Genomic DNA, 288,358 nt, shown 5'->3' with positions numbered 1-288,358 from the left:
GTGTCCAGTGACTATCAGATGAGGTCAGTGACTATCCCAAGTGTCCAGTGACTATAAGATGAGCTCAGTGACTATCCCAGGTGCCCGGTGACTATCCCAGGTGTCCAGTGACTATCAGATGAGGTCAGTGACTATCCCAGGTGCCCAGTGACTATAAGATGAGCTCAGTGACTATCCCAGGTGTCCAGTGACTATCAGAGGAGCTCAGTGACTATCCCAGGTGCCCGGTGACTATCAGAGGAGCTCAGTGACTATCCCAGGTGCCCAGTGACTATCAGAGGAGCTCAGTGACTATCCCAGGTGGCCGGTGACTATCAGAGGAGCTCAGTGACTATCCCGGGTGCCCAGTGACTATCCCAGGTGGCCGGTGACTATCCCAGGTGCCCGGTGACTATCGGAGGAGCTCAGTGACTATCCCTAGTGTCCGGTGACTATCAGAGGAGCTCAGTGACTATCCCAGGTGCCCGGTGACTATCAGAGGAGCTCAGTGACTATCCCAGGTGGCCGGTGACTATCCCAGGTGCCCGGTGACTATCAGAGGAGCTCAGTGACTATCCCAGGTGCCCGGTGACTATCAGAGGAGCTCAGTGACTATCCCAGGTGACCGGTGACTATCAGAGGAGCTCAGTGACTATCCCAGGTGCCCGGTGACTATCAGAGGAGCTCAGTGACTATCCCAGGTGGCCGGTGACTATCAGAGGAGCTCAGTGACTATCCCAGGTGGCCGGTGACTATCAGAGGAGCTCAGTGACTATCCCAGGTGGCCGGTGACTATCAGAGGAGCTCAGTGACTATCCCAGGTGGCCGGTGACTATCAGAGGAGCTCAGTGACTATCCCAGGTGGCCGGTGACTATCAGAGGAGCTCAGTGACTATCCCAGGTGCCCGGTGACTATCAGAGGAGCTCAGTGACTATCTCAGGTGCCCGGTGACTATCAGAGGAGCTCAGTAAATATCAGAGGAGCTCAGTGACTATCCCAGGTGCCCGGTGATTATTAGAGGAGCTCAGTGACTATCCCAGGTGCCCAGTGACTATCAGACGAGCTCAGTGGCTATCCCAGGTGCCCGGTGACTATCCCAGGTGTCCAGTGACTATCAGACGAGCTCAGTGACTATCCCAGGTGCCCAGTGACTATCCCAAGTGTCCGGTGACTATCAGAGGAGCTCAGTGACTATCCCAGGTGCCCAGTGACTATCAGAGGAGCTCAGTGACTATCCCAGGTGCCCAGTGACTATCCCAAGTGTCCAGTGACTATCAGATGAGGTCAGTGACTATCCCAAGTGTCCAGTGACTATAAGATGAGCTCAGTGACTATCCCAGGTGCCCGGTGACTATCCCAGGTGTCCAGTGACTATCAGATGAGGTCAGTGACTATCCCAGGTGCCCAGTGACTATAAGATGAGCTCAGTGACTATCCCAGGTGTCCAGTGACTATCAGAGGAGCTCAGTGACTATTCCAGGTGCCCGGTGACTATCAGAGGAACTCAGTGACTATCCCAGGTGCCCGGTGACTATTAGAGGAGCTCAGTGACTATCCCAGGTGCCCAGTGACTATCAGAGGAGCTCAGTGACTATCCCAGGTGGCCGGTGACTATCAGAGGAGCTCAGTGACTATCCCGGGTGCCCAGTGACTATCCCAGGTGGCCGGTGACTATCCCAGGTGGCCGGTGACTATCGGAGGAGCTCAGTGACTATCCCTAGTGTCCGGTGACTATCAGAGGAGCTCAGTGACTATCCCAGGTGCCCGGTGACTATCAGAGGAGCTCAGTGACTATCCCAGGTGGCCGGTGAGTATCCCAGGTGCCCGGTGACTATCAGAGGAGCTCAGTGACTATCCCAGGTGCCTGGTGACTATCAGAGGAGCTCAGTGACTATCCCAGGTGCCCAGTGACTATCAGAGGAGCTCCGTGACTATCCCAGGTGCCCGGTGACTATCAGAGGAGCTCAGTGACTATCCCAGGTGCCCGGTGACTATCAGAGGAGCTCAGTGACTATCCCAGGTGGCCGGTGACTATCAGAGGAGCTCAGTGACTATCCCAGGTGCCCGGTGACTATCAGAGGAGCTCAGTGACTATCCCAGGTGGCCGGTGACTATCAGAGGAGCTCAGTGACTATCCCAGGTGGCCGGTGACTATCAGAGGAGCTCAGTGACTATCCCAGGTGCCCAGTGACTATCAGAGGAGCTCAGTGACTATCCCAGGTGCCCGGTGACTATCCCAGGTGCCCGGTGACTATCCCAAGTGTCCGGTCTCATTCTCAGCTCTCCATGCTCTCAGTCTTGTGGGAGGTGATTGAGCTGCTCTCACAATACCACTGTGATCCAGCAGAGGGCGCTGCAGCCTCACCCAAACAAGCACCGCTGCCTGGGCAGAAAGCAGATGGGTGTCTGGATCCAGGGAGGGTGAGAGCAGATCTGTACTGGGGAGTGGGGAGAGCAGAGTCTGGGGGTGGGCTGTGGATCGTACAGGCTGGGCAGAGGGATCATCTCCTGCATGTGACGGGGGCAGCGCCGGCAGCTTCTGACCCTGCTGTGCCCATCTGGACGCCTCTGCACAGGATGGCACTGCACATGGCATCAGCACAGACCGAGGTAAGCCACAACACCCTGACGCTGCAGCACACAGAGAGTTAACAGGTTTCACACCTGTCCTCATTAACCCCTGCACTGCCCACAGGGCTTGGCACACTTGGCATCGCACTGATTTGCAGCGCTAGAAAACGTAATTCTGGCACGTCGCCATGTTGGGAAATGTTTAATAACCTTTACACATCCAGGGCTCTCTGGTGCAACCGGTTCTCTGGAATATGAAGGGTTAAAATGGGGCTACTTTTTTGGGGAAAAATTGCTTTCTGATTGGGGCTGAGTCGGCCATCTTGTCGTGTAACCCTTTCATGTTAGCATCACAATGACAGGTGGCAGCGTGCCCAGCGCGGGCGCACGGACCTGCCAACTCTGCCCAGTCCTCGACACGTCTTGATTAACCCTTTCGTTTCCCTGAGTTGTGCTTTACAGTCCTCATTATATATAGCAATGAGGGAAAGGGAGAAGAAGCCAAAACCTGGAGCCCCCGGCGCGGCGCAGCGCACTCATGCCCAAGGAGTATCGGTGCTAAGGAGAAGGAAAAACACCGCGCGCACAACGCTTCCTCGCTGTTTAGGTATCGCACATGTTTAATATACAATGTCCTGAAGACAAATCCCAGATCACTAGAGACGCCTGAGAACCCTCCCAGTGATGACACGATATATACAAGCTGTTGTCCTCTGGTGTCAGCCACGGCCAGGCTCTATAGTAGCCATACCATCAGGAGGAAAACTAGTGCGGAACCGGAGACGACTGCGAGCAACTGAGCGACCAAAAGCCGCCAGCACAGCGACCGCCGTGTAAAGGAAAGTGACTGCGCCCCGGGGATAATACGCTTATATTACATGACTGATCCCGGGGATAATACGCTTATATTACATGACTGATCCCGGGGATAATACGCTTATATTACATGACTGATCCCGGTGATAATACACTTATATTACATGACTGATCCCGGTGATAATACGCTTATATTACATGACTGATCCCGGGGATAATACGCTTATATTACATGACTGATCCCGGTGATAATACACTTATATTACATGACTGATCCCGGTGATAATACACTTATATTACATGACTGATCCAGGTGATAATACCCTTACATTACATGACTGATCCCGGTGATAATACCCTTATATTACACGACTGATCCCGGTGATAATACACTTATATTACATGACTGATCCAGGTGATAATACACTTATATTACACGACTGATCCCGGTGAAAATACGCTTATATTACACGACTGATCCCAGTGATAATACCCTTATATTACATGACTGATCCCGGTGATAATACCCTTATATTACACGACTGATCCCGGTGATAATACCCTTATATTACACGACTGATCCCAGTGATAATACACTTACATTACATGACTGATCCCGGTGATAATACGCTTATATTACAAGACTGATCCCGGTGATAATACGCTTATATTACATGACTGATCCCGGTGATAATACACTTATATTACAAGACTGATCCCGGTGATAATACACTTATATTACATGACTGATCCCGGTGATAATACGCTTATATTACAAGACTGATCCCGGTGATAATACACTTATATTACACAACTGATCCCGGTGATAATACGCTTATATTACATGACTGATCCCGGTGATAATACACTTATATTACAAGACTGATCCCAGTGATAATACGCTTATATTACACGACTGATCCCGGTGATAATACGCTTATATTACATGACTGATCCTGGAGATAATACACTTATATTACATGACTGATCCCGGTGATAATACACATATTACATGACTGATCCCGGTGATAATAAACTTATATTACATGACTGATCCCGGTGATAATACGCTTATATTACACGACTGATCCCGGTGATGATACGCTTATATTACACGACTGATCCTGGTGATAATACACTTATATTACATGACTGATCCCGGTGATAATACACTTATATTACACGACTGATCCCGGTGATAATACGCTTATATTACACGACTGATCCTGGTGATAATACGCTTATATTACACGACTGATCCCGGTGATAATACACTTATATTACACGACTGATCCCGGTGATAATACGCTTATATTACACGACTGATCCCGGTGATAATACGCTTATATTACATGATTGATCCTGGTGATAATACGCTTATATTACATGACTGATCCCGGTGATAATACACTTATATTACACGACTGATCCCAGTGATAATACACTTACATTACATGACTGATCTCGGTGAAAATACGCTTATATTACATGACTGATCCCGGTGATAATACGCTTATATTACATGACTGATCCCGGTGATAATACACTTATATTACAAGACTGATCCCGGTGATAATACGCTTATATTACAAGACTGATCCCGGTGATAATATGCTTATATTACACAACTGATCCCGGTGATAATACGCTTATATTACACGACTGATCCCGGTGATAATACGCTTATATTACATGACTGATCCCGGTGATAATACGCTTATATTACACGACTGATCCCGGTGATAATACACTTATATTACAAGACTGATCCCGGTGATAATACGCTTATATTACACGACTGATCCCGGTGATAATACGCTTATATTACATGACTGATCCCGGTGATAATACACATATTACATGACTGATCCCGGTGATAATACACATATTACATGACTGATCCCGGTGATAATACACTTATATTACATGACTGATCCCGGTGATAATACACTTATATTACACGACTGATCCCGGTGATAATACGCTTATATTACACGACTGATCCTGGTGATAATACGCTTATATTACACGACTGATCCTGGTGATAATACGCTTATATTACACGACTGATCCCGGTGATAATACGCTTATATTACATGACTGATCCCGGTGATAATACACTTATATTACAAGACTGATCCCGGTGATAATACGCTTATATTACACGACTGATCCCGGTGATAATACGCTTATATTACATGATTGATCCTGGTGATAATACGCTTATATTACATGACTGATCCCGGTGATAATACACTTATATTACACGACTGATCCCAGTGATAATACACTTACATTACATGACTGATCCCGGTGAAAATACGCTTATATTACATGACTGATCCCGGTGATAATACGCTTATATTACATGACTGATCCCGGTGATAATACACTTATATTACAAGACTGATCCCGGTGATAATACGCTTATATTACAAGACTGATCCCGGTGATAATATGCTTATATTACACAACTGATCCCGGTGATAATACGCTTATATTACACGACTGATCCCGGTGATAATACGCTTATATTACATGACTGATCCCGGTGATAATACGCTTATATTACACGACTGATCCCGGTGATAATACACTTATATTACAAGACTGATCCCGGTGATAATACGCTTATATTACACGACTGATCCCGGTGATAATACGCTTATATTACATGACTGATCCCGGTGATAATACACATATTACATGACTGATCCCGGTGATAATACACATATTACATGACTGATCCCGGTGATAATACACTTATATTACATGACTGATCCCGGTGATAATACACTTATATTACACGACTGATCCCGGTGATAATACGCTTATATTACACGACTGATCCTGGTGATAATACGCTTATATTACACGACTGATCCTGGTGATAATACGCTTATATTACACGACTGATCCCGGTGATAATACGCTTATATTACATGACTGATCCCGGTGATAATACACTTATATTACAAGACTGATCCCGGTGATAATACGCTTATATTACACGACTGATCCCGGTGATAATACGCTTATATTACACGACTGATCCCGGTGATAATACACTTATATTACACGACTGATCCCGGTGATAATACGCTTATATTACACGACTGATCCTGGTGATAATACACTTATATTACATGACTGATCCCGGTGATAATACACTTATATTACACGACTGATCCCGGTGATAATACGCTTATATTACACGACTGATCCCGGTGATAATACGCTTATATTACATGATTGATCCTGGTGATAATACACTTATATTACATGACTGATCCCGGTGATAATACACATATTACATGACTGACCCGGTGATAATACGCTTATATTACACGACTGATCCTGGTGATAATACGCTTATATTACATGACTGATCCCGGTGATAATAAACTTATATTACACGACTGATCCCGGTGATAATACACTTATATTACATGACTGATCCTGGTAATAATACACTTATATTACATGACTGATCCCGGTGATAATAAACTTATATTACACGACTGATCCCGGTGATAATACGCTTATATTACATGACTGATCCCGGTGATAATACACTTATATTACAAGACTGATCCCGGTGATAATACACTTATATTACACAACTGATCCCGGTGATAATACGCTTATATTACACGACTGATCCCGGTGATAATACGCTTATATTACATGACTGATCCCGGTGATAATACACTTATATTACAAGACTGATCCCGGTGATAATACGCTTATATTACACGACTGATCCCGGTGATAATACGCTTATATTACATGACTGATCCTGGAGATAATACACTTATATTACATGACTGATCCCGGTGATAATACACATATTACATGACTGATCCCGGTGATAATAAACTTATATTACATGACTGATCCCGGTGATAATACGCTTATATTACACGACTGATCCCGGTGATAATACGCTTATATTACACGACTGATCCTGGTGATAATACACTTATATTACATGACTGATCCCGGTGATAATACGCTTATATTACACGACTGATCCCGGTGATAATAAACTTATATTACATGACTGATCCCGGTGATAATACACATATTACATGACTGATCCCGGTGATAATACACTTATATTACACGACTGATCCCGGTGATAATACACTTATATTACACGACTGATCCCGGTGATAATACGCTTATATTACACGACTGATCCCGGTGATAATACGCTTATATTACATGATTGATCCTGGTGATAATACACTTATATCACATGACTGATCCCGGTGATAATACACATATTACATGACTGACCCGGTGATAATACGCTTATATTACACGACTGATCCTGGTGATAATACACTTATATTACACGACTGATCCCGGTGATAATACACTTATATTACATGACTGATCCCGGTGATAATACGCTTATATTACACGACTGATCCCGGTGATGATACGCTTATATTACATGATTGATCCTGGTGATAATACACTTATATCACATGACTGATCCCGGTGATAATACACATATTACATGACTGACCCGGTGATAATACGCTTATATTACACGACTGATCCTGGTGATAATACACTTATATTACACGACTGATCCCGGTGATAATACACTTATATTACATGACTGATCCTGGTGATAATACACTTATATTACATGACTGATCCCGGTGATAATAAACTTATATTACACGACTGATCCCGGTGATAATACACTTATATTACATGACTGATCCTGGTGATAATACGCTTATATTACACGACTGTCCTCTGATAACCACAGCCAACAACCCTGTCTGTAATGTAGATGCTCCCATATGTCGGCCATGACACTGTGTCGGGGCTTGGTGTCCACATTTATCTTCCATCTTTATTGCAGCACAGTCACTATTGTTCGGTCTGCCTGAGCCGCTGAAGTTGTGAATGTTCTTCACATTTACTAAATATATCCAGATCTGCCGGATGTTTGCAGCGGAGCGGGCACTGCCGGGGGGAGAGGAGTCACTGGACCTGGGCACCTGGGAAGAGACTGGTACAATGTGTCCTGTATGGGGTCTGGACCACCCCGAAGCTCAAGTCATGGGCACCGCCCGGCATGGCAGAATCACCATCTATAACTTGGCCCCTCACTATTTTCGGGGTCCCACAGCTGAGGGTTTGTTACACTCGTATTCAGAAGATCAATCCTGGAAGCAGCCGTGAGTTCAGACTGAGGATTGTGCTGCTGACGGGTTTATCTTGCAGACTTTCCAGGCCCGATGTGATTGTAACAAACCCTCAGCTATGAGAAGTATTAGACATAGACGTTATGGAAGCGTGTTGGTGACATTTTTTGCACTCTGCGCTTTTTTCTGCCAGCGCTCTGTTTTGGGGACAGGCCCAGAAAATCCGCTTCAGAAATACACATCAAAAAGCTTAATTTGGTAGTTTCCGCCTTCATTCATTTTTCTCAGGTTTGGGAGGTGAAATCCACCAGAACAGCAGAAACAATCCCGATAGAAACGATGGGACTGGTGTGAATGTAGCGCAGGTGTGCGGAATCCTAAAACGTAACGCTTATTAAACATCTAGAGAATATCCAGAATCAGATCCAGACTACAGAGGGCAGACACCGGGATATTGGCGCCTCAGTAGCGGTTACTGTCTGATCTCACATCCGGATTATTATTCAGATATTATAATAATGATAATTAATAACCGTTATAGGATTCGGCATTTCTGATACTTGGGCTGTGCTCGGCTCTGGCTTCAGTGACATTATCTTATATTATATTACGGCCTCTCCTTGACGCTCCGCTGTGTTGTGTTTGTGTGACCTAATGTGTCCTCAGGAGGCGGAGGAGATGGGGAATACGTCTAGGGCGAGGACAATAACCAGCGGGGGGCGCAACTGAGGACTAGTCCTGTAATAGGAATATAGCATTGGGGGGGGGGGGGGGGCAGCACAAGAGGACTCCAGCTATATGTGATGTATCCTGGGCATTGTGGGGGGCACTGTGGCTGTCACTATTATGGGGGTTGTGGCTGTCACTATTATGGGGCTGGGGCTGTCACTATTATGGGGCTGTGGCTGTCACTATTATGGGGGCTGTGGCTGTCACTATTATGGGGGCTGTGGCTGTCACTATTATGGGGGCTGTGGCTGTCACTATTATGGGGCTGTGGCTGTCACTATTATGGGGGCTGTGGCTGTCATTATTATGGGGGCTGTGGCTGTCACTATTATGGGGCTGTGGCTGTCACTATTATGGGGGCTGTGGCTGTCACTATTATGGGGGGCACTGTGGCTGTCACTATTATGGGGGCTGTGGTTGTCACTATTATGGGGGCTGTGGCTGTCACTATTATGGGGGCTGTGACTATCACTATTATGGGGGCTCTGGCTGTCACTATTATGGGGGCTCTGGCTGTCATTATTATGGGGGCTGTGGCTGTCATTATTATGGGGGCTGTGGCTGTCACTATTATGGGGGCTGTGGCTGTCACTATTATGGGGGCTGTGGCTGTCACTATTATGGGGGCTGTGGCTGTCACTATTATGGGGGGCACTGTGGCTGTCACTATTATGGGGGCTGTGGTTGTCACTATTATGGGGGCTGTGGCTGTCACTATTATGGGGGCTGTGACTATCACTATTATGGGGGGCTGTGGCTGTCACTATTATGGGGGCTCTGGCTGGCACTATTATGGGGGCTCTGGCTGGCACTATTATGGGGGGCTGTGGCTGTCACTATTATGGGGGCTGTGGCTGTCACTATTATGGGGGGCTGTGGCTGTCACTATTATGGGGGCTGTGGCTGTCACTATTATGGGGGCTGTGGCTGTCACTATTATGGGGGGCTGTGGCTGTCACTATTATGGGGGGCTGTGGCTGTCACTATTATGGGGGCTGTGGCTGTCACTATTATGGGGGCTCTGGCTGTCACTATTATGGGGGGCTGTGGCTGTCACTATTATGGGGGGCTGTGGCTGTCACTAGTATTAGGGGGGCTGTGGCTGTCACTATTATGGGGGCTGTCTATTATGGGGGCTCTGGCTGTCACTATTATGGAGGCTGTGGCTGTCACTATTATGGGGGCTGTGACTATCACTATTATGGGGGCTGTGGCTGTCACTATTATGGGGGCTGTGGCTGTCACTATTATGGGGGCTGTGGCTGTCACTATTACGGTGGGCACTGTGGCTGTCACTATTATGGGGGCTGTGGCTGTCACTATTATGGGGGCTGTGGCTGTCACTATTATGGGGGCTGGGGCTGTCACTATTATGGAGGCTGTGGCTGTCACTATTATGGGGGCTGTGGCTGTCACTATTATGGGGGCTGGGGCTGTCACTATTATGGAGGCTGTGGCTGTCACTATTATGGGGGCTGTGGCTGTCACTATTATTGGGGCTGTGGCTGTCACTATTCTGGGGGGCTGTGGCTGTCACTATTATGGGGGCTGTGGCTGTCACTATTATGGGGGCACTGTGGCTGTCACTATTATGGGGGCTGTGGCTGTCACTATTATGGGGGGCTGTGGCTGTCACTATTATGGGGGCTGTGGCTGTCACTATTATGGGGGCTGTGGCTGTCACTATTATGGGGGGCTGTGGCTGTCACTATTATGGGGGCTGTGGCTGTCACTGTTATGGGGGGCTGTGGCTGTCACTATTATGGGGGCTGTGGCTGTCACTATTATGGGGGCTGTGGCTGTCACTATTATGGGGGGCTGTGGCTGTCACTATTATGGGGGCTGTGGCTGTCACTATTATAGGGGATGTGGCTGCCACTATTATGGGGGCTGTGGCTGTCACTATTATGGGGGCTGTGGCTGTCACTATTATGGGGGGGGCTGTGGCTGTCACTATTATGGGGGGCTGTGGCTGTCACTATTATGGGGGCTGTGGCTGTCACTATTATGGGGGCTGTGGCTGTCACTATTATGGGGGCTGTGGCTGTCACTATTATGGGGGGCTGTGGCTGTCACTATTATGGGGGCTGTGGCTGTCACTATTATGGGGGGCTGTGGCTGTCACTATTATGGGGACTGTGGCTGTCACTATTATGGGGGATATAGCTGTCACTATTATGGGGACTGTGGCTGTCACTATTATGGGGGATATAGCTGTCATTATTATGGGGGATGTGGCTGTCACTATTATGGGGGCTGTGGCTGTCACTATTATGGGGGATGTGGCTGTCACTATTATGGGGGGGCTGTGGCTGTCACTATTATGGGGACTGTGGCTGTCACTATTATGGGGGGGCTGTGGCTGTCACTATTATGGGGGGGCTGTGGCTGTCACTATTATGGGGTCTTCACAGGAGACTTGTCAGGGTTGTTGATGTGACATGTGTTGGTGCCCTCTTTGCTGTGTGTGTACAGCGCCTTGTCGGGCAGGTTTCTGGGTGTTATTTGGGGCGGAGCCTCCTGTGACATGTTGATCTGTCAGCGCGCTCAGCCCTTTAACCCCCTGCACTCTACCGTACACACACACACCCGGCACTGCTACATATACCGTACAATGGCTCTGACACATCTCTCCCCCTTACAGAACAAGCCAGAAAAGGAGAAGGAAGAAGAGAGCGAGGATGAGAGCGAAGTCCTGGAGGAGAGTCCCTGCGGCCGCTGGCACAAGAGGAAGGAGCAGGTAGGAGAAGCCGCCAGCTGTGTGTGTATATAGGTATATAGGGTCTCTGCTCACCACTGGTATATAGGATCTCTTCCCACTACTGGTATATAGGGTCTCTGCCCCACACTGGTATATAGGGTCTCTGCTCACCACTGGTATATAGGGTCTCTGCCCCACACTGGTATATAGGGTCTCTGCCCCACACTAGTATATAGGGTCTCTGCCCCACACTAGTATATAGGGTCTCTGCCCCACACTGGTATATAGGGTCTCTGCCCCACACTGGTATATAGGGTCTCTGCCCCACACTAGTATATAGGGTCTCTGCCCCACACTGGTATATAGGGTCTCTGCCCCACACTGGTATATAGGGTCTCTGCCCCACACTAGTATATAGGGTCTCTGCCCCACACTGGTATATAGGGTCTCTGCCCCACACTGGTATATAGGGTCTCTGCCCCACACTGGTATATAGGGTCTCTGCCCCACACTAGTATATAGGGTCTCTGCCCCACACTGGTATATAGGGTCTCTGCCCCACACTGGTATATAGGGTCTCTGCCCCACACTGGTATATAGGGTCTCTGCCCCACACTAGTATATAGGGTCTCTGCCCCACACTAGTATATAGGGTCTCTGCCCCACACTGGTATATAGGGTCTCTGCCCCACACTAGTATATAGGGTCTCTGCTCACCACTAGTATATAGGGTCTCTGCCCCACACTAGTATATAGGGTCTCTGCCCCACACTAGTATATAGGGTCTCTGCCCCACACTGGTATATAGGGTCTCTGCCCCACACTAGTATATAGGGTCTCTGCTCACCACTAGTATATAGGGTCTCTGCCCCACACTGGTATATAGGGTCTCTGCCCCACACTAGTATATAGGGTCTCTGCCCCACACTAGTATATAGGGTCTCTGCCCCACACTAGTATATAGGGTCTCTGCCCCACACTAGTATATAGGGTCTCTGCCCCACACTAGTATATAGGGTCTCTGCTCACCACTAGTATATAGGGTCTCTGCTCACCACTAGTATATAGGGTCTCTGCCCCACACTGGTATATAGGGTCTCTGCCCCACACTAGTATATAGGGTCTCTGCCCCACACTAGTATATAGGGTCTCTGCTCACCACTAGTATATAGGGTCTCTGCCCCACACTAGTATATAGGGTCTCTGCCCCACACTAGTATATAGGGTCTCTGCCCCACACTAGTATATAGGGTCTCTGCTCACCACTAGTATATAGGGTCTCTGCCCCACACTAGTATATAGGGTCTCTGCCCCACACTAGTATATAGGGTCTCTGCTCACCACTGGTATATAGGGTCTCTACCCCACACTGGTATATAGGGTCTCTTCCCACTACTGGTATATAGGGTCTCTGCCCCACACTAGTATATAGGGTCTCTGCTCACCACTAGTATATAGGGTCTCTGCTCACCACTAGTATATAGGGTCTCTGCCCAACACTGGTATATAGGGTCTCTGCCCCACACTAGTATATAGGGTCTCTTCCCACTACTGGTATATAGGGTCTCTGCCCCACACTAGTATATAGGGTCTCTGCCCAACACTGGTATATAGGGTCTCTGCCCCACACTAGTATATAGGGTCTCTTCCCACTACTGGTATATAGGGTCTCTGCTCACCACTAGTATATAGGGTCTCTGCTCACCACTAGTATATAGGGTCTCTGCCCCACACTAGTATATAGGGTCTCTTCCTACTACTGGTATATAGGGTCTCTGCCCCACACTAGTATATAGGGTCTCTGCTCACCACTAGTATATAGGGTCTCTGCTCACCACTAGTATATAGGGTCTCTGCCCCACACTGGTATATAGGGTCTCTGCCCCACACTAGTATATAGGGTCTCTTCCCACTACTGGTATATAGGGTCTCTGCCCCACACTAGTATATAGGGTCTCTGCCCCACACTAGTATATAGGGTCTCTGCCCCACACTAGTATATAGGGTCTCTGCCCCACACTAGTATATAGGGTCTCTGCCGACTCTCCATGAACAGACACTTATTACATCCAGAGTCCTGGGCTCTTCTTGGCCACAGCTGTATCCAGTCTAGGACACCCGGCGTTACCCTTTAATAGCAGAACATTGGTCATATTAGGATTGTCTTATCTGGCCAGATGTCTGCTATAGCGTCTTATCTTCTCCTCCAGAAACCTGACATGTAGATCCAGTGATGTGTGAACAGGACCTTGTATCAGTGTGTAATACAGCACGTCCGCCCCATGCCCTGCACCCAGGCGGCAATGTAAGGCTTGTGCAAAAAACAGTAACTTTGTGTGACTAGAGCCTTATAGCAGGCTGTGCACTGATCTAGGTATGACGGGGTTGTGGTCTCAGCCCCGATGTGGCGCCCCCTGTGTCCTCTGCGATGTCCTGGAACCTCCACCGATTGTGAGATAATATTGTGTGCACAACAAGGGCACAAGCTGACCCCGACTGCTCTGACTGGTGTAATAACAGGAGCATTCACGATGGTGCAATGTATACAGAGCGTTATACAGAAGCGCCTTGCAGAAGTCTTCACGCCCCCTGACCTTTGTCATAATCACAAAGTTAAATGTATTTTTTTGGGATTTTCAGTGAAAACGACACAAAGTATCAGATAATTGGGGAAGGAGAATGATACGAGGTTATCACATTGTAATCCAATAAACATCTGACAAGTGTGATGAGCAAAAGTCTTCAGCCCATTATACCAATGCTTTATAGAACCGCCTTTGTCTTTTGGGCTCAGTCTTTGCACCTCTAGAGATGAGATTTCGGCCCCTTCTTTGCAGTCAGATTGGATGGAGCGTCTGTGATCAGTAACTTCAGAGGGATTTAGGTCTGGACTTTGGGCCGTTCTAACCCCGGAATATTCTGTGATCTAAACCAATCACTGGGGCTCAGGCCGGAGGTTTCGGGTCATTGCTGGAATCTCCTTCCCAGTCTTAGGTCTTTTGCTGCCTCCAGTCTCAGATTTTCTTCCAGGATTGTCCTGTATTCGTTCCACCCTGTCCCTTCTAAAGTCAACCCGCATCTCCTTGTCGGTGATCTGTCACTTTAGGTGGACGGCCATGTCTTGTAGGTTTGCAGTTGTAGAATACTCTCTCCATGTTTGGATGATGGATTGTACAGGGCTTCTTGGGATATGACTTATAACCTGACCCTGCTTTACACTTCTCCACAATTTTCTGAGCTGTCTGGTGAGTTCCTTGGTCTTCATGATGCTGTTTGTTCACTGGAGTTCTCTAACAAACCACTGAGGCCTTCACAGAACAGGTATATATATATATATATATATATATATATATATATATATATATATATATATATTTATACACTCACCGGCCACTTTATTAGGTACACCTGTCCAACTGCTCGTTAACACTTAATTTCTAATCAGCCAATCACATGGCGGCAACTCAGTGCATTTCGGCATGTAGACATGGTCAAGACAATCTCCTGCAGTTCAAACCGAGCATCAGTATGGGGGGGAAGAAAGGTGATTTGAGTGCCTTTGAACGTGGCATGGTTCTTGGTGCCAGAAGGGCTGGTCTGAGGATTTCAGAAACTGCTGATCTACTGGGATTTTCACGCACAACCATCTCTAGGGTTTACAGAGAATGGTCCGAAAAAGAAAAAACATCCAGTGAGCGGCAGTTCTGTGGGGGGCGGAAATGCGTTGTTGATGCCAGAGGTCAGAGGAGAATGGCCAGACTGGTTCCAGCTGATAGAAAGGCAACAGTGACTCAAATAGCCACCCGTTACAACCAAGGTAGCCAGAAGAGCATCTCTGAACGCCGCACAGTACGTCCAACTTTGAGGCTACAGATGGGCTACAGCAGCAGAAGACCACACCGGGTGCCACTCCTTTCAGCTAAGAACAGGAAACTGAGGCTACAATTTGCACAAGCTCATCGAAATTGGACAATTGAAGATTGGAAAAACGTTGCCTGGTCTGATGAGTCTGGATTTCTGCTGCGACATTCGGATGGTAGGGTCAGAATTTGGCGTCAACTACATGAAAGCATGGATCCATCCTGCCTTGTATCGGTAACGGTTCAGGCTGGTGGTGGTGGTGTCATGGTGTGGGGAATATTTTCTTGGCACTCTTTGAGCCCCTTGGTACCAATTGAGCATCGTTGCAACGCCAAAGCCTACCTGAGTATTGTTGCTGACCATGTCCATCCCTTTATGACCACAATGTACCCAACATCTGATGGCTACTTTCAGCAGGATAATGCAATGCCATGTCATAAAGCTGGAATCATCTCAGACTGGTTTCTTGAACATGACAATGAGTTCACTGTACTCCAATGGCCTCCACAGTCACCAGATCTCAATCCAATAGAGGAGCATCTTTGGGATGTGGTGGAACGGGAGATTCGCATCATGGATGTGCAGCCGACAAATCTGCGACTGCAACTGTGTGATGCCATCATGTCAATATGGACCAAAATCTCTGAGGAATGCTTCCAGCACCTTGTTGTATCTATGCCACGAAGAATTGAGGCAGTTCTGAAGGCAAAAGGGGGTCCAACCCGTTACTAGCATGGTGGACCTAATAAAGTGGCCGCTGAGTGTATATATATATATATATATATATATATATATATATATATATATATATATATATATATATACTGAGACCACATTACACACAGCCGGACTCTATTAACTCATTAAGTGACTTCTGATGGTAATTGGGCGCACTGGATTGTATATAGGGGTATCGGAGTATAAGGGGGAGCTCACACGATGTAACGTGCAGCGTGATCTGGCACATAGACGGCGTGTGAGAGTTTGCGCCTGCAAAATAAATCAATGGGAGCTTTTACGGCAAGCAAACTCTCACACGCCGTATACGTGCCAGATCACGCTGCACGTTACATCGTATGAACGCACCCTAAGGGGTTGTACATTTTTGCAGGTCACACTTGTCAGAAGTTTATTGGATTACAATGTGATAACCTCGTATCATTCTCCTTCCCCAATTATCTGATACTTTGTGTCATCACTGAAAAGCTCAAGAAAATACTTTTAAGTCTGTGATTGTAAAGTGGTCAAGGGGTGTGAAGACTTCTGCAACCACAGTAACAAGAGCATTTACACTGGTGTAGGATATAGAGGGCATTGTAAGAGGAGCATTCACATTGGTGTGGTATATAAACAACGGATTATACATAGTGCGGTATAATGAGTACAGCAATCCGAAAACGTCACAACTCGAGCTTTATATGGAAGTCTTAGAGCTGTATATGGAGGACTTAGAGCTTTATATGGAGGTCTTAGAGCTGTATATGGAGGACTTAGAGCTTTATATGGAGGTCTTCGAGCTTTACATGGAGGTCTTACAGCTTTACATGGAGGTCTTAGAGCTGTATATGGAGGTCTTAGAGCTTTATATGGAGGACTTAGAGCTTTACATGGAGGTCTTCGAGCTTTACATGGAGGTCTTACAGCTTTACATGGAGGTCTTAGAGCTGTATATGGAGGTCTTAGAGCTTTATATGGAGGACTTAGAGCTTTATATGGAGGTCTTAGAGCTTTATATGGAAGTCTTAGAGCTGTATATGGAGGACTTAGAGCTTTATATGGAGGTCTTCGAGCTTTACATGGAGGTCTTACAGCTTTACATGGAGGTCTTAGAGCTGTATATGGAGGTCTTAGAGCTGTATATGGAGGACTTAGAGCTTTATATGGAGGTCTTAGAGCTGTATATGGAGGACTTAGAGCTGTATATGGAGGACTTAGAGCTTTATATGGAGGTCTTAGAGCTGTATATGGAGGACTTAGAGCTGTATATGGAGGTCTTAGAGCTTTATATGGAGGTCTTAGAGCTGTATATGGAGATCTTACAGCTTTACATGGAGGTCTTAGAGCTGTATATGGAGGACTTAGAGCTGTATATGGAGGACTTAGAGCTGTATATGGAGGTCTTAGAGCTTTATATGGAGGTCTTAGAGCTGTATATGGAGGACTTAGAGCTTTATATGGAGGTCTTCGAGCTTTACATGGAGGTCTTACAGCTTTACATGGAGGTCTTAGAGCTGTATATGGAGGTCTTAGAGCTGTATATGGAGGACTTAGAGCTTTACATGGAGGTCTTACAGCTTTACATGGAGGTCTTAGAGCTGTATATGGAGGACTTAGAGCTGTATATGGAGGACTTAGAGCTTTATATGGAGGTCTTCGAGCTTTACATGGAGGTCTTACAGCTTTACATGGAGGTCTTAGAGCTGTATATGGAGGTCTTAGAGCTGTATATGGAGGACTTAGAGCTTTACATGGAGGTCTTACAGCTTTACATGGAGGTCTTAGAGCTGTATATGGAGGACTTAGAGCTGTATATGGAGGACTTAGAGCTTTATATGGAGGTCTTAGAGCTTTACATGGAGGTCTTACAGCTTTATATGGAGGTCTTAGAGCTGTATATGCAGAGCTCTAGCACTACAGCAGTTTCTTATCACTTGACAAGACTACCGGACCTGCTTTCCCTGTGATAATATTCGATGGCGACTATCACGGCCATTCTCAGATGATGGAAAAGTGCAAATCTGTCACGGGACCTCCCGCCACATAATCCTCTTATAACATACCGCCTGCTGCACCGACACACTGTAACAAGCCCTCAGTTGTGGGAAATATTAGGGTGCTTTGCATGGATGTTCCTATATAAGTGAGAGGTGGAGAGAAAAGTCAGTAGAGAATCCCCTAGTATGTAATATATACACTCACCGGCCACTTTATTAGGTACACCATGCTAGTAACGGGTTGGACCCCTTTTTGCCTTCAGAACTGCCTCAATTCTTCGTGGCATAGATACAACAAGGTGCTGGAAGCATTCCTCAGAGATTTTGCTCCATATTGACATGATGGCATCACACAGTTGCAGTCGCAGATTTGTCGGCTGCACATCCATGATGCGAATCTCCCGTTCCACCACATCCCAAAGATGCTCCTCTATTGGATTGAGATCTGGTGACTGTGGAGGCCATTGGAGTACAGTGAACTCATTGTCATGTTCAAGAAACCAGTCTGAGATGATTCCAGCTTTATGACATGGCATTGCATTATCCTGCTGAAAGTAGCCATCAGATGTTGGGTACATTGTGGTCATAAAGGGATGGACATGGTCAGCAACAATACTCAGGTAGGCTTTGGCGTTGCAACGATGCTCAATTGGTACCAAGGGGCCCAAAGAGTGGCAAGAAAATATTCCCCACACCATGACACCACCACCACCAGCCTGAACCGTTACCGATACAAGGCAGGATGGATCCATGCTTTCATGTTGTTGACGCCAAATTCTGACCCTACCATCCGAATGTCGCAGCAGAAATCGAGACTCATCAGACCAGGCAACGTTTTTCCAATCTTCAATTGTCCAATTCCGATGAGCTTGTGCAAATTGTAGCCTCAGTTTCCTGTTCTTAGCTGAAAGGAGTGGCACCCGGTGTGGTCTTCTGCTGCTGTAGCCCATCTGTAGCCTCAAAGTTGGACGTACTGTGCGGCGTTCAGAGATGCTCTTCTGGCTACCTTGGTTGTAACGGGTGGCTATTTGAGTCACTGTTGCCTTTCTATCAGCTCGAACCAGTCTGGCCATTCTCCTCTGACCTCTGGCATCAACAACGCATTTCCGCCCCCCACAGAACTGCCGCTCACTGGATGTTTTTTTCTTTTTCGGACCATTCTCTGTAAACCCTAGAGATGGTTGTGCGTGAAAATCCCAGTAGATCAGCAGTTTCTGAAATACTCAGACCAGCCCTTCTGGCACCAACAACCATGCCACGTTCAAAGGCACTCAAATCACCTTTCTTCCCCCCCATACTGATGCTCGGTTTGAACTGCAGGAGATTGTCTTGACCATGTCTACATGCCGAAATGCACTGAGTTGCCGCCATGTGATTGGCTGATTAGAAATTAAGTGTTAACGAGCAGTTGGACAGGTGTACCTAATAAAGTGGCCGGTGAGTGTATATATAGCAGTATCCTGACATGTCAGCGGGGGATCCTTCCACTGGTGCATTACTACATACTCCAGAGTATACAGTATATATAATAAGACAGGACTCAGCTCTCTGATTCTGCAGATGCCGCCTGTGACTGATGGCGCCCTAAACACCCTGGTGCAAGTGGATGATAAGAGAGAAATATTCAGAGAACGACTGCGACCAGGGAAAGGGAGAAAACCTTATATGATAGAGCAAAGTATAGAACCGAGAAAGTGCTATACTATATACTACTGTGATAGAGTGGGTGTAGTATAAGAGTGCAGTATATAGTATGTATAGTATGGATGTACAGTGCAGTATATAGTATGTATAGTATGGATGTACAGTGCAGTATATAGCATGCATAGTATGGATTATAAGAGTGCAGTATATAGCATGTATAGTATGTAGTATAAGAGTGCAGTATATGGTATGTGTAGTATGGATGTACAGTGCAGTATATAGCATGCATAGTATGGATTATAAGAGTGCAGTATATGGTATGTGTAGTATGTAGTATAAGAGTGCAGTATATGGTATGTGTAGTATGGATGTACAGTGCAGTATATAGCATGCATAGTATGGATTATAAGAGTGCAGTATATAGCATGTATAGTATGTAGTATAAGAGTGCAGTATATGGTATGTGTAGTATGGATGTACAGTGCAGTATATAGCATGTATAGTATGGATGTACAGTGCAGTATATAGCATGTATAGTATGGATGTACAGTGCAGTATATAGCATGTATAGTATGGATGTACAGTGCAGTATATAGTATGTATAGTATGGATGTACAGTGCAGTATATAGCATGTATAGTATGGATGTACAGTGCAGTATAAGGTATGTATAGTATGGATGTACAGTGCAGTATATACCATGTATAGTATGGATGTACAGTGCAGTATATAGCATGCATAGTATGGATGTACAGTGCAGTATATAGCATGTATAGTATGGATATACAGTGCAGTATATAGCATGCATAGTATGGATTATAAGAGTGCAGTATATAGCATGTATAGTATGGATTATAAGAGTGCAGTATATAGTATGCATAGTATGGATTATAAGAGTGCAGTATATAGCATGTATAGTATGTAGTATAAGAGTGCAGTATATGGTATGTGTAGTATGGATGTACAGTGCAGTATATAGCATGTATAGTATGGATGTACAGTGCAGTATATAGTATGTATAGTATGGATGTACAGTGCAGTATATAGTATGTATAGTATGGATGTACAGTGCAGTATATAGCATGTGTAGTGTGTAGTATAACAGTGCAGTATATAGCATGTATAGTATGGATGTACAGTGCAGTATATAGTATGTATAGTATGGATGTACAGTGCAGTATATAGCATGTATAGTATGGATGTACAGTGCAGTATATAGCATGTATAATATGGATGTACAGTGCAGTATATAGCATGTGTAGTATGGATGTACAGTGCAGTATATAGCATGTATAGTATGGATGTACAGTGCAGTATATAGCATGTATAGTATGGATGTACAGTGCAGTATATAGCATGTATAGTATGGATATACAGTGCAGTATATGGTATATGTAGTATGTAGTATAACAGTGCAGTATATAGTATGTATAGTATGGATGTACAGTGCAGTATATAGCATGTATAGTATGGATGTACAGTGCAGTATATAGCATGTATAGTATGGATATACAGTGCAGTATATAGCATGCATAGTATGGATTATAAGAGTGCAGTATATAGCATGCATAGTATGGATTATAAGAGTGCAGTATATAGCATGCATAGTATGGATTATAAGAGTGCAGTATATAGCATGTATAGTATGGATGTACAGTGCAGTATATAGCATGTGTAGTGTGTAGTATAACAGTGCAGTATATAGTATGTATAGTATGGATGTACAGTGCAGTATATAGCATGTATAGTATGGATGTACAGTGCAGTATATAGCATGTATAGTATGGATGTACAGTGCAGTATATAGTATGTATAGTATGGATGTACAGTGCAGTATATAGTATGTATAGTATGGATGTACAGTGCAGTATATAGTATGTATAGTATGGATGTACAGTGCAGTATATAGCATGTGTAGTGTGTAGTATAACAGTGCAGTATATAGCATGTATAGTATGGATGTACAGTGCAGTATATAGCATGTGTAGTGTGTAGTATAACAGTGCAGTATATAGTATGTATAGTATGGATGTACAGTGCAGTATATAGTATGTATAGTATGGATGTACAGTGCAGTATATAGTATGTATAGTATGGATGTACAGTGCAGTATATAGTATGTATAGTATGGATGTACAGTGCAGTATATAGCATGTGTAGTGTGTAGTATAACAGTGCAGTATATAGTATGTATAGTATGGATGTACAGTGCAGTATATAGTATGTATAGTATGGATGTACAGTGCAGTATATAGCATGTATAGTATGGATGTACAGTGCAGTATATAGCATGTATAGTATGGATGTACAGTGCAGTATATAGCATGTATAGTATGGATGTACAGTGCAGTATATAGCATGTATAATATGGATGTACAGTGCAGTATATAGCATGTATAGTATGGATATACAGTGCAGTATATGTTATATGTAGTATGTAGTATAACAGTGCAGTATATAGTATGTATAGTATGGATGTACAGTGCAGTATATAGTATGTATAGTATGGATGTACAGTGCAGTATATAGTATGTATAGTATGGATGTACAGTGCAGTATATAGCATGTATAGTATGGATGTACAGTGCAGTATATAGCATGCATAGTATGGATGTACAGTGCAGTATATAGTATGTATAGTATGGATGTACAGTGCAGTATATAGCATGTATAGTATGGATGTACAGTGCAGTATATAGTATGTATAATATGGATGTACAGTGCAGTATATAGCATGTATAGTATGGATGTACAGTGCAGTATATGTTATATGTAGTATGTAGTATAACAGTGCAGTATATAGTATGTATAGTATGGATGTACAGTGCAGTATATAGTATGTATAGTATGGATGTACAGTGCAGTATATAGCATGTATAGTATGGATGTACAGTGCAGTATATAGCATGTATAGTATGGATGTACAGTGCAGTATATAGCATGTATAGTATGGATGTACAGTGCAGTATATAGCATGTATAGTATGGATATACAGTGCAGTATATGTTATATGTAGTATGTAGTATAACAGTGCAGTATATAGTATGTATAGTATGGATGTACAGTGCAGTATATAGCATGTGTAGTGTGTAGTATAACAGTGCAGTATATAGTATGTATAGTATGGATGTACAGTGCAGTATATAGCATGTATAGTATGGATGTACAGTGCAGTATATAGCATGTATAGTATGGATGTACAGTGCAGTATATAGCATGTATAGTATGGATGTACAGTGCAGTATATAGTATGTATAGTATGGATGTACAGTGCAGTATATAGCATGTATAGTATGGATGTACAGTGCAGTATATAGTATGTATAGTATGGATGTACAGTGCAGTATATAGCATGTATAGTATGGATGTACAGTGCAGTATATAGCATGTGTAGTGTGTAGTATAACAGTGCAGTATATAGTATGTATAGTATGGATGTACAGTGCAGTATATAGCATGTATAGTATGGATGTACAGTGCAGTATATAGCATGTATAGTATGGATGTACAGTGCAGTATATAGTATGTGTAGTATGGATGTACAGTGCAGTATATAGCATGTATAGTATGGATGTACAGTGCAGTATATAGCATGTATAGTATGGATGTACAGTGCAGTATATAGCATGCATAGTATGGATGTACAGTGCAGTATATAGTATGTATAGTATGGATGTACAGTGCAGTATATAGCATGTGTAGTATGGATGTACAGTGCAGTATATACCATGTATAGTATGGATGTACAGTGCAGTATATAGCATGTATAGTATGGATGTACAGTGCAGTATATAGCATGTATAGTATGGATGTACAGTGCAGTATATAGCATGTATAGTATGGATATACAGTGCAGTATATGTTATATGTAGTATGTAGTATAACAGTGCAGTATATAGTATGTATAGTATGGATGTACAGTGCAGTATATAGCATGTGTAGTGTGTAGTATAACAGTGCAGTATATAGTATGTATAGTATGGATGTACAGTGCAGTATATAGCATGTATAGTATGGATGTACAGTGCAGTATATAGCATGTATAGTATGGATGTACAGTGCAGTATATAGCATGTATAGTATGGATGTACAGTGCAGTATATAGTATGTATAGTATGGATGTACAGTGCAGTATATAGCATGTATAGTATGGATGTACAGTGCAGTATATAGCATGTATAGTATGGATGTACAGTGCAGTATATAGCATGTATAGTATGGATGTACAGTGCAGTATATAGTATGTATAGTATGGATGTACAGTGCAGTATATAGCATGTATAGTATGGATGTACAGTGCAGTATATAGTATGTATAGTATGGATGTACAGTGCAGTATATAGCATGTATAGTATGGATGTACAGTGCAGTATATAGCATGTGTAGTGTGTAGTATAACAGTGCAGTATATAGTATGTATAGTATGGATGTACAGTGCAGTATATAGCATGTATAGTATGGATGTACAGTGCAGTATATAGCATGTATAGTATGGATGTACAGTGCAGTATATAGCATGTATAGTATGGATGTACAGTGCAGTATATAGTATGTATAGTATGGATGTACAGTGCAGTATATAGCATGTATAGTATGGATGTACAGTGCAGTATATAGTATGTATAGTATGGATGTACAGTGCAGTATATAGCATGTATAGTATGGATGTACAGTGCAGTATATAGCATGTGTAGTGTGTAGTATAACAGTGCAGTATATAGTATGTATAGTATGGATGTACAGTGCAGTATATAGCATGTATAGTATGGATGTACAGTGCAGTATATAGCATGTATAGTATGGATGTACAGTGCAGTATATAGTATGTGTAGTATGGATGTACAGTGCAGTATATAGCATGTATAGTATGGATGTACAGTGCAGTATATAGCATGTATAGTATGGATGTACAGTGCAGTATATAGCATGCATAGTATGGATGTACAGTGCAGTATATAGCATGTATAGTATGGATGTACAGTGCAGTATATAGCATGTATAGTATGGATGTACAGTGCAGTATATAGTATGTATAGTATGGATGTACAGTGCAGTATATAGTATGTATAGTATGGATGTACAGTGCAGTATATAGCATGTGTAGTGTGTAGTATAACAGTGCAGTATATAGTATGTATAGTATGGATGTACAGTGCAGTATATAGCATGTATAGTATGGATGTACAGTGCAGTATATAGCATGTATAGTATGGATGTACAGTGCAGTATATAGCATGTATAGTATGGATGTACAGTGCAGTATATAGTATGTATAGTATGGATGTACAGTGCAGTATATAGCATGTATAGTATGGATGTACAGTGCAGTATATAGTATGTATAGTATGGATGTACAGTGCAGTATATAGCATGTATAGTATGGATGTACAGTGCAGTATATAGCATGTGTAGTGTGTAGTATAACAGTGCAGTATATAGTATGTATAGTATGGATGTACAGTGCAGTATATAGCATGTATAGTATGGATGTACAGTGCAGTATATAGCATGTATAGTATGGATGTACAGTGCAGTATATAGTATGTGTAGTATGGATGTACAGTGCAGTATATAGCATGTATAGTATGGATGTACAGTGCAGTATATAGCATGTATAGTATGGATGTACAGTGCAGTATATAGCATGCATAGTATGGATGTACAGTGCAGTATATAGTATGTATAGTATGGATGTACAGTGCAGTATATAGCATGTGTAGTATGGATGTACAGTGCAGTATATACCATGTATAGTATGGATGTACAGTGCAGTATATAGCATGTATAGTATGGATGTACAGTGCAGTATATAGCATGTATAGTATGGATGTACAGTGCAGTATATGTTATATGTAGTATGTAGTATAACAGTGCAGTATATAGTATGTATAGTATGGATGTACAGTGCAGTATATAGTATGTATAGTATGGATGTACAGTGCAGTATATAGCATGTGTAGTGTGTAGTATAACAGTGCAGTATATAGTATGTATAGTATGGATGTACAGTGCAGTATATAGCATGTATAGAATGGATGTACAGTGCAGTATATAGCATGTATAGTATGAATGTACAGTGCAGTATATAGCATGTATAGTATGGATGTACAGTGCAGTATATAGTATGTATAGTATGGATGTACAGTGCAGTATATAGCATGTATAGTATGGATGTACAGTGCAGTATATAGCATGTATAGTATGGATGTACAGTGCAGTATATAGTATGTATAGTATGGATGTACAGTGCAGTATATAGCATGTGTAGTATGGATGTACAGTGCAGTATATAGTATGTATAGTATGGATGTACAGTGCAGTATATAGTATGTATAGTATGGATGTACAGTGCAGTATATAGCATGTGTAGTATGGATGTACAGTGCAGTATATAGCATGTATAGTATGGATGTACAGTGCAGTATATAGCATGTATAGTATGGATGTACAGTGCAGTATATAGCATGTGTAGTGTGTAGTATAACAGTGCAGTATATAGTATGTATAGTATGGATGTACAGTGCAGTATATAGCATGTATAGTATGGATGTACAGTGCAGTATATAGCATGTATAGTATGGATGTACAGTGCAGTATATAGCATGTATAGTATGGATGTACAGTGCAGTATATAGCATGTATAATATGGATGTACAGTGCAGTATATAGCATGTATAGTATGGATGTACAGTGCAGTATATAGTATGTATAGTATGGATGTACAGTGCAGTATATAGTATGTATAGTATGGATGTACAGTGCAGTATATAGCATGTATAGTATGGATGTACAGTGCAGTATATAGTATGTATAGTATGGATGTACAGTGCAGTATATAGCATGTATAGTATGGATGTACAGTGCAGTATATAGCATGTATAGTATGGATATACAGTGCAGTATATGTTATATGTAGTATGTAGTATAACAGTGCAGTATATAGTATGTATAGTATGGATGTACAGTGCAGTATATAGCATGTGTAGTGTGTAGTATAACAGTGCAGTATATAGTATGTATAGTATGGATGTACAGTGCAGTATATAGCATGTATAGTATGGATGTACAGTGCAGTATATAGTATGTATAGTATGGATGTACAGTGCAGTATATAGCATGTATAGTATGGATGTACAGTGCAGTATATAGCATGTATAGTATGGATGTACAGTGCAGTATATAGCATGTGTAGTGTGTAGTATAACAGTGCAGTATATAGTATGTATAGTATGGATGTGCAGTGCAGTATATAGCATGTGTAGTATGGATGTACAGTGCAGTATATAGTATGTATAGTATGGATATACAGTGCAGTATATGTTATATGTAGTATGTAGTATAACAGTGCAGTATATAGTATGTGTAGTATGGATGTACAGTGCAGTATATAGCATGTATAGTATGGATGTACAGTGCAGTATATAGTATGTATAGTATGGATGTACAGTGCAGTATATAGCATGTGTAGTGTGTAGTATAACAGTGCAGTATATAGTATGTATAGTATGGATGTGCAGTGCAGTATATAGCATGTGTAGTATGGATGTACAGTGCAGTATATAGTATGTATAGTATGGATATACAGTGCAGTATATAGCATGTATAGTATGGATATACAGTGCAGTATATGTTATATGTAGTATGTAGTATAACAGTGCAGTATATAGTATGTATAGTATGGATGTACAGTGCAGTATATAGCATGTGTAGTGTGTAGTATAACAGTGCAGTATATAGTATGTATAGTATGGATGTACAGTGCAGTATATAGCATGTATAGTATGGATGTACAGTGCAGTATATAGTATGTATAGTATGGATGTACAGTGCAGTATATAGCATGTATAGTATGGATGTACAGTGCAGTATATAGCATGTATAGTATGGATGTACAGTGCAGTATATAGCATGTATAGTATGGATGTACAGTGCAGTATATAGTATGTGTAGTATGGATGTACAGTGCAGTATATAGCATGTATAGTATGGATGTACAGTGCAGTATATAGCATGTATAGTATGGATGTACAGTGCAGTATATAGCATGCATAGTATGGATGTACAGTGCAGTATATAGTATGTATAGTATGGATGTACAGTGCAGTATATAGCATGTGTAGTATGGATGTACAGTGCAGTATATACCATGTATAGTATGGATGTACAGTGCAGTATATAGCATGTATAGTATGGATGTACAGTGCAGTATATAGCATGTGTAGTATGGATGTACAGTGCAGTATATAGCATGTATAGTATGGATGTACAGTGCAGTATATGTTATATGTAGTATGTAGTATAACAGTGCAGTATATAGTATGTATAGTATGGATGTACAGTGCAGTATATAGCATGTATAGTATGGATGTACAGTGCAGTATATAGCATGTATAGTATGGATGTACAGTGCAGTATATAGCATGTATAGTATGGATGTACAGTGCAGTATATAGTATGTATAGTATGGATGTACAGTGCAGTATATAGCATGTATAGTATGGATGTACAGTGCAGTATATAGTATGTATAGTATGGATGTACAGTGCAGTATATAGCATGTATAGTATGGATGTACAGTGCAGTATATAGCATGTATAGTATGGATGTACAGTGCAGTATATAGCATGTGTAGTATGGATGTACAGTGCAGTATATAGCATGTATAGTATGGATGTACAGTGCAGTATATAGCATGTATAGTATGGATGTACAGTGCAGTATATAGTATGTATAGTATGGATGTACAGTGCAGTATATGGTATGTATAGTATGGATGTACAGTGCAGTATATAGCATGTGTAGTATGGATGTACAGTGCAGTATATAGCATGTATAGTATGGATGTACAGTGCAGTATATAGCATGTATAGTATGGATGTACAGTGCAGTATATAGCATGTATAATATGGATGTACAGTGCAGTATATAGCATGTATAGTATGGATGTACAGTGCAGTATATAGTATGTATAGTATGGATGTACAGTGCAGTATATAGCATGTGTAGTATGGATGTACAGTGCAGTATATAGTATGTATAGTATGGATGTACAGTGCAGTATATAGTATGTATAGTATGGATGTACAGTGCAGTATATAGCATGTGTAGTATGGATGTACAGTGCAGTATATACCATGTATAGTATGGATGTACAGTGCAGTATATACCATGTATAGTATGGATGTACAGTGCAGTATATAGCATGTATAGTATGGATGTACAGTGCAGTATATGGTATATGTAGTATGTAGTATAAGAGTGCAGTATATAGCATGCATAGTATGGATGTACAGTGCAGTATATAGCATGTATAGTATATTATATTACATTGTAGTATATAGTATGTCGTATAACAGTGCAGTATATAATATGTAGTATCAAATCAAATCAAAAATGCTTTATTGGCACGTCCGAATAGGTATTTGGCATTGCCAAAGCTAGTAAAGTGGGCGGGGGGGTGGGGGGGTGGGCGTTGGGTTGGGTGGGTGGTGGGTGGGTGGTGGGTATGGGGGGGGGGGGGGGTTTGGGTTATAACAGTCCATGGAGTCTCATCTTCCTCTTCGTTGGTGACTGCTATATGGGGAGGTGGGGGCGGGGCGGGTGTATTGGGATAAATATAACAGTCCGTGGAGTCTCATCTTCCTCTGGTTTGGTGACAGCTGGACACGTATTGGGCAGCGATCTCCACAGTGGCCTCTTCTTCTCCCAGTAGGATGTAGAGTTTCTTCTTCTCCCAGTCTGGGATGTGGGCAGAGAGTCTTTGGTAGTAGACGGCCCTCACAGCTGAGTATTTGGTGCAGTGTAGCAGGAAGTGGGTCTCGTCTTCTAGGGCCCCCTGGTCACAGTGCTGGCACAGTCTCTTCTCCCGTGGCTTGTACGTCTGTCTGTATCGCCCCGTCTCTATCTCTAGGTTGTGGGCGCTCAGTCTGTACCGGCTCAGGGTCTGTCTGTGCTTGGGGTGGCGTATTCTCTCCAGGTAGGTGGCCATGGTGTAGTCCCTTTGTAGGGATTGGTACACATTGGTGAGTTTCTTGGAGTTATTTATTTGGTTTCTCCATTCTTCAATGTACCGCTCTCTGTTTGCCTCTGTGGTCGCCTTTATTTCGGCCTTGGTTATCATCTGTTGGAGTTTTTGGTTTGGTGGTTGGCTGCTGTTTGGTTGGTGAGTGTCTGGTTTGCTCAGGTGGCTTAGCCATGCTTGGTGGTGGTAGGAGTCGCTCCCCTGGATGTGTGCCTGGAAAGCTAGCGCCCTCTTCTGTATGGTGAGCCATAGGGGGAGTCTGCCTAGCTCTGCCCTGCAGGCTATGTTGGTGGTGTTGCGATGGACATGTAGCAGGTATTTGCAGAACTCCAGGTGGAAGTTCTCTGTTGGGCTGGAATCCCACCTTGACTGGTCTGGGTAGGTGGCTGGGCCCCAAACCTCACTGCCATAGAGAAGGATCGGGGAGATGACTGCGTCAAATATCTTCAGCCAGACCCTCACCGGTGGTTTGAGGTGGTACAGTTGTCTTCTGATGGCGTAGAAGGTTCTATGTATATACAGTGCAGTATGTAGTATGTATAGTATGGATGTACAGTGCAGTATATAGTATGTGTAGTATGTAGTATGAGTGCAGTATATAGTATGTCGTATAACAGTGCAGTATATAATATGTAGTATGTATATACAGTGCAGTATGTAGTGTATAATGTATATATTATAACAGGGTGCGGGGCTGACAAGTCGCAGTTCACACAGAACCTGATGGTACAATATGTGGCTGGCAGAGGCTACTTGATATGGGATCCGTTGAAAACAAGAATTCCCTGTTATATAACCTAGTGCATATCTGTCATCGTGTGTGATATCACATGTAACACGCCCTGTATCTACATGTATCAGCTTCCCAGGACACTGTGTATGCGCTATAGGACCTGGCAGATTATAGATCACATGACCCAGTGTTATTATTCCTCTATCTGTCAGACACGTGTCAGTTCTTGGGGTCAGCTGTGACTGTGGTTATTACACCTGGCAGTCTCCGGGCGGCGCTATTGTTTGTTCAGCACTTTGTACTCAGATATCAGTATTATCCAAGTCAAACAGAAGTCCCTGCAGCTTCAGGGGAGCGGCTGTCACAGCGCCAGGGGCGTATCTGGTCCCATCCTCGATGGCGCCCCAATATAACCCCAGGAGTATAAGAGAGGAGTATAAGAGGGGAGTATAAGAGGGGAGTATAAGAGGGGAGTATAAGAGGGGAGTATAAGAGGAGAGTATAAGAGGGGAGTATAAGAGGGGAGTATAAGAGAGGAGTATAAGAGGGGAGTATAAGAGAGGAGTATAAGAGGGGAGTATAAGAGGAGAGTATAAGAGGGGAGTATAAGAGGGGAGTATAAGAGGAGAGTATAAGAGAGGAGTATAAGAGGGGAGTATAAGAGGGGAGTATAAGAGGGGAGTATAAGAGGGGAGTATAAGAGAAGAGTATAAGAGAGGAGTATAAGAGGGGAGTATAAGAGGAGAGTATAAGAGAGGAGTATAAGAGGGGAGTATAAGAGGGGAGTATAAGAGGGGAGTATAAGAGGGGAGTATAAGAGGGGAGTATAAGAGGGGAGTATAAGAGGAGTATAAGAGAGGAGTATAAGAGGAGAGTATAAGAGGGGAGTATAAGAGGAGAGTATAAGAGAGGAGTATAAGAGGGGAGTATAAGAGGGGAGTATAAGAGGAGAGTATAAGAGGAGAGTATAAGAGGGGAGTACAAGAGGGGAGTACAAGAGGGGAGTATAAGAGGGGAGTATAAGAGGGGAGTATAAGAGAGGAGTATAAGAGGGGAGTATAAGAGAGGAGTATAAGAGGAGAGTATAAGAGAGGAGTATAAGAGGAGTATAAGAGAGGAGTATAAGAGGGGAGTATAAGAGAGGAGTATAAGAGGAGAGTATAAGAGAGGAGTATAAGAGGGGAGTATAAGAGAGGAGTATAAGAGGAGAGTATAAGAGAGGAGTATAAGAGGGGAGTATAAGAGAGGAGTATAAGAGGAGAGTATAAGAGAGGAGTATAAGAGGGGAGTATAAGAGAGGAGTATAAGAGGGGAGTATAAGAGGGGAGTATAAGAGGGGAGTATAAGAGGGGAGTATAAGAGGGGAGTATAAGAGGGGAGTATAAGAGGGGAGTATAAGAGGGGAGTATAAGAGGGGAGTATAAGAGGGGAGTATAAGAGGAGAGTATAAGAGGGGAGTATAAGAGAAGAGTATAAGAGAGGAGTATAAGAGGGGAGTATAAGAGGGGAGTATAAGAGGGGAGTATAAGAGGGGAGTATAAGAGAGGAGTATAAGAGGGGAGTATAAGAGGGGAGTATAAGAGGGGAGTATAAGAGGGGAGTATAAGAGGGGAGTACAAGAGGGGAGTATAAGAGAGGAGTATAAGAGGGGAGTATAAGAGGGGAGTATAAGAGAGGAGTATAAGAGGAGTATAAGAGAGGAGTATGAGAGAGGAGTACAAGAGGGGAGTACAAGAGGGGAGTACAAGAGGGGAGTACAAGAGGGGAGTACAAGAGAGGAGTATAAGAGGGGAGTATAAGAGGGGAGTATAAGAGAGGAGTATAAGAGAGGAGTATAAGAGGAGTATAAGAGGAGTATAAGAGAGGAATATAAGAGGAGAGTATAAGAGGGGAGTATAAGAGGAGTATAAGAGAGGAGTATAAGAGAGGAGTATAAGAGAGGAGTATAAGAGGGGAGTATAAGAGGGGAGTATAAGAGAGGAGTATAAGAGGAGAGTATAAGAGGGGAGTATAAGAGGAGTATAAGAGAGGAGTATAAGAGGAGAGTATAAGAGGGGAGTATAAGAGGGGAGTATAAGAGGGGAGTATAAGAGGGGAGTATAAGAGGGGAGTATAAGAGGGGAGTATAAGAGGGGAGTATAAGAGGGGAGTATAAGAGGGGAGTATAAGAGAGGAGTATAAGAGGGGAGTATAAGAGGGGAGTATAAGAGGAGTATAAGAGGGGAGTATAAGAGAAGAGTATAAGAGGGGAGTATAAGAGAGGAGTATAAGAGGGGAGTATAAGAGGGGAGTATAAGAGGGGAGTATAAGAGGAGTATAAGAGAGGAGTATAAGAGAAGAGTATAAGAGGGGAGTATAAGAGGGGAGTATAAGAGAGGAGTATAAGAGAGGAGTATAAGAGGGGAGTATAAGAGGAGTATAAAGAGGAGTATAAGAGGGGAGTATAAGAGGAGAGTATAAGAGAGGAGTATAAGAGAGGAGTATAAGAGAAGAGTATAAGAGGGGAGTATAAGAGGGGAGTATAAGAGGGGAGTATAAGAGGGGAGTATAAGAGAGGAGTATAAGAGAGGAGTATAAGAGAGGAGTATAAGAGGGGAGTATAAGAGGAGTATAAGAGAGGAGTATAAGAGAGGAGTATAAGAGGAGTATAAGAGAGGAGTATAAGAGGGGAGTATAAGAGGGGAGTATAAGAGAGGAGTATAAGAGGAGAGTATAAGAGAGGAGTATAAGAGGGGAGTATAAGAGGGGAGTATAAGAGGGGAGTATAAGAGAGGAGTATAAGAGGGGAGTATAAGAGAGGAGTATAAGAGGGGAGTATAAGAGAGGAGTATAAGAGGGGAGTATAAGAGGAGTATAAGAGAGGAGTATAAGAGAGGAGTATAAGAGGAGTATAAGAGAGGAGTATAAGAGGGGAGTATAAGAGGGGAGTATAAGAGAGGAGTATAAGAGGAGAGTATAAGAGAGGAGTATAAGAGGGGAGTATAAGAGGGGAGTATAAGAGGGGAGTATAAGAGGAGTATAAGAGAGGAGTATAAGAGGGGAGTATAAGAGGAGTATAAGAGAGGAGTATAAGAGGGGAGTATAAGAGGAGTATAAGAGAGGAGTATAAGAGGGGAGTATAAGAGAGGAGTATAAGAGAGGAGTATAAGAGGGGAGTATAAGAGGGGAGTATAAGAGAGGAGTATAAGAGGGGAGTATAAGAGAGGAGTATAAGAGGGGAGTATAAGAGGAGTATAAGAGAGGAGTATAAGAGGGGAGTATAAGAGGGGAGTATAAGAGAGGAGTATAAGAGGGGAGTATAAGAGGGGAGTATAAGAGAGGAGTATAAGAGGGGAGTATAAGAGGAGTATAAGAGAGGAGTATAAGAGGGGAGTATAAGAGGGGAGTATAAGAGGGGAGTATAAGAGGGGAGTATAAGAGGGGAGTATAAGAGAGGAGTATAAGAGAGGAGTATAAGAGAGGAGTATAAGAGAGGAGTATAAGATCGGAGTATAAGATCGGAGTATAAGAGAGGAGTATAAGAGGGGAGTATAAGAGAGGAGTATAAGAGGAGAGTATAAGAGAGGAGTATAAGAGAGGAGTATAAGAGAGGAGTATAAGAGAGGAGTATAAGAGGGGAGTATAAGAGGGGAGTATAAGAGGGGAGTATAAGAGAGGAGTATAAGAGGAGAGTATAAGAGAGGAGTATAAGAGGGGAGTATAAGAGGGGAGTATAAGAGAGGAGTATAAGAGGAGAGTATAAGAGAGGAGTATAAGAGGGGAGTATAAGAGGAGTATAAGAGAGGAGTATAAGAGGGGAGTATAAGAGGAGTATAAGAGAGGAGTATAAGAGGGGAGTATAACAGGGGAGTATAAGAGGAGTATAAGAGAGGAGTATAAGAGGAGAGTATAAGAGGGGAGTATAACAGGGGAGTATAAGAGGGGAGTATAAGAGGGGAGTATAAGAGGGGAGTATAAGAGAAGTATAAGAGGAGTATAAGAGAGGAGTATAAGAGAAGTATAAGAGGAGTATAAGAGAGGAGTATAAGAGGGGAGTATAAGAGGAGTATAAGAGGGGAGTATAAGAGGGGAGTATAAGAGGAGTATAAGAGAGGAGTATAAGAGAGGAGTATAAGAGGGGAGTATAAGAGAGGAGTATAAGAGGGGAGTATAAGAGAGGAGTATAAGAGGGGAGTATAAGAGGAGTATAAGAGGGGAGTATAAGAGGGGAGTATAAGAGGGGAGTATAAGAGGAGTATAAGAGGGGAGTATAAGAGGGGAGTATAAGAGGGGAGTATAAGAGAAGTATAAGAGGAGTATAAGAGAGGAGTATAAGAGAAGTATAAGAGGAGTATAAGAGAGGAGTATAAGAGGGGAGTATAAGAGGAGTATAAGAGGGGAGTATAAGAGGGGAGTATAAGAGGAGTATAAGAGAGGAGTATAAGAGAGGAGTATAAGAGGAGTATAAGAGAGGAGAGTATAAGAGGGGAGTATAAGAGGGGAGTATAAGAGGGGAGTATAAGAGAGGAGTATAAGAGGGGAGTATAAGAGGAGAGTATAAGAGGGGAGTATAACAGGGGAGTATAAGAGGGGAGTATAAGAGGGGAGTATAAGAGGGGAGTATAAGAGAAGTATAAGAGGAGTATAAGAGAGGAGTATAAGAGGGGAGTATAAGAGGAGTATAAGAGAGGAGTATAAGAGGAGTATAAGAGAGGAGTATAAGAGGGGAGTATAAGAGGGGAGTATAAGAGAGGAGTATAAGAGGAGAGTATAAGAGGGGAGTATAAGAGGAGTATAAGAGAGGAGTATAAGAGAGGAGTATAAGAGAGGAGTATAAGAGGGGAGTATAAGAGAGGAGTATAAGAGGGGAGTATAAGAGGGGAGTATAAGAGGGGAGTATAAGAGGAGTATAAGAGAGGAGTATAAGAGGGGAGTATAAGAGGGGAGTATAAGAGGAGTATAAGAGGGGAGTATAAGAGGGGAGTATAAGAGGAGTATAAGAGAGGAGTATAAGAGAGGAGTATAAGAGGAGTATAAGAGAGGAGAGTATAAGAGGGGAGTATAAGAGGGGAGTATAAGAGGGGAGTATAAGAGAGGAGTATAAGAGGGGAGTATAAGAGGAGAGTATAAGAGGGGAGTATAACAGGGGAGTATAAGAGGGGAGTATAAGAGGGGAGTATAAGAGGGGAGTATAAGAGGGGAGTATAAGAGAAGTATAAGAGGAGTATAAGAGAGGAGTATAAGAGGGGAGTATAAGAGGAGTATAAGAGAGGAGTATAAGAGGAGTATAAGAGAGGAGTATAAGAGGGGAGTATAAGAGGGGAGTATAAGAGAGGAGTATAAGAGGAGAGTATAAGAGGGGAGTATAAGAGGAGTATAAGAGAGGAGTATAAGAGAGGAGTATAAGAGAGGAGTATAAGAGGGGAGTATAAGAGAGGAGTATAAGAGGGGAGTATAAGAGGGGAGTATAAGAGGGGAGTATAAGAGGAGTATAAGAGAGGAGTATAAGAGGAGAGTATAAGAGGGGAGTATAAGAGGGGAGTATAAGAGAGGAGTATAAGAGGAGAGTATAAGAGAGGAGTATAAGAGGGGAGTATAAGAGGAGTATAAGAGAGGAGTATAAGAGGGGAGTATAAGAGGGGAGTATAAGAGAGGAGTATAAGAGGGGAGTATGAGAGGAGTATAAGAGGAGTATAAGAGAGGAGTATAAGAGGGGAGTATAAGAGGGGAGTATAAGAGGGGAGTATAAGAGGGGAGTATAAGAGGGGAGTATAAGAGGAGTATAAGAGAGGAGTATAAGAGAGGAGTATAAGAGGAGTATAAGAGAGGAGAGTATAAGAGGGGAGTATAAGAGGGGAGTATAAGAGGGGAGTATAAGAGAGGAGTATAAGAGGGGAGTATAAGAGGAGAGTATAAGAGGGGAGTATAACAGGGGAGTATAAGAGGGGAGTATAAGAGGGGAGTATAAGAGGGGAGTATAAGAGGGGAGTATAAGAGAAGTATAAGAGGAGTATAAGAGAGGAGTATAAGAGGGGAGTATAAGAGGAGTATAAGAGAGGAGTATAAGAGGAGTATAAGAGAGGAGTATAAGAGGGGAGTATAAGAGGGGAGTATAAGAGAGGAGTATAAGAGGAGAGTATAAGAGGGGAGTATAAGAGGAGTATAAGAGAGGAGTATAAGAGAGGAGTATAAGAGAGGAGTATAAGAGGGGAGTATAAGAGAGGAGTATAAGAGGGGAGTATAAGAGGGGAGTATAAGAGGGGAGTATAAGAGGAGTATAAGAGAGGAGTATAAGAGGGGAGTATAAGAGGGGAGTATAAGAGGAGTATAAGAGGGGAGTATAAGAGGGGAGTATAAGAGGAGTATAAGAGAGGAGTATAAGAGAGGAGTATAAGAGGAGTATAAGAGAGGAGAGTATAAGAGGGGAGTATAAGAGGGGAGTATAAGAGGGGAGTATAAGAGAGGAGTATAAGAGGGGAGTATAAGAGGAGAGTATAAGAGGGGAGTATAACAGGGGAGTATAAGAGGGGAGTATAAGAGGGGAGTATAAGAGGGGAGTATAAGAGGGGAGTATAAGAGAAGTATAAGAGGAGTATAAGAGAGGAGTATAAGAGGGGAGTATAAGAGGAGTATAAGAGAGGAGTATAAGAGGAGTATAAGAGAGGAGTATAAGAGGGGAGTATAAGAGGGGAGTATAAGAGAGGAGTATAAGAGGAGAGTATAAGAGGGGAGTATAAGAGGAGTATAAGAGAGGAGTATAAGAGAGGAGTATAAGAGAGGAGTATAAGAGGGGAGTATAAGAGAGGAGTATAAGAGGGGAGTATAAGAGGGGAGTATAAGAGGGGAGTATAAGAGGAGTATAAGAGAGGAGTATAAGAGGAGAGTATAAGAGGGGAGTATAAGAGGAGTAAGGGTAGTATAAGTATAAGAGAGGAGTATAAGAGGAGAGTATAAGAGAGGAGTATAAGAGGGGAGTATAAGAGGAGTATAAGAGAGGAGTATAAGAGGGGAGTATAAGAGGGGAGTATAAGAGAGGAGTATAAGAGGGGAGTATGAGAGGAGTATAAGAGGAGTATAAGAGAGGAGTATAAGAGGGGAGTATAAGAGGGGAGTATAAGAGGGGAGTATAAGAGGGGAGTATAAGAGGGGAGTATAAGAGGAGTATAAGAGAGGAGTATAAGAGAGGAGTATAAGAGGGGAGTATAAGAGAGGAGTATAAGAGAGGAGTATAAGAGAGGAGTATAAGAGAGGAGTATAAGATCGGAGTATAAGAGGGGAGTATAAGAGAGGAGTATAAGAGAGGAGTATAAGAGAGGAGTATAAGAGGGGAGTATAAGAGAGGAGTATAAGAGGGGAGTATAAGAGGGGAGTATAAGAGAGGAGTATAAGAGGAGAGTATAAGAGAGGAGTATAAGAGGGGAGTATAAGAGGAGTATAAGAGAGGAGTATAAGAGGGGAGTATAAGAGGGGAGTATAAGAGAGGAGTATAAGAGGTAGAGAGGAGTATAAGAGGGGAGTATAAGAGGAGTATAAGAGAGGAGTATAAGAGGGGAGTATAAGAGGAGTATAAGAGAGGAGTATAAGAGGGGAGTATAAGAGGGGAGTATAAGAGGGGAGTATAAGAGGGGAGTATAAGAGGGGAGTATAAGAGGAGTATAAGAGAGGAGTATAAGAGGGGAGTATAAGAGAGGAGTATAAGAGGGGAGTATAAGAGGAGTATAAGAGCGGAGAGTATAAGAGGGGAGTATAAGAGGGAGTATAAGAGGGGAGTATAAGAGGGGAGTATAAGAGGGGAGTATAAGAGGGGAGTATAAGAGGGGAGTATAAGAGGGGAGTATAAGAGGAGTATAAGAGAGGAGTATAAGAGGGGAGTATAAGAGGAGTATAAGAGAGGAGTATAAGAGGGGAGTATAAGAGGAGTATAAGAGGGAGAGTATAAGAGGGGAGTATAAGAGGGGAGTATAAGAGGGGAGTATAAGAGGAGGAGTATAAGAGGGGAGTATAAGAGGGGAGTATAAGAGGAGAGTATAACAGGGGAGTATAAGAGGGGAGTATAAGAGGGGAGTATAAGAGGGGAGTATAAGAGGAGTATAAGAGAGGAGTATAAGAGGGGAGTATAAGAGGAGTATAGAGAGGAGTATAAGAGGAGAGTATAAGAGGGGAGTATAACAGGGGAGTATAAGAGGGGAGTATAAGAGGGGAGTATAAGAGGGGAGTATAAGAGGGGAGTATAAGAGGAGTATAAGAGGAGTATAAGAGAGGAGTATAAGAGGAAGTATAAGAGGAGTATAAGAGAGGAGTATAAGAGGGGAGTATAAGAGGAGTATAAGAGGGGAGTATAAGAGGGGAGTATAAGAGGAGTATAAGAGAGGAGTATAAGAGAGGAGTATAAGAGGAGTATAAGAGAGGAGAGTATAAGAGGGGAGTATAAGAGGGGAGTATAAGAGGGGAGTATAAGAGAGGAGTATAAGAGGGGAGTATAAGAGGGGAGTATAAGAGGAGAGTATAAGAGGGGAGTATAACAGGGGAGTATAAGAGGGGAGTATAAGAGGGGAGTATAAGAGGGGAGTATAAGAGGGGAGTATAAGAGAAGTATAAGAGGAGTATAAGAGAGGAGTATAAGAGGGGAGTATAAGAGAGGAGTATAAGAGGAGTATAAGAGAGGAGTATAAGAGGGGAGTATAAGAGAGGAGTATAAGAGGAGAGTATAAGAGGGGAGTATAAGAGGAGTATAAGAGAGGAGTATAAGAGAGGAGTATAAGAGAGGAGTATAAGAGGGGAGTATAAGAGAGGAGTATAAGAGGGGAGTATAAGAGGGGAGTATAAGAGGAGTATAAGAGAGGAGTATAAGAGGAGAGTATAAGAGGGGAGTATAAGAGGGGAGTATAAGAGGGGAGTATAAGAGAGGAGTATAAGAGGAGAGTATAAGAGAGGAGTATAAGAGGGGAGTATAAGAGGAGTATAAGAGAGGAGTATAAGAGGGGAGTATAAGAGGGGAGTATAAGAGGGGAGTATAAGAGGGGAGTATAAGAGGAGTATAAGAGAGGAGTATAAGAGGAGTATAAGAGGGGAGTATAAGAGGAGAGTATAAGAGGGGAGTATAAGAGGGGAGTATAAGAGGGAGTATAAGAGGGGAGTATAAGAGGAGTATAAGAGAGGAGTATAAGAGGGGAGTATAAGAGAGGAGTATAAGAGAGGAGTATAAGAGAGGAGTATAAGAGAGGAGTATAAGATCGGAGTATAAGAGGGGAGTATAAGAGAGGAGTATAAGAGAGGAGTATAAGAGGGGAGTATAAGAGAGGAGTATAAGAGGAGAGTATAAGAGGGGAGTATAAGAGGGGAGTATAAGAGGGGAGTATAAGAGAGGAGTATAAGAGGAGAGTATAAGAGAGGAGTATAAGAGGGGAGTATAAGAGAGGAGTATAAGAGAGGAGTATAAGAGGGGAGTATAAGAGGGGAGTATAAGAGAGGAGTATAAGAGGAGAGTATAAGAGAGGAGTATAAGAGGGGAGTATAAGAGGAGTATAAGAGAGGAGTATAAGAGGGGAGTATAAGAGGGGAGTATAAGAGGAGTATAAGAGGAGTATAAGAGAGGAGTATAAGAGGGGAGTATAAGAGGGGAGTATAAGAGGGGAGTATAACAGGGGAGTATAAGAGGAGAGTATAACAGGGGAGTATAAGAGGGGAGTATAAGAGGGGAGTATAAGAGGGGAGTATAAGAGGAGTATAAGAGAGGAGTATAAGAGGGGAGTATAAGAGGGGAGTATAAGAGGAGTATAAGAGAGGAGTATAAGAGGGGAGTATAAGAGGAGTATAAGAGCGGAGAGTATAAGAGGGGAGTATAAGAGGGGAGTATAAGAGGGGAGTATAAGAGAGGAGTATAAGAGGGGAGTATAAGAGGAGAGTATAAGAGGGGAGTATAAGAGGGGAGTATAAGAGGGGAGTATAAGAGGGGAGTATAAGAGAAGTATAAGAGGAGTATAAGAGAGGAGTATAAGAGGGGAGTATAAGAGGAGTATAAGAGAGGAGTATAAGAGGAGTATAAGAGAGGAGTATAAGAGGGGAGTATAAGAGAGGAGTATAAGAGGAGAGTATAAGAGAGGAGTATAAGAGAGGAGTATAAGAGAGGAGTATAAGAGGGGAGTATAAGAGGGGAGTATAAGAGAGGAGTATAAGAGGAGAGTATAAGAGGGGAGTATAAGAGGGAGTATAAGAGAGGAGTATAAGAGGAGAGTATAAGAGGGGAGTATAAGAGGAGTATAAGAGAGGAGTATAAGAGAGGAGTATAAGAGAGGAGTATAAGAGGGGAGTATAAGAGAGGAGTATAAGAGGAGAGTATAAGAGGGGAGTATAAGAGGGGAGTATAAGAGGGGAGTATAAGAGGAGTATAAGAGAGGAGTATAAGAGAGGAGTATAAGAGGGGAGTATAAGAGGAGTATAAGAGAGGAGTATAAGAGGGGAGTATAAGAGGGGAGTATAAGAGGGGAGTATAAGAGGGGAGTATAGGAGAAGTATAAGAGGAGTATAAGAGGGGAGTATAACAGGGGAGTATAAGAGGAGAGTATAAGAGGAGTATGAGAGGAGTATAAGAGGGGAGTTTAAGAGAGGAGGATAAGAGGGGAGTATAAGAGAAGAGTATAAGAGAGGAGTATAAGAGAGGAGTATAAGAGGGGAGTATAAGAGAGGAGTATAAGAGGGGAGTATAAGAGAGGAGTATAAGAGAGGAGTATAAGAGGGGAGTATAAGAGGGGAGTATAAGAGGAGAGTATAAGAGGAATATAAGAGGAGTATAAGAGAGGAGTATAAGAGGGGAGTATAAGAGGGGAGTATAAGAGGAGTATAAGAGAGGTGTATAAGAGGGGAGTATAAGAGAGGAGTATAAGAGAGGAGTATAAGAGGGGAGTATAAGAGGAGTATAGGAGAAGAGTATAAGAGGGAAGTATAAGAGGAGTATAGGAGAAGAGTATAAGAGGGAAGTATAAGAGGGAAGTATAAGAGGAGTGTAGCAGAAGAGTATAAGAGGGGAGTATAAGAGAGGAGTATAAGAGAAGAGTATAAGAGGGGAGTATAAGAGAGGAGTATAAGAGGGGAGTATAAGAGAAGAGTATAAGAGAGGAGTATAAGAGAGGAGTATAAGAGGGGAGTATAAGAGGGGAGTATAAGAGGGGAGTATAAGAGGGGAGTATAAGAGAGGAGTATAAGAGAGGAGTATAAAAGAAGAGTATAAGAGGGGAGTATAAGAGGAGTATAAGAGAGGAGTATAAGAGGGGAGTATTAGAGAGGAGTATTAGCGAAGAGTATAAGAGAGGAGTATAAGAGGGGAGTATAAGAGGGGAGTATAAGAGGAGTATAAGAGAGGAGTATAAGAGGGGAGTATAAGAGGAGTATAAGAGAGGAGTATAAGAGGGGAGTATAAGAGGAGTATAAGAGAGGAGAGTATAAGAGGGGAGTATAAGAGGGGAGTATAAGAGGGGAGTATAACAGGGGAGTATAAGAGGAGAGTATAAGAGGAGAGTATAAGAGGGGAGTATAAGAGGAGTATAAGAGAGGAGTATAAGAGGAGTATAAGAGAGGAGTATAAGAGGAGAGTATAAGAGAGGAGTATAAGAGGGGAGTATAAGAGGAGTATAAGAGAGGAGTATAAGAGAGGAGTATAAGAGGGGAGTATAAGAGGGGAGTATAAGAGGGGAGTATAAGAGGAGTATAAGAGAGGAGTATAAGAGGGGAGTATAAGAGGGGAGTATAAGAGGAGTATAAGAGAGGAGTATAAGAGGAGTATAAGAGAGGAGTATAAGAGGAGAGTATAAGAGAGGAGTATAAGAGGGGAGTATAAGAGGAGTATAAGAGAGGAGTATAAGAGAGGAGTATAAGAGGGGAGTATAAGAGGGGAGTATAAGAGGGGAGTATAAGAGGAGTATAAGAGAGGAGTATAAGAGGGGAGTATAAGAGGAGAGTATAAGAGAGGAGTATAAGAGGGGAGTATAAGAGGAGTATAAGAGAGGAGTATAAGAGGGGAGTATAAGAGGGGAGTATAAGAGGGGAGTATAAGAGAGGAGTATAAGAGGAGAGTATAAGAGAGGAGTATAAGAGGGGAGTATAAGAGGAGAGTATAAGAGAGGAGTATAAGAGGGGAGTATAAGAGGAGTATAAGAGAGGAGTATAAGAGGGTAGTATAAGAGGAGTATAAGAGAGGAGTATAAGAGGGGAGTATAATAGGGGAGTATAACAGGGGAGTATAAGAGGAGAGTATAAGAGGAGAGTATATGAGGGGAGTATAACAGGGGAGTATAAGAGGGGAGTATAAGAGGGGAGTATAAGGGAGTATAAGAGGGGAGTATAAGAGGGGAGTATAAGAGGGGAGTATAAGAGGGAGTATAAGAGAGGAGTATTAGCGAAGAGTATAAGAGAGGAGTATAAGAGAGGAGTATAAGAGGGGAGTATAAGAGGAGTATAAGAGAGGAGTATAAGAGAGGAGTATTAGCGAAGAGTATAAGAGAGGAGTATAAGAGAGGAGTATAAGAGGGGAGTATAAGAGGGGAGTATAAGAGGGGAGTATAAGAGAGGAGTATAAGAGAGGAGTATAAGAGGGGAGTATAAGAGGGGAGTATAAGAGGGGAGTATAAGAGAGGAGTATAATAGAGGATTATAAGAGAGGAGTATAAGAGGGAAGTATAAGAGAGGAGTATAAGAGAGGAGTATAAGAGAGGAGTATAAGAGGGGAGTATAAGAGAGGAGTATAAGAGGGGAGTATAAGAGAGGAGTATAAGAGGAGAGTATAAGAGAGGAGTATAAGAGAGGATTATAAGAGGGAAGTATAAGAGAGGATTATAAGAGAGGAGTATAAGAGGGGAGTATAAGAGAGGAGTATAAGAGGGGAGTATAAGAGAGGAGTATAAGAGGAGAGTATAAGAGAGGATTATAAGAGGGAAGTATAAGAGAGGATTATAAGAGAGGAGTATAAGAGGGAAGTATAAGAGGGGAGTATAAGAGAGGATTATAAGAGAGGAGTATAAGAGAGGAGTATAAGAGAGGAGTATAAGAGGGAAGTATAAGAGGGGAGTATAAGAGGAGTATAGGAGAAGAGTATAAGAGAGGAGTATAATAGGGGAGTATAAGAGGAGTATAGGAGAAGAGTATAAGAGGGAAGTATAAGAGGAGTATAGCAGAAGAGTATAAGAGGGGAGTATAAGAGGAGTATAGCAGAAGAGTATAAGAGAGGAGTATAAGAGGAGTATAGGAGAAGTGTATAAGAGAGGAGTATAAGAGGAGTATAGGAGAAGAGTATAAGAGAGGAGTATAAGAGAGGAGTATAAGAGAAGAGTATAAGAGAAGAGTATAAGAGGGGAGTATAAGAGAGGAGTATAAGAGAAGAGTATAAGAGAAGAGTATAAGAGGGGAGTATAAGAGAGGAGTATAAAAGAGGAGAGTATAAGAGAGGAGTATAAGAGAGGAGAGTATAAGAGAGGAGTATAAGAGGGGAGTATAAGAGAAGAGTATAAGAGGAGTATAAGAGAGGAGTATATGTGGAGTATAAGAGGACTATATGTGGAGTATAAGAGGACTATATGTGGAGTATAAGTGGAGTATAAGTGGAGTATACTGTAATGTACTTTTTTAGTCTATCAAACTCCCTTTTCATAGAAAACAAGCTGTAAAGTTCCCTTTAGTAATGCTGTAGCTGAGTATTACCAGGGGAGTCTCTGTCCGTACATCTGGACTCTTTGTACTACATAGAGATGAAGCATTTACAATAGGGGGAGGGTCACTTTAGATGGCTGTATCTCTGGGATTATACCAGCTACAGTAACAGTTCTCAATTTGGAATTTGAGCTTCGTCTACAGCAGTTCTTGCTCCACATAACACTCCATTCCCATCTGTATTGTTACCTGGTAATATCTCAGATTCTGTTATAGCTCATTCTTTATTCTCTGCATCATATGAAAGCTCAGAGCTATTTTTCTAGGTGGTATAATATCAGAGATACAGCCGGATATTTGAAGGGACCGCCACCTAAATCCATTGCTTACTGCACGTGTGAGGTAGCGCCGCTCTACTGGCCCAAAGGATATCAGGACCGGACTAGGATGTAGAAGAGAAAACATCCTTCATAAGAGGGTGAGAGAGAATCTCCCATGGAATAAACTGGTAATGAGTTGTCATTGAGACACTTCATGCTTGTGTCATATATGTAGTACCCGCTGTGTGTGCCCTGTGCTCAGTCTGTGGTCACTTTACCCCCTGATGTCACCCAAACAATAGGACATTGTCCAGTGTCAGCACCCTGTGCCGGCTGACACCGAACGCGGCTGTAATGTGGATTATACGTTTATCATCTTTGACCTTTATAAGCTGATTTTCTGAAGTTCAGGCTCCTGGAGGCCCCAGCCTTATATACAGGAGAGTATATACAATATATATACTGGTGAGTCGGTGCACAGCACCTCTGTAAATGCACTTGCTGTTATATATTATTTGTCATGTATGATCCTGAGTTACATTCCTGTATTATACTCCACAGCTGCGCTCACTATTCTGCTGGTGCAGTCACTGTGTACATACATTACATTACTTATCCTGTATTATACTCCAGAGCTGCGCTCACTATTCTGCTGGTGCAGTCACTGTGTACATACATTACATTACTCATCCTGTATTATACTCCAGAGCTGCGCTCACTATTCTGCTGGTACAGTCACTGTGTACATACATTACATTACTTATCCTGTATTATACTCCAGAGCTGCGCTCACTATTCTGCTGGTGCAGTCACTGTGTACATACATTACATTACTTATCCTGTATTATACTCCAGAGCTGCGCTCACTATTCTGCTGGTACAGTCACTGTGTACATACATTACATTACTTATCCTGTATTATACTCCAGAGCTGCGCTCACTATTCTGCTGGTACAGTCACTGTGTACATACATTACATTACTTATCCTGTATTATACTCCAGAGCTGCGCTCACTATTCTGCTGGTACAGTCACTGTGTACATACATTACATTACTGATCCTGTATTATACTCCAGAGCTGCGCTCACTATTCTGCTGGTACAGTCACTGTGTACATACATTACATTACTTATCCTGTATTATACTCCAGAGCTGCGCGCACTATTCTGCTGGTGCAGTCACTGTGTACATACATTACATTACTTATCCTGTATTATACTCCAGAGCTGCGCTCACTATTCTGCTGGTACAGTCACTGTGTACATACATTACATGACTTATCCTGTATTATACTCCAGAGCTGCGCTCACTATTCTGCTGGTGCAGTCACTGTGTACATACATTACATTACTTATCCTGTATTATACTGCAGAGCTGCGCTCACTATTCTACTGGTGCAGTCACTGTGTACATACATTACATTACTTATCCTGTATTATACTCCAGAGCTGCGCTCACTATTCTGCTGGTACAGTCACTGTGTACATACATTACATTACTTATCCTGTATTATACTCCAGAGCTGCGCTCACTATTCTGCTGGTGCAGTCACTGTGTACATACATTACTTATCCTGTATTATACTGCAGAGCTGCGCTCACTATTCTGCTGGTGCAGTCACTGTGTACATACATTACATTACTTATCCTGTATTATACTCCAGAGCTGCGCTCACTATTCTGCTGGTACAGTCACTGTGTACATACATTACATTACTTATCCTGTATTATACTCCAGAGCTGCGCTCACTATTCTGCTGGTGCAGTCACTGTGTACATACATTACATTACTTATCCTGTATTATACTCCAGAGCAGCGCTCACTATTCTGCTGGTGCAGTCACTGTGTACATACATTACATTACTTATCCTGTATTATACTCCAGAGCTGCGCTCACTATTCTGCTGGTGCAGTCACTGTGTACATACATTACATTACTTACCCTGTATTATACTCCAGAGCTGCGCTCACTATTCTGCTGGTGCAGTCACTGTGTACATACATTACATTACTTATCCTGTATTATACTCCAGAGCTGCGCTCACTATTCTGCTGGTGCAGTCACCGTGTACATACATTACATTACTTATCCTGTATTATACTCCAGAGCTGCGCTCACTATTCTGCTGGTGCAGTCACGGTCTACATACATTACATTACTTATCCTGTATTATACTCCAGAGCTGCGCTCACTATTCTGCTGGTACAGTCACTGTGTACATACATTACTTATCCTGTATTATACTCCAGAGCTGCACTCACTATTCTGCTGGTACAGTCACTGTGTACATACATTACATTACTTATCCTGTATTATACTCCAGAGCTGCGCTCACTATTCTGCTGGTACAGTCACTGTGTACATACATTACATTACTTATCCTGTATTATACTCCAGAGCTGCGCTCACTATTCTGCTGGTACAGTCACTGTGTACATACATTACATTACTTATCCTGTATTATACTCCAGAGCTGCGCTCACTATTCTGCTGGTGCAGTCACTGTATACATACATTACATTACTTATCCTGTATTATACTCCAGAGCTGCGCTCACTATTCTGCTGGTACAGTCACTGTGTACATACATTACATTACTTATCCTGTATTATACTCCAGAGCTGCGCTCACTATTCTGCTGGTGCAGTCACTGTGTACATACATTACATTACTTATCCTGTATTATACTCCAGAGCTGCGCTCACTATTCTGCTGGTGCAGTCACTGTGTACATACATTACAATACTTATCCTGTATTATACTCCAGAGCTGCGCTCACTATTCTGCTGGTACAGTCACTGTGTACATACATTACATTACTTATCCTGTATTATACTCCAGAGCTGCGCTCACTATTCTGCTGGTGCAGTCACTGTGTACATACATTACATTACTTATCCTGTATTATACTCCAGAGCTGCGCTCACTATTCTGCTGGTACAGTCACTGTGTACATACATTACAATACTTATCCTGTATTATACTCCAGAGCTGCGCTCACTATTCTGCTGGTACAGTCACTGTGTACATACATTACATTACTTATCCTGTATTATACTCCAGAGCTGCGCTCACTATTCTGCTGGTGCAGTCACTGTGTACATACATTACATTACTTATCCTGTATTATACTCCAGAGCCGCGCTCACTATTCTGCTGGTGCAGTCACTGTGTACATACATTACATTACTCATCCTGTATTATACTCCAGAGCTGCGCTCACTATTCTGCTGGTGCAGTCACTATGTACATACATTACATTACTTATCCTGTATTATACTCCAGAGCTGCGCTCACTATTCTGCTGGTGCAGTCACTGTGTACATACATTACATTACTTATCCTGTATTATACTCCAGAGCTGCGCTCACTATTCTGCTGGTGCAGTCACTGTGTACATACATTATATTACTTATCCTGTATTATACTCCAGAGCTGCGCTCACTATTCTGCTGGTGCAGTCACTGTGTACATACATTACATTACTTATCCTGTATTATACTCCAGAGCTGCGCTCACTATTCTGCTGGTGCAGTCACTGTGTACATACATTACTTATCCTGTATTATACTCCAGAGCTGCGCTCACTATTCTGCTGGTGCAGTCACTGTGTACATACATTACTTATCCTGTATTATACTCCAGAGCTGCGCTCACTATTCTGCTGGTGCAGTCACTGTGTACATACATTACATTACTTATCCTGTATTATACTCCAGAGCTGCGCTCACTATTCTGCTAGTACAGTCACTATGTACATACATTACATTACTTATCCTGTATTATACTCCAGAGCTGCGCTCACTATTCTGCTGGTGCAGTCACCGTGTACATACATTACATTACTTATCCTGTATTATACTCCAGAGCTGCGCTCACTATTCTGCTGGTGCAGTCACTGTGTACATACATTACATTACTTATCCTGTATTATACTCCAGAGCTGCGCTCACTATTCTGCTGGTGCAGTCACTGTGTACATACATTACATTAATTATCCTGTATTATACTCCAGAGCTGCGCTCACTATTCTGCTGGTGCACCCCTCTTTCCCCCTTCCCCTGTATTACAGGGATTCTGCAGACTTTGTTCACATGACTGCTTGTTCTGCAGACTCTGGCTATGGCCTGACCCCTGTTCACATGTGGCTCTGAGTTACTTCTGCTCCATTTAGTTGCTTCTTTCGCTCTCAGGCCTCGTCTACTGTTTTATTTTTAGTCTGTCTGTAGTTCACATTGACCTCGCGCACACTGCAGAGTATTCTGGAACTGTTCCCCTCCTGTGTACCCTGCACCTCGCTCCACGTCCTGCTCTGGCACACAATAGACTGTTGTCCAAGGGCAGGATCCGGTGTGCAGCTCTGTGTCCGGCGCTATCTGCCTGCGGTACAGATAAGGACACGGGACAAGGCTGGGCCACACTCTCCTGTACCTGCTGCATGACATTAGTACATAGGTATGGTATATATACACTCAGCGGCCACTTTATTAGGTCCACCATGCTAGTAACGGGTTGGACCCCCTTTTGCCTTCAGAACTGCCTCAATTCTTCGTGGCATAGATACAACAAGGTGCTGGAAGCATTCCTCAGAGATTTTGCTCCATATTGACATGATGGCATCACACAGTTGCAGTCGCAGATTTGTCGGCTGCACATCCATGATGCGAATCTCCCGTTCCACCACATCCCAAAGATGCTCCTCTATTGGATTGAGATCTGGTGACTGTGGAGGCCATTGGAGTACAGTGAACTCATTGTCATGTTCAAGAAACCAGTCTGAGATGATTCCAGCTTTATGACATGGCATTGCATTATCCTGCTGAAAGTAGCCATCAGATGTTGGGTACATTGTGGTCATAAAGGGATGGACATGGTCAGCAACAATACTCAGGTAGGCTTTGGCGTTGCAACGATGCTCAATTGGTACCAAGGGGCCCAAAGAGTGCCAAGAAAATATTCCCCACACCATGACACCACCACCACCAGCCTGAACCGTTACCGATACAAGGCAGGATGGATCCATGCTTTCATGTTGTTGACGCCAAATTCTGACCCTACCATCCGAATGTCGCAGCAGAAATCGAGACTCATCAGACCAGGCAACGTTTTTCCAATCTTCAATTGTCCAATTTCGATGAGCTTGTGCAAATTGTAGCCTCAGTTTCCTGTTCTTAGCTGAAAGGAGTGGCACCCGGTGTGGTCTTCTGCTGCTGTAGCCCATCTGTAGCCTCAAAGTTGGACGTACTGTGCGGCGTTCAGAGATGCTCTTCTGGCTACCTTGGTTGTAACGGGTGGCTATTTGAGTCACTGTTGCCTTTCTATCAGCTCGAACCAGTCTGGCCATTCTCCTCTGACCTCTGACATCAACAACGCATTTCCGCCCACAGAACTGCCGCTCACTGGATGTTTTTTCTTTTTCGGACCATTCTCTGTAAACCCTAGAGATGGTTGTGCGTGAAAATCCCAGTAGATCAGCAGTTTCTGAAATACTCAGACCAGCCCTTCTGGCACCAACAACCATGCCACGTTCAAAGGCACTCAAATCACCTTTCTTCCCCCCCATACTGATGCTCGGTTTGAACTGCAGGAGATTGTCTTGACCATGTCTACATGCCGAAATGCACTGAGTTGCCGCCATGTGATTGGCTGATTAGAAATTAAGTGTTAACGAGCAGTTGGACAGGTGTACCTAATAAAGTGGCCGGTGAGTGTGGATGTTAGATACAAGGTGTACCCCAGCTCAGGGAGCAGTGCCCTCAGCGGTACAGTGTCCTTACATTTAGTCTGTAGCATTTGTCTGACTGTCCGGGGTAGAACACTCCAGAGCTCAGGTGCAGCACAGAAGAAGTCCTGGAGATGTGAGGATTAGCAGGACATTGTGCACAGGGGGTATCCAGAAGAGATGGGTCCCTAGGAGACAGATAGAGCGACCCTCTGTATACTGCTGGGCCCTGACATGACACAGGAGACAAGACGAGGCTGAATACTGGGAAGAAACCGCCATATTTATCCCGGAGGCCAGCAGAAGGTGCTTATGGTGTCCACTGGGGGCGCTGCAGCCATGCTGTAGGGGAGATGTTGGTGGCGTTACTGCACAATGAATAGGACGCACTCGTAGAAGGGTCCGGGTATGGGTCTACCTCTTGACCATGACATGGTTCTCCTGGTGCCTCATGTCCTGTGGTCAGTTCTCCTGGTGCCTCGTGTCCTGTAGTCAGTTCTCCTGGTGCCTCGTGTCCTGGGGTCAGTTCTCCTGGTGCCTCATGTCCTGGGGTCAGTTCTCCTGGTGCCTTGTGTCCTGGGGTCAGTTCTCCTGGTGCCTCATGTCCTGGGGTCAGTTTTCCTGGTGTCTCATGTCCTGGGGTCAGTTCTCCTGGTGCCTCGTGTCCTGGGGTCAGTTCTCCTGGTGCCTCGTGTCCTGGGGTCAGTTCTCCTGGTGCCTCGTGTCCTGGGGTCAGTTCTCCTGGTGCCTCATGTCCTGGGGTCAGTTCTCCTGGTGTCTCATGTCCTGGGGTCAGTTCTCCTGGTGCCTCGTGTCCTGTGGTCAGTTCTCCTGATGCCTCGTGTCCTGTAGTCAGTTCTCCTGGTGCCTCGTGTCCTGTGGTCAGTTCTCCTGGTGCCTCATGTCCTGGGGTCAGTTCTCCTGGTGCCTCATGTCCTGTGGTCAGTTCTCCTGGTGCCTCATGTCCTGGGGTCAGTTCTCCTGGTGCCTCGTGTCCTGGGGTCAGTTCTCCTGGTGCCTCGTATCCTGGGGTCAGTTCTCCTGGTGCCTCATGTCCTGTGGTCAGTTCTCCTGGTGCCTCATGTCCTGGGGTCAGTTCTCCTGGTGCCTCATGTCCTGTGGTCAGTTCTCCTGGTGCCTCATGTCCTGGGGTCAGTTCTCCTGGTGCCTCGTGTCCTGGGGTCAGTTCTCCTGGTGCCTCGTGTCCTGTGGTCAGTTCTCCTGGTGTCTCGTGTCCTGGGGTCAGTTCTCCTGGTGTCTCGTGTCCTGGGGTCAGTTCTCCTGGTGCCTCATGTACTTGGGTCAGTTCTCCTGGTGTCTCGTGTCCTGTGGTCAGTTCTCCTGGTGCCTCATGTCCTTGGGTCAGTTCTCCTGGTGCCTCGTGTCCTGTGGTCAGTTCTCCTGGTGTCTCGTGTCCTGTGGTCAGTTCTCCCCTGTTCCTCGTGTCCTGTGGTCAGTTCTCCCGGTGCCTCATGTCCTGTGGTCAGTTCTCCCGGTGTCTCGTGTCCTGGGGTCAGTTCTCCCGGTGCCTCATGTCCTGTGGTCAGTTCTCCCGGTGTCTCGTGTCCTGGGGTCAGTTCTCCTGGTGTCTCGTGTCCTGGGGTCAGTTCTCCTGGTTCCTCATGTCCTTGGGTCAGTTCTCCTGGTGCCTCGTGTCCTGTGGTCAGTTCTCCTGGTGTCTCGTGTCCTGTGGTCAGTTCTCCCCTGTTCCTCGTGTCCTGTGGTCAGTTCTCCCGGTGCCTCATGTCCTGTGGTCAGTTCTCCCGGTGTCTCGTGTCCTGGGGTCAGTTCTCCCGGTGCCTCGTGTCCTGGGGTCAGTTCTCCCGGTGTCTCGTGTCCTGGGGTCAGTTCTCCTGGTGTCTCGTGTCCTGGGGTCAGTTCTCCTGGTTCCTCGTGTCCTGTGGTCAGTTCTCCTGGTGCCTCATGTCCTGTGGTCAGTTCTCCCAGTTCCTCATGTCCTGTGGTCAGTTCTCCTTGTGCCTCATGTCCTTGGGATCAGTTCTCTTGGGGTCAGTTCTCCTGGTGCCTCATGTCCTGTGGTCAGTTCTCCCGGTGCCTCATGTCCTGTGGTCAGTTCTCCTGGTGCCTCATGTCCTGTGGTCAGTTCTCCTGGTGTCTTGTGTCCTGTGGTCAGTTCTCCCAGTTCCTCATGTCCTGTGGTCAGTTCTCCTTGTGCCTCATGTCCTTGGGATCAGTTCTCCTGTGGTCAGTTCTCCCCTGTTCCTTGTGTCCTGGGGTCAGTTCTCCTTGTGCCTCATGTCCTGTGGTCAGTTCTCCTGGTGTCTTGTGTCCTGTGGTCAGTTCTCCCAGTTCCTCATGTCCTGTGGTCAGTTCTCCTTGTGCCTCATGTCCTTGGGATCAGTTCTCCTGTGGTCAGTTCTCCCCTGTTCCTCGTGTCCTGGGGTCAGTTCTCCTTGTGCCTCATGTCCTGGGGTCAGTTCTCCTGGTGTCTCGTGTCCTGTGGTTAGTTCTCCTGGTGCCTCGTGTCCTGTGGTCAGTTCTCCTGGTGTCTCGTGTCCTGTGGTCAGTTCTCCTAGTGCCTCATGTCCTGGGGTCAGTTCTCCTGGTGTCTCGTGTCCTGTGGTTAGTTCTCCTGGTGCCTCGTGTCCTGGGGTCAGTTCTCCTGGTGTCTCATGTCCTGTGGTCAGTTCTCCTGGTGCCTCATGTCCTGGGGTCAGTTCTCCTGGTGTCTCATGTCCTGGGGTCAGTTCTCCTGGTGCCTCGTGTCCTGGGGTCAGTTCTCCTGGTGCCTCGTGTCCTGGGGTCAGTTCTCCTGATGCCTCGTGTCCTGTAGTCAGTTCTCCTGGTGCCTCGTGTCCTGTGGTCAGTTCTCCTGGTGCCTCATGTCCTGGGGTCAGTTCTCCTGGTGCCTCATGTCCTGTGGTCAGTTCTCCTGGTGCCTCATGTCCTGGGGTCAGTTCTCCTGGTGCCTCGTGTCCTGGGGTCAGTTCTCCTGGTGCCTCGTATCCTGGGGTCAGTTCTCCTGGTGCCTCATGTCCTGTGGTCAGTTCTCCTGGTGCCTCATGTCCTGGGGTCAGTTCTCCTGGTGCCTCGTGTCCTGGGGTCAGTTCTCCTGGTGCCTCGTGTCCTGTGGTCAGTTCTCCTGGTGTCTCGTGTCCTGGGGTCAGTTCTCCTGGTGTCTCGTGTCCTGGGGTCAGTTCTCCTGGTGCCTCATGTACTTGGGTCAGTTCTCCTGGTGTCTCGTGTCCTGTGGTCAGTTCTCCTGGTGCCTCATGTCCTTGGGTCAGTTCTCCTGGTGCCTCGTGTCCTGTGGTCAGTTCTCCTGGTGCCTCGTGTCCTGGGGTCAGTTCTCCTGGTGCCTCGTGTCCTGGGGTCAGTTCTCCTGGTGCCTCATGTCCTGTGGTCAGTTCTCCCGGTGCCTCATGTCCTGTGGTCAGTTCTCCTGGTGCCTCATGTCCTGTGGTCAGTTCTCCTGGTGTCTTGTGTCCTGTGGTCAGTTCTCCCAGTTCCTCATGTCCTGTGGTCAGTTCTCCTTGTGCCTCATGTCCTTGGGATCAGTTCTCCTGTGGTCAGTTCTCCCCTGTTCCTCGTGTCCTGGGGTCAGTTCTCCTTGTGCCTCATATCCTGTGGTCAGTTCTCCTGGTGTCTCGTGTCCTGTGGTCAGTTCTCCTGGTGCCTCATGTCCTGGGGTCAGTTCTCCTGGTGTCTCGTGTCCTGTGGTTAGTTCTCCTGGTGCCTCGTGTCCTGTGGTCAGTTCTCCTGGTGCCTCATGTCCTGTGGTCAGTTCTCCTGGTGCCTCATGTCCTGGGGTCAGTTCTCCTGGTGTCTCATGTCCTGGGGTCAGTTCTCCTGGTGCCTCGTGTCCTGGGGTCAGTTCTCCTGGTGCCTCGTGTCCTGGGGTCAGTTCTCCTGGTGTCTCATGTCCTGGGGTCAGTTCTCCTGGTGCCTCGTGTCCTGTGGTCAGTTCTCCTGGTGCCTCATGTCCTGGGGTCAGTTCTCCTGGTGCCTCATGTCCTGTGGTCAGTTCTCCTGGTGCCTCATGTCCTGGGGTCAGTTCTCCTGGTGCCTCGTGTCCTGGGGTCAGTTCTCCTGGTGTCTCATGTCCTGGGGTCAGTTCTCCTGGTGCCTCATTTCCTGGGGTCAGTTCTCCTGGTGCCTCATGTCCTGGGGTCAGTTCTCCTGGTGTCTCATGTCCTGGGGTCAGTTCTCCTGGTGCCTCGTGTCCTTGGGTCAGTTCTCCTGGTGTCTCATGTCCTGGGGTCAGTTCTCCTGGTGCCTCGTGTCCTGGGGTCAGTTCTCCTGGTGCCTCGTGTCCTGGGGTCAGTTCTCCTGGTGCCTCGTGTCCTGTGGTCAGTTCTCCTGGTGTCTCGTGTCCTGGGGTCAGTTCTCCTGGTGCCTCATGTCCTGTGGTCAGTTCTCCTGGTGCCTCGTGTCCTGTGGTCAGTTCTCCTGGTGTCTCGTGTCCTGTGGTCAGTTCTCCTGGTGCCTCATGTCCTGCAGTCAGTTCTCCTGGTGTCTCGTGTCCTGGGGTCAGTTCTCCTGGTGCCTCGTGTCCTGTGGTCAGTTCTCCCAGTTCCTCATGTCCTGTGGTCAGTTCTCCTTGTGCCTCATGTCCTTGGGATCAGTTCTCCTGTGGTCAGTTCTCCCCTGTTCCTTGTGTGCTGGGGTCAGTTCTCCTTGTGCCTCATGTCCTGTGGTCAGTTCTCCTGGTGTCTTGTGTCCTGTGGTCAGTTCTCCCAGTTCCTCATGTCCTGTGGTCAGTTCTCCTTGTGCCTCATGTCCTTGGGATCAGTTCTCCTGTGGTCAGTTCTCCCCTGTTCCTCGTGTCCTGGGGTCAGTTCTCCTTGTGCCTCATATCCTGTGGTCAGTTCTCCTGGTGTCTCGTGTCCTGTGGTCAGTTCTCCTGGTGCCTCGTGTCCTGGGGTCAGTTCTCCTGGTGTCTCGTGTCCTGTGGTTAGTTCTCCTGGTGCCTCGTGTCCTGGGGTCAGTTCTCCTGGTGCCTCATGTCCTGGGGTCAGTTCTCCTGGTGTCTCATGTCCTGGGGTCAGTTCTCCTGGTGCCTCGTGTCCTGGGGTCAGTTCTCCTGGTGCCTCGTGTCCTGGGGTCAGTTCTCCTGGTGCCTCGTGTCCTGGGGTCAGTTCTCCTGGTGCCTCATGTCCTGGGGTCAGTTCTCCTGGTGCCTCGTGTCCTGGGGTCAGTTCTCCTGGTGCCTCGTGTCCTGTGGTCAGTTTTCCAAGTTCCTCATGTCCTGGGGTCAGTTCTCCTGGTGCCTCGTGTCCTGGGGTCAGTTCTCCTGGTGTCTCATGTCCTGGGGTCAGTTCTCCTGGTGCCTCGTGTCCTGTGGTCAGTTCTCCTGGTGCCTCATGTCCTGTGGTCAGTTCTCCTGGTGCCTCATGTCCTGGGGTCAGTTCTCCTGGTGCCTCATGTCCTGTGGTCAGTTCTCCTGGTGCCTCATGTTCTGTGGTCAGTTCTCCTGGTGCCTCGTGTCCTGTGGTCAGTTCTCCTGGTGTCTCGTGTCCTGTGGTCAGTTCTCCTGGTGTCTCGTGTCCTGTGGTCAGTTCTCCTGGTGCTTCATGTCCTGCAGTCAGTTCTCCTGGTGCCTCGTGTCCTGGGGTCAGTTCTCCTGGTGCCTTGTGTCCTGGGGTCAGTTCTCCTGGTGCCTCGTGTCCTGGGGTCAGTTCTCCTGGTGCCTCGTGTCCTGGGGTCAGTTCTCCTGGTGTCTCATGTCCTGGGGTCAGTTCTCCTGGTGTCTCATGTCCTGGGGTCAGTTCTCCTGGTGCCTCGTGTCCTGGGGTCAGTTCTCCTGGTGCCTCATGTCCTGGGGTCAGTTCTCCTGGTGTCTCGTGTCCTGTGGTCAGTTCTCCTGGTGCCTCGTGTCCTGTGGTCAGTTCTCCTGGTGCCTCGTGTCCTGGGGTCAGTTCTCCTGGTGCCTCATGTCCTGTGGTCAGTTCTCCTGGTGCCTCGTGTCCTGTGGTCAGTTCTCCTGGTGTCTCGTGTCCTGGGGTCAGTTCTCCTGGTGCCTCATGTCCTGTGGTCAGTTCTCCTGGTGCCTCGTGTCCTGTGGTCAGTTCTCCTGGTGTCTCGTGTCCTGTGGTCAGTTCTCCTGGTGCCTCGTGTCCTGGGGTCAGTTCTCCTGGTGTCTCGTGTCCTGTGGTCAGTTCTCCTGGTGCCTCGTGTCCTGGGGTCAGTTCTCCTGGTGCCTCATGTCCTGGGGTCAGTTCTCCTGGTGTCTCATGTCCTGGGGTCAGTTCTCCTGGTGCCTCATGTCCTGTGGTCAGTTCTCCTGGTGCCTCATGTCCTGTGGTCAGTTCTCCTGGTGCCTCATGTCCTGTGGTCAGTTCTCCTGGTGCCTCATGTCCTGTGGTCAGTTCTCCTGGTGCCTCGTGTCCTGTGGTCAGTTCTCCTGGTGCCTCGTGTCCTGTGGTCAGTTCTCCTGGTGCCTCATGTCCTTGTGATCAGTTCTCCTGGTGCCTCGTGTCCTGGGGTCAGCTGGTCGGTGTTTGTTCCAGTAATCTTGTATTCTATCGTTTGCAGGTGAACCAGGGTAACATGCCCGGCATTGAGAGCACTTTTTTGGCCATGGACACAGAGGAGGGGGTGGAGGTCGTGTGGAATGAACTGCTGTTTACAGACAAAAGGATCTTCAAATCTCATGAGGTATGGAGCACACTGCACCCTAAAAATACAGCGAGAAGTGACCACTGCACCCCCAAAAAACACTGCAACCCAAATACACAGCAAGAATCTTAAACACCACCCCAGAACAACACTGCCCCCAAACATACAGCTGGAGGAGGTGACCAGCATGGGTATTACATGTGTGAGGAGACGTCGGGGGGGTCGGTCGGCTGTTTCTCATTTGTCTCCAGAACATTTGGGTCACTCGTCTCTCTCTTGCAGGATAAGATCCGCACAATGTTCCAGAACTTGATGGTTGTCGATCATCCCAACGTTGTGAAGTTCCACAAGTACTGGCTGGATGTGAAGGAGACGTCGGCACGAGTGAGGAACATTTGGGGCCCCCGTTCTTGGGTGTATGTGGGATGAGCCCTGGATATGGGTATTAGACTAGGGGGCCCCAGTATGTGTGTGCTATAGTGACCCCCATGCCTAATTATCTGTATATAGCTTTAGTTTTGTGCAATAAGCAGGTGAACCTCTGGTCAGTTATATTTTGGAGAACCCCACCTCTCTGACCCTGTATAGTGAGTGATTGGACTGGTGCGGGGTCCTGTGTAAATAGTCTGGGGTCCTGGGGACTAATGCAGGGTTCTGTGTGAATAGTCTGGGGTCCTGGTGTGGGGTCCTGTGTAATAGTCCAGGGTCCTGAGGACTAATGCAGGGTCCTGTGTGAATAGTCCTGGGGACTGGTGTGGGATCCTGTGTGAACCATCCAGGGGTCTTGGGGACTGGTGTGGGATCCTGTGTGAACCATCCACGGGTCCTGGGGACTGGTGCGGGGTCCTGTGTGAAAAGTGCGGGGTCCTGTATGAATAGTCTGGGGTCCTGGGGACTGGTGCGGGGTCCTGTGTGAAAAGTGCGGGGTCCTGTATGAATAGTCTGGGGTCCTGAGGACTGGTGCGGGGTCCTGTGTCATTGGTCCTGGCCCCAGGTCTGTTCCTCCTTCTATTTGCCCCAGTGATCTCCTCCTTTGTGCCCCGGGGCAGGTGGTGTTTATCACAGAATACGTCTCCTCGGGAAGTCTCAGACAGTTCTTGAAAAAGACAAAAAAGAATCGGAAGACCATGAACGCCAAGGTAAGAAAGTATAACACCATGTACGAGACATATATAATATATACAGGAGTAATATATACAGGGGTAATATATATATATATATATGTAACTTCCTGCGTTGTGTCACAGGCGTGGAAGAGATGGTGTACACAGATCCTGTCAGCGCTGAGGTGAGATGCAATCTGTATACCCAGGTGTAAGTACAGGCCTGAATGTATAGAGGAGGCCGGGATGTGACTGTATGTATAGAGAAGGTCGGGATGTAACTGTATGTATAGAGGAGGCCGGGATGTGACTGTATGTATAGAGGAGGCCGGGATGTGACTGTATGTATAGAGAAGGTCGGGATGTAACTGTATGTATAGAGGAGGCCGGGATGTGACTGTATGTATAGAGAAGGTCGGGATGTAACTGTATGTATAGAGGAGGTCGGGATGTAACTGTATGTATAGAGGAGGCCGGGATGTGACTGTATGTATAGAGAAGGTCGGGATGTAACTGTATGTATAGAGGAGGTCGGGATGTAACTGTATGTATAGAGGAGGCCGGGATGTGACTGTATGTATAGAGGAGGCCGGGATGTGACTGTATGTATAGAGGAGGCCGGGATGTGACTGTATGTATAGAGGAGGCCGGGATGTGACTGTATGTATAGAGGAGGTCGGGATGTGACTGTATGTATAGAGGAGGCCGGGATATGACTGTATGTATGGAGGAGGTCGGGATGTGACTGTATGTATAGAGGAGGCCGGGATGTGACTGTATGTACAGAGGAGGCCGGGGGTGCATGTAGGAGGAGGCCGGGATGTGACTGTATGTATAGAGGAGGTCGGGATGTGACTGTATGTATAGAGGAGGTCGGGATGTAACTGTATGTATAGAGGAGGTCGGGATGTGACTGTATGTATAGAGGAGGTCGGGATGTAACTGTATGTATAGAGGAGGTCGGGATGTGACTGTATGTATAGAGGAGGCCGGGATGTGACTGTATGTATAGAGGAGGTCGGGATGTGACTGTATGTATAGAGGAGGCCGGGATATGACTGTATGTATGGAGGAGGTCGGGATGTGACTGTATGTATAGAGGAGGCCGGGATGTGACTGTATGTACAGAGGAGGCCGGGGGTGCATGTAGGAGGAGGCCGGGATGTGACTGTATGTTTAGAGGAGGTCGGGATGTGACTGTATGTATAGAGGAGGTCGGGATGTGACTGTATGTATAGAGGAGGCCGGGATATGACTGTATGTATGGAGGAGGTCGGGATGTGACTGTATGTATAGAGGAGGCCGGGATGTGACTGTATGTACAGAGGAGGCCGGGGGTGCATGTAGGAGGAGGCCGGGATGTGACTGTATGTATAGAGGAGGTCGGGATGTGACTGTATGTATAGAGGAGGTCGGGATGTAACTGTATGTATAGAGGAGGTCGGGATGTGACTGTATGTATAGAGGAGGCCGGGATGTGACTGTATGTATAGAGGAGGTCGGGATGTGACTGTATGTATAGAGGAGGCCGGGATATGACTGTATGTATGGAGGAGGTCGGGATGTGACTGTATGTATAGAGGAGGCCGGGATGTGACTGTATGTACAGAGGAGGCCGGGGGTGCATGTAGGAGGAGGCCGGGATGTGACTGTATGTTTAGAGGAGGTCGGGATGTGACTGTATGTATAGAGGAGGTCGGGATGTGACTGTATGTATAGAGGAGGCCGGGAGTGTGACTGTATGTATAGAGGAGGTCGGGATGTGACTGTATGTATAGAGGAGGTCGGGATGTGACTGTATGTATAGAGGAGGCCGGGATGTGACTGTATGTATAGAGGAGGCCGGGATGTGACTGTATGTATGGAGGAGGTCGGGATGTGACTGTATGTATAGAGGAGGCCGGGATGTAACTGTATGTATAGAGGAGGTCGGGATGTGACTGTATGTATAGAGGAGGCCGGGAGTGTGACTGTATGTATAGAGGAGGTCGGGATGTGACTGTATGTATAGAGGAGGTCGGGATGTGACTGTATGTATAGAGGAGGCCGGGATGTGACTGTATGTATAGAGGAGGTCGGGATGTGACTGTATGTATAGAGGAGGTCGGGATGTGACTGTATGTATAGAGGAGGTCGGGATGTAACTGTATGTATAGAGGAGGCCGGGAGTGTGACTGTATGTATAGAGGAGGTCGGGATGTGACTGTATGTATAGAGGAGGTCGGGATGTGACTGTATGTATAGAGGAGGCCGGGATGTGACTGTATGTATAGAGGAGGCCGGGATGTGACTGTATGTATAGAGGAGGTCGGGATGTGACTGTATGTATAGAGGAGGTCGGGATGTGACTGTATGTATAGAGGAGGCCGGGATGTGACTGTATGTATAGAGGAGGTCGGGATGTGACTGTATGTATAGAGGAGGTCGGGATGTGACTGTATGTATAGAGGAGGCCGGGATGTGACTGTATGTATAGAGGAGGTCGGGATGTGACTGTATGTATAGAGGAGGCCGGGATGTGACTGTATGTATAGAGGAGGTCGGGATGTGACTGTATGTATAGAGGAGGCTGGGATGTGACTGTATGTATAGAGGAGGTCGGGATGTGACTGTATGTATAGAGGAGGCCGGGATGTGACTGTATGTATAGAGGAGGTCGGGATGTGACTGTATGTATAGAGGAGGCCGGGATGTGACTGTATGTATAGAGGAGGCCGGGATGTGACTGTATGTATAGAGGAGGTCGGGATGTGACTGTATGTATAGAGGAGGCCGGGATGTGACTGTATGTATAGAGGAGGCCGCGATATTACTGTATGTATAGAGGAGGCCGGGAGTGTGACTGTATGTATAGAGGAGGTCGGGATGTGACTGTATGTATAGAGGAGGCTGGGATGTGACTGTATGTATAGAGGAGGTCGGGATGTGACTGTATGTATAGAGGAGGTCGGGATGTGACTGTATGTATAGAGGAGGCTGGGATGTGACTGTATGTATAGAGGAGGCCGGGAGTGTGACTGTATGTATAGAGGAGGTCGGGATGTGACTGTATGTATAGAGGAGGCTGGGATGTGACTGTATGTATAGAGGAGGCCGGGAGTGTGACTGTATGTATAGAGGAGGCCGGGAGTGTGACTGTATGTATAGAGGAGGCCGGGATGTGACTGTATGTACAGAGGAGGCCGGGGGTACATGTAGGAGGAGGCCGCGATATTACTGTATGTATAGAGGTTACCGGGGGTGCATGGAGGAGGAGGGTGGGATGTGACTGTATGTATAGAGGAGGTCGGGATGTGACTGTATGTATAGAGGAGGCCGGGATGTGACTGTATGTATAGAGGAGGCCGGGATGTGACTGTATGTATAGAGGAGGCCGGGATGTGACTGTATGTATAGAGGAGGCCGGGATGTGACTGTATGTATGGAGGAGGTCGGGATGTGACTGTATGTATAGAGGAGGCCGGGATGTAACTGTATGTATAGAGGAGGTCGGGATGTGACTGTATGTATAGAGGAGGCCGGGAGTGTGACTGTATGTATAGAGGAGGTCGGGATGTGACTGTATGTATAGAGGAGGTCGGGATGTGACTGTATGTATAGAGGAGGTCGGGATGTAACTGTATGTATAGAGGAGGGCGGGATGTGACTGTATGTATAGAGGAGGTCGGGATGTGACTGTATGTATAGAGGAGGCCGGGATGTAACTGTATGTATAGAGGAGGTCGGGATGTGACTGTATGTATAGAGGAGGCCGGGATGTGACTGTATGTATAGAGGAGGTCGGGATGTGACTGTATGTATAGAGGAGGTCGGGATGTGACTGTATGTATAGAGGAGGTCGGGATGTGACTGTATGTATAGAGGAGGTCGGGATGTGACTGTATGTATAGAGGAGGCCGGGAGTGTGACTGTATGTATAGAGGAGGTCGGGATGTGACTGTATGTATAGAGGAGGTCGGGATGTGACTGTATGTATAGAGGAGGCCGGGATGTGACTGTATGTATAGAGGAGGCCGGGATGTGACTGTATGTATAGAGGAGATCGGGATGTGACTGTATGTATAGAGGAGGTCGGGATGTGACTGTATGTATAGATGAGGCCGGGATGTGACTGTATGTATAGAGGAGGTCGGGATGTGACTGTATGTATAGAGGAGGTCGGGATGTGACTGTATGTATAGAGGCCGGGATGTGACTGTATGTATAGAGGAGGTCGGGATGTGACTGTATGTATAGAGGAGGCCGGGATGTGACTGTATGTATAGAGGAGGCCGGGATGTGACTGTATGTATAGAGGAGGTCGGGATGTGACTGTATGTATAGAGGAGGCTGGGATGTGACTGTATGTATAGAGGAGGTCGGGATGTGACTGTATGTATAGAGGAGGTCGGGATGTGACTGTATGTATAGAGGAGGCCGGGATGTGACTGTATGTATAGAGGAGGCCGGGATGTGACTGTATGTATAGAGGAGGTCGGGATGTGACTGTATGTATAGAGGAGGCCGGGATGTGACTGTATGTATAGAGGAGGCCGCGATATTACTGTATGTATAGAGGAGGCCGGGAGTGTGACTGTATGTATAGAGGAGGTCGGGATGTGACTGTATGTATAGAGGAGGTCGGGATGTGACTGTATGTATAGAGGAGGCCGCGATATTACTGTATGTATAGAGGAGGCCGGGAGTGTGACTGTATGTATAGAGGAGGTCGGGATGTGACTGTATGTATAGAGGAGGCTGGGATGTGACTGTATGTATAGAGGAGGCCGGGAGTGTGACTGTATGTATAGAGGAGGCCGGGAGTGTGACTGTATGTACAGAGGAGGCCGGGGGTACATGTAGGAGGAGGCCGCGATATTACTGTATGTATAGAGGTTACCGGGGGTGCATGGAGGAGGAGGGTGGGATGTGACTGTATGTATAGAGGAGGCCGGGGGTACATGTAGGAGGAGGCCGCGATATTACTGTATGTATAGAGGTTACCGGGGGTGCATGGAGGAGGAGGCCGGGATGTGACTGTATGTATAGAGGAGGCCGGGGGTGCATGTAGGAGGAGGCTGATTTTGACATCTTCCCTCTCTCCTCAGTTACTTGCACTCCTGTGACCCAGTCATTATACATGGAAACCTGACCAATGACACCATCTTCATCCAGCACAACGGACTCATCAAGATCGGCTCAGGTGCTGGAGACAAGGGGTTAATAGCTGGGTTTGGTATTGTGTATACAGTGTACCGGGCTGTTATATGATATTATACAGTGTACAGGGCTGTTATATGATATTATACAGTGTACGGGGCTGTTAGATGAGTTATGCAGTGTACAGGGCTGTTATGTGATATTATACAGTGTACGGGGCTGTTATATGATTTATACAGTGTACGGGGCTGTTGTATGATTTATACACTGTACGGGGCTGTTATATATTATACAGTGTACGGGGCTGTTATATGATTTATACACTGTACGGGGCTGTTATATAATATTATACAGTGTACGGGGCTGTTATATGATATTATACAGTGTACAGGGTTGTTATATGATTTAGGGCTCGTTCACACAGAGTAAACGCGCCGCGCATTGTAAAAAAACGTGGCGTACAAGTGCCGTAAATGCGCCACAATGCGCGGCGCGTTTACTCCGTGTGAACGAGCCCTTATAGTGTTCAGGCAGCTCTGTAGGTAATAACATTGATTTGATCCTGTTTTTTTCTCCCATGCTCCCTCCGGGGTTCCTGACCTCTTTGTTCCTCAGTTTGGCATCGCGTGTTCGCCAATGGTGAGTCCACTGGTGTCCTTTTGCTTCCTCTCTGGTCACCATTGATCTGTCAGCTCTTTATTTCACCTCCTCTATACCATTATGATTTATACTCCAGTCACCACCAGAGCTGCATTAACAATTTCTCCCGGGAGATATCAGATCCAGTCCATTATTAAACCTGATCAATAATAAACCTATAGGGGGACAAATATCACATCCTGACCGAAAGAGAGCAGAGGAGAAGGAAACCAGTCACTAGAGGTATACAGAATAGTGAGCGCAGCTCTGGAGTATAATACAGGATAAGTAATGTAATGTATGTACACAGTGACTGCACCAGCAGAATAGTGAGCGCTGCTCTGGAGTATAATACAGGATAAGTAATGTAATGTATGTACACAGTGACTGTACCAGCAGAATAGTGAGCGCAGCTCTGGGGTGTAATACAGGATAAGTAATGTAATGTATGTACACAGTGACCAGCAGAATAGTGAGCGCAGCTCTGGAGTATAATACAGGATAAGTAATGTAATGTATGTACACAGTGACTGCACCAGCAGAATAGTGAGCGCAGCTCTGGAGTATAATACAGGATAAGTAATGTAATGTATGTACACAGTGACTGTACCAGCAGAATAGTGAGCGCAGCTCTGGAGTATAATACAGGATAAGTAATGTAATGTATGTACACAGTGACTGTACCAGCAGAATAGTGAGCGCAGCTCTGGAGTATAATACAGGATAAGTAATGTAATGTATGTACACAGTGACTGTACCAGCAGAATAGTGAGCGCAGCTCTGGAGTATAATACAGGATAAGTAATGTATGTACACAGTGACTGTACCAGCAGAATAGTGAGCGCAGCTCTGGAGTATAATACAGGATAAGTAATGTAATGTATGTACACAGTGACTGTACCAGCAGAATAGTGAGCGCAGCTCTGGAGTATAATGCAGGATTTTATTTTAGCCACTGATTGAAGTTGTTAGTAAAGAGATTAAATGAAGATTAGAGACCAGAAGAGAAATGAGATCTAGAACTGGTGGGGAATATCTCAGTAATCTCTGCAATGTGACGCTGTACACCAGTGATGTTATGTAATGTATATATTATCCTATGTATTGGCAATATATTACACTGAGTATATATAATGATTCTATGCTGTATATAGGGGATAGTCTTATATACTGAGTGATTGTCCATTATGGCTCCTGTTTTTCAGAGCTGCCGGTCCCAGATGAGCTCCGCACTCCAGTGAAATGTTTTCGGGAGGAGCAGCGCACCAAACACTTCTTTCCTCCAGAATACGACTGTAAGTGACAGATCACACCTGATATTTCTACGGCTATGTACAGGATACAGTATATACTGACACGTGACATGTAGGGCTCTGTGGACAGTATATACACTAATGTCCTGGAAGGCTACTAGTCCCTATTAGAGGCGCACATGAGCTACTGCTCCCTGCTGTGCACCCTATACTCCTCTGTGTACCCTGTACTCCAATGGATACCACGGGCCCTGCCATGTACATTGTGCTCCTCTATGTACCCTGTACTCGTCTGCATACCCCAGGCCCTGCCATGTACCCTATGCGCTCCTCTTGTACCCTGTGCCATCGCTACTTACCCTCTGCTCCTCTGAGTACCCTGTGCCCTCACCATGTACCCTGTACTCCTCTGTGTACCCTCTGCCCTCTGCTCCTCTGTATAGCCTGCACCCTCACCTTGTACCCTCTGTCCTCACCTTGTACCCTGTGCCCTCACCACGTACACTGTGCCTTCTCTGACCTTCCCTCCCTTCTCTCCGCAGCGTGTGAGGACGGGACGGCGGTGGACATCTACTCCTTTGGCATGTGTGCCCTGGAGGTAAGAGATGAGATATAAGGTCTCTCCTCCCTGTCTAAGGGGCTGTTCACACAGCAGAAAGTGAGGAGAGCTCTGCGCCAGATGTCTTCTCTGTAGTTTACGGCGTTTGGTTTTGGCTTTCGCTTGTACTCAAAGATTATCCTGAGCGGGCAGAGAATCTCGCACCGCGGTCACAGCAGCTGAATCAGCCGCAGAAGTAACGGCAAGACGGAGCAGGAGCCTCATTATATCTGGGGGTCACTAATGTCTCTGCTTCCCATTACGTACAATAGGAGGAAGGATCAGGGAATTGGCCTGGAAAGCGGCTCCAAATTACACTGTGTGAACATTCCCTAAGGTCTCCAGTACAGGACCAGAGAACAGTATATACAGAGCATAGCCCAGTATATAGCGATCCATCCCTGAGCACAGATCTCCCGGACAGACAGTTGCAGACTCTTCATGTTTGTGATCCGGTATCGGCTCCAGGTCATGGCCTGCACATTGTTCCTCCCGTCTTGTGATCCAGCTGCAGAACATTAAATCTTGGCAGCCGCCCATCTCCTTCTTCTGTGTTCTTAAGTTTCACAACATGAAAGATAAATGTGAGGCTGAACCCTCCAAATATCACCAGGGTATGGATCTCACCCCAGGACACCGATATCACCAGGGTATGGATCTCACCCCAGGACACCAATATCACCAGGGTGTGGATCTCACCCCAGGACACCAATATCACCAGGGTATGGATCTCACCCCAGGACACCGATATCACCAGGGTATGGATCTCACCCCAGGACACCAATATCACCAGGGTATGGATCTCACCCCAGGACACCAATATCACCAGGGTATGGATCTCACCCCAGGACACCGATATCACCAGGGTATGGATCTCACCCCAGGACACCAATATCACCAGGGTATGGATCTCACCCCAGGACACCAATATCACCAGGGTATGGATCTCACCCCAGGACACCGATATCACCAGGGTATGGCTCTCATCACCGGACACCGATATCACCAGGGTATGGATCTCATCACCGGACACCGATATCACCAGGGTATGGATCTCACCCCAGGACACCGATATCACCAGGGTATGGATCTCACCCCAGGACACCGATATCACCAGGGTATGGATCTCATCACCGGACACCGATATCACAAGGGTATGGATCTCACCCCATGACACTGATATCACCAGGGTATGGATCTCATCACCGGACACCGATATCACCAGGGTATGGATCTCATCCCAGGACACCGATATCACAAGGGTATGGATCTCACCCCATGACACTGATATCACCAGGGTATGGATCTCATCACCGGACACCGATATCACCAGGGTATGGATCTCATCCCAGGACACCGATATCACCAGGGTATGGATCTTACACCAGGACACCGATATCACCAGGGTATGGATCTCATCCCATGACACTGATATCACCAGGGTATGGATCTCACCCCAGGACACCGATATCACCAGGGTATGGATCTTACCCCAGGACACCGATATCACCAGGGTATGGCTCTCATCACCGGACACCGATATCACCAGGGTATGGATCTCATCACCGGACACCGATATCACCAGGGTATGGATCTCATCCCAGGACACCGATATCACCAGGGTATGGATCTTACACCAGGACACCGATATCACCAGGGTATGGATCTCATCCCATGACACTGATATCACCAGGGTATGGATCTCATCCCAGGACACCGATATCACAAGGGTATGGATCTCACCCCAGGACACCGATATCACCAGGGTATGGCTCTCACCCCAGGACACCGATATCACCAGGGTATGGATCTCACCCCAGGACACCGATATCACCAGGGTATGGATCTCATCCCAGGACACCGATATCACCAGGGTATGGATCTCACCCCAGGACACCGATATCACCAGGATATGGATCTCATCACCGGACACCGATATCACCAGGGTATGGATCTCATCCCAGGACACCGATATCACAAGGGTATGGATCTCACCCCAGGACACCGATATCACCAGGGTATGGATCTCATCCCAGGACACCGATATCACCAGGGTATGGATCTTACACCAGGACACCGATATCACCAGGGTATGGATCTCATCCCATGACACTGATATCACCAGGGTATGGATCTCACCCCAGGACACCGATATCACCAGGGTATGGATCTTACCCCAGGACACCGATATCACCAGGGTATGGCTCTCATCACCGGACACCGATATCACCAGGGTATGGATCTCATCACCGGACACCGATATCACCAGGGTATGGATCTCATCCCAGGACACCGATATCACCAGGGTATGGATCTTACACCAGGACACCGATATCACCAGGGTATGGATCTCATCCCATGACACTGATATCACCAGGGTATGGATCTCATCCCAGGACACCGATATCACAAGGGTATGGATCTCACCCCAGGACACCGATATCACCAGGGTATGGCTCTCACCCCAGGACACCGATATCACCAGGGTATGGATCTCACCCCAGGACACCGATATCACCAGGGTATGGATCTCATCCCAGGACACCGATATCACCAGGGTATGGATCTCACCCCAGGACACCGATATCACCAGGGTATGGATCTTACCCCAGGACACCGATATCACCAGGGTATGGATCTCATCCCAGGACACCGATATCACCAGGGTATGGATCTTACCCCAGGACACCGATATCACCAGGGTATGGATCTCATCCCAGGACACCGATATCACCAGGGTATGGATCTCACCCCAGGACACCGATATCACCAGGGTATGGATCTCATCACCGGACACCGATATCACCAGGGTATGGATCTCATCCCAGGACACCGATATCACAAGGGTATGGATCTCACCCCAGGACACCGATATCACCAGGGTATGGATCTCATCCCAGGACACCGATATCACCAGGGTATGGATCTCCTCACCGGACACCGATATCACCAGGGTATGGATCTCACCCCAGGACACCGATATCACCAGGGTATGGATCTCATCCCAGGACACCGATATCACAAGGGTATGGATCTCACCCCATGACACTGATATCACCAGGGTATGGATCTGTCCCCAGGACACCGATATCACCAGGGTATGGATCTCACCCCATGACACTGATATCACCAGGGTATGGATCTCACCCCATGACACTGATATCACCAGGGTATGGATCTCACCCCAGGACACCGATATCACCAGGGTATGGATCTCACCCCAGGACACCGATATCACCAGGGTATGGATCTCACCCCAGGACACCGATATCACCAGGGTATGGATCTCATCACCGGACACCGATATCACCAGGGTATGGATCTCACCCCAGGACACCGATATCACCAGGGTATGGATCTCATCCCAGGACACCGATATCACAAGGGTATGGATCTCACCCCATGACACTGATATCACCAGGGTATGGATCTCATCACCGGACACCGATATCACCAGGGTATGGATCTCACCCCAGGACACCGATATCACCAGGGTATGGATCTCACCCCAGGACACCGATATCACCAGGGTATGGATCTCACCCCAGGACACCGATATCACCAGGGTATGGATCTCACCCCAGGACACCGATATCACCAGGGTATGGATCTCACCCCAGGACACCGATATCACCAGGGTATGGATCTCACCCCAGGACACCGATATCACCAGGGTATGGATCTCACCCCAGGACACCGATATCACAAGGGTATGGATCTCACCCCAGAACACCGATATCACCAGGGTATGGTTGTCACCCCAGGACACCGATATCACCAGGGTATGGATCTCACCCCATGACACTGATATCACCAGGGTATGGATCTCACCCCAGGACACCGATATCACCAGGGTATGGATCTCACCCCAGGACACCGATATCACCAGGGTATGGATCTCACCCCAGGACACCGATATCACCAGGGTATGGATCTCACCCCAGGACACCGATATCACCAGGGTATGGATCTCACCCCAGGACACCGATATCACAAGGGTATGGATCTCACCCCAGAACACCGATATCACCAGGGTATGGTTGTCACCCCAGAACACCGATATCACCAGGGTATGGATCTCACCCCAGGACACCGATATCACCAGGGTATGGATCTCACCCCATGACACTGATATCACCAGGGTATGGATCTCACCCCAGGACACCGATATCACCAGGGTATGGATCTTACCCCAGGACACCGATATCACAAGGGTATGGATCTCACCCCAGGACACCGATATCACAAGGGTATGGATCTCACCCCAGGACACCGATATCACCAGGGTATGGATCTCACCCCAGGACACCGATATCACCAGGGTATGGATCTCACCCCAGGACACCGATATCACCAGGGTATGGATCTTACCCCAGGACACCGATATCACCAGGGTATGACTCTCATCACCGGACACCGATATCACCAGGGTATGGATCTCATCACCGCACACCGATATCACCAGGGTATGGATCTCATCCCAGGACACCGATATCACAAGGGTATGGATCTCACCCCAGGACACCGATATCACCAGGGTATGGATCTCACCCCAGGACACCGATATCACCAGGGTATGGATCTCATCCCAGGACACCGATATCACCAGGGTATGGCTCTCACCCCAGGACACCGATATCACCAGGGTATGGATCTCACCCCAGGACACCGATATCACCAGGGTATGGATCTCATCACCGGACACCGATATCACCAGGGTATGGATCTCATCCCAGGACACCGATATCACAAGGGTATGGATCTTACCCCATGACACTGATATCACCAGGGTATGGATCTCACCCCATGACACTGATATCACCAGGGTATGGATCTCACCCCAGGACACCGATATCACCAGGGTATGGATCTCACCCCAGGACACCGATATCACCAGGGTATGGATCTCACCCCAGGACACCGATATCACCAGGGTATGGATCTCATCACCGGACACCGATATCACCAGGGTATGGATCTCATCCCAGGACACCGATATCACAAGGGTATGGATCTCACCCCATGACACTGATATCACCAGGGTATGGATCTCACCCCATGACACTGATATCACCAGGGTATGGATCTCACCCCAGGACACCGATATCACCAGGGTATGGATCTCACCCCAGGACACCGATATCACCAGGGTATGGATCTCACCCCAGGACACCGATATCACCAGGGTATGGATCTCACCCCAGGACACCGATATCACCAGGGTATGGATCTCACCCCAGGACACCGATATCACAAGGGTATGGATCTCACCCCAGAACACCGATATCACCAGGGTATGGTTGTCACCCCAGGACACCGATATCACAAGGGTATGGATCTCACCCCAGAACACCGATATCACCAGGGTATGGTTGTCACCCCAGGACACCGATATCACCAGGGTATGGTTGTCACCCCATGACACCGATATCACCAGGGTATGGATCTCACCCCAGGACACCGATATCACCAGGGTATGGATCTTACCCCAGGACACCGATATCACCAGGGTATGGATCTCACCCCAAGACACCGATATCACCAGGGTATGGATCTCATCCCAGGACACCGATATCACAAGGGTATGGATCTCACCCCAAGACACCGATATCACCAGGGTATGGATCTCACCCCAGGACACCGATATCACCAGGGTATGGATCTTACCCCAGGACACCGATATCACCAGGGTATGGATCTCACCCCAGGACACCGATATCACCAGGGTATGGATCTCACCCCAGGACACCGATATCACCAGGGTATGGATCTTACCCCAGGACACCGATATCACCAGGGTATGGATCTCATCCCAGGACACCGATATCACAAGGGTATGGATCTCACCCCATGACACTGATATCACCAGGGTATGGATCTCACCCCATGACACTGATATCACCAGGGTATGGATCTCACCCCATGACACTGATATCACCAGGGTATGGATCTCACCCCAGGACACCGATATCACCAGGGTATGGATCTCACCCCAGGACACCGATATCACCAGGGTATGGATCTCATCCCAGGACACCGATATCACCAGGGTATGGATCTCCTCACCGGACACCGATATCACCAGGGTATGGATCTCACCCCAGGACACCGATATCACCAGGGTATGGATCTCATCCCAGGACACCGATATCACCAGGGTATGGATCTTACCCCAGGACACCGATATCACAAGGGTATGGATCTTACACCAGGACACCGATATCACCAGGGTATGGATCTCACCCCAGGACACCGATATCACCAGGGTATGGATCTTACCCCAGGACACCGATATCACAAGGGTATGGATCTTACACCAGGACACCGATATCATCAGGGTATGGATCTCACCCCAGGACACCGATATCACCAGGGTATGGATCTCACCCCAGGACACAGATATCACCAGGGTATGGATCTGTCCCCAGGACACCGATATCACCAGGGTATGGATCTTACCCCAGGACACCGATATCACAAGGGTATGGATCTTACACCAGGACACCGATATCACCAGGGTATGGATCTCACCCCAGGACACCGATATCACCAGGGTATGGATCTTACCCCAGGACACCGATATCACAAGGGTATGGATCTTACACCAGGACACCGATATCATCAGGGTATGGATCTCACCCCAGGACACCGATATCACCAGGGTATGGATCTCACCCCAGGACACCGATATCACCAGGGTATGGATCTGTCCCCAGGACACCGATATCACCAGGGTATGGATCTCACCCCAGGACACCGATATCACCAGGGTATGGATCTCACCCCATGACACCGATATCACCAGGGTATGGATCTTACACCAGGACACCGATATCACCAGGGTATGGATCTTGCCAAGAATATTACAAGGACATTGATCTAACCAGTACGTCAATCTTCCAAGTTACAAATCGCAACAGAATATGAATCTCATCAGGACACAGTTCTTATTAGATCTTGTATCTCAAAGGGCATAGAGCTCACCAGGACACCAGGGTATGAATCTCATGGGACACTAACTTCACAAGGACACCAGCACACTAATCTCACCAGGTTTCTGATCCCACCAGGATATCTACAGGTTCATACCAGAAAATGGGTCTCACAGGGATATGTATCTTATAGGACATTCCAGTTACCATAGGACACAAATTTAACCACAGACTCTCCAGAACAACGATCTCACCAGAATATGGATGCCACCAGGATCTCACCAGGAGACGGATATCTCCAGGATCTCACCAGAACATGGATACCACCAGGATCTCACCAGAACATGGAAGTCACCAGGATCTCACGAGGAGACGGATATCTCCAGGATCTCAGTAGAACATGGATGCCACCAGGCTCTCACCAGGACAAGAAAGCCACCAGGATCTCACCAGGACATGGAAGTCAACAGGATCTCACCAGAACATGAATGCCACCAGGATCTCACCAGGACAAGAAAGCTACCAGGATCTCACCAGAATATGGATGCCACCAGGATCTCACCAGGAGACGGATATCTCCAGGATCTCACCAGAACATGGATGCCACCAGGATCTCACCAGAACATGGATGCCACCAGGATCTCAGCAGAACATGGAAGTCACCAGGATCTCACCAGGACAAGAAAGTCACCAAGATCTCACCAGAACACGGAAGTCACCAGGATCTCACCAGGACATGGAAGTCACCAGGATCTCACTAGGACATGGAAGTCAACAGGATCTCACCTGAACACGGAAGTCACCAGGATCTCACCTGGACACTCAGATATCTGTTCCTGTTCTTTGAGTGCTCTGGAGTTATCACTAGTGTATGGTCAGTTGCTGATGGTGTGAAGACGTCTGCAATACATCAGTATTGTCCCACCCACCCCTGACCGCCCCTGCTGGGTACACATCAGTATTGTCCCACCCACCGCTAACCGCCCCTGCTTGGTACACATCAGTACTGTCCCACCCACCCCTGACCACCCCTGCTGGGTACACATCAGTATTGTCCCACCCACCCCTGACCGCCCCTGCTGGGTACACATCAGTATTGTCCCACCCACCCCTGACCGCCCCTGCTGGGTACACATCAGTATTGTCCCACCCACCCCTAACCGCCCCTGCTTGGTACACATCAGTACTGTCCCACCCACCCCTGCTGGGTACTGTTAGAGTTAAGTCCTCCATCTTTGTATTTTGTGAGCCATCTTGTACTCTTTTACATATAAACTGTATAAGTATGTATTTTTCTGCTTAAGTCAAGGAGGCCCCTTGTTAGACTTTAAGGAATGTGATAATGAACGTTAATGCATAGGTTGCTAATCCTTATCTCTCAAGGGCCTCATTTTGAGAAGATGCAGCTGACTTTGTATATCTCCTATCTCCTTTACATGATGTATGGACACATAACCAACAAAAGTATTAATCTTATGGTATCTGGGCACTCTGTCATATTTTATGGTATATGAAGGTCATTTAGAGTGTGTATAGACACAGAATCTATGGAACGTGTCATCTTATCTCTTTTGCCATGATATATACATATAGACAGTCTGGGATGTTAGCTCACACATAAGTATTTTGAATCCTTCTTTGTTTCATGGGAAAGTCCATCCCAGTGTGAAAAGTTGTAATGAGATGCAGATCATATCAGGCCTCAGCCAATAGTCATGTGCCAGGCTTATCTTATATCTCTATGACCAATCATGGTATACTAATTAGAATAGCCCAGCCAGCTCTTTGTCTGTAATGTATTTAAACTAACTTTTTCTTACAATAAAACCAGAACTCTTTTGATACACTACCATCTTGTGTCTTTAATCAGTTCTCCAGGCCTAAAAGAAAGATGGCTGCAGTCCATCTAGGCCTGTTAATTAATTATCTAATTAGGACCTCTACAACATACGGAGGGATCCATATGTCCCTATCAGTACACATCAGTATTGTCCCACCCGCCCCTGACCGCCCCTGCTGGGTACACATCAGTATTGTCCCACCCACCCCTGACCGCCCCTGCTGGTTACACATCAGTATTGTCCCACCCACCCCTGACCGCCCCTGCTGGGTACACATCAGTATTGTCCCACCCACCCCTGACCGCCCCTGCTGGGTACACATCAGTATTGTCCCACCCACCCCTGACCACCCCTGCAGGGTACACATCAGTACTGTCCCACCCACCCCTGAGCGCCCCTGCTGGGTACACATCAGTATTGTCCCACCCACCCCTGACCGCCCCTGCTGGTTACACATCAGTATTGTCCCACCCACCCCTGACCGCCCCTGCTGGGTACACATCAGTATTGTCCCACCCACCCCTGACCGCCCCTGCTGGGTACACATCAGTATTGTCCCACCCACCCCTGACCGCCCCTGCTGGGTACACATCAGTATTGTCCCATCCACCCCTGACCACCCCTGCTGGGTACACATCAGTATTGTCCCATCCACCCCTGACCACCCCTGCTGGGTACACATCAGTATTGTCCCACCCGCCCCTGACCGCCCCTGCTGGGTACACATCAGTACTGTCCCACCCGCCCCTGACCGCCCCTGCTGGGTACACATCAGTATTGTCCCACCCACCCCTGACCGCCCCTGCTGGTTACACATCAGTATTGTCCCACCCACCCCTGACCGCCCCTGCTGGGTACACATCAGTATTGTCCCACCCACCCCTGACCACCCCTGCAGGGTACACATCAGTACTGTCCCACCCACCCCTGAGCGCCCCTGCTGGGTACACATCAGTATTGTCCCACCCGCCCCTGACCGCCCCTGCTGGGTACACATCAGTATTGTCCCACCCACCCCTGACCACCCCTGCAGGGTACACATCAGTACTGTCCCACCCACCCCTGAGCGCCCCTGCTGGGTACACATCAGTATTGTCCCACCCACCCCTGACCGCCCCTGCTGGTTACACATCAGTATTGTCCCACCCACCCCTGACCGCCCCTGCTGGGTACACATCAGTATTGTCCCACCCACCCCTGACCGCCCCTGCTGGGTACACATCAGTATTGTCCCACCCACCCCTGACCGCCCCTGCTGGGTACACATCAGTATTGTCCCATCCACCCCTGACCACCCCTGCTGGGTACACATCAGTATTGTCCCATCCACCCCTGACCACCCCTGCTGGGTACACATCAGTATTGTCCCACCCGCCCCTGACCGCCCCTGCTGGGTACACATCAGTACTGTCCCACCCGCCCCTGACCGCCCCTGCTGGGTACACATCAGTATTGTCCCACCCACCCCTGACCGCCCCTGCTGGTTACACATCAGTATTGTCCCACCCACCCCTGACCGCCCCTGCTGGGTACACATCAGTATTGTCCCACCCACCCCTGACCGCCCCTGCTGGGTACACATCAGTATTGTCCCACCCACCCCTGACCGCCCCTGCTGGGTACACATCAGTATTGTCCCACCCACCCCTGACCACCCCTGCAGGGTACACATCAGTACTGTCCCACCCACCCCTGAGCGCCCCTGCTGGGTACACATCAGTATTGTCCCACCCACCCCTGACCACCCCTGCTGGGTACACATCAGTACTGTCCCACCCACCCCTGACCGCCCCTGCAGGGTACACATCAGTACTGTCCCACCCACCCCTGAGCGCCCCTGCTGGGTACACATCAGTATTGTCCCACCCACCCCTGACCACCCCTGCTGGGTACACATCAGTACTGTCCCACCCACCCCTGACCGCCCCTGCAGGGTACACATCAGTACTGTCCCACCCACCCCTGACCACCCCTGCTGGGTACACATCAGTACTGTCCCACCCACCCCTGACCACCCCTGCTGGGTACACATCAGTACTGTGCCACCCACCCCTGACCGCCCCTGCTAGGTACACATCAGTACTGTCCCACCCACCCCTGACCGCCCCTGCTGGGTACACATCAGTACTGTCCCACCCACCCCTGACCGCCCCTGCTGGGTACACATCAGTATTGTCCCACCCGCCCCTGACCGCCCCTGCTGGGTACACATCAGTATTGTCCCACTAACCCTGAGCGCCCCCACAGGTTATACATCAGCACTGCGGTTTTGCTTATTCCCTGAATTCAGACTCTCCATTGTGTGGATATACACAGGAGGGACAGCGCCGCCTACAGGCCAAGGAGATAGGACATTTATTCTCTAAACTTTCTATCTCCCTACAGATGGCTGTGCTGGAGATCCAGGCCAACGGGGAGAGGGTCACCGAGGAAAATATCAGCAAGGCCATAAATTCATTGGAGGATGCCAATATGAAGGTGCGGAGACAAGGACCCCCAGTACATGGGGGGTGATATACAGGACAGAGGGCCCCCAGTACATGGGGGGTGGTATACAGTACATAGGGCCCCCAGTACATGGGGGGTGATATACAGGACAGAGGGCCCCCAGTACATGGGGGGTGGTATACAGTACATAGGGCCCCCAGTACATGGGGGGTGATATACAGGACAGAGGGACCCCAGTACATGGGGGGTGGTATACAGGACAGAGGGACCCCAGTACATGGGGGGTGGTATACAGTACATAGGGCCCCCAGTACATGGGGGGTGGTATACAGGACAGAGGGGCCCCAGTACATGGGGGGTGGTATACAGGACAGAGGGGCCCCAGTACATGGGGGGTGGTATACAGGACAGAGGGGCCCCAGTACATGGGGGGTGGTATACAGTACATAGGGCCCCCAGTACATGGGGGGTGGTATACAGGACAGAGGGGCCCCAGTACATGGGGGGTGGTATACAGGACAGAGGGGCCCCAGTACATGGGGGGTGGTATACAGGACAGAGGGGCCCCAGTACATGGGGGGTGGTATACAGGACAGAGGGGCCCCAGTACATGGGGGGTGGTATACAGGACAGAGGGGCCCCAGTACATGGGGGGTGGTATACAGGACAGAGGGGCCCCAGTACATGGGGGGTGGTATACAGGACAGAGGGGCCCCAGTACATGGGGGGTGGTATACAGGACAGAGGGGCCCCAGCACATGGGGGGTGGTATACAGGACAGAGGGGCCCCAGCACATGGGGGGTGGTATACAGGACAGAGGGGCCCCAGCACATGGGGGGTGGTATACAGGACAGAGGGGCCCCAGTACATGGGGGGTGGTATACAGGACAGAGGGGCCCCAGTACATGGGGGGTGGTATACAGGACAGAGGGGCCCCAGTACATGGGGTGTGGTATACAGGACAGAGGGGCCCCAGTACATGGGGGGTGGTATACAGGACAGAGGGGCCCCAGTACATGGGGGGTGGTATACAGGACAGAGGGGCCCCAGTACATGGGGGGTGGTATACAGGACAGAGGGCCCCCAGTACATGGGGGGTGGTATACAGGACAGAGGGGCCCCAGTACATGGGGGGTGGTATACAGGACAGAGGGCCCCCAGTACATGGGGGGTGGTATACAGGACAGAGGGCCCCCAGTACATGGGGGGTGGTATACAGGACAGAGGGCCCCCAGTACATGGGGGGTGGTATACAGGACAGAGGGCCCCCAGTACATGGGGGGTGGTATACAGGACAGAGGGGCCCCAGTACATGGGGGGTGGTATACAGGACAGAGGGGCCTCAGTACATGGGGGGTGGTATACAGGACAGAGGGGCCCCAGTACATGGGGGGTGGTATACAGGACAGAGGGGCCCCAGTACATGGGGGGTGGTATACAGGACAGAGGGGCCCCAGTACATGGGGGGTGGTATACAGGACAGAGGGGCCTCAGTACATGGGGGGTGGTATACAGGACAGAGGGGCCCCAGTACATGGGGGGTGGTATACAGGACAGAGGGGCCCCAGTACATGGGGGGTGGTATACAGGACAGAGGGGCCCCAGTACACAGTCTGTATGTAAGATGTGGCTGTTCACACTGTGTCCTCCTCTTCCAGGAGTTTGTCCTGCAGTGTCTTTCGGCCGCCCCGGAGCAGCGCCCCTCCGCACATAACCTGCTCTTCCATCGGGTGCTGTTTGAGGTTCACTCGCTGAAGCTGCTGTCCGCCCACTGCTTCCTCAACACCCCCTGTGAGGGTCACTCTGCATGTACCCGCCCCTGCGGGGCTTCACTAATACTCCACTCACATCCAGAGCTGCACCCACCTCTCCTCCTTCTTCCCCCCCCCCCCGCAGCTCTGCATTGTAAGAGATGTCGGGCTCACACTGCTACTATGTGTGAATGCAGCTCTGGATGTGACTGGTGTGTAGGAGTGTAACTACAGAATAGTGAATGCAGCTCTGGATGTGACTGGTGTGTAGGAGTGTAACTACAGAATAGTGAATGCAGCTCTGGATGTGACTGATGTGTAGGGGTGTAACTACAGAATAGTGAATGCAGCTCTGGATGTGACTGATGTGTAGTAATGTAACTACAGAATAGTGAATGCAGCTCTGGATGTGACTGATGTGTAGTAGTGTAACTACAGAATAGTGAATGCAGCTCTGGATGTGACTGATGTGTAGTAGTGTAACTACAGAATAGTGAATGCAGCTCTGGATGTGACTGATGTGTGGTAGTGTAACTACAGAATAGTGAATGCAGCTCTGGATGTGACTGATGTGTAGTAGTGTAACTACAGAATAGTGAATGCAGCTCTGGATGTGACTGATGTGTAGTAGTGTAACTACAGAATAGTGAATGCAGCTCTGGATGTGACTGATGTGTAGGACTTAATGTTTCAGCAGAATAGTGAATGCAGCTCTGGATGTGACTGATGTGTAGTAGTGTAACTACAGAATAGTGAATGCAGCTCTGGATGTGACTGATGTGTAGGACTTAATGTTTCAGCAGAATTGTGGCTGCAGCTCTGGATGTGTGCGGAGGATGTGCAGGGTGTAGGTTACCATTGTGCCTGTCCTGTTCTCTCCTCTGCAGACATCATGCAGGACAACCTCCTGGAGGAGAAGACGAAGCTCATCGACCCCCAGGCTGTCATGGCCGCCATACCCAGAAAAGGCCAGTCGCCCGTCCTGTGGAGGTGAGTGCTGGGTATTCTCACAGGGTCACACTGGGGCCCCCTGCTGGTTACACATGTAAGGGGGTGCTCTCTCGGGCCCCTGTGCACTTTGTGTCATTCCGCTGGGTTTCCATTTTGGTGAAACTGCGCAGGGGACGGCTTTGAGATTTAACAGCAAACCCGCGGCCTGTCCACGGTGAAACCATTTTTTTGGCTGGACACCAAGTCCTGAATGTCTGACCTTGTGTCCGGCCAAAAATAACAATTTTCCCGTGGAGAGGCGGCAGGCGGACACCAGAGGTTCACTGTCCAGATTCACCAGGGCTGAGGACGGAAACCTGGCGGACTGACACAGGGCGGCCTCGGGCACAAGTGTGAGCGCCCCCTATGGGGTCAAGGGTTTACTTGATTTCTATATGTGAGAGAATAAGGGCCACAGCTGAATTCTGAGGGGCCCCACTGATGACACCTACATGGGCCTCTACCTCTCACCTCTCCTCTGTGTCTCTCAGGTATTCCCAGGTGTCGTCTATTGAGCTGGACAAGTTCTTGGAAGACGTCAGGTGAGGTCTCAGTGACGACATCTATCTCCCCTAATTTTGAGGCAGGCACCCTGTTTCTTTTAAGGCACCTCCCAGCCTGTCTCTATCAGGGCACCTCCTGACCAGTCTCTATCGGGGCACCTCCCAGCCTGTCTCTATCGGGGCATCTCCCAGCCTGTCTCTATCGGGGCACCTCCCTGCCTGTCTCTATCGGGGCACCTCCCTGCCTGTCTCTATCGGGGCACCTCCCTGCCTGTCTCTATCGGGGCACCTCCCTGCCTGTCTCTATCGGGGCACCTCCCTGCCTGTCTCTATCAGGGCACCTCCTGGCCTGTCTCTATCGGGGCATCTCCCAGCCTGTCTCTATCAGGTCACCTCCCGGCCTGTCTCTATCGGGGCACCTCCCAGCCTGTCTCTATCGGGGCACCTCCCAGCCTGTCTCTATCGGGGCACCTCCCAGCCTGTCTCTATCGGGGCACCTCCCAGCCTGTCTCTATCGGGGCACCTCCCAGCCTGTCTCTATCGGGGCACCTCCCAGCCTGTCTCTATCGGGGCACCTCCCAGCCTGTCTCTATCGGGGCACCTCCCAGCCTGTCTCTATCGGGGCACCTCCCGGCCTGTCTCTTATTGGGGCACCTCCCGGCCTGTCTCTATCGGGGCATCTCCCGGCCTGTCTCTATCGGGGCTCCTCCCGGCCTGTCTCTATCGGGGCATCTCCCGGCCTGTCTCTATCGGGGCTCCTCCCGGCCTGTCTCTATCGGGGCATCTCCCGGCCTGTCTCTATCAGGGCTCCTCCCGGCCTGTCTCTATCGGGGCATCTCCCGGCCTGTCTCTATCGGGGCTCCTCCCGGCCTGTCTCTATCGGGGCACCTCCCAGCCTGTCTCTATCGGGGCACCTCCCAGCCTGTCTCTATCGGGGCACCTCCCAGCCTGTCTCTATCGGGGCATCTCCCGGCCTGTCTCTTATTGGGGCACCTCCCAGCCTGTCTCTATCGGGGCATCTCCCGGCCTGTCTCTATCGGGGTTCCTCCCGGCCTGTCTCTATCGGGGCATCTCCCAGCCTGTCTCTATCAGGTCACCTCCCGGCCTGTCTCTATCAGGTCACCTCCCGGCCTGTCTCTATCAGGTCACCTCCCGGCCTGTCTCTATCAGGGCACGTCTTTTCCCTCTCCCTTCTGTTCATGGCCCTTGTGGTTTTGCAGGAATGGGATCTACCCCCTCATGAATTTCGCCGTCTCTCGTCCTCACGTGTTGCCGCGGACACTATCACAGTCCCAGGAAGACTTACAGGCTACAAAGACCCCGACACCGGAGCCCGTGGAGGTGGAGACCAGGAAGGTGGGTGCACCATGGGAGTGAGTGCAGGATGATGGGAGTGACAGAAAGGCGAGCGGGGAGGGTGACTGTCCATGCAGTATATATGATGCGTCTCATGTCATCACAGGTCATACAGATGCACTGCAGCTTGGAGCGCCGGGATGATAAAGCTCGGATACATGTACGTCATGATCCTATAAATCATTGCACCCTGCATGCTCACTACACTCACTGGTACTAATAGAGCATGCTCACTACACTCACTGGTACTAATAGAGCATGCTCACTACACTCACTGGTACTAATAGAGCATGCTCACTACACTCACTGGTACTAACAGAGCATGCTCACTACGCTCACTGGTACTAATAGAGCATGCTCACTACGCTCACTGGTACTAATAGAGCATGCTCACTACACTCACTGGTACTAATAGAGCATGCTCACTACGCTCACTGGTACTAACAGAGCATGCTCACTACGCTCACCGGTACTAATAGAGCATGCTCACTACACTCACTGGTACTAACAGAGCATGCTCACTACACTCACTGGTACTAATAGAGCATGCTCACTACACTCACTGGTACTAATAGAGCATGCTCACTACACTCACTGGTACTAACAGAGCATGCTCACTACGCTCACTGGTACTAACAGAGCATGCTCACTACGCTCACTGGTACTAATAGAGCATGCTCACTACACTCACTGGTACTAATAGAGCATGCTCACTACGCTCACTGGTACTAACAGAGCATGCTCACTACGCTCACCGGTACTAATAGAGCATGCTCACTACACTCACCGGTACTAACAGAGCATGCTCACTACGCTCACCGGTACTAATAGAGCATGCTCACTACGCTCACTAGTGCTAACAGAGCATGCTCACTACGCTCACTGGTACTAACAGAGCATGCTCATTACGCTCACTGGTACTAACAGAGCATGCTCACTACGCTCACTGGTACTAACAGAGCATGCTCACTACGCTCACTGGTACTAATAGAGCATGCTCACTACACTCACTGGTACTAATAGAGCATGCTCACTACACCCTCACATACTCCATTCTTTGTTTTCTGTACGCTGCCTTTGCGGTAATTCATGCAAGAAAAACGATTTTGTAGATATTTGTCTTCATTAGATTTTTTGGTTCTTTTAGAGGTCAGTGATATAACAAAAATTATTAAAAAATCCAGAGTGGGGGAGGAGAATAGGAGCAGTAGGGATCACTCAACTATGTAGCTCCTCCCATCCACAGATCTATGCCCCTCCCCCTCCTCTGACATTGATTTCTTCTCTTTCTCAGCTCACCTTGTACATAAAGCTGGAAGACAAATTACACCGGCACCTGAGCTGCGACCTCCTGCCCAGTAAGTGTCCTCCATTACTACGTGACACCACTAGGGGAGCTTTCCTAGTGATGTCTAGGTTACATATCCAGTAGCTGTAGCTCATAGATGGGACCTCTGCCTGGTAGCAGTCCTACAATCCTCTGTGCTGCTGTGTACATTCCAGTGATCACAGGTTGGGTGCAGTAAATGTGGTGCACCAGATCCCACCTGCGGACACTGAGGTAGAGGATGATGGCGTCCATGTACAGTGTTGGCCAAAAGTCTTGCCCCCCTGCAGTCCTGTCAGATAATCCTCGCTGTCCCCAGATAATGATTACACAGCACAGACTCTTATATAGTATATAAGTGACACAGGGTATATACAGTATAAGTATCGCCCCCTGCAGTCCTGTCAGATAATCCTCGCTGTCCCCCAGATAATGATTACACAGCACAGACTCTTATATAGTATATAAGTGACACAGGGTATATACAGTATAAGTATCACCCCCTGCAGTCCTGTCAGATAATCCTCGCTGTCCCCCAGATAATGATTACACAGCACAGACTCTTATATAGTATATAAGTGACACAGGGTATATACAGTATAAGTATCGCCCCCTGCAGTCCTGTCAGATAATCCTCGGTGTCCCCCAGATAATGATTACACAGCACAAACTCTTATATAGTATATAAGTGACACAGGGTATATACAGTATAAGTATCGCCCCCTGCAGTCCTGTCAGATAATCCTCGGTGTCCCCCAGATAATGATTACACAGCACAAACTCTTATATAGTATATAAGTGACACAGGGTATATACAGTATAAGTATTGCCCCCTGCAGTCCTGTCAGATAATCCTCGCTGTCCCCAGATAATGATTACACAGCACAGACTCTTATATAGTATATAAGTGACACAGGGTATATACAGTATAAGTATCGCCCCCTGCAGTCCTGTCAGATAATCCCCGCTGTCCCCCAGATAATGATTACACAGCACAGACTCTTATATAGTATATAAGTGACACAGGGTATATACAGTATAAGTATCGCCCCCTGCAGTCCTGTCAGATAATCCTCGCTGTCCCCCAGATAATGATTACACAGCACAAACTCTTTGGTAATATCTTCATTTATTTTGTTTGCAATGAAAAAACACAAAAGAGAATGAAAAAAAAAGTCACATCATTGATCATTTTACACAAAACTCCAGAACTGGTGCGGACAGAAGTATTGGCGCCCTCAGCCTAATACTTGGTAGCACAACCTTTAGACACAATAACTGCGCACAACCGCTTCCGCTAACCAGCAATGAGTTTCTTACAAGGCTCTGCTGGAATCTTAGACCCTTCTTCTTTGGCTCCTGCTCGTGGTCCCCCCTGAGATGTGAAGGGGGCCTTCTCCAAACTGCCACCAAGAGATCTCCCCCCCTCCCCCACAGGTGTTCTATGGGATTCAGGGCTGGACTCATTGCTGCCACTTTACAAGTCTCCAGGGCTTTCTCTCACCACCATTTTCTAGTGCTGACCTGAAGTGTGTTTTGGGTCCTTGTCCTGCTGGAAGAGCCCTGACCTCTGAGGGAGACCCCGCTTTCTCACACTGGGCCCTACATGATGCTGCACAATGTGTTGGTCGTCTTCAGACTTCATAATGCCATGCACACGGTCAAGCAGTCCAGTGCCAGAGGCAGCAAAGCAACCCCAAACCATCAGGGACCTCCGCCATGTCTGACTGTAGGGGGTGTCTTCTTCTCTTTTTTCCTGTAAACTCTATGTTGAGGCCTTCTCCTACTTTTGTCTCCTCTGACCAGAGAACATTCTTCCAGAGAACATTCTTCCAGAACGGTTTTGGCTTTCTCAGGTAAGTTTTGGCAAACTCCAGCCTGGCTTCTGTCTGTGGGTAAGAAGTGGGGTCTTCCTGGGTCTCCTACCATACAGTCCCTTCTCATTCAGACGCTGACGCTGGATAGTACGGGGTGACACTGTTGTACCCTCGGACTGCAGGGCAGCTTGGACTTGTTTGGATGTTAGTCGCGGTTCTTTATCCGCCATCCGCACAATCTTGCGGTGAAATCTCTGGTCAATGTTTCTTTTGCGTCCACATCTAGGGAGGTTAGCCACAGGGCCATGGGCTTTACACTTCTTACTGACACTGCGCACGGTAGACACAGGAACATTCAGGGCTTTGGAGATGGACTTGTAGCCTTGAGATTGCTCAGGCTTCCTCACAATTTTGCTTCTCAAGTCCTCAGACATTTCTTTGGTCTTCTTTCTTTTCTCCATGCTCAATGTGGTCACACAAGGACACAGGACAGAGGTGGAGTCAACTTTAATCCATTTCACCTGGCGTCAAGTGTGATTTAGTTATTGCCACCACCTGTTAGGTGCCTCAGGTAAGTAACAGGTGCTGTTAATTACACAAATTACAGAAGCATCACATGATTTCTCAAACAGTGCCAATACTTTTGTCCACCCCCTTATTTATGTTTGCTGTGGAATTATATCCAATTTGGCTTTTTGACAATTCTTTTTGTGGTTTTCCTATTAAAGACAAATTAAATGAAGAAAATACCAAAGAATTTGTGACTGCAATCATTATCTGGAAGAACACGAGGATTATCTGACAAAACTGCTGGGGGCCAATACTTTTGGCCCACACTGTACATCTGACTTCTTTATCTTTCTCCTTGTGTTGCAGATGAAAGTTCCCAGACCCTCGCCTCGGAGCTCGTGCATTATGGCTTCATCAGTGAGGTGAGTCCTGCAGAGAGTAGCGCCACCATCAGGGACAATCACACAACTGCATCCAAGACTGCTGCAAAACTGCCGAGTCAGCAATTCTAGGTGTGGATTAGATGGGGAGTAGTCAGAGATGTGACAGGCATTGTGGTGTGATGTCACTGTGTGGAGCTGCTCTGAGCCAATCAGAACTCTCCTCTTATGCTCCTCCCTCTCCGGCCCTCTTCTGTGATGACTCAGGTGTTGGTTATACATAGAAGACCACCCATTACCAAAACCCCCCACCCCAGGATGGGACGTTGTCCTGGTGAATCCTCCTCAGTGTGATATCATGTATGGAGGGGGGGGGACAATATCACATAGAGGACACTGGACAATTGGGCGCAGGCTGTAGGACCCTGAGGGCACCTCTAGCCTGGATACAAGATGAGATACAGCAGGACATGGAGGTATATACAGGTATACATGGTGGCCTGTAGATTATGCAGACTTGTAGGTTGGTGACATCCCAACTGGTCCTATAAATGGTGGATTGGTGATAAATCTGGTGACCACATAGGACCACGAACTGTTGGAATTTGGGGGTGAAATGAAGAGACTTGTCTAGTACTCAGTGATCTCTCCCGAAGAGGTACACTACCCAAAAGTAGCCTCTGAGGGCCTTTTAAAGGGCAGCTGGGTGGGAAACACTTTTACACCCTCTTGTGGTAAGTCCCAGTGTCTGACCAAATCACACCTGTCATTGTTTCCATACCTGCACAGACCTGCAGAGGGAGCTGTACAGCAATACATCTGGGGCAGTAGTTTTTTAGTTTTCCTCAGTGAGGGCACCTGTGGCACATCTTTGCAGTAGGAAGCTACATTATGGTTGTTAGTGGCCCTGGGAGCCACATAGTGGTGCTCAGGGGCCACAGATACTGAGAATATATGGTTGTATAGAGAACTAGTGTATACATTGCTGCTACAGACACGCTTGTATTAGACCCCAGAGCTGCACTCACAATTCTGCAGCTCCAGAGCTGACATCCTCCACAATGTGTGGACACTGGCCTGGTGTATAATGGTTGGGTCTGGACAATGGGGCTATCAATCTCTAACACTAGAGCTGCGGCCGGTCATGGAGGGGTTAATAAATCCCGGCCTGGAGTTGTGTAAGTCTTCATTACCCGGAACTCATTGCCTTTGTTTCTTTGGTTTCTTTAGGACGACTGCCAGAAAATGGCGACCTTCCTGGAAGACGCACTACACAAGCATCGCTACCCCCTGAACTGACGGCGCAGCCGCAACCAAACCAGGAAACATTCTGAATGGCACAAAGTTGTCAGGTGACGCACCTGGCGGGAGAGGAGAGGGCTCCGGGGAGAAGTCTGCAGCGAGGTCTGAACTCCGCCCATTCCACTGCTTCTTAACCACAACGCGTTGTAAATCAGGGAGCTCATTCTGTGGTTTACGCTCCCTGTAACATCTGTGCAGAATTACCAGCAGCGAAAGGCGTCTCATCCTCAACGCACCCTACTGCAGAGGAGGAGATGATGGCGGACTCCAACAATGAGTCCTTAGACATGTCTACACGCAGGCCCCAGAAGAGGATGGGCATAGTCCTCCACATGATACCCACCAAGTAGGATAAGGGCCACAAATTATACAACAGACCCCACATGATGTCATACAGTGTCACTAAGACTGGCGGTGGAACATAGGCTGAGGAGTGTACAGCTGGCGGTGGAACATGGACAGAGGAGAGTACAGCTGGCGGTGGAACATGGACAGAGGAGAGTAAGGCTGGCGGTGGGACATAGAGAGAGGAGAGTATGGCTGGCGGTGGAACATGGACAGAGGAGAGTAAGGCTGGTGGCGGAACATAGAGAGAGGAGTGTACAGCTGGCGGCGGAGCATAGAGAGAGGAGAGTAAGGCTGGCGGTGGAACATAGAGAGAGGAGAGTAAGGCTGGCGGTGGAACATAGAGAGAGGAGGTAAGGCTGGCGGTGGAACATAGAGAGAGGAGAGTATGGCTGGTGGTGGAACATGGACAGAGGAGAGTACAGCTGGCGGTGGAACATAGAGAGAGGAGAGTAAGGCTGGCGGTGGAACATAGAGAGAGGAGAGTAAGGCTGGCGGTGGAACATAGAGAGAGGAGAGTAAGGCTGGCGGTGGAACATGGACAGAGGAGAGTAAGGCTGGCGGTGGAACATGGACAGAGGAGAGTAAGGCTGGCGGTGGAACATAGAGAGAGGAGAGTAAGGCTGGTGGCGGAACATAGGCTGAGGAGCGTAAGGCTGGCGGTGGAACATAGAGAGAGGAGAGTACAGCAGGCGGTGGAACATAGACAGAGGAGAGTAAGGCTGGCGGTGGAATATACAGTACGGTGAGGAGAGTACGGCTGGCGGTGGAATATACAGTACGGTGAGGAGAGTACGGCTGGCGGTGGAATATACAGTACGGTGAGGAGAGTACGGCTGGCGGCGGAACATAACATGAATGTTAGAATGAGAAAACAATGGAAGGATTGTGTTGTCTGAGGACCAAGCCTCCACCATTGTCGCATCCGATGCCTGAACCACCACAATGTTCCATCAAACTGAATCTTGCCCGCACCCACCACGATGACACAAAGAGGAGGACAGAAGACATGTCCAGATGTCTGTGCTGCTGATCTGTCACACTCACATAGTAATTTGCACCCTGTTCCTGGTGAGGGCGCCGCTCTATATAGCCCTGGCCTGACACTGGGGTCCTCAGGGGTCCTTTACCATATAGCACATTTATTATCCCAAAACCTCCTGATAAGTGTCAGGTCACAAACCCCTCACCATGTCCATTATTACTTACAGCTGTGATCCAATCTGCTCGCACAGCTGGGGACTTGTTACAGTGTATCAGTGCAGGCTCCTCTGTGAACTACACACAAGCAGAAGCACAAATCTCTCCCAGCCCTGCACTGATACACTGTAACAACCCTGCGCTGTGCACACAGGTCCTGAAATAGTCCGAAAATAATAAAGTCTAAAATGTGATGAGTGTTCAGTCTTTATGTAGAGAATCCTCCCGATACACTGACACGACACCCCACAGGGAGGAGAAATAACATCCTGGAAACACAACATCTCCTGAAACATGGCCGCCATCTGCATCTCCCTTCCTCTTGCAGTGAGCTCCCCCCTAGTGGTGACTGTATAATCTGTATGTAATGAGCTCCCTCTAGTGGTGACAGTATAACCTGTATGTAGTGAGCTCCTCCTAGTGGTGACTGTATAATCTGTATGTAGTGAGCTCCCCCTAGTGGTGGCTGTATAATCTGTATGTAGTGAGCTCCCTCTAGTGGTGACTGTATAATCTGTATGTAGTGAGCTCCTCCTAGTGGTGACTGTATAATCTGTATGTAGTGAGCTCCTCCTAGTGGTGACTGTATAATCTGTATGTAGTGAGCTCCTCCTAGTGGTGACTGTATAATCTGTATGTAGTGAGCTCCCCCTAGTGGTGACTGTATAATCTGTATGTAATGAGCTCCCTCTAGTGGTGACAGTATAACCTGTATGTAGTGAGCTCCTCCTAGTGGTGACTGTATAATCTGTATGTAGTGAGCTCCCCCCTAGTGGTGACTGTATAATCTGTATGTAATGAGCTCCCTCTAGTGGTGACAGTATAACCTGTATGTAGTGAGCTCCTCCTAGTGGTGACTGTATAATCTGTATGTAGTGAGCTCCCTCTAGTGGTGACTGTATAATCTGTATGTAGTGAGCTCCCCCTAGTGGTGACTGTATAATCTGTATATAGTGAGCTCCCCCTAGTGGTGACTGTATAATCTGTATGTAGTGAGCTCCCCCTAGTGGTGACTGAATAATCTGTATGTAGTGAGCTCCCCCTAGTGGTGACTGTATAATCTATGTGTAGTGAGCTCCCTCTAGTGGTGATTGTATAATCTGTATGTAGTGAGCTCCCTCTAGTGGTGACTGTATAATCTGTATGTAGTGAGCTCCTCCTAGTGGTGACTGTATAATCTGTATGTAGTGAGCTCCCTCTAGTGGTGACTGTATAATCTGTATGTAGTGAGCTCCTCCTAGTGGTGACTGTATAATCTGTATGTAGTGAGCTCCCCCTAGTGGTGACTGTATAATCTGTATGTAATGAGCTCCCTCTAGTGGTGACAGTATAACCTGTATGTAGTGAGCTCCTCCTAGTGTTGACTGTATAATCTGTATGTAGTGAGCTCCCCCCTAGTGGTGACTGTATAATCTGTATGTAATGAGCTCCCTCTAGTGGTGACAGTATAACCTGTATGTAGTGAGCTCCTCCTAGTGGTGACTGTATAATCTGTATGTAGTGAGCTCCCTCTAGTGGTGACTGTATAATCTGTATGTAGTGAGCTCCCCCTAGTGGTGACTGTATAATCTGTATGTAGTGAGCTCCCCCTAGTGGTGACTGTATATACTGTATGTAGTGAGCTCCTCCTAGTGGTGACTGTATAATCTGTATGTAGTGAGCTCCCCCTAGTGGTGACTGTATAATCTGTATGTAGTGAGCTCCCCCTAGTGGTGACTGTATATACTGTATGTAGTGAGCTCCTCCTAGTGGTGACTGTATAATCTGTATGTAGTGAGCTCCCTCTAGTGGTGACTGTATAATCTGTATGTAGTGAGCTCCCCCTAGTGGTGACTGTATAATCTGTATGTAGTGAGCTCCTCCTAGTGGTGACTGTATAATCTGTATGTAGTGAGCTCCTCCTAGTGGTGACTGTATAATCTGTATGTAGTGAGCTCCCCCTAGTGGTGACTGTATAATCTGTATGTAGTGAGCTCCCTCTAGTGGTGACTGTATAATCTGTATGTAGTGAGCTCCCTCTAGTGGTGACTGTATAATCTGTATGTAGTGAGCTCCTCCTAGTGGTGACTGTATAATCTGTATGTAGTGAGCTCCCCCCTAGTGGTGACTGTATAATCTATATGTAGTGAGCTCCTCCTAGTGGTGACTGTATAATCTGTATGTAGTGAGCTCCCCCCTAGTGGTGGCTGTATAATCTGTATGTAGTGAGCTCCCCGTAGTGGTGACTGTATAATCTGTATGTAGTGAGCTCCCTCTAGTGGTGACTGTATAATCTGTATGTAGTGAGCTCCCTCTAGTGGTGACTGTATAATCTGTATGTAGTGAGCTCCCTCTAGTGGTGACTGTATAATCTGTATGTAGTGAGCTCCTCCTAGTGGTGACTGTATAATCTGTATGTAGTGAGCTCCTCCTAGTGGTGACTGTATAATCTGTATGTAGTGAGCTCCCCCCTAGTGGTGACTGTATAATCTGTATGTAGTGAGCTCCCCCTAGTGGTGACTGTATAATCTGTATGTAGTGAGCTCCTCCTAGTGGTGACTGTATAATCTGTATGTAGTGAGCTCCTCCTAGTGGTGACTGTATAATCTGTATGTAGTGAGCTCCTCCTAGTGCTGTCTGTATAATCTGTATGTAGTGAGCTCCTCCTAGTGGTGACTGTATAATCTGTATGTAGTGAGCTCCCCCCTAGTGGTGACTGTATAATCTATATGTAGTGAGCTCCTCCTAGTGGTGACTGTATAATCTGTATGTAGTGAGCTCCCCCCTAGTGGTGGCTGTATAATCTGTATGTAGTGAGCTCCCCCTAGTGGTGGCTGTATAATCTGTATGTAGTGAGCTCCCCCTAGTGGTGACTGTATAATCTGTATGTAGTGAGCTCCCTCTAGTGGTGACTGTATAATCTGTATGTAGTGAGCTCCCCCTAGTGGTGACTGTATAATCTGTATGTAGTGAGCTCCCCCCTAGTGGTGACTGTATAATCTGTATGTAGTGAGCTCCCCCTAGTGGTGACTGTATAATCTGTATGTAGTGAGCTCCCTCTAGTGGTGACTGTATAATCTGTATGTAGTGAGCTCCTCCTAGTGGTGACTGTATAATCTGTATGTAGTGAGCTCCTCCTAGTGGTGACTGTATAATCTGTATGTAGTGAGCACCCCCTAGTGGTGACTGTATAATCTGTATGTAGTGAGCTCCCCCCTAGTGGTGACTGTATAATCTGTATGTAGTGAGCTCCTCCTAGTGGTGACTGTATAATCTGTATGTAGTGAGCGCCCCCTAGTGGTGACTGTATAATCTGTATGTAGTGAGCTCCCTCTAGTGGTGACTGTATAATCTGTATGTAGTGAGCTCCCTCTAGTGGTGACTGTATAATCTGTATGTAGTGAGCTCCTCCTAGTGGTGACTGTATAATCTGTATGTAGTGAGTTCCCTCTAGTGGTGACTGTATAATCTGTATGTAGTGAGCTCCCCCCTAGTGGTGACTGTATAATCTGTATGTAGTGAGCTCCCCCTAGTGGTGACTGTATAATCTGTATGTAGTGAGCTCCTCCTAGTGGTGACTGTATTATCTGTATGTAGTGAGCTCCCTCTAGTGGTGACTGTATAATCTGTATGTAGTGAGCTCCCTCTAGTGGTGACTGTATAATCTGTATGTAGTGAGCTCCTCCTAGTGGTGACTGTATAATCTGTATGTAGTGAGCTCCTCCTAGTGGTGACTGTATAATCTGTATGTAGTGAGACCCTGCTATGTCTGGTGACAGCTGAGAGAAGACAGAGCAGATACTTTATATTATCATGTGTTGCTCCCGTGTTACTCCTCTCACATCCAGAGCTGCTATTACATTTTTTATTTGGCACTGGAAATTTACAGGGTTATCTCTGCTTCAGAGCCCTATGACCAGACAACACCATAATCTGGTAGGAAGCCTACAGGGGGCAGTACTAAGAGCCAGATGTCTGTAGTACCAGGGTTATCAGGAGGCTAACAGAACTGTGACTGCAGCTTTAGATGTGACTAGAGAAAAAGACATGCAGTACCGTGTTTCCCCGATAGTAAGACACCCCTGATAGTAAGACGTAGCCGGGGTTTTAGGGAGGTCGGCTAATGTAAGACATACCCCGAAAGTACGACGTAGTGGTACTTTCAGGGTAAAAAGAATGTAAGACACTGTCTTACTTTCGGGGGGATGTTACTACTGTATCGGGGAAACACGGGGCTCCGCTGTGCTGTGAGAGCCGGGGGGAACTCCCCGGAGAGGGAGGGGGCGCTCCCCCCGGCTCTCACAGCACAGCGTTGTGAAGAAGGACTTTGCCGGCGGCCGCTTATCCCCCCGCGTGCCAGCCGCTTCTATTCATTTCAATGGCACACTTCCATTGAAATGAATGGAAGCGCTCGGCACGCGAGGAGTTAAAGGGATTCTTCCATTAAAAGAAGTTCTTTCCTCAGACCACGTCGGAATAGCCTTAAAAAAGGCTATTCGTCTCCTACCTGTTGCCATAGACAGCGCCGCCTTCTTCCTCAGCTGCGTCCGCCCCGTCTATGTCCCCGTCGGGCCTCATGGATGACGCATGCGCAGTCTAACAGGCTCTCGCAGCCAGAGACGACTGCGCATGCGTCATCCATGAGGCCCAAAGAAGAGACAGACGGGGCGGACGCAGCTGAGGAAGAAGGCGGCGCTGGCTATGGCAACAGGTAGGAGACGAATAGCCTTTTTTAAGGCTATTCCGACGTGGTCAGAGGAAAGAACTTCTTTTCATGGTAGAATCCCGTTAAGCGGCGGCCGCCGGCAAAAGTTACAATTGAAGTTAGAGATGAACGAATACTATTTGAATAGCACGCTCCCATTGCAATGTATGGAAGCGGCAGGCAGACTTTGCCGGCGGCCGCCGCTTAACTCCTCGCATGCCGCCTCTTCAATCCATATGATTGATGATGATGATGATGATAATGGGGGGGGGGGGGGGGGAGAGGGTGGTTGGTTTTCCCAATATAAGACATACCCCAAAAGTAAGATATAGTGGGACTTTTGGGGGGTAAAAAGAATGTAAGACACTGTCTTACTTTCGGGGAAACACGGTATAAGTAGAATGTTGTTTGCAATTCTGGGTGTGAATGGAGTAGAGAGACTATGTGATAGAACAGCCACAGTGTTACAACATCTCTAGATGTAACTGGAGTATAAAATATCATGTAAAGGAAGAGTGTGAGTGCAGCTTTAGATGTGACTAGAGTATAAACCTTGATCTATAGAGATTTGTCTAGTGATATGTTGAGTGAATGGAACCCAGAAGTGAGGCTGGTCAGCAGGGGGTCGGGGTGGTGAAATATCTGACGCTCCCTATTATTAGTAAGTGGTGACAGCAGGATGAGTGCTCCGAATACCCCGAACCCTCCACACGCAATGAGGCAGGAGGCCCTCCGAAATACACATCCAGCAGCCGCAGCAAGGTCACCCTCCGACCAGAGAGAGTGCGGGGTGTGAGCCCAGAGAAGGCGGATACACAGATATCATATGATGGGGCTGATATGACCGGAATCCATCGCTGCTGTATGAGGTCAGGACTGAGGCGGGTCCCGTCATCCACTGTTTGCTCACAGCCTGGGGGTTGGGGTGCTTACAATGGAGGGCGTCTTGTGGGTACACAAGGGTTAACAGGTCTTATGAGAACGGCTTCACCCACTGGCGCGGTGGTGACTTCCTGGATCCTTCAATTCCTCACATTGTCTGTAGGCGGCGCCGGCTTCATCCCGGAGGATTCTGAGTCATATTTGTTCCAGAAATGTCTTGAAAACAAAAGGAAGAGCCAAAAAAAAAAAATCCTCATAAGACGCGTCCGCACCCGAAAACAGGCAAAATATTCTGAGACATATCAAAGAAGCCTATAGATACCGTACAGAATACGTCTGCTCCATAGAGCCTATACATACCGTACAGGATACGTCTGCTCCATAGAGCCTATAGATACCGTACAGGATACGTCTGCTCCATAGAGCCTATAGATACCGTACAGGATACGTCTGCTCCATAGAGCCTATAGATACCGTACAGGATACGTCTGCTCCATAGAGCCTATAGATACCGTACAGGATACGTCTGCTCCATAGAGCCTATAGATACCGTACGGGATACGTCTGCTCCATAGAGCCTATAGATACCGTACGGGATACGTCTGCTCCATAGAGCCTATAGATACCGTACGGGATACGTCTGCTCCATAGAGCCTATAGATACCGTACAGGATACGTCTGCTCCATAGAGCCTATAGATACCGTACAGGATACGTCTGCTCCATAGAGCCTATACATACCGTACAGAATACGTCTGCTCCATAGAGCCTATAGATACCGTACGGGATACGTCTGCTCCATAGAGCCTATAGATACCGTACAGGATACGTCTGCTCCATAGAGCCTATAGATACCGTACAGAATACGTCTGCTCCATAGAGCCTATAGATACGGTACAGTATACGTCTGCTCCATAGAGCCTATAGATACCGTACAGGATACGTCTGCTCCATAGAGCCTATAGATACCGTACAGGATACGTCTGCTCCATAGAGCCTATAGATACCGTACGGGATACGTCTGCTCCATAGAGCCTATAGATACCGTATAGGATACGTCTGCTCCATAGAGCCTATAGATACCGTACAGGATACGTCTGCTCCATAGAGCCTATAGATACCGTACAGGATACGTCTGCTCCATAGAGCCTATAGATACCGTACAGGATACGTCTGCTCCATAGAGCCTATAGATACCGTACAGGATACGTCTGCTCCATAGAGCCTATAGATACCGTACAGGATACGTCTGCTCCATAGAGCCTATAGATACCGTACAGGATACGTCTGCTCCATAGAAGCCTATAGAACCTGTACAGAATACGTCTGCTCCATAGAGCCTATAGATACCGTACAGGATACGTCTGCTCCATAGAGCCTATAGATACCGTACAGGATACGTCTGCTCCATAGAGCCTATACATACCGTACAGGATACGTCTGCTCCATAGAGCCTATAGATACCGTACAGGATACGTCTGCTCCATAGAGCCTATAGATACCGTACAGGATACATCTGCTCCATAGAGCCTATAGATACCGTATAGGATACGTCTGCTCCATAGAGCCTATAGATACCGTACAGGATACGTCTGCTCCATAGAGCCTATAGATACCGTACAGGATACGTCTGCTCCATTAGAAGCCTATAGATACCGTACAGGATACGTCTGCTCCATAGAGCCTATAGATACCGTACAGGATACGTCTGCTCCATAGAGCCTATACATACCGTACAGGATACGTCTGCTCCATTAGAAGCCTATAGATACCGTACAGGATACGTCTGCTCCATAGAGCCTATAGATACCGTACAGGATACGTCTGCTCCATAGAGCCTATAGATACCGTACAGGATACGTCTGCTCCATAGAGCCTATAGATACCGTACAGGATACGTCTGCTCCATAGAGCCTATACATACCGTACAGGATACGTCTGCTCCATTAGAAGCCTATAGATACCGTATAGGATACGTCTGCTCCATAGAAGCCTATAGAACCTGTACAGAATACGTCTGCTCCATAGAGCCTATAGATACCGTACAGGATACATCTGCTCCATAGAGCCTATAGATACCGTATAGGATACGTCTGCTCCATAGAGCCTATAGATACCGTACAGGATACATCTGCTCCATAGAGCCTATACATACCGTACAGGATACGTCTGCTCCATAGAGCCTATAGATACCGTACAGAATACGTCTGCTCCATAGAGCCTATACATACCGTACAGGATACGTCTGCTCCATAGAAACCTATAGATACCGTACAGGATACGTCTGCTCCATAGAGCCTATAGATACCGTACAGGATACGTCTGCTCCATAGAGCCTATACATACCGTACAGGATACGTCTGCTCCATAGAGCCTATACATACCGTACAGGATACGTCTGCTCCATAGAGCCTATAGATACCGTACAGGATACGTCTGCTCCATAGAGCCTATAGATACCGTACAGGATACGTCTGCTCCATAGAGCCTATACATACCGTACAGGATACGTCTGCTCCATAGAGCCTATAGATACCGTACAGGATACATCTGCTCCATAGAAACCTATAGATACCTTACAGGGTACGTCTGCTCCATAGAGCCTATAGGATAGTCTATAGCAGCCTACAGATACCATATAGGATATGTCTGTTCCATAGAGGCCTATAGATACCATACTGAATAAATCTGCTCCAAAGAAGCCTATAGATGCCATACAGGATATGTTTGGCCCATAGAATCCTATAGATATTGAATAGTATATGTATGCCTTAAAGAAGCCTATGGATACTGTTCAGGTTACATCTGCGTCATGCAAACCTATAGATACTATATAGGATACGTCTGCTCCATGTAAACCTACAGATACCGAACATAATATGTACGCTCCCAGAAGCCTATAGCTAATGAATAAGATACATCTACCCCATAGAATCCTATAGATAGAAGATAGATAGAAGAAGAGGCCACTGTGGAGATCGCTGCCCAATATGTGTCCAGCTGTCACCAAATAAGAGGAAGATGAGACTCCACGGACTGTTATATTTATCCCAATACCCCCGCCCCACCCCTACCTCCCCATATAGCAGTCACCAACGAAGAGGAAGATGAAACTCCATGGACTGTTATACCCCAATACACCCGCCCCACCCCACCCCCACCACTCACCCACCCGAGTCCAACTCCCCCCCCCCCCCACTTTACTAGCTTTGGCAATGCCAAATATCTATTCGGACGTGCCAATAAAGCTTTTTTGATTTGATTTGATATTGTACAGGGTAAGCCTGCTCCATATAGATACCATACAGGACACGACTCCTGACATCCGACCACATGCTAGGAGTTATAATTATGCCTCAGGTTGTATGTTCAGGTCTATAGTGTAGAGGGGAGGAAACAGACAGCGGCGCCCTCCAGTGGAGAGACTGATCACTGACCTTCTCGCTATTGCACTGTGCACACTAGTCTTATAAGACGTCTGTTGTTTGCTCTGATTACCCAGAATCCCCGGCTCAATGACTATTTGTCTTCACATCACAGAACAAAGGGAACTCTGTTTTGTGCACAGGACAAGACCATTCTCCTCCGATCCCTGCAAACCTCCGCCTGATCCCCACCAGAAGACCATATAGAAAAAACAAAAACCTTGCGAGTCTTCAGTAGGTGATCCCGTATTTAATGGCTGACTCATAATGATGACGGAATATAACGTTTCCAAGCTCTGGCTTCTTCTTCAGACAGATATCAAACTAAGCGCAGCCCTCCCAACATTACTGAGAACAGTCCCTGGGGTATCTGACCCCCCTAAAACTGGACCCCACTAGGTCTCTGCAGGTGTCCTGGGGTATCTGACCCCCCTAAAACTGGACCCCACTAGGTCTCTGCAGGTGTCCTGGGGTATCTGACACCCCCTAAAACTGGACCCCACTAGGTCTCTGCAGGTGTCCTGGGGTATCTGACCCCCCTAAAACTGGACCCCAGTAGGTCTCTGCAGGTGTCCTGGGGTATCTGACCCCCCTAAAACTGGACCCCACTAGGTCTCTGCAGGTGTCCTGGGGTATCTGACCCCCCTAAAACTGGACCCCACTAGGTCTCTGCAGGTGTCCTGGGGTATCTGACACCCCCTAAAACTGGACCCCACTAGGTCTCTGCAGGTGTCCTGGGGTATCTGACACCCCCTAAAACTGGACCCCACTAGGTCTGCAGGTGTCCTGGGGTATCTGACACCCCCTAAAACTGGACCCCACTAGGTCTCTGCAGGTGTCCTGGGGTATCTGACACCCCCTAAAACTGGACCCCACTAGGTCTGCAGGTGTCCTGGGGTATCTGACACCCCCTAAAACTGGACCCCAGTAGGTCTCTGCAGGTGTCCTGGGTATCTGACCCCTCCAGGCCTGGACTCCACTTGACTTTTGGAGATGGGATGTCCCTCCTTCCTAAACCCACCCAAACTACAGGAAATATTGACTAATATTGGAATAAATGTACAAAACACTTTATTTTGGGTGTCAAAATAACCCCAGCTTTATTAAACTCACAGACGTAAAATAATGACAGAAGTAGTCAGGTGAAGCGTTAGACTGGCAGCGCCCGTACACTTTAAGGGCACCAACACCCCTGTGCTTCACCCCTGTGCCCCCCTGGAGGACGCTACTATAACCACATCCTTCAGGCGATAGGGAAATGTTTCCTCCAGTCCTTGTGGTGAGAAAAAGACGAGAAGACGGATAAGACGGGAAGGGACGTCTGATCCTAAACTCCGCCATCCCTACAGTAACACTCCGGGCACTAGATACTCCCAAGCTTGACATGTAGGAATAGCCTTAACCCCTTAAGGACCAGGCCATTTTTTGGTTTCGCATTTTCGTTTTTCCCTCCTCACATTTCAAGAGCCATAACTTTTTCATTTTTCAGTTCACAGAGTCACATGATGGCTTATTGTTTGCGGGACAAATTGTACTTTGTAATGTCATCATTCAATATGCTGTGCAATGTACTGGGAAGCTGGAAAAAAATTCAGAATGAGGTGCAATTGGAGAAAAAATGCATTTGCGCCATTTTCTTATGGGTTTAATTTTTACAGCGTTCACTGTTTGGTACAAATGACATGTTACCTGTGTTCTACGTGTCAGTACGAACGCGGTGATACCAAATTTATATAGTATTTGAAATGTTTTGATACTTTTAAAAAAAATGATAAACTTTGCAAAATAGAAAAAAAAATTTGTGTCATCTTTTTCTAACACCTGTAACTTTTTCATATTTCCATGTATGGAGCTGGTTGTGGTGTCTTTTTATGCGGGACAAGATGACGTTTCTATTGATACCATTTGGGGAAAGATCTGATGGTTTGATCACTTTTTATTCAATTTTTTATAGGAGGCAAAGTGTTGAAAAAAACGCTTTTTGGTGGTTTTTATTTTTTTTGCCGCTACGCCGTTCGCAGTACGGGATAAATGTTTTAATATTCTAATAGTTCGGGCATTTTGGAGCACGGGGATACCTAATATGTTTATGTTTAATGTTCTTTAATTACTTTTATAGCTAATCTAGGGAAAGGGGGGTGATTTGAACTTTTATATTTTTTTTAATACTTTTAAAAACTTTTTTTTTCTTCTGTTACATTTATGATCAGACCCCTTAGGTACCTTGAAACCTAGGGAGTCTGATCGCCCATACTATTCACTGCAATACTACAGTACTGCAGTGAATAGCAGAATCGCAGCACTTGTATTAGAGGCTGCCTCTGGCATCGTGTAATAGATCTCGTGCAGAGACAAGCCTGGAAGCCTTCAATAGTCACAGGCTGTCAGAGCAACCGATCACCGCCCTCATGTGACGTTCAGGAGGGCGGCGATCGGCGAAACATGGCGGCGCCCATGCCGCCGGCGCCGTTTACACACTGCGGTCACGTTTGACCGCAGTGTGTAAAGGGTTAACAGCAGCGATCGGCTCGGGCACCGACCGCTGCTGTTATTGGCAGGTCCTGGCTGTATGATACAGCCGGCATCTGCCGTGTATGGAGCGAGCTCAGCGTGTGAGCTCGCTCCATACATCCCCATGCGACCCATGACGTACAGTTACGTCAAGGGTCGCTAAGGGGTTAAGAAAGCCTCTTCTTCTCCTACCTTTACATGTCTTCTCTGCGCCGCCGTTCGCTTGAAATACCGGATTTTACTGGTATGCAAATGAGTTCTCTCGCAGCACTGGGGGCGTCTCTAATGCTGCCAGAGAACTCTCCACCGCCGCCTCCATCTTCTTCAGGAACGGAGTCTTCACGCGTCTTTTTCTGGGGGTTGGCTTCAAACTTCTAGGCCTTGGACCAAGGGCAAAGCCGACTGCACACAGTATTGTAAGCGGCCATTTTCTTGTGGCTCTGGGGGTGTCTAGATCTCTGCAGGTGTCCTCCTATGTCACCCCCTAATACGTTCTGTGTCAGTCCTTGCTATCTCCTATAGCACAGACAGACCCTGAGCCGGTACAGACTGAGCGCCCACAACCTGGAGATAGAGACGGGGCGATACAGGCAGACGTACAAGCCACGGGAGAAGAGACTGTGTCAGCACTGTGACCAGGTGGTCCTAGAAGACCAGACCCACTTCCTGCTACACTGCACCAAATACTCAGCTGTGAGGGCCGTCTACTACCAAAGACTCTCTGCCCACATCCCAGACTTCATATCTGCAGACGAGAAGAGGAAACTCTACATCCTACTGGGAGAAGAAGAGGCCACTGTGGAGATCGCTGCCCAATACGTGTCCAGCTGTCACCAAACCAGAGGAAGATGAGACTCCACGGACTGTTATATTTATCCCAATACACCCCCCCCCCATATAGCAGTCACCAACTAAGAGGAAGATGAGACTCCACGGACTGTTATACCCCAATACACCCGCCCCACCCCACCCCCACCTCCCCATATAGCGGTCACCAACTAAGAGGAAGATGAGACTCCACGGACTGTTATACCCCAATACACCCGCCCCACCCCCACCTCCCCATATAGCAGTCACCAACTATGAGGAAGATGAGACTCCATGGACTGTTATACCCCAAATCACCCATCCATCCACCCTACGCCCGCCCATACCCACATATCCATTGTCCACTTGCCACCAAATGAGGAAAACGACAAGGCCCCAAGGACTATTGTACCCCAAATCACCCACCCTCCCGCCTATCCACCCACTCCACACCCACCTCCACTCCCTCCCTCACCCCAAATAGGCAAATAGGCGAGGACATTAAACTGGGGCAGTTGGAGGGGGAGATTAAACTGGGGGTAACTAGAGGTGGACATGTTGCCCCCAGTTTAATGTCGCTTTCCAATTGCCCCCAGCTTCATATCTCTGTCCAGTCACCCCCATTTTTTAATGTCCCCCTCCAGCTGTCCCCAATTTAATGTCACTCATAATCTCCCCCTATTTAATGCCCACACCCTCTCCATTTGCCGCCAATTAAATGTCCCCCCTTTCTTCTGCTGCCAGTTTAATATTCCCCCTTCATTGTTCATCATTGCCACCAGTTTCATGCCCTCCTACATGTGTCCCCATTTTCATGTCCCCCCTTTACCTGCCCCCAGTTTTATGTCCCCCCCACCTGCCCCCAGTTTCATAGTCCTCTTCACCTGCCCCCAGTTTCATGTTCCCCCTTCACCTGCCCCCAGTTTCATGTCCCCCCCCCACCTGCCCCCAGTTTCATAGTCCTCTTCACCTGCCCCCAGTTTCATGTTCCCCCTTCACCTGCCCCCAGTTTCATGTCCCCCCCCCCACCTGCCCCCAGTTTCATAGTCCTCTTCACCTGCCCCCAGTTTCATGTTCCCCCTTCACCTGCCCCCAGTTTCATGTCCCCCCACACCTGCCCCCGGTTTCATGACCTCCCTCTCACCTGCCCCCAGTTTCATACCACCTCTTCATCAGCCTCCAGTTTAATGTGCCCCCTTCATTTGCCCCTAGTTTCATGTTCCCCTTCAATTTGCCCCCATAGTTTAACATAAAAAACACTGCTCCCCCTCTCCTCGCTCCCCTGCCGTTGTGTCTGCAGTCTCTTCTCCTGGAGCGTTCTATAAGCGATGTGACTGTCCCATCGCGCCAACAGCAGCCCTGGGCCGGAGTGTACGGGAACACGGCGGAGAAGCAGGAGCTGTCCTTCTGACACAGATGAGTTATATCCAGGATATACCTCCCCCCTTACCGAGACTGTCCTGCAGAATCCAGGATGGTTGGGAGGTATGCCCCTGCTACCTCATCGATTGTAAGCTCTTGTGAGCAGGGCCCCCATTTCCATTGTGTGAAATGACTTTCTTTGTTATGTATCTGTCTGTATATGAACCCTACAAATTGTACAGCGCTGAGGAATATGTTGGCGCTATAGAAATAAAATGTATTATGGGTGCATTATATCAGGTATTATATTGGTGTATTATATCAGGTATTATATTGGTGTATTATATCAGGTATTATATTGGTGTATTATTATATATCAGGTATTATATTGGTGTATTATATCAGGTATTATATTGGTGTATTATTATATATCAGGTATTATATTGGTGTATTATATCAGGTATTATATTGGTGTATTATATTGATGTATTACATTGGTGTATTATATTGGTGCATTATATCAGGTATTATATTGGTGTATTATATCAGGTATTCTATTGGTGTATTATTATATATCAGGTATTATATTGGTGTATTATATCAGGTATTATATTGGTGTATTATATCAGGTATTATATTGGTGTATTATTATATATCAGGTATTATATTGGTGTATTATATCAGGTATTATATTGGTGTATTATATTGATGTATTACATTGGTGTATTATATTGGTGCATTATATCAGGTATTATATTGGTGTATTATATTGATGTATTACATTGGTGTATTATATTGGTGCATTATATCAGGTATTATATTGGTGTATTATATCAGGTATTCTATTGGTGTATTATTATATATCAGGTATTATATTGGTGTATTATATCAGGTATTATATTGGTGTATTATATCAGGTATTATATTGGTGTATTATTATATATCAGGTATTATATTGGTGTATTATATCAGGTATTATATTGGTGTATTATATTGATGTATTACATTGGTGTATTATATTGGTGCATTATATCAGGTATTATATTGGTGTATTATATTGATGTATTACATTGGTGTATTATATTGGTGCATTATATCAGGTATTATATTGGTGTATTATATCAGGTATTCTATTGGTGTATTATTATATATCAGGTATTATATTGGTGTATTATATCAGGTATTATATTGGTGTATTATATCAGGTATTCTATTGGTGTATTATTATATATCAGGTATTATATTGGTGTATTATATCAGGTATTATATTGGTGTATTATATTGATGTATTACATTGGTGTATTATATTGGTGCATTATATCAGGTATTATATTGGTGTATTATTATATATCAGGTATTATATTGGTGCACGCTATGGTGCTATTATATCAGGTATTATACAGGTCACAGTTGTGAATCATTAATTATAAATAAAGTTGCTACACACAAACAACAACAACAAAAAAAACCTTCCTCCCTCTCGACGTATCGCGGGACCAGCAGCGCTCACGTGACTCTTCACGATGTCTCGCGATATCAGCTAAGCTCCGCCTTCCTGCCAACTCTCGCGAGACAGATGGATCTCCTGCTTTTGAGCCCCGAGCATCGAATGGCGGCGGCGGTCATGTTGGTGAGTAAGATCGGTAGAGCCGGGAGTGAGGAGGAGGACGAGGAGGTGTGTGAGTGTGTGGAGGGGCGGCTGGGGGGATCTTTGTATCCTCAGGTCATTGTCTTCCCATAGTCTCTGAAGCTTTTCGTCTGGCCGGGCCGGGAATCTGCATTAATAATAATTGTCATATGGACCCAAATGTCTATACATGTGCCGGGACCCCTGTACTGTAATTATATATATATACATGTGCCGGGGCCCCCTGTACTGTAATTATATATATATACATGTGCCGGGGCCCCCTGTACTGTAATTACATGTGCCGGGGCCCCCTGTATTGTAATTACATGTATACATGTGCCGGGGCCCCCTGTACTGTAATTATATATATACATGTGCCGGGGCCCCCTGTACTGTAATTACATGTATACATGTGCCGGGGACCCCTGTATTGTAATTACATGTATACATGTGCCGGGGCCCCCTGTACTGTAATTATATATATATACATGTGCCGGGGACCCCTGTACTGTAATTACATGTATACATGTGCCGGGACCCCTGTACTGTAATTATATATATACATGTGCCGGGACCCCTGTACTGTAATTATATATATACATGTGCCGGGACCCCTGTACTGTAATTATATATATACATGTGCCGGGGCCCCCTGTACTGTAATTACATGTATACATGTGCCGGGGCCCCCTGTATTGTAATTACATGTATACATGTGCCGGGACCCCCTGTACTGTAATTACATGTATACATGTGCCGGGGCCCCCTGTACTGTAATTATATGTATACATGTGCCGGGGACCCCTGTACTGTAATTACATGTATACATGTCCCGGATGTTGTTACATGTATACGTGGGCCCCGCTGTACACCTCTGTTATTACATGTATACGTGGGCCCCCTGTACACCTGTTATTACATGTATACGTGGCCCCGCTGTACACCTCTGTTATTACATGTACACGTGGGCCCCGCTGTACACCTCTGTTATTACATGTATACGTGGCCCCGCTGTACACCTCTGTTATTACATGTACACGTGGCCCCGCTGTACACCTCTGTTATTACATGTACACGTGGGCCCCGCTGTACACCTCTGTTATTACATGTACACGTGGGCCCCGCTGTACACCTCTGTTATTACATGTACACGTGGGCCCCGCTGTACACCTCTGTTATTACATGTACACGTGGGCCCCGCTGTACACCTCTGTTATTACATGTATACGTGGGCCCCGCTGTACACCTCTGTTATTACATGTATACGTGGCCCCGCTGTACACCTCTGTTATTACATGTATACGTGTCCCCCACTGTACACCTCTGTTATTACATGTATACGTGTCCCCCACTGTACACCTCTGTTATTACATGTATACGTGGGCCCCGCTGTACACCTCTGTTATTACATGTATACGTGTCCCCCACTGTACACCTCTGTTATTACATGTATACGTGGCCCCGCTGTACGCCTGTTATTACATGTATACGTGGGCCCCGCTGTACGCCCGTTATTACATGTATACGTGGGCCCCGCTGTACACCTCTGTTATTACATGTATACGTGGGCCCCGCTGTACACCTCTGTTATTACATGTATACGTGGCCCCGCTGTACGCCTGTTATTACATGTATACGTGGGCCCCGCTGTACGCCCGTTATTACATGTATACGTGGGCCCCGCTGTACACCTTTCTTATTTAGTATGTGTACAATGTGGAGGGGGCACATACTTCTCTCCATATAGTGTACATTAATAGACATGTCATCTATTTGTTCCTCTGCTCACCCTGTATATGAGGTATACAGGTTCAGGGCTGATGCTTTACTTGTTCCTCTTTCTTAATAATTGGGTCCCTCATCTGCCCAATCTTATCTATGGTGTGTATTTGTGTGTGAGTGGGGGGGGGGAGATAATACACTGGGTACATACCTATGCAGTGTATTGGGAAGGGGTGGGGGGGCTCAGATGATACACTAGGTACATACCTACAGTGTTGGCCAAAAGTATTGCCCCCCCTGCAGTTCTGTTAGATAATCCTCGTGTTCTTCCAGATAATGATTGCAATCACAAATTATTTGGTATTTTCTTCATTTAATTTGTCTTCAATGGAAAACCACAAAAAGAATTGTCAAAAAGCCAAATTGGATATAATTCCACAGCAAACATAAAAAAGGGGGTGGACAAAAGTATTGGCACTGTTTGAAAAATCATGTGAAGCTTCTGTAATTTGTGTAATTATCAGCACCTGTTACTTACCTGAGGCACCTAACAGGTGGTGGCAATAACTAAATCACACTTGCAGCCAGTTGAAATGGATTAAAGTTGACTCCACCTCTGTCCTGTGTCCTTGTGTGACCACATTGAGCATGGAGAAAAGAAAGACCGAAGAACTGTCTGAGGACTTGAGAAGCAAAATTGTGAGGAAGCCTGAGCAATCTCAAGGCTACAAGTCCATCTCCAAAGCCCTGAATGTTCCTGTGTCTACCGTGCGCAGTGTCAGTAAGAAGTGTAAAGCCCATGGCCCTGTGGCTAACCTCCCTAGATGTGGACGCAAAAGAAACATTGACCAGAGATTTCACCGCAAGATTGTGCGGATGGCGGATAAAGAACCTCGACTAACATCCAAACAAGTCCAAGCTGCCCTGCAGTCCGAGGGTACAACAGTGTCACCCCGTACTATCCAGCGTCAGCGTCTGAATGAGAAGGGACTGTATGGTAGGAGACCCAGGAAGACCCCACTTCTTACCCACAGACATAAGCCAGGCTGGAGTTTGCCAAAACTTACCTGAGAAAGCCAAAACCGTTCTGGAAGAATGTTCTCTGGTCAGAGGAGACAAAAGTAGGAAAAGGCCTCAACATAGAGTTTACAGGAGAACAAAGAGGCCTTCAAAGAGAAGAAGACGCCCCCTACAGTCAGACATGGCGGAGGTCCCTGATGGTTTGGGGTCGCTTTGCTGCCTCTGGCACTGGACTGCTTGACCGTGTGCATGGCATTATGAGGTCTGAAGACGACCAACACATTGTGCAGCATCATGTAGGGCCCAGTGTGAGAAAGCCGGGTCTCCCTCAGAGGTCAGGGCTCTTCCAGCAGGACAAGGACCCAAAACACACTTCAGGTCAGCACTAGAAAATGGTGGTGAGAGAAAGCCCTGGAGACTTGTAAAGTGGCAGCAATGAGTCCAGCCCTGAATCCCATAGAACACCTGTGGGGGAGGGGGAGGAGAGATCTCTTGGTGGCAGTTTGGAGAAGGCCCCCTTCACATCTCAGGGGGGACCGCGAGCAGTTTGCCAAAGAAGAAGGGTCTAAGATTCCAGCAGAGCCTTGTAAGAAACTCATTGCTGGTTAGCGGAAGCGGTTGTGCGCAGTTATTGTGTCTAAAGGTTGTGCGACCAAGTATTAGGCTGAGGGCGCCAATACTTCTGTCCGCACCAGTTCTGGAGTTTTGTGTAAAATGATCAATGATGTGACTTTTTTTTCATTCTCTTTTGTGTTTTTTCATTGCAAGCAAAATAACTGAAGATATTACCAAAGAGTTTGTGCTTGTAATCATTATCTGGGGGGCACCGAAGATTATCTGACAGGACTGCAGGGGGCGATACTTATACTGTATATACCCTGTGTCACTTATATACTATATAAGAGTCTGTGCTGTGTAATCATTATCTGGGGACACTGAGGATTATCTGACAGGACTGCAGGGGGCGATAATTATACTGTATATACCCTGTGTCACTTATATACTATATAAGAGTTTGTGCTGTGTAACCATTATCTGGGGACAGCGAGGATTATCTGACAGGACTGCAGGGGGCGATACTTATACTGTATATACCCTGTGTCACTTATATACTATATAAGAGTCTGTGCTGTGTAATCATTATCTGGGGGACACTGAGGATTATCTGACAGGACTGCAGGGGGCGATACTTATACTGTATATACCCTGTGTCACTTATATACTATATAAGAGTCTGTGCTGTGTAATCATTATCTGGGGGACAGCGAGGATTATCTGACAGGACTGCAGGGGGCGATACTTATACTGTATATACCCTGTGTCACTTATATACTATATAAGAGTTTGTGCTGTGTAATCATTATCTGGGGACAGCGAGGATTATCTGACAGAACTGCAGGGGGGCCAATACTTTTTGCCAACACTATATGCTGTGTATTGGGGGGGGCTCAGTTTATACACTAGGTACATGCTTATGCTGTGTATTGGGGGGGGGGCTCAGTTTATACTCTAGGTACATGCTTATGCTGTGTATTGGGGGGGGGGGCTCAGTTTATACACTAGGTACATGCTTATGCTGTGTATTGGGGGGGGGGGCTCAGTTTATACACTAGGTACATGCTTATGCTGTGTATTGGGGGGGGGGCTCAGTTTATACACTAGGTACATACCTATGCTGTGTATTGGGGGGGGGGGGGGGCTCAGATCTGTACATACCTACCATGTGTACATACTTCTATACTTCTCGTGTACGTTCCATCTCTAACATCTGATTTTTCTCCCGTTCCAGGGCAGTGACTCCATTAAACTGGAGAATGGACAGAGCACCTCGTCTAAGCTTGGGCTTCCCCCTCTCACCCCGGAGCAGCAGGAGGCGTTACAGAAGGTGAGATCCCACCCCAATCTGATAGCCTAGACAAGAAGCCCCCGCACATTGCCCCTTATGCTGACATTTTATGGTTCTTGGGGCCCTGCTTGGCCTGATCTCCTGACTGAATAGTCGCGTGTACTTAAAGGGATTTTCCAGAAGGAACAGGACAGAGTTAGGGTAAGTTCACACAGAGGAATGTGGAGCTGATTTTAAGGTGATTCTGCCTTCAGATCAGCCCCAGATTCGGTGGGAGGCAGAGACTGAAGCAGGACGCGGGGGGAATAAGAGTCCTGCTCCATCCTAATGTTGTGGTGATCATGAGATGGAAGTGGAGACAGTCATGTAACTGTGACTGATAGGTGACATCTCTAGTAAAGGTGGTGGCAGCGGTCTCCCCTCCCCCACACACACTCCTTGTCATTATGAGCTGGGACCAGCCGTTTTGTTCTCATGGTTTTTTCCTCATTCTGTCTGCAAAGAATGTCCAGGCCACGAGCATCTTGTAGGGTCTGCAGGGAGGGGGCTCGGGGTCTACACACGGGGTCTGTGGCTAGCACTAAATGCTATTCAGCACAGTGTACAGAGCCAGGAGCGGAGGGATCCGTGCAGGGACACAGGGCCGCTCACTGCACAGCATACAAAGCCTTCTGGTGATCTTCTATCAATGACTTATCCAAAGGACGGGCCATTCATATGCAGCCTTGTATCCACGCCCCAGCCCCCCGGTATTCTGTGTAGTTAGTGTTGGGGTCTGACTGCTCTTGTATAACACCAGGTGCTAATATTCTGCAGCTTTGGCTTTCACATAATTCAGTGTTTTTGTCGCCCGGTGTAATGTGGCATCGATAGGTGAGCCGCTGTGCCCGTCCTCAGCTCACTGCCACAGGGCCAAGCTATTACCTAAAAGTGCCCACGTAGTACAGGGAGGTCCCTGTAACCCCTCTAAGCCTGCTATACCTGTAATGGAGCCGTGTCTGCCCTAGGCCGGGCCCTTTATCAACAAGACTGCAGTGTGTGAACAGCGTCAATTTTACACAGATTTGGGTTTGATTGGATGGAAACTGGTGTGTAAGGGCGCCTAAATCTGGCCGCCACTCTATAGTGTATGGGATAGGTGTCTGACTGCGGGGGGATCAGGTGCTGGGACCCCGGGGGTATGCGAGTGCCCTAGGTGATTGGAGCCTTGTGTGCATGCTCGGCCACGGCTGGCTGAACGTGCACACTACTTGTAGACCTGCATTCTCCTGATCGCTGGGGTCCGTCCATAATCTCCTGATCCCAGCAGCACAGGACTAGTAGTGGGTCAGAATGGGGAAAAATCAGCCATTTCTGGCCTCTAGCTTTAGTGTGTCATAGACATGGCCGCCATCCTGGTCAAACAATCTGGGGCTTGTAGGCTCAAAATTCTCTGCTGCTTTCTAGAGCTGAAATCCCAGTGCACTGCCTAGAGGGTGATGTGTAAAGTAACATGCATCCACAGCCACCACTAGGGGGAGCTCACTCTGTATGGTTCTGCATCAGCCTGCGCCCCCTATCCCTCTATCCATCTACTAAGTGACTCATTACTGACAAGCTGCAGTCACCACTAGGGGTATTGTGTTCTAGACTCAGTGAGCGCCCCCTGTCCCCATACCATGTTACTGACAGATCACACTACATGTTCACAAGAGGTGGTGGAGGTTTGTGCACCTCTCGTGTGTATTTTGCACTGGTGGTGTCTGCTATTGGTTTGATACTGTGCACGGCGCCAGGCCTCCTGTCACTAGTTTATGGTTCTGTCCTGAAGGTACGTACTCGGTCTTGTACTAGTGCAGACACGGCCATCATGTCAGAAACATGAACAGATCTCATTGTCACTTTAAAAAAAAAAACCAAACAAGCGCCAGAACCTCCTTGGGCTTCTCCCGCTTCTATTTTATAGAGCTCCCCCCACTGCTGGAGGACCGCCGTGAGTGGGACAGGTGACCCTCCTGGCCCCAAGTCCTAGAGAGGTAAGGTGAGGGTGTCCTGTAGTGCAGAGTGGCTCCGGACCGAAGCTCGCACTGCCTGAGGTGAAAACAGACTGCGCCCCCTGGTGTCCCCCTGACGTTATCTGCCGCTGTCAAGACCTTGTGCCGCTCTCCTCCATCTTCACCCTCGTCTCACATTTGTTTTATGGCTTCTTTATAGGCAAAGAAATATGCGATGGAGCAAAGTATCAAGAGCGTCCTAGTAAAACAAACCATCGCCCACCAGCACCAGCAGCTCACCAACCTCCAGGTACGTGGTGCGCCCTCCTCCTGCCGGCCGGCACGGCCTCCTCCGGGCTCGGGGCATCACAATCAGATGGTGTTACCTTTTGTCTTTTATTCCTTCCCCTTCTTTCTGTGGCTTTAAATGTTTTTATCGTGATGTGGATTATTTTGGAGAGTGACGTATCAGTCAGAGAGGTCTCGTACACCCCCCCCCCAGGCCACGGCCACCTATAGACTATGCTATATGGATTAATGTGAAGAGTGACGTATTAGAGAGGTCTCATACCCCCCAACCCCCACCCCAGACCACGGCTACCTATAGACTATTCTATATGGATTATCTTAGAGGGTGACGTATTAGTCAGAGAGGTCTCATACCCCCACCCCAGGTCATGGCCGCCTATAGACTATTCTATATGGATTATTATAGAGGGTGACGTATCAGTCAGAGAGGTCTCGTACGCCCCTCCCCCAGCCTGCTTGGTGAATTTCTCGGCCACCTATAGACTATTCTTTATAGCTTGTTTTCCTCCTATGGCTTTATGCCTCCCCCCGGCCATTTCCTAGTAGCCTGTGACCCCTAGTGGAGGAGAACACAGCAGGACCCCCCGCCCCTCCCCAGCCATTATTTCTACAGGTTCTCTGTTACTTGTGTCTACTTGAATCTAGAGCAGAGAACATTGCACACAGACGCGGCAGCGGACTGAACTCTGTCTTTACTGTCTTTCAGATGGCAGCAGTGACAATGAGCTTTGGAGATCCACTCTCACCTTTACAATCGGTCAATAGAAATATTCACTTCTTCTGGGGCACCTTTCCTGTGTTGTGGGAGGAGGGGGGTGGGGTGTGGATCACTTCGTGTGGAGGGAGGGGGGACATCTAGTCATAAAATGTGTAGAAGTGTGCACCTGGAGGTTGAAGGTAAGGGGTTAACATGTCACGGTGTGACGACACTGCAGACATAGGAGAGAAGAGGCTGCCGGCAGCGGGCGACCGCTCATCATCCTGGAAAGTCTCCATTACACGCCATTAGTGTCCGGCTCTTCAGGGAGCCATCATTCATTTACACTTGTACAGGCCGTATACATCATCCATAGGACAAGGGGGCCACAGTGTCTATACAGGCCGTATACATCATCCATAGGTCCATAGGACAAGGGGGCCACAGTGTCTATACAGGCCGTATACATCATCCATAGGACAAGGGGGCCACAGTGTCTATACAGGCCGTATACATCATCCATAGGACAAGGGGGCCACAGTGTCTATACAGGCCGTATACATCATCCATAGGACAAGGGAGGCTAGTGCTGTGTGTACAGGTTGTATATATCATTCATTGGACAAGGGAGGCTAGTACATAGCCTGCACAGACCACTATATACATCATCCATAGGACAAGGGGGCCGCAGTGTCTATACAGGCCATATACATCAGCCATAGGACAAGGGGGGGCCACAGTGTCTATACAGGCCATTATATATATCCATAGGTCAGGTGGAGGCAGGACGACTGTACACGCTGCTATACATCATCCATAGGATCCTGTGGGGACTTATGGCGGCTAGCTTTATGTAGTATAGATACATAACCTCCCCTCACCCGTCCTATACTCCAGGAGTCGTCAGGCCATGGTGTGTATACCTGTCCCGGTGCTGATCCGTTCTCCGTGTGTACAACGCCCAGGGGATGTGCGTACCACAATCTCATCCCCATGTGTATATATAATCTATACAGCCAGTATTTTGGTGGGCGCAGAGGTGTAACACTCGCCCGGTCCCCACCACTATCTCTATCCTGACCTCCAGTGAGCACATGTGTGGTCAGGCCAGAATACATAGAAATCCATGTACAGACCTGTGTGTGCACCTGAGCCCACCGCCTATGGCTCAATCGATGGGGTCTTATCTACACCACCCTATGAGGGATGGAGGCCCCTGTGCGCTCCATGTGACCGGCCTGGTGTATGCTCACCTACCTCTCCATTTACCTCTGAGACTCATCGGGACCGCAGTCCTGGAATTCCTATATGAGACCCTTTGGGGGTCCCAGCAGTCGAACCTAACCCCCCCCTACTTCCCCCATCCTCAGATATTTGCCCTCCCTGCACCCTGTGGAGGGGTAAATGTTGTTATTGGAGTTTTATGACTCCAGGCTCCCTCCCCCCCCATAAATTCTCATCAATCTACAGGGTTCTGACGCCCCCGGACCCTGTCCTGATCAGCTGATCTGACTGCCCCCTGCTCGTGTAGTAGGGGCAGTACCCCAGTGGTGCCCCCTCTGTACAGTAGCTGGGGCTGCAGCGCTCTGAGATCATTTCTTGAATAATTTGGAGACAGTGGGATCAGCTGATCGGTGCGGGATCCCGGGTGTCTGACCCCCCACCTATCAGATGCTGATGGTCTATCCTGTGCGGTTAGGTCACCAGCATAAATAAAAACATTCCTAGGGGCTGGAAACCCCTTTAATGAGAGTCCCCCTGTATAGTGGCCCCCACGTATCTCTGCATACGGGGGCCTCGAGTTTTGGGGCTTGGTCTTGTCAGTCTCTGGAGATCACGCTGCTGCTGTCGCCGCCACCCTGACGGGCTTCATACTGACTGGACCTGTGACCTACTGGGGGCTCTCTAGGGGGTTTTGCTCAGATCCTCTTCTACATCTTCTATATTTTCTGTGCTGCGCGGCTGTATATAGTGAATGCCGTCCCGCATAGATCTCCGCAGTCCCGTATATATACCCGTATATATATCTCCGCAGTCCCGTATATATATCTCCGCAGTCAGTGATGTGTGTGCTAGACAGCAGCACGGAACATTTAGGCTCCTTGTGCATGTTGCATGTCAGTAAAGGGATGGTTGACGCTGGATATTGTGCAGTGGGTACCTGGGTACTGCGGGGGCATGGAGTGACCTTTCCCCTCATCAGTGGGCGCCTGACGTGTGAGTGCCGCTTCTCCTCATCCTCCCTGTCCTTTCTGTCTTTGTTTAACCTGACTAATTTCTGTATAGAATGGGCTGGTATGAGGATGGCGGCCATTATCTGAGCATACCAGAGCACAACCATGAGCGAGTCCCTGCACACGACCGTGAGCGAGTCCCTGCACACGACCGTGAGCGAGTCCCTGCACACGACCGTGAGCGAGTCCCTGCACACGACCGTGAGCGAGTCCCTGCACACCACCCTCCTGATATAGATGGGAGGGGTCTCTGGATTAGCACGGGGTTTTCCTGCTCCCTTGTTTTGGAGATCTGAACCCCTCTTTGACGCGTGGGGCCGTATATTTACACACACGCTCCTATCACTTAGGTCTTGGTCTCAGAACGTCTCCTGTGGATTTTATGTGCGGGTTGTCCTTGGTGCCAGGGTTTGGGCCTCCTCCGGCCAGACTACCCAGAAAGCCGTCTACATATCTCACCCACACCGCTGGCTCCCCCTGCTGGCCAGTATCTGTATATCAGGACGCCACCACTTCATCATGTCCTAGTAGTCGTATAGATGGGTTTCATGTACTCAGTCGCTCCTGTTGTGTAACATAACTGACCTCTATGATTATTGGGCTCGTCTGTTCCTCCCATTCCATCTGTTCCGTGTGCATGGCGTGTCTGCAGACTGTGTGTGGCCTCGTGTTACCCTGTGAGGCGCTCCGAGCGTCCATGATGTCCTCGCAGTATTTCTGTATATTATACTAACCCTGTATTAGGCTCTTCTTTATCTGCTGCATAGTCTTCCATTATATCCTATTAGTCCGGGGGGAGGGGGAGTCACTCTAGGTAGGTTGTAGTAGCCTTGTGTGGCCAGCGGAGGAGGCTCTTCCTGGTCCTGTCATTGATCACATGTCCCTAACCAGTTTCCTCCTCCTGCAGGTCGGGAAGGGCTCTCTGCGGCCTCTGGCTGCCTATGCTGGGCGGTGGTGAGATAACCGGGGTTCATTGTCCTGTGGATGGGGGAGGTGGTCGGGCTCCAGACACATGACATTTGTGTTTGACGCATCCTTCCACTTTGACGCTGTTTTTCATCGCTGGGTTTTCTCTCCTAGATTGCTGCTCAGAGGCAACGCGCCCTCGCCATAATGTGCCGCGTCTACGTGGGCTCCATCTACTATGAGCTGGGAGAAGACACCATACGGCAGGCCTTTGCACCATTTGGACCAATTAAAAGTATAGACATGTCCTGGGACTCTGTGACCATGAAGCACAAGGTAAAGAAATCCCCTGGGAAGGGGCCCAAAAACGGTGGCTGCAGGGTGAGCGCTCTGCTGGCCGCTATGCCTCCCCTCCCCCGTATGTGTGTATGCTTGTGTGATCGGACCCCTCTGTACCCCCAGATGTTTCTTCCACCCCTTCTTCAGGTGTCTCTGCCCCCCTTCCTTCTTTTTTAGGTGCCTCTACTCCCCCAGTCCTCTTCTTTTTTCAGGTGCTTCTGTGTAGTGTCCCCATCATAGGACAATAGGTCATATAACTAACATGGGGAAAGGCAGTCAGTACTGAGCCTTGGTCTTCTCTTTCCTCCAGGGATTTGCCTTTGTGGAATACGAGGTCCCAGAAGCCGCACAGCTCGCCCTGGAGCAGATGAACTCTGTCATGTTAGGAGGAAGGAACATCAAGGTGAGCGGCCGGCGGAGATCCCTGCACAGTCTCGTCTTATATCTGCCTGTGACTAATCAGATATCCGTATATATTTAGGGTGTAGATCTGAGGTTGGCGTCTGGCGGGGATATTACAGGGGTTGTCCAGCCTGTATATTGATGGCCTAGTATAACTTTGGTGGGGTCTGACTCCCAGTCCCCCCACCGATGAGCTATTCAGAATCAGACAGCTCTGTACACTGTTTAGTGACCGTACAGCTCTGTTATAGCTCAGCACCCATTCACTACATTATACAGAGCCCTCATCTTCCAGCTCTGTACACACTGTAAATATCCACTGATAATAACGCTCGCCTGTCAATACGGCTGACAAGCATTACTATTTTCCGTAACGTTCCCCATGACTGTACCAAATGGAGGATGACCCTTGATCTAGTCATAGTGGTGCTGGCTGTAGCTGTATACACGGTGACGTGCCCTGTAGGTGCTGGCTGTAGCTGTATACACGGTGACGTGTCCTGTAGGTGCTGGCTGTAGCTGTATACACGGTGACGTGCCCTGTAGGTGCTGGCTGTAGCTGTATACACGCTGACGTGCCCTGTAGGTGCTGGCTGTAGCTGTATACACGGTGACGTGTCCTGTAGGTGCTGGCTGTAGCTGTATACACGGTGACGTGCCCTGTAGGTGCTGGCTGTAGCTGTATACATGGTGACGTGTCCTGTAGGTGCTGGCTGTAGCTGTATACACGGTGACGTGTCCTGTAGGTGCTGGCTGTAGCTGTATACACGGTGACGTGCCCTGTAGGTGCTGGCTGTAGCTGTATACACGCTGACGTGCCCTGTAGGTGCTGGCTGTAGCTGTATACACGGTGATGTACTCTGTAGGTGCTGGCTGTAGCTGTATACACGCTGACGTGTCCTGTACGTGCTGGCTGTATCTGTATACACGGTGACGTGCCCTGTAGGTGCTGGCTGTAGCTGTATACACGCTGACGTGTCCTGTAGGTGCTGGCTGTAGCTGTTTACACGGTGACGTGTCCTGTAGGTGCTGGCTGTATCTGTATACACGGTGACGTGTCCTGTAGGTGCTGGCTGTAGCTGTATACACGCTGACGTGTCCTGTAGGTGCTGGCTGTAGCTGTATACACGGTGATGTACTCTGTAGGTGCTGGCTGTAGCTGTATACACGGTGACGTGCCCTGTAGGTGCTGGCTGTAGCTGTATACACGGTGACGTGTCCTGTAGGTGCTGGCTGTAGCTGTATACACGGTGACGTGCCCTGTAGGTGCTGGCTGTAGCTGTATACACGGTGACGTGCCCTGTAGGTGCTGGCTGTAGCTGTATACACGGTGACGTGTCCTGTAGGTGCTGGCTGTAGCTGTATACACGGTGACGTGTCCTGTAGGTGCTGGCTGTAGCTGTATACACGCTGACGTGCCCTGTAGGTGCTGGCTGTAGCTGTATACACGGTGACGTGTCCTGTAGGTGCTGGCTGTAGCTGTATACACGGTGATGTGTCCTGTAGGTGCTGGCTGTAGCTGTATACACGGTGACGTGTCCTGTAGGTGCTGGCTGTAGCTGTATACACGGTGATGTGTCCTGTAGGTGCTGGCTGTAGCTGTATACACGGTGACGTGTCCTGTAGGTGCTGGCTGTAGCTGTATACACGGTGACGTACTCTGTAGGTGCTTGCTGTACCTGTATACACGGTGACGTGCCCTGTAGGTGCTGGCTGTAGCTGTATACACGCTGACGTGCCCTGTAGGTGCTGGCTGTAGCTGTATACACGCTGACGTGTCCTGTAGGTGCTGGCTGTAGCTGTATACACGCTGACGTGTCCTGTAGGTGCTGGCTGTAGCTGTATACACGGTGACGTGTCCTGTAGGTGCTGGCTGTAGCTGTATACACGGTGATGTGTCCTGTAGGTGCTGGCTGTAGCTGTATACATGGTGACGTGTCCGGTAGGTGCTGGCTGTAGCTGTATACACGCTGACGTGCCCTGTAGGTGCTGGCTGTAGCTGTATACACGGTGATGTGTCCTGTAGGTGCTGGCTGTAGCTGTATACACGCTGACGTGTCCTGTAGGTGCTGGCTGTAGCTGTATACACGGTGATGTGTCCTGTAGGTGCTGGCTGTAGCTGTATACACGGTGATGTGTCCTGTAGGTGCTGGCTGTAGCTGTATACACGCTGACGTGCCCTGTAGGTGCTGGCTGTAGCTGTATACACGGTGACGTGCCCTGTAGGTGCTGGCTGTAGCTGTATACACGCTGACGTGTCCTGTAGGTGCTGGCTGTAGCTGTATACACGCTGACGTGTCCTGTAGGTGCTGGCTGTAGCTGTATTCATGCTGACGTGTCCTGTAGGTGCTGGCTGTAGCTGTATACACGCTGACGTGCCCTGTAGGTGCTGGCTGTAGCTGTATACACGGTGATGTGTCCTGTAGGTGCTGGCTGTAGCTGTATACACGGTGATGTGTCCTGTAGGTGCTGGCTGTAGCTGTATACACGGTGACGTGCCCTGTAGGTGCTGGCTGTAGCTGTATTCACGGTGACGTGCCCTGTAGGTGCTGGCTGTAGCTGTATACACGGTGACGTGTCCTGTAGGTGCTGGCTGTAGCTGTATACACGCTGACGTGTCCTGTAGGTGCTGGCTGTAGCTGTATACATGCTGACGTGCCCTGTAGGTGCTGGCTGTAGCTGTATACACGCTGACGTGTCCTGTAGGTGCTGGCTGTAGCTGTATACACGGTGACGTGTCCTGTAGGTGCTGGCTGTAGCTGTATACACGGTGACGTGTCCTGTAGGTGCTGGCTGTAGCTGTATACACGCTGACGTGTCCTGTAGGTGCTGGCTGTAGCTGTATACACGCTGAAGTGTCCTGTAGGTGCTGGCTGTAGCTGTATACACGGTGACGTGTCCTGTAGGTGCTGGCTGTAGCTGTATACACGCTGACGTGCCCTGTAGGTGCTGGCTGTAGCTGTATACACGCTGACGTGCCCTGTAGGTGCTGGCTGTAGCTGTATACACAGTGATGTGTCCTGTAGGTGCTGGCTGTAGCTGTATACATGGTGACGTGTCCGGTAGGTGCTGGCTGTAGCTGTATACACGGTGACGTGCCCTGTAGGTGCTGGCTGTAGCTGTATACACGGTGACGTGTCCTGTAGGTGCTGGCTGTAGCTGTATACACGGTGACGTGCCCTGTAGGTGCTGGCTGTAGCTGTATACACGCTGACGTGTCCTGTAGGTGCTGGCTGTAGCTGTATACATGGTGACGTGTCCTGTAGGTGCTGGCTGTAGCTGTATACACGGTGATGTGTCCTGTAGGTGCTGGCTGTAGCTGTATACACGGTGACGTGTCCTGTAGGTGCTGGCTGTAGCTGTATACACGGTGACGTGTCCTGTAGGTGCTGGCTGTAGCTGTATACACGGTGACGTGTCCTGTAGGTGCTGGCTGTAGCTGTATACACGGTGACGTGTCCTGTAGGTGCTGGCTGTAGCTGTATACACGGTGACGTCTCCCTTCTCTCCCCCTTCAGGTGGGCAGACCCAGTAACATCGGGCAGGCACAGCCCATCATCGACCAGCTGGCAGAGGAGGCGCGTTCCTTTAACAGGATCTACGTGGCTTCTGTCCACCAGGACTTATCAGACGACGACATCAAGAGCGTGTTCGAGGCCTTTGGAAAGATCAAATCATGTATGTTGGCCCGCGACCCCACGACAGGAAAACACAAAGGTTACGGCTTCATAGGTGAGACCATGGAGATGGCGGTAGAGCTGTATAAGGCAGGGAGATGGCGGTAGAGCTGTATAAGGCATGGAGATGGCGGTAGAGCTGTATAAGGCAGGGAGATGGCGGTACAACTGTATAAGGCATGGAGATGGCGGTAGAGCTGTATAAGGCATGGAGATGGCGGTAGAGCTGTATAAGGCATGGAGATGGCGGTAGAACTGTATAAGGCAGGGAGATGGCGGTAGAGCTGTATAAGGCAGGGAGATGGCGGTAGAGCTGTATAAGGCATGGAGATGGCGGTAGAGCTGTATAAGGCAGGGAGATGGCGGTAGAGCTGTATAAGGCATGGAGATGGCGGTAGAGCTGTATAAGGCAGGGAAATGGCGGTAGAGCTGTATAAGGCATGGAGATGGCGGTAGAGCTGTATAAGGCAGGGAGATGGCGGTACAACTGTATAAGGCATGGAGATGGCGGTAGAGCTGTATAAGGCATGGAGATGGCGGTAGAGCTGTATAAGGCATGGAGATGGCGGTAGAACTGTATAAGGCAGGGAGATGGCGGTAGAGCTGTATAAGGCAGGGGGATGGCGGTAGAGCTGTATAAGGCAGGGGGATGGCGGTAGAGCTGTATAAGGCAGGGGGATGGCGGCAGAACTGTATAAGGCAGGGGGATGGCGGTAGAGCTGTTTAAGGCAGGGAGATGGCGGTAGAACTGTATAAGGCAGGGAGATGGCGGTAGAGCTGTATAAGGCATGGAGATGGCGGTAGAGCTGTATAAGGCAGGGAAATGGCGGTAGAGCTGTATAAGGCATGGAGATGGCGGTAGAGCTGTATAAGGCAGGGAGATGGCGGTTCAACTGTATAAGGCATGGAGATGGCGGTAGAGCTGTATAAGGCATGGAGATGGCGGTAGAGCTGTTTAAGGCAGGGAGATGGCGGTAGAGCTGTATAAGGCATGGAGATGGCGGTAGAGCTGTATAAGGCAGGGAGATGGCGGTAGAACTGTATAAGGCAGGGAGATGGCGGTAGAACTGTATAAGGCAGGGGGATGGCGGTAGAGCTGTATAAGGCAGGGAGATGGCGGTAGAGCTGTATAAGGCAGGGGGATGGCGGTAGAGCTGTATAAGGCAGGGGGGTGGCGGTAGAGCTGTATAAGGCAGGGGGATGGCGGTAGAGCTGTATAAGGCATGGAGATGGCGGTAGAGCTGTATAAGGCAGGGAGATGGCGGTAGAGCTGAAATTTCCCCAAGGTGGGACTATTAAAGGATTATCTTATCTTATCTAAGGCAGGGAGATGGCGGTAGAGCTGTATAAGGCATGGAGATGGCGGTAGAGCTGTATAAGGCAGGGAGATGGCGGTAGAGCTGTATAAGGCATGGAGATGGCGGTAGAGCTGTATAAGGCAGGGGGATGGCGGTAGAGCTGTATAAGGCAGGGGGATGGCGGTAGAGCTGTATAAGGCAGGGGGATGGCGGTAGAGCTGTATAAGGCAGGGGGATGGCGGTAGAGCTGTATAAGGCAGGGGGATGGCGGTAGAGCTGTATAAGGCAGGGGGATGGCGGTAGAGCTGTATAAGGCAGGGGGATGGCGGTAGAGCTGTATAAGGCATGGAGATGGCGGTAGAACTGTATAAGGCAGGGAGATGGCGGTAGAGCTGTATAAGGCAGGGGGATGGCGGTAGAGCTGTATAAGGCAGGGGGATGGCGGTAGAGCTGTATAAGGCAGGGGGATGGCGGCAGAACTGTATAAGGCAGGGGGATGGCGGTAGAGCTGTTTAAGGCAGGGAGATGGCGGTAGAACTGTATAAGGCAGGGAGATGGCGGTAGAGCTGTATAAGGCATGGAGATGGCGGTAGAGCTGTATAAGGCAGGGAAATGGCGGTAGAGCTGTATAAGGCATGGAGATGGCGGTAGAGCTGTATAAGGCAGGGAGATGGCGGTTCAACTGTATAAGGCATGGAGATGGCGGTAGAGCTGTATAAGGCATGGAGATGGCGGTAGAGCTGTTTAAGGCAGGGAGATGGCGGTAGAGCTGTATAAGGCATGGAGATGGCGGTAGAGCTGTATAAGGCAGGGAGATGGCGGTAGAACTGTATAAGGCAGGGAGATGGCGGTAGAACTGTATAAGGCAGGGGGATGGCGGTAGAGCTGTATAAGGCAGGGAGATGGCGGTAGAGCTGTATAAGGCAGGGGGATGGCGGTAGAGCTGTATAAGGCAGGGGGGTGGCGGTAGAGCTGTATAAGGCAGGGGGATGGCGGTAGAGCTGTATAAGGCATGGAGATGGCGGTAGAGCTGTATAAGGCAGGGAGATGGCGGTAGAGCTGAAATTTCCCCAAGGTGGGACTATTAAAGGATTATCTTATCTTATCTAAGGCAGGGAGATGGCGGTAGAGCTGTATAAGGCATGGAGATGGCGGTAGAGCTGTATAAGGCAGGGAGATGGCGGTAGAGCTGTATAAGGCATGGAGATGGCGGTAGAGCTGTATAAGGCAGGGGGATGGCGGTAGAGCTGTATAAGGCAGGGGGATGGCGGTAGAGCTGTATAAGGCAGGGGGATGGCGGTAGAGCTGTATAAGGCAGGGGGATGGCGGTAGAGCTGTATAAGGCAGGGGGATGGCGGTAGAGCTGTATAAGGCAGGGGGATGGCGGTAGAGCTGTATAAGGCAGGGGGATGGCGGTAGAGCTGTATAAGGCAGGGGGATGGCGGTAGAGCTGTATAAGGCAGGGGGGTGGCGGTAGAGCTGTATAAGGCAGGGGGATGGCGGTAGAGCTGTATAAGGCAGGGGGATGGCGGTAGAGCTGTATAAGGCAGGGGGATGGCGGTAGAGCTGTATAAGGCAGGGGGATGGCGGTAGAGCTGTATAAGGCAGGGGGGTGGCGGTAGAGCTGTATAAGGCAGGGGGTTGGCGGTAGAGCTGTATAAGGCAGGGGGGTGGCGGTAGAGCTGTATAAGGCAGGGGGGTGGCGGTAGAGCTGTATAAGGCAGGGGGATGGCGGTAGAGCTGTATAAGGCAGGGGGGTGGCGGTAGAGCTGTATAAGGCAGGGGGATGGCGGTAGAGCTGTATAAGGCATGGAGTTGGCGGTAGAGCTGTATAAGGCATGGAGTTGGCGGTAGAGCTGTATAAGGCAGGGGGATGGCGGTAGAGCTGTATAAGGCAGGGGGATGGCGGTAGAGCTGTATAAGGCATGGAGATGGCGGTAGAGCTGTATAAGGCAGGGGGATGGCGGTAGAGCTGTATAAGGCAGGGGGATGGCGGTAGAGCTGTATAAGGCAGGGGGGTGGCGGTAGAGCTGTATAAGGCAGGGGGGTGGCGGTAGAGCTGTATAAGGCAGGGGGATGGCGGTAGAGCTGTATAAGGCAGGGGGATGGCGGTAGAGCTGTATAAGGCAGGGGGATGGCGGTAGAGCTGTATAAGGCAGGGGGATGGCGGTAGAGCTGCGACAGCCCTGCCTGCCAGTGTCCAGAGATAACTCTCAGCCTGCGCTGTGAAGAAGCAGACAGCGGGGATCCCTGGCTGCATCCCGCGATCGACCCATACGTCCATTGCGATCCACCGGTAGATCATGATTGACGTATTGGGCACCCCTGCAGTAGAGGGATCGGGGCTCCCCATGTATTATATAGTATATACAGTAGAGGGATCGGGGCTCCCCCATGTAGTATATACAGTAGAGGGATCGGGGCTCCCCCATATAGTATATACAGTAGAGGGATCGGGGCTCCCCCATATAGTATATACAGTAGAGGGATCGGGGCTCCCCATGTATTATATAGTATATACAGTAGAGGGATCGGGGCTCCCCCATATGGTATATACAGTAGAGGGATCGGGGCTCCCCCATATAGTATATACAGTAGAGGGATCGGGGCTCCCCCATGTAGTATATACAGTAGAGGGATCGGGGCTCCCCATGTATTATATAGTATATACAGTAGAGGGATCGGGGCTCCCCCATGTAGTATATACAGTAGAGGGATCGGGGCTCCCCATGTATTATATAGTATATACAGTAGAGGGATCGGGGCTCCCCATGTATTATATAGTATATACAGTAGAGGGATCGGGGCTCCCCATGTATTATATAGTATATACAGTAGAGGGATCGGGGCTCCCCATGTATTATATAGTATATACAGTAGAGGGATCGGGGCTCCCCATGTATTATATAGTATATACAGTAGAGGGATCTGGGCTCCCCCATGTAGTATATATGTATTCCCATGTAGGGAATACAGAGACTTAAACCGGGATTTTGTTGAATGGTGCCAGCAGAACCAGCTCAGGATTAATGCTGGGAAGACCAAGGAGATGGTGGTGGACTTTAGTAAACGGAGAGGTGCTCCGACCCCGGTGGAGATCCAAGGAACATGTATTGAGATAGTCAGGACCTATAAGTACCTGGGCGTGCTCCTCAATAACAAACTAGACTGGGCTGATCACCTGGAGGCGCTGCACAGAAAGGGCCACAGCAGACTCTACCTGCTCAGGAGGCTGAGGGCCTTCGGAGTCCAGGGGACACTTCTTAGGGCCTTCTTCAACTCTGTGGTTGCCTCAGCCATCTTTTTCGGTGTGGCCTGCTGGGGGAGCAGTATATCAACCAGGGACAGAAATAGACTTGACAGGCTGATCAGGAGGGCCAGCTCTGTCCTGGGGAGCCCCTTGGACCCAGTACAGGTGGTGGGTGACAGAAGGATACTGTCTGTGGTGACCTCCATGCGGGAGAACAAATCCCACCCCATGTATGGGACCCTGATGGGACTTGGCAGCACTGTAAGCGACCGTCTGCTTCACCCCAAGTGTGAGAAGGAGCTATCGCAGGTCCTTCCTTCCAACCGCGACCAGGCTGTATAATCTACATCAGACCAAACGAAGATCACTCCGCACAGAGAACTAATGATTATGAGGATGACCATGAGGTCTTCCTCTTTCTCTTCCGTTTTTCCTTAGCTGCCATGGACTCCTAGTATATCTTCTCTTCTCAGCTTATCTGTGTCTACGTCTGTAACATATTACTCTGTATTATCCTGTATCTGTATTACTATGCTGCTGTAACACGCTGAAATTTCCCCAAGGTGGGACTATTAAAGGATTATCTTATCTTATCTTATACAGTAGAGGGATCGGGGCTCCCCCATGTAGTATATACAGTAGAGGGATCGGGGCTCCCCATGTATTATATAGTATATACAGTAGAGGGATCGGGGCTCCCCATGTATTATATAGTATATACAGTAGAGGGATCGGGGCTCCCCCATATGGTATATACAGTAGAGGGATCAGGGCTCCCCATGTATTATATAGTATATACAGTAGAGGGATCAGGGCTCCCCATGTATTATATAGTATATACAGTAGAGGGATCGGGGCTCCCCCATGTAGTATATACAGTAGAGGGATCGGGGCTCCCCATGTATTATATAGTATATACAGTAGAGGGATCGGGGCTCCCCCATATGGTATATACAGTAGAGGGATCGGGGCTCCCCCATATAGTATATACAGTAGAGGGATCGGGGCTCCCCCATATAGTATATACAGTAGAGGGATCGGGGCTCCCCCATATAGTATATACAGTAGAGGGATCGGGGCTCCCCCATATAGTATATACAGTAGAGGGATCGGGGCTCCCCCATGTAGTATATACAGTAGAGGGATCGGGGCTCCCCCATGTATTATATAGTATATACAGTAGAGGGATCGGGGCTCCCCCATATGGTATATACAGTAGAGGGATCGGGGCTCCCCCATGTAGTATATACAGTAGAGGGATCGGGGCTCCCCCATGTAGTATATACAGTAGAGGGATCGGGGCTCCCCCATGTAGTATATACAGTAGAGGGATCGGGGCTCCCCCATGTAGTATATACAGTAGAGGGATCGGAGCTCCCCATGTATTATATAGTATATACAGTAGAGGGATCGGGGCTCCCCATGTAGTATATACAGTAGAGGGATCGGGGCTCCCCATGTAGTATATACAGTAGAGGGATCGGGGCTCCCCCATGTAGTATATACAGTAGAGGGATCGGGGCTCCCCCATGTAGTATATACAGTAGAGGGATCGGGGCTCCCCCATGTAGTATATACAGTAGAGGGATCGGGGCTCCCCCATGTAGTATATACAGTAGAGGGATCGGGGCTCCCCCATGTAGTATATACAGTAGAGGGATCGGGGCTCCCCCATGTAGTATATACAGTAGAGGGATCGGGGCTCCCCCATGTAGTATATACAGTAGAGGGATCGGGGCTCCCCCATGTAGTATATACAGTAGAGGGATCGGGGCTCCCCCATGTAGTATATACAGTAGAGGGATCGGGGCTCCCCCATGTAGTATATAGTATATACAGTAGAGGGATCGGGGCTCCCCCATGTAGTATATACAGTAGAGGGATCGGGGCTCCCCCATGTAGTATATAGTATATACAGTAGAGGGATCGGGGCTCCCCCATGTAGTATATACAGTAGAGGGATCGGGGCTCCCCCATGTAGTATATACAGTAGAGGGATCGGGGCTCCCCCATGTAGTATATACAGTAGAGGGATCGGGGCTCCCCCATGTAGTATATACAGTAGAGGGATCGGGGCTCCCCCATGTAGTATATACAGTAGAGGGATCGGGGCTCCCCCATGTAGTATATACAGTAGAGGGATCGGGGCTCCCCCATGTAGTATATACAGTAGAGGGATCGGGGCTCCCCCATGTAGTATATACAGTAGAGGGATCGGGGCTCCCCCATGTAGTATATACAGTAGAGGGATCGGGGCTCCCCCATGTAGTATATACAGTAGAGGGATCGGGGCTCCCCCATGTAGTATATACAGTAGAGGGATCGGGGCTCCCCCATGTAGTATATACAGTAGAGGGATCGGGGCTCCCCCATGTAGTATATACAGTAGAGGGATCGGGGCTCCCCCATGTAGTATATACAGTAGAGGGATCGGGGCTCCCCCATGTAGTATATACAGTAGAGGGATCGGGGCTCCCCCATGTAGTATATACAGTAGAGGGATCGGGGCTCCCCCATACTTGGCACTAACACTTCTCTTCCCCCTCCCCCCGCAGAGTATGAGAAGGCGCAGTCCTCCCAGGACGCCGTTTCCTCCATGAACTTGTTTGACTTAGGTGGTCAGTATCTGCGAGTAGGAAAAGCCGTAACGCCGCCCATGCCCCTGCTGACACCGGCCACCCCGGGAGGTCTGCCGCCTGCTGCTGCCGTTGCGGCTGCTGCTGCCACCGCCAAGATCACAGCCCAGGTAAGAAGGTTTGGCGTTGCTGTATATACCGCCTGTAGTAGTGACCGCCCTGTGACTCCGCCCTCACATTAACCCCTTGTCTTACTCCCTTTTTCCTGTAGGAAGCCGTAGCCGGAGCGGCGGTTCTTGGCACACTGACCAGTCCTGGTCTTGTCACACCAGCGCTAACCCTGGCACAGCCACTGGGGGCACTGCCACAGGCTGTCATGGCAGCACAAGCCCCAGGTGTTATTACAGGTAGGTCACATGGTACTGATACACACCAGACAGGAGGGCAGACGTTTAACCCCTTCCTGGCACAGCTACATCTTGATGTGGGGAGGGGGCACCTACAGTGGGAGCCGCACTGCTCTACCGCAGCCTTCTGCCGCTGACTGAACTACTTGCACGCCGGAGTCATTTGCAGCCATAAAACCTTCACCATTAAGATGGGGGGGGGGGGGCTCACAAGTCGTTGCTTACCACACCCTAGGGGGGCACGAAAAGTAACACCCCCATGATGGCGCCCATAAAAGCTGCACCTCATCCCGACCCCTCCATAGACTGGGATAGGAGAATGTTCTAGAGGTTTTCTGGGTTTTGAGTAGTGAAGGATCTGACACCCAGAACCGCCACAGATCAGCTAAGGTGTCAGTGACCAGGATGTGAGGCTACTACAGTAACACTTCTGGCCACTAGAAATGTCTGTTCCTTAGGTAACCCCTCTGGGCACTGATCAGAATTCAGATGACTGTGGGTTTAACCCTTCACTTACTGGTCTCCGTGTCCTTTGCTGTAGGTGTGACCCCAGTGCGGCCTACTCTCCCAGTAGCCATCCCACAGGTGGGGCTAGTGAACCCCATACTCTCCAGCCCCCCAGCTCTGGCACAGATGGAAGTGAAGAAGGAGAAGGAAGAAGAGGAGCTGGCGCCAGAGTCCGAGCGGCCGGAGATGCTGAGCGAGCAGGAGCACATGAGCATCTCCGGGAGCAGCGCCCGCCACATGGTCATGCAGAAGCTCATGCGCAAGCAGGAGGTGGGTGTCTGTGTCCAGGGGCGGGCTCTGTGGGTCTGGTTTTGTCTCGGGGGCAGGTGGGTGGGGGTCTATGTGGGTGTGGCTGTGTCTTGGGGGTGGGGTGGTCTCTGTGGGGTTGTCTGTCTCAGGGGTGGCATGGTCTCTGTGAGTCTGACTGTGGCCTCAGGTGGGGGGGTGGTCTCTGCGGGTCCGACTGTGTCTCGGGTGGGGGTCTCTGTGGGTCTGACTGTGTTTTGGGGGCAGTTGGGTGGGAGTCTCTTTGGGTTTGGCTATGTCTTGGGAGGGTGGATCATGGTCTCTGGGTCCGACTGTGTCTCGGGGGTGGGGTGGTCTCTGTGGGTCCGACTGTGTCTCGGGGGTGGGGTGGTCTCTGTGGGTCCGACTGTGTCTCGGGGGTGGGGTGGTCTCTGTGGGTCCGACTGTGTCTCGGGGGTGGGGTGGTCTCTGTGGGTCCGACTGTGTCTCGGGGGTGGGGTGGTCTCTGTGGGTCCGACTGTGTCTCGGGGGTGGGGTGGTCTCTGTGGGTCCGACTGTGTCTCGGGGGTGGGGTGGTCTCTGTGGGTCCGACTGTGTCTCGGGGGTGGGGTGGTCTCTGTGGGTCCGACTGTGTCTCGGGGGTGGGGTGGTCTCTGTGGGTCCGACTGTGTCTCGGGGGTGGGGTGGTCTCTGTGGGTCCGACTGTGTCTCGGGGGTGGGGTGGTCTCTGTGGGTCCGACTGTGTCTCGTGAGTGGGTGGGAGGGTCTCTGTGGATCTGGCTGTCTCGGGGATAGGTTGGTGCAGGTCTCTGTGGGTCTTGCGGGTGGGTGGGGGTCTCTGTGGTTCTGACTCGGGGGCGGGGTGATCTCTGTGTATCGGGGTCTCTGACTCTCCTCTTTCCCGCCAGTCCACGGTCATGGTTCTGCGTAATATGGTGGACCCCCGGGACATTGATGACGACCTGGAGGGGGAGGTGACAGAAGAATGCGGCAAGTTTGGCGCGGTGAACCGGGTGATCATCTACCAGGAGAAGCAGGGCGAGGAGGAGGACGCCGAAATCATCGTCAAAATATTTGTGGAATTCTCCATGGCCAGCGAAACGCACAAAGCCATCCAGGCGCTGAACGGCCGCTGGTTCGCCGGGCGCAAAGTGGTGGCGGAAGTGTACGACCAGGAAAGGTTCGATAACAGCGATCTATCAGCGTGAGCCCCCCCGGACTGTCGCCCCCTCCCGCACTTGTCCTTGTACTGTTTATTTTTTATTCTTCGTTGTGGATGTGTCCTGGTTCTGCACAGTAGGATTCTGGGTAATAAAACATCGGCTGCTTTTTTTTTTTTCTTTCTGTCCGTTTCACTGATGTTTCGTTCTCTTGTGGATGTCGTGTGGGGGAGGGGTTGCCTATACTTACAATGGCCGCCATCTTAACATGTCACAGGACCGAGGGCTAAAACTTAGAATCTGTATACGGAGCACCTGTCACTACCTGAAGAGGGGGAGGTGCAGTTATTATATAGCCCCTTCCCCTATAGATGAGATACTCTGCAGCTGTCGCTGTATGACATATGGAGGAGAGAGCGCCCCTCCCCCAATCAATATTTCATGTACTTTCTCTGACTCCACCATTATAATTGCTTCTGCACTAGTCACGGACTTGCTGGCCACTAAGGGGTTAAACAGTATTTAAAAAGAGACTGTCTGGTGGTGGTATCTCAGACCAGTCCATCTATTCCGGGGGGTGCTGGTGGTATCTCAGAGGGGAGGGGGGACCAAAACAGCAAATCTCAGACCAGTTCATCTATTCCTGGGGGGTAGTGTCTCAGACCAGCCCATTCAATACCTGGGGGAGAATCTCAGGACAGACCATCTATTTTCAGGAGGAGCAGCAAACCTCAGACCGATCCATCCAATGCCAGGTAGCGGCATCTCAGGACAGGTCCATCCAATACCAGGGGGGCAGCAAATCTCAAACCAGTCCATCTGTTACCAGGGGGAGCATCTCAGCCCAATCCATCCAAAACTAAGAGAGCATCCAAGGACCGGTCCATGCAATAACGGGGGAGCATCCCAGGACCGGTCCATGCAATAACGGGGGAGAATCCCAGGACCGGTCCATGCAATAACGGGGGAGCATCCCAGGACCGGTCCATGCAATAACGGGGGAGCATCCCAGGACCGGTCCATGCAATAACGGGGGAGCATCCCAGGACCGGTCCATGCAATAACGGGGGAGCATCCCAGGACCGGTCCATGCAATAACGGGGGAGCATCCCAGGACCGGTCCATGCAATAACGGGGGAGCATCCCAGGACCGGTCCATGCAATAACGGGGGAGCATCCCAGGACCGGTCCATGCAATAACGGGGGAGCATCCCAGGACCGGTCCATGCAATAACAGGGGAGCATCCCAGGACCGGTCCATGCAATAACAGGGGAGCATCTCAGACCAATCCATACAAAACCAGGGGACAGTTTCTCAGACTGGTCCATTCAAAACTAGGGATGCCATGACTCTGACCAGTCCATCTCTTACCAGGGGGGAGCATCTGGCAGAGAAGCATTTCAAACTTGTCTACCCAAGAGTGGGGTTCAGACGGGAGGGGGAGGGGTGCACGTCAGACTGGTCCATTCCAGAATGGGTGGACTGTGAAATCTAAGACTGTTCCATCCAGATGTTCAGAGAGCACCTGACCGACCACAGACACAAAGTGCATGGAGAGGAATGTAACAGACATGACAGGCGGAGCCTTGTGTGATTATTTCAGCTTATTACTGTGACTCTCTGCTGTCACCTCTCCATGTTAAACCAGTGACAACTTGTGCTGGACGTCCCCTTTAAGAAGGGGAGGGGCATGTCACGGCTGTCTGCGTCTGCCGCCTGAGGCTTGCCGGGACATGTAGTCTACAGAGCAGGCAGACAACACAGGGGCGGACAGACAAAACCTCCTCCCTTCCCGTCCTGCACTGGGAGCAGCCGCGGGGGTTTCTGGGAAATTTACTACTAAACTGGGACGATGACGCCGCCGTGACGTAACTTCCATTTGTGTACGGAAGTGAGCGGTTAGGCATGCCGGGAGATGTAGTCCTGCGCTGGGCAAGTCAGGTCTGATAGTGAGGACGTCTGACTACAGCATCCGGCGTCCCTTGCGCTCCCGTACTGAGGCATGCTGGGAGGTATAGTCCTGAGCGTGCGCACTGACCGCCGGCGGCCGAGAGTAAAGACTACAACTCCCGGCGTGCATTGAGCTCATCTCCTGGGGCATGACGGGATGTGTAGTTCTCCGCTGGGTACAGGCAGCCACTGACTACAGCTCCCGGCAGGCTTGGCGGCGGGCCGCGTCCCTTAGCTGTGTGTGGTGACCCGCGGGTTGGGATCTCGGGTGTGATCGGCGGGCGGTGACCCGGGGGGCGGCCGGACGGGCACCATGCTGAAGTGCATCCCGCTGTGGCGCTGTAACCGGCATGTGGAGTCTGTGGACAAGCGGCACTGCTCCCTGCACAGCGTGCCCGACGAGATCTACCGATATAGTCGCAGCCTGGAGGAGCTGCTGCTGGACTCCAACCAACTGCGGGAGCTGCCTAAGGTGAGGGAGGGGACAGAGGGGCAGGTAATGGGGAGGGCAGAGGGGCAACTACCAGGATAAAGGGGACAGAGGGGCAGGTAATGGGGAGGGCAGAGGGGTAACTACCAGGATAAAGGGGACAGAGGGGCAGGTAATGGGGAGGGGTAAGTACCAGGGGCAGAGGGGTAAGTACCAGGAGCAGGATGGGAGGACAGAGGGGTAACTACCAGGATAAAGGGGACAGAGGGCTGGATACTGTGGAGGGGTAAGTAGCAGGGGCAGGATGGGAGAGTAGAGGGGTAAGTACCAGGGGCAGGATAAAGGGGACAGAGGGCTGGATACTGCAGAGGGGTAAGTACCAGGGGCAGGATGGGAGAACAGAGGGGTAAGTACCAGGGGCAGGATGGGAGAACAGAGGGATAAGTACCAGGGGCAGGATGGGAGAACAGAGGGATAAGTACCAGGGGCAGGATGGGAGGACAGAGGGGTAAGTACCAGGGGCAGGATGGGAGGACAGAGGGGTAAGTACCAGGGGCAGGATGGGAGGACAGAGGGGTAAGTACCAGGGGCAGGATGGGAGGACAGAGGGGTAAGTACCAGGGGCAGGATGGGAGGACAGAGGGGTAAGTACCAGGGGCAGAATGGGAGGACAGTGGGGTAAGTACCAGGGGCAGGATGGGAGGACAGTGGGGTAAGTACCAGGGGCAGGATGGGAGGACAGAGGGGTAAGTACCAGGGGCAGGATGGGAGGACAGAGGGGTAAGTACCAGGGGCAGGATGGGAGGACAGAGGGGTAAGTACCAGGGGCAGGATGGGAGGACAGAGGGGTAAGTACCAGGGGCAGGATGGGAGGACAGAGGGGTAAGTACCAGGGGCAGGATGGGAGGACAGAGGGGTAAGTACCAGGGGCAGGATGGGAGGACAGAGGGGTAAGTACCAGGGGCAGGATGGGAGGACAGAGGGGTAAGTACCAGGGGCAGGATGGGAGGACAGAGGGGTAAGTACCAGGGGCAGGATAAAGGGGACAGAGGGTTGGATACTGTGGAGGGGCAACTACCAGGAGCAGAGGGGTAAGTACCAGGGGCAGGATGGGAGGACAGAGGGGTAAGTACCAGGGGCAGGATGGGAGGACAGAGGGGTAAGTACCAGGGGCAGGATGGGAGGACAGAGGGGTAAGTACCAGGGGCAGGATGGGAGGGCAGAGGGGTAAGTACCAGGGGCAGGATGGGAGGACAGAGGGGTAAGTACCAGGGGCAGGATGGGAGGACAGAGGGGTAAGTACCAGGGGCAGGATGGGAGGACAGAGGGGTAAGTACCAGGGGCAGGATGGGAGGACAGAGGGGTAAGTACCAGGGGCAGGATGGGAGGACAGAGGGGTAAGTACCAGGGGCAGGATGGGAGGGCAGAGGGGTAAGTACCAGGGGCAGGATGGGAGGGCAGAGGGGTAAGTACCAGGGGCAGGATGGGAGGACAGAGGGGTAAGTACCAGGGGCAGGATGGGAGGGCAGAGGTGTAAGTACCAGGGGCAGGATGGGAGGGCAGAGGGGTAAGTACCAGGGGCAATATAGACAGTGCAGTGAGAAGGGCTGATACTGTAGAGAGCAGAGACCTCGGGGACATAGCGGCCGGTACAAGTGACAGAGCGAGGATGGAGGGGGCAGCAGAGGGGCTGGGTGACTTGTGCTGCTGCTGCAGGGTACACACTGTGGGGTCGGGGGCATCATGGAGGACGGCGTCATATACTGGAGCGGAGCTGGTTGTCTCTGATTTATTTTTGTGGCCGACACTGACGTCTGTGATTTTATTTATTTTAATTAATGGATTCCTTGTGTAATGTAGATTGTGAGCTTATAGGTCCAGAGAGCTCAGGCCTCGCAATGTACACGGGGAAACATACAAACTCCTTGCAGATGTTGTACTTGGCAGGATTCAAATCCAGGACTCCATCGCTGCAAGGCTGCAGTATTAACCACAGAGCCGTGTTGCCGCTTACTGATGATGTGATGTTGTGGTTGTGCAGAGATCTGGCTGACACTGATGATCAGTGCGTTGGTCGGAGCAGATCAGCGACCTCTGAGCCAGGGATTTGTCTCAGCAGAGATGTGTGTGTGGATGGCGCCCTATGAGCGGAGTCCCCTCTGTGCTGCACAACCACATTATTATCTCATCAGAGGGACTCCGCTCACTAACGCAACATCTGTATAATAATAATGTGCCCTGTAGTTATATTATACTGGAGGAACCAAATATCCAGGAGGAATGTACAGGAGGGCGGGGCAAGTCACAGCATAAGTGCAACACCTGTGTCACCCCAACCTGCCGCCATCTTTTCTCATCTGTGTACCTGACAAGTAGAGTATTAGATATACACTACAGAGAGGTGGACGCTATTACTATCTGTTATCAGCCATGTCAGGAAAGGCCGACTGTAGGACAGGGGAATACAATCTATTACTATCTGTTATCAGCCATGTCAGGAGAGGAGAGGCCGACTGTAGGACAGGGGAATACAATCTATTACTATCTGTTATCAGCCATGTCAGGAGGAGAGAGGCCAACTGTAGGACAGAGGAATACAATCTATTACTATCTGTTATCAGCCATGTCAGGAGAGGAGAGGCCAACTGTAGGACAGGGGAATACAATCTATTACTATCTGTTATCAGCCATGTCAGGAGAGGCCAACTGTAGGACAGGAGAATACAATCTATTACTATCTGTTATCAGCCATGTCAGGAGAGGAGAGGCCGACTGTAGGACAGGGGAATACAATCTATTACTATCTGTTATCAGCCATGTCAGGAGAGGAGAGGCCGACTGTAGGACAGGAGAATACAATCTATTACTATCTGTTATCAGCCATGTCAGGAGAGGAGAGGCCGACTGTAGGACAGGGGAATACAATCTATTACTATCTGTTATCAGCCATGTCAGGAGAGGCCGACTGTAGGACAGGAGAATACAATCTATTACTATCTGTTATCAGCCATGTCAGGAGAGGCCGACTGTAGGACAGGGGAATACATTCTATTACTATCTGTTATCAGCCATGTCAGGAAAGGCCGACTGTAGGACAGGGGAATACAATCTATTACTATCTGTTATCAGCCATGTCAGGAGAGGAGAGGCCGACTGTAGGACAGGAGAATACAATCTATTACTATCTGTTATCAGCCATGTCAGGAGAGGCCGACTGTAGGACAGGAGAATACAATCTATTACTATCTGTTATCAGCCATGTCAGGAGAGGAGAGGCCGACTGTAGGACAGAAGAATACAATCTATTACTATCTGTTATCAGCCATGTCAGGAGAGGAGAGGCCGACTGTAGGACAGAAGAATACAATCTATTACTATCTGTTATCAGCCATGTCAGGAGAGGAGAGGCCGACTGTAGGACAGGAGAATACAATCTATTACTATCTATTATCAGCCATGTCAGGAGAGGACAGGCCGACTGTAGGACAGGAGAATACAATCTATTACTATCTGTTATCAGCCATGTCAGGAGAGGAGAGGCCGACTGTAGGACAGGGGAATACAATCTATTACTATCTGTTATCAGCCATGTCAGGAGAGGAGAGGCCGACTGTAGGACAGGAGAATACAATCTATTACTATCTGTTATCAGTCATGTCAGGAGAGGAGAGGCCGACTGTAGGACAGGAGAATACAATCTATTACTATCTGTTATCAGCCATGTCAGGAGAGGACAGGCCGACTGTAGGACAGGAGAATACAATCTATTACTATCTGTTATCAGCCATGTCAGGAGAGGAGAGGCCGACTGTAGGACAGGGGAATACAATCTATTACTATCTGTTATCAGCCATGTCAGGACAGGAGAGGCCGACTGTAGGACAGGGGAATACAATCTATTACTATCTGTTATCAGCCATGTCAGGAGAGGAGAGGCCGACTGTAGGACAGGGGAATACAATCTATTACTATCTGTTATCAGCCATGTCAGGAGAGGAGAGGCCGACTGTAGGACAGGGGAATACAATCTATTACTATCTGTTATCAGCCATGTCAGGAGGGGAGAGGCCAACTGTAGGACAGGGGAATACAATCTATTACTATCTGTTATCAGCCATGTCAGGAGGGGAGAGGCCAACTGTAGGACAGGGGAATACAATCTATTACTATCTGTTATCAGCCATGTCAGGAGAGGAGAGGCCGACTGTAGGACAGGAGAATACAATCTATTACTATCTGTTATCAGCCATGTCAGGAGAGGAGAGGCCGACTGTAGGACAGGGGAATACAATCTATTACTATCTGTTATCAGCCATGTCAGGAAAGGCCGACTGTAGGACAGGGGAATACAATCTATTACTATCTGTTATCAGCCATGTCAGGAGAGGCCGACTGTAGGACAGGGGAATACAATCTATTACTATCTGTTATCAGCCATGTCAGGAGAGGCCGACTGTAGGACAGGGGAATACAATCTATTACTATCTGTTATCAGCCATCTCAGGAGAGGCCGACTGTAGGACAGGGGAATACAATCTATTACTATCTGTTATCAGCCATGTCAGGAGAGGCCGACTGTAGGACAGGTGAATACAATCTATTACTATCTGTTATCAGCCATGTCAGGAGAGGAGAGGCCGACTGTAGGACAGGAGAATACAATCTATTACTATCTGTTATCAGCCATGTCAGGAGAGGAGAGTCCGACTGTAGGACAGGGGAATACAATCTATTACTATCTGTTATCAGCCATGTCAGGAGAGGCCGACTGTTGGACAGGAGAATACAATCTATTACTATCTGTTATCAGCCATGTCAGGAGAGGCCGACTGTAGGATGGGAATACAATCTATTACTATCTGTTATCAGCCAGGAGAGGAGAGGCCGACTGTAGGACAGGGGAATGCGATCTATTACTATCTGTTATCAGCCATGTCAGGAGAGGCCGACTGTAGGACAGGAGAATACAATCTATTACTATCTGTTATCAGCCAGGAGAGGAGAGGAGAGGCCGACTGTTGGACAGGGGAATACAATCTATTACTGTCTGTTATCAGCCATGTCAGGAGAGGAGAGGCCGACTGTAGGACAGGGGAATACAATCTATTACTATCTGTTATCAGCCATGTCAGGAGAGGAGAGGCCGACTGTAGGACAGGGGAATACAATCTATTACTATCTGTTATCAGCCATGTCAGGAGAGGAGAGGCCGACTGTAGGACAGGGGAATACAATCTATTACTATCTGTTATCAGCCATGTCAGGAGAGGCCGACTGTAGGTCAGGGGAATACAATCTATTACTATCTGTTATCTGCCATGTCAGGAGAGGAGAGGCCGACTGTAGGACAGGGGAATACAATCTATTACTATCTGTTATCTGCCATGTCAGGAGAGGAGAGGCCGACTGTAGGACAGAAGAATACAATCTATTACTATCTGTTATCAGCCATGTCAGGAGAGGCCGACTGTAGGTCAGGAGAATACAATCTATTACTATCTGTTATCAGCCATGTCAGGAGAGGCCGACTGTAGGACAGGAGAATACAATCTATTACTATCTGTTATCAGCCATGTCAGGAGAGGAGAGGCCGACTGTAGGACAGGGGAATACAATCTATTACTCTCTGTTATCAGCCATGTCAGGAGAGGCCGACTGTAGGACAGGAGAATACAATCTATTACTATCTGTTATCAGACATGTCAGGAGGGGAGAGGCCGACTGTAGGACAGGGGAATACAATCTATTACTATCTGATATCAGCCATGTCAGGAGAGGAGAGGCCGACTGTAGGACAGGGGAATACAATCTATTACTATCTGTTATCAGCCATGTCAGGAGAGGCCGACTGTAGGACAGGGGAATACAATCTATTACTATCTGTTATCAGCCATGTCAGGAGAGGCCGACTGTTGGACAGGAGAATACAATCTATTACTATCTGTTATCAGCCATGTCAGGAGAGGAGAGTCCGACTGTAGGACAGGGGAATACAATCTATTACTATCTGTTATCAGCCATGTCAGGAGAGGCCGACTGTAGGACAGGAGAATACAATCTATTACTATCTGTTATCAGCCATGTCAGGAGAGGCCGACTGTAGGACAGGAGAATACAATCTATTACTATCTGTTATCAGCCATGTCAGGAGAGGAGAGGCCGACTGTAGGACAGGGGAATACAATCTATTACTCTCTGTTATCAGCCATGTCAGGAGAGGCCGACTGTAGGACAGGAGAATACAATCTATTACTATCTGTTATCAGACATGTCAGGAGGGGAGAGGCCGACTGTAGGACAGGAGAATACAATCTATTACTATCTGATATCAGCCATGTCAGGAGAGGAGAGGCCGACTGTAGGACAGGGGAATACAATCTATTACTATCTGTTATCAGCCATGTCAGGAGAGGCCGACTGTAGGACAGGGGAATACAATCTATTACTATCTGTTATCAGCCATGTCAGGAGAGGCCGACTGTTGGACAGGAGAATACAATCTATTACTATCTGTTATCAGCCATGTCAGGAGAGGAGAGTCCGACTGTAGGACAGGGGAATACAATCTATTACTATCTGTTATCAGCCATGTCAGGAGAGGCCGACTGTAGGACAGGAGAATACAATCTATTACTATCTGTTATCAGCCATGTCAGGAGAGGAGAGGCCGAATGTAGGACAGGGGAATACAATCTATTACTATCTGTTATCAGCCAGGAGAGGAGAGGCCGACTGTTGGACAGGGGAAAACAATCTATTACTGTCTGTTATCAGCCATGTCAGGAGAGGAGAGGCCGACTGTAGGACAGAAGAATACAATCTATTACTATCTGTTATCAGCCATGTCAGGAGAGGCCGACTGTAGGTCAGGAGAATACAATCTATTACTATCTGTTATCAGCCATGTCAGGAGAGGCCGACTGTAGGACAGGAGAATACAATCTATTACTATCTGTTATCAGCCATGTCAGGAGAGGCCGACTGTAGGACAGGAGAATACAATCTATTACTATCTGTTATCAGCCATGTCAGGAGAGGCCGACTGTAGGACAGGAGAATACAATCTATTACTATCTGTTATCAGCCATGTCAGGAGAGGAGAGACCGACTGTAGGACAGGGGAATACAATCTATTACTCTCTGTTATCAGCCATGTCAGGAGAGGCCGACTGTAGGACAGGAGAATACAATCTATTACTATCTGTTATCAGACATGTCAGGAGGGGAGAGGCCGACTGTAGGACAGGGGAATACAATCTATTACTATCTGATATCAGCCATGTCAGGAGAGGAGAGGCCGACTGTAGGACAGGGGAATACAATCTATTACTATCTGTTATCAGCCATGTCAGGAGAGGCCGACTGTTGGACAGGAGAATACAATCTATTACTATCTGTTATCAGCCATGTCAGGAGAGGAGAGTCCGACTGTAGGACAGGGGAATACAATCTATTACTATCTGTTATCAGCCATGTCAGGAGAGGCCGACTGTAGGACAGGAGAATACAATCTATTACTATCTGTTATCAGCCATGTCAGGAGAGGAGAGGCCGAATGTAGGACAGGGGAATACAATCTATTACTATCTGTTATCAGCCATGTCAGGAAGGTACACTGACACTGATGATGTAAGATTGTGGCCGCACAGGTTCCAGTGCCCGCTGTGTGTCTGGCTCTGCCCTGGTAATTGCACTGATTCATGTCCCGGCTCCTGCTATATCTCTGGTCAGAAGGGCTTGGCTGTTGCTGTTTGGCTGACACCTGCGAATAAAATACTTTACAAGCTCTTTGCTGCCTAGTTTCAAATCACTGCCTTGTGCCCCCTACACTGCATTGTCGCCTTGTGCCCAATGAGAGGGTCCATTCGGCCCCTGTTTGTTGCTGCTATGCCCTGTGTGGGCTCAGGGTGTTATGTTTACTTTTAGGGTGTTTTAGGGCGAGCTGCCCTCTCTCCACTTTGTGCCCATCCGGTTCACCCAGTGTAATAACAGCCGGTTTGGTCTTACAGGGTGAACTTGTTCTCTGTGCCCTGTGTGAGGCGGGTCCAGGAACTGGGGGGCGGGGTTCCCACCGCCCCATGTCTGGGTGTGATGGGTGACATGGTGTAGTAGTTATAGTGTCGCCCGTTTGATATTTGGCAGCGCTCCTGGTGAGATGTCTCACAGGCGGCCTTTGTTCTCAGAGTTTGACTGCTAACCCCTCAGTGCCCTGTGTGCACTCATCACCCTGAAGCCCCTGTGCCCACCACCCCACAGGAAGATGCAATCGTGAAGGGCGGTCTGTACTGCGCCAGGCGTCAGCGATCACACACGTATTTTTTTGGTAAATGGCAAAATAACGATCACATCACAAATAACATTGCAAATTATGTCCAATTCCCCCAAGTGTCATGTTCGATGATCACCCAATGTCACCCGCTCTCAGAAACTCAAACCGTAGCGATCACGTGACGAGTATTGATGCTAGATTGTTAGTCAGGTCTACATTAGTCGTGTCAGGAGAGGCCGACTGTAGGACAGGAGAATACAATCTATTACTATCTGTTATCAGCCATGTCAGGAGAGGAGAGGCCGACTGTAGGACAGGAGAATACAATCTATTACTATCTGTTATCAGCCATGTCAGGAGGGGAGAGGCCGACTGTAGGACAGGGGAATACAATCTATTACTATCTGTTATCAGCTATGTCAGGAGAGGCCGACTGTAGGACAGGGGAATACAATCTATTACTATCTGTTATCAGCCATGTCAGGAGAGGAGAGGCCGACTGTAGGACAGGGGAATACAATCTATTACTATCTGTTATCAGCCATGTCAGGAGAGGAGAGGCCGACTGTAGGACAGGGGAATACAATCTATTACTATCTGTTATCAGCCATGTCAGGAGAGGAGAGGCCGACTGTAGGACAGGAGAATACAATCTATTACTATCTGTTATCAGCCATGTCAGGAGGAGAGAGGCCGACTGTAGGACAAGGGAATACATTCTATTACTATCTGTTATCAGCCATGTCAGGAGGAGAGAGGCCGACTGTAGGACAGGGGAATACAATCTATTACTATCTGTTATCAGTCATGTCAGGAGAGGAGAGGCCGACTGTAGGACAGGGGATACAATCTATTACTATCTGTTATCAGCCATGTCAGGAGAGGCCGACTGTAGTACAGGAGAATACAATCTATTACTATCTGTTATCAACCATGTCAGGAGAGTCCGACTGTAGGACAGGGGAATACAATCTATTACTATCTGTTATCAGCCATGTCAGGAGAGTCCGACTGTAGGACAGGGGAATACAATCTATTACTATCTGTTATCAGCCATGTCAGGAGAGGAGAGAGGCCGACTGTAGGACAGGAGAATACAATCTATTACTATCTGTTATCAGCCATGTCAGGAGAGGAGAGGCCGACTGTAGGACAGGGGAATACAATCTATTACTATCTGTTATCAGCCATGTCAGGAGAGGAGAGGCCGACTGTAGGACAGGGGAATACAATCTATTACTATCTGGTATCAGCCATGTCAGGAGGAGAGAGGCCGACTGTAGGACAGGGGAATACAATCTATTACTATCTTTTATCAGCCATGTCAGGAGAGGCCGACTGTAGGACAGGGGAATACAATCTATTACTATCTGTTATCAGCTATGTCAGGAGAGGAGAGGCCGACTGTAGGACAGGGGATACAATCTATTACTATCTGTTATCAGCCATGTCAGGAGAGGCCGACTGTAGTACAGGAGAATACAATCTATTACTATCTGTTATCAGCCATGTCAGGAGAGTCCGACTGTAGGACAGGGGAATACAATCTATTACTATCTGTTATCAGCCACGTCAGGAGAGGCCGACTGTAGGATAGGAGAATACAATCTATTACTATCTGTTATCAGCCATGTCAGGAGAGGAGAGGCCGACTGTAGGACAGGGGAATACAATCTATTACTATCTGTTATCAGCCATGTCAGGAGAGGCCGACTGTAGGACAGGAGAATACAATCTATTACTATCTGTTATCAGCCATGTCAGGAGAGGAGAGGCCGACTGTAGGACAGGAGAATACAATCTATTACTATCTGTTATCAGCCATGTCAGGAGAGGAGAGGCCGACTGTAGTACAGGAGAATACAATCTATTACTATCTGTTATCAGCCATGTCAGGAGAGGAGAGGCCGACTGTAGGACAGGGGAATACAATCTATTACTATCTGCTATCAGCCATGTCAGGTTCTTGTTCGCCGTGGTCCTTCTCTGTTTCTTTCGGTCTTTGCGCCTCTCTGTGGTCGTCTCTGTTACAGCTGCTGCAGCGCTCGGGGTTTGTTTTTGGCTCTGGGAAAGGGAAGGAAATGTCCAGAATTGTGGAATGAGGAAGAGGCCTTTCTGCATTCTTGGAATTCACTTCCCACCTCCTCCAGCTGCTGCAGCATCTCCATCCCTGTCTGTACAATGGTCTAGGACAGTTTGGTGTATACGTTTCTGCGCCCCTGAGTGACAAACCTCTTCTGCTCCTGTGCCTGATTGTAGCTTGTGCAGAAGTCCTGACGCCCCATCTGTCATCTATTACATGGGGCACAGCTACAAATCCCTGGGAGTCATCCTCTGTGCCCCCTGCTGTTAGCAGTCTCTGATACAGTGTAACAAGTCCTCAGCTGTGCCAGGCAGACAGGTTCTATCCCTTGGCTTCCATACATTGAGCAGCGGAGCTGTTTATAGATATTGGTGCGGTTCTCCTGCCATGTCTTGTAGTATCTCTTCTGTTGTGTCCTGTGACCTCCGCGCTATGACTGGGGGGGTCACACACACAATAGATCAGAGTTCACGCCCGGCCGCCCCTGTAGTGTAGGGGGATGTTATATGAATGGGCTGTGGTATGGCAGGGGTTAATGGCAGTCCTGTGTAAATCCCGCCTCGGGCCTGGTACACACTATTCTGTATCTCTGCCTGCTGACCATTTACACTGTGACAACCCCTCAGCTGTGACAGGTTGTGGGTCAGAGATGATACAGCTGTTACTATGAGGGGGCCCTGGTACCTGTGACTGACACTGACGCCCCCCTGTGGCCCCTCGGGTCCCTGTACTGAGGGGCAGAGACCAAACCCCTTCCGGGTTCTGTGGAGTCACCTGACGTGTCACATGATCCCCCTCAGTCAGTCACGGCTGTGTGTGTCACATGACCCTTTTCAGTGCTGCTGATTGGCTGAGGCGGGTCATGTGACCTGTGCGGCCCTCTGAGGTGATTCCAGGCTCCGACCTGCTTGTGTTTCTGGTGCAGTTGTCGGAGTTGTCAGCCATTATTACGTAATAGGTATCACATGTACCTCAGCATTGGATGTGCGAGTACAATCCTACTGTATAGTGGAGACTGACACCTGCTCAGAGTAGAGGTGAAAGTGGCTCAGTGCTACTGTATACAGGAGGGAGTTATACTACTGTTATACAGGAGTACTGTATACATATATATGCCATTCAGGGTGTGTGGAAAGTGGTGGCGGACATTACTGCTTGTGTCTCAGCATTCCTGACAACTGTGTGACCTGCGGCAGGTTATAACAGCTGTGACCGGGGGAGGGGCTGCGTCTGCTTGTATACAGATAACATTGACTGTACTGTGTTATACTGTGCTGTATACTGGCGTGTATATATACTGTGCTGTATACTGGCGTGTATATATACTGTGCTGTATACTGGCGTGTATATATACTGTGCTGTATACTGGCGTGTATATATATATATATACTGTGCTGTATACTGGCGTGTATATATACTGTGCTGTATACTGGCGTGTATATATACTGTGCTGTATACTGGCGTGTATATATACTGTGCTGTATACTGGCGTGTATATATACTGTGCTGTATACTGGCGTGTATATATACTGTGCTGTATACTGGCGTGTATATATATATATATACTGTGCTGTATACTGGCGTGTATATATACTGTGCTGTATACTGGCGTGTATATATACTGTGCTGTATACTATGCTGTATACTGGCATGTGTATATATATATTTTTCTGTATTCTGGCATGTATATATACCGTGCTGTATACTGGCGTGTATATATACCGTGCTGTATACTGGCGTGTATATATACCGTGCTGTATACTGGCGTGTATATATACCGTGCTGTATACTGGCGTGTATATATACCGTGCTGTATACTGTGCTGTATACTGGCGTGTATATATACTGTGCTGTATACTATGCTGTATACTGGCATGTATATATATTTTTCTGTATTCTGGCATGTATATATACCGTGCTGTATACTGGCGTGTATATATACTGTGCTGTATACTGGCATGTATATTCTATGCTGTATACCGTGCTGTATACTGGCGTGTATATATACCCTGCTGTATACCGTGCTGTATACTGGCGTATATATATACCGTGCTGTATACTGGCGTGTATATATACCGTGCTGTATACTGTGCTGTATACTGGCGTGTATATTCCATGCTGTATACCGTGCTGTATACTGGCGTGTATATATACTGTGCTGTATACCTGTACTGGTATATGTGTCTGTGTGTATATAGATAGATACTATACTGTACACTGGTATATATATTGTGCTGTATACTGGCGTGTATATATATATATTGTGCTGTATACTGGCGTGTATATATACCGTGCTGTATACTGGCGTGTATATATACCGTGCTGTATACTGGCGTGTATATATACCGTGCTGTATACTAGCGTGTATATATACCGTGCTGTATACTGGCGTGTATATATACCGTGCTGTATACTGGCGTGTATATATACCGTGCTGTATACTGGCGTGTATATATACCGTGCTGTATACCGTGCTGTATACTGGCGTGTATATATACCGTGCTGTATACCGTGCTGTATACTGGCATGTATATATACCGTGCTGTATACTGGCGTGTATATATACCGTGCTGTATACTGGCGTGTATATATACTGTGCTGTATACCGTGCTGTATACCGGCGTGTATATATACTGTGCTGTATACCTGTACTGGTATATGTGTCTGTGTGTATATAGATAGATACTATACTGTACACTGGTATATACTGTGCTGTATACTGGTGTGTATATATACTGTGCTGTATGCCTGTACTGGTATATGTGTCTGTGTGTATATAGACGGATACTATACTGTACACTGGTATATACTGTGCTGTATACTGGTGTGTATATATACTGTGCTGTATGCCTGTACTGGTATATGTGTCTGTGTGTATATAGATAGATACTATACTGTACACTGGTATATATACTGTGCTGTATACTGGTGTGTATATATACTGTGCTGTATGCCTGTACTGGTATATGTGTCTGTGTGTATATAGATAGATACTATACTGTACACTGGTATATATACTGTGCTGTATACTGGTGTGTATATATACTGTGCTGTATGCCTGTACTGGTATATGTGTCTGTGTGTATATAGACGGATACTATACTGTACACTGGTATATACTGTGCTGTATACTGGTGTGTATATATACTGTGCTGTATGCCTGTACTGGTATATGTGTCTGTGTGTATATAGATAGATACTATACTGTACACTGGTATATACTGTGCTGTATACTGGTGTGTATATATACTGTGCTGTATGCCTGTACTGGTATATGTGTCTGTGTGTATATAGACGGATACTATACTGTACACTGGTATATATACTGTGCTCTATACTGGTGTGTATATATACTGTGCTGTATGCCTGTACTGGTATATGTGTCTGTGTGTATATAGACGGATACTATACTGTACACTGGTATATACTGTGCTGTATACTGGTGTGTATATATACTGTGCTGTATGCCTGTACTGGTATATTTGTCTGTGTGTATATAGATAGATACTATACTGTACACTGGTATATATACCGTGCTGTATACTGGTGTGTATATATACTGTGCTGTATGCCTGTACTGGTATATGTGTCTGTGTGTATATAGACGGATACTATACTGTACACTGGTATATACTGTGCTGTATACTGGCGTGTATATATACTGTGCTGTATGCCTGTACTGGTATATGTGTCTGTGTGTATATAGACGGATACTATACTGTACACTGGTATATACTGTGCTGTATACCGGCATGTATATATACTGTGCTGTATGCCTGTACTGGTATATGTGTCTGTGTGTATATAGATAGATACTATACTGTACACTGGTATATATACCGTGCTGTATACTGGTGTGTATATATACTGTGCTGTATGCCTGTACTGGTATATGTGTCTGTGTGTATATAGACGGATACTATACTGTACACTGGTATATATACTGTGCTCTATACTGGTGTGTATATATACTGTGCTGTATGCCTGTACTGGTATATGTGTCTGTGTGTATATAGACGGATACTATACTGTACACTGGTATATATACCGTGCTGTATACTGGTGTGTATATATACTGTGCTGTATGCCTGTACTGGTATATGTGTCTGTGTGTATATAGACGGATACTATACTGTACACTGGTATATACTGTGCTGTATACTGGTGTGTATATATACTGTGCTGTATGCCTGTACTGGTATATGTGTCTGTGTGTATATAGACGGATACTATACTGTACACTGGTATATACTGTGCTGTATACTGGTGTGTATATATACTGTGCTGTATGCCTGTACTGGTATATGTGTCTGTGTGTATATAGACGGATACTATACTGTACACTGGTATATACTGTGCTGTATACCGGCATGTATATATACTGTGCTGTATGCCTGTACTGGTATATGTGTCTGTGTGTGTATATAGATAGATACTATACTGTACACTGGTATATATACCGTGCTGTATACTGGTGTGTATATATACTGTGCTGTATGCCTGTACTGGTATATGTGTCTGTGTGTATATAGACGGATACTATACTGTACACTGGTATATATACTGTGCTCTATACTGGTGTGTATATATACTGTGCTGTATGCCTGTACTGGTATATGTGTCTGTGTGTATATAGACGGATACTATACTGTACACTGGTATATACTGTGCTGTATACTGGTGTGTATATATACTGTGCTGTATGCCTGTACTGGTATATGTGTCTGTGTGTATATAGACGGATACTATACTGTACACTGGTATATATACTGTGCTGTATACTGGTGTGTATATATACTGTGCTGTATGCCTGTACTGGTATATGTGTCTGTGTGTATATAGACGGATACTATACTGTACACTGGTATATACTGTGCTGTATACTGGTGTGTATATATACTGTGCTGTATACCTGTACTGGTATATGTGTCTGTGTGTATATAGACGGATACTATACTGTACACTGGTATATATACTGTGCTGTATACTGGTGTGTATATATACTGTGCTGTATACCTGTACTGGTATATGTGTCTGTGTGTATATAGACGGATACTATACTGTACACTGGTATATATACTGTATCTCCCATGTCCTCTGCTCTTGGCTCCCTGGCGTCTCCTCCATCTTCGGCCCCGGGGCCCGGGATTCCTTCCTGCTTCCTCCCGCTGTTTTGGGAAGTTGCTCTTTCCTGTATTGTTGGCTCTGCAGCGTCTCCTCCAGTCGCGTCCTGTATGGTCAGTGTCTCCCGGGCCCAGGAGCTTACACTATAGGCACTGTGTGGCCTGTAGGGGGCGCTGTGTGATACTCCTTACATCACAGTGTCAGGATCTGACTACACCTGCTGGGCCTGCTCTCAGCTGAGGGGTTGTCACAGTGTAACAGGCTTCTGTATAGAACCCAGAGCCCCCATTTATTTTCTAGATTTGTGTAGTAATGTCCTATCAGACGTCTGTGCAGTGTGGGGGCCACACGGGGGGGGGGGGGGGTACAGGTGTCACCAGCGTTCTGTGGGGGAGGGGGGCTCGCTGGGCTGACACAGCTGTTCTGTATTGTCAGACTATGGGGGAGGGACTGGAGAGAGGTCACCCATCACGGGGCATAATGTAGGGATATGTGTGTGATTGTCAGCTCCTGGGGTCAGGGATGATGGGGGTGATACATTGTGTGTGATATAGAGATTAGATTGTCAGCTCCTGGGGTCAGGGATGATGGGAGTGATACATTGTGTGTGATATAGAGATTAGATTGTCAGCTCCTGGGGTCAGGGATGATGGGAGTGATACATTGTGTGTGATATAGAGATTAGATTGTCAGCTCCTGGGGTCAGGGATGATGGGAGTGATACATTGTATGTGATATAGAGATTAGATTGTCAGCTCCTGGGGTCAGGGATGATGGGAGTGATACATTGTGTGTGATATAGAGATTAGATTGTCAGCTCCTGGGGTCAGGAATGATGGGAGTGATACATTGTGTGTGATATAGAGATTAGATTGTCAGCTCCTGGGGTCAGGGATGATGGGAGTGATACATTGTGTGTGATATAGAGATTAGATTGTCAGCTCCTGGGGTCAGGGATGATGGGAGTGATACATTGTGTGTGATATAGAGATTAGATTGTCAGCTCCTGGGGTCAGGGATGATGGGGGTGATACATTGTGTGATATAGAGATTAGATTGTCAGCTCCTGGGGTCAGGGATGATGGGAGTGATACATTGTGTGATATAGAGATTAGATTGTCAGCTCCTGGGGTCAGGGATGATGGGAGTGATACATTGTGTGTGATATAGAGATTAGATTGTCAGCTCCTGGGGTCAGGGATGATGGGGGTGATACATTGTGTGATATAGAGATTAGATTGTCAGCTCCTGGGGTCAGGGATGATGGGAGTGATACATTGTGTGATATAGAGATTAGATTGTCAGCTCCTGGGGTCAGGGATGATGGGAGTGATACATTGTATGTGATATAGAGATTAGATTGTCAGCTCCTGGGGTCAGGGATGATGGGAGTGATACATTGTGTGTGATATAGAGATTAGATTGTCAGCTCCTGGGGTCAGGGATGATGGGGGTGATACATTGTGTGTGATATAGAGATTAGATTGTCAGCTCCTGGGGTCAGGGATGATGGCAGTGATACATTGTATGTGATATAGAGATTAGATTGTCAGCTCCTGGGGTCAGGGATGATGGGAGTGATACATTGTGTGATATAGAGATTAGATTGTCAGCTCCTGGGGTCAGGGATGATGGGAGTGATACATTGTGTGTGATATAGAGATTAGATTGTCAGTTCCTGGGGTCAGGGATGATGGGAGTGATACATTGTGTGTGATATAGAGATTAGATTGTCAGTTCCTGGGGTCAGGGATGATGGGGGTGATACATTGTGTGTGATATAGAGATTAGATTGTCAGTTCCTGGGGTCAGGGATGATGGGAGTGATACATTGTGTGTGATATAGAGATTAGATTGTCAGTTCCTGGGGTCAGGGATGATGGGAGTGATACATTGTGTGTGATATAGAGATTAGATTGTCAGCTCCTGGGGTCAGGGATGATGGGGGTGATACATTGTATGTGATATAGAGATTAGATTGTCAGCTCCTGGGGTCAGGGATGATGGGAGTGATACATTGTGTGATATAGAGATTAGATTGTCAGCTCCTGGGGTCAGGGATGATGGGAGTGATACATTGTATGTGATATAGAGATTAGATTGTCAGTTCCTGGGGTCAGGGATGATGGGAGTGATACATTGTGTGTGATATAGAGATTAGATTGTCAGTTCCTGGGGTCAGGGATGATGGGACTGATACATTGTGTGTGATATAGAGATTAGATTGTCAGTTCCTGGGGTCAGGGATGATGGGGGTGATACATTGTGTGTGATATAGAGATTAGATTGTCAGTTCCTGGGGTCAGGGATGATGGGAGTGATACATTGTATGTGATATAGAGATTAGATTGTCAGTTCCTGGGGTCAGGGATGATGGGAGTGATACATTGTGTGTGATATAGAGATTAGATTGTCAGTTCCTGGGGTCAGGGATGATGGGGGTGATACATTGTGTGTGATATAGAGATTAGATTGTCAGTTCCTGGGGTCAGGGATGATGGGAGTGATACATTGTATGTGATATAGAGATTAGATTGTCAGTTCCTGGGGTCAGGGATGATGGGAGTGATACATTGTGTGTGATATAGAGATTAGATTGTCAGCTCCTGGGGTCAGGGATGATGGGGGTGATACATTGTGTGATATAGAGATTAGATTGTCAGCTCCTGGGGTCAGGGATGATGGGAGTGATACATTGTATGTGATATAGAGATTAGATTGTCAGCTCCTGGGGTCAGGGATGATGGGACTGATACATTGTGTGTGATATAGAGATTAGATTGTCAGCTCCTGGGGTCAGGGATGATGGGGGTGATACATTGTGTGATATAGAGATTAGATTGTCAGCTCCTGGGGTCAGGGATGATGGGAGTGATACATTGTGTGATATAGAGATTAGATTGTCAGCTCCTGGGGTCAGGGATGATGGGAGTGATACATTGTGTGTGATATAGAGATTAGATTGTCAGCTCCTGGGGTCAGGGATGATGGGAGTGATACATTGTGTGTGATATAGAGATTAGATTGTCAGTTCCTGGGGTCAGGGATGATGGGGGTGATACATTGTGTGTGATATAGAGATTAGATTGTCAGCTCCTGGGGTCAGGGATGATGGGACTGATACATTGTGTGTGATATAGAGATTAGATTGTCAGTTCCTGGGGTCAGGGATGATGGCAGTGATGCATTGTGTGTGATATAGAGATTAGATTGTCAGCTCCTGGGGTCAGGGATGATGTATGGGGGGGGGGGGTTGTATATTGTGGGGTTTTGTGCTCTCATTGTCTGCCCTGGTGTGCTGTATTATTAGGTGGCTGCACTACAACAATCACAATGCCATGCAGCAGGGCGGCCTCTGCACTCCAGCCAGCAGGTAGATGGGACCTTGTTCACACTGTGCGTCTTATTTCCTGTCTTTTTCTCCTTCAGCCTTTCTTCCGTCTGCTGAATCTTCGGAAGCTCGGCCTGAGTGACAATGAGATCCAGCGGCTTCCCCCGGAGGTGGCCAACTTCATGCAGCTGGTGGAGCTGGACATCTCTCGCAATGGTGAGTGGTCGTGCGGCCATGAGGTGAGCGCTCGGCAGGCCCCTCTGGGATGTGTAGTGCGGCGCCAGCGGTCGCGGTAACCCCAGTAATATTCTGCCCTGACACCAGGGTTTATCTGCCATTTTGCGCTGCTGAGAATCAGAGGGGGGCGCCGTTAACACCGGGACGCTGCTGTTTTATACAGCAGACACCTGTTGCTAATGTGTTAAATCTGTGTGAGGTCTCAGGACCCCCTGCGGACCGGGCCCCGCCTCTTATACTTAGATGGCGATGCTGAGGTACAAAATCTATAAACTATTGAAGTTTATTGCCGATCCAAAGTGTATAAGTCACGTGACGTCAATCCTGCGAACGCCATAGAAATGAAAGCCCTAAATCCGCAGCTTGTCCGTGAGGCGGTTCGGAGCGTTCTTAGATTTCCATGGCGGACACTCTGTGCTTTCTTCTATGTCTGGAGAGTCAGAGCTTGTGACTGTGCTGCAGTACCAGACATGGCCATGGACGGGAGGGGCGCTGGTACTGAGCTGTGTCATTGAGCTGGGCCCCTGGCTGACGCCCCGCACGCTGCTCTCACAGCTTCTCCTCCGTCTCACTTCACTCCATGTTTTCTTTTTCCTTGTAGACATTCCTGAAATTCCTGAAAGCATCAAGTTCTGCAAATCCCTCGAGATCGCCGACTTCAGCGGGAACCCCCTGTCCAGGTATGACCCCGTGTAGCGGGAGGGGGTGGGGGTAGAGGAGAAGGGTCATCATCACTGTCTGGCCTAGTCCTACTCACACAACTGAGGGTCTGTTACACTGGATCAGCGCAGACAATCCTCCTGAGAGTCACAGATCCTGTCCTGGAATCTTATCTGCACTGATACAATGTCACGAGCCCACAGCTGTGTGACCAGGACAGAATCATCAGTCACTGACCACAAGCAAAGCTCCTGAGAATTGTACAGTTCTGACAGCACCCCCTACAGGTATGTAGAGCAGTCAGAGTGTGGCTGAAGGGGTGGGGGATGTGTTTATAGACCCCGCCCCCACATGTATACTGTATAGATCTGTGTGTACTCATTCATCCCCTCAGGGTGTATATAAACTCTGCATACTGAATATCGCCACCTTCTGGTCAGTGCTGGGTACTGCAGACAAGGTGTCATTTTGACTTCAGACAGGATCCTGCTGCCAGTGGTGGCGCTGCACTTGCACTTCTCATGTTTGGGGTCCCCCTGTTCATTTTTAGGGGGTCCATAGATGTGAGATTTCTCCTGATGTTTACGTTCCATTGATTTTTGCCTCTCTCCTCCTGTAGGCTACCTGATGGATTCACCCAGCTCCGCAGCCTGGCACACCTGGCACTGAATGACGTGTCCCTGCAGTGTCTGCCCAGTGACATTGGCAAGTGAGTGTCGCCCCCTGGGGCTGTAGTCTGTGTTACATGTGCTAATGACTTGTGGCCTGGACTCCACCCATGTCATGTGATCAGGGATGGGGTGCACTAGAGACTCCCCGCATGTCATGTGATTAGGGATGGGGTGCACTAGAGACTCCCCGCATGTCATGTGATCAGGGATGGGGTGCACTAGAGACTCCCCGCATGTCATGTGATCAGGGATGGGGTGCACCAGAGACTCCCCACATGTCATGTGATCAGGGATGGGGTGCACTAGAGACTCCACCCATGTCATGTGATCAGGGATGGGTTGCACCAGAGACTCCCCACATGTCATGTGATCAGGGATGGGGTGCACCAGAGACTCCACCCATGTCATGTGATCAGGGATGGGGTGCACCAGAGACTCCCCACATGTCATGTGATCAGGGATGGGGTGCACTAGAGACTCCACCCATGTCATGTGATCAGGATTGGGGTGCACTAGAGACTCCACCCATGTCATGTGATCAGGGGTGGATGTGCCTGGACCAGGTTGACTATGAACATTTATGGGGTACAGATTATTTTGTGTGTATTTGGCGGTTTTCTGCCGTGACGTCTGGATGTTTTTTGTTTTTTTAGTTTGGCGAACTTGGTGACACTAGAACTCAGAGAAAACCTCCTGAAATCCGTGCCTACGTGAGTACACACTGCCGGGGCCACAGATAATGTCTGACAGTCTGACATGTCCCATCCATGAGGTGACAATTATGTTGCACTCTGTAACCTCTGACCTTTGATCTCACGGATGGTATCATTTTTGGCCCCAGTGCATGCTCCATGAGGGCGGGTTGTGTCCCCGGTGCGCTGCGGCCCCCTCCCCTGTGATTTCATCCTGTTCTTCTATTTCAGATCTCTGTCATTCCTGGTTAAGTTGGAACATTTGGACCTGGGGAGTAATGATCTGCAGGTTCTGGTAAGGCTCCTCCTCCTCCTGTGTATATGGCGTCCTTGTTGCTCATGTCCGCTGTGCGCTCACCGCTTTTCTTCTGTCTCTGTAGCCGGACACCCTCGGAGCGCTGCCAAATCTGCGAGAGTTGTGGCTGGACAGGAACCAGCTGTCTGCGCTGCCTCCGGTCAGTGGTCCGAATGAATATGGGGTGGGGGAGCTGTATGTCAGGGCCCTGTATAGGTGGTGATGGCTGTATGTGAGGGCTCTGTATAGGTGGTGATGGCTGTATGTGAGGGCTCTGTATAGGTGGTGATGGCTGTATGTGAGGGCCCTGTATAGGTGGTGATGGCTGTATGTGAGGGCTTTGTATAGGTGGTGATGGGTGTATGTGAGGGCCTTGTATAGGTGGTGATGGCTGTATGTCAGGGCCCTGTATAGGTGGTGATGGCTGTATGTGAGGGCCCTGTATAGGTGGTGATGGCTGTATGTCAGGGCCCTGTATAGGTGGTGATGGCTGTATGTGAGGGTCCTGTATAGGTGGTGATGGCTGTATGTGAGGGCCCTGTATAGGTGGTGATGGCTGTATGTGAGGGCCCTGTATAGGTGGTGATGGCTGTATGTGAGGGCCCTGTATAGGTGGTGATGGCTGTATGTGAGGGCCCTGTATAGGTGGTGATGGCTGTATGTCAGGGCCCTGTATAGGTGGTGATGGCCGTATGTGAGGGCTCTGTATAGGTGGTGATGGCTGTATGTCAGGGCCCTGTATAGGTGGTGATGGCTGTATGTGAGGGCCCTGTATAGGTGGTGATGGCTGTATGTGAGGGCCCTGTATAGGTGGTGATGGGTGTATGTGAGGGTCCTGTATAGGTGGTGATGGCTGTATGTGAGGGCTCTGTATAGGTGGTGATGGCTGTATGTGAGGGCCTTGTATAGATGGTGATGGCTGTATGTGAGGGTCCTGTATAGGTGGTGATGGCTGTATGTGAGGGCTCTGTATAGGTGGTGATGGCTGTATGTGAGGGCCCTGTATAGGTGGTGATGGCTGTATGTGAGGGCTCTGTATAGGTGGTGATGGCTGTATGTGAGGGCTCTGTATAGGTGGTGATGGCCGTATGTGAGGGCTCTGTATAGGTGGTGAGGGCTGTATGTGAGGGCCCTGTATAGGTGGTGATGGCCGTATGTGAGGGCCCTGTATAGATGGTGATGGCCGTATGTGAGGGCCCTGTATAGATGGTGATGGCTGTATGTGAGGGCCCTGTATAGGTGGTGATGGCCGTATGTGAGGGCTCTGTATAGGTGGTGATGGGTGTATGTGAGGGCTCTGTATAGGTGGTGATGGCTGTATGTGAGGGCCCTGTATAGGTGGTGATGGCTGTATGTGAGGGCCCTGTATAGGTGGTGATGGCTGTATGTGAGGGCCTTGTATAGGTGGTGATGGCTGTATGTGAGGGCCCTGTATAGGTGGTGATGGCTGTATGTGAGGGCCCTGTATAGGTGGTGATGGCTGTATGTGAGGGCCCTGTACAGATGGTGATGGCTGTATGTGAGGGCTCTGTATAGGTGGTGATGGCTGTATGTGAGGGTCCTGTATAGGTGGTGATGGCTGTATGTGAGGGTCCTGTATAGGTGGTGATGGCTGTATGTGAGGGCTCTGTATAGGTGGTGATGGCTGTATGTGAGGGCTCTGTATAGGTGGTGATGGCTGTATGTGAGGGTCCTGTATAGGTGGTGATGGCTGTATGTGAGGGCTCTGTATAGGTGGTGATGGCTGTATGTGAGGGCCCTGTATAGGTGGTGATGGCCGTATGTGAGGGCCCTGTATAGGTGGTGATGGCTGTATGTGAGGGCTCTGTATAGGTGGTGATGGCCGTATGTGAGGGCCCTGTATAGGTGGTGATGGCTGTATGTGAGGGCTCTGTATAGGTGGTGATGGCTGTATGTGAGGGCTCTGTATAGGTGGTGATGGCCGTATGTGAGGGCCCTGTATAGGTGGTGATGGCTGTATGTGAGGGCTCTGTATAGGTGGTGATGGCTGTATGTGAGGGCTCTGTATAGGTGGTGATGGCCGTATGTGAGGGCCCTGTATAGGTGGTGATGGCTGTATGTGAGGGCTCTGTATAGGTGGTGATGGCTGTATGTGAGGGCTCTGTATAGGTGGTGATGGCTGTATGTGAGGGCTCTGTATAGGTGGTGATGGCTGTATGTGAGGGCTCTGTATAGGTGGTGATGGCTGTATGTGAGGGCTCTGTATAGATGGTGATGGCTGTATGTGAGGGCTCTGTATAGGTGGTGATGGCTGTATGTGAGGGCCCTGTATAGGTGGTGATGGCTGTATGTGAGGGCCCTGTATAGGTGGTGATGGCTGTATGTGAGGGCCCTGTATAGGTGGTGATGGCTGTATGTGAGGGTCCTGTATAGGTGGTGATGGCTGTATGTGAGGGTCCTGTATAGGTGGTGATGGCTGTATGTGAGGGCCCTGTATAGGTGGTGATGGCTGTATGTGAGGGCCCTGTATAGGTGGTGATGGCTGTATGTGAGGGCCTTGTATAGGTGGTGATGGCTGTATGTGAGGGCCCTGTATAGGTGGTGATGGCTGTATGTGAGGGCCCTGTATAGATGGTGATGGCTGTATGTGAGGGCCCTGTATAGGTGGTGATGGCTGTATGTGAGGGCCCTGTATAGGTGGTGATGGCTGTATGTGAGGGCCCTGTATAGGTGGTGGTGGCTGTATGTGAGGGCCCTGTATAGGTGGTGATGGCTGTATGTGAGGGCCCTGTATAGGTGGTGATGGCTGTATGTGAGGGCCCTGTATAGGTGGTGATGGCTGTATGTCAGGGTCCTGTATAGGTGGTGATGGCTGTATGTGAGGGTCCTGTATAGATGGTGATGGCTGTATGTGAGGGCTCTGTATAGATGGTGATGGCTGTATGTGAGGGCTCTGTATAGGTGGTGATGGCTGTATGTGAGGGTCCTGTATAGGTGGTGATGGCTGTATGTGAGGGCCCTGTATAGGTGGTGATGGCTGTATGTGAGGGCCCTGTATAGGTGGTGATGGCTGTATGTGAGGGCCCTGTATAGGTGGTGATGGCTGTATGTGAGGGCCCTGTATAGGTGGTGATGGCTGTATGTGAGGGCCCTGTATAGGTGGTGATGGCTGTATGTGAGGGCCCTGTATAGGTGGTGATGGCTGTATGTGAGGGCCCTGTATAGGTGGTGATGGCTGTATGTGAGGGCCCTGTATAGGTGGTGATGGCTGTATGTGAGGGCCCTGTATAGGTGGTGATGGCTGTATGTGAGGGCTCTGTATAGGTGGTGATGGCTGTATGTGAGGGCCCTGTATAGGTGGTGATGGCTGTATGTGAGGGCCCTGTATAGGTGGTGATGGCTGTATGTGAGGGCTCTGTATAGGTGGTGATGGCTGTATGTCAGGGTCCTGTATAGGTGGTGATGGCTGTATGTCAGGGTCCTGTATAGGTGGTGATGGCTGTATGTGAGGGCCCTGTATAGGTGGTGTTGGCTGTATGTGAGGGCCCTGTATAGGTGGTGATGGCTGTATGTGAGGGCCCTGTATAGGTGGTGATGGCTGTATGTGAGGGCTCTGTATAGATGGTGATGGCTGTATGTGAGGGCTCTGTATAGGTGGTGATGGCTGTATGTGAGGGTCCTGTATAGGTGGTGATGGCTGTATGTGAGGGCTCTGTATAGGTGGTGATGGCTGTATGTGAGGGTCCTGTATAGGTGGTGATGGCTGTATGTGAGGGCCCTGTATAGGTGGTGATGGCTGTATGTGAGGGCTCTGTATAGGTGGTGATGGCTGTATGTGAGGGCTCTGTATAGGTGGTGAGGGCTGTATGTGAGGGTCCTGTATAGATGGTGATGGCTGTATGTGAGGGCCCTGTATAGGTGGTGATGGCTGTATGTGAGGGCTCTGTATAGGTGGTGATGGCTGTATGTGAGGGCTTTGTATAGGTGGTGATGGGTGTATGTGAGGGCCTTGTATAGGTGGTGATGGCTGTATGTGAGGGTCCTGTATAGGTGGTGATGGCTGTATGTGAGGGTCCTGTATAGGTGGTGATGGCTGTATGTGAGGGCCCTGTATAGATGGTGATGGCCGTATGTGAGGGTCCTGTATAGGTGGTGATGGCCGTATGTGAGGGCCCTGTATAGGTGGTGATGGCCGTATGTGAGGGCCCTGTATAGGTGGTGATGGCTGTATGTGAGGGCTCTGTATAGGTGGTGATGGCTGTATGTGAGGGCTCTGTATAGGTGGTGATGGCTGTATGTGAGGGTCCTGTATAGATGGTGATGGCTGTATGTGAGGGCTCTGTATAGGTGGTGATGGCTGTATGTGAGGGCCCTGTACGGGTACAAGGTGGCGGTGCCCAGTCTTTGCCATAGATGGGGGTCATTCTCTGCTTACTATGACGTCTTGTTGCAGGAGTTGGGCAATCTGCGGCGTTTGGTTTGTCTGGACGTATCAGAGAATAAGTTGGAGCAACTTCCTGCAGAGATCAGCGGCCTCATATCTCTGACCGACCTGCTGCTCTCTCAGAACCAGCTCAGCAGCTTACCGGCCGGCATCGGTGAGTGCAGAGTTCTGTCATGTCTGCAAGAAACCCCCCACAGATCTCCCCATATATCCCCTAATCTTCGCTCCTCACATCTCTCCTCTCCACAGGTCAGCTCAAGCAGCTCTCCATCCTGAAGGTGGACCAGAACCGTCTGAGCCAACTAACAGAGTCTATAGGGGAGTGCGAGAACCTGAGCGAGATCATCCTGACCGAGAACCTGCTAACAGTACGAGACCACCACCATATCATTGTATCAGTGATGTCAGAAACAGGGGGCGGGGCTGTGACTACCCCTCAGACATGGTATATACAGCTGGTTGTCAGTAACAGGGGGTGGGGCTGTGACAACCTCTCACACATGGTATATACAGGCTGGTTGTCAGTAACAGGGGGTGGGGCTGTGACAACCTCTCACACATGGTATATACAGGCTGGTTGTCAGTAACAGGGGGCGGGGCTGTGACTACCTCTCAGACATGATATATACAGCTGGTTGTCAGTATCAGGGGGCGGGGCTGTGACTACCTCTCAGACATGATATATACAGGCTGGTTGTCAGTAACAGGGGGCGGGGCTGTGACTACCTCTCAGACATGATATATACAGCTGGTTGTCAGTAACAGGGGGCGGGGCTGTGACTACCTCTCAGACATGGTATATACAGGCTGGTTGTCAGTAACAGGGGGCGGGGCTGTGACTACCTCTCAGACATGATATATACAGCTGGTTGTCAGTAACAGGGGGCGGAGCTGTGACAACCTCTCAGACATGATATATACAGCTGGTTGTCAGTGACGGGGGGCGGGGCTGTGACTACCTCTCAGACATGGTATATACAGGCCGGTTGTCAGTAACAGGGGGTGGGGCTGTGACAACCTCTCACACATGGTATATACAGGCCGGTTCTCAGTAACAGGGGGTGGGGCTGTGACAACCTCTCACACATGGTATATACAGGCTGGTTGTCAGTAACAGGGGGCGGGGCTGTGACAACCTCTCAGACATGATATATACAGCTGGTTGTCAGTAACAGGGGGCGGGGCTGTGACTACCTCTCAGACATGATATATACAGCTGGTTGTCAGTAACAGGGGGCGGGGCTGTGACAACCTCTCAGACATGATATATACAGGCTGGTTGTCAGTAACAGGGGGCGGGGCTGTGACAACCTCTCAGACATGATATATACAGCTGGTTGTCAGTAACAGGGGGCGGGGCTGTGACAACCTCTCAGACATGATATATACAGCTGGTTGTCAGTAACAGGGGGCGGGGCTGTGACTACCTCTCAGACATGATATATGCAGGCTGGTTGTCAGTAACAGGGGGCGGGGCTGTGACTACCTCTTAGACATGATATATACAGGCTGGTTGTCAGTAACAGGGGGCGGGGCTGTGACTACCTCTCAGACATGATATATACAGGCTGGTTGTCAGTAACAGGGGGCGGGGCTGTGACAACCTTTCACACATGATATATACAGCTGGTTGTCAGTAACAGGGGGCGGGGCTGTGACTACCTCTCAGACATGGTATATACGGGCTGGTTGTCAGTAACAGGGGGCGGGGCTGTGACTACCTCTCAGACATGGTATATACGGGCTGGTTGTCAGTAACAGGGGGCGGGGCTGTGACAACCTCTCAGACATGATATATACAGCTGGTTGTCAGTAACAGGGGGTGGGGCTGTGACTACCTCTCAGACATGATATATGCAGGCTGGTTGTCAGTAACAGGGGGCGGGGCTGTGACAACCTCTCAGACATGATATATACAGGCTGGTTGTCAGTAACAGGGGGCGGGGCTGTGACAACCTCTCAGACATGATATATACAGGCTGGTTGTCAGTAACAGGGGGCGGGGCTGTGACTACCTCTCAGACATGATATATACAGCTGGTTGTCAGTAACGGGGCGGGGCTGTGACAACCTCTCAGACATGGTATATACAGGCTGGTTGTCAGTAACAGGGGGCGGGGCTGTGACAACCTCTCACACATGATATATACAGGCTGGTTGTCAGTAACAGGGGGCGGGGCTGTGACTACCTCTCAGACATGATATATACAGGCTGGTTGTCAGTAACAGGGGGCGGGGCTGTGACAACCTCTCACACATGATATATACAGGCTGGTTGTCAGTAACAGGGGGCGGGGCTGTGACTACCTCTCAGACATGATATATACAGGCTGGTTGTCAGTAACAGGGGGCGGGGCTGTGACTACCTCTCAGACATGGTATATACAGCTGGTTGTCAGTACCAGGGGGCGGGGCTGTGACTACCTCTCAGACATGATATATACAGCTGGTTGTCAGTAACAGGGGGCGGGGCTGTGACTACCTCTCAGACATGATATATACAGGCTGGTTGTCAGTAACAGGGGGCGGGGCTGTGACAACCTCTCACACATGGTATATACAGGCTGGTTGTCAGTAACAGGGGGCGGGGCTGTGACTACCTCTCAGACATGGTATATACAGGCTGGTTGTCAGTAACAGGGGTCGGGGCTGTGACTACCTCTCAGACATGATATATACAGCTGGGTGTCAGTAACTGGGGGCGGGGCTGTGACTACCTCTCAGACATGATATATACAGGCTGGTTGTCAGTAACAGGGGGCGGGGCTGTGACTACCTCTCAGACATGGTATATACAGCTGGTTGTCAGTAACAGGGGGCGGGGCTGTGACTACCTCTCAGACATGATATATACAGGCTGGTTGTCAGTAGCAGGGGGCGGGGCTGTGACAACCTCTCAGACATGGTATATACAGCTGGTTGTCAGTAACAGGGGGCGGGGCTGTGACTACCTCTCAGACATGATATATACAGGCTGGTTGTCAGTAACAGGGGGCGGGGCTGTGACAACCTCTCAGACATGATATATACAGGCTGGTTGTCAGTAACAGGGGGCGGGGCTGTGACTACCTCTCAGACATGGTATATACAGGCTGGTTGTCAGTAACAGGGGGCGGGGCTGTGACAACCTCTCACACATGATATATACAGGCTGGTTGTCAGTAACAGGGGGCGGGGCTGTGAGTACCTCTCAGACATGATATATACAGCTGGTTGTCAGTAACAGGGGGCGTGGCTGTGACTACCTCTCACACATGATATATACAGCTGGTTGTCAGTAACAGGGGGCGTGGCTGTGACTACCTCTCAGACATGATATATACAGCTGGTTGTCAGTAACAGGGGGCGGGGCTGTGACTACCTCTCAGACATGATATATACAGGCTGGTTGTCAGTAACAGGGGGCGGGGCTGTGACTACCTCTCAGACATGATATATACAGGCTGGTTGTCAGTAACGGGGCGGGGCTGTGACAACCTCTCAGACATGATATATACAGGCCGGTTGTCAGTAACAGGGGGCGGGGCTGTGACTACCTCTCAGACATGATATATACAGCTGGTTGTCAGTAACGGGGCGGGGCTGTGACAACCTCTCAGACATGATATATACAGGCCGGTTGTCAGTAACAGGGGGCGGGGCTGTGACAACCTCTCAGACATGATATATACAGCTGGTTGTCAGTAACGGGGCGGGGCTGTGACAACCTCTCAGACATGATATATACAGGCCGGTTGTCAGTAACAGGGGGCGGGGCTGTGACTACCTCTCAGACATGGTATATACAGGCTGGTTGTCAGTAACAGGGGGCGGGGCTGTGACTACCTCTCAGACATGGTATATACAGCTGGTTGTCAGTAACAGGGGGCGGGGCTGTGACTACCTCTCAGACATGATATATACAGGCTGGTTGTCAGTAACAGGGGGCGGGGCTGTGACTACCTCTCAGACATGGTATATACAGCTGGTTGTCAGTAACAGGGGGCGGGGCTGTGACTACCTCTCAGACATGATATATACAGCTGGTTGTCAGTAACAGGGGGCGGGGCTGTGACTACCTCTCAGACATGATATATACAGCTGGTTGTCAGTAACAGGGGGCGGGGCTGTGACTACCTCTCAGACATGATATATACAGGCTGGTTGTCAGTAACAGGGGGCGGGGCTGTGACAACCTCTCAGACATGATATATACAGGCTGGTTGTCAGTAACAGGGGGCGGGGCTGTGACTACCTCTCAGACATGGTATATACAGCTGGTTGTCAGTACCAGGGGGCGGGGCTGTGACTACCTCTCAGACATGATATATGCAGGCTGGTTGTCAGTAACAGGGGGTGGGGCTGTGACAACCTCTCAGACATGATATATACAGGCTGGTTGTCAGTAACAGGGGGCGGGGCTGTGACTACCTCTCAGACATGATATATACAGGCTGGTTGTCAGTAACAGGGGTCGGGGCTGTGACTACCTCTCAGACATGATATATACAGGCTGGTTGTCAGTAACAGGGGGCGGGGCTGTGACTACCTCTCAGACATGATATATACAGGCTGGTTGTCAGTAACAGGGGGCGGGGCTGTGACTACCTCTCAGACATGGTATATACAGCTGGGTGTCAGTAACTGGGGGCGGGGCTGTGACTACCTCTCAGACATGATATATACAGGCTGGTTGTCAGTAACAGGGGGCGGGGCTGTGACTACCTCTCAGACATGGTATATACAGCTGGTTGTCAGTAACAGGGGGCGGGGCTGTGACAACCTCTCAGACATGGTATATACAGCCGGTTGTCAGTAACAGGGGGCGGGGCTGTGACAACCTCTCAGACATGATATATACAGCTGGTTGTCAGTAACAGGGGGCGGGGCTGTGACTACCTCTCACACATGGTATATACAGGCCGGTTGTCAGTAACAGGGGGCGGGGCTGTGACAACCTCTCAGAAATGATATATACAGGCCGGTTGTCAGTAACAGGGGGCGGGGCTGTGACAACCTCTCAGACATGATATATACAGCTGGTTGTCAGTAACAGGGGGCGGGGCTGTGACTACCTCTCAGACATGATATATACAGGCCGGTTGTCAGTAACAGGGGGCGGGGCTGTGACAACCTCTCAGACATGATATATACAGCTGGTTGTCAGTAACAGGGGACGGGGCTGTGACAACCTCTCAGACATGATATATACAGCTGGTTGTCAGTAACAGGGGGCGGGGCTGTGACTACCTCTCAGACATGGTATATACAGCTGGTTGTCAGTAACAGGGGGCGGGGCTGTGACAACCTCTCAGACATGATATATACAGCTGGTTGTCAGTAACAGGGGACGGGGCTGTGACAACCTCTCAGACATGATATATACAGCTGGTTGTCAGTAACAGGGGGCGGGGCTGTGACAACCTCTCAGACATGATATACACAGGCTGGATGTCAGCAGTATTATTTGGGGGATACGGCCATGCTCTGATCCTGTCGTCTTCCCCTCTAGTATCTCCCGAAGTCCCTCGGTAACCTCACTAAACTGACCAATCTGAATGTGGATCGGAACCGTCTTCTTTCTCTGCCCAGTGAGATCGGCGGCTGCTCCAGTCTGAACATGCTGTGTCTGCGGGATAATCAGCTGACCGCCCTCCCCCCGGAGCTCGCCAACGCTACCGAACTGCATGTGCTGGACGTGGCGGGTAACAGGTTGGTCCTAGACTGTGGCTGGGGTTGGGGCCGGGTCCTCCCCGTACTGTGCTGTATAACCCCCTTCCCTCTCCTCCTGTGTTTCCCTCAGGCTGCTGAACCTGCCCTTCGCTCTGACAAACCTCAACCTGAAGGCGCTGTGGTTGGCCGAAAACCAGTCACAGCCGATGCTGAAATTCCAGACTGAGGATGATGAGAAGACCGGATCCAAAGTCCTGACATGCTACCTCTTACCGCAGCAGCCCTCCCCCAGCATCGGTACTGAAACCTGCCCGTATAGTGGGGGGAAATGTACTGTCAGCAGCACAGAGGACTTCAGGAGAAGAGTGTGCTGATCTTTAAGAGGAGGTCATAGCGTGAGAGTTACATAGGGGAGGAGTAGGGTCCCCAGCACTACAGAGTATTTCAGGAGAGGGATGTGCTGATCTTATAGGGGGTCACAGGGTGAGAGTTACATAGTGGAGGAGCAGGACCACAGCAGTACAGAGTATTTCAGGAGGGCAGTGTGCTGATCTTTAAGAGGAGGTCATAGCGTGAGAGTTACATAGTGGGGGGGCAGGGTCCCCAGCAGTACAGAGTATTTCAGGAGAGCAGTGTGCTGATCTTATAGGGGGGTCACAGGGTGAGAGTTACGTAGGGGAGGAGCAGGGTCAGAGCAGTACAGAGTATTTCAGGAGAGGGATGTGCTGATCTTATAGGGGGTCACAGGGTGAGAGTTACATAGTGGAGGAGCAGGGTCAGAGCAGTACAGAGTATTTCAGGAGAGGGATGTGCTGATCTTATTGAGGGTCACAGGGTGAGAGTTACATAGTGGAGGAGCAGGGTCAGAGCAGTACAGAGTATTTCAGGAGAGGGATGTGCTGATCTTATAGGGGGTCACAGGGTGAGAGTTACATAGTGGAGGAGCAGGGTCAGAGCAGTACAGAGTATTTCAGGAGAGGGATGTGCTGATCTTATAGGGGGTCACAGGGTGAGAGTTACATAGTGGAGGAGCAGGGTCAGAGCAGTACAGAGTATTTCAGGAGAGGGATGTGCTGATCTTATAGGGGGTCACAGGGTGAGAGTTACATAGTGGAGGAGCAGGGTCAGAGCAGTACAGAGTATTTCAGGAGGGCAGTGTGCTGATCTTATTGAGGGTCACAGGGTGAGAGTTACATAGTGGAGGAGCAGGGTCAGAGCAGTACAGAGTATTTCAGGAGAGGGATGTGCTGATCTTATAGGGGGTCACAGGGTGAGAGTTACATAGTGGAGGAGCAGGGTCAGAGCAGTACAGAGTATTTCAGGAGAGGGATGTGCTGATCTTATTGAGGGTCACAGGGTGAGAGTTACATAGTGGAGGAGCAGGGTCAGAGCAGTACAGAGTATTTCAGGAGAGAGATGTGCTGATCTTATAGGGGGTCACAGGGTGAGAGTTACATAGTGGAGGAGCAGGGTCAGAGCAGTACAGAGTATTTCAGGAGAGGGATGTGCTGATCTTATAGGGGGTCACAGGGTGAGAGTTACATAGTGGAGGAGCAGGGTCAGAGCAGTACAGAGTATTTCAGGAGAGGGATGTGCTGATCTTATAGGGGGTCACAGGGTGAGAGTTACATAGTGGAGGAGCAGGGTCAGAGCAGTACAGAGTATTTCAGGAGAGGGATGTGCTGATCTTATTGAGGGTCACAGGGTGAGAGTTACATAGTGGAGGAGCAGGGTCAGAGCAGTACAGAGTATTTCAGGAGAGGGATGTGCTGATCTTATTGAGGGTCACAGGGTGAGAGTTACATAGTGGAGGAGCAGGGTCACAGCAGTACAGAGTATTGCAGGAGAAGAGTGTGCTGATCTTATAGAGAAGGTCATAGGGTAAGAGTTACGTAGGGGAGGAGCAGGGTCAGAGCAGTACAGAGTATTTCAGGAGGGGGATGAGCTTATCTGGTGGGAGGGGCAGGCTCCTCTGGCATTGTGTTGTGACTGGGCCTCTTGTCTTTATCACTGCTGCTGTGTCGTTTCAGAGTCTCCACTACAGAACAGTTTGGATGACAGCTGGATAGACGGGAATCTGAATCGGGTCAGCGTCATCCAATTCCAAGAAGAGCTCAAACCTGAGGATGAGGACGATGAGGCTGCAGCGGAGCGACGGGTAAGAGGGGGCTCCAGGATGAGGTGGGGGATGGGCATGTATTGCCCAGTATTATGTGATGAGATGTTCTGCGGCTGTGTATAAGGAGAATCTCCCACTTGCATGTTTCAGGGTCTGCAGAGGAGAGCGACTCCGCACCCCAGCGAGCTGAAGGTAATGAAGAGGGGAATTGAGGAGCGGCGCAGTGAGGGCTACATCATGAAACCGGACACGGGGTCCCCCAGTGATGAGGTGAGGCTCCTCCGACACCCCCACTGCCTACAATATCAATTCATAGGGGTAGGTGTCAGGTGCCGGGTGTGCACAGTATATGTATAGTTCGGGGCGCCTTCATGTTGTTCTGATGGTCCTGTAAGCTGCAGACATGCGCCACCTAGTGCCAGCTGTGTGTATTAGCCACAGACCATTATATACCATCTGTCTCTGCAGGACAAACGTCTCAGCGGAGTGTCCAGTCAGAGCGGCGACTCTCAGCGCAGCGGCAGTACCGTCTCTGCCGGATACCAGGAGGATCAGCCGCCTCCTGAGCAGGTCAGAGCGGACGAGCAAGAGCCTGAGGAGGACGAGACCCCAGCAGATGAAATGGAGGTGGAATACATTGAGGTACCGCAGTATATGTGGCGCTGTGGGAGGGGCTTCTGTAACGCTCATGCATGTTCTTAACTTCCCATATAACATTTTCCCCTGATGCCGCTTCCAGCACACCGTGCACTTTGCAGAGGAGACTTTAGTACACTGCGATGATGAAGATGAAGACTTTGACGAGGATCGGGGGTCTCCAGAGAAGAAACGTCTGATCCGCAAGGACACCCCTCATTATAAGAAGCACTCCAAGATCACCAAGCTGCCCAACACGGAGGCAGTGGTGGCGCTACTTCAGGGTCAGAGCCCACATGCCCTCGACGAGGACAGAAGGGTCTTCTTCAGGTGCTCACAGCAAGACGAAGATGAGGCGGAGACTGAGAAGGACTGGCCGCGAGAGGAGAGCAGGGAGGAGCGGCACCACAGCTCCCAGCAGAATGTCAAGGTACCCCAACACACCACAGGCCACCCCATCTGCGTAACCTCTGCTCTGGGCTGCACTTTCCACAATCCTCTGTCACCATTGTGGTGCTGCAGACCCGGAAAAGGGGGGTGGGGGCACAGAGGACATCTGCTCTGTCTCTGCACACTGGGAGGGGTAATGGGGTGCAAACATCCAGACTGGGTCATGGTCCTATAGGATAGATCTAATGGTCTCTTACAGAAGGAGCATTGGATAAAGAAAGAAGTGAAAAGACCCAAATATGACTCTGTGTCCATCCACCCCTGGCAAATCGCATGACCCAGTATCCCCCACAGTGCCCCTCTGAAGTGTTACATGCCACTGCCCAACATTCACCCCCCCCCTGCTTCCACAATGCATTGATCCACTGTATTATGCCACCATCCAATAATTTCCCCCCCCCCCACGTTTTGTCATGTACCACCACCAAGTATCCCCCCCCCCCCATGTTCTCTCCTACAACCCCTGGCAAAAATGATGGAATCAGCAGTCCCTGAGGAGGTTCCTAAAGTTGTTTAATTGTGTAGAAAAAAAATCAGATCACAGCCATGGAAAAAACTAAAGGCCTTTCATACGGCAACTCTCCGGCTTTAAGAAATCCAGAAGAATAATTGTGGTCGCCGGTGACTGTGAGATTTATAGAACAAGGACAGGGAATAAGTTATGGAATCATTTAAACCAAACAAACTAAATACCCCTCCAGCACATCACTAGGACTTTGCTGCACCACCTCTGGCTTTTATACCTGCTCGCAGTCTCTGAGGCAGTGACTTCATGAGCGAAACACAGGACTCAGCGAAGATGAGATTTACATCCAGGAAAGCTAAAAGAAAGCCATCACTAAGACCTAAACAGAAAAACACACAAGGTAACAGTGGGATGAGGAAAGGCAATGGTGGACTGTGGATGAAAGTCGTGGTCAGTGATGAATCTCGGATCTGCATTGGGCCAGGTGATGATGCCGAAACGTTTGTTTGGTTCTTCCAATGAAATTTATGCAGACGACTGTCTGAAGAAAACCTGCAAATGTCCCTGGTCATTGCTGATCTGGGGCTGCCTGTCAGGTAACGGCCCTGGGGAGACGGCTGTCAGTAAATCTGCAATAAACGCTCAGGGTTACAGTGAGGTTTTGGAGACTTTTCTTATCCCATCTATTGAAAGAATGTTTGGGGATGATGAAATCATTTTTCACGATGATAATGCCTCTTGTCTTAGAGCAAAAACTGAAAACATTCCTTGAAGAAAGACACATAAGGTCAATGCCACGGCCTGCAAACAGTCCGGAGCTCAATCCAATGGAAAATCTGAAAATTGAAAATGGTCCAGGACAAGGCTCCGACCTGCAAAGCGGATCTGGCAACAGCAATGAGAGAAGGCGGAGCCAGACTGATGAAGAGTCCTGTGTATCACTCGAGTAGTCACTGCTTCTGAGACTGCGAGCAGTTAGAAAAGCCAGAGGTGGAGCAGCAAAGTCCTAGTGAGGTGTTGGAGGGGTATTTTTTTTTTCACTTTATACCACACTATACCCCCCCCCCCCCACATGCGCGCGCACACACACACACATGTTCTGACCTACTGTTATGTACCACCACCCCCCGTTTTGTCCTCCTGTCATGTACCACCACCCAGTCCCATTCTGTCCTACACTCATCCTAAAAACCTTCCTGCAGCTTTTGCAATTCTCCCACTTAACCCCGCCATTGCCAGCTTGTCATGTCCTGTGTGCAATCTGCTGAAGGTGTGAACAGGATCTGAACGACCGCCATGTTGTCCTCATTCATATTCCTGTCTGCCCTTAAAGGGGACTTGCACCTTCGCCGCCTGGACCAGGTGGTAATGTCGCTCCTTGGTGTAGGTTCCCTTTAATTTCAGCTAATCCATTGCTGGAGTTGACTGTGTTGCTTTTGTGCTATTGCTGTAATAATCTCTGTTGTCAGCCTCGCGGAGGAGCCGCTGCACAGGTGGGTTCATGGTGTTGGGATTTTTGGTCATTTTTGCTCCACTAATCCGCATGCCTGTGTCTTTCTCCTTCTGTCTCCTCCTCTGCACCTCTGTCTGCCGGATCCCCCTCTAACAGGGTGTGTCGTTTGATCAAGTGAATAATCTTCTGATTGAGCCTGCTCGGATAGAGGAGGAAGAGGTGTGTACCCGGCTTGTGCCCGCCCCCTGCCCTCTGACCCCTCGCCCACCTCACCCCTTCACCAAATCATTCAGCAAATCAAGCACATTCCTTTCTTCCAGGGTCTTTGGGTGATGGCTGTGTGTTCTGTCTGTCCTTACATCTCTGGGGTCCGTGTGTCTGTCCTGGTGTCTGTACTGTGTGGTGATAATGTACCTGGACTAGAGAGGCGGTGACATCACTGAGACTGGGGGGCGGTGACCTCACTGAGACTGGGGGGCGGTGACCTCACTGAGACTGGGGGGCGGTGACCTCACTGAGACTGGGGGGCGGTGACCTCACTGAGACTGGGGGGCGGTGACCTCACTGAGACTGGGGGCGGTGACCTCACTGAGACTGGGGGGGGGGGGCGGTGACGTCACTGAGACTGGGGGGCGGTGACATCACTGAGACTGGGGGGAAGGGGCGTGACATCACTGAGACTGGGGAGGCGGTGACATCACTGAGACTGGGAGGGCGGTGACATCACTGAGACTGGGGGGCGGTGACCTCACTGAGACTGGGGGGAAGGGGGCGGTGAGATCACTGAGACTGGGGGGAAGAGGCGGTGACATCACTGAGACTGGGGGAAGGGGCGTGACATCACTGAGACTGGGGAGGCGGTGACATCACTGAGACTGGGAGGGCGGTGACCTCACTGAGACTGGGGGGCGGTGACCTCACTGAGACTGGGGGGCGGTGACCTCACTGAGACTGGGGGGCGGTGACCTCACTGAGACTGGGGGGCGGTGACCTCACTGAGACTGGGGGGCGGTGACCTCACTGAGACTGGGGGCGGTGACATCACTGAGACTGGGGGGGGGGGGCGGTGACGTCACTGAGACTGGGGGGCGGTGACATCACTGAGACTGGGGGGAAGGGGCGTGACATCACTGAGACTGGGGAGGCGGTGACATCACTGAGACTGGGAGGGCGGTGACATCACTGGGACTGGGAGGGCGGTGACATCACTGGGACTGGGGGGCGGTGACCTCACTGAGACTGGGGGGCGGTGACCTCACTGAGACTGGGGGGCGGTGACCTCACTGAGACTGGGGGGCGGTGACCTCACTGAGACTGGGGGCGGTGACATCACTGAGACTGGGGGGGGGGGGGCGGTGACGTCACTGAGACTGGGGGGCGGTGACATCACTGAGACTGGGGGGAAGGGGCGTGACATCACTGAGACTGGGGAGGCGGTGACATCACTGAGACTGGGAGGGCGGTGACATCACTGAGACTGGGGGGCGGTGACCTCACTGAGACTGGGGGGAAGGGGGCGGTGAGATCACTGAGACTGGGGGCGGTGACATCACTGAGACTGGGGGGAAGAGGCGTGACATCACTGAGACTGGGGAGGCGGTGACATCACTGAGACTGGGGGGCGGTGACCTCACTGAGACTGGGGGGAAGGGGGCGGTGAGATCACTGAGACTGGGGGCGGTGACATCACTGAGACTGGGGGGAAGAGGCGGTGACATCACTGAGACTGGGGAGGCGGTGACATCACTGAGACTGGGAGGGCGGTGACATCACTGAGACTGGGGGGCGGTGACATCACTGAGACTGGGGAAAGGGGCGTGACATCACTAAGATGGCGGGGCAGTGACATCACTGAGACTGGGGGGCGGTGACATCACCGAGACTGGGGGAAGGGACGGTGACATCACTAAGATGGGGGGGGGGGGCAGTGACATCACTGAGACTGGGGGGCGGTGACATCACTGAGAATGCAGCCTACCCATATACTAGAGATCAGCGCTGACCTCTCAGTGGAGCTTCTCCATTATTAGTAGTATTAAAGGGATTCTATCATTAAAACTCATTTTTTTTCTGCCTACCACATAGGAATAGCCTTAAGAAAGACTATTCTCCTCCAATCTTTAGATGTCTTCGCCGCCGTCGTTCAGTATATAATCCGGTTTTTGCCGGTATGCAAATTATTTCTCTCCCAGCACTGGGGGCGGTCCTGGCATTCAAACAGCACTGAGGGCGTCCCCAATGCTACGAGAGAACTCTCCAGCGCCGCCTCCATCTTCTTCTGGGACGGGTCTTCTTCCAGGGGTTGGCTTCAAACTTCTAGGCCTTGGGCAGCTGACTGTGCATGCCTGCCGGCCACAAGAAAATTGCCGCTTACACAGTATTGTAAGCGGCCATTTTCTTGCAGCCGGCACGCATGCGCAGTTTGCTTTGCCCGAGGCCTAGAAGTTTGAAGCCAACCCCTGGAAGAAGACCCGTCCCAGAAGAAGATGGAGGCGGCACTGGAGAGTTCTCTCGTAGCATTGGGGACACCCTCAGTGCTGTTTGAGTGCTGGGACCGCCCCCAGTGCTGGGATAGAACTCATTTGCATACCGACAAAATCCGAGATTTCTACGGAACAGCGGTGCAGAGAAGACATCTAAAGGGAGGAGATGAATAGTCTTAAGGATATTCCTACGTGGTAGGCAGAAAAAATGAGTTTTAATGATAGAATCCCTTTAAAGACTTGATGAGATTACAGAATTGTAGGTGCAGCTTTGGAGGTGACTGCAGTATAGTACAGGATAATACTGGAGACATATGAATACAATTTCAGATGTGATTGTTGTATAGTATTGGAAATGTTGACTGCAGCTCTGGATGTGACTGGAATATATAAGGTGAACATTTTGGATGCAGCTTTTGCTGTGAGTGGATTGCAGCATGGGATGTTACAGATAGTATGTGATATAGCTGCAGAATAGTGAGTGCAGCTCTGGGTGTGAGTGGATTGTAGCATGGGATACAGCAGATAGTATGTGATATAACTGCAGAATAGTGAGTGCAGCTCTGGGTGTGACTCGAGTATGTGATATTCTGCAGGAGAATTGTTGGTGTAGCTTTGAGTGTGACTGGAGTATAGGACAGCATGTGACCTCAGTGGAGTGTTGGGTGTTGGTGATTTCCCTGATTCTGTTTCGGCTCTGCTCATCCTGGGGGTGTAGTGTTGGGTTGGCCTTTGGCTGTGCCCACCTCCTGCCCCAGTAATGGGCTCTGTCTTCTGCTTCCAGCTTACGCTCACCATCCTGCGCCAGACGGGGGGTCTGGGCATCAGCATTGCAGGGGGCAAAGGGTCCACGCCCTACAAGGGAGATGATGAGGTGAGTGGGGTGAGGGGGGGGGGGGTTCTTGGGGGGCCAGGGGGGGGGCTCTGCAGCAACATAGGTGACGGGGCCACTGCTTGGGGCAGCAGCGACAGGTGATTTACATATTGTGACCCCCTATGAGCTTTGATGTAAGGCCGGTCACACAGCGCCCCCTCCTGGGGGTAATGACATGTCAGTGTCTGCCCGTCTGTCTGTATATAGGAGGTGGGGGCTGTACAGACATCCCATCCTCCACTGCAGACCTATCCAGAGATGGTGTAGTATTTGTGGGGGCACTTTGGGGGTCTCTCACTCACGGCATCATCTTCTTACAGGGGATTTTCATCTCCCGAGTGGCTGAAGAGGGTCCGGCGGCTCGTGCTGGGGTGAGAGTGGGGGACAAGCTTTTGGAGGTAAGTGATTGTCATGAAGGGGAGCATGAGAGGAGGAATAAGGGGAGGGGGGGGTCTGTTAGCAGGTCTAAGGTGGGTAAATGGGGTCCCTGAATGAAGGAAAACATGGGCGAGCTTGGTGGGAGGACCAGATGGGGGAGGGGAGGGGGATCAGGCCCTGATGAGAGGACTATACTAAGGGTGGGGGGGTGCGCAAACCTACCATAGGAATTGTGACTGCAGCTCTGGCTGTGATTGGTGTCTGATCTAGTCCTGTGACTTTCTTTACCCCTGACAGGTTAATGGGGTAGACCTGCACAATGCTGAGCACCACGTGGCGGTGGAGGCGCTGCGCAGTTCTGGCAGCTCAGTCTCTATGACCGTGCTGAGGGAGCGGATGGTGGAGCCAGAGAACCCAATCACGGTGACGCCGCTGCGCCCTGAAGATGATTATAATCCCCGTGAGAAACGCGTCGTCATTCCGTATCCAGAGGAGGAAGAGGAGGAGCCTCAGCGCAGCCGCAACCAGCGCATCTCCACCTGTCTGATCCGAAACGATAAAGGCCTGGGCTTCAGCATCGCTGGTGGAGTGGGCAGCACCCCCTACAGGGTAGGAGACACTGTGAGTATACCGGCAGTGTACGCAGGAGGAGTAGATACTGGGGCAGTGCAGGTGGAGCAGACCTTGTATTGTCGGTAGTGCAGGTGGAGCAGACCTTGTATTGTCGGTAGTGCAGGTGGAGCAGACCTTGTATTGTCAGTAGTGCAGGTGGAGCAGACCTTGTATTGTCAGTAGTGCAGGTGGAGCAGACCTTGTATTGTCAGTAGTGCAGGTGGAGCAGACCTTGTATTGTCGGTAGTGCAGGTGGAGCAGACCTTGTATTGTCAGTAGTGCAGGTGGAGCAGACCTTGTATTGTCGGTAGTGCAGGTGGAGCAGACCTTGTATTGTCAGTACTGCAGGTGGAGCAGACCTTGTATTGTCGGTAGTGCAGGTGGAGCAGACCTTGTATTGTCAGTAGTGCAGGTGGAGCAGACCTTGTATTGTTGGTAGTGCAGGTGGAGCAGACCTTGTATTGTCGGTAGTGCAGGTGGAGCAGACCTTGTATTGTCAGTAGTGCAGGTGGAGCAGACCTTGTATTGTCAGTAGTGCAGGTGGAGCAGACCTTGTATTGTTGGTAGTGCAGGTGGAGCAGACCTTGTATTGTCGGTAGTGCAGGTGGAGCAGACCTTGTATTGTCAGTAGTGCAGGTGGAGCAGACCTTGTATTGTTGGTAGTGCAGGTGGAGCAGACCTTGTATTGTCAGTAGTGCAGGTGGAGCAGACCTTGTATTGTTGGTAGTGCAGGTGGAGCAGACCTTGTATTGTCAGTAGTGCAGGTGGAGCAGACCATGTATTGTCAGTAGTGCAGGTGGAGCAGACCTTGTATTGTCAGTAGTGCAGGTGGAGCAGACCATGTATTGTCAGTAGTGCAGGTGGAGCAGACCTTGTATTGTCAGTAGTGCAGGTGGAGCAGACCTTGTATTGTCAGTAGTGCAGGTGGAGCAGACCTTGTATTGTCAGTAGTGCAGGTGGAGCAGACCTTGTATTGTCACATCCTTCTCATACAGCTCACTAGTTTGTACAGTACGTGGCGTCCGGGGGCTGAAAATAGTGCGGTCCTGTTACATGACACCCCCCGCCCCTCTCTGAGACCTGGTATTGGAGTATTTTGGGAAGGCTGATGAGGGCGATTCCTTCCAGTGACTCAGTATACACCGCCCTCCATAATGTGATCTATTCCTTACTCTCCAGGGTATATTCATCTCAAGGATCGCTGAGGGCGGAGCCGCCCACCGAGACGGATCCCTCAGAGTTGGTGACCGGGTCCTGTCCGTAAGTAGCCCAGTGCCTGGGAAGGGTTAATGTCGGTGGCGGTCACGCTGCAGCCTCTCTGAAAATAGACAGTCTCGGAGGGCACACTGCACTAACTGTCCTTCAGCGGGCACTGGGCACCTGGTAGAGGGGGCAGCGGGGTCTGAACAGGGTCTGCTGAGACCGCAACACATGGTAAGTTTGTCAGGGCTCAGTGCAGGTGGAGCAGACCTTGTAATCACAGTATATGTCAGCCATATAGTCTGTATATGTAACAGCTGTCAGTAATGCAGGGGGAGCAGTCCTCATGCTGTCAGTAGTGCAGGTGGAGCAGTCCTTGTGCTGTCAGTAGTGCAGGTGGAGCAGTCCTCGCGGTGTCAGTAGTGCAGGTGGAGCAGTCCTCATGGTGTCAGTAGTGCAGGTGGAGCAGTCCTTGCAGTGTCAGTAGTGCAGGTGGAGCAGTCCTCGCAGTGTCAGTGCAGGTGGAGCTGTCCTCGCAGTGTCAGTAGTGCAGGTGGAGCAGTCCTCACAGTGTCAGTAGTGCAGGTGGAGCAGTCCTTGCAGTGTCAGTGCAGGTGGAGCAGTCCTCGCAGTGTCAGTAGTGCAGGTGGAGCAGTCCTCGCAGTGTCAGTAGTGCAGGTGGAGCAGTCCTCGCGGTGTCAGTAGTGCAGGTGGAGCAGTCCTCGCGGTGTCAGTAGTGCAGGTGGAGCAGTCCTCGCAGTGTCAGTAGTGCAGGTGGAGCAGTCCTCATGGTGTCAGTAGTGCAGGTGGAGCAGTCCTCGCAGTGTCAGTAGTGCAGGTGGAGCAGTCCTCGCAGTGTCAGTAGTGCAGGTGGAGCAGTCCTCGCGGTGTCAGTAGTGCAGGTGGAGCAGTCCTCGCAGTGTCAGTAGTGCAGGTGGAGCAGTCCTCATGGTGTCAGTAGTGCAGGTGGAGCAGTCCTCGCAGTGTCAGTAGTGCAGGTGGAGCAGTCCTCGCAGTGTCAGTAGTGCAGGTGGAGCAGTCCTCGCAGTGTCAGTAGTGCAGGTGGAGCAGTCCTCATGGTGTCAGTAGTGCAGGTGGAGCAGTCCTTGTGCTGTCAGTAGTGCAGGTGGAGCAGTCCTCGCGGTATCAGTAGTGCAGGTGGAGCAGTCCTCGCAGTGTCAGTATTGCAGGTGGAGCAGTCCTCGCGGTGTCAGTAGTGCAGGTGGAGCAGTCCTCGCGGTGTCAGTAGTGCAGGTGGAGCAGTCCTCGCAGTGTCAGTAGTGCAGGTGGAGCAGTCCTCGCAGTGTCAGTAGTGCAGGTGGAGCAGTCCTCGTGCTGTCAGTAGTGCAGGTGGAGCAGTCCTCGTGCTGTCAGTAGTGCAGGTGGAGCAGTCCTCGCAGTGTCAGTAGTGCAGGTGGAGCAGTCCTCGCAGTGTCAGTAGTGCAGGTGGAGCAGTCCTCGCAGTGTCAGTAGTGCAGGTGGAGCAGTCCTTGCAGTGTCAGTGCAGGTGGAGCAGTCCTCGCAGTGTCAGTAGTGCAGGTGGAGCAGTCCTCGCAGTGTCAGTAGTGCAGGTGGAGCAGTCCTCATGATGTCAGTAGTGCAGGTGGAGCAGTCCTTGCAGTGTCAGTGCAGGTGGAGCAGTCCTCGCAGTGTCAGTAGTGCAGGTGGAGCAGTCCTCGCGGTGTCAGTAGTGCAGGTGGAGCAGTCCTCGTAGTGTCAGTAGTGCAGGTGGAGCAGTCCTCGCGGTGTCAGTAGTGCAGGTGGAGCAGTCCTTGCAGTGTCAGTGCAGGTGGAGCAGTCCTCGCAGTGTCAGTAGTGCAGGTGGAGCAGTCCTCGCAGTGTCAGTAGTGCAGGTGGAGCAGTCCTCGCAGTGTCAGTAGTGCAGGTGGAGCAGTCCTCGCAGTGTCAGTAGTGCAGGTGGAGCAGTCCTTGCAGTGTCAGTAGTGCAGGTGGAGCAGTCCTCGCGGTGTCAGTAGTGCAGGTGGAGCAGTCCTCGCAGTGTCAGTAGTGCAGGTGGAGCAGTCCTCTCAGTGTCAGTAGTGCAGGTGGAGCAGTCCTCGCAGTGTCAGTAGTGCAGGTGGAGCAGTCCTCGCAGTGTCAGTAGTGCAGGTGGAGCAGTCCTCGCAGTGTCAGTAGTGCAGGTGGAGCAGTCCTCGCAGTGTCAGTAGTGCAGGTGGAGCAGTCCTCGCAGTGTCAGTAGTGCAGGTGGAGCAGTCCTCGCAGTGTCAGTAGTGCAGGTGGAGCAGTCCTCGCAGTGTCAGTAGTGCAGGTGGAGCAGTCCTCATGATGTCAGTAGTGCAGGTGGAGCAGTCCTTGCAGTGTCAGTGCAGGTGGAGCAGTCCTCGCAGTGTCAGTAGTGCAGGTGGAGCAGTCCTCGCAGTGTCAGTAGTGCAGGTGGAGCAGTCCTCGCAGTGTCAGTAGTGCAGGTGGAGCAGTCCTCGCAGTGTCAGTAGTGCAGGTGGAGCAGTCCTCGCGGTGTCAGTAGTGCAGGTGGAGCAGTCCTCGCGGTGTCAGTAGTGCAGGTGGAGCAGTCCTCATGATGTCAGTAGTGCAGGTGGAGCAGTCCTTGCAGTGTCAGTGCAGGTGGAGCAGTCCTCATGATGTCAGTAGTGCAGGTGGAGCAGTCCTCGCAGTGTCAGTAGTGCAGGTGGAGCAGTCCTCGCAGTGTCAGTAGTGCAGGTGGAGCAGTCCTCGCGGTGTCAGTAGTGCAGGTGGAGCAGTCCTCGCGGTGTCAGTAGTGCAGGTGGAGCAGTCCTCGTAGTGTCAGTAGTGCAGGTGGAGCAGTCCTCGCAGTGTCAGTAGTGCAGGTGGAGCAGTCCTCGCAGTGTCAGTAGTGCAGGTGGAGCAGTCCTTGCAGTGTCAGTGCAGGTGGAGCAGTCCTCATGATGTCAGTAGTGCAGGTGGAGCAGTCCTCGTAGTGTCAGTAGTGCAGGTGGAGCAGTCCTTGCAGTGTCAGTGCAGGTGGAGCAGTCCTCGCGGTGTCAATAGTGCAGGTGGAGCAGTCCTCGCGGTGTCAGTAGTGCAGGTGGAGCAGTCCTTGCAGTGTCAGTGCAGGTGGAGCAGTCCTCGCAGTGTCAGTAGTGCAGGTGGAGCAGTCCTCGCGGTGTCAGTAGTGCAGGTGGAGCAGTCCTCGTAGTGTCAGTAGTGCAGGTGGAGCAGTCCTCGCGGTGTCAGTAGTGCAGGTGGAGCAGTGTCAGTGCAGGTGGAGCAGTCCTCGCAGTGTCAGTAGTGCAGGTGGAGCAGTCCTCGCAGTGTCAGTAGTGCAGGTGGAGCAGTCCTCGCGGTGTCAGTAGTGCAGGTGGAGCAGTCCTTGCGGTGTCAGTAGTGCAGGTGGAGCAGTCCTTGCGGTGTCAGTAGTGCAGGTGGAGCAGTCCTTGCAGTGTCAGTGCAGGTGGAGCAGTCCTCGCAGTGTCAGTAGTGCAGGTGGAGCAGTCCTCGCAGTGTCAGTAGTGCAGGTGGAGCAGTCCTCGCAGTGTCAGTAGTGCAGATGGAGCAGTCCTCATGATGTCAGTAGTGCAGGTGGAGCAGTCCTCGCGGTGTCAGTAGTGCAGGTGGAGCAGTCCTCGTGCTGTCAGTAGTGCAGGTGGAGCAGTCCTCGCAGTGTCAGTAGTGCAGGTGGAGCAGTCCTCGCGGTGTCAGTAGTGCAGGTGGAGCAGTCCTCGCAGTGTCAGTAGTGCAGGTGGAGCAGTCCTCGCAGTGTCAGTAGTGCAGGTGGAGCAGTCCTCGCGGTGTCAGTAGTGCAGATGGAGCAGTCCTCATGATGTCAGTAGTGCAGGTGGAGCAGTCCTCGCAGTGTCAGTAGTGCAGGTGGAGCAGTCCTCGCAGTGTCAGTAGTGCAGGTGGAGCAGTCCTTGCAGTGTCAGTAGTGCAGGTGGAGCAGTCCTCGCAGTGTCAGTAGTGCAGGTGGAGCAGTCCTCGCGGTGTCAGTAGTGCAGGTGGAGCAGTCCTCGCAGTGTCAGTAGTGCAGGTGGAGCAGTCCTTGCAGTGTCAGTGCAGGTGGAGCAGTCCTCGCAGTGTCAGTAGTGCAGGTGGAGCAGTCCTCGCAGTGTCAGTAGTGCAGGTGGAGCAGTCCTTGCAGTGTCAGTGCAGGTGGAGCAGTCCTCGCAGTGTCAGTAGTGCAGGTGGAGCAGTCCTCTCAGTGTCAGTAGTGCAGGTGGAGCAGTCCTCGCGGTGTCAGTAGTGCAGGTGGAGCAGTCCTCTCAGTGTCAGTAGTGCAGGTGGAGCAGTCCTCGTGCTGTCAGAAGTGCAGGTGGAGCAGTCCTCGCAGTGTCAGTAGTGCAGGTGGAGCAGTCCTCTCAGTGTCAGTAGTGCAGGTGGAGCAGTCCTCGCGGTGTCAGTAGTGCAGGTGGAGCAGTCCTCGCGGTGTCAGTAGTGCAGGTGGAGCAGTCCTCGCAGTGTCAGTAGTGCAGGTGGAGCAGTCCTCGTGCTGTCAGAAGTGCAGGTGGAGCAGTCCTCGCAGTGTCAGTAGTGCAGGTGGAGCAGTCCTCGTGCTGTCAGTAGTGCAGGTGGAGCAGTCCTCGCGGTGTCAGTAGTGCAGGTGGAGCAGTCCTCGTGCTGTCAGAAGTGCAGGTGGAGCAGTCCTCGCAGTGTCAGTAGTGCAGGTGGAGCAGTCCTCTCAGTGTCAGTAGTGCAGGTGGAGCAGTCCTCGCAGTGTCAGTGCAGGTGGAGCAGTCCTCATGGTGTCAGTAGTGCAGGTGGAGCAGTCCTCATGGTGTCAGTAGTGCAGGTGGAGCAGTCCTTGCAGTGTCAGTGCAGGTGGAGCAGTCCTCGCAGTGTCAGTAGTGCAGGTGGAGCAGTCCTCGCAGTGTCAGTAGTGCAGGTGGAGCAGTCCTCATGATGTCAGTAGTGCAGGTGGAGCAGTCCTCGCGGTGTCAGTAGTGCAGGTGGAGCAGTCCTCGCGGTGTCAGTAGTGCAGGTGGAGCAGTCCTCGCGGTGTCAGTAGTGCAGGTGGAGCAGTCCTCGTGCTGTCAGAAGTGCAGGTGGATCAGTCCTCGCAGTGTCAGTAGTGCAGGTGGAGCAGTCCTCTCAGTGTCAGTAGTGCAGGTGGAGCAGTCCTCGCAGTGTCAGTAGTGCAGGTGGAGCAGTCCTCGCAGTGTCAGTAGTGCAGGTGGAGCAGTCCTCGCAGTGTCAGTGCAGGTGGAGCAGTCCTCATGGTGTCAGTAGTGCAGGTGGAGCAGTCCTCTCAGTGTCAGTAGTGCAGGTGGAGCAGTCCTCGCAGTGTCAGTGCAGGTGGAGCAGTCCTCTCAGTGTCAGTAGTGCAGGTGGAGCAGTCCTCGCAGTGTCAGTGCAGGTGGAGCAGTCCTCGCGGTGTCAGTAGTGCAGGTGGAGCAGTGTCAGTAGTGCAGGTGGAGCAGTCCTCGCAGTGTCAGTAGTGCAGGTGGAGCAGTCCTCTCAGTGTCAGTAGTGCAGGTGGAGCAGTCCTCGCGGTGTCAGTAGTGCAGGTGGAGCAGTCCTCATGGTGTCAGTAGTGCAGGTGGAGCAGTCCTCATGGTGTCAGTAGTGCAGGTGGAGCAGTCCTTGCAGTGTCAGTGCAGGTGGAGCAGTCCTCGCAGTGTCAGTAGTGCAGGTGGAGCAGTCCTCGCAGTGTCAGTAGTGCAGGTGGAGCAGTCCTCATGATGTCAGTAGTGCAGGTGGAGCAGTCCTCGCGGTGTCAGTAGTGCAGGTGGAGCAGTCCTCATGATGTCAGTAGTGCAGGTGGAGCAGTCCTCGCGGTGTCAGTAGTGCAGGTGGAGCAGTCCTCGCGGTGTCAGTAGTGCAGGTGGAGCAGTCCTCGCGGTGTCAGTAGTGCAGGTGGAGCAGTCCTCGCAGTGTCAGTAGTGCAGGTGGAGCAGTCCTCGCGGTGTCAGTAGTGCAGGTGGAGCAGTCCTCGCGGTGTCAGTAGTGCAGGTGGAGCAGTCCTCGCAGTGTCAGTAGTGCAGGTGGAGCAGTCCTCGCGGTGTCAGTAGTGCAGGTGGAGCAGTCCTCGCGGTGTCAGTAGTGCAGGTGGAGCAGTCCTCGCGGTGTCAGTAGTGCAGGTGGAGCAGTCCTCGCGGTGTCAGTAGTGCAGGTGGAGCAGTCCTCTTGGTCTGTCTCGTGCGGTCCTGTTGCTCCCTCGTCCAGTCGTCCTCCAGTGTCCGGTGTATTCACCTGCTAACAGTCTGTTCCTTCTCCTGCCTGTCTCTTTTGCCTGTCTTCCCAGCTCTCTCTTCTGGTGGCGGGGCCCTCTGCTGCCCTCTCTTGGTAAGGGTGTGTACTGCCTTGTCAGAGCTGACCTCTGTTTGCTCTAATCCGCTGGACCCGGCTGCTGTGCAGAGCTGACCCTTCTAGTCCATAGAGCACTGACCTTCTGCAGGAGCAGAGACTATCACCCCTCCCCTGTTACAGTAGCGCCCCCTATCTTGCTTAGGTGAATGTTGGATTGTGCCGCTGACTCTGGCTCTGCACGTTGTTCTAGATCAATGGGGTAGACATGACAGAAGCCAGGCATGATCAGGCAGTAACCCTGCTTACCAGCACGTCCCCCACCATCACTCTGCTGGTGGAGAGAGAGCCCCCCCAACCAGGGGCCGGGACAGACCCAAGGGCCTCACCTTCCCTGCACAGAGCCAGGCCGCGCTCGCCTCCGCCCCCTACAGACACGGAGAATGGAGAAGCCGAGGAGGACAATAGCGGATCCCTGCGGAACCACAGCACTGCCGATGAAGAGTATCCCATAGAGGTGAGGAGGGTCCTGAGCGATCGCTGGACCACTGGGCTCTGACTGCCAGGAATCACTACTGACCTCTGCTCATGCTTTATTATGTACAGGAGATCTGTCTGATCAAATCTGGGGGCCCCCTGGGCCTGAGTATAGTGGGGGGCAGCGACCACTCCAGCCATCCCTTTGGAATCCATGAGCCCGGAGTCTTCATCTCGAAGGTGAGTGGTGGCGGCGATGGCGTCAGTGGGGGATGGGGGCTTCTAGCTCTGGTCATGTGATGGATGCAGAGCTGAATGCCTTGTGACACGAGCAGGTCCTGACAGCGCGGAGGTCCTATGAGCAGTGTATTCTATATAGCTGGAGTGTCCCTTTTACTCTCCATTGTCCGCAGCGCAGTGATGTCGCCTTACGTTGCCTCCCACAGGTGATCACTCGCGGGGTGGCTGCACGCAGTGGTCTCAAGGTGGGAGACCGGATCTTAGAAGCCGCAGGGGTTGACCTGAGAAACGCCACTCACCAGGAAGCTGTGAAAGCCCTGCTGTCCCCTGCCCCGGAGCTCCACCTGCTGGTGAGGAGGGACCCTCCACCCCCAGGCATGCAGGTACGGCCCTTTATCTGCCCCCCAGATCCCACATGCACCAAAGTCTTTTAAGTGCAGAGCTGCAGGCACTATTCTGTCTTCTCCAGTCACTTCCAGAGCTGCACTCACTATTTTCTGCAGTGCACAAGGCTCAGGAAACTTCTAGATTTCAATATAATTTTTGAAGCAGCTCCGTAAGTGACCAGAGTCTAAAACCTGAGAATGAAGTTGTGACTGTTATTGACGTATAAAACTCGTGCAAGTATTGTGACCGCAGCTCTGGGTGTTACTAGAGTATAACACGTCCAGACTGCAGGCCAGGCCAGTGACTCTGTATTTATATATAGGTTTTATATCAAACACTCGAGTTCTATATACATCCCTCTATAACTCCTACTGACCGCGCAGGGACTGGGCCACGACCAGCTGCCAGAGTGAGAGGGGGTCTGGGGACAAGTAGTGACTGACACCACGAGGGATTTATGAGCAATAAAGCAGAAGGTCTTACCCAGAATAGCAGAGTCACGGAGAACAGGATCCTGAATGACAACCAGCTGTATATACCATGTCTGAGAGGTAGTCACAGCCCCGCCCCCTGTTACTGACAACCAGCCTGTATATACCATGTCTGAGAGGTAGTCACAGCCCCGCCCCCTGTTACTGACAACCAGCTGTATATATCATGTCTGAGAGGTAGTCACAGCCCCGCCCCCTGTTACTGACAACCAGCTGTATATATCATGTCTGAGAGGTAGTCACAGCCCCGCCCCCTGTTACTGACAACCAGCTGTATATATCATGTCTGAGAGGTTGTCACAGCCCCGCCCCCTGTTACTGACAACCAGCCTGTATATACCATGTCTGAGAGGTTGTCACAGCCCCGCCTCCTGTTACTGACAACCAGCCTGTATATATCATGTCTGAGAGGTAGTCACAGCCCCGCCTCCTGTTACTGACAACCAGCCTGTATATATCATGTCTGAGAGGTTGTCACAGCCCCGCCCCCTGTTACTGACAACCAGCTGTATATATCATGTCTGAGAGGTAGTCACAGCCCCGCCCCCTGTTACTGACAACCAGCTGTATATACCATGTCTGAGAGGTAGTCACAGCCTCGCCCCCTGTTACTGACAACCAGCCTGTATATACCATGTCTGAGAGGTAGTCACAGCCCCGCCCCCTGTTACTGACAACCAGCTGTATATATCATGTCTGAGAGGTAGTCACAGCCCCGCCCCCTGTTACTGACAACCAGCTGTATATATCATGTCTGAGAGGTTGTCACAGCCCCGCCCCCTGTTACTGACAACCAGCTGTATATATCATGTCTGAGAGGTAGTCACAGCCCCGCCCCCTGTTACTGACAACCAGCTGTATATATCATGTCTGAGAGGTTGTCACAGCCCCGCCCCCTGTTACTGACAACCAGCTGTATATATCATGTCTGAGAGGTAGTCACAGCCCCGCCCCCTGTTACTGACAACCAGCCTGTATATATCATGTCTGAGAGGTAGTCACAGCCCCGCCCCCTGTTACTGACAACCAGCCTGTATATACCATGTCTGAGAGGTAGTCACAGCCCCGCCCCCTGTTACTGACAACCAGCTGTATATACCATGTCTGAGGGGTAGTCACAGCCCCGCCCCCTGTTACTGACAACCAGCTGTATATATCATGTCTGAGAGGTAGTCACAGCCCCGCCCCCTGGTATTATATTCATTACTCTGTTTACTGTAGGAGATCTGCATTGTGAAGGCTCCTGGTGAGAAACTGGGGATCAGCATTCGGGGTGGAGCCAAAGGACATCCCGGAAACCCCCTTGACCCTTCTGACGAGGGCGTCTTCATCTCTAAGGTGAGAGCGGGTGTTGGGGTGTGGACACTTATTTCCGGTTTATCCTCTCGCTGTCCCTGCTCTGACCACTAGGGGGCCTCCTCTCTGACTCTCTCTGGTCTCTTCTTGCAGGTGAGCTCCTCCGGGGCGGCCGCTCGTGACGGGCGGCTGAAGGTCGGGATGCGGATCCTGGAGGTGAATCAGCAGAGCCTGCTGGGGATGACGCACACGGAGGCGGTGCAGGCGCTGCGCGGGGTCGGGGACACCCTCCTCATCCTGGTCTGCGATGGATTCGATCCTGTGTCCACAAACTCCATGGAGGTAGCGCACTGATGCCCCCCCTTATCACCCAGCTTTCTCCTGAATGCCCCCCCCAGTCATATCTCTGTCCTCTCAGGACTCTGGGAAAGCCTCCTGTTTTGTTCACCATGATGTCAGCCCTCGCCCCCCATCTTGCTCCCCTCTGACCGGCCCTGTCTTTGTCTCCAGGCGTCTCCGGGAGTCATTGCCAATCCGTTTGCTGCTGGACTTGGGAGGAAGAACAGTATGGAGAGCATCTCGTCCATAGACCGCGATCTGAGCCCTGAGGAGGCGGAGCGGCTGCAGAAGGTAGGGGGCGGGGACACTGGCGCGGCTGCGCTGTACGGGCAGGCGCTGACTCTCTGCTCTTCTCTGGCAGGAGATAGAAATGGGTCGGGAGGTGAAGTGGGAGAGAGAGGACATGGAGAAAGTGGTGAGAGAACCGTCATCCACCTCGCACCCCAATGTCACCGGATACATCTCCATATACTGTATCTAATCCAGAGCTACAAGCCTTGTACTCCAATCACATCTAGAGCTGCAGTGATCATCCTGCTTCTACTTCCTGTCTGTTTTATGCTCAAGTCACTTCCAGAGCTGCACTCACCCCTTGCTACTTTGACTTAGTCTTGTGAATGCAGCTCTGGTTGTGACTGGAGTATAAGCTGCAGGATTCTATACTTCCTCTGCGTCATATGGAGATGATTCGCCATGTTCCACGTTCCCACCACATGTCTGTCCCTCCCCCCATCATTCGTATACACTGTATGTTGCATCCCGGAGGTCATGGCAGCCACCGCATGCGTTTGCAGTTGCCATGTAAGGTGTTGTGTAGAGTGTCATATTTAAAGAGGGACTCCACCAATAATCCATGTGTGTATAGCAGGGCTGACTTGGCAGTGTGTCCTGAGGGTGCATTCAGGTGGAGCCCCCCTTTACCATCCTCCTAAGCCTCATGTCACACCGTGTCTCGCATCTCTCCCCCCCCCCCAACACATCTCCTCTGTCTTGCTCCTCCACTGCTCCTGCCCCTTCCCCTCCTCCACTGCTCCTGCCCCTTCCCCTCCTCCACTGCTCCTGCCCCTTTCCCTCCTCCACTGCTCCTGCCCCTTTCCCTCCTCCACTGCTCTTGCCCCTCCTCCACTGCTCTTGCCCCTCCTCCACTGCTCTTGCCCCTCCTCCACTGCTCTTGCCCCTTCCCCTCCTCTACTGCTCTTGCCCCTCCTCCACTGCTCTTGCCCCTCCTCCACTGCTCTTGCCGCTCTTGCCCCTCCTCCACTGCTCTTGCCCCTCCTCCACTGCTCTTGCCCCTCCTCCACTGCTCTTGCCCCTCCTCCACTGCTCTTGCCCCTCCTCCACTGCTCTTGCCCCTTCCCCTCCTCCACTGCTCCTGCCCCTTCCCCTCCTCCACTGCTCTTGCCCCTCCTCCACTGCTCTTGCCCCTTCCCCTCCTCCACTGCTCTTACCCCTTCCACTGCTCTTGCCCCTCCTCCACTGCTCCTGCCCCTTCCCCTCCTCCGCTGCTCTTGCCCCTTCCCCTCCTCCACTGCTCCTGCCCCTTCCCCTCCTCCACTGCTCTTGCCCCTCCTCCACTGCTCTTGCCCCTCCTCCACTGCTCTTGCCCCTTCCCCTCCTCCACTGCTCTTGCCCCTTCCCCTCCTCCACTGCTCTTGCCCCTTCCACTGCTCTTGCCCCTCCTCCACTGCTCTTGCCCCTTCCCCTCCTCCACTGCTCTTGCCCCTCCTCCACTGCTCTTGCCCCTTCCCCTCCTCCACTGCTCTTACCCCTTCCACTGCTCTTGCCCCTCCTCCACTGCTCCTGCCCCTTCCCCTCCTCCGCTGCTCTTGCCCCTTCCCCTCCTCCACTGCCCCTTCCCCTCCTCCACTGCTCCTGCCCCTTCCCCTCCTCCACTGCTCCTGCCCCTTCCCCTCCTCCACTGCTCTTGCCCCTTTCCCTCCTCCACTGCTCTTACCCCTTCCACTGCTCTTGCCCCTCCTCCACTGCTCTTGCCCCTTCCCCTCCTCCACTGCTCTTACCCCTTCCACTGCTCTTGCCCCTTCCACTGCTCTTGCCCCTTCCCCTCCTCCGCTGCTCTTGCCCCTTCCCCTCCTCCACTGCTCCTGCCCCTTCCCCTCCTCCACTGCTCCTGCCCCTTCCCCTCCTCCACTGCTCTTGCCCCTCCTCCACTGCTCTTGCCCCTTCCCCTCCTCCACTGCTCTTGCCCCTTCCACTGCTCTTGCCCCTCCTCCACTGCTCTTGCCCCTTCCCCTCCTCCGCTGCTCTTACCCCTTCCCCTCCTCCCATCATGGCTGCCGCTCCCGTTTTCTTGCTGTCCTGACTGCTCTTCTCTCCGTCTCGCCCTCTTCTTGGCTCCGGTTGCCGCCGCTTGCTTTGACTTTCCTGTCTCTGTGAAGGAGAAAATGCGCAAAGAACGTGAGGAGGCTACGAGGCTCCTCGAGGAAGAGGCCAAGGTGAGGAAGTAGGACGTGCCCATAGCAGCCATCATGGGTTCAGCATTCACTAGTGTGCAGCCTCAGAGCTGGCCTCTCCTGCCAATGGCGTCTGCTCTGCTGCTTCTGGGTAGAGTTGTGTTCACACCTGGCCCCGCTCTATGTATCCGGCCATAGTCCTGCACCGTCCTCTCCTTCACTCCTCTCTGTTATTTTCAGGGCTTCACTGCAACGACGACCACTGCAACTACTGACCCCATCAGACTCGACTACAAGACCCTGGCGGCTCTCCCCAGCAGCGGCCTACCTAAAGGGAACAGGGTAAGTGGGCGGGTGTGACGCCGGGCACCTCACATCACTCCATGTGTCTGTGGGGACCCCGGGATACCGGCACATCCAGGATTCTCTTCTTACAACTCAGGACATGGGTGACTTGCTGTAGCGACACCTTGTGGTAGGAGCACCCTATTGCTCAATACTGAGTGTGCAAGAAACAGGGTGACCCAGAGGTCCCCCTCAGATTGTGACTGGTGCGGGGATGTCGTGCTGGCCCGGGGTTTGTACTGGGGCAGGGGCTGGAGTCGGGGGTTGTGCAGCGGGTTGTACTGGGGCAGAGGCTGGTGCTGGGTGGGCTCCACTTGCTGTGAGTTTGGGCTCCTCTGCCCTTGGCCGTGATGTCGCCCTGCGGTGGGTGGGGGATGGGTGTGGAATGTGGTGGTTTTGAGGGAATTTGTCATTCCTGGTGTCATGATCTATTCCTGCCTGTGTCCTGGCTCACAGCTGCCATTCCAGACCCTCTGACTGCAGAGCCCCCTCCCACCTCCTCCTCCCTCCTCCTCCTCCACTATTTTGGGACGCTCCTCTTCCCAGTTCCCTCCTGGTAATGTAGTGTGAGGAGTGAGGGGGACAGATCGGACCTCGGAGCTGTGAGTACCTGACTGAGCCCCCTGTCCCCACCTCCCCTAATGTCCCCCTGTCTGTATGGTGTCTGTAACTTGGGCCGGGGTCTGAGCTAGTTGTCAGGGTCAGTCCAATGAATTATTCCACATGCACAGTATAGACAGGGCTCGCTACTGCTCCCTGTTATCAGTCCTGTCAGGAGAGGAGAGGCCGACTGTAGGACAGGAGAATACAATCTATTACTATCTGTTATCAGCCATGTCAGGAGAGGCCGACTGTAGGACAGGAGAATACAATCTATTACTATCTGTTATCAGCCATGTCAGGAGAGGAGAGGCCGACTGTAGGACAGGAGAATACAATCTATTACTATCTGTTATCAGCCATGTCAGGAGAGGAGAGGCCGACTGTAGGACAGGGGAATACAATCTATTACTATCTGTTATCAGCCATGTCAGGAGAGGCCGACTGTAGGACAGGGGAATACAATCTATTACTATCTGTTATCAGCCATGTCAGGAGAGGAGAGGCCGATTGTAGGACAGGGGAATACAATCTATTACTATCTGTTATCAGCCATGTCAGGAGAGGCCGACTGTAGGACAGGGGAATACAATCTATTACTATCTGTTATCAGCCATGTCAGGAGAGGCCGACTGTAGGACAGGGGAATACAATCTATTACTATCTGTTATCAGCCATGTCAGGAGAGGCCGACTGTAGGACAGGAGAATACAATCTATTACTATCTGTTATCAGCCATGTCAGGAGAGGAGAGGCCGACTGTAGGACACGGGAATACAATCTATTACTATCTGTTATCAGCCATGTCAGGAGAGGCCGACTGTAGGACAGGAGAATACAATCTATTACTATCTGTTATCAGCCATGTCAGGAGGGGAGAGGCCGACTGTAGGACAGGAGAATACAATCTATTACTATCTGTTATCAGCCATGTCAGGAGAGGCCGACTGTAGGACAGGGGAATACAATCTATTACTATCTGTTATCAGCCATGTCAGGAGAGGCCGACTGTAGGACAGGAGAATACAATCTATTACTATCTGTTATCAGCCATGTCAGGAGAGGAGAGGCCGACTGTAGGACACGGGAATACAATCTATTACTATCTGTTATCAGCCATGTCAGGAGAGGCCGACTGTAGGACAGGAGAATACAATCTATTACTATCTGTTATCAGCCATGTCAGGAGGGGAGAGGCCGACTGTAGGACAGGAGAATACAATCTATTACTATCTGTTATCAGCCATGTCAGGAGAGGAGAGGCCGACTGTAGGACAGGGGAATACAATCTATTACTATCTGTTATCAGCCATGTCAGGAGAGGCCGACTGTAGGACAGGGGAATACAATCTATTACTATCTGTTATCAGCCATGTCAGGAGAAGAGAGGCCGACTGTAGGACAGGAGAATACAATCTATTACTATCTGTTATCAGCCATGTCAGGAGAGGCCGACTGTAGGACAGGGGAATACAATCTATTACTACCTGTTATCAGCCATGTCAGGAGAGGAGAGGCCGACTGTAGGACAGGGGAATGCAATCTATTACTATCTGTTATCAGCCATGTCAGGAGAGGCCGACTGTAGGACAGGGGAATACAATCTATTACTACCTGTTATCAGCCATGTCAGGAGAGGAGAGGCCGACTGTAGGACAGGGGAATGCAATCTATTACTATCTGTTATCGGCCATGTCAGGAGAGACCGACTGTAGGACAGGGGAATACAATCTATTACTATCTGTTATCAGCCATGTCAGGAGAGGAGAGGCCGACTGTAGGACAGGAGAATACAATCTATTACTATCTGTTATCAGCCATGTCAGGAGAGGAGAGGCCGACTGTAGGACACGGGAATACAATCTATTACTATCTGTTATCAGCCATGTCAGGAGAGGCCGACTGTAGGACAGGGGAATACAATCTATTACTATCTGTTATCAGCCATGTCAGGAGAAGAGAGGCCGACTGTAGGACAGGAGAATACAATCTATTACTATCTGTTATCAGCCATGTCAGGAGAGGCCGACTGTAGGACAGGGGAATACAATCTATTACTATCTGTTATCAGCCATGTCAGGAGAGGAGAGGCCGACTGTAGGACAGGAGAATACAATCTATTACTATCTGTTATCAGCCATGTTAGGAGAGTCTAATTCTCCTGGAATCCTCCTGTTGCCCTCACTGGGGTCCTCCATGCCTCATGCCCCGGTGATTCTCCTGAGCTGTATTACGTTTATCACTGGTCTTGTGTCTTTTTGGGGGACATGCCGGTGACCCCCTTTCTTTACTGGAGTGTAATGTAGATCGGGGATAGTTTTGGGGCTCTGTGTTCTGATGCAGGTCATTTTAGGGCATTTGGGAAAGCTGGATGTGCGCTCATAGGAGTTGTGACCGCTTAGGACATGCCATGTTGTTTCCACATAGGATTGTGCAGTGTTAGTCTGTGATATTGGATCATTTATGGTATCGCCTCCTCCGCTGTGTGAGCAGGACTAGGTGTGAATGTGTCGTCATCTTGGAGAGTAAGGTTCCCTTTACTGACACCAGAGATCTTGTAGATGGTTATCGTACTGGATCTGCTCTCTGGGCGAGGGTGCGGCGGATGCCATCTTGATTTCTCTAGGTTTGGTAGTGCACTGTCCACCTCATGTCACCATTGTTTTCTTGTCCTCCATCTTGTCTCGTACCCCCCTCCTCCTTATCTCTCCTTTTTTTACCCTCTTCCCCCTCTGTTGATCTTGCAGCTCCCCTTGGCAATGGACACCTCCTGCCCTCCTGCCCCTGTCCCTGTGGCCCTTGTCCACCCTGTACCTACAGTCATAGCTAATGGCCCCTCCTGCCTTCCTGCCCCTCCGGTTACACCTCCACCTGCCCCACCTATTGCACCAGGTGAGGCACTTCCCCCCTCCAGTGAGACGGATGCGCAGGAGGTTCTTGTGGACTGCCAGTCCATCCTTTTCAGTGAAAACCCCTTTGTGCTGGCGAACAAGAGGCGGCCGGGCTCCGGCGGTGTCCAATTAAGTGGCCCTCCCACGGGATATGGCAACTCGGGGGTCCTGAAGACCACTGTGTACTCCAAGAAGGCAAGCGGCACCGTGTGTGTTGTGTCCTGCACGTGTGTGGTGTTCCCACGTGTGAGCTTACATTGTGACATGGTCGCAGCGGCGGCGGACATGGAATCCGAAGTCTGTCTGCAGCATGAAGTGTCATTGGCAGTTGTTTGTGACAGTCGTGGTGGGCGCTGCTGTTTCTGTTCTCATGACCTGCGCCCCCCCTCACACATGACCTGCGCCCCCCACACACATGACCTGCGCCCCCCCCACACACATGACCTGCGCCCCCCCCACACACATGACCTGCGCCCCCCCCCACACATGACCTGCACCCCTCACATTTGACCTGCACCCCTCTTTTCTCACACGTGACCTGCACCCTGACGCTTCTGGCTGTATCAGACACCCCACACTCTGTGCACATATATGACATGTTGTCAGTCTTTATTTTGGGATGTGGGGGGGGGGGTACGATACTTTGGGGTGCTTGCTTAGGAGAGACTGATAATGTAGTAACCTGCTGCACCCAGATTCTGTAGGTCTGGGGTGTTATGGGGGGGGGGGGGGCTGTGAGTGGTGTTGGGGTGTCATCAGTGATATTGCCATCATTGCCCCCGCCCTCCAGGTTTGTATGTACCAATCTCTGGTCCGATGGCGCTGACCAACTGATGTCCCCCCCACCCTGCACCTGTATGAGTGGCAGTCCAGGCGCTGAGACCCCTCCCTAGGGCACTTGGGATACCTTGTAAGATAACTGAGTGATCTCTGGGTGGTCTCAGTGCCCGAACCCCTCTGTACGGTGGGGGTTGGTTGTACACACATGTACATATACAGCGCAGACTCTTGTGCTATGTATACAGATAAGGACGCCATATTTAGCCGGTGCTGCTCTTATCTCCTCACATTCCAGGGGCTGTCGGAGATCCTTTCCTTCGGTCTGAGCACCTGTCCGCGCCCCCTCCCCACCCCCGGCCTGACACTGGTCTCAGCTGTCACAGACTTATATTGTGCTGAAGACAGAGGTGTCAGCGCTGGGGGTTGGGGAGGGGATACTGACCATCACTCCTATCATCTGACAGCCTTGGAGGATCCTTCATCATCCCTGAGTGTGCAGTTCATGACGTTGTCTTGTTGTCATGTGACCGCGTCCAGATCATTGCTATCTTCAGTACATCAGCCCACCAGACTGCTGGGACCTGTAGTCCTTCTGGAGCTTTGTGTTCTTGTATGTGATGTCTCCACGTCTCTCTAGATATGAGAATCTTGTGCCATGTCTATGGCTGTGTAATGCTGACTCCAGCCTGCGGGGGCAGTATTGGCTGCGGGTGATGTCACCGCCGGGCGGTCGTGTGTCATATTGCATGCCTCGTTCTGTATATATGGCGGTCGCTTCTCACGTCTTCTGACCAGCGGTTTGTGGAATAGGCATGAAGTGTGAATAACTCTGCTGGGCCGTGTCGTCCTCCGAGCCGCGCTCCTTACAAGATTAGGTTTCCCCATCTGATATTTTGGTAACTTTTCCTTCTTTCTTTGCAGACACCGTCTGGGGACTTCACAACTGGAAGCAAAAGGGACGTCCCGTCTTCTCCTTCACCTTCAAGTGCGCAGCAGGTGAGCCCAGGGCGTGCCTTGTCTTACTGCTGTTACTGTAAGGAATCCTTACATATACTCTGTATCACCCCCTCCCCCTCTATACTCTGCATCAGCCCCCCAATCCCCCTTATACCCCTCCCTGTATACTCACCTGTCCTGCTGTTACTGTAAGGAATCCTTTCACATACTCTGTATCAGACCCCCCTCCATACTCTGTATCAGACCCCCCCTCTATACTCTGTATCAGATCCCCCTCCATACTCTGTATCAGACCCCCCTCTATACTCTGTATCAGACCCCCCCTCTATACTCTGTATCAGACCCCCCCTCTATACTCTGTATCAGACCCCCCCTCTATACTCTGTATCAGATCCCCCTCCATACTCTGTATCAGACCCCCCCTCTATACTCTGTATCAGACCCCCCCTCTATACTCTGTATCAGACCCCCCCTCTGTACTCTGTATCAGACCCCCCTCCATACTCTGTATCAGACCCCCCCTCCATACTCTGTATCAGACCCCCCCTCCATACTCTGTATCAGACCCCCCTCCGTACTCTGTATCAGACCCCCCTCCATACTCTGTATCAGACCCCCCCTCCATACTCTGTATCAGACCCCCCTCCGTACTCTGTATCAGACCCCCCTCCATACTCTGTATCAGACCCCCCTCCGTACTCTGTATCAGACCCCCCTCCATACTCTGTATCAGACCCCCCCTCTATACTCTGTATCAGACCCCCCCTCCGTACTCTGTATCAGACCCCCCCTCCGTACTCTGTATCAGACCCCCCTCCGTACTCTGTATCAGACCCCCCTCCATACTCTGTATCAGACCCCCCCTCCGTACTCTGTATCAGACCCCCCTCCGTACTCTGTATCAGACCCCCCTCCGTACTCTGTATCAGACCCCCCTCTATACTCTGTATCAGACCCCCCTCCGTACTCTGTATCAGACCCCCCCTCCGTACTCTGTATCAGACCCCCCCTCCGTACTCTGTATCAGACCCCCCCTCTATACTCTGTATCAGACCCCCCTCCATACTCTGTATCAGACCCCCCCTCTATACTCTGTATCAGACCCCCCTCCATACTCTGTATCAGACCCCCCCTCCATACTCTGTATCAGACCCCCCCTCCATACTCTGTATCAGACCCCCCTCTATACTCTGTATCAGACCCCCCCTCTATACTCTGTATCAGACCCCCCCCTCTATACTCTGTATCAGACCCCCCTCCATACTCTGTATCAGACCCCCCTCCGTACTCTGTATCAGACCCCCCTCTATACTCTGTATCAGACCCCCCTCCGTACTCTGTATCAGACCCCCCCTCTGTACTCTGTATCAGACCCCCCCTCCATACTCTGTATCAGACCCCCCTCTATACTCTGTATCAGACCCCCCTCCGTACTCTGTATCAGACCCCCCCTCTGTACTCTGTATCAGACCCCCCTCCGTACTCTGTATCAGACCCCCCTCTATACTCTGTATCAGACCCCCCCTCCATACTCTGTATCAGACCCCCCCTCCGAACTCTGTATCAGACCCCCCTCTATACTCTGTATCAGACCCCCCTCCGTACTCTGTATCAGACCCCCCCTCTGTACTCTGTATCAGACCCCCCCTCTGTACTCTGTATCAGACCCCCCTCCGTACTCTGTATCAGACCCCCCTCCGTACTCTGTATCAGACCCCCCTCCGTACTCTGTATCAGACCCCCCTCCGTACTCTGTATCAGACCCCCCTCTATACTCTGTATCAGACCCCCCTCCGTACTCTGTATCAGACCCCCCTCCGTACTCTGTATCAGACCCCCCCCTCTATACTCTGTATCAGACCCCCCTCCGTACTCTGTATCAGACCCCCCCTCTGTACTCTGTATCAGACCCCCCCTCTGTACTCTGTATCAGACCCCCCCTCTGTACTCTGTATCAGACCCCCCTCCGTACTCTGTATCAGACCCCCCTCCGTACTCTGTATCAGACCCCCCTCCGTACTCTGTATCAGACCCCCCCTCTATACTCTGTATCAGACCCCCCTCCGTACTCTGTATCAGACCCCCCTCCGTACTCTGTATCAGACCCCCCCTCCGTACTCTGTATCAGACCCCCCCTCCGTACTCTATCAGACCCCCCTCGGTATATGGCACTGTGCCTGGTGCAGAGGTTGCAGCACTTGCCCTAGGACCACAGCCCCTTTAATCATCTGATCAGTGGGGGTGCATTCCTGGAACGCCCCTTTAAATGCTGCTCTTTCTTTTATTTTTGAGACTGTCATGTAATTTATCTGATACTGTAAAGAATCCTTTCCGTTACTGATGATTGTGTTACTAGTGACGCCCCCTCTGGTTATATCCTGTCATGTCACCCTGCGGCCCGTCTGCTGTTACTGTAAGGAATCCTTCCCATTATTATTAGGCTGGTTACTAGTGACGCCCCCTCTGGTTATATCCTGTCATGTCACCCTGCGGCCCGTCTGCTGTTACTGTCAGGAATCCTTCCCACCCTGCCCTGTATATAGCTGTACCTTCTGTATATGACGTATACCTTTGCTCTTGTATGTCAGGCCGCCCCAGCTCGCGCCTGTCACCACGCTGGCAGGGAGACCCGATTTGTAAGTGACTGTACCCGCCGCCTTTGCTTTCTGCCTGACGCTGCCGTAACCTTCCTAGTGATGTCATGGAGGAGGCGGGGCTTATCTGCTGTGTCCTGCATGATCTATAACATGGATTAGAGGGGCCGGAGCGCCCCCTGTGGGCACCTTACCTTACTATCTACCCATGTACACTGGGCCAGGGTCTGGAGGGTTCACCTAATAAAGATAATCACTCCATCAGCAGTCCTGACCCCCGGACTAGTGACAGCTCAGTTTTAGGGTCAGGTAGGTGATCATAGGGGAGAGGGGACAGCTTAGTTTGGGGTCCGATTAGTGGCCATAGGGGACAGCTCAGTTTTAGGGTCAGGTTGGTGGCCATGGGGGACAGCACAGTTTGGGGTCCGATTAGTGGCCACAGGTGACAGCTCAGTTTTAGGGTCAGGTAGGTGGCCATAGGGGACAGCTCAGTTTTAGGGTCAGGTTGGTGGCCATAGGGGACAGCTCAGTTTTAGGGTCAGGTAGGTGGCCGTAGGGGACAGCTCAGTTTTAGGGTCAGGTAGGTGGCCGTAGGGGACAGCACAGTTTTAGGGTCAGGTAGGTGGCCGTAGGGGACAGCACAGTTTTAGGGTCAGGTAGGTGGCCGTAGGGGACAGCACAGTTTTAGGGTCAGGTAGGTGGCCGTAGGGGACAGCACAGTTTTAGGGTCAGGTAGGTGGCCGTAGGGGACAGCACAGTTTTAGGGTCAGGTAGGTGGCCGTAGGGGACAGCACAGTTTTAGGGTCCGGTAGGTGGCCGTAGGGGACAGCACAGTTTTAGGTATCTGGTAGGTGGCCGTAGGGGACAGCTCAGTTTGGGGTCAGGTAGGTGGCCATAGGGGACAGGTGACAGCTCAGTTTTAGGGTCAGGTAGGTGGCCGTAGGGGACAGCTCAGTTTTAGGGTCAGGTAGGTGGCCATAGGGGACAGCTCAGTTTTAGGGTCAGGTAGGTGGCCATAGGGGACAGCTCAGTTTTAGGGTCAGGTAGGTGGCCATAGGGGACAGCTCAGTTTTAGGGTCAGGTTGGTGGCCATAGGGGACAGCTCAGTTTTAGGGTCAGGTAGGTGGCCGTAGGGGACAGCTCAGTTTTAGGGTCAGGTAGGTGGCCGTAGGGGACAGCTCAGTTTTAGGGTCCGGTAGGTGGCCGTAGGGGACAGCACAGTTTTAGGTATCTGGTAGGTGGCCGTAGGGGACAGCTCAGTTTGGGGTCAGGTAGGTGGCCATAGGGGACAGGTGACAGCTCAGTTTTAGGGTCAGGTAGGTGGCCGTAGGGGACAGCTCAGTTTTAGGGTCAGGTAGGTGGCCATAGGGGACAGCTCAGTTTTAGGGTCAGGTAGGTGGCCATAGGGGACAGCTCAGTTTTAGGGTCAGGTTGGTGGCCATAGGGGACAGCTCAGTTTTAGGGTCAGGTAGGTGGCCGTAGGGGACAGCTCAGTTTTAGGGTCAGGTAGGTGGCCGTAGGGGACAGCTCAGTTTTAGGGTCAGGTTGGTGGCCATAGGGGACAGCTCAGTTTTAGGGTCAGGTTGGTGGCCATAGGGGACAGCTCAGTTTTAGGGTCAGGTAGGTGGCCGTAGGGGACAGCTCAGTTTTAGGGTCAGGTAGGTGGCCATAGGGGACAGCACAGTTTGGGGTTAGGTTGGTGGCCATAGGGGACAGCTCAGTTTTAGGGTCAGGTAGGTGGCCATAGGGGACAGCTCAGTTTTAGGGTCAGGTAGGTGGCCGTAGGGGACAGCACAGTTTTAGGTATCTGGTAGGTGGCCGTAGGGGACAGCACAGTTTTAGGGTCCGGTAGGTGGCCGTAGGGGACAGCTCAGTTTGGGGTTAGGTTGGTGGCCATAGGGGACACCTCAGTTTTAGGGTCAGGGTAGGTGGCCATAGGGTACAGGTGACAGCTCTGGCAGACCCCTGTAACACGTATGTAGCGGTGCATGATGCTCTTGATCACATGACTGGCCCCTCCTCCTGCGGTTACACATGTATGCTCGCTGCTCATACATGTCTGGAGTGTTGGCGGTGGCTTGTATCTATCTTGCGGATGGAGGGAGCAGTAGTGGCCTGTGTACTGTAGGGGGCGCTCTAGACCTTTATACTGAGCGGCTTCTTTTCTGTTTCAGGCGTCCATTAACTTTTTGAGCCAAAGTGACAGCCGACCGGTAAGTGAGGTCACCTGACCCGGCCGTGCCGTGTACACCGCTCTTGTGGAGTTTCCTTCCTCCCCTTATTACTCTGTGTCGCCCCCCGCAGACTACTCCCTCCTCCCCCAGTGATGGCCTCCACACGAGCACCCGGCAGGTGTATAAGACCTTCGCCGCCATCCCGTCTGTGTACCCCGAGCAGCAGGTACTTCCCCATTTACCGCCATAGCCTCGCATCATGTGACCGCGCCAAACTTTGTGACTCTAACATTAAACTTTTTTTCTTGTCTCCTTCAGGACCCTTCAAGTCCGAGGACCCCCGACCGTCCTTGTGTGACCCCCGAGGTGAGTGTCGGCAGGGTGGCCGGTGGGTTATGATGTTTGGGGCGTTGTTGTTGAGCCCATTTTTGTGTTTAGGGTCTGGACAGCCCGGAGCAGCGATCCTTCCGAGAAAGACAGAAGTACTTTGAAATGGACGTGAAACAGCAGCCAAGCGACCGCCCTCCGAAACGCGTGTCCCTGGTGGGGGAGGACGATCTACGGAAAATGAAGGAGGAGGAAGGTGGGTGATGGGCTGGCGTGACATGGCCGCAGCTCCCAAATCGTGACATCGGCGCGTCCCCCTCCTGCTGCTCCTCCTTATCGTCCTTCTTGTCCTTTTTCCTTCTCAGCCCGGAAGATCCAGATGAAGCGCGAGCAGCTGCTAAAGGAGGAGGAGGAAGGGGGTCACTCGGGCGACTCCAGCCGCCGGCCGCCGGCACCCAGCACCCCCACCAGCGTCTTCATTGAGGGTGTGGAATACAAGGTGGAGCGTGTGGATGGCGGGAGTCTGTCCTCCCTGACCGGGTGAGAATCTGCCTTTGGGGTAGTGGGTGGGTCTGGGGGTGTCAGGGGCTGCTGACATGGTCCGTGTATCGTGCAGGTTGTCCCCATCCGAATCTCAGAGAAATTCACTGGAGGACGCTTACCGGGCGGAGCAGAGACCGAACTCCATGTCTGGGTGAGACCATCGTGCCCTTGTTGCGGCTAGGTCTTCTGCCCCTAGTGGCCATGTGGCTCACAATCTCCCCTTCTCCCCATAGTCTGAGTCCTGTATACCCCGGCGGCACAGACGGCGCGGCTCCGGTGCGCACTGCCAAAGCAGAGAGACGTCTGCAGGAGCGGCTGAGGGTGCAGAGCCCGGAGCTGACGGAGGAGGAGATGCAGCTGTCACCGGCGGAGCGCAGAGCACTGCAGGCCGAGAAGAGAGCCATGTGGAGGGCTGCCAGGTACGAGCCAGGGAAGGAGTCAACATGGCCGCTGGACACTGGTATAAGGAAGTGGATATACCGCCACAATGGATGAGCTCAAGAGGCTGAAGATGTGGCTGATGGGGGTGCACGGAGGGGGAGGGGTTCCCTGTCCGATGTACACAACCTCCTGCCTCCCCTCGTGCTCTCATTGGAGTCTCTCCTCCTATCTTACCCCTCCCCTCTCTTCCCCCTCTCAGGGTATATGTGTGATGTTTGGGGTCTCTCCTCTCTTCTTCCCCCCTCTCAGGGTATATGTGTGATGTTTGGGGTCTCTCCTCTCTTCTTGCCCCCCTCCCTTCCCCCCTCTCAGGGTATATGTGTGATGTTTGGGGTCTCTCCTCTCTTCTTCCCCCCCTCCCTTCCCCCCTCTCAGGGTATATGTGTGATATTTGGGGTCTCTCTTCTCTTCTTCCCCCCCTCTCTTCCCCCTCTCAGGGTATATGTGTGATGTTTGGGGTCTCTCCTCTCTTCTTGCCCCCTCCCTTCCCCCCTCTCAGGGTATATGTGTGATATTTGGGGTCTCTCTTCTCTTCTTCCCCCCCTCTCTTCCCCCTCTCAGGGTATATGTGTGATATTTGGGGTCTCTCTTCTCTTCTTCCCCCCCTCTCTTCCCCCTCTCAGGGTATATGTGTGATGTTTGGGGTCTCTCCTCTCTTCCTGCCCCCTCCCATCCCCCCTCTCAGGGTATTTGTGTGATATTTGGGGTCTCTCCTCCTTATTCTGTCTCTTTCTCCTCTCTCGCCTCCTCTTTTCCCCCCCTCCCTTCCCCCCTCTCAGGGTATATGTGTGATGTTTGGGGTCTCTCCTCCCTTCCCCCCTCTCAGGGTATTTGTGTGATGTTTGGGGTCTCTCCTCTCTTCTTCTTGCCCCCCTCCCTTCCCCCCTCTCAGGGTATATGTGTGATATTTGGGGTCTCTCCTCTCTTCTTGCCCTCCTCCCTTCCCCCCTCTCAGGGTATATGTGTGATATTTGGGGTCTCTCCTCTCTTCTTGCCCCCCTCTCAGGGTATTTGTGTGATATTTGGGGTCTCTCCTCTCTTCTTGCCCCCCTCTCAGGGTATTTGTGTGATATTTGGGGTCTCTCCTCTCTTCTTGCCCCCCTCTCAGGGTATATTTGTGATATTTGGGGTCTCTCCTCCCTTCCCCCCTCTCAGGGTATTTGTGTGATGTTTGGGGTCTCTCTTCTTCTTGCCCCCCTCCCTTCCCCCCTCTCAGGGTATATGTGTGATATTTGGGGTCTCTCCTCTCTTCTTTTCTCCCCCTCCCTTCCCCCCTCTCAGGGTATTTGTGTGATGTTTGGGGTCTCTCTTCTTCTTGCCCTCCTCCCTTCCCCCCTCTCAGGGTATTTGTGTGATATTTGGGGTCTCTCCTCTCTTCTTTTCTCCCCCTCCCTTCCCCCCTCTCAGGGTATATGTGTGATGTTTGGGGTCTCTCCTCTTTTCTTCCCCCCTCTCAGGGTATATGTGTGATATTTGGGGGTCTCTCCTCTTTTCTTCCCCCCTCTCAGGGTATATGTGTGATATTTGGTGTCTCTCCTCTCTTCTTGCCCCCCTCCCTTCCCCCCTCTCAGGGTATTTGTGTGATATTTGGGGGTCTCCTCATTCTGTCTCTTTCTCTCTCCTCTCTCGCCTCCTCTTGCCCCCGGGGCAGTTCTCTGGAGGACAGTATTAGGCAGTATGAACAGTCTTTGGCCAAGAAGCTTTACCTGTCCCGGCAGCAGCGGCCGCGAACCCCTGAGGACGGCAGCAGGTGTGAGCTGAACCCCTCACTGTGCCCCGTGCCCGGCTTGTAGCATGTCCAGCGAAGGGGCAGCCGGGTCACAATGTCTGCACACGCCATGCATGTCACCGGGCGGCACACTGGCATGTACTAAGGCCCCACGTCTGTCTGTTGCAGTGTTTACCCCCCAGGGCTGGTTTTCATGTTTCGGACGCTCACCTGAGGCCAGTGCTGGGCTCATCCTGAATATTGTGCGTGCTCACCTGACATCCTGTAACATGCTTTTAAAGGGGCGCTACACCCACAACCAGTCTGTTATAAAGGCTTCATCCTCCTCCTCCCATATCACTGCATACAGTATGTAGTCTGCACTCGGATACTGAGCTCCCCCTAGTGGTGGCTGCAGGCAGCAGAATGTCTGTGCAGGGGGTTCGGAGCTTTGTGTTACTCCCATAGCACAGAATAGAGGGTGGACATTCACTGGAAGATCCCTTTAAGGAGCAGCAACGCCTCCTGGAGGAATGTTCTTGTTGGTGCATGAGTGAACACGTTGCATGGGGCCCATCCCTATATGTGTGTGTATATATGTATATACACCATCTGTATGTCCTGTTTTTCACCCACCCCCATCATTGTGGCGCCTTGATCTGTGGTTTAGTGATGACATCATCATTGTATTGTCCGCCCGCTATATGACAGGCGAGGAGTGGGGTCCGGCGGATTGTCCCACCTCATGTTACTCCACCCGCGCACCTTCCAGGCCATGGCTCCGTCTCTGTTTGGGTGGGGGGCTGCAGGGTCCTCTCTCGCTCTGCCCGCTCACCTGCCTCCATGTTGTAGGATGAAGTCTCTGGAGCAGGACGCTCTGAAGGCGCAGGTCGTCATCGCTCGCTCCAAGGAAGGAAGGAAACGCAGCACATTGGAGCAGCTGGCAGAGTCCCCGTCCCCCGCTCCCACCCCATCACCCACCCCACTGGAGGGTAAGTACCTGTCATGTCAGGGGGAGGGGGGTATAGAGATGATGACATGTACACGTGTGTCACCTCCATGTATACGTCTGTCCACAGATTACAGCCCCCGACTCCTAACGTCTCCTGGAAGATTGGTGAGTGACTCCCATCATCTGCTGTGCATGACCTGGCACCGGAACCCCCCACCCAATACTTGTGGGACCCCCCTGACTGTCACCATCTCTGCACTGACCCCTGTACCCATGTACTGTCTATACTAACCCCCCCCCCCTTGTACTGTCTATATCTAGACCCCCCCCCATGTACTGTCTATATCTAGACCCCCCCCCATGTACTGTCTATATCTAGACCCCCCCCCCATGTACTGTCTATATCTAGACCCCCCCATGTACTGTCTATACTAACCCCCCCCCTTGTACTGTCTATATCTAGACCCCCCCCATGTACTGTCTATATCTAGACCCCCCCCCATGTACTGTCTATATCTAGACCCCCCCCATGTACTGTCTATATCTAGACCCCCCCCATGTACTGTCTATATCTAGACCCCCCCCATGTACTGTCTATATCTAGACCCCCCCATGTACTGTCTATATCTAGACCCCCCCCATGTACTGTCTATATCTAGACCCCCCCATGTACTGTCTATATCTAGACCCCCCCATGTACTGTCTATATCTAGACCCCCCCCCCATGTACTGTCTATACTAAGAACCCCCCCCATGTACTGTCTATATCTAGACCCCCCCCCATGTACTGTCTATATCTAGACCCCCCCCCCATGTACTGTCTATAACTAGACCCCCCCCATGTACTGTCTATATCTAGACCCCCCCCCCATGTACTGTCTATATCTAGACCCCCCCCATGTACTGTCTATATCTAGACCCCCCCCCATGCACTGTCTATATCTAGACCCCCCCCATGTACTGTCTATATCTAGACCCCCCCCATGTACTGTCTATATCTAGACCCCCCCATGTACTGTCTATATCTAGACCCCCCCATGTACTGTCTATATCTAGACCCCCCCATGTACTGTCTATATCTAGACCCCCCCATGTACTGTCTATATCTAGACCCCCCCATGTACTGTCTATATCTAGACTCCCCCATGTACTGTCTATATCTAGACCCCCCCATGTACTGTCTATATCTAGACCCCCCCCCATGTACTGTCTATATCTAGATCCCCCCCATGTACTGTCTATATCTAGACCCCCCCCATGTACTGTCTATATCTAGATCCCCCCCATGTACTGTCTATATCTAGACCCCCCCATGTACTGTCTATATCTAGACCCCCCCATGTACTGTCTATATCTAGACCCCCCCCATGTACTGTCTATATCTAGACCCCCCCATGTACTGTCTATATCTAGACCCCCCCATGTACTGTCTATATCTAGACCCCCCCATGTACTGTCTATATCTAGACCCCCCCATGTACTGTCTATACTAACCCCCCCCCCATGTACTGTCTATATCTAGACCCCCCCCATGTACTGTCTATATCTAGACCCCCCCCATGTACTGTCTATATCTAGACCCCCCCATGTACTGTCTATATCTAGACCCCCCCCCATGTACTGTCTATATCTAGACCCCCCCATGTACTGTCTATATCTAGACCCCCCCATGTACTGTCTATATCTAGACCCCCCCATGTACTGTCTATATCTAGATCCCCCCCATGTACTGTCTATATCTAGACCCCCCCCTTGTACTGTCTATATCTAGACCCCCCCATGTACTGTCTATATCTAGACCCCCCCCATGTACTGTCTATATCTAGACCCCCCCATGTACTGTCTATATCTAGACCCCCCCATGTACTGTCTATATCTAGACCCCCCCATGTACTGTCTATATCTAGACCCCCCCATGTACTGTCTATACTAACCCCCCCCCCATGTACTGTCTATATCTAGACCCCCCCATGTACTGTCTATATCTAGACCCCCCCCCATGTACTGTCTATATCTAGACCCCCCCCATGTACTGTCTATATCTAGATCCCCCCCATGTACTGTCTATATCTAGACCCCCCCCATGTACTGTCTATATCTAGACCCCCCCCCATGTACTGTCTATATCTAGACCCCCCCATGTACTGTCTATATCTAGACCCCCCCATGTACTGTCTATATCTAGACCCCCCCCATGTACTGTCTATATCTAGACCCCCCCCCCATGTACTGTCTATATCTAGATCCCCCCCATGTACTGTCTATATCTAGACCCCCCCCCCATGTACTGTCTATATCTAGACCCCCCCCATGTACTGTCTATATCTAGATCCCCCCCATGTACTGTCTATATCTAGACCCCCCCCATGTACTGTCTATATCTAGACCCCCCCCCATGTACTGTCTATATCTAGACCCCCCCATGTACTGTCTATATCTAGACCCCCCCATGTACTGTCTATATCTAGACCCCCCCCATGTACTGTCTATATCTAGACCCCCCCATGTACTGTCTATATCTAGACCCCCCCCATGTACTGTCTATATCTAGACCCCCCCCATGTACTGTCTATATCTAGACCCCCCCATGTACTGTCTATATCTAGACCCCCCCATGTACTGTCTATATAAGAACCCCCCCATGTACTGTCTATATCTAGACCCCCCCCATGTACTGTCTATATCTAGACCCCCCCCCATGTACTGTCTATATCTAGACCCCCCCATGTACTGTCTATATCTAGACCCCCCCATGTACTGTCTATATCTAGACCCCCCCATGTACTGTCTATATCTAGACCCCCCCCCATGTACTGTCTATATCTAGACCCCCCCATGTACTGTCTATATCTAGACCCCCCCATGTACTGTCTATATCTAGACCCCCCCCCATGTACTGTCTATATCTAGACCCCCCCATATACTGTCTATATCTAGATCCCCCCCATGTACTGTCTATATCTAGACCCCCCCCATGTACTGTCTATATCTAGACCCCCCCATATACTATCTATAATGAGACCCCCCTTCCCCCTACCTATGTATGTCTGTGCCTCCATCCCCCTCCCTCCCTGGGCTGCGCAGACATTCACCGGTGGTCTTCCCGTGCTGTGGTTGTGCGGACACATCGCCCCATCACCCCCCGCACTGCACAGCTTATCTTATATTTGTGATTGTTGCATGCACAGGCGTCAGCCCCTCCCCCACCCCATCCACCAGACATTTGAGGGATTTGAGATTTTTGTTAGGCAGGTTTGTGAATATGACCCGTCATCTGCCCCACTCTGATCACATGCCGCTCTTTGCTCCTCCCCTTTGTCTGATTCCTGTCTTGCTCTTCTATCCCTCCCCATTTTTGCCCTTGCCTTGCTCTTCTTCCTCTGCCTCCTCCCTCCTGTTTACCCCTGCCTTGCTCCCCCCCCCAATATTTGCCCCTGCTCCTCTCCTCCCCCCGTTTACTCCTGCTCGTCCTGCCCCGCCGTGGCGCTCTCTTACCGCTTGCTCTGCCTTCCAGTCTCTCTCAGACAAGAAGTTTGACTACAGAGAGTTCGCTGCTATCCCGTCTTCCAAACCCGTGTATGAGATCCAGGTACCGTGTTGCATGCTCGCGCAGGATTGGAGCAGATCCGCACCTCTCCTGGTGATCGGGCCGGCACTGGGGGCTGTGGTGATGGATGCTGGGAGTTGTGCTGGTGTCCTGGTTTGGTCATGTGTGAGGCGGGGGATGGGCTGTATTGTCTAGGGTCCCGCCCCCTGATGACATCACACATGAAGGCCAGGACACATTCTGTACTTATCTGGTCCTGTCTCTTACTCTAGTAACATCCAGAGCTGCATTCACAGGACGACGTCTCTCTGCTGCCGCCTGCTGGTGGGGCTCAGGTCGCAGCACAACTGTGAATGCAGCTTTGGATGTGAGTGGAGAACGTAAGATGGAGCTCAGGACAAGTAATGCAGAAGTCTTGTCTAGTCTTTGGGTGAGGTCACCTGTGTATATTGGTTGCTGGGCCCTCAGTGGCCCCTCGTGCCGTTCTCCGTGTGCCCTGCCCTTGGCTGCTGCTTGAGGTGTCTTTATATGAAGTGGCTGCATGTACTGACCTGTATCTGCTCTCACTGACCTGTATCTGCTCTCCAGTCCCCAGATCCAGCGTCCAAGTGCACAGAAGATGGCCGAACTTCAGGTAAGTGTACAAAGACCACAAGAAGACTATATACATGTGAGAGAGACTGTATACCCTGCTGTATACATGTGAGAGACTGTATCCCCTGCTGTATACATGTGAGAGAGACTGTATCCCCTGCTGTATACATGTGAGAGAGACTGTATCCCCCGCTGTATACATGAGAGAGACTGTATCCCCCGCTGTATACATGTGAGAGAGACTGTATACCCTGCTGTATACATGTGAGAGAGACTGTATCCCCCGCTGTATACATGTGAGAGAGACTGTATACCCTGCTGTATACATGTGAGAGAGACTGTATACCCTGCTGTATACAGTGCCTACAAGTAGTATTCAACCCCCTGCAGATTTAGCAGGTTTGATAAGATGCAAATAAGTTAGAGCCTTCAAACAAGAGCAGGATTTAGTAACAGATACATAAATCTTACAAACCAAAAAGTTCTGTTGCTCCGTTAAATTTTAATAAATGTTAAACATAAAAGTGTGGGTCAATTATTATTCAACCCCTCGGTGTAATATTTTGTGGAATAACCCTTGTTTGCAATTCCAGCTAATAATCGTCTTTTATAAGAGCTGATCAGGCCGGCACAGGTCTCTGGAGTTATCTTGGCCCACTCCTCCATGCAGATCTTCTCCAAGTTATCTCGGTTCTTTGGGTGTCTCATGTGGACTTTAATCTTGAGCTCCTTCCACAAGTTTTCAATTGGGTTACGGTCAGGAGACTGACTAGGCCACTGCAACACCTTGATTTTTTCCCTCTTGAACCAGGCCTTGGTTTTCTTGGCTGTGTGCTTTGGGTCGTTGTCTTGTTGGAAGATGAAATGACGACCCATCTTAAGATCCTTGATGTAGGAGCAGAGGTTCTTGGCCAAAATCTCCAGGTAGGCCATGCTATCCATCTTCCCATGGATGCGGACCAGATGGCCAGGCCCCTTGGCTGAGAAGCAGCCCCACAGCATGATGCTGCCACCACCATGCTTGACTGTAGGGATGGTATTCTTGGGGTCGTATGCAGTGCCATCCAGTCTCCAAACGTCACGTGTGTGGTTGGCACCAAAGATCTCGATCTTGGTCTCATCAGACCAGAGAACCTTGAACCAGTCTGTCTCAGAGTCCTCCAAGTGATCATGAGCAAACTGTAGACGAGCCTTGACATGACGCTTTGAAAGTAAAGGTACCTTACGGGCTCGTCTGGAACGGAGACCATTGCGGTGGAGTACGTTACTTATGGTATTGACTGAAACCAATGTCCCCACTGCCATGAGATCTTCCCGGAGCTCCTTCCTTGTTGTCCTTGGGTTAGCCTTGACTCTTCGGACAAGCCTGGCCTCGGCACGGGAGGAAACTTTCAAAGGCTGTCCAGGCCGTGGAAGGCTAACAGTAGTTCCATAAGCCTTCCACTTCCGGATGATGCTCCCAACAGTGGAGACAGGTAGGCCCAACTCCTTGGAAAGGGTTTTGTACCCCTTGCCAGCCTTGTGACCCTCCACCATCTTGTCTCTGATGGCCTTGGAATGCTCCTTTGTCTTTCCCATGTTGACCATGTATGAGTGCTGTTCACAAGTTTGGGGAGGGTCTTAAATAGTCAGAAAAGGCTGGAAAAAGAGAGAATTAATCCAAACATGTGAAGCTCATTGTTCTTTGTGCCTGAACTACTTCTTAATACTTTAGGAGAACCAAACAGAATTCTGGTGGTTTGAGGGGTTGAATAATAAATGACCCTCTGAAGAAACTTTTCACAATTAAAAAAAAAATTAAACAAAGAAATAACATTCAGCTGCAGAGCATTTCACACTTCCAGGCTGATCTACAGTCCAAATGTCACAATGCCAAGTTACTTCAGAATGTGTAAACCTGCTAAATCTGCAGGGGGGTGAATACTACTTGTAGGCACTGTATATGTGAGAGAGACTGTATCCCCCGCTGATAATATGTGACATGGAGGAGAGACTGTATCCCCCGCTGTATACATGAGAGAGACTGTATCCCCCGCTGTATACATGAGAGAGACTGTATCCCCTGCTGTATACATGTGAGAGACTGTATCCCCTGCTGTATACATGTGAGAGACTGTATCCCCCGCTGTATACATGAGAGAGACTGTATCCCCCGCTGTATACATGAGAGAGACTGTATCCCCCGCTGTATACATGTGAGAGAGACTGTATACCCTGCTGTATACATGAGAGAGACTGTATCCCCCGCTGTATACATGAGAGAGAGACTGTATCCCCCGCTGTATACATGTGAGAGAGACTGTATACCCTGCTGTATACATATGAGAGAGACTGTATCCCCTGCTGTATACATGAGAGAGACTGTATCCCCTGCTGTATACATATGAGAGAGACTGTATCCCCCGCTGTATACATGAGAGACTGTATCCCCTGCTGTATACATGTGAGAGACTGTATCCCCTGCTGTATACATATGAGAGAGACTGTATCCCCTGCTGTATACATGAGAGAGACTGTATCCCCTGCTGTATACATGTGAGAGAGACTGTATCCCCTGCTGTATACATGTGAGAGAGACTGTATACATAGGAGAGAGACTGTATCCCCTGCTGTATACATGAGAGAGACTGTATCCCCCGCTGTATACATGAGAGACTGTATCCCCCGCTGTATACATGAGAGAGAGACTGTATCCCCCGCTGTATACATGAGAGAGACTGTATCCCCCGCTGTATACATGAGAGAGACTGTATCCCCCGCTGTATACATGAGAGAGACTGTATCCCCTGCTGTATACATGTGAGAGACTGTATCCCCCGCTGTATACATGTGAGAGAGACTGTATGCCCCGCTGTATACATGTGAGAGAGACTGTATCCCCCGCTGTATACATGAGACTGTATCCCCCGCTGTATACATGTGAGACTGTATCCCCCGCTGTATACATGTGAGAGACTGTATCCCCCGCTGTGTACATGTGAGACTGTATCCCCTGCTGTATACATGTGAGAGAGACTTTATACACTGCTGTATACATGTGAGAGAGACTGTATCCCCCGCTGTATACATGAGAGAGACTGTATCCCCCGCTGTGTACATGTGAGAGAGACTGTATCCCCCGCTGTATACATGTGAGAGAGACTGTATACATAGGAGAGAGACTTTATACACTGCTGTATACATGTGAGAGAGACTGTATCCCCCGCTGTATACATGTGAGAGAGACTGTATCCCCCGCTGTATACATGAGAGACTGTATCCCCCGCTGTATACATGAGACTGTATCCCCCGCTGTATACATGTGAGAGAGACTGTATCCCCCGCTGTATACATGTGAGAGAGACTGTATCCCCCGCTGTATACATGTGAGAGAGACTGTATCCCCCGCTGTATACATGTGAGAGAGACTGTATCCCCCGCTGTATACATGTGAGAGAGACTGTATCCCCCGCTGTATACATATGAGAGAGACTGTATCCCCCGCTGTATACATATGAGAGAGACTGTATCCCCTGCTGTATACATATGAGAGAGACTGTATCCCCTGCTGTATACATATGAGAGAGACTGTATCCCCTGCTGTATACATGAGAGAGACTGTATCCCCTGCTGTATACATATGAGAGAGACTGTATCCCCCGCTGTATACATGAGAGACTGTATCCCCTGCTGTATACATGTGAGAGAGACTGTATCCCCTGCTGTATACATGTGAGAGAGACTGTATACATAGGAGAGAGACTGTATCCCCTGCTGTATACATGAGAGAGACTGTATCCCCCGCTGTATACATGAGAGACTGTATCCCCCGCTGTATACATGAGAGAGAGACTGTATCCCCCGCTGTATACATGAGAGAGACTGTATCCCCCGCTGTATACATGAGAGAGACTGTATCCCCTGCTGTATACATGTGAGAGACTGTATCCCCCGCTGTATACATGTGAGAGAGACTGTATGCCCCGCTGTATACATGTGAGAGAGACTGTATGCCCCGCTGTATACATGTGAGAGAGACTGTATCCCCCGCTGTATACATGAGACTGTATCCCCCGCTGTATACATGTGAGACTGTATCCCCCGCTGTATACATGTGAGAGACTGTATCCCCCGCTGTGTACATGTGAGACTGTATCCCCTGCTGTATACATGTGAGAGAGACTTTATACACTGCTGTATACATGTGAGAGAGACTGTATCCCCCGCTGTATACATGAGAGAGACTGTATCCCCCGCTGTATACATGTGAGAGAGACTGTATCCCCCGCTGTATACATGTGAGAGAGACTGTATACATAGGAGAGAGACTTTATACACTGCTGTATACATGTGAGAGAGACTGTATCCCCCGCTGTATACATGAGAGAGACTGTATCCCCCGCTGTATACATGTGAGAGAGACTGTATCCCCCGCTGTATACATGAGAGACTGTATCCCCCGCTGTATACATGAGACTGTATCCCCCGCTGTATACATGTGAGAGAGACTGTATCCCCTGCTGTATACATGTGAGAGAGACTGTATCCCCCGCTGTATACATGTGAGAGAGACTGTATCCCCCGCTGTATACATGTGAGAGAGACTGTATCCCCCGCTGTATACATGTGAGAGAGACTGTATCCCCCGCTGTATACATGTGAGAGAGACTGTATCCCCCGCTGTATACATGTGAGAGAGACTGTATCCCCCGCTGTATACATGTGAGAGAGACTGTATCCCCCGCTGTATACATGTGAGAGAGACTGTATCCCCCGCTGTATACATGAGAGACTGTATCCCCCGCTGTATACATGAGACTGTATCCCCCGCTGTATACATGTGAGAGAGACTGTATCCCCCGCTGTATACATGTGAGAGAGACTGTATCCCCCGCTGTATACATGTGAGAGAGACTGTATCCCCCGCTGTATACATGTGAGAGAGACTGTATCCCCCGCTGTATACCTGGCGATGACATGTGGGGCTATGGGGTGATATGTGTGGCGGCTGTGGTGGTCTCTCCCCTCCCCCTCCTCTGTATCTGATGGGTTTGGGGGTCTTCATTCGTTTCTGACTCTCCTTTTGCTCTGTGACAGCCTGAGCCGCCTCTTCTGTCCCTTCCACTTCCCGGCCGCACAGCATTCTGGGTAGGGTTTAGTGTGAGCTGTTTTTTGCATGGTGTGAACTAACCTCTACCGCTGCGGCAGTCGTCTGGTGCAGATCCCGAGGTCTCCATACATAACCTGCTGCCCCCAGCCCACTGAGGACCTTGGGGGACAGCCTGCGGTGACATCCCTGAGTGTGGGGGGGGGGGTTGGCTGTGCCTCATAGACTGAACCTAAAACACGGGCCCCTCCCCCCTACACTGGCCCCTCCCCCCTGCACTGGCCCCTCCCCTCTCTGTAGCCATTCCCGCTCCCCGATTTACGCTTCCTCTCTCGTTGGCAGTGCCGTGTAGCTTGGAGGAAGCGGAAGACCGGCCGAAAGAGGAAGACCTGGAGGAGGAGCACGAAGACCCCAACCCCATCCCAGCCCCCAACACATCAGCACTGGAGGAGATGGCCAATTACAGCAACAAGCGGAAGCTGCGGCACACCCGGCGGAGCCTCGAGACCGCCGTCCCCACTTAGACGGCGGCCCCCCCACTCAGCCAGCACTGTGAACACTCACTCTATACACAGACTGCACGTGCGGGGGTAGCCGGAGACTCGGCCCCCCGCCCCGCTCTGTGCTGAGCCAAACCAGCGTGGATTGCTTCAATCAGACACTGTGAGACCAGCCGCTCACCCCCCGCTGATTATTTTGGGGTTCTCGCCCCATTCTCCCCGCTCGGTGAAGGGACGCGTTCAGATTAGAGCTTCTGGTGCAGCGTTTACTCGCTTTTTGCTCTGTTTTTTGGTGGCAGTTTCACAATGTCCGCACGGCGAACATACGACCACAAGTAACGGCCGGCCGCCTGCTATCAGACAGCCAACCAGCAGCTCCCAGTACCCTCAGGGCCTCACATGGGGGCGCTCTCTGCCGCCTTAGTGACTTTTCTCAATGGGGTTTCAGTTAGTTGACCCAAAAAATAAAACACAAAAAACTTGGGGTGGGGGGAGGGGTGTGGATTGTAGTAACAGAAGTTGTATCTTTTAGTTTGTATATAACCTGCTTCTGACAGTGGTGAGGTGGGGGGGCCACGAGGGCGTTACCTGGTGGGGGGGCCACGGGGGCGTTACCTGGTGGGGGGGCCACAGGGGCGTTACCTGGTGGGGGACCGCAGGGGCGTTACCTGGTGGGGGGGCCGCGGGGGCGTTACCTGGTGGGGGGGCCGCGGGGGCGTTACCTGGTGGGGGGGCCACGGGGGCGTTACCTGGGGGGGGCCACAGGGGCGTTACCTGGTGGGGGAGGGGCACATGCAATTACTTGGTGATGGCTCAGTGATATGGTGGGGGTCTCAGTGGGATCACCATGCAGCAGTGTAGGGTCTCCTCTGCCCCCTGGGGGTCTCAGTGGGATCACCATGCAGCAGTGTAGGGTCTCCTCTGCCCCCTGGGGGTCCCAGTCTTTTAGAGGGGTGTTTTTAGGGTAACTTTTTGCTTTCCTCATGTAGCCTGTTTTTACCCCCCGTGTGGTGACACTACTTGTACCTGATTTTAGAGCCTCTCGTAGCGTAGACGAGTCTTCCAAGGTTTTCTTTTTTTTTTTAACATTTTTTTTGGAATAGTTTCCCCAGGCCCAAGATGGAGGCGGCAGCGAAGTGACCGAAGCGACTTTTATTTGTGTGCGGTGTGAATGAGTGGTGTGTCTGAGTGCGGATGGCAGAAGGGTTGGAGTGCCCGCCTGGGGGTGTATAGTCGGTGCGCCCGCCTGGGGGGTGTATAGTCGGTGTGCCCGCCTGGAGGTGTATAGTCGGTGTGCCCGCCTGGGGGTGTATAGTCGGTGTGCCCGCCTGGGGGTGTATAGTCGGTGTGCCCGCCTGGGGGTGTATAGTCGGTGTGCCCGCCTGGGGGTGTATAGTCGGTGTGCCCGCCTGGGGGTGTATAGTCGGTGTGCCCGCCTGGGGGTGTATAGTCGGTGTGCCCGCCTGGGGGGTGTATAGTCGGGGTGCCCGCCTGGGGGGTGTATAGTCGGTGTGCCCGCCTGGGGGGTGTATAGTCGGTGTGCCCGCCTGGGGGGGTGTATAGTCGGTGTGCCCGCCTGGGGGGTGTATAGTCGGTGTGCCCGCCTGGGGGGGTGTATAGTCGGTGTGCCCGCCTGGGGGATGTATAGTCGGTGTGCCCGCCTGGGGGGTGTATAGTCGGTGTGCCCGCCTGGGGGTGTATAGTCGGGGTGCCCGCCTGGGGGTGTATAGTCGGGGTGCCCGCCTGGGGGTGTATAGTCGGGGTGCCCGCCTGGGGGGTGTATAGTCGGTGTGCCCGCCTGGGGGGTGTATAGTCGGTGTGCCCGCCTGGGGGTGTATAGTCGGGGTGCCCGCCTGGGGGGGGTGTATATTTATGGGTGACTGAGTGTATTTATAGTGTGTGAGTGTGACCTGGGGCGACCTCACTGCCTTCCCATGGGGTATGGGGTTGGTGTTGCCCTGCTGCAGCAGACGGGTCTGGGTCACTTATTGCATCCTCAGACCGTGCCCACACTATGCCAGTATAGGGGGGCAATAAAGATCACGACCTAGTGCACTTCATGGACTCCCAAAACCAGGGGGCAGTGGCGATACCAACTCTTGATCCCCCTCCTAAACCTTAAAGGGTGTGCACATTTCTGCATCCAATGCTAATTCTGTGGGTCAGGTCCTATGCATCTCCATGGTCACAGACTACAGACAAGCCCTGTGTTGTCAGGTGCCGCAGTCCCCGGGAGGATCACGTGACTTTCAGGGTCTGACTACACAGGAGTTGGTTGTAGTCTGTAACCATGTCTGTGCCTAGACACCACAGTGCAGGTCTAATGGTCAGCTTGTCTCTTATTTTGCAGGAAGAGTTGCAAAAGTCTGCACACCCTTTTATAAAAATTCCAGTGTTTGGCCCCAGCTGTATAGGAATGTGTGTGTGTCTGAGCACCAGGGGGCGCCGCGGTGTGCGCGTCTGCTCAGGGCCTGGGATCACTGCCGAGATCTGGACCGCTCATCTGTGTTTTTAAGGGGAAATTTTTGTTTTTGGGCATAAAATTATAAATCATGGAAACTTGTAAAGTTTTTGGTTGGGGGCGGGGAGGGGGGTCGCCCTCGGCATCAGTGTCAGACTACAGCTCTCGCTGTGCACGAGCAGAACATGCTGGGAGTTGTAGTTCTGGCCCTGTTGTTGGATTAGGATGTAGCTTATACCCCTCCCCCACAATGGCTGGTTGCGACATCCTCCCACGATTCTCCGATTCCCTAATTTCCCGCCCCATACAGTATGGGGGGGGGGGGGGCGATCGGTTCAGTACATTGGAATCACAAAACTGACCAATCCGTTAAGATGACGTGTCCGGTGGCAGAGCCTGGAAACTTGGCAAATTGATGATGTCAGCGCAAAGGGTTAATACTTGGAGTACGACCTCGTACGGGAGAGTTCCCTCCGCCATCAGGACACGCAGGGTTAACTGATTAGGTCCTTCCTCTGTATTTGGGGGCCCTGTGGTTTGGGGCCACATCCAGTTACTGCAGAGAATAGGGAGCTGCGTTTATCGCCTGGTCATGTGACCTGAGGCTGAATCGGGAGGGAGGTGTGCGAGGCTCCGGCCTGCTCCTGAGATAAGTCAATGTAATGACCCCTTTCCCCCTCCCGCTGCCCTGGATCTAGATGAGGCCACATCTGTCCACCCCACCCCCCACTGCCGCTGACCTGCCCCTGCGTGGTGCCTTATTGCCGCCGTGGACCAGGCGTGTGAATGGCGATGGCGTCTGATGTGACTGACGTTGCTTCTCCCTGAGGGGTTTTCTACGAATTATTACTGAGCCTCTGGCGTATCGGGGCGAGGATTTTGGGTCTTTCTCCGCCTCTTCCTGGGCGCCGGGGGAGACTCTGAAGGCTGTAACTAGTGATATTTGTACAACCAAAGAACTTTATTTTGTGGCTCACAAACAATAAAGTTTACTTTACATTACACGAGTGGTCTGCGTCTCTGTGGGCAGCGTCTACTCCAGTCACATCCAGAGCTGTACTCACAATCCTGCTGTTACGCCATGTCATCTACTCCAGTCACATCCAGAGCTGCGCTCACAATCCTGCTGTTACGCCATGTCATCTACTCCAGTCACATCCAGAGCTGCGCTCACAATCCTGCTGTTACGTCTACTCCAGTCACATCCAGAGCTGCGCTCACAATCCTGCTGTTACGTCTACTCCAGTCACATCCAGAGCTGCGCTCACAATCCTGCTGTTACGCCATGTCATCTACTCCAGTCACATCCAGAGCTGCGCTCACAATCCTGCTGTTACGCCATGTCATCTACTCCAGTCACATCCAGAGCTGCGCTCACAATCCTGCTGTTACGTCTACTCCAGTCACATCCAGAGCTGCGCTCACAATCCTGCTGTTACGTCTACTCCAGTCACATCCAGAGCTGCGCTCACAATCCTGCTGTTACGCCATGTCATCTACTCCAGTCACATCCAGAGCTGCGCTCACAATCCTGCTGTTACGCCATGTCATCTACTCCAGTCACATCCAGAGCTGCGCTCACAATCCTGCTGTTACGTCTACTCCAGTCACATCCAGAGCTGCGCTCACAATCCTGCTGTTACGTCTACTCCAGTCACATCCAGAGCTGCGCTCACAATCCTGCTGTTACGCCATGTCATCTACTCCAGTCACATCCAGAGCTGCGCTCACAATCCTGCTGTTACGCCATGTCATCTACTCCAGTCACATCCAGAGCTGCGCTCACAATCCTGCTGTTACGTCTACTCCAGTCACATCCAGAGCTGCGCTCACAATCCTGCTGTTACGTCTACTCCAGTCACATCCAGAGCTGCGCTCACAATCCTGCTGTTACGCCATGTCATCTACTCCAGTCACATCCAGAGCTGCGCTCACAATCCTGCTGTTACGCCATGTCATCTACTCCAGTCACATCCAGAGCTGCGCTCACAATCCTGCTGTTACGTCTACTCCAGTCACATCCAGAGCTGCGCTCACAATCCTGCTGTTACGTCTACTCCAGTCACATCCAGAGCTGCGCTCACAATCCTGCTGTTACGCCATGTCATCTACTCCAGTCACATCCAGAGCTGCGCTCACAATCCTGCTGTTACGCCATGTCATCTACTCCAGTCACATCCAGAGCTGCGCTCACAATCCTGCTGTTACGTCTACTCCAGTCACATCCAGAGCTGCGCTCACAATCCTGCTGTTACGTCTACTCCAGTCACATCCAGAGCTGCGCTCACAATCCTGCTGTTACGCCATGTCATCTACTCCAGTCACATCCAGAGCTGCGCTCACAATCCTGCTGTTACGCCATGTCATCTACTCCAGTCACATCCAGAGCTGCGCTCACAATCCTGCTGTTACGTCTACTCCAGTCACATCCAGAGCTGCGCTCACAATCCTGCTGTTACGTCTACTCCAGTCACATCCAGAGCTGCGCTCACAATCCTGCTGTTACGCCATGTCATCTACTCCAGTCACATCCAGAGCTGCGCTCACAATCCTGCTGTTACGCCATGTCATCTACTCCAGTCACATCCAGAGCTGCGCTCACAATCCTGCTGTTACGTCTACTCCAGTCACATCCAGAGCTGCGCTCACAATCCTGCTGTTACGTCTACTCCAGTCACATCCAGAGCTGCGCTCACAATCCTGCTGTTACGCCATGTCATCTACTCCAGTCACATCCAGAGCTGCGCTCACAATCCTGCTGTTACGCCATGTCATCTACTCCAGTCACATCCAGAGCTGCGCTCACAATCCTGCTGTTACGTCTACTCCAGTCACATCCAGAGCTGCGCTCACAATCCTGCTGTTACGTCTACTCCAGTCACATCCAGAGCTGCGCTCACAATCCTGCTGTTACGCCATGTCATCTACTCCAGTCACATCCAGAGCTGCGCTCACAATCCTGCTGTTACGCCATGTCATCTACTCCAGTCACATCCAGAGCTGCGCTCACAATCCTGCTGTTACGTCTACTCCAGTCACATCCAGAGCTGCGCTCACAATCCTGCTGTTACGTCTACTCCAGTCACATCCAGAGCTGCGCTCACAATCCTGCTGTTACGCCATGTCATCTACTCCAGTCACATCCAGAGCTGCGTTCACAATCCTGCTGTTACGCCATGTCATCTACTCCAGTCACATCCAGAGCTGCGCTCACAATCCTGCTGTTACGCCATGTCATCTACTCCAGTCACATCCAGAGCTGCGCTCACAATTCTGCTGTTACGTCTACTCCAGTCACATCCAGAGCTGCGCTCACAATCCTGCTGTTACGTCTACTCCAGTCACATCCAGAGCTGCGCTCACAATCCTGCTGTTACGCCATGTCATCTTCTCCAGTCACATCCAGAGCTGCGCTCACAATCCTGCTGTTGCGCCATGTCATCTACTCCAGTCACATCCAGAGCTGCGCTCGCAATCCTGCTGTTACGCCATGTCATCTACTCCAGTCACATCCAGAGCTGCGCTCGCAATCCTGCTGTTACGCCATGTCATCTACTCCAGTCACATCCAGAGCTGCGCTCACAATCCTGCTGTTACGCCATGTCATCTACTCCAGTCACATCCAGAGCTGCGCTCACAATCCTGCTGTTACGCCATGTCATCTACTCCAGTCACATCCAGAGCTGCGCTCACAATCCTGCTGTTACGCCATGTCATCTACTCCAGTCACATCCAGAGCTGCGCTCACAATCCTGCTGTTACGTCTACTCCAGTCACATCCAGAGCTGCGCTCACAATCCTGCTGTTACGTCTACTCCAGTCACATCCAGAGCTGCGCTCACAATCCTGCTGTTACGCCATGTCATCTACTCCAGTCACATCCAGAGCTGCGTTCACAATCCTGCTGTTACGCCATGTCATCTACTCCAGTCACATCCAGAGCTGCGCTCACAATCCTGCTGTTACGCCATGTCATCTACTCCAGTCACATCCAGAGCTGCGCTCACAATTCTGCTGTTACGTCTACTCCAGTCACATCCAGAGCTGCGCTCACAATCCTGCTGTTACGTCTACTCCAGTCACATCCAGAGCTGCGCTCACAATCCTGCTGTTACGCCATGTCATCTACTCCAGTCACATCCAGAGCTGCGCTCACAATCCTGCTGTTACGCCATGTCATCTACTCCAGTCACATCCAGAGCTGCGCTCACAATCCTGCTGTTACGTCTACTCCAGTCACATCCAGAGCTGCGCTCACAATCCTGCTGTTACGTCTACTCCAGTCACATCCAGAGCTGCGCTCACAATCCTGCTGTTACGCCATGTCATCTACTCCAGTCACATCCAGAGCTGCGCTCACAATCCTGCTGTTACGCCATGTCATCTACTCCAGTCACATCCAGAGCTGCGCTCACAATCCTGCTGTTACGCCATGTCATCTACTCCAGTCACATCCAGAGCTGCGCTCACAATCCTGCTGTTACGCCATGTCATCTACTCCAGTCACATCCAGAGCTGCGCTCACAATCCTGCTGTTACGCCATGTCATCTACTCCAGTCACATCCAGAGCTGCGCTCACAATCCTGCTGTTACGTCTACTCCAGTCACATCCAGAGCTGCGCTCACAATCCTGCTGTTACGTCTACTCCAGTCACATCCAGAGCTGCGCTCACAATCCTGCTGTTACGTCATGTCATCTACTCCAGTCACATCCAGAGCTGCGCTCACAATCCTGCTGTTACGCCATGTCATCTACTCCAGTCACATCCAGAGCTGCGCTCACAATCCTGCTGTTACGCCATGTCATCTACTCCAGTCACATCCAGAGCTGCGCTCACAATCCTGCTGTTACGCCATGTCATCTTCTCCAGTCACATCCAGAGCTGCGCTCACAATCCTGCTGTTACGCCATGTCATCTACTCCAGTCACATCCAGAGCTGCGCTCACAATCCTGCTGTTACGCCATGTCATCTACTCCAGTCACATCCAGAGCTGCGCTCACAATCCTGCTGTTACGCCATGTCATCTACTCCAGTCACATCCAGAGCTGCGCTCACAATCCTGCTGTTACGTCTACTCCAGTCACATCCAGAGCTGCGCTCACAATCCTGCTGTTACGCCATGTCATCTACTCCAGTCACATCCAGAGCTGCGCTCACAATCCTGCTGTTACGCCATGTCATCTACTCCAGTCACATCCAGAGCTGCGCTCACAATCCTGCTGTTACGTCTACTCCAGTCACATCCAGAGCTGCGCTCACAATCCTGCTGTTACGTCTACTCCAGTCACATCCAGAGCTGCGCTCACAATCCTGCTGTTACGCCATGTCATCTACTCCAGTCACATCCAGAGCTGCGCTCACAATCCTGCTGTTACGCCATGTCATCTACTCCAGTCACATCCAGAGCTGCGCTCACAATCCTGCTGTTACGCCATGTCATCTTCTCCAGTCACATCCAGAGCTGCGCTCACAATCCTGCTGTTACGCCATGTCATCTTCTCCAGTCACATCCAGAGCTGCGCTCACAATCCTGCTGTTACGCCATGTCATCTACTCCAGTCACATCCAGAGCTGCGCTCACAATCCTGCTGTTACGCCATGTCATCTTCTCCAGTCACATCCAGAGCTGCGCTCACAATCCTGCTGTTACGCCATGTCATCTTCTCCAGTCACATCCAGAGCTGCGCTCACAATCCTGCTGTTACGCCATGTCATCTACTCCAGTCACATCCAGAGCTGCGCTCACAATCCTGCTGTTACGTCTACTCCAGTCACATCCAGAGCTGCACTCACAATCCTGCTGTTACGTCTACTCCAGTCACATCCAGAGCTGCGCTCACAATCCTGCTGTTACGCCATGTCATCTACTCCAGTCACATCCAGAGCTGCGCTCACAATCCTGCTGTTACGCCATGTCATCTACTCCAGTCACATCCAGAGCTGCGCTCACAATCCTGCTGTTACGCCATGTCATCTTCTCCAGTCACATCCAGAGCTGCGCTCACAATCCTGCTGTTACGCCATGTCATCTACTCCAGTCACATCCAGAGCTGCGCTCACAATCCTGCTGTTACGCCATGTCATCTACTCCAGTCACATCCAGAGCTGCGCTCACAATCCTGCTGTTACGCCATGTCATCTTCTCCAGTCACATCCAGAGCTGCGCTCACAATCCTGTTACGCCATGTCATCTTCTCCAGTCACATCCAGAGCAGCGTGCCCAATTATTATCTCATGTCTTCTACTTCAATCAGATCTGCGTTCAATTCTTCTGTTACATGACGTCTTCTACTCCAGTCACATTGAGAGCAGCATCACCAATTGTCATGGTGCCTACTTCAGTCATACCTTACACAACTCTGCTGTCTCAATCCCTGATAGTGCACCATCTTATATCATAGCACTGTACACCGATTGTCATCAGATTCTGTTGTGGGCATGCTTTGTGACCTCTGCAGTGAGATCTGACCTCGCCCCAACACTTCAGGTGACTGCAGGAAGTGGGAGGAGCTTAACTGTCCCTGTAACCTATAGATCTGTAAGACCTTGTGGTCATGCTCTGTGACCTGGGGGTAAATGAGCAGTGACCATTACATAAAGACTGCTGTGTAGGGGGTAGGTGAGCTGTGACTTACTGACACCTGTGGGGATTGTTGTGGGCGTGCCTTGTGAGTGCTGACCATCTCCCATAGACAGTTGTGGGTGTGCGGTGTCCTTTAGTCTGAGCAGTAGACCTTACCTAGGCTTGTGTTGTGGGCATGCTCAGTGACAGCGAGGGGCAGTGTAGTGGGCATGCTTCACAACCAGAATAGCTAGGAGGAGGGGGCGAGCTGTTACCATGATGATCCTATCGCCAACGTTATAATAGAAGCGTTAACTTTCATTGTAGCCAATGATGAGACGGACGATCCGGTGCTCGGTATACCAAGCTGTGAATTTTTTAATTTTTTTTTTATCTGCAGTTCTAAATGTCCAGAAGAGGAATGGAGTCTGCAGCTCTTGTTGTAACTAGAGTATGGCAGCAGAAGAGAAGTGAAGTGTATACAGTATAGAGTCTACAGCCCCAGCAGGTAACAGCGCAACCCTTCTCCTGAACACCAGGGGGCGCACCCAGCATGTAGGTGTCTATGGCTGCTCCTGCCTGACATGTGGTACAGGATAATGACAGGCTGATACTTGGGGTACGGGATAATGACAGGCTGATACTCGGGGTACGGGATAATGACAGGCTGATACTTGGGGTACAGGAGAATGACAGGCTGATACTTGGGGTACGGGATAATGACAGGCTGATACTCAGGGTACAGGGTAATGACAGGCTGATACTTGGGGTGCAGGATAATGACAGGATGATACTTGGGGTACAGGATAATGACAGGCTGATACTCGGGGTACGGGATAATGACAGGCTGATACTCGGGGTACGGGATAATGACAGGCTGACACTCAGGGTACAGGATAATGACAGGCTGATACTCGGGGTACAGGGTAATGACAGGCTGATACTCGGGGTAGGGGGTAATGACAGGCTGATACTCGGGGTACGGGATAATGACAGGCTGATACTCGGGGTACGGGGTAATGACAGGCTGATACTCGGGGTACGGGATAATGACAGGCTGATACTTGGGGTACAGGAGAATGACAGGCTGATACTTGGGGTACGGGATAATGACAGGCTGATACTCGGGGTACAGGATAATGACAGGCTGATACTTGGGGTGCAGGATAATGACAGGATGATACTTGGGGTACAGGATAATGACAGGCTGATACTCGGGGTACAGGATAATGACAGGCTGATACTCGGGGTACGGGATAATGACAGGCTGATACTCGGGGTACGGGATAATGACAGGCTGATACTCGGGGTACAGAGTAATGACAGGCTGATACTCGGGGTACAGGGTAATGACAGGCTGATACTCGGGGTACGGGATAATGACAGGCTGATACTCGGGGTACGGGGTAATGACAGGCTGATACTCGGGGTACGGGGTAATGACAGGCTGATACTCGGGGTACGGGATAATGACAGGCTGATACTCGGGGTACGGGATAATGACAGGCTGATACTCGGGGTACAGGATAATGACAGGCTGATACTCGGGGTAGGGGGTAATGACAGGCTGATACTCGGGGTACGGGATAATGACAGGCTGATACTCGGGGTACGGGGTAATGACAGGCTGATACTCGGGGTACGGGATAATGACAGGCTGATACTCGGGGTACAGGATAATGACAGGCTGATACTTGGGGTACAGGATAATGACGACACTTGGGGGTATGTATCTGGACCTCGGTGCCCCCTCCCCCATGCCCCCGGGCACACACTGGCGCTCCCTCCCAGCCGCACCCAGTCTACAACCTGTTGTCCCTGTTACCAGGTATAACACAGGCGGCTCCACCTCACCGGCCGCAGCTGCTTGTCTTAACCCCTGAGTTGCTGGAGAGCTCCGAGCCTTATTATTTTCTGGTCCAGTAGAATTTAACCCTTTCTTCCCTGTGAGAATTAAAATAAAAATATGCGCATTAGAAGACCAGAGATAAAGCCGGGACCTCCAGGAGATGAAGCCCTGACCGCCAATGTCTCCGGTGACTATAATAAAACCGTATTTCATCACTGGAGGACCATTTCTGAGAAATACCCAAAGATGGAGGTCATGTGACTGGTCTGTCTGGGGTGGCAGTGATATTGGGGGGGCTTCATAGCAAGGAATATAAGAAAAAACTCTATTATTATTATTATTTTATTTTTAAACTGTAATCTTTATTGAAATTTTTCTGAAATGTTAAACATCAATGTGTAGAGAGCACAAAAAACAAAAACATGAATTTGAAAGAGGAAAAAAGGAAGGGGGGGTAGAAACCATTCGAGGTGCTATATACGTCCCATGGTGACCATATGGCCTGGAAAGCCTCAGCGGTGCGGGTAAGTGAGGCCGTCAGATACTCCAAACTGTGCACATCTTTTACCCGGGCAATGAGATCTGGGTAGGAAGGAGGAGAGACCTTGGCGTCTTATCTGCAGTGCATATATAAAGGAACAATTCAGAAGACGGTCTGCTAAGATGGGTAGGCGGAAGATTCAAGAGGTATGTAAGAGGATCCCCAGAAATAAGGGACCTAACCTCCAACCAGAAGGGGCGAATCCCCGGGCATTCCCAGAAAATGTGATACAAGGTGCCAACCCCCGCCCCGCGGCGCCAACCAGGGGAGAAATACTTGGGTTGAGAGACTGTAGTAGGGCAGGGGTATGATACCAGGGCATCAATACTTCATATTGGGTCTCGCGGAGTGTAACAGGTAGAAGACTTGGCCGCACGAGACCAAATGGTTTGCCATTGGGAGGGCGAGATCTGCCTATTCAATGCTCTAGACCACTTCTCCATATATTTATGTGAAACGGGGCTCCGCTCCCCAGAGGATGAGAGGAAGCCATAAATACTAGAGATGAGGCCAGTCATGGAGGTGCCCGCGCCACAGAGTCTCTCAAAGGATGTCGGCCGAGATACCTTCAGGGAGCCAAAATGAGCAAAAACGAAATGGACAATCTGTTGGTAGTGTAACCACTCGGAGGCGGGTAAGTGTAGGTCTGTTACAAAATAATCAAAGGGTCAACTAGGTCTGCAATATGGAAAAGGCCCAGGAGGAGGGGATTATACAAGAAGGAAATCATAGACGAACACTTGGAGGCTGAGGGGAACATCATAGAACAGGGGAGCCAGATAGACCTCGTACAACATGAAAAAGCTGTACTATAATAGCATTGACTACAACCCCCATCCATACACTAGAACAACTCACCTCAACTACTCCCCTCATGCTCCTTTCGCCACCTCTAAGTTATTTTCTGTAGATTTTACGTTTTTAGTAACAAGTTTGTTCTTGTTGAAAGAATTTAAAAGAAAAATGTGATGACGTCTCCGTCCGAAACTACAAGAACCGAATAAGTGAGAGGAGCGCATGAGCCCCAAATACACCCAGCATTGTTATGTACTACAACTCTCAGCATCCACCACACAGGATCCAACACTTAAGACTAACAAAATATACTGTATTCTACTATTCTACAGTCGGCCTCTCCTCTCCTGACATGGCTGATAACAGATAGTAATAGATTGTATTCCCCTGTCCTACAGTTGGCCTCTCCTCTCCTAACATGGCTGATAACAGATAGTAATAGATTGTATTCCCCTGTCCTACAGTCGGACTCTCCTCTCCTGACATGGCTGATAACAGATAGTAATAGATTGTATTCCCCTGTCCTACAGTCGGCCTCTCCTGACATGGCTGATAACAGATAGTAATAGATTGTATTCTCCTGTCCTACAGTCGGCCTCTCCTCTCCTGATATGGCTGATAACAGATAGTAATAGATTGTATTCTCCTGTCCTACAGTCGGCCTCTCCTCTCCTGACATGGCTGATAACAGATAGTAATAGATTGTATTCCCCTGTCCTACAGTTGGCCTCTCCCCTCCTGACATGGCTGATAACAGATAGTAATAGATTGTATTCCCCTGTCCTACAGTCGGACTCTCCTCTCCTGACATGGCTGATAACAGATAGTAATAGATTGTATTCCCCTGTCCTACAGTCGGACTCTCCTCTCCTGACATGGCTGATAACAGATAGTAATAGATTGTATTCCCCTGTCCTACAGTCGGCCTCTCCTGACATGGCTGATAACAGATAGTAATAGATTGTATTCTCCTGTCCTACAGTCGGCCTCTCCTCTCCTGACATGGCTGATAACAGATAGTAATAGATTGTATTCCCCTGTCCTACAGTCGGCCTCTCCTCTCCTGACATGGCTGATAACAGATAGCAATAGATTGTATTCTCCTGTCCTACAGTCGGCCTCTCCTCTCCTGACATGGCTGATAACAGATAGTAATAGATTGTATTCCCCTGTCCTACAGTCGGCCTCTCCTGACATGGCTGATAACAGATAGTAATAGATTGTATTCCCCTGTCCTACAGTCGGCCTCTCCTGACATGGCTGATACCAGATAGTAATAGATTGTATTCTCCTGTCCTACAGTCGGCCTCTCCTCTCCTGACATGGCTGATAACAGATAGTAATAGATTGTATTCTCCTGTCCTACAGTCGGCCTCTCCTCTCCTGACATGGCTGATAACAGATAGTAATAGATTGTAGTCCCCTGTCCTACAGTCGGCCTCTCCTCTCCTGACTTGGCTGATAACAGATAGGAATAGATTGTATTCTCCTGTCCTACAGTCGGCCACTCCTCTCCTGACATGGCTGATAACAGATAGTAATAGATTGTATTCCCCTGTCCTACAGTCGGCCTCTCCAGACATGGCTGATAACAGATAGTAATAGATTGTATTCCCCTGTCCTACAGTCGGCCTCTCCCCTCCTGACATGGCTGATAACAGATAGCAATAGATTGTATCCCCCTGTCCTACAGTCGGCCTCTCCTCTCCTGACATGGCTGATAAAAGATAGTAATAGATTGTATTCCCCTGTCCTACAGTCGGCCTCTCCTCTCCTGACATGGCTGATAACAGATAGTAATAGATTGTATTCCCCTGTCCTACAGTCGGCCTCTCCTGACATGGCTGATAACAGATAGTAATAGATTGTATTCCCCTGTCCTACAGTCGGCCTCTCCTGACATGGCTGATAACAGATAGTAATAGATTGTATTCCCCTGTCCTACAGTCGGCCTCTCCTGACATGGCTGATAACAGATAGTAATAGATTGTATTCCCCTGTCCTACATTCCGCCTCTCCTCTCCTGACTTGGCTGATAACAGATAGTAATAGATTGTATTCCCCTGTCCTACAGTCGGCCTCTCCTCTCCTGACATGGCTGATAACAGATAGTAATAGATTGTATTCTCCTGTCCTACAGTCGGCCTCTCCTCTCCTGACATGGCTGATAACAGATAGTAATAGATTGTATTCCCCTGTCCTACAGTCGCCCTCTCCTCTCCTGACATGGCTGATAACAGATAGTAATAGATTGTATTCCCCTGTCCTACAGTCGGCCTCTCCTCTCCTGACATGGCTGATAACAGATAGTAATAGATTGTATTCCCCTGTCCTACAGTCGGCCTCTCCCCTCCTGACATGGCTGATAACAGATAGTAATAGATTGTATTCCCCTGTCCTACAGTCGCCCTCTCCTCTCCTGACATGGCTGATAACAGATAGTAATAGATTGTATTCTCCTGTCCTACAGTCGGCCTCTCCTGACATGGCTGATATCAGATAGTAATAGATTGTATTCTCCTGTCCTACAGTCGGCCTCTCCTCCCCTGACATGGCTGATAACAGATAGTAATAGATTGTATTCCCCTGTCCTACAGTCGCCCTCTCCTCTCCTGACATGGCTGATAACAGATAGTAATAGATTGTATTCCCCTGTCCTACAGTCGGCCTCTCCAGACATGGCTGATAACAGATAGTAATAGATTGTATTCCCCTGTCCTACAGTCGGCCTCTCCCCTCCTGACATGGCTGATAACAGATAGTAATAGATTGTATTCCCCTGTCCTACAGTCGGCCTCTCCTCTCCTGACACGGCTGATAACAGATAGTAATAGATTGTATTCCCCTGTCCTACAGTCGGCCTCTCCTCTCCTGACATGGCTGATAACAGATAGTAATAGATTGTATTCCCCTGTCCTACAGTCGGCCTCTCCTGACATGGCTGATAACAGATAGTAATAGATTGTATTCTCCTGTCCTACAGTCGGCCTCTCCCCTCCTGACATGGCTGATAACAGATAGTAATAGATTGTATTCCCCTGTCCTACAGTCGGCCTCTCCCCTCCTGACATGGCTGATAACAGATAGTAATAGATTGTATTCTCCTGTCCTACAGTCGGCCTCTCCTCTCCTGACATGGCTGATAACAGATAGTAATAGATTGTATTCTCCTGTCCTACAGTCGGCCTCTCTTCTCCTGACATGGCTGATAACAGATAGTAATAGATTGTATTCCCCTGTCCTACAGTCGGCCTCTCCTCTCCTGACATGGCTGATAACAGATAGTAATAGATTGTATTCTCCTGTCCTACAGTCGGCCTCTCCTGACATGGCTGATAACAGATAGTAATAGATTGTATTCCCCTGTCCTACAGTCGGCCTCTCCTCTCCTGACATGGCTGATAACAGATAGTAATAGATTGTATTCCCCTGTCCTACAGTCGGCCTCTCCTCTCCTGACATGGCTGATAACAGATAGTAATAGATTGTATTCTCCTGTCCTACAGTCGGCCTCTCCTCTCCTGACATGGCTGATAACAGATAGTAATAGATTGTATTCCACTGTCCTACAGTCGGCCTCTCCTCTCCTGACATGGCTAATAACAGATAGTAATAGATTGTATTCCCCTGTCCTACAGTCGGCCTCTCCTCTCCTGACATGGCTGATAACAGATAGTAATAGATTGTATTCCCCTGTCCTACAGTCGGCCTCTTCTCTCCTGACGTGGCTGATAACAGATAGTAATAGATTGTATTCCCCTGTCCTACAGTCGGCCTCTCCTGACATGGCTGATAACAGATAGTAATAGATTGTATTCTCCTGTCCTACAGTCGGCCTCTTCTCTCCTGATGTGGCTGATAACAGATAGTAATAGATTGCATTCCCCTGTCCTACAGTCGGCCTCTCCTCTCCTGACATGGCTGATAACAGATAGTAATAGATTGTATTCCCCTGTCCTACAGTCGGCCTCTCCTGACATGGCTGATAACAGATAGTAATAGATTGTATTCTCCTGTCCTACAGTCGGCCTCTCCTGACATGGCTGATAACAGATAGTAATAGATTGTATTCCCCTGTCCTACAGTCGGCCTCTCCTGACATGGCTGATAAAAGATAGTAATAGATTGTATTCTCCTGTCCTACAGTCGGCCTCTCCTCTCCTGACATGGCTGATAACAGATAGTAATAGATTGTATTCTCCTGTCCTACAGTCGGCCTCTCCTGACATGGCTGATAACAGATAGTAATATATTGTATTCCCCTGTCCTACAGTCGGCCTCTCCTCTCCTGACATGGCTGATAACAGATAGTAATAGATTGTATTCCCCTGTACTACAGTCGGCCTCTCCTCTCCTGACATGGCTGATAACAGATAGTAATAGATTGTATTCTCCTGTACTACAGTCGGCCTCTCCTCTCCTGACATGGCTGATAACAGATAGTAATAGATTGTATTCTCCTGTCCTACAGTCGGCCTCTCCTCTCCTGACATGGCTGATAACAGATAGTAATAGATTGTATTCCCCTGTCCTACAGTCGGCCTCTCCTGATGTGGCTGATAACAGATAGTAATAGATTGTATTCCCCTGTCCTACAGTCGCCCTCTCCTCTCCTGACGTGGCTGATAACAGATAGTAATAGATTGTATTCCCCTGTCCTACAGTCGGCCTCTCCTCTCCTGACATGGCTGATAACAGATAGTAATAGATTGTATTCTCCTGTCCTACAGTCGGCCTCTCCTCTCCTGACATGGCTGATAACAGATAGTAATAGATTGTATTCTCCTGTCCTACAGTCGGCCTCTCCTCTCCTGACATGGCTGATAACAGATAGTAATAGATTGTATTCTCCTGTCCTACAGTCGGCCTCTCCTGACATGGCTGATAACAGATAGTAATATATTGTATTCCCCTGTCCTACAGTCGGCCTCTCCTCTCCTGACATGGCTGATAACAGATAGTAATAGATTGTATTCCCCTGTCCTACAGTCGGCCTCTCCTCTCCTGATGTGGCTGATAACAGATAGTAATAGATTGTATTCCCCTGTCCTACAGTCGGCCTCTCCTCTCCTGACATGGCTGATAACAGATAGTAATAGATTGTATTCTCCTGTCCTACAGTCGGCTTCTCCTCTCCTGACATGGCTGATAACAGATAGTAATAGATTGTATTCCCCTGTCCTACAGTCGGCCTCTCCTGACATGGCTGATAACAGATAGTAATAGATTGTATTCCCCTGTCCTACAGTCGGCCTCTCCTCTCCTGATGTGGCTGATAACAGATAGTAATAGATTGTATTCCCCTGTCCTACAGTCGGCCTCTTCTCTCCTGATGTGGCTGATAACAGATAGTAATAGATTGTATTCCCCTGTCCTACAGTCGGCCTCTCCTGACATGGCTGATAACAGATAGTAATAGATTGTATTCTCCTGTCCTACAGTCGGCCTCTCCTCTCCTGACATGGCTGATAACAGATAGTAATAGATTGTATTTCCCTGTACTACAGTCGGCCTCTCCTCTCCTGACATGGCTGATAACAGATAGTAATAGATTGTATTCTCCTGTCCTACAGTCGGCCTCTCCTCTCCTGACATGGATGATAACAGATAGTAATAGATTTTATTCCCCTGTCCTACAGTCGGCCTCTCCTCTCCTGATGTGGCTGATAACAGATAGTAATAGATTGTATTCCCATGTCCTACAGTCGGCCTCTTCTCTCCTGATGTGGCTGATAACAGATAGTAATAGATTGTATTCCCCTGTCCTACAGTCGGCCTCTCCTCTCCTGACGTGGCTGATAACAGATAGTAATAGATTGTATTCCCCTGTCCTACAGTCGGCCTCTTGTCTCCTGATGTGGCTGATAACAGATAGTAATAGATTGTATCCCCCTGTCCTACAGTCGGCCTCTCCTATCCTGACATGGCTGATAACAGATAGTAATAGATTGTATTCCCCTGTCCTACAGTCGGCCTCTCCTCTCCTGACATGGCTGATAACAGATAGTAATAGATTGTATTCACCTGTCCTACAGTCGGCCTCTCCTCTCCTGACATGGCAGATAACAGATAGTAATAGATTGTATTCCCCTGTCCTACAGTCGGCCTCTCCTGACATGGCTGATAACAGATAGTAATAGATTGTATTCCCCTCTCCTACAGTCGGCCTCTCCTCTCCTGACATGGCTGATAACAGATAGTAATAGATTGTATTCCCCTGTCCTACAGTCGGCCTCCCCTCTCCTGACATGGCTGATAACAGATAGTAATAGATTGTATTCTCCTGTCCTACAGTCAGCCTCTCCTCTCCTGACATGGCTGATAACAGATAGTAATAGATTGTATTCCCCTGTCCTACAGTCGGCCTCTCCTCTCCTGACATGGCTGATAACAGATAGTAATAGATTGTATTCACCTGTCCTACAGTCGGCCTCTCCTCTCCTGACATGGCTGATAACAGATAGTAATAGATTGTATTCCCCTGTCCTACAGTCGGCCTCTCCTGATGTGGCTGATAACAGATAGTAATAGATTGTATTCCCCTGTTCTACAGTCGGCCTCTCCTCTCCTGACATGGCTGATAACAGATAGTAATAGATTGTATTCTCCTGTCCTACAGTCGGCCTCTCCTCTCCTGACATGGCTGATAACAGATAGTAATAGATTGTATTCCCCTGTCCTACAGTCGGCCTCTCCTCTCCTGACATGGCTGATAACAGATAGTAATAGATTGTATTCTCCTATCCTACAGTCGGCCTCTCCTCTCCTGACATGGCTGATAACAGATAGTAATAGATTGTATTCCCCTGTCCTACAGTCAGCCTCTCCCCTCCTGACATGGCTGATAACAGATAGTAATAGATTGTATTCTCCTGTCCTACAGTCGGCCTCTTCTCTCCTGATGTGGCTGATAACAGATAGTAATAGATTGTATTCTCCTGTCCTACAGTCGGCCTCTTCTCTCCTGATGTGGCTGATAACAGATAGTAATAGATTGTATTCTCCTATCCTACAGTCGGCCTCTCCTCTCCTGACATGTCTGATAACAGATAGTAATAGATTGTATTCTCCTATCCTACAGTCGGCCTCTCCTGACATGGCTGATAACAGATAGTAATAGATTGTATTCCCCTGTCCTACAGTCGGCCTCTCCTGACATGGCTGATAACAGATAGTAATATATTGTATTCCCCTGTCCTACAGTCGGTCTCTCCTCTCCGGACATGGCTGATAACAGATAGTAATAGATTGTATTCCCCTGTCCTACAGTCGGCCTCTTCTCTCCTGATGTGGCTGATAACAGATAGTAATAGATTGTATTCTCCTATCCTACAGTCGGCCTCTCCTCTCCTGACATGGCTGATAACAGATAGTAATAGATTGTATTCCCCTGTCCTACAGTCGGCCTCTTCTCTCCTGATGTGGCTGATAACAGATAGTAATAGATTGTATTCTCCTATCCTACAGTCGGCCTCTCCTCTCCTGACATGGCTGATAACAGATAGTAATAGATTGTATTCTCCTATCCTACAGTCGGCCTCTCCTCTCCTGACATGGCTGATAACAGATAGTAATAGATTGTATTCTCCTATCCTACAGTCGGCCTCTCCTCTCCTGACATGGCTGATAACAGATAGTAATAGATTGTATTCCCCTGTCCTACAGTCGGCCTCTTCTCTCCTGATGTGGCTGATAACAGATAGTAATAGATTGTATTCTCCTATCCTACAGTCGGCCTCTCCCCTCCTGACATGGCTGATAACAGATAGTAATAGATTGTATTCACCTGTCCTACAGTCGGCCTCTCCTCTCCTGACATGGCTGATAACAGATAGTAATAGATTGTATTCTCCTGTCCTACAGTCGGCCTCTCCCCTCCTGACATGGCTGATAACAGATAGTAATAGATTGTATTCCCCTGTCCTACAGTCGGCCTCTCCTCTCCTGACATGGCTGATAACAGATAGTAATAGATTGTATTCCCCTGTCCTACAGTCGGCCTCTCCTCTCCTGACATGGCTGATAACAGATAGTAATAGATTGTATTCCCCTGTCCTACAGTCGGCCTCTCCCCTCCTGACATGGCTGATAACAGATAGTAATAGATTGTATTCTCCTGTCCTACAGTCGGCCTCTCCTCTCCTGACATGGCTGATAACAGATAGTAATAGATTGTATTCTCCTGTCCTACAGTCGGCCTCTCCTCTCCTGACATGGCTGATAACAGATAGTAATAGATTGTATTCTCCTGTCCTACAGTCGGCCTCTCCTCTCCTGACATGGCTGATAACAGATAGTAATAGATTGTATTCTCCTGTCCTACAGTCGGCCTCTCCTCTCCTGACATGGCTGATAACAGATAGTAATAGATTGTATTCCCCTATCCTACAGTCGGCCTCTCCTCTCCTGACATGGCTGATAACAGATAGTAATAGATTGTATTCTCCTGTCCTACAGTCGGCCTCTCCTGACATGGCTGATAACAGATAGTAATAGATTGTATTCCCCTGTCCTACAGTCGGCCTCTCCCCTCCTGACATGGCTGATAACAGATAGTAATAGATTGTATTCCCCTGTCCTACAGTCGGCCTCTTCTCTCCTGATGTGGCTGATAACAGATAGTAATAGATTGTACTCCCCTGTCCTACAGTCGGCCTCTCCTGACATGGCTGATAACAGATAATAATAGATTGTATTCTCCTGTCCTACAGTCGGCCTCTCCTCTCCTGACATGGCTGATAACAGATAGTAATAGATTGTATTCTCCTGTCCTACAGTCGGCCTCTCCTCTCCTGACATGGCTGATAACAGATAGTAATAGATTGTATTCCCCTGTCCTACAGTCGGCCTCTTCTCTCCTGATGTGGCTGATAACAGATAGTAATAGATTGTATTCTCCTATCCTACAGTCGGCCTCTCCCCTCCTGACATGGCTGATAACAGATAGTAATAGATTGTATTCACCTGTCCTACAGTCGGCCTCTCCTCTCCTGACATGGCTGATAACAGATAGTAATAGATTGTATTCTCCTGTCCTACAGTCGGCCTCTCCCCTCCTGACATGGCTGATAACAGATAGTAATAGATTGTATTCCCCTGTCCTACAGTCGGCCTCTCCTCTCCTGACATGGCTGATAACAGATAGTAATAGATTGTATTCCCCTGTCCTACAGTCGGCCTCTCCTCTCCTGACATGGCTGATAACAGATAGTAATAGATTGTATTCCCCTGTCCTACAGTCGGCCTCTCCCCTCCTGACATGGCTGATAACAGATAGTAATAGATTGTATTCTCCTGTCCTACAGTCGGCCTCTCCTCTCCTGACATGGCTGATAACAGATAGTAATAGATTGTATTCTCCTGTCCTACAGTCGGCCTCTCCTCTCCTGACATGGCTGATAACAGATAGTAATAGATTGTATTCTCCTGTCCTACAGTCGGCCTCTCCTCTCCTGACATGGCTGATAACAGATAGTAATAGATTGTATTCTCCTGTCCTACAGTCGGCCTCTCCTCTCCTGACATGGCTGATAACAGATAGTAATAGATTGTATTCTCCTGTCCTACAGTCGGCCTCTCCTGACATGGCTGATAACAGATAGTAATAGATTGTATTCCCCTGTCCTACAGCCGGCCTCTCCCCTCCTGACATGGCTGATAACAGATAGTAATAGATTGTATTCCCCTGTCCTACAGTCGGCCTCTTCTCTCCTGATGTGGCTGATAACAGATAGTAATAGATTGTACTCCCCTGTCCTACAGTCGGCCTCTCCTGACATGGCAGATAACAGATAGTAATAGATTGTATTCCCCTGTCCTACAGTCGGCCTCTCCTGACATGGCTGATAACAGATAATAATAGATTGTATTCTCCTGTCCTACAGTCGGCCTCTCCTCTCCTGACATGGCTGATAACAGATAGTAATAGATTGTATTCCCCTGTCCTACAGTCGGCCTCTCCTCTCCTGACATGGCTGATAACAGATAGTAATAGATTGTATTCTCCTGTCCTACAGTCGGCCTCTCCTCTCCTGACATGGCTGATAACAGATAGTAATAGATTGTATTCCCCTGTCCTACAGTCGGCCTCTCCTCTCCTGACATGGCTGATAACAGATAGTAATAGATTGTATTCCCCTGTCCTACAGTCGGCCTCTCCTCTCCTGACATGGCTGATAACAGATAGTAATAGATTGTATTCCCCTGTCCTACAATCGGCCTCTCCTCTCCTGACATGGCTGATAACAGATAGTAATAGATTGTATTCCCCTGTCCTACAGTCGGCCTCTCCTCTCCTGACATGGCTGATAACAGATAGTAATAGATTGTATTCCCCTGTACTACAGTCGGCCTCTCCCCTCCTGACATGGCTGATAACAGATAGTAATAGATTGTATTCCCCTGTCCTACAGTCGGCCTCTCCTCTCCTGACATGGCTGATAACAGATAGTAATAGATTGTATTCCCCTGTCCTACAGTCGGCCTCTCCTCTCCTGACATGGCTGATAACAGATAGTAATAGATTGTATTCTCCTGTCCTACAGTCGGCCTCTCCTCTCCTGACATGGCTGATAACAGATAGTAATAGATTGTATTCTCCTGTCCTACAGTCGGCCTCTCCTGACATGGCTGATAACAGATAGTAATAGATTGTATTCCCCTGTCCTACAGTCGGCCTCTCCTCTCCTGACATGGCTGATAACAGATAGTAATAGATTGTATTCTTCTGTCCTACAGTCGGCCTCTCCTCTCCTGACATGGCTGATAACAGATAGTAATAGATTGTATTCTCCTGTCCTACAGTCGGCCTCTCCTCTCCTGACATGGCTGATAACAGATAGTAATAGATTGTATTCCCCTGTCCTACAGTCGGCCTCTCCTCTCCTGACATGGCTGATAACAGATAGTAATAGATTGTATTCCCCTGTCCTACAGTCGGCCTCTTCTCTCCTGATGTGGCTGACACCAGCGAGCAGTACCTGTAGCTCCTATGGGGTGGGTGCTGGGGGTTGTAGTGCTGCGCCTGTCTTCTCCGGACTCTTCCATGTAAGGATATTGGTTATTTATACACCCTGCTCGGATTCTTGGCGTTTCTCTGGGTCTCGGCCAGAACATTTTCACTATAACAAAGCAGCAGAGTCTCTCGAGCACGGCCCGGGACTGCAGAGTCGTTGCTGTGTGTCAGTTCTGTTCATCTTCTTATATAAATTTTCCAGATTTTTTCTCATTATATGTTAAATGCGGTCCCAGCAGATATTTGTGTATACAGCTCCTCTGCAGAGAGATGCGTCTCCATGGTGCCATCCGTCTGTCCTCGGCTTGTGGAATAACATTACACTGACTACTTCTATACTGTTGTCTGTTACCATGGAGACCCCGCGCCCCGGCAGGAGCTGCAGACACAACCACTTCTTCTTCAGCTGCCATGTTTGATGGTTTTACATGTAAATACATTTTGTGCGCAAAACTGGACAGACGTGTGCTGAAGACGGGGCAAGGGAAGAGCTATTAACATGGTGCACTGGGATTAGTTGCTATGCAATGATTTGGTATTATGTGCTGGGGTTGCTATGTGCAGGAGGGAGGTATTCCCGGTTACACAGGTATGAGGGGGAGGTATTCCCGGTTACACAGGTATGAGGGGGAGGTATTCCCGGTTACACAGGTATGAGGGGGAGGTATTCCCGGTTGCACACAGGTATGAGGGGGAGGTATTCCCGGTTACACAGGTATGAGGGGGAGGTATTCCCGGTTACACAGGTATGAGGAGGAGGTATTCCCGGTTGCACGCAGGTATGAGGGGGAGGTATTCCCGGTTGCACGCAGGTATGAGGGGGAGGTATTCCCGGTTGCACGCAGGTATGAGGGGGAGGTATTCCCGGTTACACAGGTATGAGAGGGAGGTATTCCCGGTTACACAGGTATGAGGGGGAGGTATTCCCGGTTGCACGCAGGTATGAGGGGGAGGTATTCCCGGTTACACAGGTATGAGGGGGAGGTATTCCCGGTTACACAGGTATGAGGGGGAGGTATTCCCGGTTACACAGGTATGAGGGGGAGGTATTCCCGGTTGCACGCAGGTATGAGGGGGAGGTATTCCCGGTTACACAGGTATGAGGGGGAGGTATTCCCGGTTACACAGGTATGAGGGGGAGGTATTCCCGGTTACACAGGTATGAGGGGGAGGTATTCCCGGTTGCACGCAGGTATGAGGGGGAGGTATTCCCGGTTACACAGGTATGAGGGGGAGGTATTCCCGGTTACACAGGTATGAGGGGGAGGTATTCCCGGTTACACAGGTATGAGGGGGAGGTATTCCCGGTTACACAGGTATGAGGGGGAGGTATTCCCGGTTACACAGGTATGAGGGGGAGGTATTCCCGGTTACACAGGTATGAGGGGGAGGTATTCCCGGTTGCACGCAGGTATGAGGGGGAGGTATTCCCGGTTACACAGGTATGAGGGGGAGGTATTCCCGGTTACACAGGTATGAGGGGGAGGTATTCCCAGTTACACAGGTATGAGGGGGAGGTATTCCCGGTTGCACGCAGGTATGAGGGGGAGGTATTCCCGGTTACACAGGTATGAGGGGGAGGTATTCCCGGTTGCACGCAGGTATGAGGGGGAGGTATTCCCGGTTACACAGGTATGAGGGGGAGGTATTCCCGGTTGCACGCAGGTATGAGGGGGAGGTAATCCCGGTTACACAGGTATGAGGGGGAGGTATTCCCGGTTGCACGCAGGTATGAGGGGGAGGTATTCCCGGTTGCACGCAGGTATGAGGGGGAGGTATTCCCGGTTACACAGGTATGAGGGGGAGGTATTCCCGGTTACACAGGTATGAGGGGGAGGTATTCCCGGTTGCACGCAGGTATGAGGGGGAGGTATTCCCGGTTACACAGGTATGAGGGGGAGGTATTCCCGGTTACACAGGTATGAGGGGGAGGTATTCCCGGTTGCACGCAGGTATGAGGGGGAGGTATTCCCGGTTACACAGGTATGAGGGGGAGGTATTCCCGGTTACACAGGTATGAGGGGGAGGTATTCCCGGTTACACAGGTATGAGGGGGAGGTATTCCCGGTTGCACGCAGGTATGAGGAGGAGGTATTCCCGGTTGCACGCAGGTATGAGGGGGAGGTATTCCCGGTTACACAGGTATGAGGGGGAGGTATTCCCGGTTGCACGCAGGTATGAGGGGGAGGTATTCCCGGTTGCACGCAGGTATGAGGGGGAGGTATTCCCGGTTACACAGGTATGAGGGGGAGGTATTCCCGGTTACACAGGTATGAGGGGGAGGTATTCCCGGTTGCACAGGTATGAGGGGGAGGTATTCCCGGTTGCACGCAGGTATGAGGAGGAGGTATTCCCGGTTGCACGCAGGTATGAGGGGGAGGTATTCCCGGTTACACAGGTATGAGGGGGAGGTATTCCCGGTTACACAGGTATGAGGGGGAGGTATTCCCGGTTGCACAGGTATGAGGGGGAGGTATTCCCGGTTGCACGCAGGTATGAGGGGGAGGTATTCCCGGTTGCACGCAGGTATGAGGGGGAGGTATTCCCGGTTACACAGGTATGAGGGGGAGGTATTCCCGGTTGCACAGGTATGAGGGGGAGGTATTCCCGGTTGCACAGGTATGAGGGGGAGGTATTCCCGGTTGCACGCAGGTATGAGGGGGAGGTATTCCCGGTTACACAGGTATGAGGGGGAGGTATTCCCGGTTGCACGCAGGTATGAGGGGGAGGTATTCCCGGTTACACAGGTATGAGGGGGAGGTATTCCCGGTTACACAGGTATGAGGGGGAGGTATTCCCGGTTACACAGGTATGAGGGGGAGGTATTCCCGGTTGCACGCAGGTATGAGGGGGAGGTATTCCCGGTTGCACGCAGGTATGAGGGGGAGGTATTCCCGGTTGCACGCAGGTATGAGGGGGAGGTATTCCCGGTTGCACAGGTATGAGGGGGAGGTATTCCCGGTTGCACAGGTATGAGGGGGAGGTATTCCCGGTTGCACAGGTATGAGGGGGAGGTATTCCCGGTTACACAGGTATGAGGGGGAGGTATTCCCGGATGCACGCAGGTATGAGGGGGAGGTATTCCCGGTTGCACGCAGGTATGAGGGGGAGGTATTCCCGGTTACACAGGTATGAGGGGGAGGTATTCCCGGTTGCACGCAGGTATGAGGGGGAGGTATTCCCGGTTGCACGCAGGTATGAGGGGGAGGTATTCCCGGTTGCACGCAGGTATGAGGGGGAGGTATTCCCGGTTACACAGGTATGAGGGGGAGGTATTCCCGGTTGCACAGGTATGAGGGGGAGGTATTCCCGGTTACACAGGTATGAGGGGGAGGTATTCCCGGTTGCACAGGTATGAGGGGGAGGTATTCCCGGTTGCACAGGTATGAGGGGGAGGTATTCCCGGTTGCACAGGTATGAGGGGGAGGTATTCCCGGTTGCACAGGTATGAGGGGGAGGTATTCCCGGTTGAACGCAGGTATGAGGGGGAGGTATTCCCGGTTACACAGGTATGAGGGGGAGGTATTCCCGGTTGCACGCAGGTATGAGGGGGAGGTATTCCCGGTTGCACGCAGGTATGAGGGGGAGGTATTCCCGGTTACACAGGTATGAGGGGGAGGTATTCCCGGTTGCACAGGTATGAGGGGGAGGTATTCCCGGTTACACAGGTATGAGGGGGAGGTATTCCCGGTTACACAGGTATGAGGGGGAGGTATTCCCGGTTGCACGCAGGTATGAGGGGGAGGTATTCCCGGTTACACAGGTATGAGGGGGAGGTATTCCCGGTTACACAGGTATGAGGGGGAGGTATTCCCGGTTGCACAGGTATGAGGGGGAGGTATTCCCGGTTGCACGCAGGTATGAGGGGGAGGTATTCCCGGTTGCACGCAGGTATGAGGGGGAGGTATTCCCGGTTACACAGGTATGAGGGGGAGGTATTCCCGGTTGCACGCAGGTATGAGGGGGAGGTATTCCCGGTTACACAGGTATGAGGGGGAGGTATTCCCGGTTACACAGGTATGAGGGGGAGGTATTCCCGGTTGCACGCAGGTATGAGGGGGAGGTATTCCCGGTTGCACGCAGGTATGAGGGGGAGGTATTCCCGGTTACACAGGTATGAGGGGGAGGTATTCCCGGTTGCACGCAGGTATGAGGGGGAGGTATTCCCGGTTACACAGGTATGAGGGGGAGGTATTCCCGGTTACACAGGTATGAGGGGGAGGTATTCCCGGTTACACAGGTATGAGGGGGAGGTATTCCCGGTTACACAGGTATGAGGGGGAGGTATTCCCGGTTGCACGCAGGTATGAGGGGGAGGTATTCCCGGTTACACAGGTATGAGGGGGAGGTATTCCCGGTTGCACGCAGGTATGAGGGGGAGGTATTCCCGGTTACACAGGTATGAGGGGGAGGTATTCCCGGTTACACAGGTATGAGGGGGAGGTATTCCCGGTTGCACAGGTATGAGGGGGAGGTATTCCCGGTTGCACGCAGGTATGAGGGGGAGGTATTCCCGGTTGCACGCAGGTATGAGGGGGAGGTATTCCCGGTTACACAGGTATGAGGGGGAGGTATTCCCGGTTGCACAGGTATGAGGGGGAGGTATTCCCGGTTACACAGGTATGAGGGGGAGGTATTCCCGGTTGCACGCAGGTATGAGGGGGAGGTATTCCCGGTTACACAGGTATGAGGGGGAGGTATTCCCGGTTGCACGCAGGTATGAGGGGGAGGTATTCCCGGTTACACAGGTATGAGGGGGAGGTATTCCCGGTTACACAGGTATGAGGGGGAGGTATTCCCGGTTACACAGGTATGAGGGGGAGGTATTCCCGGTTGCACGCAGGTATGAGGGGGAGGTATTCCCGGTTGCACGCAGGTATGAGGGGGAGGTATTCCCGGTTGCACGCAGGTATGAGGGGGAGGTATTCCCGGTTGCACGCAGGTATGAGGGGGAGGTATTCCCGGTTACACAGGTATGAGGGGGAGGTATTCCCGGTTACACAGGTATGAGGGGGAGGTATTCCCGGTTGCACGCAGGTATGAGGGGGAGGTATTCCCGGTTACACAGGTATGAGGGGGAGGTATTCCCGGTTACACAGGTATGAGGGGGAGGTATTCCCGGTTGCACAGGTATGAGGGGGAGGTATTCCCGGTTGCACGCAGGTATGAGGGGGAGGTATTCCCGGTTGCACGCAGGTATGAGGGGGAGGTATTCCCGGTTACACAGGTATGAGGGGGAGGTATTCCCGGTTGCACAGGTATGAGGGGGAGGTATTCCCGGTTACACAGGTATGAGGGGGAGGTATTCCCGGTTGCACGCAGGTATGAGGGGGAGGTATTCCCGGTTACACAGGTATGAGGGGGAGGTATTCCCGGTTGCACGCAGGTATGAGGGGGAGGTATTCCCGGTTACACAGGTATGAGGGGGAGGTATTCCCGGTTACACAGGTATGAGGGGGAGGTATTCCCGGTTACACAGGTATGAGGGGGAGGTATTCCCGGTTGCACGCAGGTATGAGGGGGAGGTATTCCCGGTTGCACGCAGGTATGAGGGGGAGGTATTCCCGGTTGCACGCAGGTATGAGGGGGAGGTATTCCCGGTTGCACAGGTATGAGGGGGAGGTATTCCCGGTTACACAGGTATGAGGGGGAGGTATTCCCGGTTGCACGCAGGTATGAGGGGGAGGTATTCCCGGTTGCACGCATGTATGAGGGGGAGGTATTCCCGGTTGCACGCAGGTATGAGGGGGAGGTATTCCCGGTTACACAGGTATGAGGGGGAGGTATTCCCGGTTGCACGCAGGTATGAGGGGGAGGTATTCCCGGTTGCACGCAGGTATGAGGGGGAGGTATTCCCGGTTACACAGGTATGAGGGGGAGGTATTCCCGGTTACACAGGTATGAGGGGGAGGTATTCCCGGTTACGCAGGTATGAGGGGGAGGTATTCCCGGTTACACAGGTATGAGGAGGAGGTATTCCCGGTTGCACGCAGGTATGAGGGGGAGGTATTCCCGGTTACACAGGTATGAGGGGGAGGTATTCCCGGTTGCACGCAGGTATGAGGGGGAGGTATTCCCGGTTGCACGCAGGTATGAGGGGGAGGTATTCCCGGTTACACAGGTATGAGGGGGAGGTATTCCCGGTTACACAGGTATGAGGGGGAGGTATTCCCGGTTGCACGCAGGTATGAGGGGGAGGTATTCCCGGTTGCACGCAGGTATGAGGGGGAGGTATTCCCGGTTACACAGGTATGAGGGGGAGGTATTCCCGGTTACACAGGTATGAGGGGGAGGTATTCCCAGTTACACAGGTATGAGGGGGAGGTATTCCCGGTTGCACGCAGGTATGAGGGGGAGGTATTCCCGGTTACACGCAGGTATGAGGGGGAGGTATTCCCGGTTACACAGGTATGAGGGGGAGGTATTCCCGGTTGCACGCAGGTATGAGGGGGAGGTATTCCCGGTTACACAGGTATGAGGGGGAGGTATTCCCGGTTACACAGGTATGAGGGGGAGGTATTCCCGGTTGCACGCAGGTATGAGGGGGAGGTATTCCCGGTTACACAGGTATGAGGGGGAGGTATTCCCGGTTGCACACAGGCTGTGCTGGCAGCTCCCGTCAGAGGGTGAGGTGGGAGGAGGGGCGGGTTCAGGAATGTCTCTCTTGTCCCGCCCATGCCCCGCCCCGGCCCCGCCTCTAGTCCCGCCCTCCTGTCTCCTTCTCGCTTCTGTTTTCTCTTCCTGAGGAGGAAAAAGAGACGGAAAAGTGAAAAGAAAAGAGACAGCGCAGGTAAGAGACAGCGGGGCCGGGCCAGACTCTGTATGCTGCTATATACACTGCTCTATACTGCTATATACACTGTTATATACACTACATGACTGTCTACTCCGCTCTGTACTGTCTACTCCGCTCTGTACACTGTTATATACACTACATGACTGTCTACTCCGCTCTGTACACTGTTATATACACTACATGACTGTCTACTCCGCTCTGTACACTGTTATATACACTACATGACTGTCTACTCCTCTCTGTACACTGTTATATACACTACATGACTGTCTACTCCGCTCTGTACACTGTTATATACACTACATGACTGTCTACTCCGCTCTGTACACTGTTATATACACTACATGACTGTCTACTCCGCTCTGTACACTGTTATATACACTACATGACTGTCTACTCTGCTCTGTACACTGTTATATACACTACATGACTGTCTACTCCGCTCTGTACACTGTTATATACACTACATGACTGTCTACTCCGCTCTGTACACTGTTATATACACTACATGACTGTCTACTCCTCTCTGTACACTGTTATATACACTACATGACTGTCTACTCCGCTCTGTACACTGCTATATACACTACATGACTGTCTACTCCGCTCTGTACACTGTTATATACACTACATGACTGTCTACTCCGCTCTGTACACTGTTATATACACTACATGACTGTCTACTCTGCTCTGTACACTGTTATATACACTACATGACTGTCTACTCCGCTCTGTACACTGTTATATACACTACATGACTGTCTACTCCGCTCTGTACACTGTTATATACACTACATGACTGTCTACTCCTCTCTGTACACTGTTATATACACTACATGACTGTCTACTCCGCTCTGTACACTGTTATATACACTACATGACTGTCTACTCCGCTCTGTACACTGTTATATACACTACATGACTGTCTACTCCTCTCTGTACACTGTTATATACACTACATGACTGTCTACTCCGCTCTGTACACTGCTATATACACTACATGACTGTCTACTCCTCTCTGTATACTGCTATATACACTACATGACTGTCTACTCCTCTCTGTACACTGTTATATACACTACATGACTGTCTACTCCGCTCTGTACACTGTTATATACACTACATGACTGTCTACTCCTCTCTGTACACTGCTATATACACTACATGACTGTCTACTCCGCTCTGTACACTGTTATATACACTACATGACTGTCTACTCCGCTCTGTACACTGTTATATACACTACATGACTGTCTACTCCGCTCTGTACACTGTTATATACACTACATGACTGTCTACTCCGCTCTGTACACTGTTATATACACTACATGACTGTCTACTCCGCTCTGTACACTGTTATATACACTACATGACTGTCTACTCCGCTCTGTACACTGTTATATACACTACATGACTGTCTACTCCTCTCTGTACACTGCTATATACACTACATGACTGTCTACTCCGCTCTGTACACTGTTATATACACTACATGACTGTCTACTCCGTTCTGTACACTGTTATATACACTACATGACTGTCTACTCCGCTCTGTACACTGTTATATACACTACATGACTGTCTACTCCGTTCTGTACACTGTTATATACACTACATGACTGTCTACTCCGCTCTGTACACTGTTATATACACTACATGACTGTCTACTCCGCTCTGTACACTGTTATATACACTACATGACTGTCTACTCCGCTCTGTACACTGTTATATACACTACATGACTGTCTACTCCGCTCTGTACACTGTTATATACACTACATGACTGTCTACTCCGCTCTGTACACTGTTATATACACTACATGACTGTCTACTCCGCTCTGTACACTGTTATATACACTACATGACTGTCTACTCCGCTCTGTACACTGTTATATACACTACATGACTGTCTACTCCGCTCTGTACACTGTTATATACACTACATGACTGTCTACTCCTCTCTGTACACTGCTATATACACTACATGACTGTCTACTCCGCTCTGTACACTGTTATATACACTACATGACTGTCTACTCCGTTCTGTACACTGTTATATACACTACATGACTGTCTACTCCGCTCTGTACACTGTTATATACACTACATGACTGTCTACTCCTCTCTGTACACTGCTATATACACTACATGACTGTCTACTCCGCTCTGTACACTGCTATATACACTACATGACTGTCTACTCCGCTCTGTACACTGCTATATACACTACATGACTGTCTACTCCCCTCTGTACACTGCTATATACACTACATGACTGTCTACTCCTCTCTGTACACTGTTATATACACTACATGACTGTCTACTCCGCTCTGTACACTGTTATATACACTACATGACTGTCTACTCCGCTCTGTACACTGTTATATACACTACATGACTGTCTACTCCGCTCTGTACACTGTTATATACACTAAATGACTGTCTACTCCGCTCTGTACACTTATATACACTACATGACTGTCTACTCCGCTCTGTACACTGCTATATACACTACATGACTGTCTACTCCGCTCTGTACACTGTTATATACACTACATGACTGTCTACTCCTCTCTGTACACTGCTATATACACTACATGACTGTCTACTCCGCTCTGTACACTGTTATATACACTACATGACTGTCTACTCCGCTCTGTACACTGTTATATACACTACATGACTGTCTACTCCTCTCTGTACACTGTTATATACACTACATGACTGTCTACTCCGCTCTGTACACTGTTATATACACTACATGACTGTCTACTCCTCTCTGTACACTGTTATATACACTACATGACTGTCTACTCCGCTCTGTACACTGTTATATACACTACATGACTGTCTACTCCGCTCTGTACACTGTTATATACACTACATGACTGTCTACTCCTCTCTGTACACTGTTATATACACTACATGACTGTCTACTCCGCTCTGTACACTGCTATATACACTACATGACTGTCTACTCCGCTCTGTACACTGTTATATACACTACATGACTGTCTACTCCTCTCTGTACACTGTTATATACACTACATGACTGTCTACTCCGCTCTGTACACTGCTATATACACTACATGACTGTCTACTCCGCTCTGTACACTGCTATATACACTACATGACTGTCTACTCCGCTCTGTACACTGTTATATACACTACATGACTGTCTACTCCGCTCTGTACACTGTTATATACACTACATGACTGTCTACTCCGCTCTGTACACTGTTATATACACTACATGACTGTCTACTCCGCTCTGTACACTGTTATATACACTACATGACTGTCTACTCCGCTCTGTACACTGTTATATACACTACATGACTGTCTACTCCGCTCTGTACACTGTTATATACACTACATGACTGTCTACTCCGCTCTGTACACTGTTATATACACTACATGACTGTCTACTCCTCTCTGTACACTGTTATATACACTACATGACTGTCTACTCCTCTCTGTACACTGTTATATACACTACATGACTGTCTACTCCGCTCTGTACACTGTTATATACACTACATGACTGTCTACTCCGCTCTGTACACTGTTATATACACTACATGACTGTCTACTCCGCTCTGTACACTGTTATATACACTACATGACTGTCTACTCCGCTCTGTACACTGTTATATACACTACATGACTGTCTACTCCGCTCTGTACACTGTTATATACACTACATGACTGTCTACTCCGCTCTGTACACTGCTATATACACTACATGACTGTCTACTCCGCTCTGTACACTGCTATATACACTACATGACTGTCTACTTCTCTCTGTACACTGTTATATACACTACATGACTGTCTACTCCGCTCTGTACACTGTTATATACACTACATGACTGTCTACTCCGCTCTGTACACTGTTATATACACTACATGACTGTCTACTCCGCTCTGTACACTGCTATATACACTACATGACTGTCTACTCCGCTCTGTACACTGCTATATACACTACATGACTGTCTACTTCTCTCTGTACACTGTTATATACACTACATGACTGTCTACTCCGCTCTGTATGTTTTGGACCACTTGTGACCTTCTTCTGGCTTGTCCTGTACAAAATATATATATATATATATATATATATATATATATATATATATATATATATATATATCCTCCGCTGTAGGAAATCCTGACAGATCCCAAGTGACTTCCATCTTAAGAGAAATGCTCAGCAGTGTCTGTTGAGAGGAGAATACTGTATAAGGGTCAGTATAGAGTATAATGTAGGGTATAAAGTATATGGGATATAAAGTATACTGTACGAGGGGCAGTATAGTATATCCTATCCTACTAATATTATACATGTGACAGTTTGGATGTTTGCTCCTCAATCACAGAAACCACTGAGCGAATTTGGATGAGATTTGTCCCATAGATACTCTGTAACCTGCAGTAACACATTGGCTACTTTGTATCCCGGTAAATGACATGGCTTCACTATTGTTCTGGATACTTTGTATCCCGGTAAATGACATGGCTTCACTATTGTTCTGGATACTTTGTATCCCGGTAAATGACATGGCTTCACTACTGTTCTGGATACTTTGTATCCCGGTAAATGACATGGCTTCACTATTGTTCTGGATACTTTGTATCCCGGTAAATGACATGGCTTCACTACTGTTCTGGATTTATGGTCACATACTATATTACACTGCTCCTGCAGCCGCTTATCTCAGGTCCCAGGGCTGTTATCTCTCTATGTAACACTCAGCTAACCCTCAGTCCATTGTGTACAAGCATCTGCATATTATCTGATCTGATCCAGGCAGTGCTGACACACTGGAGGGGAATCCCCTTTACTCCACATTGGCAGTTTGCTAATATTAAACGTGGCGGGAAAAAGAAAATCTAACTTGTCGCAAACCAGGAGATCTATGAAGGAGCCAGAAGTCACAGAGTTCTCCTCAAGTGGAGCTGACAGGAATCATCGGTGCTAACAACACGCTCATTATATGGTGTCCCAGCGAGCTGCGGAGATGCCGGAACCATCACAGGCACGGCGCGAGGAATGAGTTTAGTGGCAGGACAGCTTAAGAGCTGCCGAAATGCCAGAGCAGGCAAACCATCGCCGGCAGCAATTTGCGGAATATAAGCAGATCATCGATGGCAACAACACACAGACGAAGTCACAGGCAGGGGGTAGTATATAATGGGCAGTACAGTATACTGTATACGGGGCAGTTTCATGGGGCAGTTCTATGGGGTATCTGGTTGGTATTGGGTCTCCTTTGCCCCCTGTGGGCTGATGGTTTGTTACAGTGTATCAGACGGCTCAGGGTGAGGCTCCGCCTGGTCATTTACACATTGGATGTATAAACATGGCGGGGTCTGTGTCCGCTCCGCGGTTACAGGGACTTCTAGCACTTTCTGGCTTCTTCATACTCTTCTCTACTTGTCAGTGAATGGAAATCCTCATAGACCCTCATCTAAGACAATGTAACAAACGCTCAGCTGTGTGAAGTATCTGAACGGACAATCCGCTAGGAGGTAAAGCAAGTTTGTTACATTGTGTCGGTGCAGACTCATCCGGATACAGTCAGCGAGGCCGAGTCACTGACAACAAGCAGAGGTCCTGACAACCGGGAGAAATGCAAATGTTTGGAAATCTCTGACCTGGTCAGGGGGCGCCGGCCGGGCCCTTTAGGCCTCTTTGTTGGGGGCCCTTCATTTGCTATGAGGTTATATCAGGGGGTGACTCGAGGGCCCCTGGACATCAGGCTGGGCGCACCTGTATACTCACTAGCCGTGCCTTTAACACTTGAGCATTGTCACCGGCCTCCTTTGGGGACTTTTTGGGGTTTCCCTTGTCTGACCTCTGACCCTCCTGCTGGGAGTATATCAATGACCCAACCAGAGAGTGCAGTGTATATCTATATAGGGGGGCCCTGCTCCCCTCCCCCAGTCTCAGCTCCTTACACCAGGACAATTGATTGTATAGTGGGAGAGGGTCTGCGCTCCTGGTGACCCCCGCTCTGGTTCAGCCTCCTCTGCAGCGCCCCCCGAGGTCTGGCCATGTAGGGACTTGTAGTTGCGCACCTGCACAGGTGACCGGCGCAGTGTTCTGTCGGTGAGCGCAGTCCATGATGTGTTGGATATTTTAGGGTTAATGTCCGTTGTTTATTCGCGCGGTTATTTCTGGCCGCCGCTCACGTTCTGATGGGTGACAGATATGGCGGGTGTTTTATGTGCAGTGCGCGGAGGGTTTGGCGTTTCGCCTGTGGATATGATCACAGCACTTGTTATATAACATGACTCACATCTGGGGACTCCGCTGCCTGAACATCAGGACCCATCCTTGACATATAATGAATATAATGACAGAACAGCTGTGTAGACTGACACATCCACAGCCAGATAGCAGTGTGGCTCTATATACCATTCAGGGTGTTTGGAAAGCTGAGTGACTCTCTTTCCCGCCAGCCGTAGCCGTCCTGTCAGTTCTGTGCGGGGCGATCAGCCTTAGGCATGTCTCAGGAATGTCACAAAGTTCTTCTTTATTGACTTTTATTCTTCATTTTCTCCCGGCTCAAATGTGAGCGATAAACATCTCGCGGTGACGTATTCTACAATGTCGCTGTCCCCTCCTGCGCCGCGCTCTTCTGGGTGTCGCCATTCCCTCCTGCGCCGCTCTCTTCTGGATGACGCCGTCCCCTGCTGCGCCGCTCTCTTCTGGGTGTCGCCATTCCCTCCTGCGCCGCTCTCTTCTGGATGACGCCGTCCCCTGCTGCGCCGCTCTCTTCTGGATGTCGCTCTCTGGCTCTCATCGTGATGTCGCCGTTCCCTCCTGCGCCATTCTTGTCATAATATCGCCGACCCCTCTCCCTCTCTCTCGTGGTCATGTCACCGTCCCTTTTTTTTTTCTTGCTCTCGTCATGAAGTCGCCATCCCGTCTTCCTCTCTCCCGTGGTGATGTAGCCATTCTCTCCTGCGCTGCTCTCATCGCAATGCTGCCGTCCCCTCTTCCTCTCCTGCGCTGCTCTTGTCGTGATGTCGCCGTCCCCTCTTCCTCTCTCTCGTCGTGATGTCACCGTCCCCTTCTTCCTCTCTCTCGTCGTGATGTCGCCGTCCCCTCTTCTGCTCTCTCGTCGTGATGTCGCCGTCCCCTCTTCTGCTCTCTCGTCGTGATGTCGCCGTCCCTTTTTCCTCTCTCTCGTCGTGATGTCACCGTCCCCTTCTTCCTCTCTCTCGTTGTGATGTCACCGTCCCCTTCTTCCTCTCTCTCGTGGTGATGTCGCCGTCCCCTCTTCCTCTCTCTTGTCGTGATGTCGCCGTCTCCTCTTCCGCTCTCTCGTTGTGATGTCGCCGTCCCCTCTTCTTCTCTCTCGTCGTGATGTCACCGTCCCCTCTTCTTCTCTCTCGTCGTGATGTCACCGTCCCCTCTTCTTCTCTCTCGTCGTGATGTCACCGTCCCCTCTTCTTCTCTCTCGTCGTGATGTCGCCGTCCCCTCTTCCGCTCTCTCGTCGTGATGTCACCGTCCCCTCTTCTTCTCTCTCGTGATGTCACCGTCCCCTCTTCCTCTCTCTCTCTTCGTGATGTCACCGTCCCCTCTTCTTCTCTCTCGTGATGTCACCGTCCCCTCTTCCTCTCTCTCTCGTCGTGATGTCACCGTACTCTCTTCCTCTCTCTCGTCGTGATGTCACTGTCCCCTCTTCCTCTCTCTCGTCGTGATGTCGCCGTCCCCTCTTCCTCTCTCTCGTCGTGATGTCGCCGTCCCCTCTTCCTCTCTCTCGTCGTGATGTCGCCGTCCCCTCTTCCTCTCTCTCGTCGTGATGTCACCGTCCCCTCTTCCTCTCTCTCGTCGTGATGTCGCCGTCCCCTCTTCCTCTCTCTCGTTGTGATGTCACCGTCCCCTTCTTCCTCTCTCTCGTTGTGATGTCACCGTCCCCTTCTTCCTCTCTCTCGTTGTGATGTCACCGTCCCCTTCTTCCTCTCTCTCTCTCGTTGTGATGTCGCCGTCCTCTCCTCTTCCTCTCTCTCGTGGCGATGTCGCCGTCCTCTCCTGCGCTGTTCTTGTTGTGATGCTACCGTCCCTTCTTGCGCCATTTCTATGTACCCACACGATGAGAGTTGTCATTCTCCTGTGTCTCCTCGTGCTGTACCCTCATCGCAGCTCCTGTGTGACTACCACCCCCATCATGCAGGTCACTGAGAGTGAATGTGGTCAGACATCGATGTCATTCCAATCATGCCGGTAATTATCGGTAATTAACACACGATGTGCTGAAACGTGAGCCGGAAGATTCCCAGCACTGCTGAGGGTTGTGATGTCATCACCATAGAGCCCCTGAGTACAGAGGCGGTGCCGAGGGTTGTGATGTCATCACCATAGAGCCCCGGAGTACACAGGAGGTGCCGAGGGTTGTGATGTCATCACCATAGAGCCCCTGACTGCAGAGGAGGTGCTGAGGGTTGTGATGTCATCACCATAGAGCTCCTGACTGCAGAGGAGGTGCTGAGAGTTGTGATGTCATCACCATAGAGCCCCTGACTGCAGAGGAGGTGCTGAGAGTTGTGATGTCATCACCATAGAGCTCCTGACTGCAGAGGAGGTGCTGAGGGTTGTGATGTCATCACCATAGAGCTCCTGACTACAGAGGAGGTGCTGAGAGTTGTGATGTCATCACCATAGAGCTCCTGACTGCAGAGGAGGTGCTGAGAGTTGTGATGTCATCACCATAGAGCTCCTGACTGCAGAGGAGGTGCTGAGGGTTGTGATGTCATCACCATAGAGCCCCTGACTGCAGAGGAGGTGCTGAGGGTTGTGATGTCATCACTATAGAGCCCCTGACTGCAGAGGAGGTGCTGAGGGTTGTGATGTCATCACCATAGAGCTCCTGAGTACAGAGGAGGTGCCGAGGGTTGTGATGTCATCACCATAGAGCCCCTGACTGCAGAGGAGGTGCTGAGGGTTGTGATGTCATCACCATAGAGCCCCTGACTGCAGAGGAGGTGCCGAGGGTTGTGATGTCATCACCATAGAGCTCCTGACTGCAGAGGAGGTGCCGAGGGTTGTGATGTCATCACCATAGAGCTCCTGACTGCAGAGGAGGTGCTGAGGGCCCTGTGGCCTCGGGATGTAACGTCATCTTCACCCCAACAATACTTAATGGGTTAAAAATTGGATACGGTTATAGCATAAACAATGGCGGTTGAAAGGTTACAAGCGCCATTACTACCATCTATAACCCTGTACACAGCCAGTCCTGCTCACAGCTGAAGGGTTGTTACAATGTATCTTCTAGACCATGCTCTGTCAGCTACATCAGCTGCTGGTTTGTTACAGTGTATCAGCTGGTACATCTCTGGAGGGGCTGTGTACAATGCTGTGCCCGCCTGAGCCCACCCCTCACCCCGCTGGCTCTCTACACGGATTTCTTCAGTCTTTGGCAGGCTCCGCAGCCAGCAGGGAAGAGGTTAAGTGTTTGGGATCGTCATTTCCATGTTCTGCGCTCCGGGGGTTTTATGTCGCAGTAAATCGCTGACTTAACGAAAATCCAAACTCCTGGGGAGATGAATGGGGGCGAGGATAGTGGGGCGCAGGGGGAGGGGGCGGCTCAGCCAAATCCGATTCCTGATGGAGACTTTACTCTGGGCGGAGCTCTGACCCCCCCCCCCTCCTTTAAGGGGATCACACATTGGGCCTTATGTAGGGCAACCAGGACAGGGCAGTACTGGGGGAGTTACCCCTAGAAACCAACCGGACCTGCATGGAGGGGCTATGACAACACTCCCTGTCCTGGCCCTCAGGACAACCAACCACATCTCTCCTTCATATTGATTGGTTCCCATGAGGCCTAGGGCAGGGAGTGTTGTCATAGGGGCACAGTTGGGGGGGATCTCCTGTCTTATTGTACAGCACCAGGTGTGACGCTGAGGAGGACAGACACGGGGCGGTTACCAGACTAGGTTGTCAGCAGTTGTCAGACTCCTCGGAAAACCCCTCTGGCAACAGCTGGATACGGGAATGTTTATGGCTGTGCAGGCAGGGAGGGGTTAACCTGACGGGGAGGAGAACCGACCACCGCCATCACCTGCCGCGATCTGGGGTCAGTACAGGGGTCTGCCTGCTGTCCGGAACCTCTCCAGTCCCAGTACGTCTCACAGCTGCAGGTTTGTTACAATGTATCAGTGTAGACAGTCCTCTCTCTGTCCCTGATACATAGTAATGTTTCCTGCAGATGATGGGAGTGTTCCTGGGATGATGTGGCAGCTGATGATGATGATGATGATGACATCTTCTCCCAGCATCCTCTGGGGCGGCGCACTAACATGTTGGGGCTGATGAACCTGTATCTGGAGTTTTATTAATAAGAGTCTCCAGGAACTGTAAACGAGATGAATTTCCACCGCCCAGAGGAGGACAACATGGCCGCCACCGACACCCTGGACCAATGTCTCCTGCCACCACAGAACGCCATTGTTTATATCGTTCATATATCTGATTCTGGAAAAGCTAGGTGGTTTAAGCTGCCGGTGCAGCGCCCTAATAACCGGGCAGGTTCTGGAAAAGCTGGGTGACCACCATGACCGGCCCTCCATACCCAGTGTGACCTGTGACCGCAGCCGTCACATCTATTGTTATCCAGCTTTCTCTGGAGCGGATTAGGTGACTCCTGGTCTGATGCTGCTGAGATGTGACTCATGACGTGTGAGCGCTTACTCACCTGGATGAGTCTGTCACTCTTCATAGTTTGCCTAATAATTGGGTGGGAACATCGAGTACGGCAGGAATGAGGCCAGAGGCTCGCAGCGCCTCCGACATGGGATTCTCATGAGTCAGGGCCTGGGATCTTCACTACTCACAGCCCCATCACTGTCCTTCATCATCGCCTCGCCCTGCTATTGTATGTTCTATGGGATGTGGCTACTCCAGCATCATCCACTAGGGGTGCTGTTCTGTGTATTACCTGAGCAACCAACATGGCAGCCTTCCTGTATGTTCTGTGGGATTTGGCTACTCAAGCGTTTTCCACTAGGGGTGCTGTTCTGTTTATGACCTAGCATGTCCTATATAGACCCCTCTGGCCCTTCACTCTAGTGGGGTCCGTCAGAGGTCTAAACAGGCTTTCCCAGCCTCGGGAGATACCCCTGGTCTTTATGGAGGCTCCATGTTCTCTACAGGTTCCTCCATAGTCAGGAGACTCTGGGCCAGTTGGGGAAGTGTGGGATTTCTCTTCTTGTAGCTGACTATGTCCATGCCATCTATCCACCATGGTCTTGGCTCGGGTGATGTGGTGTCCTCAAATCTTCTGAGTCCATCCCATGATGTGTTTGGCTCCTTGGTCAGGTCTGATTCCATCTTGTGAGATGCTTCACTCCTCAGTCAGGTCTAATTCCATCTGATAAGTCTGTCTGATCCTTAAGACATTTTGCTCCTTTGACAGGTCTGGTTCAATCTCATGGTGCTCTCCAGTCAGGACTGATTACATCTTATGAGATGTTTTGCTCCTCAGGTCTGGTTCCATCTCATGGAATTCCTCAGTTAGGTCTGATTTCATCTCGCGGAGCTCCTCAGTCGGGTCTGGTTCCATCTTGTGGAGTTCCTCAGTTGGGTCTGGTTTCATCTTGTGGAGTTCCTCAGTTGGGTCTGATTCCATCTTGTGAGTTCCTCAGTCGGGTCTAGTTCCATCTTGTGGAGCTCCTCAGTCGGGTCTGGTTCCATCTTGTGGAGCTCCTCAGTCGGGTCTGGTTCCATCTTGTGGAGGTCCTCAGTTGGGTCTGGTTTCATCTTGTGGAGTTCCTCAGTTGGGTCTGGTTGCATCTTGTGGAGCTCCTCAGTGGTGTCTGGTTCCATCTTGTGGAGCTCCTCAGTCGGGTCTGGTTCCATCTTGTGGAGCTCCTCAGTGGTGTCTGGTTCCATCTTGTGGAGCTCCTCAGTCGGGTCTGGTTCCATCTTGTGGAGCTCCTCAGTCGGGTCTGGTTCCATCTTGTGGAGCTCCTCAGTCGGGTCTGGTTCCATCTTGTGGAGCTCCTCAGTTGGGTCTGGTTCCATCTTGTGGAGCTCCTCAGTCGGGTCTGGTTCCATCTTGTGGAGCTCCTCAGTTGGGTCTGGTTCCATCTTGTGGAGCTGCTCAGTCGGGTCTGATTCCATCTTGTGGAGCTCCTCAGTTGGGTCTGGTTCCATCTTGTGGAGTTCCTCAGTTGGGTCTGGTTCCATCTTGTGAGCTACTCATTTGGTTCTGGTTCCATCTTGTGGAGCTCCTCAGTCGGGTCTGGTTCTCTCTTGTGGAGCTCCTCAGTTGGGTCTGGTTCCAACTTGTGGAGCTCCTCAGTTGGGTCTGGTTCCATCTTGTGGAGCTCCTCAGTCGGGTCTGGTTCCATCTTGTGAAGTTCCTCAGTGGTGTCTGGTTCCATCTCGTGGAGCTCCTCATTCGGGTCTGGTTCCATCTTATGAGCTCCTCAGTTGGGTCCGTGTCCATCTTGTGGAGCTCCTCAGTTGGGTCTGGTTCCATCTTGTGGAGCTGCTCAGTCGGGTCTGATTCCATCTTGTGGAGCTCCTCAGTTGGGTCTGGTTCCATCTTGTGGAGTTCCTCAGTTGGGTCTGGTTCCATCTTGTGAGCTACTCATTTGGTTCTGGTTCCATCTTGTGGAGCTCCTCAGTCGGGTCTGGTTCTCTCTTGTGGAGCTCCTCAGTTGGGTCTGGTTCCAACTTGTGGAGCTCCTCAGTTGGGTCTGGTTCCATCTTGTGGAGCTCCTCAGTCGGGTCTGGTTCCATCTTGTGAAGTTCCTCAGTGGTGTCTGGTTCCATCTCGTGGAGCTCCTCATTCGGGTCTGGTTCCATCTTGTGAGTTCCTCAGTCGGGTCTGGTTCCATCTTGTGGAGCTCCTCAGTCGGGTCTGGTTTCATCTTGTGGAGCTCCTCAGTCGGGTCTGGTTCCATCTTGTGGAGCTCCTCAGTCGGGTCTGGTTCCATCTTGTGGAGTTCCTCAGTTGGGTCTGGTTTCATCTTGTTGAGTTCCTCAGTTGGGTCTGGTTCCATCTTGTGAGTTCCTCAGTTGGGTCTGGTTCCATCTTGTGGAGCTCCTCAGTTGGGTCTGGTTCCATCTTGTGGAGCTCCTCAGTGGTGTCTGGTTCCATCTTGTGGAGCTCCTCAGTCGGGTCTGGTTCCATCTTGTGGAGCTCCTCAGTCGGGTCTGGTTCCATCTTGTGGAGCTCCTCAGTCGGGTCTGATTCCATCTTGTGGAGTTCCTCAGTTGGGTCTGATTCCATCTTGTGAGTTCCTCAGTTGGGTCTGGTTCCATCTTGTGGAGCTCCTCAGTTGGGTCTGGTTCCATCTTGTGGAGCTCCTCAGTGGTGTCTGGTTCCATCGTGTGGAGCTCCTCAGTCGGGTCTGGTTCCATCTTGTGGAGCTCCTCAGTTGGGTCTGGTTCCATCTTGTGAGCTCCTCAGTTGGGTCTGGTTCCATCTTGTGAGCTCCTCAGTTGGGTCTGGTTCCATCTTGTGGAGCTCCTCAGTTGGGTCTGGTTCCATCTTGTGGAGCTCCTCAGTGGTGTCTGGTTCCATCGTGTGGAGCTCCTCAGTCGGGTCTGGTTCCATCTTGTGGAGCTCCTCAGTTGGGTCTGGTTCCATCTTGTGAGCTCCTCAGTTGGGTCTGGTTCCATCTTGTGAGCTCCTCAGTTGGGTCTGGTTCCATCTTGTGGAGCTCCTCAGTCGGGTCTAGTTCCATCTTGTGAGTTCCTCAGTTGGGTCTGGTTCCATCTAGTGAGACGTTTCGCTCCTCAGTCATGTCTGATTCCATCTCGTTTCGCTCCTCAAGCATCTACTTGTCGTCTTCATAAGCCGAAGGACTCACCGCAGCAAACCGATTGAAGTTTTTAATGAGAGTCTGGTCCCAGTGAGGGGATTAGGTGACACATGGCGGCGAGCAGACCGATCCCTCCCTGTGTGTCACGCTGGTATCCCGTCACCTATGGACTACCAGTCCGTACCCTGCCACCGAGGAGGGAGCGAGGATGTCCTACCCCCTGCACAGACACCACGCTCGAATGATACAGCCGCGGTGGCCGGCAACATGGAGTCTGTACCTGCCTGTGGTCCATGAGACGAGGGCGTGGGGGCAGAAGGTTTGGATGGCAGTGCCCCCGGGACCCCTGGTGTTACACCGGGACCTGCAGGAGTCACTGTGCTCCTCTGTTTGCTGCTGGGGTCAGTCTGCGGTAGGTTACTAATACCTGTCCTGAGGAGTGGGGGGCGCTATACTGGACTGTGCTGTATGTGATGTATATGGGCAGGTTTATGAGATTCCTGGATGTATGGACTGTGGCCGCTCAGGGGGTGATGGGGGTTTTACTACCTGTGGTTAATCAGTCACAATGGTATGTACACGGATGGGACGTGTCTCACGCGTCGCCATCACATCTGCTGGGGAGAGAATCCGGGTAACTCACTTCATGAAGTGATCTCCATCAGACATGGGTGAGGGTTACATGTGATGTCACGTGTGCTGCGATCTGCTGTATGACAGTGACATGTTCTGTACACGGCTCCTGTTATAGTTATTGTAAAATTAGTCTGTACTGGGGACTATGTCTATTGTATGTTCTCCAGTCATGTATGTACACAGTGCTGCCTGCCCTTACGTCATGTATGTACATGGGACTGCCGCTTTTCTGTCATGTATGTACAAAGTGCTGTTTGCTCTACATCATGTATGTACATGGGGCCGTCTGCTCTGTCATGTATGTACATGGGCCGTCTCCTCTGTCATGTATGTACATGGGCCGTCTGCTCTGTCTTGTATGTACATGGGGCTGCTTACTACTTCTCATGTATGTACAGGGGCTGTCTGCTCTCTGTCATGTATGTACATGGGGCTGCTTACTACATCTCATGTATGTACATGGGGCTGCCGCTTCTCTGTCATGTATGTACGTTGCTCTCTGTCATGTATGTACATGGGGCTGCCACTTCTCTGTCATGTATGTACATTGCTCTCTGTCACGTATGTGCGCTCCTGATGTTGGTAGTGCCAGCGTTAACCCTTCATAAACATGGTGCGACCAGTGAAGTGGCTCATCAGTTGTTATTTCTATACGTCGCCCATTTTGCGTGTCCACACCCATGTAGAGCGTGTAGCGAGCAGTGAAGGGTTACAGGCCGGGGGTAATTACATGTGACTGCTGGGAGACGCGCTCAGGTAGAGGCAGGTTGTCAGGAAGGTATGTGGTGAGGACAGGTAGAGGCAGGTACGCAGCACATGTGCGGAGGACTCCACAGGACAGGGCGCTCAGCCTCTTCATACAGGTACATACGGGGGGCCCCGGGAGGGTAATGGTGGGGGGTCCTGTCACCGCTGGGCCCCGGAGCCCCCTCCACCTGCCGCCTCTGACCTGACGGTTTATTGGGCGTGGGTGTAAACTACATCGGATATGGACGTGAGATTCCTGCCACCTCCCCGGACGGCTCCCTGCAAAGTCATGTAGGAAGCCAGAGCCATTCAGGGGCCTAGAAAAGCTGGGTGACAAGTGGGCGGTGTGATGTATGACCTGCAGTCCTATGTAACACGACTGATATGGGGGGGGGGGGGGCAGGGGTCGTATCTTCTCATGTGACTGGATACAATGTGTCGGCTGTGAAGGTGCTACATTGTAAACCCCCCCCCCCCCCCCCCCCCCCCCCGTCCAGTGACCGCCGCGACGCCGCTGACAATGCACCTGACCCCAAGCGGGGCTCCTGTAATAGCCGCGTCTTCACTGACCATGATGAGGGGGAGTAGTTTGGGGTCCTCCCTCCATGGTGAGGGCATGTGACACGTGTTGGGGTTCACGTAACCCATCTTTTTGCATGCGGCCCCCAGTGGCAGGAAGTCCTCCATATGACGAATGCGTCCGCCCCGTGATTGTTCCCCCGCTGCCCGGCGACCTCCAGGTACAAAGAATCCGGAACCGCTGCTGAAGCCCTGAAGGAAGAGCGGCATTGTTCCAGAAACTTCCTGTTGTGGATGTGTTCGGGGCGTGCAGATTTTTGCATTGCACCTTCCTGCAATGGCTGATACCAGAGAGCAGTGGCTCATGCAGGGCGCAGCAAATCTTACTGAACTGTGATTGTTGAAGGATGTTGCAAAAGTCTTGACACCCCTGACCAAGTCTTATTATTCACATTGTCTCCTGTCATGGACCTGGGCTGGGCGCGCTGTCACCAGGTGTTTGATATTATGGAATTGACTACAGCTCTGGATGTGAATAGTGTAGAAGACACTTTACTAGTGTGACTGTGACTGCGGCTCTGGATGTGATTGGAGTAGAGGACGTTGTGTCACTCTGGATGAGGATAAGATAAATAACGCGTATAGGGTTAATGTGCATTATATTATGGCTGGTCCGTGCGGGAGTCAGGTCATGTCTTATACCATAGTCACATGCAGAGCTGCACTGAGAATTCTGTGAACACTTCATACTCCAGTCATAGCCAAAGCTGCAGTCAGATCACCTCCTGTTCTCGCGAACCTGCACTCCCAGTTCTCCTGGTTTACAGCAACAGGCACTACAACAGAAGACCAGCAGACTTGTGAGCGCAGCTCTGAATGTGACTGGAATATAAAACATGATTTTAACAGCAGGTTTGTGATTGCAGCTCTGGATATGATCGGAGTATTGCTACTCTTGACATGCCCTGCAGTGGGTTCTATAGGTGACTCAGCACCTGGCCTGGGGTTCTCCTGTGATTCAGCTGATAAAGCTCCGGAGTAAAGTTCACGGCCACATCCTGGATATGGAAGGTGATTGTTGTAGTAAACAAATATTTAGGTTTCTAGGAATGAAGATGCCGCGGTTTCTGTCATGTGACCTGGTGGACAGACGCTCAGGATCATTCCATCACTTGATCCCAGAGCTGCAGTCACTGTATACATACATTACATTACTTATCCTGTATTATACTCCAGAGCTGCGCTCACTATTCTGCTGGTGCAGTCACTGTGTACATACATTACATTACTTATCCTGTATTATACTCCAGAGCTGCGCTCACTATTCTGCTGGTGCAGTCACTGTGTACATACATTACATTACTTATCCTGTATTATACTCCAGAGCTGCGCTCACTATTCTGCTGGTGCAGTCACTGTGTACATACATTACATTACTTATCCTGTATTATACTCCAGAGCTGCGCTCACTATTCTGCTGGTGCAGTCACTGTGTACATACATTACATTACTTATCCTGTATTATACTCCAGAGCTGCGCTCACTATTCTGCTGATGCAGTCACTGTGTACATACATTACATTACTTATCCTGTATTATACTCCAGAGCTGCGCTCACTATTCTGCTGGTGCAGTCACTGTGTACATACATTACATTACTTATCCTGTATTATACTCCAGAGCTGCGCTCACTATTCTGCTGGTACAGTCACTATGTACATACATTACATTACTTATCCTGTATTATACTCCAGAGCTGCGCTCACTATTCTGCTGGTGCAGTCACTGTGTACATACATTACATTACTTATCCTGTATTATACTCCAGAGCTGCGCTCACTATTCTGCTGGTGCAGTCACTGTGTACATACATTACATTACTTATCCTGTATTATACTCCAGAGCTGCGCTCACTATTCTGCTGGTACAGTCACTGTGTACATACATTACATTACTTATCCTGTATTATACCCCAGAGCTGCACTCACTATTCTGCTGGTACAGTCACTGTGTACATACATTACATTACTTATCCTGTACTATACTCCAGAGCTGCGCTCACTATTCTGCTGGTACAGTCACTGTGTACATACATTACTTACACTGTATTATACCCCAGAGCTGCGCTCACTATTCTGCTGGTACAGTCACTGTGTACATACATTACATTACTTATCCTGTATTATACTCCAGAGCTGCGCTCACTATTCTGCTGGTACAGTCACTGTGTACATACATTACATTACTTATCCTGTATTATACCCCAGAGCTGCGCTCACTATTCTGCTGGTGCAGTCACTGTGTACATACATTACTTACACTGTATTATACTCCAGAGCTGCGCTCACTATTCTGCTGGTACAGTCACTGTGTACATACATTACATTACTTATCCTGTATTATACCCCAGAGCTGCGCTCACTATTCTGCTGGTGCAGTCACTGTGTACATACATTACATTACTTATCCTGTATTATACCCCAGAGCTGCGCTCACTATTCTGCTGGTACAGTCACTGTGTACATACATTACATTACTTATCCTGTATTATACCCCAGAGCTGCGCTCACTATTCTGCTGGTACAGTCACTGTGTACATACATTACATTACTTATCCTGTATTATACCCCAGAGCTGCGCTCACTATTCTGCTGGTGCAGTCACTGTGTACATACATTACTTATCCTGTATTATACTCCAGAGCTGCGCTCACTATTCTGCTGGTACAGTCACTGTGTACATACATTACATTACTTATCCTGTATTATACCCCAGAGCTGCGCTCACTATTCTGCTGGTACAGTCACTGTGTACATACATTACTTATCCTGTATTATACCCCAGAGCTGCACTCACTATTCTGCTGGTACAGTCACTGTGTACATACATTACATTACTTATCCTGTATTATACTCCAGAGCTGCGCTCACTATTCTGCTGGTGCAGTCACTGTGTACATACATTACATTACTTATCCTGTATTATACTCCAGAGCTGCGCTCACTATTCTGCTGGTACAGTCACTGTGTACATACATTACATTACTTATCCTGTATTATACTCCAGAGCTGCGCTCACTATTCTGCTGGTACAGTCACTGTGTACATACATTACATTACTTATCCTGTATTATACTCCAGAGCTGCGCTCACTATTCTGCTGGTGCAGTCACTGTGTACATACATTACATTACTTATCCTGTATTATACTCCAGAGCTGCGCTCACTATTCTGCTGGTGCAGTCACTGTGTACATACATTACATTACTTATCCTGTATTATACTCCAGAGCTGCGCTCACTATTCTGCTGGTGCAGTCACTGTGTACATACATTACATTACTTATCCTGTATTATACTCCAGAGCTGCGCTCACTATTCTGCTGGTGCAGTCACTGTGTACATACATTACATTACTTATCCTGTATTATACTCCAGAGCTGCGCTCACTATTCTGCTGGTACAGTCACTGTGTACATACATTACATTACTTATCCTGTATTATTCTCCAGAGCTGCGCTCACTATTCTGCTGGTGCAGTCACTGTGTACATACATTACATTACTTATCCTGTATTATACTCCAGAGCTGCGCTCACTATTCTGCTGGTGCAGTCACTGTGTACATACATTACATTACTTATCCTTCATTCAGTAAATATTTTCCCTGCTCTTTCATTTTAAAAAATGTGGGTTTACAAATACTCGGCGCCATTCCTGGCATTCTCCGGTGAGTGACCTCATTATGTGGCCAGATCAGGACCGGTGGGGCCGGTGACAGTGGGGGAGGGGTCGGGGGTATCTGTCAGAGACCGCACTACCTCCAACATCAGCAGTGAGGTAGTGCAGAGTGACAAGCGATGAGCACGTTAGAGATACGATGGACACGTGACTGACGGCGTGCACCACATTCTGCTCCTCCTGCGCTGATGGGTCACCACCATAGACCCTCGGGACATGTGGTGACTGCTCGCCCTGTAGCCACCACAGGTCTCCTATTTGCCATCGTACCCTGCGGTGAAACCCCACACACCTCGTGGTCTACTACTGTCAGTGTTCTGTCCATCACATCCACAGGGGGGCAGTAACATTTTGGCCCTTTCCATTGACTTTTCTTCAGCTTCTGTTGTGCACATTTCGGGATAAGAGGCCACATGTCCTCTAATGTTGTGGACTATCTGAGGTCGCTGTGTTCCATGATGGCTTCTCCCAGGATGTTGGTCCTGTCTTTGGGTCTTCTCGTTGATCCACAATTCCAGCTTTCTACCAATTCTCATCCTTCATCTTCTGGACGATGTCCCATGTTTGGGTCTCTCACTGGTCGTTGATTCCGTCTTTCGTCTACTTGTCATCTTCCACCTGCTCCAGGATGTTGGTCCTGTCTTTGGATCTTCTTGTTGATCCATGATTCCAGCTTTCTCCCGATTCTCGTCTTTCATCTCTTCAGGGATGTTGTTCTTGTCTTAGGGTCTTCTCAGTAGTCTATGGTTTAATCTTTCGACTAGTTGTGGTCTTCCTGTGGTCTTCCACCTGCTCCAGGACGTTGGTCTCCTGGTTGGGTCTTCTCACTGGTCTACGATTCCATCTTTCTACTGGTTGTCCTCTTTAATCGCCTTACACCTTTAGAAGATTCGGCGTCTCCGTCCAGGACTTGTGTGTTTGTCTTCTGCGTTGTCCCAGCTGTTCTCAGACTTTCTTCTTCTTGGTTCCGTGTTGTGTACGTTGCGCTTTGGTCCGGCTGTTCCCTACTGTCCTTACTCTTTGTAGGTTGATCCTTGTACTGATCTACCATGGCTGGTCAGGCAGATACATCGGCGCTACCTCTAAGCCTGTATAGCCAGAGTAAGGGGCCTGTAAAATGATACAAAGTTATCAACATTGTAATCCAATAAAAACCTGAAATGTGTGACGTGCAAAAGTCTTCAGCCCCCTGTACTGTGAGACCCCTATATAAGACACAGTGCACACAATTGCTGTGTGTAATGTGGTCTCAGTGTATATATATATATATATATATATATATATATATATATATATATATATATATATATCTGTTCTGTGAAGGCCTCAGTGGTTTGTTAAAGAACACTAGTGAACAAACAGCATCATGAAGACCAAGGAACTCACCAGACAGGTCAGAGATAAAGTTGTGGAGAAGTGTAAAGCAGGGTCAGGTTATAAGTCATATCCCAAGGAGCCCTGTACAATCCATCATCCAAACATGGAGAAAGTATCTACAACTGCAAACCTACAAGACATGGCCGTCCACCTAAACTGACACTGGTCAGAGAAGCCGCCAAGAGGCCCCTGGTCAGTGTGGAGGAGCCGCAGAAATCCTCAGGTACAGGAGAATCTGTCCACAGGACAACTAGAGGTCACTGCGCACCCCACAAATCTGACCATCTATATGGGAGAGCGGCAAGAAGGAAACCATTGTAGTAAGAGACATAAGAAGGGGCGTCTGCAGGTTATGGCCACAAGACATATAGGGGGACCCCGCAAGCATGTGGGAGAAGGTGAGAGGAGACCAAAGGGGGACGGCCTAAATGTAAAGTAACCCTGCCCATCCCCCTGAACACCCCATCATCCCCCCCACTGTGACACATAGGGGGCAGCATCATGGCAGGGGGTAGAGCAGGGACAGGGGAGCCGCTCAGAGGTGATGGGAAAATGGAACGAAATACAGGACAATCCTGGAAGAAAACCTGAGACTGGGAAGGAGATTCCAGTAATGACCCGAAACCTCCGGCCTGAGCCCCAGTGATTGGTTTAGATCACAGAATATTCCGGGGTTAGAACGGCCCAAAGTCCAGACCTAAATCCCTCTGAAGTTACTGATCACAGACGCTCCAATCAATCTGACTGCAAAGAAGGGGCCGAAATCTCATCTCTAGAGGTGCAAAGACCGAGCCCAAAAGACAAAGGCGGTTCTATAAAGCATTGGTATAGGGGGCTGAAGACTTTTGCACATCACATTTGTCAGATGTTTATTGGATTACAATGTGATAACCTCGTATCGTTCTCCTTCCACAATTATCTGATACTTTGTGTTGTTATCACTGAATATCCCAAAAAAATACATTTAACTTTGTGGTTGTGACAAAGGTCAGGGGGTGTGAAGACTTCTGCGAGGCGCTGTAAGTGGCCATGACCAAGATGTCTTCTCTGCATAGTACGGCCGGCTCTATTGTCCAGGGTCTGCCCGGTCTGGAACATGGAGGACCCCAGATCTGCTCCTTATATATGTCAGTGTCTCCAAAGAGAGGAAATAATGTGGGAGATGCAGAAACCTTCAGTACCTACCAGTAACAGGTGTATCTGCCCTTCATCTCTAAACTCTTGGAACGCCTGGTCTATTCTCGTTAATCCGTTATCTCTCTGCTAACTCTCTTCTTGACCCCTTACAATCTGGTTTCCGCGCTCTGCACTCTACTGAAACGGCTCTCACAAAAGTCTCCAATGATCTCCTGACGGCTAAATCCAGTGGTGACTTCTCTCTTCTTATTCTTCTGGACCTCTCGGCAGCTTTTGACACTATTGATCATCATCTTCTCCTCACTATGCTCCGCTCAGTTGGCCTCAATGACACTGCGCTCTCCTGGTTCTCCTCTTATCTCTCAGACCGCACTTTCAGTCTGTCATTTGCAGGCTCTGTTTCCTCCCCTCTTTCCCTTGCTGTTGGGGTTCCTCAGGGCTCGGTCCTCGGCCCCCTGCTCTTTTCTCTCTACACAGCCCCCATTGGACAAACCATCGCCAGATTTGGCTTCAGGTACCATCTTTATGCTGATGACACCCAATTATACACATCTTCCCGTGACATCACCCCTGCACTCATACAGAACACTAGTGACTGTCTCTCTGCTGTCTCTAATATCATGTCCTCGCTCTATCTGAAACTAAATCTCTCTAAGACTGAACTACTACTGTTTCCACCATCTAATAGATCTGTCCCTGATATATCCATTGCAGTCTCAGGCCTTACTATAACTCCTAGGTAGCAGGCCCGCTGCCTCGGGGTCATGTGTGACGCAGACCTTTCCTTCACCCCTCATATTGAATCACTCGCACGTTCATGTCACCTCCACCTCAAAAACATCTCCAGAATACACCCTTTCCTTACCAGAGATACACTAAAGACACTTATTGTCTCTCTGATTCATTCTCGCCTTGACTACTGTAACTCCTTACTAATCCGTCTTCCCCTCACTAAACTCTCCCCTCTACAATCTATTCTGAATGCAGCGGCCAGGCTCATCTATCAGGCTAGACGCTATAGCGAGGCCTCCGGTCTGTGCCGGTCACTACAGCGAGGCCTCGGGTCTGTGCCGGTCACTACAGCGAGGCCTCGGGTCTGTGCCGGTCACTACAGCGAGGCCTCCGGTCTGTGCCGGTCACTACAGCGAGGCCACCGGTCTGTGCCGGTCACTACAGCGAGGCCTCCGGTCTGTGCCGGTCACTACAGCGAGGCCTCCGGTCTGTGCCGGTCACTACAGCGAGGCCTCCGGTCTGTGCCGGTCACTACAGCGAGGCCTCGGGTCTGTGCCGGTCACTACAGCGGCCTCCGGTCTGTGCCGGTCACTACAGCGAGGCCTCCGGTCTGTGCCGGTCACTACAGCGAGGCCTCGGGTCTGTGCCGGTCACTACAGCGAGGCCTCCGGTCTGTGCCGGTCACTACAGCGAGGCCTCCGGTCTGTGCCGGTCACTACAGCGAGGCCTCCGGTCTGTGCCGGTCACTACAGCGAGGCCTCCGGTCTGTGCCGGTCACTACAGCGAGGCCTCCGGTCTGTGCCGGTCACTACAGCGAGGCCTCCGGTCTGTGCCGGTCACTACAGCGAGGCCTCCGGTCTGTGCCGGTCACTACAGCGAGGCCTCCGGTCTGTGCCGGTCACTACAGCGAGGCCTCCGGTCTGTGCCGGTCACTACAGCGAGGCCTCCGGTCTGTGCCGGTCACTACAGCGAGGCCTCCGGTCTGTGCCGGTCACTACAGCGAGGCCTCCGGTCTGTGCCGGTCACTACAGCGAGGCCTCCGGTCTGTGCCGGTCACTACAGCGAGGCCCCCGGTCTGTGCCGGTCACTACAGAGAGTCCTCCGGTCAGTGCCGGTCACTACAGCGAGGCCCCCGGTGTGTGCCGGTCGTTACATTGGCTGCCTATTCATTATAGAATAAAATATAAAGTTCTCCCCCTCCCCCACAAGGCTCTCCATAATGCCGCACCTCCCTACATTTCTTCCCTCATCTCTGTCTACCGCCCAACCCGTGCTCTCCGCTCACTCAATGACCTAACACTTCCATCCTCTATTATCAGAACCTCCCCCGCTCGTATACAAGACTTCTCCTGAGCTGCACCACTTCTCTGGAATGCTCTACCCCGGACAATAAGAGTAACTCCCAACTTCTACAGTTTCAAACGCAAACTAAAGACGCATCTTATCAGACCGGCCGATCACAATGTCTAACGTAACCCTTCCCCCTCCTCTGTCCCCGCCCCCACATTACCCCACATGATGTGATGTCATCTCAGGATAACTTTATAGGTCCAAGCTCCATCCACGTTACAGGACACGACTGGTGACGGCTCATAAAGTCTTATGTTTGTGTAATGACAGTCACCTCTATTACAGAAGTGTCTGACCCCTGTATAAGCAATACCGCCCCTGCTACCTCCTGTGTCACCCCCTGTTACCTCCTATATCACCCCCTGCTACCTCCTGTGTCACCCCCTCTACCTCATAGATTGTAAGCTCTTGTGAGCAGGGCCCTCAGTCCCATTGTGTGAAATGACTTTCTTTGTTATGTATCTGTCTGTATTTTAACCCTACAAATTGTACAGCGCTGCGGAATATGTTGGCGCTATATAAATAAAATGTATTATTATTATTATTATTATCACAGGTGTATCTGCCCGTCACAGGTGTATCTGCCCGTCACAGGTGTATCTGCCCGTCACAGGTGTATCTGCCCGTCACAGGTGTATCTGCGAGGTTATAATGGACCGGTGATGGGCCGGCGTATGATATTACACTGGCAGAGCCTTCCAGGACCTTTCCCCAGCACTAGGACTGGTCTCCCCTGGGCTTGCTGGGATTTGTAGTACCGCAGGTCCTGTGCCCCGAGCAGTGTGGAGGTCACTATGGCCCGGGCCGGGTGTATTAGATCATGTTCTGCACCTCGCTGTGAAGCTGCCGGTCATTCCTGACATAGCGATGGCGCAGGGTGGGCGCTGCCGGCTGTCACTCACTGCAGGCAAAGTACCTGGCAGGACGAGACTCTGAGCCCGGGCCCTCGTGTGGCCCCGGGGCGTCCTGAGCTGCCAGTACCGGTCTCTCTTGTGTATATGACTCAGTTACTGGCGTTAGTGGATAGGATGCAGAGGGTCGCTCTGTCTGGGTCCCCTGAGCCTTCTGGTCCACGTCCTGGGTTGGGGCTGAGTTTTTCGGGCGGAGCGGCTGCAGCGGCATATTTATTTATATAATGTATGTGTCAGGAGTGAAGCCGGCAATCTGCAAATCCTCTTAAATTCCATTCATAAATGCTCTCATTGTAAACTCTGGTCACACCCAGAGCTGCCGAGTCCAACCTCAGTACCCAGCATGCCTCAGTGCAGCACCCAGCCATGTCTCCCAGCACCCAGCCGTGTCTCCCAGCACCCAGCCGTGTCTCCCAGCACCCAGCATGCCTCAGTGCAGCACCCAGCCGTGTCTCCCTGCACCCAGCCGTGTCTCCCTGCACCCAGCCGTGTCTCCCTGCACCCAGCCGTGTCTCTCTGCACCCAGCCGTGTCTCTCTGCACCCAGCCGTGTCTCCCTGCACCCAGCCGTGTCTCCCTGCACCCAGCCGTGTCTCCCTGCACCCAGCCGTGTCTCCCTGCACCCAGCCGTGTCTCCCTGCACCCAGCCGTGTCTCCCTGCACCCAGCCGTGTCTCCCTGCACCCAGCCGTGTCTCCCTGCACCCAGCCGTGTCTCCCTGCACCCAGCCGTGTCTCTCTGCACCCAGCCGTGTCTCCCAGCACCCAGCCGTGTCTCCCTGCACCCAGCCGTGTCTCCCAGCACCCAGCCGTGTCTCCCAGCACCCAGCCGTGTCTCCCTGCACCCAGCCGTGTCTCCCTGCACCCAGCCGTGTCTCCCTGCACCCAGCCGTGTCTCCCAGCACCCAGCCGTGTCTCCCAGCACCCAGCCGTGTCTCCCAGCACCCAGCCGTGTCTCCCTGCACCCAGCCGTGTCTCCCTGCACCCAGCCGTGTCTCCCTGCACCCAGCCGTGTCTCTCAGCACCCAGCCGTGTCTCCCAGCACCCAGCCGTGTCTCCCTGCACCCAGCCGTGTCTCCCTGCACCCAGCCGTGTCTCCCTGCACCCAGCCGTGTCTCCCTGCACCCAGCCGTGTCTCCCTGCACCCAGCCGTGTCTCTCTGCACCCAGCCGTGTCTCTCTGCACCCAGCCGTGTCTCCCAGCACCCAGCCGTGTCTCCCAGCACCCAGCCGTGTCTCCCTGCACCCAGCCGTGTCTCCCTGCACCCAGCCGTGTCTCCCTGCACCCAGCCGTGTCTCCCTGCACCCAGCCGTGTCTCTCAGCACCCAGCCGTGTCTCCCTGCACCCAGCCGTGTCTCTCAGCACCCAGCCGTGTCTCCCAGCACCCAGCCGTGTCTCCCAGCACCCAGCCGTGTCTCCCTGCACCCAGCCGTGTCTCTCAGCACCCAGCCGTGTCTCCCAGCACCTAGCCGTGTGTCCCAGCACCCAGCCGTGTGCACATCACCCTTGCACACTGGGTATATAGTGATCTCCCCAGACCTTACATCTTACCCAGCATGCCTTGCCTTTCCAGAGCACATCTGTGGATGTCAGAATACATTGCAATGTGATGGTCTTGACCGATAACAGAGAGTAGTACCAGACGGTGGGAAAAACTTCTAAAACTTTTCAGTACAGAATAACAAATAGTGGAAGTTTTCTCTAGACCTGTTCTGGTATATGGGGAGGGGTGCGGGGGTCCTCCATACTGTAATGGACTGTTGTACTTCTCTCTAGGTCTCCCCTCCCCCTAGTACAGTTCTGGTATATGGGGAGGGGTGCGGGGGTCCTCCATTCTGTAATGGACTGTTGTGCTTCTCTCTAGGTCTCCCCTCCCCCTGGTACAGTCCTGGTATATGGGGAGGGGTGCGGGGGTCCTCCATTCTGTAATGGACTGTTGTACTTCTCTCTAGGTCTCCCCTCTCCTTGGTACAGTCCTGGTATATTGGGAGGGGTGCGGGGGTCCTCCATACTGTAATGGACTGTTGTAATTCTCTCTAGGTCTCCCCTCTCCTTGGTACAGTCCTGGTGTATGGGGAGGGGTGCGGGGGTCCTCCATACTGTAATGGATTGTTGTACTTCTCTCTAGGTCTCCCCTCCCCCTGGTACAGTCCTGGTATATGGGGAGGGGTGCGGGGATCCTCCATACTGTAATGGATTGTTGTGCTTCTCTCTAGGTCTCCCCTCCCCCTGGTGCAGTCCTGGTATATGGGGAGGGGTGCGGGGGTCCTCCATACTGTAATGGACTGTTGTGCTTCTCTCTAGGTCTCCCCTCCCCCTGGTGCAGTCCTGGTATATGGGGAGGGGTGCGGGGGTCCTCCATACTGTAATGGATTGTTGTGCTTCTCTCTAGGTCTCCTCTCTCCCCTCCCTCTGGTGTAGACCCATGGCCCGTCGGTCCCAGAGCTCCTCACAGGGGGACAACCCTCTGGACCCCAATTACCTGCCCCCGCACTACAAGGAGTATTACCGTATTGCTATAGATGTTCTGGCGGAGGAGGGGCCGGAGGCGTATCAGCGGTTCCTTACAGAGGAGGGGGCTCCAGACTTCTTATGTCATTCTGAAGTGGACCACATCTCAAAATACCTGCAAAGACCCCCAGAGCCCACCCAAGACAGTCTGTACCCGGACCATAGCTATAGTGGACAGGAGGAGGACGATGGCTCATCAGGAACCTATTGGCCCATGCACTCAGACACCGCCGCTCCGGAGCTGGACCTCGGGTGGCCCACCATCTTTGGCTTTCAAGGGACAGAGGTGACAACCCTGATCCATCCACCCCCTCCTGACAGCCCCAGTATTAAGGAAGAGGTGCGAAGGATGATTCGGTCTGCACAACAGGTGAGAGGACAGATATATACAGAAAATTACACCATGGGTAATTATATATACACTCATATATCTTATATACACTTCCATAAAACTATAGATTTGTATACACTCTGTGATACCTCTGTCCCTGCAGTCTGCTGGTGTGTGATACCTCTGTCCCTGCAGTCTGGTGTGTGATACCGCTGTCCCTGCAGTCTGGTGGTGTGTGATATCTCTGTCCCTGCAGTCTGCTGGTGTGTGATATCTATGTCCCTGCAGTCTGGTGGTGTGTGATATCTCTGTCCCTGCAGTCTGGTGTGTGATATCTCTGTCCCTGCAGTCTGCTGGTGTGTGATACCTCTGTCCCTGCAGTCTGCTGGTGTGTGATATCTCTGTCCCTGCAGTCTGGTGTGTGATATCTCTGTCCCTGCAGTCTGCTGTGTGATACCTCTGTCCCTGCAGTCTGGTGTGTGATACCTCTGTCCCTGCAGTCTGCTGGTGTGTGATACCTCTGTCCCTGCAGTCTGCTGGTGTGTGATACCTCTGTCCCTGCAGTCTGCTGGTGTGTGATACCTCTGTCCCTGCAGTCTGCTGGTGTGTGATATCTCTGTCCCTGCAGTCTGGTGTGTGATATCTCTGTCCCTGCAGTCTGCTGTGTGATACCTCTGTCCCTGCAGTCTGCTGGTGTGTGATATCTCTGTCCCTGCAGTCTGGTGTGTGATATCTCTGTCCCTGCAGTCTGGTGTGTGATACCTCTGTCCCTGCAGTCTGCTGGTGTGTGATATCTCTGTTCCTGCAGTCTGCTGGTGTGTGATATCTCTGTCCCTGCAGTCTGCTGGTGTGTGATATCTCTGTCCCTGCAGTCTGCTGGTGTGTGATATCTCTGTCCCTGCAGTCTGCTGGTATGTGATATCTCTGTCCCTGCAGTCTGCTGGTGTGTGATACCTCTGTCCCTGCAGTCTGGTGTGTGATATCTCTGTCCCTGCAGTCTGCTGGTGTGTGATATCTCTGTCCCTGCAGTCTGGTGTGTGATACCTCTGTCCCTGCAGTCTGCTGGTGTGTGATACCTCTGTCCCTGCAGTCTGCTGGTGTGTGATATCTCTGTCCCTGCAGTCTGCTGGTGTGTGATATCTCTGTCCCTGCAGTCTGCTGGTGTGTGATATCTCTGTCCCTGCAGTCTGCTGGTGTGTGATACCTCTGTCCCTGCAGTCTGCTGGTGTGTGATATCTCTGTCCCTGCAGTCTGCTGTGTGATACCTCTGTCCCTGCAGTCTGGTGGTGTGTGATATCTCTGTCCCTGCAGTCTGCTGGTGTGTGATATCTCTGTCCCTGCAGTCTGCTGGTGTGTGATATCTCTGTCCCTGCAGTCTGCTGGTGTGTGATATCTCTGTCCCTGCAGTCTGCTGGTGTGTGATATCTCTGTCCCTGCAGTCTGGTGTGTGATATCTCTGTCCCTGCAGTCTGCTGGTGTGTGATATCTCTGTCCCTGCAGTCTGCTGGTGTGTGATATCTCTGTCCCTGCAGTCTGGTGTGTGATATCTCTGTCCCTGCAGTCTGCTGGTGTGTGATATCTCTGTCCCTGCAGTCTGCTGTGTGATACCTCTGTCCCTGCAGTCTGGTGGTGTGTGATATCTCTGTCCCTGCAGTCTGCTGGTGTGTGATATCTCTGTCCCTGCAGTCTGCTGGTGTGTGATATCTCTGTCCCTGCAGTCTGCTGGTGTGTGATATCTATGTCCCTGCAGTCTGGTGTGTGATATCTCTGTCCCTGCAGTCTGCTGGTGTGTGATATCTCTGTCCCTGCAGTCTGGTGTGTGATATCTCTGTCCCTGCAGTCTGCTGGTGTGTGATACCTCTGTCCCTGCAGTCTGGTGTGTGATATCTCTGTCCCTGCAGTCTGGTGTGTGATATCTCTGTCCCTGCAGTCTGCTGGTGTGTGATACCTCTGTCCCTGCAGTCTGGTGTGTGATACCTCTGTCCCTGCAGTCTGGTGTGTGATATCTCTGTCCCTGCAGTCTGGTGTGTGATAACTCTGTCCCTGCAGTCTGCTGGTGTGTGATATCTCTGTCCCTGCAGTCTGCTGGTGTGTGATACCTCTGTCCCTGCAGTCTGCTGGTGTGTGATACCTCTGTCCCTGCAGTCTGGTGTGTGATACCTCTGTCCCTGCAGTCTGGTGGTGTGTGATATCTCTGTCCCTGCAGTCTGGTGGTGTGTGATATCTCTGTCCCTGCAGTCTGGTGTGTGATATCTCTGTCCCTGCAGTCTGGTGTGTGATATCTCTGTCCCTGCAGTCTGGTGTGTGATATCTCTGTCCCTGCAGTCTGGTGTGTGATATCTCTGTCCCTGCAGTCTGCTGGTGTGTGATATCTCTGTCCCTGCAGTCTGCTGGTGTGTGATATCTCTGTCCCTGCAGTCTGCTGGTGTGTGATATCTCTGTCCCTGCAGTCTGGTGTGTGATATCTCTGTCCCTGCAGTCTGCTGTTGTGTGATATCTCTGTCCCTGCAGTCTGCTGGTGTGTGATATCTCTGTCCCTGCAGTCTGCTGGTGTGTGATATCTCTGTCCCTGCAGTCTGCTGGTGTGTGATATCTCTGTCCCTGCAGTCTGCTGGTGTGTGATATCTCTGTCCCTGCAGTCTGCTGGTGTGTGATACCTCTGTCCCTGCAGTCTGCTGGTGTGTGATATCTCTGTCCCTGCAGTCTGGTGTGTGATATCTCTGTCCCTGCAGTCTGCTGGTGTGTGATATCTCTGTCCCTGCAGTCTGCTGGTGTGTGATATCTCTGTCCCTGCAGGTTTCATACCCGTCTTCCAGTCTCCTCTTACTCCTCTGTCTCCTGAATGTCCTACTATAATCCTGCAGGTTATTACACCACTGAGATCTGCAGAACATTGTCATGTCTCTGTGCTTTATCTTGCACTTATTTGCACACTTTCTGGTGTCCTCTCTGTATTTCAGGTGATCGGGATTGTCATGGACTTCTTCACCGATGTGGACATCCTCTCTGACCTCCTGGATGCCGCTGCCCGCCGGGTTCCCGTTTACATCATCCTGGATGAGATGAACTCTCAGCACTTTCTTGACATGGCGTCTAAGTGCAGGGTCAACCTGAATTTTGTTGAGGTGAGTCCAGGAGGGGGGGCCCTGTTACATAGTAGGAGGGGGCCCTGTTATACAGTAGGAGGGGGGGCCCCCGTTACACAGTAGGAGGGGGCCCCGTTACACAGTAGGAGGGGGCCCCGTTACAGATTTAGCAGTCTAGTCATGTTTGCTGTCCGGGTCGGTCCTCGCTGTGATGTCACTGGTGTTGCAGAGGATCATGGTCCTGAATGTAGGCGCTTGTATGTGTGTGCAGCCGCTGATCTCCTCCATGTGATGACTCCATTCTCTCCACCATGGGTAAACACTGTGCGCTGCCGGGAGGGGCAGATAGTGCGGCAGCTGCTGACCGTCGCCTCCCAGAGTGCTCAGCGACACGCTAAGGGCAAAGGTCAGCTATACCTGAGAAGAAGTGGCCTGTAAATCTCCCTGGGAACACTCCTATCTGCAGAGTATTGCACACAGACCCGAGCGCTGAACATCGCACCACAGCTCAGACTGATACAAGGTGCTGCTCCTAGGACACGCCCGAGAGTTCAGAGTCTGAGGCCACAACCCTAAGAAATAACATCATTTCTTCCCTTTTCCCCATCTTCTCATTGCTCTCCTCTTTTCTTCCTTTATTCTTTTCCTTCCTAATTCCAATAACCTTCTTCCCCACTGTTTATGTTCTTCCTTCTTTCCTTCCGCCTGTCTCCCATCGCCTCTTTTCTCACTCTCATGAATGTCCTTCCTTTCTTCCTCCTTTGGCCTTCATTTCCTCGTCCTTCCTTCATCCCTTCTCTCATTCCTTCTTTTCTTTCCTCAGTTCTTCCTTTTCTCCTTATCCAGTCTTTATTCCAGTTGTTTTCTACCTTCCTCGCCTCCTTCTTTCCTTCCTTGCTGCCTCCTCCTCCTATTTCCCTCTTCTTCATTCCCATAACCACTTTCCTTCCTTCATTCTCCTCGACAGTCTTTTCCATATCCGTCCTCCATCCCTCTGTTCCATGTTTTCTTCCTACATCTTTCTCTACCCTTTTCCATGTCTTCCTTCCCTCCCTCCTTCCACCTTTTTCTATATCATACTTTCCTCCTTCCTTTCTTACATCTTCCTCCACTTTTCCATGTCTTCCTTCCTTCCTAATTGCTCACTCCCTTACATCTTCCTTCCTTACTTGCCTGTCTCCCTCCCTATCTTATTTCCTCTCTTTTCCTTTTCTCTGATGTTTGTTCCTCAATCACGCTAAAACGGCTGGAAGGATTTCCCTAAAATTTTCCAGAAACATAGTTATTCCTTGCGATTGAAACCTAGGCTACTTTTCGTGCCGCTAAACAACATGGCTCCTTAGCAGGACAGTCCCAAAAGTAGGACTCCAAGCCCCACACACACACTTCCTTGCATTTCCGGCCCCAAAATACCTCCACACTCCATATTGTTGCCTCTACGGTAGCCCTAACCACACTCCATCACATTTACATGTATTTCCACACCTTACACACTCACATAACCCCAAAAACAAAGGTCCCGCTCTGCCACCGCCATCTTCTCTTATCAGCCGCGTGCCACCGCTTGGCCACTCACACCAACTGCACTTCACTGATTCACTGATGACGCCACACGCAAAGTTCCTGCGCAGAGCCCTCACACAGTCTGGCCCGCACGGCACACATCAGACCGCAGAGCGCACACACAGTCTGGCCCGCACGGCACACATCAGACCGCAGAGCGCACACACAGTCTGGCCCGCACGGCACACATCAGACCGCAGAGCGCACACACAGTCTGGCCCGCACGGCACACATCAGACCGCAGAGCGCACACACAGTCTGGCCCGCACGGCACACATCAGACCGCAGAGCGCACACACAGTCTGGCCCGCACGGCACACATCAGACCGCAGAGCGCACACACAGTCTGGCCCGCACGGCACACATCAGACCGCAGAGCGCACACACAGTCTGGCCCGCACGGCACACATCAGACCGCAGAGCGCACACACAGTCTGGCCCGCACGGCACACATCAGACCGCAGAGCGCACACACAGTCTGGCCCGCACGGCACACATCAGACCGCAGAGCGCACACACAGTCTGGCCCGCACGGCACACATCAGACCGCAGAGCGCACACACAGTCTGGCCCGCACGGCACACATCAGACCGCAGAGCACACACACAGTCTGGCCCGCACGGCACACATCAGACCGCAGAGCGCACACACAGTCTGGCCCGCACGGCACACATCAGACCGCAGAGCACACACACACACAGTCTGGCCCGCACGGCACACATCAGACCGCAGAGCGCACACACAGTCTGGCCCGCACGGCACACATCAGACCGCAGAGCACACACACACACAGTCTGGCCCGCACGGCACACATCAGACTGCAGAGCCCACACACAGTCTGGCCCGCACGGCACACATCAGACCGCAGAGCGCACACACAGTCTGGCCCGCACGGCACACATCAGACCGCAGAGCGCACACACACAGTCTGGCCCGCACGGCACACATCAGACCGCAGAGCGCACACACAGTCTGGCCCGCACGGCACACATCAGACCGCAGAGCGCACACACAGTCTGGCCCGCACGGCACACATCAGACCGCAGAGCGCACACACAGTCTGGCCCGCACCGCCACTCAGCCCCGACCCGGCAACTTTCCTTCACTGTCTGCACACTCAGCGGTAAGTTCGCAGCACACACATAAGCTGCCCTGCTCTATCTCCTCTGTCCTTCACCACAGTCGCCCGGCCATCCGGCACATCACAACACCTCCGGCCTACAACACCACTTCCCCCCCCTCAAAATAAAAAAAAAAAACACCTCACAAGCTCTTCCACAGTGCCCCACGGCGTACGGGATGACCATCTCAACCATTACGGCCCACTGCCACATCCCCCGCCACGCTCCACCTCACGGCGGCCACTTTCCTGCATTCCTAACCTGTGGTGACCATAGCAACTGGGTCTCCGCCACACGCGGAGCCCCGCTGCTCATGGCCGCCATTAACCCACCCACCCTTTCATTCGCAGGCCGGCTCCTGTCTGCCGACCTGTTTCGCTTCCAGCCGCCAGCATATCCCGCCTCCGAGCACGCTCATTCACATCTTACCATCGCGGCTGCCCTAACACCAGCCGCGATAGTAAGACACATACAATCTCCTTTGCTTGCCGGGTATACCTCATGCCTGCAATCAAAATGTACTTTGATTGCAGGCATGCAATCCCCCCCCCATACCTTCAATAGTAACATGCCTGCAATCAAAATGCTGTTTGACTGCAGGCATGAACAGTTAACCCCCCCATCCCCCCCCATACCTTCTATGTTGCAGACCGGCTCCTGTTCCGCGCCCAGCCGGGAGCCTACTGAAGACTCCCGCAGTGCTAACACCCTCTATATCCCATACACGGCAATACACTTGGATTGCCGTTTATGGGACTTGCAATCACATGATTGCAGGTTCAAACAGGGGCAGCATTATTATATGGTAAGTCTGTCCCAACCTGGAAACTCCCTCACACTGCAGGGCAGGAGGGACATGAGAACGACACCAGTCCCCTCCAGCCGGTACAATAAAACTAAAAGTCACACAAAACACTTCCTATAAATAAAATAAGCCACTACACCACATACACAAGTAAAAAACACTCTCACGGTGAGTTCACAAGTAGTCTACGCGACACGCAATTTGCAGTGCTTACGGAGCGTGTCCGCCGCGTTTTTTTAACGGTGCGCGTATACGCCATCTATGCGGCGTTAAAGTGGCGCATAATAGACACAGTCATGACCACTGACGAAAGCACAAATTACCCTGTCGAATTCCTTAACACCTTGGAATTACCAGGCGTGCCTTCCCATACACTTGAGCTAAAGCTTGGCGTCCCAGTTCTGCTCATGCGCAATCTTGATGCACCCAGATTCTGCAATGGCACAAGGCTACGTGTCACACAGCTGGGGACAAATGTCATTGAAGCCACTATACTTACAGGAGCAGCTAAAGGTGAAAGCGTCTTCATCCCCCCAATACCAATTATACCAACTAATTTGCCATTTCAATTTAAAAGACTCCAATTTCCCCTTTAATTGGCTTTTACAAACGCTATTAATAAGTCCCAAGGACAAACACTAAAAGTGGCAGGAATACATTTATAGCCACACCCTGCTTCTCTCATGGTCAGCTTTATGTCGCTTGCTCCCGCGTATCCAGCCCTGAAAACGTACACGTCTTGGCAGAAAATAACAAATCCTACAATGTGGTATATAGAAGTATATTAACTTAAAAATCCATGCTCACGAATACAGTATGTACATTTCAGGTTTACCATCTACCACCTGACCTAAAAAAAAAAAAAAAAAAAATATCCAAAAATACAAAGATTTCTATAGCAAGATTTCTCAAATGCTCTGACAGTTTCACACGTCTGTCTCCACCCAATTCTCCAAACACTGCAGACGAAGTCGCGGGTAAAAGCTAGTACTGATATATTTTTCAGGGTTTGTCTCCTTGGCCGTTCCTTGGAGTTTTATCCCCCAGGGCAGAGGGCGCTGTCTCTGATCACCATGGGGGTCATTGCTGGAGATTTTACTTGGCAGATTTGTGTTTTTCCAAAAGTTTATAAAAATAAGACAAACAAATCTTTGCGTACAATTGTGACCGCACAGTTCAAGACTGAAGCAAGATGGCGGCTACAAATTGTAATGTATCAGTGAGGGGTTGTAGGTACCCGGGGTTCATTGTTACCGTATCGAGCACAGCTGTGCAGATCAGTCAGTGGGCATCGCCTGTGCCGCCCGGCTGGAGGGGACTGGTGTCGTTCTCATGTCCCTCCTGCCCTGCAGTGTGAGGGAGTTTCCAGGTTGGGACAGACTTACCATATAATAATGCTGCCCCTGTACTTACCTGTAAATATTCTGTCTCTCCCCCGCCCAGCTATAATGGCAATGCCGTGTGGCCTCACCTGGAGAGTTGTCCCATAGAGGCCTCCTGCCCTGCGGTACCCGACTGTATCATTGGGCCTAAACCTGACTATGCCCAGCAGGGATGGGGCAAGGACAAGGGTGTCACTGAGGGACCGCACTCACACTGACGTGACTCTACTTCCTTTACAGTTCCTGAGGGTGCGGACGGTCTCTGGCCCCACATATTTCTGCAGGACGGGCACCACATTCAAGGGGAACCTTCGGGAGAAGTTCATGCTGGTGGACTGTACGGTGGTGCTGAGTGGGACGTACAGGTGAGACGACTTACCTGCCTGAGAGACGCGACACATTATGTCCAGCTTGTATCTCCTGCGATCGATGAGAAAATTTGTCGCTATGTAGTTTTTGCATCTTTTTGTACCTTTTCCGTTGAGGCTCAGACTATGTTCTCCTGTCTTACAGTTTTATGTGGTCATTTGAGAAGATCCACCGCAGCATTGCTCACATCTTCCAAGGAGAACTCGTTTCCAGCTTCGATGAAGAGTTTCGGATTCTCTTTGCCCAGTCCGATCCTCTTATCCCCCCTGAGAACGCTCTGCTGAAGATGGAGAAACCTTACATGGGAATGGTTCCATTCACCGGCCCTCGCCCTCTCTTTGACCGGAAGCTTCAGTTCATGTACCCGAGAGACGACAGCTCCCAGAACTCCTTCAATTCCTTTGGTGTAGATCTTGACCGCCATTATCTGCAGTCATTCCGCAGGGAGGATATGATGAGACACACAATGGACACGGCCGGCATGAGATTTCATGGGCCAAAGTTTCCAGACCAAATGCAGATGCAAATGGACAAAATGCAGATGTCCTTCATGCAGAGCAAACAGTTGGACATTGACGCCTACAAGAGGCACAGCTTTGCTGAAGGCACCTTTGAGAACTACATGGCTTCCAAGCAGTATGCCAGGCAAATGTTTATGAACACGGAGAACAATGAGTACCGCTTCCAGTCCAGTCAGCTCCAGAAAAGTCAGTTTATACAAATGGATCGTACCGGGCGCACTCAAGGACTCTTTGAGAAGATTCGAGGCAACCGTCAGGGTTTCCAGGAAACAGATGACATGGATTCCAGGTTCCCCGCTTATAAAGCTTTGCAGGGAGAGAGTAATTTTGCCATTGAGGGGGCTCCACACACAAGACTGGGCTACAACCCCTCCAGCTCGTCCCGGGAGGTTAGACATGGCTCAGATCAGGTGGCACTGGGGGGAGAAGGAAAATTTGGTCAAAGATCTCAAGGACGTCAGAAGTTTATGTGTCAAATGTCCCCTACACAAAAGCAGAGCTCTGAGCAGAAGCAATTCTTCCAAGACCAAGATGCAGATAAAAAAGGTCAAGATAACAAACAAGGTTTACGCAGCTGGCGAATCTCTTCATACTTGAGCGGAATTCAGCCAGACCAGGAAGAAGAAGGAATGATGATACCGATAGAGACAGAACCTTTCGAAGAAGCTCCATTCGCTATAGAAAAGCCAATACCTACAAGCGAGACATTGGCCAAGTATTCTATTGATCCCATCCCCCCCTATAAACCCTTATTAGCTGTAAGTGAGCCCCCGACGCACGTCGACACAAGCAAAGAGATATCCCTGATAGAGAAGGAGAAAGAAGATTCCTTCCTTTCACGACACGATTCTTTCCGCACTCGCACTAACCCCTTGATTCAGAGAAGTTCCCGTTTAAGATCGTCCCTTATATTTAGCAACTCGAAACTGGAGCAGCACGGGTCTACCGCTGAGGCGGTGCAGGTTATACAGAAGGAGCAGAGCACCAGCGAGGTGCTCAAAGACAATGAGATTGTGAAGACCTCGTCCAAAGTCGCCGAAATCCTGGAGAAGTACAGAAGTGGCAACAAAGACAACGAAGTGACATCTGTAATGCAGGCCAAAGCCGCCTCCAAAGTCATCCAGGAGGAGACAGAAGATGGACAGAAAAAGAGCACGACTGAAACTATGGCCTACAAATCCTTGGAATCCAAACTTCTAGACAAAGATTCGTTTAGCCGAACACTTCTTGAGTCGCAGTATCGGTCTTCAGTTACTTCTCAGTTCCAAGACCTTTACAGCAAAGATAGGCAGACAAGCTCCATTACCAAGGTGGAACAAAGGGTCTCAAGTATCCAGACAATAGATAGCAACATGGCTGCTCTTCCAGAGCCAAAAGACAGTGGGCCAATTATCACTGAAATTATAGACCCGCCAAAACCTCCAGAAGTTGAAGCGCCAAAGTCAGCAAGCAGGATCAACCCTGGTCTTCTGTTCGGAAATGCTCTCGAAAGTATGTCCCAAAATCCAATACCTATTGTCACTTCCCCCACCACTACCGTAACCAAACAAGAGGAGGAACCATCAAAAACTGAGCAAACCCCAATGGAGTTCATCCGAAGAGGGTCCATGAGGCTCAAGCAACTTCTTCAATCACAAAAAGAGAAGAAGTCAGAAGACGAGGCGGTTTCAGATGCAGCTAAAATAGAGAAACAGAATAGCGCTCTGAGACGTCTCTCTAAAAGTGAGATTTCGGAGTCGACACCAGTGGTGGAGACTGAAGACAAGTCCACTAAGTCATCGCCTTCTTCCCCACCCAAAACCACTTCCCAGACCAGGTTGTCTTCTTCAACTTCAAACGTCATTTTTAGTAGTAACCTACGTGATGACACCAAGGTCATCTTGGAGCAAATATCTGCCAATAGTCAAAAAAATAGGGCGGAGATGGCCAAACAGTCTCCGTCCTTATCTACCAGCGAATCCGAGGTGACCACTGCCAACACCAACTCAACGGAGACCAAAGCAGAAGATGCCAACAGTACAGAATCAAATTCTGTCAGCAGGACGGGAAGCTTCCTAAGCCGAAGCCGATTTTCCCGACCTTCACCGACCTCTCCAGAGGACAGAGATAACCTGCTCAAGAGGATGGAAAGCATCAGGAAGGAGAAGCGAGTCTACAGTAGGTTTGAAGTCTTCTGCAAAAAGGATGAACAGAACCAAGTGGAGGATGAGGACGACTCCAAGGACAAGAAAGTGGGGAAAATGCTGCTGGGGAAGTTAGGAACTCTTATGAAGAAGTGACCGTAGTCGTGGTCATACTGTCTCCATCTGGTGCCAACAACGCCTCACGTATTCCAGGGGATCTTTGTGTTATAAATTCCTGCAGAGGTCGTCCATGGGAATTTCCATTCTCGACTTGGGGGACCTGTCATGGAAACCATAGATAGAGGAATCTCTAAGTGAACTGGACCTTAAGTAACGGTACTGACCTCTGCCCCACCACCAAAGAACCAAACCACTTGTGCCTTCCGTGCGAGGAGCAGCTCTGTCTGAGACGTCTGCCCTCCCTCCATGTCTACCTGCAGTCCCATAAGGAGACGTTCTAGAACTACAAGCCCCATCGTGTCTGTGACCGGCTGTGACTTGTAGTCCCAGAACATCGCCGGCCTGTTGTAAAGAATCAAACTTTAATTTATTCACTAGAGGAGACAATCCTGACCGGTACAGGACGGATCGTGGCGAGGACGTTGGCGTGGAGTCTTTCTGCAGTATCCCCTCCCCCTTCCCGCCGCAGGACCAAGCACTGACCAATCCCCCATTTTTCTACCGTTTGTAAATAGCCGTGTATATTACTTAGCAGTATATAAAACCTGTGCATGATGAGGATTCCTGGCACGAAAGCCGTGGTCCACAGTCACATAGGATCCAGTCATACCATGCTACGTGAAGCCATCAGAGCTGCGGTGCAGGAGGCGGCGAGTGCCTGGACCAGGGCAGGTCCGTTGCTCTCGGTGATGGCGATTTTTTAAAAAAAAAAAAAAATTTTTCCTGCACTGTATTGTAGGATTTAAGCTAATAGGATTTTAGTGGGAACACCTACGTACGGGCGGATTATCAGGCCCAGTTTTCTGTCACACAAGCTATGATAACTCCTACAAACCCTCTCCCTCCTGACCGTGTCCTGCTCTCAGAGCTGCTGGAGATGTTCGTGTATCAGTGCACTTAATGGATATCAGTCAGAGATTTGTGCTGCGGTGTGTGAACAGTCCTCTGTGATGATACACAGCCTCAGTACAATGAAGTGTCACAAACCCTCAGCTCTGTGAGCAGGACGAGGTTATCCTCTGCTTGCTGGCACTCAATAGCAACATTCCTGGTCTGTATTCAGATAGAGCTAACAAAAATAAGCAATGGAAACACAAAGTATTATTTTTTTTCACTGAACAATCCAAATGATCGAAGGGAGGACAATGCTGGGAGTTGTAGTCCCACGGCACCAGAGGAGACATCTGAATTCTGGAGTCTTTGTGATCACTCGCCTGCTGTATTACCCTGATGGTTGGGGCTCTGGTCCCGCTTGGTCTCCCGCACCCCCTACCCCAGGCTGTAGGAGCACTGATTTTATTACGACTGATCCAGACCCCGGGGGTAGATTCACTTTATAAGAGTTGTGGGTGGGCTGCAGAGCGGACACTGGGTGACTACTGTGTGTCATGTGGAGTGTGAGGGCGTCTTCTGGTTTCTGAGGTCATGTCTGGTGCGATTGGATATTTAATGTAAGGCTAGAATTGCAGAACAAGCATTGCTGGATGTCTATATGTACTTCCCACCTGTTACCTGTAGGGGGCAGCACAGGGACCAGTAAAGGGAGGCTCAGGTATATTGTGTCAAATAAAAACATTGTTCACAAGTTGTGTTCTAGCGTCTTATTGTCTCGTCTTTTAAATGACCCCGGGCCCATGGCAGTGCAGTATAATGGTTTTAATGAGCCCCATGGACCCTACGTTTAGATACAGCACAGATGGTTGGGAGCAATTGTCCCGAAAGTGAGACGACCATGTGAGTGATAAGGAAGGGGAAAGGTGGAAGACCTTCAAAGTCTTAGGCTCAGAGTATCCAAAACCATCGTAGCCAAGGGGAAAGGTAGTATCATCCAAAACCAAGGCTCCGAGTATACAAACCAATGTAGCTGAGAGGAAAGGTAGTATCTCCCAACACCGAGGCTCCGAGTATACAAACCAATGTAACCAAGAGGAAAGGTAGTATCACCCAACACCGAGGCTCCGAGTATACAAACCAATGTAGCTGAGAAGAAAGGTAGTATCTCCCAACACCGAGGCTCCGAGTATACAAACCAATGTAACCAAGAGGAAAGGTAGTATCACCCAACACCGAGGCTCCGAGTATACAAACCAATGTAACCGAGAGGAAAGGTAGTATCACCCAACACCGAGGCTCCGAGTATACAAACCAATGTAACCGAGAGGAAAGGTAGTATCACCCAACACCGAGGCTCCGAGTATACAAACCAATGTAACCGAGAGGAAAGATAGTATCACCCAACACCGAGGCTCCGAGTATACAAACCAATGTAACCGAGAGGAAAGGTAGTATCACCCAACACCGAGGCTCCGAGTATACAAACCAATGTAGCTGAGAAGAAAGGTAGTATCTCCCAACACCGAGGCTCCGAGTATACAAACCAATGTAACCAAGAGGAAAGGTAGTATCACCCAACACCGAGGCTCCGAGTATACAAACCAATGTAGCTGAGAAGAAAGGTAGTATCTCCCAACACCGAGGCTCCGAGTATACAAACCAATGTAACCAAGAGGAAAGGTAGTATCACCCAACACCGAGGCTCCGAGTATACAAACCAATATAGCCGAGAAGAAAGGTAGTATCACCCAACACCGAGGCTCCGAGTATACAAACCAATGTAACCAAGAGGAAAGGTAGTATCACCCAACACCGAGGCTCCGAGTATACAAACCAATGTAACCGAGAGGAAAGGTAGTATCACCCAACACCGAGGCTCCGAGTATACAAACCAATGTAACCGAGAGGAAAGGTAGTATCACCCAACACCGAGGCTCCGAGTATACAAACCAATGTAACCGAGAGGAAAGGTAGTATCACCCAACACCGAGGCTCCGAGTATACAAACCAATGTAGCTGAGAAGAAAGGTAGTATCTCCCAACACCGAGGCTCCGAGTATACAAACCAATGTAACCAAGAGGAAAGGTAGTATCACCCAACACCGAGGCTCCGAGTATACAAACCAATATAGCCGAGAAGAAAGGTAGTATCACCCAACACCGAGGCTCCGAGTATACAAACCAATGTAACCAAGAGGAAAGGTAGTATCACCCAACACCGAGGCTCCGAGTATACAAACCAATGTAACCAAGGGGAAAGGTAGTATCACCCAACACCGAGGCTCCGAGTATACAAACCAATGTAGCCAAGAGGAAAGGTAGTATCACCCAACACCGAGGCTCTGAGTATCTGAAACCAACGTAACCGAGAGGAAAGATAGTATCACCCAACACCGAGGCTCCGAGTATACAAACCAATGTAACCAAGAGGAAAGGTAGTATCACCCAACACCGAGGCTCCGAGTATACAAACCAATATAGCCGAGAAGAAAGGTAGTATCACCCAACACCGAGGCTCCGAGTATACAAACCAATGTAACCAAGAGGAAAGGTAGTATCACCCAACACCGAGGCTCCGAGTATACAAACCAATATAGCCGAGAAGAAAGGTAGTATCACCCAACACCGAGGCTCCGAGTATACAAACCAATGTAACCAAGAGGAAAGGTAGTATCACCCAACACCGAGGCTCCGAGTATACAAACCAATGTAACCAAGGGGAAAGGTAGTATCACCCAACACCGAGGCTCCGAGTATACAAACCAATGTAGCCAAGAGGAAAGGTAGTATCACCCAACACCGAGGCTCTGAGTATCTGAAACCAACGTAACCGAGAGGAAAGATAGTATCACCCAACACCGAGGCTCCGAGTATACAAACCAATGTAACCAAGAGGAAAGGTAGTATCACCCAACACCGAGGCTCCGAGTATACAAACCAATATAGCCGAGAAGAAAGGTAGTATCACCCAACACCGAGGCTCCGAGTATACAAACCAATGTAACCAAGAGGAAAGGTAGTATCACCCAACACCGAGGCTCCGAGTATACAAACCAATGTAACCAAGAGGAAAGGTAGTATCACCCAACACCGAGGCTCCGAGTATACAAACCAATGTAACCAAGAGGAAAGGTAGTATCTCCCAACACCGAGGCTCCGAGTATACAAACCAATATAGCCGAGAAGAAAGGTAGTATCACCCAACACCGAGGCTCCGAGTATACAAACCAATGTAACCAAGAGGAAAGGTAGTATCACCCAACACCGAGGCTCCGAGTATACAAACCAATATAGCCGAGAAGAAAGGTAGTATCACCCAACACCGAGGCTCCGAGTATACAAACCAATGTAACCAAGAGGAAAGGTAGTATCACCCAACACCGAGGCTCTGAGTATCTGAAACCAACGTAACCGAGAGGAAAGATAGTATCACCCAACACCGAGGCTCCGAGTATACAAACCAATGTAGCCAAGGGGAAAGGTAGTATCACCCAACACCGAGGCTCCGAGTATACAAACCAATGTAACCAAGAGGAAAGGTAGTATCTCCCAACACCGAGGCTCCGAGTATACAAACCAATGTAGCCAAGGGGAAAGGTAGTATCACCCAACACCGAGGCTCCGAGTATACAAACCAATGTAGCCAAGAGGAAAGATAGTATCACCCAACACCGAGGCTCCGAGTATACAAACCAATGTAGCCAAGAGGAAAGATAGTATCACCCAACACCGAGGCTCTGAGTATCTGAAACCAACGTAACCGAGAGGAAAGATTAGTATCACCCAACACCGAGGCTCCGAGTATACAAACCAATGTAGCCAAGAGGAAAGATAGTAACACCCAACACTGAGGCTCCAAGTATACAAACCAATGTATCCGAGAAGAAAGGTAGTATCACCCAACACCGAGGCTCTGAGTATCCAACCAATGTAGTCAAGAGGAAAGGTAGTATCAGCCAACACCGAGGCTCCGAGTATACAAACCAATGTAGCCGAGAGGAAAGATAGTATCACCCAACACCGAGGCTCTGAGTATCTGAAACCAACGTAACCGAGAGGAAAGATAGTATCACCCAACACCGAGGCTCCGAGTATACAAACCAATGTAGCCAAGAGGAAAGATAGTATCACCCAACAACAAGGCTCTGAGTATACAAACCCAACATAGGTAAGGGAGGAAAGGTAGTATCATCCAACACCAAGGCTCTGAGTATCCAACCAATGTAGCCAAGGGGAAAGGTAGTATCACCCAACACCGAGGCTCCAAGTATACAAACCAATGTATCCGAGAAAAAAGGTAGTATCACCCAACACCGAGGCTCCGAGTATACAAACCAATGTAGCTGAGAAAAAAGGTAGTATCACCCAACACCGAGGCTCTGAGTATCCAACCAATGTAGCCAAGAGGAAAGATAGTATCACCCAACACCGAGGCTCTGAGTAAACAAACCAATGTAGCCGAGAAGAAAGATAACAGCCAACACCGAGGCTCCAAACCCAACATAGGTAAGGGAGGAAAGGTGGTATCACCCAACACCGAGGCTCCGAGTATCCAACCAATGTATCCGAGAGGAAAGAAAGTATCAGCCAACACCGAGGCTCTGAGTATCTGAAACCAACATAGGTAAGGCAGGAAAGGTAGTATCATCCAACACTAAGGCTCCGAGTATCCAAACCAATGTAGCTGAGAAGAAAGGTAGTATCACCCAACACCGAGGCTCTGAGTATCTGAAACCAACGTAACCGAGAGGAAAGATTGTATCTGCCAACACCGAGGCTCCGAGTAAACAAACTAATATAGCCGAGAAGAAAGATAGTATCATCCAACACCGAGGCTCTGAGTATCTGAAACCAATGTAGCCGAGAAGAAAGATAGTATCACCCAACACCGAGGCTCCGAGTATACAAACCAATGTAGCCAAGAGGAAAGGTAGTATCATCCAACACCAAGGCTCTGAGTATCCAAACCCAACATGGGTAAGGGAGGAAACGTAGTATCATCCAACACCAAGGCTCCGAGTATCCTAACCAATGTAGCCGAGAAGAAAGATTAGTATCACACAACACCGAGGCTCCAAGTAAACAAACCAATGTAGCCAAGAAGAAAGATAACAGCCAACACTGAGGCTCCAAACCCAACATAGGTAAGGGAGGAAAGGTAGTATCACCCAACACCGAGGCTCCGAGTATCCAAACCCAACATAGTCGAAGGAGGAGGAATAGTCGTATTTAACATTGTGGCTCTGAATATCCAAAACCAATGTAGCCAAGGGGGGAAAGGTCGTATCACCTGGCACTGGTTCTCATGAGTGTCCTTATATAAGACAGCAGAGGAGGCCAATTATACCCAACACTGAGGTTTCCAAATATCTGAGGGGGTCCATAACATAGAGGCAGCCCATGTGGGGAGGGGGCCCAGCCCTGGTTGTTCCTGTGCAGAAAATGACTTCTTATAGTATGACTGGCATAGATACAGGTATTACATGCAGGATATTTAGCTCTCCACAGGACTCGTATGTACGTATATAATAGTATAGATGTGCGTAATACAAGGGCCGGATATTACCGCAATACTGTGACTAGGCAAAAGACATTCCCTATAATACCGCCAGCTGATGACCCCCTAATACCGCCATACTGGTACTGAAGAAAGCCTACAACACCATAGAGGTTGTGTCAGAGTGCGGTGCCTGCCGCTGACCTCCTGATTACAGATATAGGATATATAACCTTACCGCAGAATAGCGCAGGACCCCGTATCTGACTGAGCCTACAACCCAGACACCTGGACGCTGCAGGACCCGGATACCTCATCCGGCACTCACTACTGATATCACCAGAACAGAGACAGAATTTTGTAACACAAACTCGGAATTTTTTGTATTTTGTGACTTAAAAAATGTCAAATTTGTAAACGTTATTTCCTGCAGCCTGCAGGGGGCGCTGGTTGTGCTTGTTAGTAATGAAACGGTGACATCTGTAGGGGGGAAGGCGGTAGTGCACGCTGCAAGACGGCAGGAAACTAGGGGCATGTTCACACCGCAGAAATGGAAGAAAAAGTTGAGACTTCTGCTTTCTGCCTGAAATTCAGCACCAAATTCCACAGTGTGAACATTCCCTTACTGGATAGAAGAGGGGCAGAGTATTCAGTGTGTCCATATAGTGAGCAAGAAAGTGGGGGTTACCCAACCAATTTCTATGGTTTTATTTGTTTTAATCCCTTAAGAAAAATTCTTGGTGTCGCCATATTCTGCATAAGGCGTCTGCCAGAATAGTATGGTGGGTGTTGGGAAGGGGTTAAAGCCCCATCACTTTTGTGCCCCCTTTTGTGATGTGACTGACCCATAAACTGCCCAGAGAAGAGAATGGGGGTAGTAGTGAGGAGAGGTGGAGTGATCCTGTACTGTGTTTCCCCACTCAGAGGCCGCATACGGACACCAGTGCTTTGCTTTAAAAACCCATTAAAACAAAAGCCGTCCCCTGTCCAGTGTCTCTGGGGATTAGGCCGGAAAGCCCTGGACAGACGGCAGGCGCTGGTGTGAACGCTGCATTGCTGTGACTTGCTGAACTTACGTTCCACATCTCATCTAATAAAATAAATCACAGAACGACAACTACTTACAGTCACATCATCTGCAGGTCAAAATGAATAACGTCATCAGGAAGAAGCGGGCGAGGTATCGGGGGAGGTGACATGTCTGCGGCCATAATACCGTCATCAGGACAACGCCAACACTGTTAGATGGTATGGCCGCTCTCCAATCACTGTCACTGTGGTATTCAGCCATGATTAGAGGGGAAGGGCTGAGAAGTGGACGAGCAAAAACCACTCACAAAGATTCCGAGGTGACCACAGACCCCACGCTGGCTCAGTAGTTAGCACTGCAACCTTGCAGCGCTGGGGTCCTGGGTTCAAATCCCGCCAAGGACAACATCTGCAAGGAATCTGTATATTCTCCCCGTGTTTGCGTGGGTTTCCTCCAGGTACTCTGGTTTCCTCCCACACTCCAAAGACATACTGATAGGGAATGTAGAATGTGAGCCCTGTATGGGACAGTGACTGACAATGCCTGTAAAGAGCTGCGGAATATGAAGGCGCTATATAAGTCAGCATAATAAATAAATATATGGTATAATGTGTGTACAAGTCCTCAGACATGGCCCCTGTACTCCTGGTAGGTGACCCCAGACCCCTATATGATACACTGTGTGTACAAGTCCTCAGACATGGCCCCTGTACTCCTGGTAGGTGACCCCAGACCCCTATATGGTATATGCTGTATACAAGCCCTCAGACATGGCCCCTGTTCTCATGGTAGGTGACCCCAGACCCCTATATGGTACACTCTGTATACAAGCCCTCAGACATGGCCCCTGTACTCATGGTAGGTGACCCCAGACCCCTATATGATACACTCTGTATACAAGCCCTTATACATGGCCCCTGTACTCATGGTAGGTGACCCCCAGACCCCTATATGATACACTGTGTATACAAGCCCTCAGACATGGCCCCTGTACTCCTGGTAGGTGACCCCAGACCCCTATATGATACACTGTGTATACAAGCCCTCAGACATGGCCCCTGTACTCATGGTAGGTGACCCCCAGACCCCTATATGATACACTGTGTATACAAGCCCTCAGACATGGCCCCTGTACTCATGGTAGGTGACCCCAGACCCCTATATGGTATACTCTGTATACAAGCCCTCAGACATGGCCCCTGTACTCATGGTAGGTGACCCCCAGACCCCTATATGATACACTGTGTATACAAGCCCTCAGACATGGCCCCTGTACTCCTGGTAGGTGACCCCAGACCCCTATATGATACACTGTGTATACAAAGCCCTTATACATGGCCCCTGTACTCATGGTAGGTGACCCCCAGACCCCTATATGATACACTGTGTATACAAGCCCTCAGACATGGCCCCTGTACTCATGGTAGGTGACCCCAGACCCCTATATGATACACTGTGTATACAAGCCCTCAGACATGGCCCCTGTACTCATGGTAGGTGACCCCAGACCCCTATATGATACACTGTGTATACAAGCCCTCAGACATGGCCCCTGTACTCATGGTAGGTGACCCCCAGACCCCTATATGGTATATGCTGTATACAAGCCCTCAGACATGGCCCCTGTACTCATGGTAGGTGACCCCAGACCCCTATATGATACACTCTGTATACAAGCCCTTATACATGGCCCCTGTACTCATGGTAGGTGACCCCACACTCCTATATGATACACTCTGTATACAAAGCCCTTATACATGGCCCCTGTACTCATGGTAGGTGACCCCAGACCCCTATATGATACACTGTGTATACAAGCCCTCAGACATGGCCCCTGTACTCATGGTAGGTGACCCCCAGACCCCTATATGATACACTGTGTATACAAGCCCTCAGACATGGCCCCTGTACTCATGGTAGGTGACCCCAGACCCCTATATGATACACTCTGTATACAAAGCCCTTATACATGGCCCCTGTACTCATGGTAGGTGACCCCATACCCCTATATGATACACTCTGTATACAAGCCCTCAGACATGGCCCCTGTACTCATGGTAGGTGACCCCAGACCCCTATATGATACACTGTGTATACAAGCCCTCAGACATGGCCCCTGTACTCATGGTAGGTGACCCCAGACCCCTATATGGTATATGCTGTATACAAGCCCTCAGACATGGCCCCTGTACTCATGGTAGGTGACCCCAGACCCCTATATGATACACTGTGTATACAAGCCCTTATACATGGCCCCTGTACTCATGGTAGGTGACCCCAGACCCCTATATGATACACTGTGTATACAAGCCCTCAGACATGGCCCCTGTACTCATGGTAGGTGACCCCAGACCCCTATATGGTATATGCTGTATACAAGCCCTCAGACATGGCCCCTGTACTCATGGTAGGTGACCCCAGACCCCTATATGGTATACTCTGTATACAAGCCCTTATACATGGCCCCTGTACTCATGGTAGGTGACCCCAGACCCCTATATGGTATATGCTGTATACAAGCCCTCAGACATGGCCCCTGTACTCATGGTAGGTGACCCCAGACCCCTATATGATACACTGTGTATACAAGCCCTCAGACATGGCCCCTGTACTCATGGTAGGTGACCCCAGACCCCTATATGGTATATGCTGTATACAAGCCCTCAGACATGGCCCCTGTACTCATGGTTGGTGACCCCCAGACCCCTATATGATACACTGTGTATACAAGCCCTCAGACATGGTCCCTGTACTCATGGTAGGTGACCCCAGACCCCTATATGATACACTGTGTATACAAGCTTTTATACATGGCCCCTGTACTCATGGTAGGTGACCCCAGACCCCTATATGATACACTGTGTATACAAGCCCTCAGACATGGCCCCTGTACTCATGGTAGGTGACCCCAGACCCCTATATGATACACTGTGTATACAAGCCCTTATACATGGCCCCTGTACTCATGGTAGGTGACCCCAGACCCCTATATGATACACTGTGTATACAAGCCCTTATACATGGCCCCTGTACTCCTGGTTGGTGACCCCAGTCCCCTATATGGTATATGCTGTATACAAGCCCTCAGACATGGCCCCTGTACTCATGGTAGGTGACCCCAGACCCCTATATGATACACTCTGTATACAAGCCCTCAGACATGGCCCCTGTACTCATGGTAGGTGACCCCAGACCCCTATATGGTATATGCTGTATACAAGCCCTCAGACAT

At 49.9% G+C, this 288,358-nt stretch overlaps 4 protein-coding genes across 21 annotated transcripts; all 4 read left to right on the top strand.

The window, feature by feature from the left end:
- The first annotated feature begins 2,401 nt into the window (after positions 1-2,401).
- On the top strand, positions 2,402-88,839 carry NRBP2 (nuclear receptor binding protein 2). Of its 2 annotated transcripts, none has more exons than XM_075269955.1 (19): positions 2,402-2,590; positions 11,912-12,007; positions 57,097-57,219; positions 57,463-57,564; positions 58,230-58,319; positions 58,428-58,468; positions 63,371-63,465; positions 64,038-64,061; positions 65,267-65,356; positions 65,857-65,912; positions 77,071-77,163; positions 78,793-78,925; positions 79,773-79,875; positions 80,367-80,417; positions 81,599-81,734; positions 81,841-81,894; positions 83,029-83,092; positions 85,755-85,810; positions 86,999-88,839. In XM_075269955.1, exons 1-19 carry the CDS (start codon positions 2,558-2,560, stop codon positions 87,065-87,067), a joined length of 1,509 nt encoding a protein of 502 aa, XP_075126056.1. In that variant the 5' UTR covers positions 2,402-2,557; the 3' UTR covers positions 87,068-88,839. The 2 variants fall into 2 exon arrangements, with proteins under 2 accessions (XP_075126056.1, XP_075126057.1); XM_075269956.1 differs by lacking the exon at positions 2,402-2,590 and adding an exon at positions 44,884-45,035 and having other exon boundaries at positions 11,925-12,007.
- A 14,981-nt stretch (positions 88,840-103,820) lies between these two features.
- PUF60 (poly(U) binding splicing factor 60) lies at positions 103,821-128,661 on the top strand. Of its 2 annotated transcripts, XM_075269953.1 has the most exons (11): positions 103,821-103,915; positions 108,447-108,542; positions 110,697-110,786; positions 111,492-111,542; positions 114,797-114,958; positions 115,272-115,364; positions 118,882-119,095; positions 126,144-126,334; positions 126,436-126,571; positions 127,113-127,348; positions 128,233-128,661. In XM_075269953.1, exons 1-11 carry the CDS (start codon positions 103,862-103,864, stop codon positions 128,530-128,532), a joined length of 1,623 nt encoding a protein of 540 aa, XP_075126054.1. In that variant the 5' UTR covers positions 103,821-103,861; the 3' UTR covers positions 128,533-128,661. The 2 variants fall into 2 exon arrangements, with proteins under 2 accessions (XP_075126054.1, XP_075126055.1); XM_075269954.1 differs by lacking the exon at positions 111,492-111,542.
- Positions 128,662-130,610: 1,949 nt separating this feature from the next.
- SCRIB (scribble planar cell polarity protein) lies at positions 130,611-209,342 on the top strand. 15 transcript variants are annotated; one of them, XM_075269945.1, is made up of 46 exons: positions 130,613-130,907; positions 149,771-149,888; positions 150,511-150,589; positions 151,189-151,278; positions 151,894-151,950; positions 152,164-152,227; positions 152,313-152,387; positions 156,642-156,786; positions 156,882-157,000; positions 162,124-162,323; positions 162,415-162,581; positions 164,315-164,442; positions 164,554-164,673; positions 164,872-165,045; positions 165,143-165,469; positions 167,565-167,627; positions 170,676-170,765; positions 171,086-171,163; positions 171,441-171,764; positions 172,935-173,015; positions 179,389-179,652; positions 179,742-179,852; positions 180,059-180,235; positions 181,952-182,068; positions 182,180-182,368; positions 182,537-182,656; positions 182,727-182,780; positions 184,762-184,818; positions 185,017-185,118; positions 188,469-188,807; positions 190,314-190,388; positions 192,938-192,985; positions 195,118-195,156; positions 195,248-195,343; positions 195,436-195,483; positions 195,556-195,700; positions 195,810-195,984; positions 196,061-196,138; positions 196,221-196,406; positions 198,080-198,178; positions 198,989-199,128; positions 199,216-199,253; positions 202,603-202,677; positions 203,224-203,269; positions 208,306-208,356; positions 208,658-208,786. In XM_075269945.1, exons 1-45 carry the CDS (start codon positions 130,749-130,751, stop codon positions 208,308-208,310), a joined length of 5,481 nt encoding a protein of 1,826 aa, XP_075126046.1. In that variant the 5' UTR covers positions 130,613-130,748; the 3' UTR covers positions 208,311-208,356; positions 208,658-208,786. The 15 variants fall into 15 exon arrangements, with proteins under 15 accessions (XP_075126049.1, XP_075126051.1, XP_075126047.1 ...); XM_075269946.1 differs by lacking the exon at positions 202,603-202,677 and having other exon boundaries at positions 130,612-130,907; XM_075269937.1 differs by lacking the exon at positions 208,306-208,356 and having other exon boundaries at positions 208,658-209,337.
- Positions 209,343-238,746: 29,404 nt separating this feature from the next.
- FAM83H (family with sequence similarity 83 member H) lies at positions 238,747-279,332 on the top strand. 2 transcript variants are annotated; one of them, XM_075269935.1, is made up of 5 exons: positions 238,747-238,831; positions 266,166-266,654; positions 269,576-269,740; positions 274,813-274,937; positions 275,086-279,332. In XM_075269935.1, exons 2-5 carry the CDS (start codon positions 266,199-266,201, stop codon positions 277,739-277,741), a joined length of 3,402 nt encoding a protein of 1,133 aa, XP_075126036.1. In that variant the 5' UTR covers positions 238,747-238,831; positions 266,166-266,198; the 3' UTR covers positions 277,742-279,332. The 2 variants fall into 2 exon arrangements, with proteins under 2 accessions (XP_075126036.1, XP_075126035.1); XM_075269934.1 differs by lacking the exon at positions 238,747-238,831 and adding an exon at positions 254,053-254,128.
- The last annotated feature ends 9,026 nt before the right edge of the window (positions 279,333-288,358 follow it).

This window comes from Leptodactylus fuscus, chromosome 4 (assembly GCF_031893055.1).
Source record: "Leptodactylus fuscus isolate aLepFus1 chromosome 4, aLepFus1.hap2, whole genome shotgun sequence".
NCBI classification, from domain to species: domain Eukaryota; kingdom Metazoa; phylum Chordata; class Amphibia; order Anura; family Leptodactylidae; genus Leptodactylus; species Leptodactylus fuscus.
Note: the sequence above shows the minus strand (reverse complement) of the source record. Positions and strands in the feature narration are given on the sequence as shown.

Bases quoted from the DNA above. Each gene is read 5' to 3' on its own strand.
- NRBP2 (XM_075269955.1), top strand. From the start codon at position 2,558: ATGGCACTGCACATGGCATCAGCACAGACCGAG. The intron at 57,220-57,462 runs GTATGGAGCACA...TCTCTCTTGCAG, and splicing joins GGATCTTCAAATCTCATGAG to GATAAGATCCGCACAATGTT. The intron at 83,093-85,754 runs GTAAGTGTCCTC...CTTGTGTTGCAG, and splicing joins GAGCTGCGACCTCCTGCCCA to ATGAAAGTTCCCAGACCCTC.
- FAM83H (XM_075269935.1), top strand. From the start codon at position 266,199: ATGGCCCGTCGGTCCCAGAGCTCCTCACAGGGGGACAACCCTCTGGAC. The intron at 266,655-269,575 runs GTGAGAGGACAG...TCTGTATTTCAG, and splicing joins TGATTCGGTCTGCACAACAG to GTGATCGGGATTGTCATGGA. The intron at 274,938-275,085 runs GTGAGACGACTT...CCTGTCTTACAG, and splicing joins GTGCTGAGTGGGACGTACAG to TTTTATGTGGTCATTTGAGA.
- PUF60 (XM_075269953.1), top strand. From the start codon at position 103,862: ATGGATCTCCTGCTTTTGAGCCCCGAGCATCGAATGGCGGCGGCGGTC. The intron at 103,916-108,446 runs GTGAGTAAGATC...CTCCCGTTCCAG, and splicing joins TGGCGGCGGCGGTCATGTTG to GGCAGTGACTCCATTAAACT. The intron at 110,787-111,491 runs GTACGTGGTGCG...ACTGTCTTTCAG, and splicing joins AGCAGCTCACCAACCTCCAG to ATGGCAGCAGTGACAATGAG.
- SCRIB (XM_075269937.1), top strand. From the start codon at position 130,749: ATGCTGAAGTGCATCCCGCTGTGGCGCTGTAACCGGCATGTGGAGTCT. The intron at 149,889-150,510 runs GTGAGTGGTCGT...TTTTCCTTGTAG, and splicing joins GCTGGACATCTCTCGCAATG to ACATTCCTGAAATTCCTGAA. The intron at 202,678-203,223 runs GTACCGTGTTGC...TCTGCTCTCCAG, and splicing joins AACCCGTGTATGAGATCCAG to TCCCCAGATCCAGCGTCCAA.